Here is a 281,485-nt window from a genome sequence, read left to right on the forward strand (position 1 = left end):
AACCCCCACAGAACCAGGGCCAAGAGGGACCCAGTCAGTCCTGGAGCCACCTGGACACACCCGCTGGGTCCAGCCTTGGAGCAGGCCGGCGGTCTCCCTTTGTTCAGGGACTCAAAACCCCAAGCCAGGCTGAGGACAGGGCAGGAGGGGACAGGCCACCCGGAGGAGGAGGAAGTGGGCTCTCACAGGCCTGGGGAGGCAAGGGTGTGTTCTGGGTGGGCCGGCAGCTCGACGGGGCGGAGACGGTCTCGCTCGGCTGGAGGAGGCCTCACCCCAGGCTAGAGCTGGTGGCCTGCTCGGGACTGTACACCTGGGACGGGGAGGGACAGGGAGGCCAGGCTCCCAAGTGCTGGCAGCAGCCAGGAGGACAGGCTGCAGGTGGAGCCTGCGAGGTTAAGGCAGGGCCAGAAAGATGGGATGGCTTCCGGCTGAGCTCACCCTGCCCCAAGGCTCTTGGCGTTGCAGGCGGAGGCCAGCAATTTCTCCTCCACAACCAGCACCACTTGCCCTCCCACCCTGGGGCAGGAATTGCACAGAAATGCCGGCCAGTCGACTCACCTGGGCCCTTTCTTCTCTGAGCCAAGATGTGGGGCAAGGCAGGGGTGGTGCTCCTTTGAAAAATCACTGGGGGGGCGAAGGAGCTCCAGCCCGATCACTGATTTTTCAAAGGCGCGCCACCACCGCCTTGCCCCCTCCAACCCCGTGGCCCTGGCATCAAGGGGCAGGCGACTCCTGCAGTCCTGCCCATGCCCCAGCGCCAAGCGCTGCTCCTGCTCTGGCTGCACGTGCACCCCAACACCCCAAAACTTGTTACAGGAAATCTTACAAAAATAGGAACGGAAGCCTCCAGAGAAGGAAGGAAAAAGGAAGAGGCATCTTCTGGAAAGCCGGGTGGATACCTCGATGCCAAAATTGGCACCGCCACCAGACACTCACCCCTGGGGTGACAGACGTGGGGAAATGGAGAGACCCCACCCCAGAAACATTCCCAGCCGGAGCTGCAAAGACCCCCCCTCTGCCCTGCCTCCCTAACAGTAGGTTCACACCCCTCCCAGCAGGACGGAAACTGCCCCCATATTAACCCCCACTTCCTGGTGACTCCCCGGGAATTCAAGGTCCAAGCTCCTTCCTCCTGGAAACCTCCGCCCATCTCCCCGGAGGGTGGGTGAGGTCTAACCCCCCACACACACCAGCTCCGCACTGTCTGTCATCCATACCGAGTCAGCACACCCCTGAATGTCCCTGCTGTGCGAAAGTGTCCTCACTTCCCAAAGGACATGCTAACCCTTCAGGGGCAGGGAGTGTGTCTGGTGTAACTGGGTTTGGTCCGCTTGCCAGGGACCAAGGCAACCAGCAGTCAATCCCTCTTAATTGCTTGACTAGATCACTGGCCTGGCAGCATTCCCAGAATATCAGCGTGGAATAGTCGCAAGAGGTGTGTGTCTTTCTATAGTTGCTGTAAAAAAAAAAAAAAAAAAAAAAAATCACGAATTTAAGAGGTTTAAAATAACATGAGTTTATTATCTTGCAAATGCTCTAGGTTCTAAGTCCCACATGGGTCTCACCCAAGAAAAGTCAAGGTGTCAGCTGGGCTGTGTTCCTTCTAGAGGCTCTGGGAGAATCTCTTTCGGTGCCTTTGCCAGCTTCTAGACACCACTGCACTCCTGGGCTCCTGGCCCCTTCCTCCAACCCGGCAATGTGGCATCTCCGTTATCCCACCTCCCTCTGACCTCAGCCAGGAAAAGGTGTCTGGTTTGTTTGTTTCTGGCCATGCCCACAGCATAGGAAGTGCCCAGGCCAAGGATCAGACCCACGCCACCGAGTGACAATGCCGAATCCTTCACCACTAGGCCACCAGGGAACTCCAAAGGGCCTCGGCTCAAGGACTCAGGACTTAATCAGGTGGCAGAAATATCCAAAGAACGCTCATTCGAGGTCCTTAACTTCATCACATCTGCCAAATGCCTGTGGCCCGGAGAGGTGACCTAGTCACAGGCTCTGGGCCTTCAGGAGGCCATTTTTCTGCCCGCCAAAGGGTGCAACGAACAGCCGCAAAAGTAGGTGGGGATGTTTCAGTGATGGTATAAATGGGACTCACCCTATTAACCGAAGTTAACAAAATTCCACCTTGCAGGACTGCTCAGAGCCTTTACCAGGCTAATGAGGGTAGGGAAGAGCTAAGAAAGGCTCATAGCCTATGGCATTGGGCAAATTTATGGCTACACGCACCTGACCCTAGAATCCTTTTCTGGCCCTCCATGACTCTGCAGGCCGCAGGCTCAGGAAGAGCTGGACTCTCACACTCTGGTCCTTCCTGGGCTCCCCTCCTCTCGGCCTTTCCAGGCCCAGCAAGACGTCGCCCAAGGCCACACAGCAGCCAAGCTCTGGAACAGGAACTATGGCTGAAGGTGAAAATAATAACTTGAGCCTTTCTTCCTGCCTGTCGGTCACGGTGAGAATGGAAGTGGCAAAACTGCACCTGCCTTTTGCGTTTAAGGCTCTGACGGGCCCAGATGAGTTGGGATCCTCCCACAAGCCAAAGCCCCCAGAGCCTCTGTGTCGGTGACTCTGACACGAGGACTGCGGGGGTGGGGGCGGCCCTGGGGATTAAGCTAAGCTTCTGTTCAGTCCCTGGCCTGCCAGGGAGTGTCACCCCATCTGAACTGAAGGTTCCTTTGAGGTCCTCTCCGCACAAACGCCCCTCAGACTCAGCCAAGAGAGCTCTCAGCACCACTTCCCTATCTGCTTTCAGCCTCTCTTCCTCTGAGCATCGTGGGGGTCCCAGCATCTGGGGTCAGCCCTGAGAACACACACCTGAAACACTGGAGCCAGGCCAGCGGCCTCTTGTCCGAATCAGCCACGTCTGACCCTGGGGACGTTGTGAAGACTGGGTCCTGAAACCTCTTTGTGGCCAGATTCTCATCACTGTTGGACATTCGGGGCGATGCCCTAGAATGTTCAGGAAGCCATACAGCCACCTGTATTTGAGGTCAGGACCAGCTAGGACTGTCTACTGCAACAGATGGCCCACCCTTCTGAGCTTTTGATTGGCTGATACGATTGTCCATCGCCAACCCAGGGAGCCAATGGGGTGAGAGTCTGTGGTCCAGGTGTGGCTGCTTTGGCTGATGGCTCCCGGAGCCTCTGCACAGGCCTCTGAACAGACACCTAGATACGTGTCATCGTGAGTCTGGTTCCTGATGGAAGGAAACTCCGCGTTCCGTGACCCTGTCCCTTCACCAGAGAGCAAGTGACGCGGCTCCTGTAAGGCCTTGGGAGGTGAGCGTGGTCTCGCCGTCCCTGACCTCAGGGGAGGGTCCACCCCTTCTCTGGTCGATGAGGCCTCCCTCCCCTCGGAGGGACAGGGCCCGACACCTCCTATCTGCCGAGCGTTTGTAATCCCCGCTGGGCAAAGAATAACTGAGGCGAGTCCTCAAACTCAACCTGCTTTCCGGGGGCCGAGGCCGGCAGAGTCTGAGCGGCAGAGACCGCAGGCCGACCGCACGGCTGGGGAGAAACTGGCTCCACTGTGCACAAGCAGCCTCGGCATCAGGAACAAACCCAGCCTTTCTGTGTCCCGCCCCTCGGGGCAGCAGATCCCATCCCCCCCCCCCCCCATCTTCTGCAATTTGCATTTCAGGACCCAGGGGCTGTGGGGTGCGGGATGCTTACAGGAAGGCCGCTGACCAGGGCTCGGGGTCACTCACAGCGACTCTGCCCCAGTAAGCCCTGACCTTGGGCAAGTCTGCGCATCTCCCGGAGCCTCTTCTGCCAGGAGGGCCGTGAGTTAGGCTCGTTGGTTTCCACCGTCCCTCCCAGCCCCGCAGTCTGTGCAGAACCTAATTCCTCTCTGTACCTTCTTCCTGAGGCCAAATCTGGACGAGTGAGTTCTCCAAAGGAGTCTCTGGTTCCCTGGCATCCATACATGCTGCTATTTTTCTGCCTGTATCTTGTGGCTCCTGAGAAAGGATTGCCTCATCTCATGGCACGGCGTGGTGATTATCAGCTGTACTTCGGTCACTGAAGAAATTCCAGCCATAAATAATGATGATTATAGAATAACAGGCACCGTCCCCTCCCATGTCAAAGCAATGGCTACCATTGCTTTTTCTCTTTCTTTTTCTTTTTTTTTTTTTTTAACATCACTCTGTGCCAAAGGCCTTCAGAAAAGGAGTTAATTAATATCCCTTGCTGTGGACTAATTCTCATTTCAACATGTGGCTGTCATTTCCCTGTCATCATAGCTGATTTACAACAGGGTTTAATTAAATTCTCTGTGCATTATTCAACATTCTCCAAAGACAACACCAGAGAGGCCCGGGGTATTTAAAATGTCACCTGCTGAGACATATCACCTCTTCTTAAATAAATATGACAGTGATCAAACTTTGGCTAATTACAGTGACTTAGTTATTTGTTTGTATGTTTTAATATTTAATTGCTTTCGTGTTCATCCAATTACTGAGCAACAGCAAATAGAAATTAACTTTTTATCAGCGTGTTCCCAGCCTAGAATAAGCACCCCAGAGCCTCTGCACAAGGGCAGCTCCCCAGCCCGAGAGGATGGCCGTCACAGTCTCAGCTCAGTGCACGGGTCGATTTAATTAAGGGAGAACCCTCCCCGATCCGCCCCAGCATCAAACTCAATCCGGCATCTCTCTTCTGAACACCATCAGGGATTTAGTTCTACACTGCCACCCCGTGGCCACTTTGTGCAATTGCCCCAGCTCCTTCCGATGCCGACGGTTCTGGGGAAGGAGAAAGATGACTGCTGGGGACACACTCGTAGGCTGGTGTCTTGAAGTTCCCACACCAGCAACCTGCATTCTCCCCTCACCATTGGGGGCGCTGTCTTCATGGTCCTCCAGCTTTGGGGGCCTCCTGCTCCCCTTTAGACCGTCCAGCCCCTGTCGCCAAGCTCCTGGACTGAGGCGGCACCAACCTGAGAACACCTGTGTGACTGAGTTCCAGGAGATGGACACACTGTCGGTTAAGAGACGGGATCCGGGATGTGCCCACGGGTCCCAAGCAGGGTTCGGCCAGACCCTGGACGGCCCCAGCCCCTCTGGCGCTGTCTTGGAATTTCCCACTTGATCCCTCCAACCGGTGATTTGACGTTTTGACATTTTCTCTTGGCCCAAACCTATAACCGCAGCATCTCAGAATCTCTGCAGAATTTTTTTTTTTTTTTAAAGGATGGGCGATTAGGCCCCTTCTGGAACTCTTTAGTGATTCCAAATTAGATAAGCACTTTCTGCCTCCAGTCTAACCCCACAGCCTCATGGGACCCTGGCTTAAAACATTCAACTTTCCAAAAATAAAAATAATCTTTCCCAAGACTTACATCTTATCTCCGCAGCTCAGCTGTAAGCTCCTTAAGGGGGGGCTCCAGAAACGAGCAGAGAGAGACTAAACCGCGGTAAGGGCTCCAGAAAATACCAACCGGTTCTCAGCCGAACGGCCCAAGAGTGGCCCTTGGGGGGGCGCCTCGCTCACAAGGGGGCAGACAGGTGTCACCGAAGGAAATCCTTGTTCCTTGAGCACATCATGCCTACTAGCCCCTGGCTGTGCAAAGGTGGCCAAGCAATGCAAAGCCACTGTCCTTGGTGCTGGAGTCTGGGAGGAACCAGGAGTAATTATGAAGGAGTTGAGGTGGGTGGGGAAGAGGATGGGGGTCCCAAAAGGGCCCCCAAATGAGGCAAGCTGGCCTGAGGAGCCAGCAAGAGCCTGCCTGGGAAGCCACGTGTGAGCTGGCAGCTGGAGGAAGAAAAAGAATTTTTCTCATTTAGCAAGGAATCCGAGGCCTTTGGGAAATTTTTCCTGGGGGCCCAGAGTTTATGCAAATGAATCCAGACCAGGAAGAGGGGTTCTAATTGGTCCCAGCGGTGCTGTCCAGCGGGGGGAGGGGGGGTCAGAGCCACAGTGCCCCACCTGTGTGAGCCTCTCCGACAGGATCCCCGAGGCCCACACTGGCTATCAGGGCCCCTCTCCTCAGATCCAGAGACTTTTACCTTAAATTCCCATCGACGCCTTATTTTCCTTTCTCCTCAGGCTGATTCCTTGGAGAAAGCGACGCGGCTTCAGATTCCCTGGCTTGGCTGAGAACCGCTGAGAAACTGGAACAGTGAGAGGGCAGAGAGGACACAGTGCAGGGGACAGAGAGGGGGGCCGGCGCCCGTGGAGGGCTGCACCTCAAGGCCACACAGCTGCCCTGCACCGTGGGAACTCACCAGCACGCAGTGGGCGCCTCGTTAGAGCTCAAGGCCACATGGAGGCTCCAAAAGCCTAGAAACCACAACCCGGCCTTCTCCAGACTCTGCGGGACCCCGATGATAACCTCGGTTGGTCAGGGTGCTTGACCTTTTGGGGGGCCCGACAGGGTGACACGTGGGATCGGTTGTCCCGTGGCCCAGGTTTCAATCCCAGTTCTGCCACTTCCAAACTACGTACCCTTGGGCACTTACTTAAAATAGGCCTCAGTTTTCCCATCCGTAAAATGGGAATCATTCTAGGACGCCATTTATAGGGTCGCAGGGCAGTTAGGTGAGAAGCCCCGTGTAAAGTGTGTGATGTAGTGCCTGCTACCAGTCCTGGCGGTTAGAATCACCCCGACCCCCCTGGGGGGCGACTGTCATTCCCACTTCAAAGTGAGCAATCAGAGCGCAGATCAGGCAGCTACACAGTGGGAGAGTGGAGTTCGAAGCCGCGGCGTAACCTCAGGTGCACACCTGCTCTCGCATACAAAAGGGGTCCTGATGGTGGCTCTGCCATGGCCCCCTTGGACCTTTGATGACGTCTATGGACCCATTTAAGGGGTTTGAGGTTAAATACATAGAAGGATAATGATAACCAATGCTACTGAATACCAGTTCTTAAAATAGTTTTTAAAAGCGAGACAGTAGGATATATGAGCTTCTTTATTAATGCATTAAAGACAGCATAGTTGCTGGTTTAAAACCACCATGATTTCTGGATTTTTTTTTTTTTTTTAAGCAAGCGAAGTCTTTATGACAGGAAAGCTGCAGCTCCCAGGATAGCTGGGAGGCGAAAGAAGAGCCCTCCCCACCCCACATTGTCCTATAGGGGTTTTTATCCCTTACAGGAGGGGAGTACCAACGTGGAGTCCAGAAAGATGTGATAGAGCCAGCATAATTTCTGAGGAATGACGAGTGCTAGGAATATTTCGAGATACCTGCAATGATTTTAATAGAGTGGAGAAATAGCTTTGAACTAAAGATCTAAATTGACCTGGTCTCAGCTCCTGGGCTTCCTGAATTGTCTCCATAGACCCTAAGGGGTCATGAGCTCCAGGCCAGGGACCTCAGGTATCCACTGCTTCTCCGTGAACATTTGCTTCTCTTCTCTGGGATACAGATTCCCCTTGAACTTCTGCTGAAAACTAGCGACTCCCTTTCTTGGGGGACGATAGATGCCTATCCGTGTGCGTGGACGCATTGTTTGCTGGACAATTGCAGGTGGTCCCCAGACCCTCGGAAGCCCTCCTCGAACCCCAGAATCAGGAACCCCTCTCTCTAAACAGGTGTCAGAGTCCTTATCCTCTCAGAAGCCTCCTTCCATAGGAAAATTACCGTGAGGTCACCCCAAGCAGACACAGGACTTTGAAAAAGAAAGAGCAGTCAGGAAAATTGACCGTCCTGGAATTCCCGGCGTGGCTCAGCCGGTTAACCCATTTGACTAGCATCCATGAGGACACAGGTTCGATCCCTGGCCTTGCTCAGTGGGTTAAGGATCCGGCATTGCTGTGAGCTGTGGTGTAGGTCGCAGACGCGACTTGGATCTGGCGTTGCTGAGGCTGTGGTGCAGGCAGGCAGCTGTAGCTCCAATTCAACCCTTAGCCTGGGGACCTCTATGCGTCCGGGGTGCGGCCTTAAAAAAAGCAAAAACAAATGAAAAAGTTGACCGTTTGAGGGATAGAAAGAGAGCATCTTTCTTAGCCGTCGACATCAGGAGGCAGTGTCAGCCCATCACATCCCGAGTGTGACTGCTCAGTGGGACCCTGTTGGTGGGGTCCTCCTGGGGGGAGGCCAGCGGAGGGCTGCAGGCAGGAGGAGAAACAAACCCGGGAGAGATCGAACATTATTTGATTACACTAATTACTAATAATGGCCCAAACCAGGAAGCCCACCACACACCAATTCATTTTAAAAGCCATATAATAATGTTTAGGTTAAGGAATTAATTTTTATAGCCACTGGAGCCGTGGAACTTCCACTGTAATACAGATTTATTACAGATTATACTTTCCCCTCAAGTGGTTAATGCAGAAACAGCAGAAAGGACTCCTTGATCAGACCCCCCCGCCTCCGGCTAGACTGGAAACCACGGTGGGTGTTTGCTGGGCTGCTGCCCCGCCCCCAGCCCGCGCCTCCCAAATGGCACCTGCCTCCCGCCCCAGGGCCCCCCCCCCCCGCCCCCGAGCTGCATCCTCCTTGCTTCCCACGGAGACACAGGGCGCCTGGGTGGCCTCAGCCCTATGGCGCTCTGCTCCTGGTTCAGAGCCTGGAGGAGGAGCAGCAGGGTGGGCGGCGGTGGCCCAGAGCCCAGCTGTGCCCGTGCTCTGACTCTCAGCCCCAGGAGGTTTGCGTTCGCTCTCTCCCGACGTCCTCCTTGCCTGTTTGGAGGAGCCACTGTCAGGGGCAGGTCTGGAAACCCTGGGGTCCTCAGCCTCTCCCTGGCCAGCTCGCCCTCCAGCCTCCCAATTAACCAGAGCTGTGCCTCCGTCCGCAGAAGCAGCATCCTGGACCTAGCTTGGCACTCCAGGCATGGGGAGGCTAGCATGGGGCCTGGCCGCCTGTGAATTAAGGCACATCTGGTTCTGATGGGCAGCCTGCTGGAAAGCCTCCACCCGAGGCCCTTCTCTCTCAAAGACTCTCAGAGCTGTTTCTTCTGTGCTCACTCCAGGCCAACTTAAGAGGATGCACTTGGAGGCCTGAGTAAAAGGGCCTTGGGCCCCAAGGAACCACATGCTGAGAAGCACCAGGCCCTTGGGAATGGGTAGGGGATACCGAGTGGACAGTGCCATGCCAGGAACTCCTGTGTTTCCAAAGCATCGAGGTCACGCCCCTCCGAAAGCCCCAGGTTCTTTTGTTGGTCTGTTTGTGTTTTGGTCACACCCACGACATCTGGAGGTTCCTGGGCCTGGGTTAGGGATCGAACTTGAGCCACAGCGGTGACAATGCCGGTCCGTAACTGGTAGGCCACCAGGGAACTCCAAAAGCCACAGGTTCTTGGGGACAGAGCTGCTTGACGGCAGCCCCGGGGGGGCTCTCGTCCAGACCCTGATTGGACAGCAGTGACAAACCCCAAACCTGAGCACAGAGGGTCTCCCGCCACAGGCCCAGCCATTCCCCCCAGAGACCACACTAGATAACTGACGCGGGCAGCTTCTCCCTTTCTTTCCCAAAGTTGGGATAAAATATACATAACAGGTATCATTTTAATCATTCGTAAGAGGAGGATTCCTTGACATCACCTGCAATCACAAGGTCGTGTCACTGTCACCACTGCGAAACCCTGTCCCTGTTATTAAACACGAACTCCCCCCTCCCCTCCCCTCCCCTCCCCTCCCCTCCTCCTCCCCTCCCCCTCCCCTCCCCCCTCCCCCTCCCCCCCCCCCCCCCTCCCCCCTCCCCCCCCCCTCCCCCTCCCCCTCCCCTCCCCCCTCCCTGTGAAGGAGGAGTTCCTCTTGTGGCTCAGCGGTAACGAACCCGACTAGTACCCATGAGGATGCAGGTTGGATCCCTGGCCCCACTCAGTGTGTTAACAATCCGGCGCAGCCATGAACTGCGGTGTAGGTCGAAGATGCACCTTGGATCCTAGCATTGCTGTGGCTGTGGTGTAGACCAGCAGCTGCCGCTCTGATTCAACCCCCACCCTGGGAACTTTCATATGCCGTGGGTGCGACCCTCAAAAGCAAGGAAAAAAACAAAACAAAACAAAACCCACAGACACCTGACTGAGGCCACATGACAGAGCTTCTCCGCCTTGCTCTCCCCGTCTGTCAAACGGGCCTCTTGGGAGCCCTTTCGCTGCCACCACGTGCACGGGGGCGGGGCGAGGGGAGCAGGTGCACTGAAGAGCCAGGGCTGCAGAGGCGGAGGCGGAGGGCCCCGCTGCCCCAGCTCTCAGGAGCCCTGGAGTCCAGGGTGAGAGGTAAGGGCACCAGATGCCTAGGGATTTGGAACCCGAAGGAAGGCCAGCGCACCTCCAGATGAGGCACCATCGCGGAATCCTCCAGAAGCAAAGTGGGGAGGCTGTGCGACTGTGCATCTGAAGGCCACGGAGACAGGATCCAGTGCCAGCTGTCCCCGGCCCCCCAAGCAGTCACGCTGGGCTGTGGCTCCCTCTCCAGGGACCGCACGGACGGTAGGGCCACATCCTCTGGTCCCCACCCCGAGAGGCCCCAGCCGGAAGTGGGTCACAGACCCAAGAGGCTGCAGGAGGAACGGCACCCAAGCCAAGCACCGCAGTGGGGGAGGGGGCGGAGAGGGGTGCCCCCCCATCAGACCCACTCCTCTGTCTCTTGCCGGAATGACTTCCCTCCCATTAGCAGCTAAAACGGAGAGCCATGCGACATTATCACCAAGGTAAATACATCACTACAGCAGGGGTCAGGTTTAAAAGCTGTTTATTTATCCAACCAGCCGGAAACACGGCCGCGAAACCATCCCCCTCTGACAGGTGAGGGGAGTCGGGATTGCCTTTCAAACATGTATTTACAGGTCGCTCAGTTGGGTCAGTATCTATTTGAAAGCGCACGTTTTCAGGAGACTTTGTGCAGGGGGAGGGGGCGTGTCGGTCCTGGGCCTGGAGGTTGTCCCCGACGGCATCCCGATGACAGCGGCCACCTGTTCCGGAAGAGCTTCCCTCCGGGCAGAGCAGGGTTTTCAGGGACCAGGGCTGTGTCTAGAAACGCAGCCTGGATTCATTCATTACCCGTTTAAAGACCCTCCTGCCGCATGAAGTCTCACCGGAGGGACCAGGGCTGTGACGTTAAGGCTTGAACTTGAGGGCAACGCAGCTCAGCCCGTAGCAGGTTCCTTCTGCATACGCGCCTGGCCTGGGGAGGGAAGGGTGTCTTGAGAACCGTGCCGGGGCCTGTTCTCAGAGCTCTCTTGGTTCTGCCCACTGGCTAATTTCTCTTTAAGGATAAATAGCCCAGAGGGTGATTATTTATTTATTTATTTATTTTGCTTTTTAGGGCTGCGCCCATGACATATGGAGGTTCCCAGGCTAGGGGTTGAATCAGAGCTGCAGCTGCCGGCCTGCACCACAGGCACAGCCACGCCATATCTGAGCCTCCTCTGCAATCTACACCACAGCTCATGGCAATGGGGGGCCAGGGATCGAACCTGCATCCTCATGGATACTAGTTGGGTTCGTTACCACTGAGCCACAATGGGAACTCCTGCAGACGGTGATTTTTAAATACTAATAAGCAAAATAAATGCTTCAGACAAGGGAAATTGGCACAACATTGTAAGTCAGCTATAATTAAAAAAAAAAAAAATCTTAATGCCTCAAAGGCAGAAAGAATATTCCAGAAAGTCTCAGACTTGAAAACCTGTCCTGTTAAGAGAGGCAACCAGCCGGTTTCCAGGGTCAGTGCTACATGCCCCACGGTGGGGCTGGGGCCTGGGGAGTGGGAGAGGGCAGCCTGGCTTCAGGGACCAGGGCATGGCAACCCCGCGCCCCCCCGCCCGCGGGCACCCCTCTGCAGCCTCATTAGCAGCCCCCCTCCACTCTTGGGGCCGTTGTCCTGCTCTGGGAGCAGTGATGGCTCTTCCCTGGGGTCACACAGGCAGGAGGCCTGTGCCTTTCTGACATGTGTCAGGTCAAATCACCAGCTCTCCTAAAAATATCTCCCTCATCTGTCACCCTCGCCTCCGGCCACCTCATGCCAGCAGTGGACAGAGACACTGACAGCTCCATAATGATGCCAGGCAGGCGCCCCCATAGCACTGCCCTTCCGGCTCACCAAAAGCCAGCGGGCTTGTCATCACGAAGGTCACGGTTGGCGGGGCCTGCACCCTTGCTTTTGAACAAAGCACAACTGCAAGCCAGCAGCCAGGGTGGTGTGGCTGGGAGGGAGGTAGACCCTTGCTTTCCTGCCGGCCCATCCGTTCCAGGCTGTGGAGGTAAAAGGAGGCACCTGCTCCCCAGGGGTCTGCAGCGTGTCAGCCCCTCTGAACTTCTGGTCGACCACCGTGTGCACAGCCCAGCCCGCGTTTTCTGTACCACTGTCGCCCCTTTGGTCTTGTTTATATCATCTTCGCTGCCACGTGGGCCTTTCAAATCCTGCACCAAGACAGAGTCGCACACTCCAGCCCCTGCATGCCCCCTGCCCACTCCTGAATGCTCCCTGCTATTGCACGAGCTGGCCTTCCAGAAGGTTCCTCCGCTGGCTACACTGTCCCTGACCCTCACGTGGGCAGCGGAACGGGCACCCAGGTGTTCTGCGTCCTGGCAGCTGCTACTGCCGGGCAGGCGGGCAGGCCTTCCTTCCCAATGGGGTCACTCAGCTCACCTCTGCCCGCTCTCTCTTTTGGTGCCCCCACCCCTGGGAGATTGTGGGACAAGAGGGCAGCAAAATGAAGAGGCACCGAGTGTGGCTGGGTGCACAGTGAACAGGGGAGAGGGGGGTGCCGGCCACGAGCAGCCGGGATGGGATCAGGTCTCCCCCGGCCCGTCTGGAAGGATGCAGCAAAAGATGGCACCCCCAGCAGTGGTGGTGGCTGGACTGAGTACCTTGGTGGGAGGCAACTGGGAGGCCAGGACGCTGGCACCAAAGCCTTGCAGAAAGGACGAAGCTGAAAAGCAGAGGGGAGGGAAGTGGGAAGGGCTTGGTGGGTGGGGAGTGGGGGACAAAGAGGAAACCCACTCCCCACCCTGGACCCTGGAGAGGAGCAGAGGGCAAAGGCAGGGCCCTGGCCCCGTCCTTCCCCCAGCTCCATGCCCCCCCAAGGCAGCCTGGACCCTCTGCCTCTTGGGGGACCACCAGGCACACCGCCTGGCCACTGCCACTCTGGGTGCCCCACTGATTTGTTCTAAGGTGGGGGCGAGGGGACCACACACAGCACAGAGGACATCAGGGAGAGGCTTGGCTGAAACGAGAGCCCTTGGCTGGCCCCCCAGGTCCCCCAGGGCTGGGCACACACCCACATGTGCAGTCCAGGCTCCAAGCAAAGCAGGGAGCCAGGGCATTGGTGCCTGGTGCCCAGATGCTGCCCCTGGGCACACAGATGGGACTCGCTGTCCAGAAATATCCTCAATAGCCCAGCCTCCAGCACGACGCCCTTCTGAGTTCACTGGGCTCCATCACAGCAAAATCAACACCCTAAGGTGCCATCTCTCCTTATCCCGTTATTCCTCAGTGCGATTGGCCAGGAGGAGACTTGCAGTGGAATGAAAACCATTAAAAAAATACCTGGGAGTTCCCGTCGTGGCGCAGTGGTTAACGAATCCGACTAGGAACCATGAGGTTGCGGGTTCGGTCCCTGCCCTTGCTCAGTGGGTTAACGATCTGGCGTTGCCGTGAGCTGTGGTGTAGGTTGCAGACGTGGCTCGGATCCCGCGTTGCTGTGGCTCTGGCGTAGGCCGGTGGCTACAGCTCCGATTCAACCCCTGGCCTGGGAACCTCCATATGCCGCGGGAGCGGCCCAAGAAATAGCAACAACAACAACAACAACAACAAAGACAAAAAGACAAAAAAAAAAAAAATACCTGGCCCTGGGAGTTCCTGCTGTAGCTCTGTGGGTTAAGAATCCGACTAGTATCCATAAGGACTCAGGTTCGATCCCCAGCCTTGCTCGGTGGGTTAAGGATCCCACATTGCTGTGGCTCTGGTGTAGGCCGGCGGCTATAGCTCTGACTTCACCGCTAGTCTGGGAACTTCTATATGCTGCAGGTGTGGCCCTAAAAAGCCATAAATTAAAATAAATAAATAGCTAATCCTATTTTAAAACGTAAAGACACGGCTTCTAATATTTCATCAGTAAGTAAAATGCTTGCTATCAGTTTTGTAGACAACCATTATTATTTGATAAAACTATTTAAAATGACTATTCAGGAGTTCTCATTGTGGCTCAGTGGGTTAAGAATCTGACTAGTATCCATGAGGATGTAGGTTCGATCCCTAGCCTCGCTCAGTGGGTTAAGGATCTGGCATTGCTCTGAGCTGCCGCATAGGTCACAGATGTGGTTCGGATCCCACGTGGCTGTGGCTGTGTCTTAGGGCAGCAGCTGCAGCTCCACTTCAACCCCTAGCCCTGGAACTTCCATGTGCCATGAGCGTGGCCATAAAAAAGAAAGAATATATAACGAAATAACTATTCCAAAGCGGCCATTGAATTACACACATTTTCTGTATCTGTTGAGATTGTCCAGTCCTCTTCTGTTTAAACCTTAATCTGTTGGAGGTTCTCTGGGCCACGCTGGGGGCTAGGCTATAAGTTTTAAACGGGACAAAAGTGACAAAAATCAACTTTTTGTGGGTCTTGGAATTCAGCCAAAGGCAGACAACAAGCTGAGAAGCTCTTGTTCCTGGAAAGCTGTTTGTTCAGGTGAGATGAGCCGGGGCTGGGGTCTTAACCTGGGGCTGCTCCCCACTCCAGGAGGTCAGGAGCCCAGCTGCATCGGGGGCAGGGGAGTTCAGGTCAAGGGGAAAACCCTATAGCTTTTTAAGCTCAAGGCTACCTTCTGAGCGGGGACAAGCAGAAGCCAGGCAGAAATTCCCCAGGGAGAGCCTGGAAGTGAGGGAGCAGGCTGAGCCCTGAAATCAGGGTCCCAACCTGCCCTGCTGCCTGGGGGGCTACACGCACTGGAGGACCGAGGACCAGAGGGAGGCTGGAGGGAGCCCCCTCCGCCAGCCCTGTGGAGCTGTGGTCATGGTATGTGCGGTCCTCACCCCCAGCCCTGCCCCAGGGCCACAAAGCCCCATCTTTTGTGACCTAGGTTCCCCAGAGGAGCATGGAGTGCCCCCCCGCCCCAATATTTCTGAAATAAACAGCTAATCACATAAATGAAGAGAGAGGCACAGAAGTGGGCACGGTGCTGCAGGGAGCAGCGAGGAGCCTTGCTTAAGGCTGGAACCCCGGGCTGTGAGTAGATTACACCTTTCATCAAGCTTCTGTCTACACCCGTGATCAACCCAGATGAATTCAGAGCTTCAGAGGCCTGGGGTCACAGAGAGGAAGCTGGGCTTCCTTTGGGGGCTGCTGAACATTCAATTAACCTTTTGAGTCCCGGAAAAGCAGCCCAAACCCCATCTGCCCACTTTTGTGTGCTCTGCAGCTGACCGGGGGCGGGGGTGGCAAACGCCAGCCTGCGTTGGGGACGTTCAAGAGAAAACTCTTCAAGCCGCCTGCTTTTTAAAAGAGAGAGTACAAAGAAGAATTACGAGAAACCCCCTAAATTACACGTGTGGGTTACAGTAATTGCGAAATTACAGAGCTTGAACTTTATTAGACACACACCCCCTCAGCTTGCACGGTTTTCAAGGGCTGTCTCGAGCTGACAAAAGCCCAAAAGCTCGGTGGGGAGTCTGGCAGGGAGCGGAGCGGGGCTAATGGGAGCCCCCAGTACAGGAGGCTGGAATGCAGGATGGGCCCGGACCAGCGATGTTTCTGCTCCGCAAAGCCCAGTGCCCGCTGCGGAGCAAGGTGCACGGTTTGCAGGCGGAACGGGGATGGTAGCATGTTTTCACTCTGTGGATGCGGCGGTGGCCTGTGACCGGAGGATTTTTCCAAGGTCTTTGAAGGCACAGAATTTGGGCCAAAAAAAAAAAAAAAAAATGACCCTTCATCAGGTCCGTCCATCACTGTTATCGCCATTCCCGGCTGTACCCTCGAGCGTTTCAAAGATGAGTGCTCTCCTCTGAGAATGATTGCACACAAGCTCTCTTGTTCAACAGCACCCCCTCTCCGCCCTTGGAGACACCCCTCGGTCCCATCCTCAGCGCCTCCCGACACCCCCGCAGTGGGCAGGCTTGCCTCCCAGCTCTTCCTACAGACACTGGCGAGGCTTTGCGCGCTGCCTCCAAGCCCTGAAGGGAAAGTCCTGGTCCCGCCTTGTAAATCTAACTAAAGCTTCGTGGACACCCGATGCGGCTCATCTGCATATCAGACGGACATCCCTCGAAGTCGCAGCCTGATAAAGGAAGGGGCTTGGTCTCTTTCCAGGGAAATCAAGTCATTTCGCATCCTACACTTTTTTTTTTTTTGGTCTTTTTAGGGGCGCACCTGCGGCCTGTGGAGGTTCCCAGGCCAGGGGTCCAATCGGATCTGTAGCCGCTGGCCTACGCCACAGCCACAGCAATGCCAGGTCCAAGCCACAACTGTGACCTGCGCCACAGCTCATGGCAACGCCGGATCCTTCATCCCCTGAGCGAGACCAAGGATTGAACCCGCATCCTTATGGTTACAAGCCGGGTTCTTTTCCACCGCGCCACAAAGGGAACTCCATATTTTCAATTTTTAAATGAAACTCCATACTGATTTCCAGTTTTCTTGTGTTTTATAACCAGGTTTGGAGGTGACATTTTAAAACTCACCATTAGATGCAGCTTAGAACAAACCGACTGTCTCCAAACCCCTTACCACCCCCCCCCCAACACACACACAGTATGGATACTGAGCATCTGTGATTTTAAGGTCACAAGAGGCCAGGTCAGCCGGCTCAGTGTCCCCGAACCCTGAACGAGCCCTCCATCACATTAGACCCCAGACCCCTCACCCCTCTTGCCAGACCTTTCAGCTTCCCCAGAAGTAACACCCCAAACTTGGGTCACCAGACAAGACCAGGACACCAGGTAAAGTCGAACTTTCTATGCGTAAGGAATTACACTGTAGTCTAAGTAAGTCCCATGAAAGTCATTTGAGATTACCTGAGATTGAGCTGGGCATCCTGCATGTCTTTTTTCTTTCTTTTTACGGCTGCACTTGTGACCTATGGACGTTTCCGGAGCTAGGGGTTGAATTGGAGCTGCAGCTGCCTACGTCAGAGCCACAGCACAGCCAGATCCAAACCACGTCATCTTGCAGCAACACTGCATCCTTAACCCACTGAGCAAGGCCAGGGATTGAACCCGCATCCTCATAGATCCTCACACATGCTAGTTGGGTTCTTAACCCACTGAGCCACAAGGGAACTCCTCATCCTGCATTTCTATCCACTGAATCTGGCAGCGCTATGAGCCCCGCTGGGAAGTACTCACTCCTCCCCGCAACACCCAGCACCCCTCCGCCCCCTCCCTCCTTCTCTTTGTACCTGCCAGGGACCCAACAGGTTGCCAGCCCTGCTCTCGGCAGCCTCTCCCATGGCCCTCCCTCGTGGACCTGGGCTGCTTCTTATTCAGGAACCAGGCCCCCTCCGCTCTGGCCCCACATCCTGCCGAGGTGCAGGTGCCCCTCCCCGCCCCCATCACCCCAAGCAGGCACCTGAAGCCACATCCGCTGCTGGAAGACAGGCCGGCTCCAGACTCAGTGGGGCTGAGACACCGACTTTTTAAACATTCATTTTGTTAAGTTTTTAAAAATATGCGCAACATAAAACTTACCATTTTATTTTTTGCTTTTTAGGGCCACTCGTGTGGCATATGGAAGTTCCCGGGCATGGGGTCAAATCGGAGCTGTAGTCACTGGCCTACACCACAGCCACAGCAACACAGGATCCGAGCCGCATCTGCGGCCTACACCACAGCTCACGGCAACGCCAGATCCTTAACCCACTGAGCAAAGCCAGGGATTGAACCTGCAACCTCATGGATACTAGTTGGGTTCATCACCCCTGAGCCACGATGGGAACTCCCTAAAATTTACCATTTTAGCTGTTTAAGAATGTTCAGTTCAGCGGCATTAAGTACGTGTGTTTGCACTCTTGTGCAAACGTCACCCATCCATCATCTCCAGGACTTTCCGCCCTCCCAAACGCCAGTTGTCATCAAACCCGAACTCCCCGGGCCCGCTGCCCAGCCTCATAACCACCATTCTAGCTGAGGACGTCCTGGCCCTGGGGGCCGGAAGTTCTGAAGATGCCCAGCCAGGAGGCAGTCAGGACAGGGCCAGGCTGAGAAGGACGCCCCTTGGTGGGGCCACCGCCAAGCTCCCTCATGGGGCCCCTGATGGGAGGCAGAGGCCGGGCAGGGTCCAGATTCTGAGTGCTGCCCACCCTGGCTGGACCAGCAAAGCTGTCCCTGGGGTCTCCTGGGCGCCCCAGCCCCAGGCTCAGCCGCCTGAGCAGTGTCCTCGGCACCCCTCCCACGTGGTCACCCCACGTGGCTGTTTCCTTCAGGGGACTTCTGTGTCTCCATGGGAAGGCTCTGATATCACTGATCTGGGAGAGGCCACGGCCCGTCTCTGAGTGCCAGGACAGGCTGGCCAGCCTAAGGACCCTGCGCCTGGTGCCTGTTGGCGGTGGGGGGGGGAAGGAGGTGAAAAAGAGGAGGCGGGAGAAGAGGGGGAGGAAGGGGATGGGGGAGGGGAGGAGGAGGGGAGGGGAGGAGGGGGAGGAGGAGGGATCTCGTGGGGGAAGGGCAGCAGCCCCAGGCGGTGCCAACTCTCCAAGTAGTTAGCTTTTTTGGGGGGTGTTTTATTTTATTTTATTTTATTATTATTTTTTGACTTCTTATCTTTTTAGGGCCACACCCGGGGCATATGGAGGTTCCCAGGCTAGGGGTTGAATTGGAGCTGTAGCCACCGGCCTACACCAGAGCCACAGCAACACCAGATCCGAGCCGCGTCTGCAACCTACACCACAGCTCACGGCAACGCCGGATCCTTCACCCACTGAGCGAGGCCAGGGATCGAACCCGCAACCTCATGGTTCTTAGTAGGATTCGTTTCTGCTGCGCCACGACGGGGACTCCTTAGTTGTTAGTTTTTAAATCGGGCAGACGGTTCAAGACCCTCTCACTCTGGGCCACTTTAATTGTTTATTTATAGTCCCTTTTATTCTCATTCTTCTCTGAACAGGAAGATGTTTCTCCGCCGGGTCTCGCATTCCCGCAGCTCTAACTTGTCTGAGGCCCTGTTGCCGGGGGCGCAGCGGCTGCGCAGCTGGACAGGGTTGTCCACGGACCCACAGAGGGCTGGTCGGGCCCTGCAGCGTGGACTTCCCACACCAGGTGTGTTCCTTGGCGCCAGTCCGCCCGCCACTCCAGGACCAAGCTCTGCTGGGAGCGCGGGGAAGAGGCATGGGGCCAGCCGGCTGGGGCTCTGGCTGCGGGACCTGTGAGAGGACCAGGCCCACCTGCACGGGTGCAGGGAGGAGAGCCTGGTGCAGGGGGGCTTGCCCTGGAAGAGACTCTGCCCCAGGGGCCAGGGTAGTCCCTGCCCTCCCTGCCCCTCAGCCTCCGGGCCCCTCCTGCTCCACGCTCCCTCCTGGCTCAGACCTTAGCTTTGGTCGCAGAAAGGGTCGGGTTCCCCCATGACATGGTCCTGCAGTACCTGCCACTGTGAGGGCGATGCACACCACTGGGCCCTTGGGGCCTGCCTGTCCCTCCCCGGGGGCCGAGGTGGGGCTCTCTGTCCCCATGAGCGCAGCTGGCTGCGTGAGGCTCAGGCAGTAACCCAGGCCCTGGGCTCCGGTCCGGTTCCGTGCCGGGTCTCCTGGGCCTGCCAGCGTCCATTTGACTCTGCTCTCAGCTCCCCCCCACTCCCCTGCTCCCTGCCCTGTCTCTGGCCTCTGGGGAGTCCTCCATATGTGACTATGAGGGGTGGCCTCCAGGTCTTTCATCGGGACCCCAATTCCAGAGATGCCTGGCTGCCTATCTGCATCTCTGTGGATGAGCATTTCAGTAGTAGTTAGTTGGTGACCTTGACCCTTGACCCTGAGCTCTGGGAGGCCTGCAGGTGTGTAAGACTCCAAGGGCCAGCTTGCAAGGCCTCACAAGGGTGCTTTGCCCCCACACAAGCCAAACTCGGACTAGTGCCTCGCGGGCAAGAGGAGGGAGGAAGGGCAGCCTGGGGCTGCTTCCCTCTGCGTCTACACAGACCTCCCAGCCGGGGCCGCGGAGCTACCGCCAGTGGCTTCCTGCGACCAGGCGGCACCTCTCTCTCATCTCTGAGGACAGGGACAGCTTGCATCCCCCCAGGCCTTGGAGTGCAGCCCTCTGACAAGGGTAAAAACTTAGAAACCCTGTCTAAGAAGACAGGTGGTATGTGATGGAGAGTCACTAATATCCTGTTCCCAAAAAAAAAAAAAATGATGACATGGGAACTTTCTCGGGGGGTGGGAGGAGGGAAAATGCAGGTTACAAAAGGATCCGTACCATCTGAGCTTAATTTTGGAAAAACAAAAATAGCAAAAACCTGTCCTTAATCTACCTTTACAGACTGACCCGCAATGGTGAATTTCTCAGTTTGTGAGTGGGACTGTTGTTTGGGCTTTTATTTCTCAGACTTTCTACAACAAGCAGGTACTTGCTAATACCACCAGGGAGAAACCAGAATGGTTTACTTTCTGGCCAAGGCCAGCGCTCTGGGAGTGGGGACCCAGCCCCGGGGGCCGAAGCCCACCTGGGAAACACACAGGCTTGGATCCTCACGACTTAAATTTGCACCAGGGCCTGACCCGTGTGCTGGCCTCGAGCCTGCGTCCCCGACACAGCCGGCTCTGCTTTGCAGGCCCCTCCTGGCTGAGCCTGGGGTCAGCGTACACATCTGGGAAGCTCTAGGTGCCAACACAGGGAATGCACCTGGCCGGGCTCAGTCATTCTGTCCCACTGCCCAAGACACACAGGCTGGGCCAGACCCAAGGGGGATGCTCTCCCCATTCTTCTTCTTTGGGGGGGTTGGGCAGAGAGCTGGGAGAAGGGCGGAGGGAAGGGCGGGGGTCTGAGGGCACTACTGGGCTCTGCTTAGAGCCTGAACACATGTCTGGACAAGGTGGCTTCACTTCGGCTCCCTGTGGGGGAAAAAGGTGCCCATGGGCTCACTTGGAGACGGAACCCATTTGCCTCCCCCCACATGGGCCAAACTGCCCGACAGAAGGGCCAGGGCGGCCCTGAGGGGTTGAGGCCATCCTGAGGCCACCTGGTTCGCTGGTGGCAGAGCAGGTGTCGAGCCTGTCACCTGAGCCCCCATTATCCGGGACTTTCTTGGTCCCCATCTCAGCTGCCTGCTTTGTCCTAGAGCCTAAGACAGGCAGGGTGTCTTAGGTCTTAGGAACAGGGGTGTCATGGGTTAAAGTGACCCCTATACCCCAAGGTCACATCCACTCAGAACCTCAGAAAGTGGCCTTATTTGGAAACAGGGTCTTTGCCCAGGTTGAGGCAAGGACTGAGATGAGGTCGTCCAGGAGGAGGGTGGGCCTGAGACCCATGAGACCCAAAAAGAAACACAGAGGCCACCTGAAGATGTGGAGACGCAGGCAGAGCCGGAGTGATGCCGCCACTGAGGCCGGAAGAGGCAGGAAGTCTCCTGCCCTGGACCTTCGCAGGGAGCCCGGCCCTGCCCACGCCGTGACCCTGGACGCCTGGCCTCCAGACTGAGTCCTTTTCTGTAGCTTTAAGCCGCCCGTTCGTGATTTGTGACAGCAGCTCAGGACCCTGAGTCACGAGGGGCAAAGGGGCTGGTGAGGCCTGTGCACAGCTAAGGGCTTCCAGACCTGGACCCCAGCCTTGCCACGGCCCCCCACCGCCACCGGTGGCCCTTGAGGTGCAGGGGAAGCCTTGCATAGCAACCTCTTCAATTCTAGCCTTTTGGAGGTCAAGTTCTCTTGGAATAAACTGGGAGGAAATTATTGTCACATTCTGACCAGTTCACAGGGTTCACTGCAACTGATTTCAATTTTAAGAAAAACTTACATCCAAGGCTACCCGAATCGAAGCAGCTCACAGCACCGCCTATGGAAACGCTGCAAAGCTTCGTTTTAATGAATAAATTAAGATTCGCTGTTGGCTTTCCAATCATCTCCTTAAACATGTGCGTCTAAGTCCCTGAAAGCTTTTTTCCCTCCCGAAGGATTAAACAATTTCTCAGCAATCACTTTCATGCTATCTTCACTCTCATCCAAGGAGCCCTGTATTTTCAGGGTCAGAAAAGAGAAAAAAACAAACAAAAAAACCCCTCACTCCAAAGCTTTCCGGGTTTGCATCTGGAACATTTATTTCAGGAAATACGTTTTCAACACATTGTTATTTGTACAAAAAGAGACGAATTTCTCAGGAGGCACATACCGAAAGGCCACTGCGGAACAGAGCCCGCCCGGTGAAACGAACAAGTTTTCAAAATCTGGCTGCAGACAGAGCCCCCTGGGGGGGGGGGGGACGTGCGGGGCCCCGGGGGCCGGGATCCGACGCTGGAGACAGACCCGGCCTCTAACATCTTGGTTTTGGCAAAAACGGCAAGTCGGCAAGTAAACTGGTTTGCTAGGGGTCCTTCCTCTCAGGTGGGGCGTACACACGCAAAGCAGTAACACACGCACACACGCACACGCACGCGCCAGGTCCCTCGGCCCCCACCCCTCCTCCTGTGCTTCTCATCGGCCGCAAGGAGCACGCCTGGGGTCCACAGATGTGCCCTGCCTGGGCCTGAGCCGGACCCCCCCTCTGTCCCGGAGGCAGGAGGGAGCATCTCGGCCGTCCCCGCGGAGATGGAGGCGCTGTGGCACCCCGACTCCTGACGCCTCCCTCTCTGGGGGTCTACCGTGAGCTCTGGGGGCAGGGGCGCAGGCACACTTAGGGCAACACGAAGTCAGGCTTGCCTGGCCTCCCACCTCCCGGGGGCGGGGGCTGCGTCAGCGAGGCCTGGGTCTGGAGGGCCCGGTGCCCATCTGAGGTGGCCAATGGCACTCACTTAACTAGAGTGCCTTGGGCCAAATGGAGGTCTAAAGAGAGGGGCAGACAGGTCGCACGGGTGGGGGTGGGGCAGGGCAGGCACCAAAGCCACCAGGGCCTCTCTGGGCCTCTCCAGTCACAGCTCCCATGGCCCTCGCCTCCCTCAGCTCCTCTGCCAGAGTCACCTGCTTGGACCTTCTCCGAAATCGGGGAGTGGGGTGGGGAGTCATCTTTTCCCTTCCTTTGAATCTTCAATCAAATCCCAGCGGGGTGGGGGACGAGGGGAGGGGGTGAGGACGGAACAGGAAGGGAGAGGAAGACACACCTCCCTCTCTCCAGCTGGTCCCAGTTTCCCCGCCGAGGGGACAGCTGGGGAGAGCTGGTGGCTCTCGTGGACGGCTGAGATAAAGGCACTTTCTGCTCCAGGACAGGCTTTGAGGGTGGGTGGGTGGGCAGCAGCCCAGGGCCCTCTGCTGCATCTAAGCAATTGGCATCTCGGGTCTCGTGGAATGAACGACGCCCCCCTTGGGGGCGGGGTGGGGGTTCCGTCAGCGCCGTGTAGGGCATGGGGGAGGGGGGCAGGAAGGAGGTCCAGGTCCCCAGGATGGCTCGGTCCTCCCCGTGGGCGGACCCCCCCCCCCAAACCGGGCTGCAGGGGCTGCTCCCAGGGACACGGAGGGAGGCCACGCCCCCAGCCCCTGGGAGCTGTGGCCTGGGGTGGGGGCGGGGCCAGGCGGAGTCAGCGGTCCGCCCGCCCCTCCTGGACCCCGGGGACAGCCAGGGAGCCCAGGCCCTGCGCCCGGTCGGTCGTCAGCGGGCCGACAGCGAACAGACTCTGAGGGCGCTCGGCCTCTGGTTACCTGGCAGGTGAAAAGGGACGGAGATGGAGAACACATGGAGAAAATTATATAAAATAAAAAGGGGCAGGGGGCGGGGCGGGGCGCTGGGGGCGGGGCGGGGCCGCGCGGCTACATCTCCTGGGCCTCCTGCGCCTTCTCCTCGACGCCGTTGGCCACGGCGCCGCTGCTCTCGTGCAGGCGCTTCACGCGGTAGGCTTCGAAGTGGATGCTGCTGGTAATGTCCTTGATGTTCTGCATGTGCGTCCTGCGGCGGCGCGGGAGGGGACGCGGAGGTCGCGAGGAGGGCAAGGCCCGGAGGCTGCCCTGCCCCTGCCCCACCGCCTGGCTCCCCGGGAGACCCCCCAACCACACCCACAAGGCCCCCGGGCAGGGGCCTGGGCGGGGGCTCTCCACGGCAACCCCGGACGCTCTCAGACCACGTGCTCTGACACGTCCCCTTCCCCCTTCCTCTGTGACAACCCGGTGGCCAGTCCAGGGACACGGGCTGGATGCCGTGGGCAGGCAGGTGGCCTGGGGGCAGTGCTGGCCACCCCTGCCAGTCCCGTGTTCAAGCTTTCCTCTCCACAGCTCAGCAGCGGAGACTCAGAAAGGGGGTCGGAAGGGCCCCCGGTGGGCGTCCTTCCTCAGCCGGGTCCGGAGCAGCACCACGCGGCTGCCCCAACCTGGGGCCATGAGACACGGCTCCGCCCTTCCTCCTGACCTGGCACCCGCTCTCATGGGCTACTCCTTGCCTGGACTCAAGAAAACTGAGGACAGGACCTTGGAGGGGGAGCTGGGGAGGCCCCCCAGCCCCCTCCGTCTCCACGCCCAGCACTCGAGACCTCCTGGGGCCCCGGCTGCCTCTTCCCAAGTAGAAGGAAAAAGGATTTTCACTTCTTGCTTCATTTAGAAAACCCGCCTCTGAGGTCCTCCAGGGAGGAAGGCAGGTGAGCAGGGCGCCACCCAACCCCAGGCTGCCAGCTCCTCCCAAGCACCGGCCGGGCTCTCACCTGATGAGCAGGTCCCGCAGGTAAGCAAACTCACAGTGGGAGGTGTTCTCAACTGCAGAGAAGAAACAGGAGGGCGTGATGTCAGGTAAGCCCCCTCACCCAAAGCTGGGGGGGGGTCACCACCCACAGGGGAGCAGTGGGCCCCTGGGCTCCTGCCCTCAGGAGGGTCTGCTCTAGCAGGGAGAGGGCGCGGTAAGTGGCCAAGACAGCCGAGGGGAGAGCGCTACAGTGAGCAAGCTCACCGCCCCAAGGGATTGGGGGGGGGTCTCCTGGGAAGAGTAGGATGTCTTAGGGGAGACCTGGAGACGGGAGAGGAGTCGAGAATAGGACGAGGTGGGAATCAGGGCTGGATACCTGTGTACAGAGACCACACCCTGGGGTGACCTTGGATACTGAGCTCAAGAACCAGCAAACCTCCCTACGCTGCCCAGGGGGAACAGGCACAGGCTGCAAGACAGCAGTTGGTTCTGGGGTACAGGAAGAGGGCACTCCCAGGCACCCCAGAGCATGCAGGCAATGCCATGGGCCAAAGCTGGTGGCATCTCAGTATTGCCACGCTCCATACCAGGTGGGGCACTCTGCCTTGTGTGGCTCTCAGGTACTGGCGCACCTTTTCAACAGGAGGCGAACAGAGAAGGTGAAAGAAGAGGCCCAGGTGCCAGTCTGTGCCAGGCATCCGGCCTGTGGGACTTAATTCACCCTTCACACACCCTTCAGGGCCAGTGGCGTCTTAACCGTGTCTGTCCAGGTTCCAAAGCCCAGGAGGCCAGAGCAGGGCTGGATCCCACATCTAGCTCCCAGGTCCAGGCTGCCCCATCACAAGCCACGGGGCAGGCAGGGCCGGGGCTGTAAAAGGGCCAAGCCCTCCGCCTCGCCAAGCCCTGCGATGCTCCTGCTCTGACTCCACTCGCCTGTGCCCGGGCTCTGCCCTTCCACCCCTGCAGGGCTGTGCCCACACGAGAACTCTCTGCTGACCGACTCTCATGCAGCCCCCACCCCCTTTTTTCTTTTTAGGACCACACCCGCAGCATATGGAAGTTCCTGGGCTAGGGGTTGAATTGGAACTGCAGCTGCCGGCCTACACCACAGCCATAGCAACGCCAGATCTGAGCCGCATTTGTGATCTATGTCAGCTCGAGGCAATGCCAGATCCTTAACCCACTGAGCGAGGCCAGGGATTGAACCCGCCTCCTCAGGGATACTAGTCGGGTTCATTACCACCGAGCCACAACAGGAACTCCTCACACAGCATCTTACTCTGACTTGGAGAAGCAGAGAGAGCCAGCAGGAAGAAACAGAGCCCTGATGCTGAGTGAGCGAGCGATGGCGCCTCCTGGCTTGTATGCAACTTACTCCGGCCTCTCTGACCCTCGGGCTCCTCATCTGTAAGGTGACGACAACGTCACCCAGCTCTCAGGGACACGAGAGGATTAGATAAGTTAACTGTGAGCCCTCTTAAAACACTTCAGGCAGCGTCCAAGGACGCGTCAAGTGCTTCCGGGTGGTGGAGCACCCCAAGGAGGGGAGAACAAAGAGACAGGGAACCCCGGACAGGTGGGGGAGGGGGAGGGGGAGGGGGAAAGCCCTTAATAACTCTAGCCAAAAGCTCGCAGAGTGGCCGGATCTCTGGGCAGTTCCCAATTCACAAGGTCCCAGAGATTTAATTTAAGAAAAGCTGCCGGATTCCCGGGGAAGTCTGTTCTAGAGCAGGGCAGAAATCCCCTCCAGGGCCTCACGAAGGTGGCTGGGCTAAGAGATCCACTACCCTGCCACCACCCTTACGGGTTCCATGGGGCTGTTGCTCATCACACCCCTCAACGTGAGCTGGTGGCACCGCAACAAGGCACGGGTCACTTGCCGCAGAGGATTGGTGGGGGGCCCTCTGAGGAAAGGCAGAGAAGAAAGAAACCAGCCGCTTGCATTTCCCCACCGTTTCCTTCACCGGCTGCCCGCACGGCCGGCGTTGGCCACCAGGGGGCAGCAGAGGCGCGCCAGCGCCCCGCCCTTTGGCCCTTTGTTACCCCAAACTTCTCCATCCTCCAAAACATACCTTAGTGGGAAAATAAAGTTCCTAAACAAAGATTTCAGGACGAGAGGAAATGGGAGAGGCGGGGCCAAGATGCGATGAGCCCTGGGTGAAGCCTGATTGAGGCTGCTCGGGTGGGACAGGGAGGTGAGGGCATTGGAGAAATAACCCAGGTAAAATGAGCCGGCCCCGGGGGCACCACGCCAGGGAGTTTCCATCACATCGGTTCCTTAAAGGAACTGCTGCCCGGGAAGCGCCCACATCTTTGAGACAGCCTCTCCTTCTTCTAAGACCTCGGCTCAGGGTACCCACCTTATGAATGGTGCGAATGGAGGCCCTGGGGGAGGAAGGGGTGTGTCCAAGGTCACAGGGACATGCCCAAGGTCACAGGGACATGCCCAAGGTCACGAGCTGGGCGGGTGAGGGATGGGGCGGCAGCCGGAGTTGGGAGCAACTGCTGGATTTTCTGCTGCCTTCTCTGTGCTGGGCCTTGGCCAAGCGCACAAGGAGCAGAGTGGCCCGATGTAATCTGTTCCGAAGAGGGAGGGCAAACAGACGGGGCGGGGACATGCCCGGTCCACCCCCCTCACGGGGACGGCCACCTGCGGCGTGCTGGACTGTGTCCCCAAACCATGTCCAACTCCAAACCCTGGGTACTTGGGACTGGGACCTTATTTGGAAAAAGCCTCTGAAGGTGTAGTTAAGGTGAGGCTCTCAAGACGGGATCGTCCTGGATTTAGGGTGGGCCCCCCCGGGGGGGCAAGAGGGAAACGCAGACGCACAGGGGAGGCCGTGAGAAGACAGAGCAAAGCAGAGCAGAGACTGGAGCCGAGGATGCCAGGAGTGCGGGCAGCCACCAGGAGATCGGCAGCAACAGAGTCTGCCTCAGGGCCTCCAGGACTCGGGATCAATGAACTTGTGTTTTAAGCGTCTATGTGGGTGACAGCAGCCCTCGGACGCTAACATATGGAGGGGGGTGTCCCAGGAACTTCCAGAGGATGGGGGGAGGGCATCTGGTCTCAGCTGGCCAGAGCCATAGCCTAGCCCTTTCCTAGGCCCAGAGAGGTGGCGTGACTTGCCCAAGGTCACACAGCATGCCTAGGAAACGCCAGTGCCAGAACCTAGAACTCGAGTGTCCCTCCTCCCCTCTCCCGCCCCCAGGGGATGGGGTGGAGACACAGCTCCGTCAGCTAATGGCTGTGGTCCCGGACCAGCCAACTGCCCCCTTGTTTCCCTCCCGTCGGGTGGGAACCAGGGGACACCCCCACGGTGGCTGGGCGGGCAACGCAGTGGCTGCGGCCCCGGCGCCGGCTCAGCGGTTCACCTTCGATGGTGCCCCATTTGGTTTTCCTTCCAAGGATCCTCTTCCCGTTCACTTGGTACTCGTGATCGCTGCCCACCACGGCGAACGGAATCATCTCCTGGGGGGGGGGGGGCGGTGGTCACATGTGCGTGCAAAGGCCAGTCCACTCCCTGGGCCCCTGGGAGGAGCTGCCCCGCGTCCGGGTCCCCAGCCCTGAGACCCTTGGCCCGAGAGGGTCTGGACACTCTGGCCCCAGCCCTCTTGGCCCAGAAACCCATTCTCATGGCTCCAGGCCATCCCAACCGTTTTCCCAGACCCCAAGCTGGGGGAGGAAGACCTCCCCCCGACATCCTCCAGCAGGAGTCGAGGGGCCGCTGGGAACAGCATCCTGGCCCGTCCACTCACTCGGAATTTCTCGTTCACCAGCCGGTCCTCTGAGTCCTCATCAAACTCCTTCTGGGGGTACACGTCGATGCCGTTGGACAGCAGGTCTGCAGTGATCTGGGGGCCCAGGGGAGAGATGTGGGCACCGTTCACACGGCAGGCTGGGCCGGCGACCCTGACACTCCCCAGTTCTCTGCCTTCTGAGTGGAGGGGCAGCCGCAGGTCCCAAGGGACCTGGGCACTGCCCCGGCATCTCCCTGCCTTGCCCTCCAGCTCATCGACCCCCAAGAAAACAGCTTGGGCTGGCCGAGCCAGCCCCGACCTGAGCTCTGCCTGGACACCCTGGCCTGGACACGCTCGCACTGCAGCTCCCAATCCTGCACAGGTGCACCTGCTTGTGCTCAGCTGTCATCGCCCTTTGTAGCGACAGCCGCCCCGTACAGGGGACGTTCAGTCCCTGTGAATGGCAGTCATTTCTGCCCTGAGCACAGACCATATGCGTAAGCAGCTTGGGGACCTTCTCCTTCCAGACACACCCATTACCAGGGGACCGTCCTCCCCTAAGCATGCTGGGAGATTCCCTGGCCCCTGGGGCTGGGGGTGGAGCCCCGTGTGCGAGGGTGGAGCTTTGGGAATTAGACTGAGGGGCCCCGGAGGCAGAGTCTGGGGGGCCCAGGGGTCTCAGATTTTCAAGTTTCCCCAGACGGCTCCGGTGTGCGGCCTTTTGGGAAGAAAGGGCCCGGGGACAAGCCCTCCTGCTGGGACAGCAGCCTGAAGCGGGACAGCAGGGGAGGAGGGAGAGGCTGGCTGTCCCCCAGTGGAGACTGTCCCTTCCATCTCATAACAACCTGGCCGGCTGTGTCTGATGAGCCCTCCCTGGGGCGGGGGGGGGGCGGAGGCGGGGCCTACCCGCTGTTTGAAGTAGACCCTCTCCTCCAGGGTCAGCGTGTCGGCCTTGGCAATGACCGGGACGATGTTGACCACTTTGCTCAGGCGCTTCATGAACTCGATGTCCAGGGGCCTGAGGCTGGAGCAGAAGGACATGGGTGAGGGTGTGGCTGGAGGGACATGGGGGTGGGGACAGGAACGAGGGGGGGGGCTCATTCCAGCCTGGATGGAGCTGAGGGAGGGCCTCAGGGTGCCTGGGGTCGAGGGGGTCCCAGGTGGGTGCAGCCGACAAGGTCACAGCTGGGGGCTGAGTGCCCACCAATCCCCGAGCAAGGGACACAGTGACCCTGGCAGGAGGGCAGGCAGCCAGGCCAGCTCCAAGCACCCTGTCCATAAGCTCCCAAAGCCCCAACATGTCCACTTGGAGAAGGGCTGCCGTCTGCCACTGGCTCAGGTGGCCGTCGCGTGGGGGGGCTTCGATTTAGGGGGAGTGGAAGGAAGGGTGGGAGCAGGTACCGCAGCTCCGGGCTCAGGTGGCCCAGCCACCCTGGCATCCCCAGCCCCCTGCCCCTTGGCTCCAGCGTGCCCAAGGGCTGACGTGGGGAAAGGCTGACCCTTCAGCCCCTCCCCTGGCCCCGGAATGGCAGGCACCACTGCCCCACTAGGAGCGCGCCACATCTGCCAGTCACTGATGTGGTCTGGGGTCTGGGCGGCGTGGGCTCCAGGAGGAAGCCTGAACCAGGATGGCAAGAAGCCACCCCCATCCCATGGGCCCAGGGTCTGGGGGTAGGAACAGGGCACAGTGTCAGCTGGTCACTGCAGAAGCAGCAGTGCCTGCCCCAGGGTGCCCCGCCTCCAGCTCCCGCCATTGGCCTCAGTGAGCAAAGCCTGGACCAGCTGCCATGGGACCCTCGGGTGAGGCCCCTGCCCCACAGAGAGAGAGGCTGAGTCACAGACCTCTGCTCCCAGGCCTGCCCAGTGCCCCGGGCCTCCTCGCCTCCCGAGCAGGCGGCTTGGGGCTCCGCATGGGTCTTCCCCAAAGGCCAAGGTGAGGCCTGCTTCCTTGGGGGCTCAGGCCCTAAACCCTGGGCATCAGGCTCCAGGCAGAATTGAGTCCAGAACAGCCAGAAGGAGCAGAGCTTCAGCCGTGGTGGCCACCAGGCCCCCAGCCCTCTCTGGCCGTCCACCCACGCTGGCTCCTCCCTGCTACTCCCGCTGCCCACTGCTGGGTCCACCTTCTCCCCAGGCCCTGACTCAGGACCAGCCCGAGGGTGCCAAGGACAAGGCATCTGTGAGACTACCAAGAGCCCTGCCCCCACAGGGAGACCACCCCTGCTCCAAGGCACCCACCACTAGGCAGCCTGGCTGTCCTGGGCGTGCACCTCTAGGTGCCGTCGGAACCCACAGGGGAAAAGAGCTCCCACCAAGGTCACCTCGAAAATGTCAGTCCTTATCCAGGCCTGCCAGGGGCCACGCCCGTTCCCTGTGCTTGAAGCCCTCCGTGGTCCCTGCTGGGAACTGTTACCCCATCGTCACCACCACCACCCCGGTAACAAGCATGGGGGGGGGTGCAGGTACATACTAAGGGCACAGCCGGGGGCTCGCCCCGCCTGCCAGGCCTGCCAGACCCTCCCTGGCAAGGTGCAGGGCGGACGGGGTTGGGGACGCAGTGTGGGGGCAGCAGGGGCCCAGGGGCGTGCAGGCTGCTGACCACTCCCCCCTGCCCCCCCCAGACCCCCCCCGGAACGTACGCGTGGCCCGTGGCGGGGATAAAGTAGAGGCAGCAGTGGACGCGCGTGTCCGGGATGCGCTTCTTCCGGTTGATGTTGACCTCCTCCTGCAGGTACTTCTCGTACTGGTCGTTAATGAACTTCATGATGGGCTGCCAGCTGTGCGGAGAGGCCGGGTCAGCCTGCCCGCAGGCGCCCCGCAGCCCGGCGCCCCGGTCCTTGCCCGCAGGCCCCTCACGCCCCGAGTCCCAGCCTGACGCCCGACACGCGTGGGCAGAGAGCCCCGAACGGACCCCTGTGCTGACCTCTGACCTCAGGAACGGGCGGGGGAGGGGGAGGGCCGAGACCCCTCACCAGTTCTCGTTGTTGATGTGGTCCCCGAAGCCCGGCGTGTCAATGACCGTCAGCTTCATGCGGACGCCCTTCTCCTCGATATCTGCACAGAAGCGCAGCCCCCCGGCTCAGGGGGCGCCCGGAACCCTGACCGGCCCTGCCCCCAAGAGGCCCCCCCCCCCGGGGTGCCCCACGCGATGCCAGGGAGATGACGCCGGCCGTGGTAGCGACATCCCGCAGGGCTCCTTTCCCAGGCGTCCCCCCCCATGACTTTTCCTTGCAAGCCCCACTGTCTCCAGGGCCTCAGTCACGGGGCGCTGGGGTCCCCGACTCGGCCGCCCTCCCGCCAGCCCGGGCCGGCGCTCGCTCACCGTGTGTGATGGACTTGATCTCAATGGTCTTAGGGATGCGCTCCTCGGAGGGGGGCTGCACCGACTTCCGGCTGATCTTGGACTTGAAGAGGGTGTTGATCAAGGTGGACTTGCCCAGGCCGCTCTGCCCTGGGGCGGGAACGGGGCTGCTCAGCGCGGGCTCCAGGGGCCGGGGAGGCAGCAAGGTCCCCCAGCAGGCGCCGGTGGGGCTCTGGGCCGGGGGGAGGGGGGAGGCAGGGAGGGACGGGTTCCCGGGAGGGGGCTGAGCGCTCGCCGAGCGTCGTGGAAAAGCAGGACATGGACTCCTCGCTTTCTGGCCACAGCGGGTGTTCCCTGCCCCAAGCAGGGTCCTGGGGGTGCCCGGGAGGAGCTGAGATGCAGAACAGTGTTGGGCGGCCCTGTGGGGGGCTGGCCCTCCCCCGCAGCCCACTCTTGGCTGGCGGACATACTAGGATCCATGTGGGGTTGGAAGGAAAAGCCTATGGAGCCCCCTGCCTGGGACCCCATGAGGGAGAGTCTGCCTGCCCGAGGAGGGAGGCCTGCGACCCTGCTGTGGTCTAACACGGCCAGGCCGTCCATACTGCAGGGTTCTGGTCCAAAGCCCCCAGCCACCAAGGGTCACCTCGGTTTGGCATACGCGGCCTGCAGCTGGGTGACCACTGGGCTCCAGAACAGGCCGCTGGGTCAGTTCCTCCTGGTACAGGAAGCCTGACTGGGCCCCCGGATGGCAGGCAGCGGTGCCTCACTGCTAGGGGCAGGGACAGCACTGACCGGTGCCCAGAGTCCCCACGCTGTCCCCTGACCTGGCCCCAGAAGTGCTCTTGCCTGGCCTTGCTGTGCGTCCAAACCTTGCCTCACCCCCAGTCCCTGGCAGGCAGGAGGGCTCGGGCAGAGGGCACAGCAGGGGGGGATCTGGACTCAGCTGTGACAGGGGTTCCTCCTGCTCCAAACTGCACTGAATCTAGGAGCTGCCTCGCTGTGCTGACCCAGGTCTGGCTCAGTGGGCCCTCCCTGAGCACCGGGCACCTCCTGGAGGGGCACTTACCCCTCACAACCAGGTGGTTGTTATCCCGTAAGACAGAGGAGGAAAGCAGAGTCCAGAGTGGGCATTAGAACCAGCAGCCCAGCTCCAGGGCCTCAGCCATGACCTTCCACCTCGGGGGTCAACAGTGGCAAAGGCCACTGGTGATTCTAAGGTGCCGAGTATGCGCCAGGCCCATCTCGCACCGCACACACACACACACGTGCACGCGCACGAACACACACACTCCAGACGTGGAGCCCCATCGCTTTATCCTTGCATTGAGCTGCCTTAGGCCACACTAACCAACCTGTCTTTAAAAATTGAATTCTATTGATTTTCCAACCAGGATAACCTTTCAAGGAAAGCGTGGGCCTGAGAGAGGCTGCGTCAGGAATCCCCAGGCAGCGCGTTCACCCGCCGAGGGCTGGCGCTCCCCACCCATCTCCACCTCTGCCCAATGGCGCTGTGTCTGCGCCAAGCCCTAGGCCAGGAGCTAAGTCAAATATCCTGGCCACGGCCCCTGACATCTGGGAGACACCGAGTCGGCTATTTTAAAGTTTATCCTGTTAAGTATTAAGACTTTTGCTACCACCACCCTCATGACCGCTTGTGAAAGTTCTCGAGTGCCCAAGACCATGCCAGCAGCCGAACACCTTCTCCCATTTGCCCCCCAGCCCGCCAGCCCCTTGGGGTCAAGCTTTCACCCCATGTCATGGAAGAAGCCCCAGGGAAGTCAGCAAGCATCCTGCAAAGCTGCGATTCTACCCTGGCCCGGGACCCCCTTCCACCCTCTCTGCGTCTTTGCAGTGGGGGCCCTGCTGTGGGAGCGAGGTCAGATTGTGACCTGAGTGGCCTTGTCATGCCCTCTCTGGACCTCATTTCTGCCTGTAACACGGGGCGTCCCCTTCACAGGGCTACTGTGAGGACGGGACCTGAGGGGTCTTGGGGAACAAGGGTTGCCCACTGTCCCCGCAGTCTGGCCCCCAACCCTGTCTGGGCCAGGCTGGTCAATGACCTCCCCCCCACCCCCGTGACCAGTGATCCAGCCCTGCAGGGGCCGCGGCGAAGCCTCCAGCCAGACCTGCTGGAGGCGGGGCGGGTGGCCCCACCAGGGCTCAGCTGTAGCGAAGGGGACGCTCCAACAGGAGCTAAAAGCAGAAAGTGGTGGCCCCTGGTTCTGGTCCCCAGCCCGGCCTGGTGCTGGGCTTGCCCAGCTGTCTCAGAGGTTCTAAGCATGACGGGCAGAGGTGCCCGGAGGAGCTGGCAGAGGCCGGAACCCTGCTGGGGGGCACGAACATGCACATATGACACCGCACAGGCTGGGGCCAGAGCCCCCACTTCACGGGAGACGCTGCCCGGAGCGCGTGGGGCCGGCCCGGGCCGCGGCGCCCTGCGTGGGTCCCAGCGGCGGTGGGGCGGGGACTCACCGACCACCATGATGTTGAACTCGAAGCCCTGCTTCATCGCCTTCCTGCGCATCTGCTCCAGGATGGAGTCGATCCCCACATAGCCGAAGTCCACGGGGGCCTTCTCGTTCCGCGGCGCAGGCGCCTGCTTGAGCCCCGCATCTCTGGGGGTGTCGGCCATGTCGCCAGTGCTGCCCGGAGCCACCTCAGAGGCTGCAGAAAGAGGAGAGGGCGCATGAGGGGTGGCGGGGGTCCCAGGCAGGTGTCTGCTAAGCCCCCACATCTTCAGGTGGGGAGACCGAGCTGCTCAAGAGGCCCCTGAGGAAGCCCCGGAGCAGGAGCCTCAGTCCAGGTGGCAAACCATCAGCCCTGCCCACCTGGTGCCCCTCCCCCAGCTCCAGGGCAGGCTGACCCCCCCAACCTCCTCTTCCTCACCTGAGCTGCACCCAGATCTGCCCTGAGGGAAGGGAGCGCCCTCTCTGTCCCACCCCCACCCTGCCCACCTCCATCCTGCCCAGCCTCCACCCTGCCCAGCCAAGGTACCCAGGTGGGTCCCTCCATCTCCTTCACTGACTCAGACAGTCCCCAACACCTGTTGCGGCCTGACAGCCTAAGAGCCCTTGGGGTCAAACAGCCAGCGTTTGGGCCAACCTGTGAGCCAGAATATAGAAGGGGGCAGCCTCCTGCAGGAAGGAGGGAGGGAGCCAGCGCTGGCTCCGTCCAGGGTGTGTGCCAACAGCCCCGGGGTGGCGGCAGTGCTGGGAGGAGGGGCTCCTTTGCAGGCAGGAGTGTCTGGGTGCAGAGGCCCGCTCCTCAGGGCCCAGGTGTTCCCAGGAGATGGCAGGAGGGAGAGAGACCTGGGCAGCACCTGGGGGCACTGCCCTTGCTTCCCACCCTGGACTAGATCCTGGTGGCCGTCTTCCTTCCGGCTTCCTGGCACCTGCAGGCCCCACACCCACAGGCCAGGGCAAGGCTTTGCTTTCAGGTCTGCAGATGGGGCTGAAAGGCTCAAAATAACTCAGGCTTCTGTGATCTATAGGCTGGAAGCTTCCTCTTTTCAGAAGTCCACATGCCCAGGCCTGGGGGCAGGAGTGGGGGAGGGGGACACCCAGAAGGGGCCCAGTGGGGCCTGAGGTGCACACGCCCAGAGAGGCTGGTCAGGGCACTCAGAACAGTGCAGGCTCCCCACAGGGTCCGGCTGGAGCACACTGGCCATGTCCCCATGAGCCCCACAGCACACACCCAGGCCACACCTTTCCCGGGCTGGCCTCCCAGCGCCCCCTTCCCTGCCCCCAAGAGTCCAGGCTCTCCCCACCCACTTTGCCAGCCAAGGAGTTTTGGCTTCATCCTCCCCCCCACCAAGGAGGCTCACAGTCTCTTCTCCTGGGGCACCCCGAGCTCCCGGGAAGGGACCACACAGCGCGGGCCTGAAGCCTCCTCTGCTGCTGGCCTCACCCCACCCCACGAGCCCCGCCTGCCAGCCCCCAGGGAAGGGCTGCTGGTTCCCCTGCAATCAGCTCTGGATGTGGGCCCAGGAGGCAGGGCTGGGCATGCAGCCTTCCTTTCAGATGCCTGCCACCCATCCCCCGCCCCCACCCCCAGGAAGCAGCAGGACACAGGTCGCCAGGCCAGAGGCCACAGCGGGGCTTTCGGATAGTGCGTTTCCACTTCCTGGGGGAATAACCGGACGCTAACCCCCTGCTTCGCCCCTGGGCTCGGGCCTCTGCAGCCACATCTGTCTGTCTCCATCCTCCCAGGAAGGAGGATAGGGACCCCAGGTTATAAATCCCAGAGACAGGGTGGGGCTGGGGGGTCCGTCCCAAGTCTCCGCAGCCTGGACGAAGCACAGCCGTTCCTACTTCACAGAACAGACGGGCCAGGAGCCTAACGCGTTAAACCCGCGGGGGGCCACGCAGCTGTCCTAACAACAGGCGCACACTTGAGGCCTCGGATCCTCGCTGCCCCCACCCCCCAGGCCAGGGAAGGGCGAGGGGCCCAGGAGGTGGGGACCCCCATTTAGCCGCCACTGGGGGGCCTCCTCCCTGCTCGGCACGGAAGGCTCGGAGGGCCTCTGCTCACTCTTCAGAAACACTCTGCCCCAGGCTCCAGCATCTTTAAATAAACAAAGAGCAGAGCTGCATCTGGCCTGGACGTGTGGCTTTGGGGCTGCTTCCTGGAGACAGACATGGGGCCTTGTCTTTCGGGGCAGCAGTTCAGCCCCTGCCCCACGTGACCGAAAATTGCTTCCATCTGTCTGTGGCTCTGGGAGCCATTCTGCCCGGGACTGGGCCGGCCCCCTGCCCACCCCCACATCTCCCTCCATCCCCCACCCCCTCCCGGGCAGAGCCACCCCCGAACCCCCACACTTCCCTCCGTGGGCCCTGGGAGCCGCAGAGCGAGGGAGGCTCCGGCTGGCCCCTCCGCAGGCACTGACATCCAGGGCAGAAACTCGAACCAAAGCAAACATCCTGCCCACCAGGGCCCCCGCTTGAGAAGTCATCATAAAAACACGACAAGCGCCATCCTTTCCACTGGGGGAAGGGCCTGGCCTCCTGCACAGGTGAGGGGCCATTCCTGCAAGGGCCCCCCGCTGGGAGGCACCCTGGTCGGCAACCCCAACTCTGCCCACCCCCCTGACGTCCCCCACAAGCACGAGAGCTCCTCCCCCTGCACCTACCCGCCAGGGCACTTTGGGGTCTGCCCTCAGGACCCCCCGCCCCGGGGGGAGAGCAAAAGGCCCTGGCAGGCCAACTGGCCTAGAGTCACTTTTGGGAACCCCAGCGGGACCCCGGGGGCTCGAGCCAGCTGGACGGACCAGCAACTCCAGCACCGCCCGATGAGGCAGCCACGTGTGACTTTTTAAAAATCGTGGTAAAATATTTATTATGTATTCTATAACACAAAGTGTGCCATCCTAACCAATTTGAAGTGTGCGGTACGACAGTGCTGGGCAAGCATCTACACAACTCAGCGTGCAAAACGGAAACCGTCTGCCTTGAGCACTAACTCCCACTGCCCCATCCTCCCTTCTATCTCTAGGAGTGGAACCTCGGGGGGACCCCACGGAAGTGCTACCAGGCAGTATTTGTCCTTTGGGGCCTGGCTGGCTTCACTGGGCTTAGGGTCCCCAAGGTCCATGCCGGTCACAGCAGGTGTCAGGGCGTCCTTCCTGCTGCAGGCTGCGTAGCAGTCCACGGGGTGAAGGGACCGCATCGCGCTGACCCGCTCACTCGCGGATGGACACTCGGGCTGCTTGTGCGTCTGGCTCTTGTTAAGAGTGCTGCTGGGAACATGGGGGACAGACACCTCCTCGGGACTCTGCTTTCAAAGCTTTGGGGTATAAACCCAGAAGGGGGATGGCTGGGTCCAAGGGTAGGAGTATTTTTAATTTTTTGAGGAACCGCCCACTGTTTTCCACATGGGACCTTGAACGGCACCGAGTCCAAATGAGGAACTGGATTTTTTCATCTGAATTAATTAAAGAGCCACACGCGGCAAAGGCCACCGATACCGGACAGCAGAGAATTCTAGCCCCACCTGCTCGTTCGACAAATGGGGAGCCGAGGGCCCCGGCGATGTTTTCTGCGATGCACTGGAAGTGGTCTGGCCACCACGAGACCTCGTGCATCTCATCGGTGCTGTAACCTCCCACTCGCTTCTGTGATCTCTGATTAATATCTGCGTCCCCCCAACAGACCATGTCCCCCCCACAGGCCATGAGCTCCAGTGAGGATGAGGACGTGTAGATCCCCACGGGGCCCTACAGGGAGGGGACACGGAGGGGGGCTCTGCTGACGGTGACGGTCAGACCCATGTCGCAGAGCTGCCACCTCTTGCCCTGCCCCCCTGCCCCACGTGGTGCCCCATCCTCCTCCAGGGCCTCTGCCTGCAGCCGGGGCCTCACTCTCTTCCCCGTGGCCCTGTCACGTCAGGTTTGTTTCACAGTCCTACTTCATCAAAAGCCACGAGGAGGAAAAGGAAGTTCTTAACAGAAAAGCAAGAGGTTCCTGTTTCATGTCCAAGATGATTCTCACTACGCTCGTCAGGCGCATAAAGCAAGAGGGAGCCCCACGCTTTCAAAGTGGACAACCCATGCTCAGAGACGTCAAGCAACTTATCCAAGGTCACACAGCACCACCTGCCACTATGTTCACTGCTCCGACCTGGGAAAGGGGATGGAGGGAGGGGGGATGCTCACCCCTCCTTCCCAGAGCCACACCCTGGGGACCGAATGCTAGGTTTGCTGGGGGTGGCTGCGACCCCTGGGGTGGCCTCACCCCTGCTCCACGGGGTCAGCCACTCTCTCCCCAGGCTCCTAGGCCCAGGGCAACATTACTGCCCACCACAGCACCACCCTCCCCTGGAGAAGGGCAGCGCAGGTGGGGGCGACCTTGCACCCCAGTTTGTGCCTTCCTCCCAGCCCCGTCATTTTCTCTGTTGTGGTAACAAGACACGACACGCAACCTCGACCGCTTTGACCACGTTAAGAGCTCTACTGGGCATCATTAAGCACGTCCACAGCAGCTCGTAACCCTCCCATCATCCATCTCCAGGCTCCTGCATCGTGCCGGACAGAAGCTCCATGCCCAGCCAACACTAAGCCTTCCCGCCACGGCCTCTGCTCTGCTTGGTCCCTGTGGGGCCCTCGTATAAATGCTGGAATCCTATGCCAATTGTCCTTCTGCGTCAGGTTCTTCCACGGGCACAGTGTCCCCAGGCTCATCCCTGGTGCAGCTTTTGTCACCATTTCGTCCTTTCTAGGTCTGAATAGCATTTCATGACGTGCCCGGCCATCTGCCAAGGGACACCAAGTGGCAACCACCTTTTGGCTGCATCTCATGAATAACGCAACGAGGAACACGGATGGACACGTGTCTGAGCCCCTTTCAGTTTTGTGGGGATCCAGCCTAACTATGAAGAAACACAGCAGATGCTCAGAAAGGCTACGCTTTGGACCTCCTCTAGCCAAAGTGAGGAGCAGCGCCCGGCGCGGGCTTCGTGGCTGGGATCCAGGGGCCTCGGGTCCCTGTTCCGGCTCCGTGTGGCCCTTTGTGGCCTCCTCCTGCCCCCCACTGCACTCCTGCCCTGCAAGACCCTCGACCTGAGGCCGAGGCTCGCTCAGGGGACCCCCTAGCCCAGGAAGGGGCGCAAAGGAGCGACTCAAGAAATATCTAAAAGGTCCACCAACGAGGAAAGGATAAAGGAACCTGGCAAATGCACACAGAAGAACGGGAGCCATGGCAGGCCATCAGCGCTGGACACGGACTCGCCGCAGCCCAGAGGAGGCTAGAAAACATTACGCTCAAGGGCATAAGATAGACGGCAGGGCCACACTCGGTAGGAGTCCATTTCAACGAAACGTCTAGAACTGGCAAATCCACGGAGACAGAGAGCAGACGGGTGGCCGCCAGGGGCTGGGCCGCAGGGCGCAGGGGTTTCCTTCTGGGCGCCGAACGTGTTCTGGAAATAGATGGCGGTGGTGACTAGTGACCGGTGGCCCCGCACACCCTAAGCGGGTGGACTGTAGGGCAGGGGCATTTTATCTCAACAAGCTGTTATGTTAAGAAAGAAAGGAGGAGGCTGCTGGTAGAAATGCATCGAAAAGAACCCACTGTGCCCATGAGCGCTCACCTGCCAGCTTTATAGCTGGAGGCAGCGGAGGCCCAGATGCCACACTCAGGTCCTGGGTTCTTGTGCCCTGCCCCCACCCCAGTGCTGTGAGGCCATGTAAGCAGCCCCCTCACTGCCCAGCAAGGACACCCAGGGGTGACAGATCAGCTGGAGGAAACCCTGGCAGTTTCCTCTCTGCAGCCTCCCATTTTTTTTTTTTTTTCCTTTTTGGCAGTGCCTGCGGCCTGTGGGAGTTCCCAGGCCAGGGATCAAAGCCACGCCACAGCAGCAATCAGAGCCATTGCAGTAACAACGCTGGATCCTTAACCCGCTGAGCCACCAGGGAACTCCTGCAGCCTACCATTAGCCCAGGCTCATCTTCCTGGTGGGACAGCCCCACTGGAGGGTCGCAGCTGGCCCCCCCATGGCGCCTGCCCTATCTCTGCCCCTCCTGCCCCGCTGGGCCACCTTTTCTCAGGAGTGAATGGGGAGGGAGGCTGTGAAATCGGGGAGGGCTGGGGTTCCATCCTCTTCTGCACGGGGCTGTGATTTACCCCAAAAATAATACAGGGGTTTCTCAGAAAACTAAAAATAGGAGTTCCCATCGTGGTGCAGTGGTTAACGAATCCGACTGGGAACCATGAGGTTTTGTGTTCGATCCCTGCCCTTGCTCAGTGGGTTAAGGATCCGGCATTGCCATGAGCTGTGGTGTGCGTCACAGATGCAGATCGGATCCCGTGTTGCTGTGACTCCGGCGTAGGCCGGTGGTTACAGCTCCGATTCGACCCCTAGCCTGGGAACCTCCATATGTCATGGGAGCGGCCCAAGAAAAGACAAAAAGACAAAAAACAAACAAACAAAAAAAACAAACCTAAAAATAGAACTACCAAATGACCAAACAATTCTATTCCTGGGTATGTATCTGAAAAACAAAACAAAAAACAAAAACAACAAGCCCCACAAAACCTAATTCAAAAAGATACATCCACTCCAATGTTCACAGCAGTATTATTTACAACTGCCAATTTATGAAAGCAAGCTAAGTGTCCATCCACAGATGAATGGATGAAGAAGATGTGACACACACACACACACACCCCCACAAAAGGAATACAACTCAGCCATTACAAAAGAGTGAAATGTTGCAGCAAGGATGGACTTGGAGGGCACTATGCTGAGTGAAATACGTCAGAAAGAGAGAGACATACAGAATGATGCCGCATGTGGAATCTAAAAAATACAACTGGGAGTTCCCATTGTGGCAGAGTGAGTGTGGTGGTGCGGTGGGTTGGGGATCTGGGGTTGCCCCAGTTGTGGCATAGGCCGCAGCTGTGACTAATGACTTGATTCCCGGCCCGGGAGCTTCCACACACCGAGAGTGCAGCCCCCCCCCCAAAAGGACAAGCTAATGGTTACCAGTGGCGAAAGGAAGGGAGAAGGGCAATACAGGGGTAGCGGATTAAGATGTATGTACACTATTAGGTACAAAATAAGCTAAAAGGATGTATCGTACAACAGGGCCAATATTTGATAATAACTATAGAGTATAACTTTTAAAAACTGTGACTCACTATACAGTACGCCTATATCGTAAAATATTACACATTAATTATACTTCACTCTTTTTAAAATGGCCATAAACAGCAACAGCAGAAAACGATCTGGGGGTCTTAGTGGACCAGGACTACAACAAATATCAAGTGCCTATTATCACCCAGTAACAAACCGAAAGAAGACACTATAGGCTTGAGATCAATCTGAGTGAAAACGGGTGGCACATAGGAATATGAAGTTCACATATTCAAATGTTTATTAGCAAAAACATCAAGGCAGCTTCACAGCAGCCCCAAGGAACCCAGTCTTGGACAGCAGTTCAGGATTTTTTGTATATGTATCACAAACCTCTTTTTTTTTTTTTGTATTTTTAGGGCCACACTCGCGGCACATGGAGGTTCCCGGGCTATGGGTCTAACCGGAGCTACAGCTGCTGGCCTACACCACAGCCACAGCCATGCCAGATCCGAGCTGCGTCTGTGACCTACACCACAGCTCACGGCAGCGCCGGAACCTTAACCCACTGAGTGAGGCCAGGGCTCGAACCTGCAAGGTCATGGTTCCCAGTCGGGATTTGTTTCCGCTGAACCACGACAGGAACTCCACAAACCTCTTTTACAAAGACGGGGGAGTTCCCCTTGTGGTGCAGGGGAAAGGAATCTGACTAGGAACCATGAGGTTTCGGGTTCAAGCCCTGGCCTCACTCAGTGGGTTAAGGATCCGGTGCTGCCGTGAGCTGTGGTGTAGGTCACAGACGCAGCTCGGATCCGGCAGGGCTGTGGTGTAGGCCAGCAGCTGTAGCTCCGATTAGACCCATAGCCCGGGAAGCTCCATGTGCCACGAGTGTGGCCCTAAAAATACAAGAGACAAAAAAAAAAAAAAAAAAGAAGACAAAACTCTCTCCCTAAAAATTAAAAAAAAAAAATACACAAGATAACAGACACAAGCAAATAAATCTGGACTATTTGGGGGGTTTATTTATCAAAGGACCCTTAGGTTTCTTGGTGAGACTACCTTAGTCTAAAGAAAACTTCGCATTTAATCATGTTATTTCTGAACTGAGCTGTTTAACAAAGAAGTTCTGGGTTCCATGACCAGGGAAGGGTGAGGAAGAGGGTTTTTTTTCCCATGATCAAAGGCCGAGTTCTGAACAGCTGGTCTCCATCAGGGAGACGGGGTGCCGTTTCTCCGCAGGGCTTTGAAACAGGATCTCTTCCCATTTACTGGGTTCCGCTCCTCCTCGTGTCCCCGTTAGCCAACCCAGGCCACCACAAACTCCCCATAAATGTCACCAGGGACCTTCCCGTTCCCTTCTAAAGATGGAAACACTGAATATAAACGACCGGATTTTGCAAATGCGGGCAGGCAGGGATCGAGGCACGAATTTAAAAAGCGCCCACGGCTCATCTCATCAATGAGGAATTCCAAGTCGAATTACACTTCGCACTTTGTACAGAGCAGGAAGCCTCTCCCCAGTCCGACCAGGAACCGGGAGGCCAGAAATCTGAGACTTTGCCCTCTGGCCTGAAACCCAGGCTTCGGAGATGCAGCACAAAGAAAGGCGGGATTTGCCGGTGAAGGGGCCGCCTCTTCACCCGCCCCCCCCCCGCGGGGACCCGAAACGAAACTGCAGCTGCAATTGCAACGAAACTGCAGTTGCTCGGCTTCTGCGCGTGGAGACGCCGGGAGGAGGGGCGGCCCAGGAGGGGGTTCCCACGACCCCGCTCAATCGGCTGGACCTGGGAGGGGACGCAGCAGGAGAGCGCCCACCCCCGTCCGAATCTATTCATTCAGGGCCCTGAGGCGCCCCAAAGTCGGGGGGGGGTCCCCCACATTGACTGCCTGCCCTTTCCTCTCGCCAAACCCGTTAAAGCAAACCTCTATTGTCCAGGAAGGAATCTCAAGAAGGTCTTGGCTTCTGCCAACACGGTTTCCATGGGCCTCGGTCGACGGAGTCAAACCTGGACCGCAGCCAGCTCTCAGCCCGCGGCCCCCTCACCCTGGGGAAGAGGCCCCCCTCTGCTGCTTCATTTCCAGCCCGCCTCCTCACCTCCTCCTCCTGCTCGGCTGCTCACCCCGCCCGGCGGCCTAAAGAGACATCAACCTTCGGCCGGAGCAGGTTCCAACCTGCACGCCGCCGCCGCCGCCACCGCCACCACCACCACCACCACCGCGGCCGCCGTCCTATTCACTTCCTAAAGAGCCGCTTCCAGGAGTTTCCTTGTGGTGCAGTGGGTGAAGGATCCAGCGCTGTCCCTGCAGCGGCTCAGGTCGCTGCTGTGGTTCGAGTTCAATCCCCCGCCCAGGAACTTCCACCAGCCACGGGGCTCGGACCGCCCCCCCCCCAAAAAAAAAGCAGCTTGCGGAACTTATGCTGCAGCAAGGGCCAGGGATGAGGCCTCCGACTTCCTGTGTCAAGGGATTTATCTTTTATTTCTGTTCTACCGCCCACTCGCCTGAAGGATCAGGGAAGGAGGCCCCAAGCAGCCCCCTCCCCTCCGGAACCTTCCAGCACGATGGCCCCAGACCCCAAGGCAAACCCAAGATCCAGCCCCGGCCGGCCCGCCCACCGCGTCCGAGGCGGCCAAAGAGATTCCGTTAGTTCTTGGCAAATGTTTGCAAAGTTAGAAAAAGAAAAAAGATTCTCCTCCTTGGATGGGTGGAAACTGGCCATTTGTCACAGGGTGGAATTTCCTCTTATCAGGGATGTCCCCTAAGGGGAGGGCCAGGATCTTCCTCCCCCAGCCCCTCCCCAGCCCTCTCTCCTATCTGCAGGACTGTCAGTGGATACACACCAGAGCTCCCTGGTGAACCGGGGGCGGGACTGGGGGCGCTGGGGGCTCCTCCTCCCACAACTGATGAGATCATTTAAAATAACAAGAACTAGACAGGGGTCTCTGGGGTGCCAGGGGGCGTCCCCAGGCCAGGAGCGAAGTGGGAAAAGAGCTTTCCCCCCAAAGCTATCAGGCACTTCCTCTCAGGTCAGGCTCCGCGGGATGCTGCCTAAGGCCCCCCGCCCCGTGCCCCCTGCCCAGTCACAGAGGGGGTGCGGCTGAAGGCAGGGCCAGGGAAGGGCCACCCAGGGACCCAGGAAGTCCTGGGCAGGACGGAAGCCTGGCCAACGACCCTGGGAGGGAGAAGACACCTTGGGCCGCAGGCTGGAGGGTCCGGGGAGGCCGGGGGAGGAAGGAAGGGTCAGCAGCTGCGGACCACTGAGAATCATGTCGCCCACCCACTGGCATCTCCAGCTCCAGGCTGATGGGCGCTGGCAGAGCTGGCGTCATCCTCCTCACTCCCCTCCGGGTTCTGCTCAGGAGGGCAGGCGGTCAGGGAGCAGCGGGCCCACAGCCTCGAAGCCCCCAAGGCCTCTACCACAGCTCCCTCCTCCTCGTCCACTCTGCAGACAGCCCGCCTGGTCTGGGCCCCTGCCGCCGGGCGGCTCAGAGCCCTGACTGACCGAGACACCCCAGGGCTCCCCGCCCCACGCAACCTCAGCCCTGCTTGCCCACGAGAGCCCCTCGGCAGAGCGGAGGAGGCAGAGCGGAGGAGCCAGAGCAGGCCCGTGAAAGCTTGGGACACGGCCCGAGGCTTCCCGGTGCAGGACCTGGGACTTGAAATGCTCTCTGCAGTGAGCAAGGGGGTGGAGGGCCCGTGTGAGCATCTGGGAGACACAAACCCCGTCTCCCCCAGGATCCCCCAGGAAAAGCAGCGTGTGCGGATAGACGGGTGTCACCCCCGGGACATTGCTCGGCGGGGGGGAGACGCTGGCTGCGGGGAGGGGGCGCACACACCCCTGAGCCTTGTGCTGGGTTGGACACCAGAGGGACGCCGGCAGGGCCCCTCTTCCGGCACTCCTGCAGGCTTGCGCTCTGGCCTGAAGCTCTGACCAGATGGAGCCGCCGTGCTCTGACGAGCATGGCACAAAGGGGTCACCCTGGCCCCGAGCCCAGGGATGGAGCCCCTGATGGCCCAGCTTTCCCTCTGCTGATTCTCCTCCTCTGTCTCAGCCACCTCGCTGAGTCTTCCCCAACCCACAGACGCAGGCCTGGTCCCTGGCTGGACATTCTCCCCAGGGACTTCGCCCATCCCTGGGCCATCAAATGCCAACCTCAGTCCAGTGCCAACCTGACCGTTCCCTCGAGTCCATCATGACTCAGCAGAGATGTCCCACCGTGCCAGGCCCCCTGCCCAGGACTGGGTATCTGTGGCCTCTGCCCTAGTGAAGTCTGGTTGTCTCCCACCAAACATGCCCCAAACGGCGCTCTGGAGCTTGAACCCGCCCCCCACCCCCCATGAGGAACTGCGTCTCCCTCCATCCAGTTACTACAGCTAGAAATCCAGGGTCCTCCTTCCATCACCTGAATGCACACATCCATCCCGAAGCCCTAGCGATTCAAATCTAATACAATCTGCAGGCAGTAGCCTTGCCTCCCATGCCCATGGCTCCCACAATCCAAGCCACCACCACGAACTGCCCTCCACAGCCCATCCGTCTCAAAGCACCAGGAAGGCCTGTTGAAAACAAATTAATCACATCACTTCCCTGCTTGAAACCCTGACGACTCTCCCCCTGCTCCCGGGATAACCCAAGATCCCCAGGCCCTAGAATCCCAGGGCTGGCACCCTGTTCCGTTCCAGACTCCCTGTGTGACCCCGAGCAAGTACCTTAATCTCGCTGTGCCTCAATTTTCCTATGCGTAAAATGGGATAATAACACTCGTCTTGTGCAGTGAGGACCGAACAAGCTATGTACAAAGGAGAGAACAGTGCCTGGCCCCGTAAATGCATTTGTTAATTAAATGCAAGCCAATGCCCAGCTCTCCAGTTTCGATATAAGTAACATCCCGTCTCCCTGGCTCCTTCCAGAAGACACAAGGCTCCGGAGAGGTCCTCCCCGGGCTGCTCTCGGGGACTCCCCCTTGGGCCCCATGGTTCCCTCCCCAGAGGCCCTGCTCACAACTTCGGATTTCACCTTCCTTTGTTGAATGTCTGGCTCTGTCTCCTTTGCTGTCACAAAACCTTACACATGGAAGTGGCCAGTTAAGATGCTGGAGGAAGGAAGGAAGGAGGAAGGAAAGGTGAGATCACTGCCCGCCTCTCTTCCCGGAGCATCACGGGCCACGGCTCCGGGTCCATCCAGATGACGCCTCTCCAGCTCTGGCCCGCCTGCCAGCATCCTTTCCCACGGGCTCCTTGGCTTTCGGCTTTCGGCTTCCAGTGTGTAGCAGCATGTGAATGAGATGTGAACGATTTCCGGTTTCCATCCTCCTTCTGGAGCCACAAAGCACCTCGGCAGAAGGATGGATGGACTTCCTGGGACAGCCCCTGCCCGTTCAGGAAATTTTGCTCAGGAAATGGTCAGTGGGGGGATGGGGGCGCCCACCGGGGCAGGGAAACTGGGCGGCCCGTAGCCCCTACCGGCTTCCTCATCTACCCCTAACAGGGGCTTGGAGCCGTGGGGTCTCTGCCAGAAGCACAAATGTGAAGCTTGAGGCAGACAGAGCTGGCACAGCCAGCAGGCGGGGGGCTCGGGTCTGAACACCTGGGCCCACCCTGGGCTCCGTGCCAGCTCTGACACCCCAGCCACGCCACGGCTGGGCCGGCCAGTGCCACGGCAAGGAGTGGGTCCCCTACACGGGGTGACCAGGCCGCCAGTCCCTAGGTGTCCATTAATCTGCTGTCCAGCAGTTAAATGGAACATAGCACCAGCCCCAACTGCAGAGGGATTGGGTCAACTAGCAAAGGGAATTTAATCAGGACAGGAGCAGGGGCTCTGCGGAAGTCCCCAAACCGACACGGTCCCAGCCCCCTGGAACCTGGCCAGGAACACAAGGGGCCCGGCTGCCCTGCGCACAGCACTTTACAGTTTACAAAACGCTCAGATTTGCTTTGTCGGGATCTGCGTCTTCACGTCCTTCCTAAGAGTCTACACTTCCGGCGGTAATGAGCTGCGACTTTTGAAATCAGACCAAAATAACAAGAACGACAGAAGCTACACGTTCTTCTATAACTTGAGACGAAAGCAAGTTCACAGAGGAAGCACACCAGTCCCTGAGGTCTCCCACACTTGCTGGGACCCAGCCTGCCCCCTATCGCCCGCAAACGGACTCCAACCCAGCCCCTCGCCCCCCACCCCCAACAGGGGACCTACTGTGGTTGAAAATGCCTGGCGTCTTCCACCGGTCGGGCCGAAGTCGGCACAGAACCTGCAGGCCCCCGACGGGACGGTGGGAGCCTGTTCCCTCCTGGGTCTCTCTAGCCAGCAGCTCTGCGATGGAGCCACATTCATATGGTAATTTCTGCCTGGCGAGGAGCAGAGGTCCCTCCGGATGCTGCCGGTGGGGAGGGCTGGGAGGAGGAAGGACCGGGCTGACCGCTCTGCCCTCCCCAGCGCACTCCTGCCTGCGATGCTGAGTGGACACAGCAGGACAGCCTGCGAGGCCAGACTCAGGCTGCTGGGGGGGAGCGGGCGTCCAGATGTGTTAGGGGTGGGCCTTTGCGGGATGCGCTTGTGCGGAGGTTTAAATGACACATCGCTCTACGGCTGGGATGCAGGGAACAGTCCAGAAACGCTGCAGCATGGGGGACCTGTGGCCGTCCCCCCGACCCCCATCCCAGGGGCAGCCCCTTGAATTTCCACCTCCCAGGAAGGAAACACCTCCCCCAGCCCCCAGCCCCCTGGGGTGGGAGGGGGTGCATCCTCTCCACCACTTTCCCCCTGGCGGTGCGGTTCGCCAAACCCACCCTCCTTCCACCCACTTCCTCTCGCAGAGCAGCGAGTTCACCGCTGCGCGCTTCCCCGTTCCCGGGAGAGGACACACAGTCCTTCCATTTCCCCTTTCTGCCTTGTTTGGAGGCCCGCGCCGGCAAAGGAAGCTAGAAGTCAGAGACAGGACCCAGCTGCAGACCCAAAAAACCCCTCTGCGCCTCGCCTCCACCCCCGACTCCCCGCGTCCTGCATTGATGCCACCTGGAGTGACCCAGTCCCAGTGAGCTGGGCCCGGGACTCACAGTGAAACAAAAGGACCCCCAGCAAATTGCACAGCGACTCAGATTTGAGATGTGCTATTCAAGATGCTCACAGCCACTGGGGGCAAGGGCCCCAGGGACCAATCGCACACCCTGACCCAGTGCTGGAGAGTCAAGCTTTCCCACGCACCCCTGCAATCCCCCAAGAGAATGAAAACGCACGTCCACACCCGACCTGGACACCATTGTTCACTGTGACATGCTTCCCAAGAGCGGCAAAGTGGACACAGCCCAAATGCCCATCAGCCCCTCGAGGCGTAGACAAACAGCAGTAAAGTGGAATACTATACAGGTGTAAAGAGGAACGGACCGTGGACGCAGTTCACAGGGATGAACCTTGAAAACGCTGTGCTACGTGAAAGAAGCCAGACGAAAAATGCCACCTAGTGTGTGACTCCACTGATATGAAATACCAGGAACAGGCATGTTCACAGACACAGACAGCAGATTCCTGGCTGCTGGGGGCTGGGGGCTCGGAGCAGGGAGTTGGGACTGGAAAGCAACGGCTAGGAGAAACAGGTGCTCTTTGAGGGGGAGGGGGCATGAAAAATCTTCCAGAATTAGTAATGATGGTTGCCTAACTGAATATATGTAAAACCACTGCACTTTAAAAGTGGATCTTCTGCAATGTGCATTCTATGTCGATAAAGCCATTTCCAACAACGAGAAGGCTGCTGGCTGTGAGCTCCCCAGGAACCAGAGCAAGGACTGTGTCCTTCTGGTCCACTCTGCCCCCTGGACCAATCCAGCATCTGGCCTCCACGGAACTCCCTATCAATTCTTCAGCCCCACATGGGGGTGGGATTCTCAGCCGGGTGACTCTGCTGACTTATAAGGACTCAACAGGAATTTTTATAAAGGGTCCTGAGTGCCCTGGGCTGGAAACCAGTCAGTCACAGAATGACCTGGGAGCAGCCCCCTTGAAATCTGAAAGGAAGGACAAGTGGCAATTTAAAAAAAAAGCCCCTCAGCAGTCAGGAAGGTTGAACTGGCTCATCCCAGGTCTCTGGGCAGACGAGACAGAGGGGAAAACTGTGCTTCTGTCCCAAGACACCTGCTCAGACCCCTTCCAGTGCCTGAGCCAGCAGGGTGCAGCCACCCGCAGCAGCGGCAGGACCCAGGCCTGGCGGACACCTGCGGCCCCGCTTGACCAGACTCCCCAGTGCAGGTCCAGAGGAAGTGATGGAGGGAGCCAAGCTGCTGGGGGGCAGCCACTGGATTTCCTGGGCCCCCCCAAACCCACTAGAGGCCGAAGTCCTCTCCCTCCCCCCATCCCAAACCCTAAGGACGCCCAACAAGCCACAACCAGAGAACTTACTTTTACAGGGTGGCAAGGCCCCAGAGAGAGGGGGCCTCTGGGCTGCTCAAGGTTTAATGATGATTTTAGCTCCGGGGGCCCGTGGGTGATGGGAATCGGCTTTCTACTCTCCAGCGAGCCTTGGAGAGGCCCCTGGTGGGCTGGGAGGAGTCTGAGGAGGAGCCAGCTCAGGGGGTCTGCCTCCCCTCCACCCAACCCACAAACACCCCAGCCCTCGAGGGGCCGCCCCCATCCCTGACTCACCCAGCTCCCCCCACCACGAACTGGCAGCAGACTGAGTGCAGAAACCAGGGTGCACGCAGAGGTCACGGCCCCCCATCCCTCTGTGACCCAGGGCGGGCCTGGCCCTTCAGCAGAGAGGATGCCCCCAAAGCACTGCTGGATGAAGGCACGAGGGGGTGACCAGGGACAGGGAGGGCGGAGGGCACACAGGCAGGAGCCGCCCAGGTCCACTGTGAGCCCCGGAGGAGGCAGGGGAGGCAAGACGGAAAAAGACAGCTGAGGGACTTGGTGCCAGACGAGCAGGAAGCAGGAAGCAGACATCTGCTGAGGGGTGCCGTGTGGGGGCGGCCCTCATGGAGGAGCAATCTGAGGAGCAGGCCCCACATCTGCCCCCCCCCAATCGGGGCACGTGACCACACGTGGCCCAAGCCCCTTTCTCTGCCCGAGGCCACTGCGCCCTCACCTGTGGCTCTGGGGACAGGGTGGACGGCAAGTGGCCAGAGTCCAGAGAGGACAGGAAAGGCCCCTTCCCACCTGTCCTCAGCACCTCAAGGCAGCAGGTGACACATCGGAGGTCCCTCTGCTTTCCCAATTTTTAAACAACTACCCGCAAACCAACGCAAAACGAGAGCCCTTTGAAAAGCTGTTCTTCTTCCCGTGAGGAAGCGTTTGGAAAGATACCTTTTTGCCACGGATGCGTTGACCCATCGGTCCCCACTGCCGCGGCCCCCACCTGTCACGTGGGGAGGGAAGGCCGCCCCACCAGCAGTGATGGACAGCACGCCAATGAAATTCCCCGACGTGGAGACTGGGGAGCCCGGGCCCGGGCCCAGAGTACCCTGTGGTCGGAGGACGGCGCCAGTCGTGGGGTTCCGGGCCTGGCAGGCAGACTGCAAAGCCACTGCGGTGACCAGCGGTTTGCAAAGTGGCTGCGGTGCCCCCGCTCTGCGCTCTCTGTCACCGCAGGGCCAGGGTGAGCGAGGCCACCGCTCCCCTTGGGGTGGCTGTGACACCCCGTCCTGGCTCTCTGCACCCTCTGGCCCCCACCAGCCCCCGAGCAACTGTCAACAGCAATTCTCCCTTTGACTCAACGGGGCGGCCTCTGTCCAACCCACTGTTCGTCTCCCGGGCCCACAACTGACCCCAGGCAACAGGCGGCTCTCTCTCCGTCCCCGGCAGACAAGGGACAAAAGACTGGAGCCCTGTCCTCACTCCCCTGGCACACCAGGGTGTGTGGCGGGCCCAGGATCGCCTGGTCCAGTCCCCTGCCCAGGAGAATGTATTTAAGTCACCGAAGAAATGCTGCTCCTTTCTCTTTATTGAAAATAGATAACTTTTTGTTTGTTTGTTAAAAAAAAAAGGTCCAGTGGGAGCTCATGTGAAGAACGCAAGACAAATGTCAGTTCTTACGAGGCCCCTCGATCCTGTCTCACGGAAACGACGGAGCATTCGGAGAAAAGATGAAACGCTGTGGTCACACGGGGCCGCCTCTGCGGCCACTCTGACAGTGACCAGCGGGCACCTCGGACATCCAGGACGCCACAAAGACCAGGAGATCCCAACCCACCCGGGTGCGGGGTCTAGGGAAGGACACATAGGCAGGACACACCTGCCGTGGGGCGTCCTCCACGCAGGACTGCGACTCACTTTCCTGCTCCCGGTTAAACCTCAGCGAGTGACAGGCCCTTGGACCAGGCCCGGGAGACGAGATACGAGATAAGGAGCTGCGGGGCGGGAGGAGGTGCGGGCACATTCCACCAGGGATACCAGCAAGGACGCTGCGCCACAGCCCGTGGGGCACCGGGCACTCGGCGCCTGGCACTCGCAGAGCAGGGCAGGGGCTGGCCCCCCCTCCAAGCGACGCGGGCCCCGGAGAGGGTGCTGTGGGCCAGGTGCAAAGGGACAGAGCTAGGGTGCCACCGAGGCTGGTGGCCCTCCCTCCCGAGGACCAGCGGGGGTCAGTGTTGGCGCCAGAACCCCAAGCCGGGCTTCCAAGGGCAGCGTGGGTGCCCAGGGGCTGACAAATCACAGAGGGTGTGGTGTGTCCCTCATTCCCAGCTTCAGGGCAGCGACGAGAAACCTGGCCCCTCTGCTGAGATGCAGCTGCTAAGCCCAGATTAAAAGGTTTAAAAATGGCAATGAGGCTGGACCAGCCAGGAAGAGGGGAGTGGGCAGAGGGGTTCACCTTCACCTGTCCCCTCCCCCAAACCAAGACCAGCCCCGCACCCCAGACGCCCACTGGGAGGAAGAGATCCCTGGAGCTGATTATAACCCTGCTCTGAGGGTGGATGGGGCTCGGGCCCCCACAGAGTCAGCATCAGAGCTCCCCGGCCAGTGGTAATTAAAGAGAAGAGAGTGGCAGGTTGGAACCCCACCACCCACCCACACCCTAGGGTGGGCTGTTCCACCCGCAGTTCCACCAGCCCCGAACTAGCCTCCCCGTGGCCCGCTGTGGGGTGGGGAGGCTGGAGGGCTTCCCAGGAGGGGCAAGACGCCATCCGGCTGTGATGGGACACCCCCCCCCACCTTCTCTGGGCCCCAGGCTGACCTGCAGGGCCACGGCCTCAGGAGCTGCTGGGAAGGCATTACGAGGCTCCACTGAGCCTCTGAGGACAGGTCCCTACCTGTCCCAGGAGACAGCCCGGCACTCCACAAACAAATCAAAGCCTGGTGCTGGAAGGTAGGCGTCTGGGAAGGGAGTCCCAGCCACGGGCTATGACTTCTACTAGAAGCATCTTCCCCAGGAACCAGCTATGGGGAGCTGGGCCCCAGGATCCTCAGCACCAGCCCATAGCCAACCCCACATCTTTCTGGCACCCGGTGGCATCAGTGACCAAAGCCAAGGTTGAGGGGCGGGGATGCTTGGAGAGGGATGGGCGGGAACAGCAGGTGTGGGAGGCTGAACTTCACTGCAGAGAGCCCCGGCCAGGGATGCAGGGCAGACAGCAAGTATCTGTCCCCACCCCTACATGCTAAAATAAAGTCATCCTGGAGTTCCCTTGTGGTACAGAGGGTTAAGGGTCTGGGATTGTCATTCCAGGAGCCTGGGTTGCTGCTGTGGAGTGGGTTCCACCCCTGGCCTGGGAACTTCCCACATGCCGCAGGCGTGGCCATAAACAAACAACCCTACAAGCAAATAAATACAAGGAAAATAAAGTCATCCTTCTCAGACAAGGCCAGCAGGAGAGGGTGGGAGCTCTGAGCTGACGGCGCTATGCGAAAGCCGACCCAAGAGTGAAGCGTGCAGGGGGTGCCTGGCTTCCTTACAAAGCCTGGAGACCTCCGACCCCGCAGGAAGCCGGGTGCTGCGCTGGGCTGGTGGGGGGCCGCCTAAGGACAGGGTCTCCCCTTCCTGCCAATGCATCTTGGTCCCTGGCAAACACGCCTCTTTCCTGCAAAGCCGCCCTATCTGACAAGCGCAGCTCAGGCTGGCGGTGTCACAACAGGAAGCAGGGAGGACACGGTGGCAGGGGAAGCTGAGAGGGGGTGGGGAGGCAAGTCAGCCCGGGGTCCTGGTGGCCCAAGTGAGTTCAGGGCTTCTGGGGGGGAAGGCCCTTGTGCCCAGCGCCGGGCAGTGGACCTGGCGCTCTGGAAACGACCCCAGGGGCCCTGCAAGGCTAATGACAGTGCTGGCCACGTTCTGCCTGTGACTGCCCCCTTCCCTCGGAACAGGGCTCTGCCTGCTCCATCTCCGAGTGCCCACATGCAGGCGGGACTGGTCATCACCAAGTCACAGTGCCAGCCACAAGGAGCAGAGGCCGGCGGAAGTACACCCACACCAGTAGGCCCAGGAGTCCTGCAGGTGCCGCGACACGGAAGTGACAGAGGCAGTGGGGAAGGACAGGATGGGTGGGTGAGGGTCAGTGACCACGCGGGTCCCCCGAGACGGTGTAAAAAGAGGTCAGCCGCATCACAACCCAGAAGAGACCCATGAGAGACCCCGTCTTTCCAAAGAGGCCTCGGATGGATGCTGGCTCCCCACCCCCAAAGGGTTAAACCAACTGGTTCTTCTTCCTGGTTCCTGAAAAGGAGCCCCAGGGTTGCAAAGAGAGTTGACAATTCTGTAAACACCCCTGGGGCTCCGAAGTCTCAAGGCAAAAGGGTGATGAATGAAGGAGGGAAACGCACACAACTAAGAGGGACCCACAAGAGGTTACGGGCCTCCGCTCCCTTCTCCCGAGAGGCTTTTCCACGTGGGCTCCAAACTGAATTCCAACCAGGGTGCTGTCCCCGCGGCCAGAACCCCGCTGTATGGACTGCGGCACATTTTCCTCCAGGAAAGGAATTTCGAACTTCTCTTGGGGGAGCAGAGATGCATTCCCGAACCCCTGCCAAAAATGCCAGCAGACTGCAGGGCCGAGGAAACGGAGGGGACGAGGACGAAGGCCTGCAGCCTGGAAGCTGGGTCGACCCCCAGGGGACATCTGGGATGAAGCTTCAGAGCAGATGGCACTGTCCATGAAGCCCTCGGCCTCCAGCTTGGACGCCTGGGCGGACGTGCTGGGCGCTGGAGTCTGGGGGTGCTCCCCAGCGCCTCGAAGGCATGTCTCCCAGTGCCTCCTTCTCACCCCTGCACACCCGCCCCGCTCCATCTGCTAGCAAAGCACATGCATTCCAGCGCCCCCCCCCAAACCCGCTCCCAGGAACGTCCTGCACACCCCAAAACACCTCTCAGGAATCCAACAGGCACAAACTCCCCAGATCACAACGCCAGCCACGAGCTCAGATTCCAGCACAGCCACTGCCTGTGGATACGAACGAATCTCCAGCCTGTCGTGGAGCCGCCTGCCCCTAAGGGCTGACAATCTGTATCTGTCCGCACTTCCTCCCCGTCCTCCGGGAAATCAGGGAAGCCCCTGGCGAAAGGGAAATCGGCTCCTAGAAACTCCGGCCAAGGAGGCCTTACCCACTCGGGTAGCTGGCCAGAGATTCACAAAGCCGCGGCCGGGACACACAAAGCCCTTCTCTTCTGCTCCGCGGCTGAAAATCTGGGCCCCGCGTGGAGACCGAGCTCTCGCCGCCCCTCTCCGGGGACCCGGGGACAGTCCCGCCGGCTGGGGGGACCAGGCCCCGGGGGCCCCAGGGAGGCGCCGCGCCCAGCCTGGCCGGGGTGGGGCTGCCCGGCGGCCAGGCCACCTGAAGGCCCCCGGGAAGCGGCGCCAGGTAGGAAGGGACAAAGGGAGCGAGGACTCACCCAGCAGCGGAGTCGGGCTGCGCCGGCCGCCTGAGAGCGCGGCCCGCCCACCGGGTCACATGGCTCGGCGCCGAGCAGAGGATCAAAGGGGCTTTGTGGCCGAGGAACAAGGAGCCTCCCGGAGCGCGGGCAGAGGTAGGAGGGATGGCGACCGCCACGGCCCGCAGAGGGAGGGAGGCTCTCGGGGGTCGCAGCTCGCGGGGGAGGGCGGCGAGGGAAGGGGCGCCCCGGCAACCACCCCCGTCCGGGTGCCTAAGAGACACCAAGGATTTCCCAGGGCAGCAGGAGGCACCCCCAAAGGAAAGTGGCATGGCCTCTGGCCGGGGAAGAGAGCGAGGGAGAGGCTCACCTGGAAGTCCTGCCAGGCCGCCCTCCCCACCCCACCCCCGCCTGCCCTCCCGCCGGCTGCAGCAGCGCAGGGTGATGCCAAGAATCTGACGCTCGCTGCCCGCGGGCACCTCTCTCCCCCCGCAGCCCCGCCCCCTCCCTCTTTGCCAGTTGCACCCCCACCCGTCCTGACCCTGAGAGCTCTGGTGACACACCGAGGCTACAGGCCACCCTCTCCCGGGAGTCCAGGCTGCTGGCAGCCAGGGGTGAGGGTGGACAGGACCCAGAAGGGAGAGGAGGGGACAGGCATGGGCTGGGGAGGGGGCGGGGTGCCGGCTCGCGCAGGGCTCTTCTTCCCCAGCCTCTGACCTCTGACTCCCACTGATTCCGCTCCTGCTTCTCCAGCCCCTGAGGGCCTGGGAATGGGAGTCACGGAGTCTCCTCCTCACTCCCCTCCCTGCAGGCCCCTGGGAAGTGCAGGGACCCCTGGGGGGACGGGCTAGGTGGTCCCCAGAGGAGGGATGGCTGGGAACTACCCAGCAGGGGCTGGGCCTGGACGCTGGGATGGGCCAGACCCAGCCTGTGCCACGACCTCTGACCCCGAGAGAGTGAGTCACTCCCAGGCACAGGCGGGGCCAAACTTGACCCCCAGAGGAGGAGAGAGTTCCTGGGGCCAGTGTGGGGTCTTCCTGGGCCGGAGAGCAGTTAGTTCAAGTGCCAAAGAGCATGAGTGACAGCTGGAGCCCTGGGAGTGCTGTCCGGGGTCCGTGTCCATCCTCCTGCTTTCAGGAGGAGGGACCCCCCCCCAGCCCAGCCCCCACGGGCCAGCCCACGCCCACAGTTTCCCAGATCGCCCATGTGGTTGGCGGGCAAGGCCAGGGGCACCCTCCTCACTGGCCACACAGGCAGGCCGACCAGGTCCAAGACCGCGTTCCTCGGCGGCCAGGCCTCCCCCAGGGGCCGCTCCCACTCCCGATGGCCAACTTGCCCCCGCGGCCTCCCAGGTCCGCAAGCTGCCAGAGAGGCTTCAGGGGTGGTGTCCCCCGCCCCTCCCACCCCCACACGAAGGGGCGTGGGGAGCAGCTGCCATCTGTCTCTGGGCGCCTGGCCAGAGCTGGGGGAGCGTCCAGGGGAGGGGTGCACAGCCCCGCCCCCGTCTACATCTCAGGGAAGGAGGCTGTGGTGGATCCAAACATGGGTCCCAGAGTCAAAACCGGACGGGGGCCCCTTCACTCAAACTAGCTTTGGCCCCTCGCTCCACCTCTGCTGGCCTGGACCTTCCCCGTCTGTAAAATGGGCCTCATCAACTCCAGTCACCCAGAATCGGAGCACGACATGTGCCAGGAGCAGCAAGGACGCCGCTCAGAAACTACGCGTCCCCGTCCTCCAAGGAGGTGACTTCCTGGGGTGGAGAGTGGGGAGGGCCCAGCCCCCTGACACCCCGCTCACTTGGCTAAAAGCAGCTCCAAGAACCAGGGACAAAGGAGTCCAGGCTGGGCGTCAGCGTTAATTACTACAGAGCCAAGGATGTGAGCCACAGAGACGCCACCTGGGCTCCCCCGGAACCTCCTTCTAGTCTCTGGCCTCACTTTGTCCCCCCGCTTTCTTGGCCCAGAGCCCACTCCCAAGGCCCACCACCCCTTCCTGGGTACCACGTGGGCAAACCCACCTCCAAACCCACCTCTCACCCTGCCCGCCCCAGATCTCTGGCCCCGGAGGCAGCCTGGGTGCTCTGTACACGTGACAAGCTCTTGTCACTGACAGAGGCCCCCAGCACACCGGAGAGGGAATCCCTGCACCTGGCAAGCCCCCCAGTCCAGGGGCTTTTCCAATACAGGGCACCTGCCCCCTGGCACTGTCTGGTGTCTGATGCTCAGCACACACTCAGCAAAAACAGAGAGAGGCCTGATATCTCAGCAGCTGCTCACCTAACCTTTCAGCAAAAAATACCTTTTTTTGTCCACACCCACAACATGTGGAAGTTCCCAGGCCAGGGATAGAACCTGCGCCCCAGAAGAAACCTGAGCCTCTTCAGTGACAACACTGGGTCCTTAACCCACTCAGCCACCAGGGAACTCCTCGTTTTAAAGTTCCGGAGTTCCCATCGTGGCTCAGTCGTTAATGAACCATGAGGTTGCAGGTTCGATCTCTGGCCTCGCTCAGTAGGTTAAGGATCCGGCGTTGCCGTGAGCTGTGGTGTAGGTCGAAGACTGCTCAGATCTGGCGTAGCTGTGGCTGTGGGGTAGGTCGGCAGCTGCAGCTTGGATTAGACCCCTAGCCTGGGAACCTCCATGTGCCGCAGGTGCAGCCCTAGAAAAGACAAAAAGACAAATTATATGAAGTTCCTAGGAGCCACAGTACAGAGAAACAGGTAACGTTAATATTCATGCACCCTAACCTAAGAGCTAAAATAAAGTATTATCAACTCGACATGGGATCGATGTAAAAATGTTTGTGATGCTTTGCATTTTTTTCCTTCTGCACCAAGTCTTTGAGACCCAGGGTGCGTCGTACACGTATGGCACCTCTCGGGTGGGACGGGACATGTTTCCAGGGGTCCATGGCCACACCCACACGTGGCCGGGGCGACTGTCCGGGACCGTGCGCCTCTCAACCGGCTCAACTGCACCCCGAGATCACACCAGATCCTTGGAGGACAGTTCATTTGGAACCTTGTCAGCCCCATGCGTGCAGCCCCACGGGGACGGGAAGGGACACCCTCCTGCATCTACTGGAGATACTGTTGCGGCCGCTGACTCCTGTACCACAGTGTCCCCTTTCTGGGGACACAGCAGGGACACTTCTCAGATTCCACTATCAGAAAGAGCAGAGTTGCTCCTAAGAAATCACTGTGCTGGGAGTTCCCGTCGTGGCTCGGCGGAAACGCATCTGACCGGCATCCATGAGGACACAGGTTTGATTCTGGCCTCACTCGGTGGGCTAAGGATCTGGCGTTGCCGTGACCTGTGGTGAAGGCCGGCGGCTACAGCTCCAATTTGACCTCTAGCCTGGGAACCTCCATATGCCACAAGTGCGGCCCTAAAAGACACAAAAAAAAAAAAGAAGAAAGAAAGAAGGAAAGCACATTGCCAGACACGTGCTGAGCTTTGGTCACATGGTTCCAAGATGCTAGTTCGGCGACTGCCAACCCAACCCTTGCTGGTGTTCTCTCTGGGGCTCATGTATTCAGGGCCAGGATGAACCCTTGACTCGAAGACAGTGGCTCCAGGAACTTCCCCAGCAGCACGGAGCCAGGAACCCTTTCTGACACCCAGGCGACTGCAACTCCTGCCCCCTGAGCGGAGCACCTGGGCGCGGGCCTCCTAGGCGTCCGCCACGTGCCCCGCGCGCCTCTGTTTATCGACTTCAAAGCCACACGGCACTGATTAAAAAACAGTCTATAGAGACAGAAAGCGGTGGCTGCCAAGGCGGGGGGATGCAGTGCGACTGCTTCACGGACGTGGGGTTTCCTTTCCATGTGATGAAAAGGTTCTGGAGGTGAACATAGCGGTGATGGTTGTGCAACCATGTGCATGTGTTTGCGGTAGATTAAAGAAGAGAGAATTTAACGGGTCCCTTTTTTCCCTGGAGCCCATTTGCTTTCCTGTTGTCCACCTTAAAACCAGAAGGGCCCTGGGACAAACAGCGAGCCGGGTGGGAGACGGGATCACACCCCCTCCTCCTGGAGCCTGTGAGTGGCACCTTGAGGGCAGGGCGGTGATGAAGGACTGAGATGCAGAGGGCACCCTGTGATCTGGGGGGACCCCAAATGTAACCACAGGGTCCTTGGGGGAGGGATGCAGAGGGAAGCTTGAAGAACTCAGAGAGAGGGACTGCAGGATGATGGAGGCAGGGTGGTGGAGTGAGGCGGCCGCAAGCCAAGGGACACCAGCAGCCACCAGGGGCTGGAGGAAGCGAGGACAGATCCCCCCCTGGAGCCTCTAGACGGAGCCAGCCCTGTTGACAACTTTACCTAGCCCAGCGACCCCGATTTCAGCCTGCTGACCCCCGAACTGTCAGAGAATACATCCCTGTGGCTTTGAGCCACTGAGTGTGTGCTAATTTGCTACAGCAGCCATGGAAAATGACACAGCCTCACAGTCTGGAACGTGACCTGTGTAAGTTCGGGGCTTGCTCGCCTTTCTTTCTTTCTTTCTTTCTTTCTTTCTTTCTTTCTTTCTTTCTTTCTTTTTTTCTTTCTTCCTTCCTTCCTTCCTTCCTTCCTTCCTTCTTTCTTTCCACAGTCAGAGCAACACAGGATCCGAACCGTGTCTGCTGCCTAAACCATAGCTCATGGCAATGCCGGATTCTTAGCCCACTGAGTGAGGCCAGGGTTTGCACCTGCATCCTCATGGATACTAGTCGGGTTCATTAACCACTGAGCCACGATGGGAACTCCACTTCGGGGCTTCTTGCACAGATGAAGGGCTGGAAGAGAACTGGCTCCAGGCCGTGCATCTGTGAGCAGCATCCTTCCCAGACCCGAAGGGGCCTACGTCAGATTTGGGGAGGGGCTAGACTCACCCTGGCAAGCGGAGGGAGCCCCCCGGCTGGGCACCAGCTGACATGCAGTGGAGAGGAGGGAGTCCCATCGTGTCCTGACAAGGGCGCTGGGAGTCGTTTCCAACCGCGCCCGAGCGGAGCCCACCCCTCCCTCAGGAGCCCCCAGCAGAAATGGTCGCAGTATTGGGGGGGGGCAGCAGCCCTGGTCAGCTGTCCTGAAGCAACATCCTACTCCGGGAGGCACAGAGGGGCATCAGGCTCCCTCCTCCAGCTGGACTAACTGGGTGCAGAGCCCAGCAGCCTCCAGGGGAGTGGCCAGCCCCGTCCTGCAGGGCCGTGTGTGACGCCCGAGGCGGTGGCGCTAGCATCAGCAGCATCCTCAGAAGAGAGGAAGTGGCTACACAGCATCCTGCCTCCCTCTCTCTCTCATGCACACGCACACGCACTGCCCCCACCCCAGGTCACAGGTCCCGGACGTTTCTCCTGCCAAGCCTGGTTGTGAGCGCAAAGCTCAGCCCTCCTGCCAGCTCCCTTCCCACCCACCCCGCCAGCAAAGCCCCACGGGACGCACCAGATGTTCCTCGCCAAGTGCCAAGAAAAACGTCCTTCCCTCTCCTCTGTGGGCAGGTCGCTGGGCTCCCGCACAGGAGGCCGGGGGAAGGGCCGGGCCGTTGCAGTGTGGGTCTGGGGGCTGACCTGGGCAGGGAGCACAGGCAGCCACACGCCCCCAGGGAGCCTCTGCGCCGAGAGGCAGGTGGGCCTCAGAAAGGTGCTGGCGCTCTCACAAGCCCCCACTGTCCCTGGGGGGCCCCCAAAGCCCTGGCGTGAAGACCCAACATGCAGGGGGACGGAGGGGCCCTGCCCCCACAGCGACTGCAGCAGCAGAGCCGTGCTCGTTGCTGTCACACTGGGTTGAGAGCTTGCTTTCTTCCGGTTTCTTTTCAACTCAACCAGGGAGAACGGTCGGCTGCCCTCAGCTCAAAACCGAGGCTGCCTCCCCTTCCTCTGGCCCAGACTCGCTTCCTCTCTGAACATTCAACCTGACCTCCTCACAGTTGGTCTACACTGCGGCTTCTCTCTCCCCAGCACCCACTCACTTCTTCACCTTTGCCGTCTGGCTTCGGACCATTGCACTGCTAAAACCAACCTCCTGGAAAGGTTCTCCTGGTCAACCTCCAGTCCCCCCACTGGAGTGACCTCGGGGGCGGCCTGAGACCTGCGTTAACCACCCCTCCCAGGAGGGCACGTCCCCAGCCACTCTGTCTCCTCGTCCCCCAGGGCAGGGGTTCCGAGCACACGGAGGCCCCGTCTCAGTCTCTTCGGGGAATGGAGCGGCTGGCCTCACCCCCCCCCCACCAGCTTCAGCCGTGACCCCAGGGCCGCCTCTGGTCCTGACCGCCTCCCGCAGCACTTCTCTACCGCGTTCAGTGTTCTTAGGACCCTAGGTCTTCATCCAGGCCCCGCAGTCTCCCAAACCCCATCTAAACCTTCCTGTTAAAAAGTCACTGCCTCGGCGTTCCCGTCGTGGTTCAGCGGTAGCGAACCCAACTAGTGTCCGTGAGGATAGATGCAGGTTCAATCCCTGAACTTGCTCGGAGACGCGGCTCAGATCCTGCGCCACTGTGGTTGTGGTGTAGGCTGGCAGTTACAGCTTCGATTCAACCCCTAGCCTAGGAATGTCCATATGCTGCAGGTGTGGCCCTAAAAAGCAAAAAAAAAAAAAAAAAGTCACTTCCTCCAGGAGGCCCTCCAGATGTCCCTCCATCAGATGTGACCACCACCCCCATGTTGTGCTTCCCGCCTCACACCCTGACCTGGTGCACTTGCCTGGCTGACTTACTCACCCCCTCCCGGTCGCCTAGGAAGCAGCCCTGATAAATATTTGTGGGACTCAGTGGCAGGAAAGCCCCATTTCCTCCTTTCTAAGAAGAACTCCCCCCGCCCCCACTGTCAGGTGGCATCTTCCCCTTGCAGGCACCTTCAATACACATTTCTTTTTCCTCTGGCGAAGCTCTCATTAAATCAACAATGTGTCAGAAAGTATTTGATGACATCTTAACTCATCTGCAGCCAACTGTGTTATTCTGCACGTGGGACACCATGTAGCTGAGCGGTAGCCCTGGGCACGCGTCCAAGCCCACTGACCCCCATCCTCCTCCCAGAATCCTCAGCACCAGCAGCAACACAACCAGACCCTTGACGTGTGTCTGGCCCCATGAGCGGTGTCGCCCAGGGGAGGGCTCTCCGGGTGTCAGGCGCGAGGGCCGCCAGGTGGGGGCGCTCCAGGTCGGCATTAGGTGCCAAGCTCCCGACCTCATCCTTCGCTGAAATAATGCCCCAAACAGAAGCTTAACAGCTAAGACGGTAAATTTTGGGTCAAACAATAAAAGCTTTGGTACTCTGAGGGAGGACTAAGGCTCTGACTCGGAGTGTGGGCGGCTGTGAGCGAGGAGGGGGTCCGCGGAAAAGGGGGTGTTGGCTTGGCTCCTGCAAAGAGGTTCTCAATTCTGGTGGCCCATTACCATTCTAAGGGGCGCTTCTAGGAAATTCGGGTGCCCGGGCCCCACCCTAGCGATTCCGATGGAACTAATCTAGGAGGTGGTGATGTTTAAACATTTCTCAGGGGCCTCCAGTGGGGGCCTGGGTGTAGAACTACGGGTTAGGAAGGACGGGCACACACACGCCCCTGAGATCTGGCGAGCTCTCGGGTATCATCTGAGAGCTGGGTGTGCTCCAGAGACACACGGGGCGGGGGTGGGGGGTAAGAGGGTCAACCATGCCCTCAGCAGAGCTCTGGGCCATTTTTGTTTGTTTGTTTGTTTCTTCTTTGTTGTTGTTGTTGTTTGCTTTTTAGGGCCACGCCTGCAGCATATGGAAGTCCCCCCGCTAGGGTACACTGGGAGCTGCAGCTGCTCCACAGCCATAGCAATGCCAGATCCACAGCTCACAGCAACACTGGATCCTTAAGCCACTGAGTGAGGCCAGGGATCGAACCCTCATCCTCATAGATACCAGTCGGGTTCCTTACCTCTGAGCCACGATGGGAACTCCCAGGCTTGGCCTTTTTATTGAGGGTCTCCCCAGAGCCCACCGCCTGGGTGGGCCTGGGAGGAGAGCAGAACATCTAGAACGGGGTCGGGGACTCTCCCTCCACCCACACTAAAGAGGCATCTGGGCCCCCAATTCTTACACACCGCTGAGTCACATTTCTCTGTGAACGCCCTTAAGCATGTGATTCACTCCGTCTTTTCTCTCGCCACTGGGGCTCTTTAGTTTGCGGACCCCCCAAGACTGAACCTAAGAGGGTAGAGAAAGTTTCCCCTCCCCAACACCTTCCCCCCGAAACAAACGCCTTCAGCCCGGCACCTTCTCCAGCCACAGGCAGCATGTGAGACCCCCGTTTCTCAAAGTCCATTAAAGCAGGACGACCGGCCCTGCAGCACAGTCCCGTCCCCAAAGGCGTCTGCAGTTAAATCGATTTGGCGGCCGCTACCCCGTACGGTCCTCCTTTTGTGTATTTACGGACACATGTCAATATATTTTTGTATTAAATTCGACAATGTGAGGGTTTTTTTTTTAAGTTCGAAGTCTTCAACTTTATTTCCCAAACTTACTGGACTGCGGAACTCCTCTGCCTCTCCAAGGCCTATTAGGAGCCCCACAGAGGGCAGAGTTTGGGAAACACTGGTTTTGACTTTGCAGCCCCTCAGCTCTCTGCTCTGGCTCTCGGCCAGACCTCAGACCATTCCAGCATCAGACCACGCTCTGGACACAAGTTAGGGTGGGGCGGGAGCGGAGAGCCGGAGTCCCACAGAGAGGGTGACCCACCGGGGGCAGCCACAGGTCTCGGCATGATGTTTTAAGTCCAAATTCCTAAGTTACTAGGGGACACAGCAAAGGCCAGGGCGACACTGCTCGTAAGGCAAAAAAAACCTGAGTGCAATACAAACGTCCATCACGGGAAGACTAGAAAGTTCCGGTACCCCTGCCGGCTGGACACTGGGCAGCAGCAGCGCCAACGCACAGGCCAGAGCTACGACGCATGTGTTCCTGCGAGAAACACAGGCCTGCAGCAAGGCTCTAAGGTAGATACTCGGAAGACAAATAGATCAGCTGGGATGCAGGGTGCGCGTCACGGCTGGTGAGAGGAAGGGAGCAGGCTGGCCGACGCCCGACGCTCCGGCTCGACAGAGACGCCCAGGAGTTGGCTGAGACTGCCTGCTCGGGAGGCAGAGCCATCAGCCTGTCCGTGGCTAACTGGTGGGGTGGCCCTGAGACAAGCCATCACCATCCCGAGCCTCCTGAGACCCACCTGCAACCAAGGGCAACAGACCCGCTTGCTCCCTGGTGGCTCGTGAGGAGGTGGCTCAACGTCCTGCCCCCCCTGCAGGGTTTTGGGGAGGACAGGTTTGCACTAAACCGTGTCAAAGTGCTTTCCAAACCGCGGGAAGCTTCTAACCAAGGGCAGCAGGCAGCTCTGGGCCTGTTCTCATGACCTGGCAGAAAACACCCCAAGCCAAGAAGCCTTGTTTAGCCCGCTGGGGCGGAGGCGTGAGGGCCGGGAGCTCCTGAGGCTGCTTCGGGCATCTGAGAGGAGGCTGGGTCAGCCCCACACCCACTTTCAATGGGGGTGCCTGAAACCCTCCTCCCTCCAGCAAGGACCCCGCCACCCATGGGAAAGTAAGAGGCTTGTTTAATTGGGAACTGGGCCCAAAGAGCCCAGCCCAGCTCCTTCCTCTCTTCCTTTCACTCCTCCCAGGACCGGGAGCTCAGGAAACTCAAGGTTGTAAAGCAGCTAGAATATTGCTTCCGGCCGCTTACTCTTGGCGGGGAGGGGGGCGCCGTGCCACAGACCCTCCCCGCCCAGGGGCCAGCGCTCCCATTTACCAACCACCCAGGGCCTGCGGGCCAAGCCAGCCAACGTTCCATCTCATCCAGAAAACTCAGGCTCTGAGGGCAGAAGAATGGGAGTTCAAATCTGACTCCCTGCTTGTCAGTTGAGTGACCTGGGTACATTTCTGAATCTCTTGGAAGGGATTTTTCTCATCTGTCGAAAGGGGGCGGGGGCTCTTCCCTCTCCAGAATTCAAGGAGAATGGGAAGGAAAGAGATGACGTATGTACCGCCGGGCGCTGAGCCTGGCCCCCAAGCAGACGCTCTGCAGCGCTGGCTCCCTGCCTCTCGGTACTTGCGTGGGCTTGTGGGGGAGGGGAAGGCAGCAGCAGCCAGCCAGGCGTCAGGGCAGAGAAGACTAAGCAGAAACTGGTGATGGACATGAAAAGTGTGGATTACCACCGAGGTGCACGTCTCTGTGCTTTCAAAACCTTAATGGTGGGGGAGTTCCCTGGCGGTCTAGTGGTTAGGATTTGGCGCTTTCTCTGCTATGGCCTGCGTTCAATCCCAGGTCGGGGAACTTGATCTCATGCTAAGCTGCTGCAGGCAACCACAGCCAAAGGAGAGGAAAAAATGAAAAATGACCCTTAATGGTGGAGCCAAAAGATCTGGGAAACCTCTCTTACAAGCCCATTTTTTTAAAAAAAGGAATAGGAGTTCCCTGGTGGCTCAGCAGGTTAAGGATCCAGCATTGTCACTGCTGTGGTATAGGTTTGATCCCTGACCCTGAAGACGTGCAGGACGCCAGGAGAGCTGTGAGCTGCAGAGGGAGAGTGAGGAGGCTGCCAGACTGTCACCAAGTGTCATCCGGGCTGTTTCTCCAGAGCCCAGGTCAGGTAATCACAGCACTCAGGGGGCAGGGATTTGCTCACCTGCCCCTACTGGCTCGGAAAATGACTGCTTCGCGGCGACAGACAGGAGCATAGTTTATTTTATCTACTTTTTATTTTTTTAAATCTTATTTTATTTTATTGCCGTGCCACGAACTACAGAAGTTCCTGGGCCAGGGATCAAACCCTTGTCAACGCCAGATCCTTAACTGCTAGGCCACTGGGGAACTGCTGCAGGAGCCGAACTCTTACAAGCCACTGGCCTCGGATGCTGTCAGGGAAGGTAGGGGTTGCAAGCCACCCACCCCAAGGCGTCTGGGAGCTCCAGGCAGCCTGGAGGCACCTGCAGGGCCCTGGTCTGCAGAGGAGGCAGGACACTGGCACTTCCACACCACTCAGCTCAGGCCGTGGCCCCCAAGCTGGGGTGTCCTCTGGTCTCCGGGGCTCCCGGGCTGCAAGGCAGGGGTGCTGAGAAGATGCTGCAGCAGCTGCTCCTCCAGCTTTCCACTCCCACCCGGACAATCCACTTTGCTCCCCTGAAGTCCACACCTCCTGACCTTCCACCACTACCAGGCATGCCCTGGCCATGCAGGCGCACTTGTCTAGGCCTCGGTCTCCTCAGCTGCAAATCAAGCCTGTGAACCCCGGAGTCCCTTTCAGCTACAGAATTCTAGATTGAAGGGGGAAAAAAAGCCACAAAAAGGAGGCAGGTGCGCCGGCCCTCACCCTCACCTTCGTTTGTGGAAAAGGGAATCAATTGCTATCTTTCCAGCCCGGCCTGGAGGAGCCTCCTGTGAACCTAGGGCTGGGAGCTTCTAGAGGAGTCCAGAATCTTCCAGGGCGGGGGTACAAAGGGAATCCCGCCAGTAGAGGATCCCTGCTTCCCAATGGTATTCCTTCCCGCGGCTGCTGTAACAATTTACCACAAACTCAGGACCTTAAAACAACACACATCTGTCATCTCACGGTTCTGGAAGTCAGAAGTCTGACACGGGTTCGCGGAGCTAACATCAGAGGCTCGGCCTTCTGGAGGCTCTGGGGAGAATCTGTTTTCCTGCCTATGCCAGCATCCAGAGCCGCCACGCTCCCCGGCCCCGGCCCTCCCGGCATCCCCAAAGCCGGCAGTGGCCTGTGGAGGCTTTCTCACACCCGGTCACGGATGGAGACTCGCCTGCCTCCCTCCTCGCTTCGGAGGCCCCTGGTGATGACGCCGGACTGGTGCGGATCATCCAGAATAAGCTTTCTAGATCATCCAGGATAAGCTTTCTAGATCATCCAGAATAAGCTTTCTAGATCATCCAGGATAAGCTTTCTAGATCATCCAGAATAAGCTTTCTAGATTATCCAGGATAAGCTCCCTAATTTCAGGCCCGCTGATCAGCAACCGTGCTTCCCCTTAGCCTGGTGACCGAACGCAGTCACGCCTTCTGGGACACGGGCCTCCGAACAATGACTAACGACTAATGCCGACCCCACTAACCCAGGTCCTGAAGGGGGACGCGGGGTAGGACCGCAGGCCCAGGAGGCTGCCTGCTTGGGTTCAAATCCTGACTCCACCACTTGGTGGTGGGACCGAGTCGCGTGCATCTGTGAAATAGGATAATGCCCCTGAAAGGGACCGGCCAGCCCGAGGTCCTCCCCAGAAGCTCCGTCCTCGGCTCCCGACCTGTGGTTCTCCCAGGACAAGGCTGGGGTTCACCCGGGCTCTCCCGAGGAGGGACTTGGCGCCCCCAGAAGGATGACTGGCCAGGGCCACAGCGCTGGTGGTAGCTGGCCCATCTGTGGCCCCCTCCCTCATTGGAAGCCCCCCCCACCAAGGAGAGAGCCCTTTCCCCCACATTAATGCAGCCTCATGTCCAGTGAGCGAAACTTAGGATCCCCCATCCCAGGTCATTTCGGCTTCGCGCAGAGAGGTCCTAGGGGTGTGGGGTGGGGGATGTGGGCTGAGGGGTCAGCACTCTGCTCCCGGGAACTGGAGCGCTACGTTCCCGACTCAAACCACAGGCCTCGCTTCTCTCCCAGGGATGTCGCCTTGTCACCACTGCTGCATCAGGGGTCCTCGCTCGTGCCCAACAACCAGAGTCCCTAATTTAAGTTAGGCTGAGTTACCCAAATCTAGGCTGTGCGGCTGGCACAGAAAGGGGTGTCCTGGGTCTGGCTGGGCTGTGTGGCCTTGGGGAAGCCTCTCGGCCTCTCTGGGCCTCTCATGTCCTCCTCCTTAACCTGAGGGATTGGGGCCAGGGGATTGAACGAATCGTTTCTGGACACACCGCCTCCTGCACCCACAGAGAACAGCTCACCGGCCCCAAAGCTTCCAGGACCCAGTGGCACCTCCCCCACCCCAAGAAAGGCTCCAGGATGGTTTTGATGCTGTGTCCCACAAGGTGGCCCCCTGGCCTTGTCCCTAGTGCCCTCCCAAGGCCGGGACAGTCAGCCCTCCCTTCAGGGGACATCGGCCGCCTTCAGTGGCTCCCAGGACCCGGCCTGGCTGCCGGGAAGCGGCCTCCATGGAGAGAGGCCTGGGCAGCCAAACAGGAGGCCGTAGGTGGCAGGGGCCAAGGGCCCAGGCCATCCTCCCCAGCAGGGGCAGGGTGGGGGGGGGATGCAGAGGAGAGCCGGCAAGTGATTCCAGACGGCAGTTCTCAGGGGGAGGGGAGCCCCGGGGCCCAGTGTGGCGGGAGGGAAGGGCTCTGGCCTTGCCTCCCCCACCCCTGGCTCCGGCCCCAGGCCTCCGACTGGGGGTGGACCCTGCCCCCACCCCATCTCGGGGGAGAAAGGGAGGCCCTTGGCGTTGCCAGATCCCAGTGATGAATCCCACATTCACGCCGCCCTCTTTGCCTGTTGAAAACCCTCCCTCCGCCTTCTGGAACAGCTGGTCTGCAGAAGTTGGAGGAGCTGAATATGCGGGACGGAGGCGCCCCTGGAGGCGCCCCCGGCCCACCCCTTCCTCTGAGAGGAGGCCCGAGGTTCCCGCCCTTTCCCTGGGAAATCTGGAGAAGGAGCCAGGGACGCGGGACCCACCGTTAACTCTTTCAGGCCCGCCAACGTCCTGCAGGGCCGGGGGGACTTCATGGCCACCCAGCGCAGCCGCCAAGGATGGACAGCAGAGGCCGCCGCCCTTCCCCGAGCCCGCACGTGTGGCAGCACACATGGCCGAGGCCAAGAGCACAAGGGCTCTGTCGTGAACGTGCTTTTCGGCACATTAACACTTTCCCAGCCTGTGCCCCGCCTGGGGCAGACAGCGCAGACAGGAAGCCCCGGGCGGTCAGGTTCTCACCAACTGCACAAAGCCGGGGCTCAGACCCCCGCAGCCCGGCTGGCGAATCAGTGCTGTTCTTGGGGGCGCACATGCACACGCACGACACCCTGACCACCTCCGTGGAAAGCTGTGAGATGCAAAGGCACCCACAGAGCTGTAACAGCTCCTTGGCCGAGGGCGGCCATCGCCCCAGCCGCCCCAGCCGGCATTCACGTCTTTCTGGAACAACATGGGCGAGGGGGTCATGCAGACCAGAGACAGTGGGCACCTCCGGCCCCCACCCCAAGGGTGGGTGGGCCATTCCGCCTCCAAACAGGCCCTGGCTCAAGGAAAGGCTGTAGCACCAGGGCCTGGGAGAGGCAGCTTCATCACCTCTGCCACTCGCCTGCTATGTGACCCTGGCCGAGTCACCAGCCCTCTCTGGGCCTCAGAGACAAGAAGGAGCTAAACCAGAGGTCTCAGGAAGTTGAGGGGCTCTGGAGTCAGGCTTCCTGAAATCGCACCTTCCCTTGCCACACCCGACAGCTGCGGCCTTGGGTGGGTCATGCTGTCGGTGCCCTGGGCTCTCCATCTGTGAATCGACTTCACAGGACCATCGGGAGGATTCGACGAGGTTCTTACTCTGGGTAACAAGCCCTGGGACTGTGCACGTTCCCTGGGAAGCCCTGGTTACAGGGTGGGGACGTCACCACTGCTGTCACGGCCATCAGGTATTCTGTCCAGCCCTGGCAGGCTGAGGCCCCGCAGAATGGAGGGCACACGTCGCTGGTCCTCTGCCCCCTGTCCTCTGTCCCGCTGCTGTCGGTGGCCGTAGCTGGAGCCCAGCCAGGCTCCCCGTGATCCACCGACCTCCCGAATCCGGCATCTCAGGCCGCAGGCCCCAGGCTGCAGGAGGCCCGGATGCCGAAGGCTGGACCACAGCGTCGTCAAACCCACGCCTTCCACTCCCCCTCCCGATGAGTCTCTGCTTCACAGCACAGCAGGGCTGGGGGTGGGGGGACACCCAGGGAAGCCTCGGCCTGGAGCTCGATGGAACGAGGGGTCATCTTCAGGTGCTGCCAGTGTGGGCTGCCCGAAGGCCGATGGGGCCTGGCCACCCCTGCCCGCCACACCAATCCCCGTCGCTGTCTGCTGTCCTCTTCTGCCCCTCCCCCCAGCGACGCTCCCGCCCAGGGGACAGGGTGAGGGTGGCCTGGGCAGGTGAAGCTCAGGGCCCCCAGCCAGGTCACACAGGGGCTGGAGCCGAGACCCCAAACCGGTCTTGCCACAGCCCTGTCCTAGGGCAGTGTTTCTAGAAAGCAGGCTGGAGAGAGGCAGCCCGGGGAGCTCGGCCTGCAAACACCAGGCCTGGGCCTGAAACAAGTGGGAACCTAAGAAACTCGGACACACAGAGAACGGCTGCAGCTAAGTACTTCTCCTGCACCAAACACACACGCGCGCGTGCACACACACACACACACACGACCCGGCTTTTATATCCAGAGGATGAGGGCTCTGTGCTGGGGAACCCCCACCCCGCTGGCTGGGGAGGCCGCACACGAGCTCAGCTCCCGCCATCGGCTGAGCAGGGGGCGGAAGGCCGTAATTGGTACCATACGGGCCTGCACGGAGGAGGGAGAGGGTGGGAAGGAAGCCCACAGGCACACAAAGGGCCCAGGGAGGGCAGGGTGGGGGCCAGGAAGGAGCAGGATGCCCTCCCCAGCCAACCCACAGGGAAGGAGGTGCAGAGGGGCAGCCCAGCCCCCACCCCCCCATAGATTTGTCCCAGCGTCTCAGCATCGCACAGCCTGTCCCTGGAACAGCAGATTCCACTCAGAGGTCAGGCTCCATCCGGAGCCAACCCTCTCCCCACAGAAAGCTAGCCGGCCAGTGCCGTGGGCTGCAGCTGCTGCTTCCGGAGCAGACGGGCGGGGCCCCCATTTCAGCCTGGACGGCAGATGCGGCCTGGCTCATGGACGCGGGGTGGCTGCCGGCACGCTCTGCCGGGGGCCGGCCGGGTCGGCTCGTGTCTACTTGGACATCGGCTGAGCCAGGGGGCCTCTGCCGAGGGAGGGTGGGCCCGGCAGACACGCGGCTCCTCCCTCCTCCAGCCCCACCTTTCCCAGCCAACCCCCGTTTGGTTCAGGGGTTCACTCTCCTCCCTGCGATGCCCAGAAACACCTCGCGCTTCGGGGCGGGAGCCATGAGGCTGGGGCTCAGCCGAGGGTCAGGGGCTGGGAGACACAGCTGCCGGGTGACCCGTGCCCGAGGGCGGGCACTGAGGGGCTTGGAGGAAAGGATTCCTGGCTTATACATAAGCCCACGGGAAAGGGGTCTCCTTCCTCCGAGGGCAGCTGTGTCAGCGAAGCTGGGACCACGGGGACCAGCTGGCAACAAAGCCACACCCGATGATGGCTGAACCCAGGGTCCCCCACAGCATCCTTGAGCTGCCCAGGCCCCAGACTTCTCATTCTGGACAACAATAAATCCCCTTTGGGGCTCAGGCCGTTTTGGGTTGGGGTTTCTGTTCCTCAAAGCCAGAGCCTCCTGTTAGAGCCGCGAGAGCACGGCGGGCAGAGCAGTGAAGGAGGAAAGCCCTGCACATCAGAGCGAGGACCAGGCTCCCATCAAGGGTGGTCCAGACGCCCCCCCCCCGCCCCCCCTCCACCAGCCCCCGTGGCTCTCCGCTCTCACCAAGGAGGATGGAAGCTTCTGGAAGAGGGGCCTCCAGGGAAGCCAGCCTCCCTTGTGAGAACAGGGCGCTCTGGGCCGTGGCTCCCAAGTCAGAAACCGTTCCTGCAGCCGCGGAGCCCCCTCTCGACAGCTTCCAGCAGCCCACCTCTGGTCGTCAGTACCCTGAGGTCCAAGAATAGGCTCAGAATGGCAGCGACGACCAGAGCTCAGGCGGGGGGTGCTCTGCAAGTGCAGTCCCCGGTCCCAGAGCCCCACAGGCAGCCCCCAAGGCCTCACGACCCCTCCTCCGAGCCTCCCTACGCAGCTCCTTCTTCAACAGATTCGGAAAGCACAGAGGGTCTAAGCAACGTGCCCCAGCTCGCACAGCGAGAAGGGACAGCGCGGGCTCCCTCCAGAGCCAGCCCCCTTCCCCGGCTAGCCCACCAGGGTCCCCCCTTGAGGGGGGGGTGGGACAGCCCAGGGGACCCGTCTCTAAGGTCCTCGCAGTCTACTCCGAGGCCAGGGAGCAGGGCTCTGTCCTCCACTCCAGGCCTGGCACAGAGGAAGCCTCGACGGCGAATGAACGAACAAATGGATGAGAGCCTGACCATGGAGGAGGGGAACAGCGGGTGGGGGAGACAGAACATGAAGAAGCACCGTTTGCCAGGCTGGCGATGGTGGGGGGGACGCCAGGCCCGCCCCAGGCCCTTTGCACCTATGCGCGAGCTTGTTTCTCACAGCCTCCTGCGTGGGCGTCTCTCTCAGCCCAGTTTACAGACAAGAACAGAGCACCTTGGCCGAGATCGTGCTGCCAGGAAGGTCCGAGGCCCAGGGCTGGAGGCTGGCACGGTGGCCACACTCTGGCTCACACCACCTCCCAGATAACCCCATGGAACTCCTGTCAGATCATTTTTATTTGAGAAAAAAAAAATCATTTGCATTAACTATATAATGTAGGAAAAAATTCGGAAGAAAACACCAAAATGTGAACAGTGCTTATTTCTGTAGGATGCTTTTTTTTTTTGTAGGATGCAATCATTATTGACCGTTTTCTTCAGTTTCCTAATTAAAAAATTTGTTGTCCTAAGTAGGTATCATTTTAAAAATCACAATAAAATTGTTTTTCAACCAGGAAGACAAGCGTCTCAGCTTCTCAGCCGTCCCGTCACCTCCCACTGCATCACCTTGTGAAGTGGGCGGCATGGAGCTGTCCTCCAGGCACGGGCTGGGTCTTCCCCGGGCAGCTCCGCGGGGCCAGGACCCCTCTTCTCCACGTGCAGAGCTGGGTCCCGCACCCCGCGTGGTGGGTCTGCCACGAGGTCACTTCCCGCTGGGCTGCAGGGAGGATGTAGGTTCAACCGGAGTTTGTGTCAACACAGCTCTGCCTTGTCCACAGCCTGGTGGGGGCCCTCCAGCCCCGCCCCGCATGACAACCCCGGGGGGGAAAAGTTAGCAGGGAGGGAAGCTGGGGGGGGGGGGTGATGGGAGAGACTCTCCGGGGACAGATTTGCAGAAACTCTGCTGTGCCCAGTCCTCTCGAAGGACTTGAAGCCTCCACTGCCCCCTACTGATCAGGGAGGCTTGGAGCGGGAGACGGGGTGCAGCGCCCGGACAGACTGAGGCTGGGGGGCGAGGAGCGGGGCTGGGGGCACGCGGCCCTGGAAGGCAGCGCCTAACTTGGGCCAGCTCCTGCCTCCAGGAAAAAGCCACTGTCCTTCCTCCTTGGCCACAAAAGGAGGCTGACCTGGGACGGTACCCCTACGTGCCAGTTGAGAAAGACGGTCCCGGCCCGGGCAGTGCCCCTCACGGCTCAAGGCTGGCCTGGGACCACCCCGATGGGCCAGGCCCCCTGCAAGGTACATACCAGCTATGAGCCACAGTGGGAAGGAGGGTAGGTCGGCGGCAGCGTTCAGACCCTCCATCCGCACTGCGCGGGACAATCACCAGCGTAGCCAGCCCTGGGCAGGCGCTGTGACGTCTGAGCCTGTCTCTCTCCCCCTGCAGAACTGAGGGACGGAGGGGTAAGGGGTACTCGTGTTAGCTCACAGGCAAGTGGTCCCGGCACCACCAGCAGCCCGCACACCAAGACCACCCCCGACGCTGGAGTCGAGCCCTGAAATGGCAGCACAGAGCAGGTACCAGAAGCAGCCCCTTCCCTGGTCTGCCCCCACCCGCTGTGTGGCCCCTCCACTCCCTGGACCTGAGTCCCATCAGCTCCCAGTCACTACCTCCCGCCCTTCACACTTAGAGCGCCTCCGTCGCCAGCGCCTGTCTCCAGCCGTTGACTCCTGGCTCCTGCTCCACACCAGCCATCCTCAACCCTTCCTCCTCCAGGAGGAGACGGTCCCAAACCTGTCCCCTTCGGGGCCACCCTTTTCTGATGACAGAAAACTGAAATGCACATCCCGGCCTTCCTGGCCCTCTGGGAGGGCGGACATTACCTGGGTGCCCTGCGCCTAGAGCAGCCAGTCCACATGGAGACGCCGTGGCCTTTTCTGAGGTCCCCTCTGAGCCTGATCTGCCTGCACCCCCGTGATCCAATCATCCCGCAGCCCCTGTACCGACAGAGCACGGGCAGCTCAGGCATCCAGTAACTGCGCAGGTGCCGGCACAGCCCTCCCCCGGCCGGCAAGCCGTTTTCTTGGCAGCCGTCGGCGCTCAAGGCTGTCCGCTGAGTTATGACAATGCCCCTTGGCTCTGCATCCGCACCAATCTCCCCCACTTTCCGAGGCCCACCAAATGCCACTGCTTCCAGGAAGTCTCCCCGGATTGTTCCAGCTGGATGGAATCCACCGGTCTGTGCTCTAGTGCTCCGTCAGTGCTCGGCAGGCATGAACTGGGCACCCGGAGGTACCAGGCCCTGGGGACACAGCCACTGTCCCGCACCCTCATGGAGCTCACATTCTGTGTGAACAGGTCAGAGATCAAAACCTTGGGATCCCCTACGGGCAGGGACCCAAAGGAGGCGGCGAGGACAGAATCCGGGACGGCCCTCGGTGGGGACGCACCTGTGTCCTCTGGAGCAGCCAGGCCAGGGGGCTGCAACCCGCAAGCAGGGAGTAGGAGGCACCCCCAGGTCCAGGAGGCACCCCCTGGGAAGTTGCAGCCCGAGAGTGACTCCCATTCAGAAAGTCACCATGCCCAGCACCACACACCTCCAGGGGGCGCCCCTCACACACATTACCGGTGTGGGTGCTTCTGGGGAAGGCCGGGGCCTGGTGGGCCCCTGGGGGAGGTGGGCTGCAGGGGCAGCTTGTGGGGAGCAGAGGGCAAGGAGCACTCAAATTCGGGTCTGTTTGCGAGGCGATGCTCCCCAAGACAAGCGGTGGCGGATGGGGTGCTGTTTCCTGAGCAGGAGGCCTGGGGCGTGGACTCAGGAGGAAATGGCTGGGCTGGGCTGGGGGGGTGGGAGGCGCCCGGCGCAGCTCCCGGAGGGAGGGGTGGGCCACAGGAGGCGACTCTGGAGCCTCCCCTCCCCACTACCCTTGGTCCCCCCCTCCCCCCGTCCAGATTTCCCGTTCGGTGCCACGCCCGCCTGGGTGAACAGAGCCCTTCACTTCTCATCTCAGCAGGAACACCCCCCCCTCAGTCACACCTCCTCCTTCCCAGATGAGGCCTGGCTCGGTCCAGATCACGTGGCCAGGGGCTGGGCTAACCCAGCAAATTCGGGACCCTGAGCACCCGCGCGGCTGGATGCGGAGGGGGCTGGGCCGGTGGATGGACGGGTGGGTGGGCCTGCGGGCAGCTGGAGGCCGCCTGACCGCCTGGGGACGGCCAGCACGCAAAGTGGACACGTTGTCCCCAGTGAGTGTCCTCCATTCCCAGGAAGTGTGACACCCCCACTCCCACCCCGGCCTGTCCCTGGCGTCCTGCCATCCCCCCAGAGCAGCGCTGACCTGCACCACGTGACCCGGGCCTGGGAAGCCGGACCGGCTGTGGAAGGTCGGGCTCCGCTGGGGACTCAGCGCGCAGCAGGACCCAGCTGCACAGGAAGCCGGGCCAGAGGTCTCCGGAAGCCTCGCGTTTCGCAGCCCAGACTCCCAGAGTCTGCGGCTGAGGGGCCCGCTCCCGCCTGCAGCCGGGAGCCCTTGACCCGCAGCTGTGGGCTCCAGAGATCCAGGAGGGGGCATGAGGCGGTGTCCCCAGGGTGGCTGCCCGCCCAGCCCAGAATGAGACAATGGCTGCAGCCCCACCTCTCCTGGCCCCGTGGGGACACGGCCCTGGGGCTGCCAGGACACAGAGGAGCCTCCGGGGCACACAAACCATGCATCTCATTACAAACCAGCTGAGGCTCCGGAGTGCAACAGCCTTGGATTCAAATTCAAAGCTGGATGGGCTACTTCCAGCTGTGTGGCCAGGGGCAAGTATTTCAGCCTCTCTGCATCCCGGTCCCTTCTCCACAAAGAGCCACAGAACTGTTCCCAGGGCTGTGCAGAAACGTCCCACAGGGCAGAGAGCTGCTTCCAAGCCAGCAGTGGAGCGTGTAAGTCGGCAGTAAGCACTGACCGTGATTAATGAAATATTAATAAAGGCGGGAAGGGAAGACAGCCTCCCCGCAGCGCCCCTAAAATGGAAGCAAATCTGCGCAGCTCTCAGAGCAGCAGAGCTTGAGCCAAGGGCAGGCTCCCAGGCCTCCCTTCCAGCTCATCGGGCAAGTCCCCTGCACAACGGTCCCCTCCCGGTCGCAGGCGGGGCCTGGGCCCGGCCGCCACCCTCCTAGCTGGCACCTGCTCTGCAAGCACATGGTTGGACTTTCCAGATCTTTCCTCCCCTCTCTCTGACCTTCCCCTTCGCAGCCCCCCCCCACGCTTTCTTACTCACTCTCTCCTTTCATTCCTGTTCAAAAACAAAGAAGCGAGGCCAAATGTGACAGCTGGCTCCCTGGAAACGTGACACTGCGGGGGCCGTGGCGTTGGGAGGGTTCCTCCACACAGAGCCGTGATCCGGGGGCAGGGGGGCACCACGGGGGCTGCCAGGCAACAATCCAGCCAGCTGCCCCCGCCCCCTGAGGACACGGCCTGGGGCCACGTCTCTAAAGTCCCCTGGGCAGACTGTACAACACAGTCACATGTCACAAACGCTGCATCGAGAACCCCGTTTTCGGGGGTGGGCTGCAGTGGGGGTCACCGGTGGCTCTTGAGCAATCAGCACACAGTTTCCCATCTCAGGACCTCAGAGGCCACGGGTCCCTCCGGGTCCGCCCTGGAGCTGAGTCCTGACCCAGCTCCCAGAGGAGAAGCCCGAGAAGGCGCAGGGGAGGGGTGCTGAGAGCTATGTCCGAACGTTTGTAACTTTCTTTGCAAAGGTGCCCCCCACCCCCGCCTCCTCCACAGGCCCTGGTCCCAAAGGGCTGGGTCTAGGCCCAGGAAGCTGTATTCAGACTCAGGTGCCGGAGTTGTGATCTGGAAACACAGCCCCGGAGGGCAGAACCCGGCCTGAGAGATGCTAAGGGTGCCCTCTGCCGAGGGGTCTCGTCCCACACGTAGATCAGCTTCCCCCGTGGTCCACGCAGCCAGGAGCCTGGCTCTCTGGGACCAGCCCCATGCAGTCCTGGGGAAGGAAGGGCTGCATGGGTGGGGGACGGCCTTCCAAGGTCCTCTGACCCCTCCAGGCCCCTGCTCTCACTCCAACTGCCCCAACTCCGGAGTCCAGGCAAAATCTGGGGGCCTGTTCTCGAGGTCCAGACCAGAAACGAGGGGAACTGGGGACAGAAGTGTCCCTCCCCGTCCCCAGCACCGTGCTGATGGGTTGACCTTCCAGAAAGCCACTTGGTGGCCACTACTGTCCTGGCCGCTCTGCCTGGCCCCGAGGCAGTGCCGACAAGCGTGAAGATGCCATGTTCCCGACTCTTCTCCACCTGGCTCTCTCTGATGTCCGGGGGCCCTTGGCATCCAGCAAGTGCAGGCAAGGCCTGGGCTGACCAAGGTAAAGGCCAGCAAGAGCCCAGCCAACCCCGGGAGGAAGGCTCACCTACGTCCGACCTGTACCCTCGTGCGCCGAGGGAGAGGAAGCCCCCAGGGAGAGAAGCCCATGTCCAACCATCCCTCGCCTGCCCATCACAGCGCCTGGCTCCGCACAATCGGGCAGATGGAGGAACCACTCCAAGCTCCAGAGAGAGATGGAGAGCCTGGGGCGAGCCTGCAGATGCTCTGCACAAGGACAGCAGGCTCTGGGGCCCGCGGACACCGGCTCCAGGGCCAGGGAGCAAACCCCGCAGGCAGGGGCCACGGCCCAGGGTCTCCCCCTCTTCCTCTGCCATCCAGGAGACCACAAACAGGGAGGGCTTACTTCAGCCCCTTCCCAACCAAGAAGGCACCCCGACCCCCCAGCCCCGCCTGGGCCCGGCCAGAGCATCTCCTGCAGGTTCTCCCAACTGCTGGTCCTCCCAGCTGGTCTAGGGAGACAGAATAGGGGAGGGAGATGAGATAGACAGGCTGGGCTGGGCTGGGGAGGACTGGAGAGGGTTGGGATGGGCTGGGCTGGGCTGGGCTGGGCTGGGGAGGGGCTGGGCTGGGTGGGCTGGGTGGGCTGTGTGGGCTGGGCTGGGCTGGGCTGGGTGGGCTGTGTGGGCTGTGTGGGCTGGGCTGGGCTGGGCGGGCTGAGCTGGGCTGGGCTGGGCTGTGATGGGGAAGAAACAGGCCTTCCAATCTGTTCCCACTCATCCCAGACCAGCATCATCTTGTTCCAAACACCAGGGCAGCTGAGCGGCTGGGAGAAGAGGAGAAACACCGAGCCACTCCTTCCCAACTGGACCTTTCTTCCGTCTCATCTTTCCACGGCACCTTGGGCTCCCCCCCATTCCAGCCTAAGCTCCGGGGCAGGGATGCAGCACGGGCCCCGGGCCCCAGCCCTGGGCGCAGTGCAGGCGAGCGCCACACACACAGTTCACATACAAACTGCCACCAACTGTGGGGCCTCAGGCAACTGACGGGAGCTCCCAGTGCCTCGACGTCCTCACCTGGAAAGTGGGATGAGTGTCCAGAAGCTAGCCTGACCCTGGTGGGCTCGTTATCATCAAGTACTCAGCCTGAGACAAGGATTTCCCCAGGTGCCCCCGCGGGGATCTGGACTGGAGACTCCCCCGGTGCCGAGTCCCCTCCGGAAGGGAAGATGCCCGCAGCGTCTGGTCAGCCCGGGGGCGAGGGAGGGGTGCCAAGGGAGGAGCCGGGACAGGCAGGAGGAAGGAAGGGCCCGCACAGAGGGCCCACGCAAGGCCCCACGGGCCACGCCACGGGAAGGGGCCTCAGCCCCACCAAGCCTCATCTGGGTGGCTGCACCTCTCAACGTTCTCGGACCTTCTGGGTCCAAACAGTATCACCCGCCCCAGAGCCTGGGGTCTGGCCGGGCTCAAGGGCTCAGGTGGGGCGTCCATTCAACACGGGGGCCAGGGGACCCTGCCACCCGCAGAGAGCAGAGCACAACCACCTGCCCGGAACAAGCACGGGTAAGGCGCGAGGACTTGGGCGGAGGCAAACTTGCTGCTAAATTAAATACCAAGGAAATCGGCGGTTTCCAACTCGCTGACCCAGGCCCTCTCTCCTGAACAGAAAGCCCGCTTGCTGAGCCACTAAATAAACCACCCCCTCCCCGCAGAGCTGGGACAGGGATTTGTGGTCCCGTCCCTGCACCAGCTCATCCCCGTGGCCGTCCTGCAGCCACCCTCCCGAAAGAGAAAGAGGCGGGAGTGGCCAGCCACCACCCCCACGCCCACCACAGGAAGAAGTGGGGCTGTCCCTCCCCCGCCAGCCTAGCTCCTCCTCCCCCCATCGCAGCCTCCCCAGCCACGCCCCACTCCGGAAAACCACAGCGCCCAGGTCCTGGGGCACCCAGCCCCAACTCACCTCGCAGGGACTTGGGGCGGCGGTGCCTGAAATCCAAGCAGATGGTGGAGGCGGCGGCTGCAGGGCCCTGTTTCAGGAGGTGCCTCAACCCTCTGTAACCTGAGCCCTGGGTCCTCACGGAGCCTGCTCTTCCTATCAGGCACCAGCTGGGCATTAGTCAGCAGGTGAGCTGGCAGGGAGCCCCGGGCCTCAGGAAGGCCTGCCCGTTAGACCGGAACTAAGGAGGAGGGGCCATCCTGGGGGTGAAAATAGAGTCTCCTCCTGGGCTGGGCTGCTGGACTGTGTAGGGCAGAAGGGCAGGGGTCACAGGGGTCGCATCAGGAATCAGGCATGCCCTGGGGTCACCAGTGACATCAGCGACTACAGGTGTTACCTCCCCCACTAACTAGGCCACTGGGGGCCTCAGAGGCAGGGAGGGGCTGGCCACCCCCTAGCTCCCTCGGAGGTGACAGCCAGCCTTCCCCATGACCCCGCCGTGGTTTCCTTGGTCAACTTTCTGGTTCTAACCCCCCAGCCACAAGGGCCTCGTCTCAGTCCCCATGCCCCACGCGGCCTGTCCCACAGCGCAGCCCAGAAAGCAGGACCATGGATCTCTAATGATGGCCAGGGCCCAGCTGAGCTGAGGCCACCCAGAACCGAACCTGCAGTCTGCCAGCTCGGGGAGCCCCGAGAAGGAGGGAGCTTTGGGCAGGGCATCTGGAGACCTCAGTGGGGCAGAGTGGGCAGTGCCGGAGGCCAGCTGGTCAGCAGGCCCAAGCGGGCAGGGCCGCCCCGTACCCCTGCCGTCAGCAGGGCAGGGCCAGCCCTGGACCCACGAGAGGCTGCCCTGCAGCGGGACTCCCAGTGGAGCAGGGCTGCTCCATCACCACCTATGTCCGCCCCTGGGCAAGCCCACCCACTCCCACGTGCCCTGGGGACAGCCCGACCCGTGAGCCAGGGGCTCCAACGCGTGTGATCGTGGATGCCACCTCCTCCAGCAGGGGACCGGGCGTGAGGAGCAAACAGCAGCCCGGCCTGCCGCGTGCCAGGGGTGGGAGGTCACCTGAAATGTGTTCCTGGGGACCCGTGCCCCCGAGCGCCCACCCGCACTGGCCCTCTACTCACACAGGACAGAGCCATCTGGCTAAACCGCAGGGGGCAGACCCACCGCACCCCCTGCTCCAGGCTTCACGGCCAGCACCTGACCCAGCGCAGGGGGCTCTCACTCTCACTGGGGCCACCCCGACCCTCAGGATAAGAGGATTCGGGGCCAGGAACTCTCAGATATTTGCGGGTGGGGAATAAAGCCCGGGGCACAGTGAAGAAAGGCCCCAGATGGACATGTGTGTTCATGTCTGTGTGTATTTTATTTTTAAGATAATAAACATTTGTGGATTCAACAAATGGCGTCGGTATAATTTTCCACTGACCACACCCGCCCCCCATCTGGTTGAAAGTCATCAGGAGCTCCCTGCCAGCTTCCAAGAGAAACATCCACCGTTTTCTGGCTCTGGAAAATTCTCTGCCCGCTGGAGGTAGACTAAGATCCCGTATCTTGCTCCACACCGAGGGTCAAGGCCTTTCTGATTTCATGACGTGGAGTTGGCAGATCCCTGCCGCCTCTGCCCCAGCGCACCAGGACCTTGGGGGACACTGCTCCGTCCTACCCCAGGGCCTTCCTGCCTCCTCTCTGTGCTGCGGCCACGGCCACGGCCCCTCCGCCGCCCCGCCCCACTCCTCGGGGCTCAGGCTCCAGGCCCTTCTCTCTTCCAGTTACTCCAGCAAATAAATCATCGCGGGCCGGTCCGCCTGGAGAGCGGGCGGCACAGGAGGGCGCTCCGAAGTGGGTAAGAAGAACCCCTAGCAGGTACTAAGCACTCGCAGTGTGCACAGCTCGACACTGGTAATAACTGTGATAACAAAGCATCAGCCTTCCGGGCGTAGCCGCGGCGCTCCAGGCCCTTCTGCCCATCCTCCCCGTAGAAGGAGGGAACGGGTCCATACCCGGGACACTGAGGCACCGAGAGGCGACCAGCCCCCGGCCTCAGGTCAAGAGTGGCAGGGCCAGAATTCGAACTCAGGCAGTCAGGCTCCCGTCCCCGCCGTTCACACCAAAGTGACCCAGGAGGGACACGTTGATGGGGGGGGGGACTGTGACCACCCTCTCTTGACAGGCAGGGAAGCCCAGGCACCAGGCAGCCCCGGGGCCAGGACAGGGACAGCGGCCCTGAGCGCACGCAGATGCAGCCAGAGGGGCTCAAGGTTGGGCCCCGCCTGGTCCTGGTGAAGGGCTGGGTGCCCGGCTGGCAGGTGCGCCCTTGGGCTGCGGTCCCCATTCCAGGAGCGCTGCAAAGTCACGCCAGGTGGGCAGGACGGCCTCGGACCAGAGTCTCAAGTGCGCTCAATCGTGCTTCAAGGGACTCAGGACTGGAGGCGCCCTCCCCCCACCCCCAGGGCTGGCTCAGCTCCTGTCCCCTGCCCGCGTACCCATGGTCACGGTCACCGCTTCTCAGCAGGTACCCGGGAGCTCCCTGGCCCCTTTATTCCCACCCCCCTGCTCCCTTTGGATCTCTGGGTGTGCAGGGGACCGGCCTCTCCCTGTCACACTCCACATACGGGGACAGCGCCTCAGCACAGATGCCAAGCGTCCAGCAGCAAAATGACAGCTGGGAAGGGCCACTGTACTGCTCCTCCTGTCCCCACCCCACTGAGCTTTTTCTAAAGGAGGATGCTGTTCTCCTTCCCGTCCCGGGGGCTCCCCAGGAGGCACCTGCACTCCACCCCTCTTCCCATTGTCATCCCGGGAGGGACTTCGCTCTGCGGGTTCCAAGTCCTCAGCCCCTCAAACCCCAACTCGCTCGGGGCTGAGAGCGAGCGAGGCCAGGGGTCATACCCACATCGTCATGGACACTAGGCGGGTTCTTAACCTGCTGAGCTGTGACAGGAGCACCTCAAGGCAATATTTTTTGGAAAACAAACTTTTGCAAAACAAAAAAATTCATAATGAGCAAAATCCAGCAGGGCGGGATTAGGGCAAAGAGAGAGGACAGTTGTGCCTGTTCCTGGCCCATCTTTACGGAAAATGTGGATATTTGTTCAGCAAGGATGTTTTTTGCATAAGTTTGATTTTTCAAAACATTGCATGGGGAGTTCCCTGATGGCTTAGTGGGTTAAGAATCCTCTGTTGTCACCGCTGGGGCTCGGGTTTGCTCCCTGGCCCAGTAACTTCTGCATGCCATGGGTGCGGCCAAAAAATCTCAAAGAAAGAGAAAGAGAAAGAGAAAGAGAAAGAAAGGAGGGGCATTCTCTTTGTGGCGCAGCGGGAATGAATCGGACTAGGATCCGTGAGGATGCGGGTTCAACCGCTGGCCTCGCTCAGTGGGTGTGGGATCTGGCGTGGCTGTGGCCAGCAGCTGTAGGCACGATTTGATTCTTAGCCCAGGAACATCCATGTGCCACGGGTGTGGGCCTCCCCCCCCAAAAAAAAGGAAAAAAGAAAAAGAAAAAGATTGCATGAAAATACTATTTATCTTGATGCCTACATCTTTGGTGCCCTCCCCTTAAATTCTGTGCCCCAGGTGCGTGCCCCTGCCTTAATCTCTGCCCTGTGCTTCTTGCTCTCACCCTCCGACCTTGAACCCAGGGCCGCCTTCATCACACGCACAGCCTCCCGGGGCCACTGGTAACTCCCAAGCCGTCTTGCCTGCCTCACTTCCCTCTTTAACCCGTGACACACTTCATGTTTTATTGTTTGCTTTGCTCATCCTTTGCCTCCTTACATCAACACATAAGCCCCAGGAACACAGAATCCCTCAGCACAGAACGCTGCCTGGCACATGTCAGCTCTCAACCCTTCTTGAATAAACAAACACTCCTGGCACGATAATCCCCAGGAAATCTCATCGGGTCCTGCCGAAACACCTCTGGCGGCTCAGTCCCCTAACAGCATCCAGCCCACCCCAGCCTGGCCCGCGTCTGTCCCATGATCTAAGTCAGCACGTCCCAAAGCGCGGGACCTGACGCATTAACGGGGCCTGAAAACAAGTGGCTCCTGAGTTTTACGTTTAAAACGAATACATTCAGGAGTTCCCGTCGTGGCGCAGTGGTTAACAAGTCCGACTAGGAACCATGAGGTTGTGGGTTCGGTCCCTGCCCTTGCTCAGTGGGTTGACGATCCGGCGTTGCCGTGAGCTGTGGTGTAGGTTGCAGACGCGGCTCGGATCCCGTGTTGCTGTGGCTCTGGCGTAGGCTGGTGGCTACAGCTCCGATTGGACCCCTAGCCTGGGAACCTCCATATGCCGCGGGAGCGGCCCAAGAAATAGCAACAACAACAACAACAACAACAAAAAGACAAAAAAGACAAAAAAAAAAGAATACATTCATAACGGCCCTCAGCTGACAGACAAATGGATAAACAACCACGGGCTCCGTCCATAAACGGAATATTACTCAGCTAGGAAAAGGGAGGCAGCCCTGATGCCGGCTGCAGCAAGGAGGAAGCTCACAGCACCGTGCCAGCACAGCCGACCGCAGGGTGGACGAAACCATTTCTAAGGAATGTTCACATCAGGCATAGCTACAGGCAGAGAAACGGTCACTGCCAAGGGGGAGGGGGGCACGAACGGGAGGTGACAGCTAACAGGCACAGAGATTCTTTTTGAGGCTGTGAAAACAGTTTAAAATGGGACGTGGTGACCGTCCACAACCCTGTAAATCCCTAAAAACCATTGGCTTGTACACGTTAAACAGATGAGCTGAATGCTGTGTGAGCTGTCTCTCAATCGAGCTGTTTTTAGAAGATCAGAAAAGCCCCGCTGTCCCAGCAAAGGCGCACCGAGCGCATCCAAGAGCGAGCGGCAGGCGGGCAGGAAAAGCAAGGCTTTTGCTCCCCGGAAGGACTATTTCATTTGTATACACACCACACAAACACACCCACACACGTGTGTCCTGGTTTGTGGTGCGAAGTGAACTTCTTTCGGGTGGCTCCTGGGTGAAATGAGTGTGAAAGCTGCTCCCTGCACCGTATCAGACTCGGGATTCCAGAAACTCGAGGGCCCTTCCTCGCCTGGACCACGCTGCCCCCTTCAAGACCAGGGTCTCCCCACTGCCTCTAAGCAGCCTCTGATGGCAGGTTTGGGGGACTCCCTCCTCGGGGGCGGGGGGCATGGCCCTCCTGCTTCTCAGACAGTTGTCACAGTGCACTGCACACTGTGTGTCACCGGGAGCATCCCCAGGACATGGGCCCCGTCCTGGCCATCTGTGCACGTCCCCTCTGCAGACACTGCCGGGGCCAGACATGGAGAGGCATAGACGGATGATGGCAAACGCAGGGGTGGGCTGGCCCCTCATCATCCCCCGCACCGCTGCCTCTGAACCATCTGAGGGATTTTTTAAATAGCTCAAAGGATGATTTTCTAGAGGGGAAAAAAAAAAGGTAGAAAATCAGAGAAGGAAAAAACCCCCAAACTCAAAAAAGCCTGTGGAAGAAAAAAAAAAAAAAACAACTTTTTAACATACGAGGCTCCCACGAAAGCATCAAGCTCAGACGGGCTCACTGGTGGATTCTTGAAACGTTTGAACACAGAGGTGATTGTGCTGCTGCTGCCTAACGCGCTCCAGAACACAGAAGGAAAAAAGGAAACACATCCAAATTATTCTGCTAAGCCAGCACGCCGCTGACACCCAAACTGATAAAAATGGCAGGCAGACACCTGCCCCCACGCTACAGACCAGCTCATTCGCTTATATCCGGGCACGACCCGTCCATCCTTACCTCCCATTTAAGCCCAAATACATTCTGGTGGATTGGCGACTTCAGTACCTAAAAATGAAACCATAAAAGCACCAGGAGAAAACCTGAGTGAATTTTTTTTTTTCTGATTTTTGGAAGGCAGGAGGTCTCTAAGCAGGACGTAAACCCCCAAAAGAGAAAAGAAAAAGCATAAACTTGACCCCCAAGGGTTAAAAAAAAAAAAAATCTCTGCAAGAACACACCATACACAAAAGTAAAAGTCCACAACTGGCAAAAGGCACTTGAAACAGCTATGACAAAGGCGTAAGAAGTACTCTTTAAAAGAAAACAAAAGCCAAGGATTAAGAGCCCAACTGGGGGAAAAAAGGAACTAAGGACAGGCAGGAGCCATTCCCAGGGAACCCAGGCGGGTACACGGAGGCAAAGAGGACACCCCTCACGTAATGAGAGAAGCACAGACACATCCATCAGACGGTTCTCCACGTCTCAGCCTGGGGGAAGGGCACCCCTTGGCTGTCCCAACGAGACACTGACGGAGCTGCTGTAGAGGCCAGCTGGGCAACAGGACTCAACACCCTGCATCCTTTGGTGCAGAAAGTCCCCTCCTGAAGGCCCATCCAAGAGTCACACGTGCACAAACACAAACACGGGGTGTTCGCAGAAGCCTTGGAACCCGGGGAAGCTGGACAAGAACGGCAGGGCCGGGCAAGGGAACGGGGCCGCAGCTGGGGGGAGAGGAAGGGGCCAAGTTCGCATCCACAGGCTCATCCAGGGGGGAAGACACGCACGTGCCGAATCCAGGAGGACCCAGAGCGCGCCCCGCCGCTAACCCGGGCCACCCCGGGGACGGGGCGCGCGAGAGACAGGGTCCCTCTTCACAGTGCCCGGGGTCCTGACCTTCTCTCTTCCACCAACGGCCACGCGTCGCTCTTAAGAACTGGCAGAGGAGAAGACAGCGGGGCAGAGGGGGCCGGGACTGCGGGGCAGGGCGCTGACTCCGCGCGGGGAGGGACAGGCGCCGTGCGGGGGACATGTGCGACGTTCCTCACGTGAGGCTGCACTTGGCTTTCGTTCAGGAGTTGGATTAACCAAACCTCCAGGTGCTGGCGGTCCCCGCGTGTTAGCACTGTCCTTCTAGCGCCGCCGGGCAGGAGGAATCAGGCCCGTGGTGACAACGAGCAAAGGGACTCAGAGGGCGCAGGTCAACAGGCCAGGGCCGGGCAGAAACAGAGCCTGGGGTCTCAAGGCCATTTCCCTCCCCAAACACGTGGGCCAGCCTCCCGGGGGCTCCCAGCTTGAGCTTTCTGTGTTTGCAGGTTGTACCCTCTGGCGTTACACTTCAGAAGGAGAGAGTTGACGAGAAGAGGGGGCTTCTCGGCCCAATTCCTGGCTGGGGACCAGTGCTGGTCTCTCTGAACTGCACTGGACAGACGAGGGATTCCCAGACTGGGTCCCCCAGAGCCCTGGGGTTCCACAGCGTGTGCCTGGGGCAGCAGCAGGAAGGGGAGGTCAGACCTGGACACGAGCTGCCTTTGCCATTAGCTCCGGGAGCCCCTGGGGTTCTAGGGGACACCTGTGTCGCCCACACGCAGGCCCCATCAGGGAAAGCCGGATGGGGAAAACACAGCCAAGAAGCCACGCCTGTGCAGAGAAGGGTCCCCTGCCCCTGCCCCCCCCCACTCCGGACACATGGCCGTGGGTCCACATGTGGCCACAGGCCTGCGGGCACCAGGTGGCACCACCCTGCAGGACGCCTGTGGGAACCTGGGGTCTGGACAGGACGGCCGGCACTTCAGGGCGCCAGGTGGGGGTCTGAGCTGCTCCTCCGGTGCTGAATGCGCCGTCTGTGCACAGAGCGCGGCTGTCGGGAGCGGGCACAGCCGGGACAGCGGCCCCATTGTGCGGACCTGGCTTCCAGCTGCTGTCCCGGGCCTGAGCGGCTGCGGCCGAAGACACAGCCCTTCTCCTGGCAGCTGCTTGGCTTCCCAGGGCGGGCACCCAGGAGGCCTCGCCCAGCACCACGTGTCCAGGGGCCGGGGCTCCGGGGCCAGGCTGGGTGGTCAGGGCCTCGCCCGAGCTGCGGGGAGGCGGAGCAGGACCCGCCCTCTCCCGCAGCTGTGCCCGCTCTATTTAAGGCATTCCGCAGCTGCTCCGCTGCATTCCCTGGACGGGCCCTCGTTCCTTCCTCCTCACCGCGGGGCCGGGCTTGGCAGACAGCTGGGAAGGCCAGCGAGGGAGGCGGGCTCTCTCTCCCGGGCCCTGGGGCCAAGCTCTGGCTTCCCTGCCCCCTACTCTGCCCACCTTGAAGGAGACACACCCGGGCCTGGCCACTCCTTCCCCGGGTGTCCCTGTCCCCCGTGCGTGGGGCCCTCCTGCTGCCAACCGAGGTGCACATGGCCCTCAGCGGAGCGTCTGCTCTTAAAGGGGGAAGAGAAAGGGACCCAGTCCGCAAAGTTCAGAGGGTGCCTGGATACCCTCTAGGCCCATGCCGGGCACGGGGAGGAGGCCAGGGCAGAGGGGGCTTCCAGGTAAGACAGCCAGGTGGGAGCACTCCTGCTGGAGGCCCAGCCTTTGTCCCACCAGAAGAGAGACAACTAGCCTCACACAGAAGAAAATTCTGCAGGCGAAGGGCTCAAGGCACAGCGAGAGTCAAGTTCACGGCTCTATCAGACCCAAGTCCCTCAGCATCTCTCAAGCTCCTGCCGTCCCCCAGGGGCTGGGATGAAGGCGGACAGGATGCAGTCACCAGGGAGCTCACAGCCAGGGACAGCCGGGGGGACCTTAGTTTGTGAGGTGTCCTGGGAACACGGCGGGGTCGGGGGGTGTCTGGGAGCCTTTGCCGAGCTTGCCCTGCCTCCCTAATCAGATGGTGGCTCCCTCTCCCCCACTGCACATCCTCTGACCCCATCCAGACACTGTTGGGGCACATCACCGCCTCCCTGCTTCACTGCTGACCCTCCTCTCCCTTCAGACTTGGCTCAGAACTCACTTCCCCGAAGCCGACTCTGCCAGTCTCCTCCACCCTCGGCCCTGTTGGGGGTCCCCGCTGTTCCCTGTGGAAGTGAGATCATCCCTCCTCTGTCCCAGCCCCTAACACAGGCCCGGTGCAGCGGGTCCCTGATACACCTGGAAGGCTCCAGGCTCACCTGTTTGCCCAAAGCCACGCCCACCGCCAGAGGCATGGGGGCCGGACACGCACCTTCCTCAAGGCTCCACCCACAACCAAGAATATTTCTAGATGGTTTTTTTTAGGGCTGCACCCGAGGCATGTAGAAGTTGCCAGGCTAGGGCTTGAATCGGAGCTGTAGCTGCCAGCCTAGGCCACAGCTCACAGCAATGCCAGATCCTTAGCCCACTGACAGGGGCCAGGGATGGAACCCTGGCAAGGAGTGACATAAAGTGATGGCTCAGAACCAGCTGGCCCATGGGGTGGGGCCGCGACACGCCCCCAAATTAAGCTGGGCGCCAGTGGGGGACACCCCACTGGCCACGCTGCTGGGCACCCCAGCTTCCCCCCCCCCCGACCCGGCCTCCAATGAGCATCCAGAGACAGCAAAGAACCAGACTGATGAGTGAGCGGCCAGTGCCCGCCTTATAAGGCAGCCTTGGGGAAACTTGGCCGGTGGAGCCAGGGAGGTGGCTCCAGGGGGGAGGCAGAGCCAGGAGCCGCCACGCAGACAGGGTTCTGGGTCCTGCAGCCCAGCCCCAACCAGAGCCCACGAGAGGGGCAGGGATGACCCCAGAGGACAAGAAGGAGGGGGGCAGGGGCCAGCAGCCTTGGAAACCGAGAACCCAACAAGCAGAGTTCTTGGTTGACCAGGAAAGTATCTGCTTGGCCCCTGGGGGTGTCTCGTGGGGTCGCTGCATCTGCCTGCAAGAGGCACAGAACAGACACCTCCATGTCACTCCTCCTACACTGTTCTATGGAGCACCTGCTTTGTCCGAGTCACTCGGGGCCTCCTGAGAGTTCTTCAGAAGAAAAAAGACAACAGCCCTACCCTCAAGTAACCTAGAATCCAGGGACTATTTTTATGCTAAAAAATTATCTAGCAGGGGAAAAAAGCTTCATACACAAATAATTTACATCCCAAGCCACACACATGATATTATACATGAGGAAGATGGAAAAAGGCACGGGAATCAGAGGGAGTGAGGCTACTTCCAGCTAGTGGGAGAGGTGTCTTTTGAGCCGGGCTTTGAAGGATGCATAGGAGTTTGAAAAGCAGTGCTGTGAAGAGGAGCAAGGTTGGGGATCAGGAGGAGCTGGGGAGAGGGGAGGTACGAGCTGGACAAGAGAGTGAATCCATTGCGGGGGGCGGGCTGGGTAAGTGGGCAGTGAGGGCTCAGTGTAGGCATGGATTTCATCAGTGCTGGGCTTTATGGAGGTCAATCTAGGAGCAGCTCAGCTGAGGTCCCAGAAGACCCTGTTCAGCACCCACAGTCACAGCCTGGAAGGCTTCCCGGAGGTAGAGGGCTGAGGTCTAATTGGAGGACACAGAGCTCTCCACCTCCCTGATGCAGCACCAGCTGGCCCTCAGGGGTAAGGGGTAGTGAGCCCGGGAGGACAGTCAGAGCAGGACCTGTGAGCTGGGGGGCTTCCAGGAGCTCCCAACCCAGCCCCCCATGGAAGAGAGGAAGGCGACAGGAGTGTCAGGTGGGCAGGCAAGATGGACAGGAAGTGAGGCCGAGGGACAACAGATCTGTGCCTGGAGAGAAGGGACAGGCTGAGACCAGAGGAGGGGAAGGAGGGAACAGCGGACGGAGCCTCAGGCCAGGGGCTGGTAGCAGGAGGCGGCGCTCAGACCTGGGGTCCCTCCGAAGTCACTGCAATAGATTTGGGGAGCACCTCTCCATCAGAAAGGCCCTGCCCCGCACCCAGACTTGCCCAGGGCCTCAAGTCCAAGGCCGAGTAAGGGAAGGCCACAGCCCCAGGCCACAGGGGGCCTCGCTTCCTCCTCCCAGCCCACTTCGTGCCCCTGTAACTTCCAGGCTCCCCACAGTGACTTCCAGGGAGCTGCTATAAAGGAAAAGGCTCCTCCTGGAGTCAGCCGCCTCCCCCAAAGCCGAGCATCCTTCCTCCTTGCAGCATCTGTCCGACCCCCGCGTGGTCCAAATATGCCTACAGGTTCTCAGCCCGAGAGCCCTGGTCTCAGGGAGCCCCCTCCCCACCCAGCCAATAAGACATGCACACACGTGACGGACACACACGCTGACCCCCAGCTCGAGGAGCCCCACGGGTGGGAGGACAGCCTCGCGGGCCCGCGGACCTCTCCATGGACGGCCGGACTCCCATCTGCACAGAGAGGGGCTGCGGGTCCGGGCGCTGGTGCCCAGCTCAGAGGCTGAAACTCTTCTCCCCAGAAACACCGCACAGCCCCGCCCCGGACACCAGCCTCCCCAACACCCCTGGACTGACCGCGGCCTGGGCCGGGATCCTCCCACCCCCCACCCCTGTGCCTGGCCGAATCCTTCACTCTCCAAAACTCAGCTGAGGAGGCCTCGGCTCCCACAGCACCGCCCGCGTGCTTCCTCGACGGCTGTTCACATCCTGTTCCCTGGACAGAGCCGGCCCGACTGGTCCCTGCGGTCCTGGCCCAAGCCGCGTCCAGCGCTGGGCAGGATGTCCTTATACATGTGCCAGCCCTGACGGCCCAGGCCAGTGCCACCCTGAGCGGACCCCCCGCCTGTTCCCCAGAGCAGGACCAACCCCTTGGGGATCCAGCGCCCAGGGGCACCAAGATCTGGGTGGTGATGACCCCGTCTCCCCAACTACATCCGCTCTGACTCGGCCGCGTGTGCACCCCTCACCCTGGGAGGGGCCGTATCCGGAGGCAAAGGCCCTAGACCAACGGGTGACCGTGAGGCAACGGCCTCCCCTCCACGCCCCAGACACCAGCCAGGCCTCGTCCCAACACCGGCCCCACCGTGCCTGGCATGCGGTGCCTCTGAAGGGTCACGTTCATTAGGGGAGACACAGACCGGCACACCCGGGCTGGAAGGGACCTCTGAAGGTCCTCTGGTCCCTGCTGCCCAGAGCGTGGCCCAGCGCTGGGAAATCCAGATCCAGCCCCAGACCCCAGGGCAGAGCCAGCTGCCCGCCCCCAACCACCCGGCACAGATGACAGGTGCCTTGCTACTCACCCTCCTGGCTCCTGGGGGGAGCCTCAGCCACGGGGGGCTGGGGCTTGGGCTCCAGCCTGCTCTGCAGCTGAGACATCGGCGTGGGTTCCGAATTCTCCAGGGTCTGGGGTGGGATGGGGGAGGCGGGCGCCTCGGCTGGCTTGGGCACCTGGATCTCGACCCTCTTGGGGGCTGCGTCAGCGGCGGGGGCGGCGGGCGCCTCGGGGGTCTTGGAGCCGGGGGTCTCCATCCTCCGGTGGGCTGCCTCCTGGGGCTTGGCTATGCTGATCTCCGTCCTCCGGGGGGTGGGCTCTGGCGTCTTGTGGCCCAGCACCTCAGCCCGCTTGAGCCCGAACCGGGACGGCCCGGTGGGGCCAGCGTTCTCGACCTGCTTGGACGAGATGTCGATGGAAATTTCCGTGCGCCGAGACACCGGCTCGGCCTTGGGCCCCGCGAGCTCGACCCTCCGCAGGGCAGCCTTGGGGGACCGCTGGCTCAGGGAGTCTACATGACGGGCCGTGGGCTCTGAGTTCTTCACACCCAGGTCCTGGAACTTCTGGGTGGAGCTGGCCACGGTGGCCCGGAGCAGGGGAGGCTGGACCCTCCGGGGTGGGGTGGAGTTGGGCGTCTCAACCTCCTCGACCTCAAAAGATCTTTTCAAGGCTGAAAAGCAAAGAGAGGAGAACGTGATGAGCAGCGGGCTCCGGAACCACGGGGCGCATCCTGCTAACGGGGAATCCTGGGAAGTCGCAGGCGGGGATGCTGCAGCCAGGACCCCGGGGAGACTTCTGCACCGTCCACCCTCAGCAAGCAAAGGGGACAGTCTGCTAGGGGACTGAGACACCAGCAAGCACTCGTTCTGGGAGAGAGAGAAAGGGCTGAAGCTTGGGGAATGTCCTCTGACCTCCGTGTCGTGCTGGGGCTGCGGCCCCACTGGCTACACTTTCTATAAGGATGCTCTGGCTCAAGTGGAGCCTTTGATTTCTTTCCTGTCATGATCTCTTCATCCCTCACCTGCAGCCAACACAGACACCACCAGCAAACGCCACCACCGCCAGCAGCCGTGGGGGGACCACGCCCCCATAACAACAGCCACAACCTAACCAATCAGAATCCCCACGGGAATGACACCATCCTATCAATAACAGCATGAACAGCCAGCACGAGAACTTTTTTTTTTTTTTTTGGTCTTTTTTTTTTTTAGGGCCGCACTCACGGCATATGGAGGTTTCCAGGCTAGGGGTTGAAGCGGAGCTGTAGCCGCTGGCCTCCACCACAGCCACAGCAATGCCAGATCCGAGCTGTGTCTGAGACCTACACCACAGCTCATGGCAATGCCGGATCCTTAACCCGCTGAGCGAGACCAGGGATCGAACCTGCGTCCTCACGGATGCTGGTCAGATTCGCTGCCACTGCACCAGGACGGGAACTCCCAGTGCGGGGTCTTGTAACACCGGCAAGCCCTGGGCTTGTTACTGTGCACAACCACACTGACTCCCCTCCTAGCCCACGGTGTAAATACTACTACAACCCCCTGACACAGAGGCGGAAACTGAGGCCCGGGTGCTTAGGCAATGTGCCCGGCGCCCCCCCATCTCCGCCAGGATCTGCTTCTGCGAGGCGGTGAGGACAGTGCCCAGGGAGCCGCCACCCATCCCCACGGTCCCTGCAGCCGCGCCACAAACGAGAACCAGCTGCTCCCAGTTACAAAGACAGAACAGGAAGGGGCCACGTGGCAGGAACACTCACCAGCTCCTCCCCGGCAGGGCCCACAGCCGGCCCTCAGAGACCCACAACGCCTCTCCCGCCCCCTCTGCACCTCGCCTCGCAGCCCCAGGAGCCCGGGATGAGGTGGGACCCCGCCATCTCTGTCCCTAGCCCCCAAGACCAGCTCTCAGGGCCATTCTGGGCGGCTCCATCTCTAGTCTCCTTCCTCCAAAGTCCAATGCAGCCCAGTCTCTCCCGTGGGCAGTGCCTCCTTCAGAAGACCCGGGCATGGCGGGGGGGGGGGCGCCTGCATGGGTGGGTGGCCAGGGGAATGTGTGCTCTGGATGTGGGGGGAAGCGGAGGAGGCCCCAGTTCTGATACCTGGTTGTGTAAAGTTCCCCAAATGTGGCACTCTGGGGGACCCTCTCAAAGCCCTGGGCACCCCTCCTTCTGGGCAGGCCCAGAGGGCACAAAATCCTGGGCTGCAAAGCTCAACCACGCCAGAGGCCCTTCGGGGATGGGAAACGCCCTCCAAGGAGGGAGCTGTGTAGATTTCAGGGGCGGGCAGGGCACCGCACACCTTCTCGGGGACACACCTGCTTTTGAGCATCATTGCCACCAGGCTGGGATGTGGGCCCAGGGAGGCCAGAGTTCTAGATTCAGAGAATCTGGAAATCTAGATTTTAAACGTAACCTCCTAGTTTTTAAATGCTGGCATAAACCAAGAAAAACAACCCCTTTAAAAAACACTACGAGGGCTGCCTTCAGTCTATGGGCCCTGCCACAACCTCGGGTGGATACTCTGCATGGCCAGGGCAGCAGGCAGGTGCCCGTGCAGGGACTCCACCAGGGGCTGGCCAACAAGCTAACTACAGGGTGCAAACCGAAGTGCCCGGAGAGCGGTCAAGTGCCTGTTAAAATGACCAGAAAGTCCGGGCTGGATGCCCGGAACTGTGCCCTCTCAGAGGTCCCAGGGCCTCCCGAGGCATCTGGTCTACCCCTGCCCCAGAGCGCTGTCCACCGGTCCCTGACAGTGGCTCCCGTCCATCTGGGCACAGGCATTTCCAGGCGTCCTTGTGTTAGTTCCTTGGGGCGGAGCTGGGAGAACAGGAACTAGGTGCATGAGCGTCTTTTCCCAGGTTTGCCCACGAGATAAGACCACCTCTTCCTGGAGTCCCGGCAAGGTCCGCCCCAGCCCCCGTTTGGAGAACCCCCTCCTTGGGGAGCCCATTTGAGGGCACCTCCAACTTCGACCCACAAATTAAGACCCGGTGCTGAAGCCAAGGGCTCCCTGACTCGGGCACCTGCCGTCCAGACTTAGTGATGAGTGTGAACCAGGTCAGTGCTCCCTGGAACCCCAAATCCACATAAAATGCACCATCCCGCCCCAACCACCACCCTCTCCTCTCTTTGGCTGCTCTGTGTTTCTTTCTCTCTTTTTTTTTCTTGGCAGAAGTTCCCAGGCCAAGGATTGAACCCACGTCACCGCAGTGACCCAAGCCATAGCAGTGACAATGCCGGACCCTTAACCTGCCGAGGCAGAGAGAATGCCAGCTCTGCATTTCTCCTGGCACATGCCACCCCTGGCCCCACACTGGGTCACGCTGAGCATCCAGCTCCATCATCCATCCCCACACTTGCTGCCCGGCACCGCCACCCCGTTAGTCTAGCCTGTTCCCACCAGCAGGACGGTCCCTGCTCGGCAAATGAATGTCCAGGGCTGGCAGGGCTTATGCCACTCCCCCACCCGCTCCGAGGATTTCACGTCCCCCGAAAGGCAGGCTCACTCTTGCCTCCTCCCCAAGCCTGCTCTGGCCCCGTGCATTTCACACCACACCCTCCGTGTCACCCTGGCCGTCCTCGTCTGCTGGGACGGTCCTCAGGGCAGGGGAGGGTCCCTGGGAAGACAGCCCGACGTCCTCTCCCCCACTACCCCACGAGCCAGCTCTCCAGCCCTCCTGGGGGCTCACATGCTTCTTCTTCTGCACAAACTAAAGGCCAGACCGGATCACAGGTTTGGAAGCAGGGGGGCAGGACAGGGAGGCACCAGGCCTTCAACCCCATTCCAGCCTCAGAAGCCACACTTTTCTCTAAGGTTCTGCAGCGGGTTGAATAGCATCCCCCTAGAAAGTACATCTGAATCCCAACCCCCAGAAGCTGTGAAAGTGACCTCATTTGGAAAAAGAGTCTTTGCAGATATAACAAGGTAAGGGAGTTCCCGTCACTGCTGAGCAGAAACGAATCCGACGTGGGTTCAACCCCTGGCCTTGCTCAGTGGATGAAGGATCCGGCGTTGCCATGAGCTGTGGTGTAGGTCACAGATGCAGCTCAGATCTGGTGTTGCCGTGGCTGCGGTGTAGGCTGCAGTTGCAGCTCCGATTCAACCCCTAGCCTGGGAACCTCCATATGTGTGGCCCTAAAAGGACAAAAAAGATGTGATGAGGTAAGGGCTCAGGACAAGACCACCCCAGGCTTAGGAGGGGCTCTGGGTCCTATAAATGTCCTTAGAAGAGGAAGCAGAGGGAGCAAGAGACACAGAGACGGTCAGGTGACAACAGAGGCAGAGGCTGCAGTGATGCAGCCACAAGCCAAGGATGCCCGGAGCCACCAGAAGCTGAAAGAGGCCGGGGGGACTCCCTAGAGCTTTTAGAGAAGGCTGGCCCTGCCGACACCTTGATTCTGGACTTTAGGCCTCCAGAACCATGAAAGTAAATTTCTGTTGTTTGCGGCCATTTGTTACAGCAGCCACAAGAAGTTAACTCAGAGACCACTAAAAGGCAGAAACCTCTGGGCTGCAAGACTGTCGGGGGGCCTGCCCGCTGGGGCCGTCCCCCCGACTCTGCACCCGGCCCCAATCACACTCAGCAAAACATCCAGCGGATGGACTGACGAAAGCATGGCTGAGCTCCTGAGCTGCTGCCCTCAGGGATCCCAGGAGGAGAAGCTGCCTCCTTTTCCCTTTCCTGGAATCACACAAACCTCGGAGGGGGACGGTGTCGCAGGAAAGACACCGCTCTAGCTTTACACCGGAACATTTGGTGATGAAACGAGACCATTTTTTTGAGGCAGGCTCTACAAAGGACACCCCAGGAGCAGCTGCCTCTCTAAGGAGGACACTGTGACATAAGCAGCACCCAGCTGGGGAAATGAGGCGAAGCCAGCAGGCCAGGGTCCTTTGGCATCCCGACCTGCATGGGAGCCCTCCAGCAGGCTCCAGCTCCTGCCCACACGCACACACGGCCGCCCCTCCCTCCCCAGGGCTGAACTCTCGGTTTTCTTGGCGGAGAACAGGAATACCCCACCCCCACCCCACAGGGCGGATTTTTTTTTTTTCACTGCATTCCTCTTCCCTCCCTGCAGGGAGGCAGCCCAGGGTGCCCACGGGACCGCGGAAGCCGGCGAGAGCACTCCTGAGCATGTCATTTTGGAGGTGGGAGACCCCACGTGACCCCACGGCAGCTCTGAGGTCCGGCTGTCCGAGGGGATGGACTGGGGCGAAAAGCGGCCTTTCACTGGGCAGTGGCGGGGCTGCGGTGGTGGGGGGGGGGGGGGCGGGGGCGGCGCTGGGCTGCTTCCTTTTGTCTGCAGGCACCAGATGTGGGGCCAGCCTGTCCTGGGAGGTCCCCACAGGGCCCCTGGGAGGAAAAGTGACTGCCATCCCCCAGAGGACGTCACCTCTGCTCGCACCCCTTCCCCAACAAGAATGCCCCCCGGCCAAGCCAGGCTGGAACCTCGCCTGCTCCCCAGGGCCCTCCCCCTCGAGCACCCCGAGGCCCCAAGACTGTCATGCCCTTTGGCTCAGCGCTGGGAATCAACCCCCAGGAAATAAGCAGCCGTATGGAGAGATTTATGTCCGGGATGTCTGCATCAGCATGAAAACAGCAAATGCTGGAAACAATTCGCGTTTACATAGATTTTCTAAACCCATATGCCGGAGTCCTGCCAAGTCATCAAAATCACGTCCTGAAGATGAGAAACGCTGAGAAGACCAAGCAAAAATAGGAGGGACAGAGAGACGTCCGCGGGGGCCTGACTTCATCGCACACACATGTGCAGGGCGCACGCACACGCGAGGGGAAAGGCCGCCTCTGGATGGAATTAAGGCGCCTGTTTAAGTCATCACACTTTCCCGCCTTGTCCCAACGTGCCTGCGTGAATGTGGGTCGCTTCATATTTTCAGGGGATAAAACCATCCACACTGCTCTTCAAACACAAACCTTGCTGAGAAGGGGGGAGGGCGTGGGTCGCGGCGGCTCCAGCCCGGCCTCTCCCGTCCATCGAGCACCTACAGTCTCAGCGGCTACGGGGCCAGGCGGTCGGCGCGGGAGAGGCCTGGATCTGGGCCTGTTTAAGGAGGAATGCGCGGCACACAAGAGCCCTTTGTGAAGGCCCGCAGGCTGCCTGCCCGCAGTCCTGTCCCCCGTCCTGCTCACTTCCTGCTGCGTCCGGGGAGGGGACATGGGGGCGAGCCACAGAGCCCTGCTCCAGCCTGGGACAAATGTCATGCAAAACAAAAATGCTGGAAACCAAGGTCAAAACAAAGCCATGGTCAGTCCCCTTGGGAGGAACGACGTGGCCGCCACCCAGCTCAGGGGTCCGACTCTGGGCTCAGGCTCCAGGAGCACCGGCCATGGTCAAAGTGAGTCTCTTCCAGGCCGCAGCAAGTGGGTTCTGTCCAGAGAACCAGAGGACACCTGAGAGCCGGGCTCAGGATGAAGACAAAAGGAAGGCACCTCCCTGCTCCCTGGCCTGAGGCTATAGGACAACCCTCCCTAAAGGTAAGCCCACAGCCACCAGGATGCAGAGGTGAGTCCCGAGCACCTGCGGCCACTGGGGTGGACTGGACGCAGCCCCGCTGTTCTCACTCTCCTGTGAGGGTAGCAGGGAGCTGGGGCTGCAGTTGCGGGGACAGGCGCCCTCCAGGGCAGCAGGTGCACCCACGGGCTGGTTCCTGAAGCAATAACTCCTCCAAAGGAAAGAAGCCCAAGGCCACAAAAGCCAGACTTGATCCCAGCAAAAGGGCGGATTCACTGGGAAAAGAGGGGCAGGACAAAGCCAGGGGACAAGTCCAGGCAGAGGGCAGGACAGGACAAAGGCCCTACATGCCTCCGAGGAGCTGAGAGCTAGCCGCACGCGGGGGCGGTGGGGGTCCTTGCAGCCTAGATGTGGATGGGGCTGCTGCTTTCAGGACCTAACGCAGGGGCTCGCACAGGGGGCAGCTTGACCATGGTCACCTCTGGGCCCGCGCTCTGCGTCTGTCGTGCTGCAGATACGGACACAGCGGTGTTCGCACAGCCATTGTGACTGTTGCTGGTATAACTACAAACAACGACCCAACTCTGGGGAGGTGAGCACGCGTGCCTGTGTGGGTACCCCACCGGAGGCCGAAGCTGCACCTGCCTTACCCACGTCCACCACGCCCACGGCCAGTATCTGCCCTTGTGCCCGAGGGCATCTCCTGGCGCCCACCCAGTGCCCAAGCCCTGAAGGCAGAAAGGGGTTACACTGCTCCCCAGGCCCACTGCCTTTAGCCAGAAACTGGAGGGTAAACACCGGCTCCCCCTCCCCGGGCGCTGGCATGGCTCTGGGGGCATGACGCAGAGTCCCCAAGCGGCTCCCCCCTCCCGTCGTGGTGGCACGCCTTCGAGCCTCCCCTCCGTGTCTCGTTCCCATGCTCTGGAGTACGTGGGATGGCCCATCCCTCGAATCCTTGTCTCAGGAGCTGCCTCTGGGGGCTCAGAGGGGGATGGGGAGGGGCAGGAGGGCAGGTGGGGGAGGCGGGCTCGGGGCAGGGAGGGGGACACAGATGGGGAGAGTGGGAGGGGGTGTCCTCTGGGAGCAAAACCCTCCAGAAGGAAGAGCTTAAAATAGACACCATGGCTGTGCGGGGCCTGGACTGGTGGGCCGGCCGGGGGTGGCTCGCAGCCCGGTCAGCCGTAGGGGGGGTGGCCCGTGGCCCAGCCAAAGGCAAAGTCCAAAGACAGGAAGAGAGGAGGCACGGCCCACGGGCGCCCACAGCTCAGAGCCCCCCCCCCCCGGGTGCCCCGCCTTCCCCAGGCAGGCCCCTGGCTGTGCTGCGAGGTCAGACAGCCTAGGAACGCAGAGGTGCCAGCCCCGATTTTTCTCTGGCTCTAGCTTGGGGGCCAGGAGCCAGCATGGTGGCTGAGGGCACCAGCCACCCCGAGCTCATCTGCACACGTGGCTGAAGGGCCCACACAGCCCCCGCTCCCTGGCCTGACAGCCTGCACTGCCCCCCTCAGATGGTCTGGTCCTCTGGGCAAGGAGGACCCAGCGCAGCCAATTCCGCTTAACCCCAAGGGGCTGCTCAGGGCAAGCCACAGTGTCCCTGAGAACTGCGGGTCCACCAAGGGTCTCTACGCCCGGGGAGACCCCCCACCCCCGTAAAAATGTGAGGTCAACCCCTCCGCCATGGCCCCCAATTCACTCTGATGACTGTCTTTTCCTTGGGCTGTTAGGACGCGGGCATCGGGGGGTCTCCCCCGCCCTGGAACAGCCATGTGTGAAGGAGGCCCGCTGTGCCCGCCAGCTGGGGTCCCAAGTTGGGCCAAGAGAAACAAGCAAGCCCCCTCCTTCCTTCCCAGGCGGCCACGCAGCACACGGGGGACCCTCCACGCAGCCCTTCCTGCTCGTGACATTTCCGGGCACAAAAAGAGTGCAGAGGCCGTAGGGAGTCCGGTGACCCCCGGCCTCCTCAACTCGGGACACGAACAAGACCGCCGCTTTGGGCAGGGAGCCCAGGGGTGGCTGCGGTCGAGCCGGGCCTCGGGATTCCAAATCTCCGTCCTCAAGCACGCTGTGCTCATTTCTCCCTGGAACAAGCTCTCGCACCCCGGCCGGCGAGGATGCCGGCAGAACCAGCCCCAGTCCCGGCCGGCCTGGCCGCACAGTCTAACCCACCCGGGATGGGTCCTGTCCACTCCTTCACAAGGGCTTCCGAACCTCGGTGTCTGCAGAGGACACGGTCCCGTGGCAGCCCCCAAATGTGTGTCCGAGCCCTACCTCCCGGGGCCTGGGGAAGCGACGTGGAAAAAGGGTCTTTGCAGATGGACTCAAGGTAAGGATCCCGAGGTGGGACTGCCCTGGATTAGGGTGGGCCCTGGAGGTGTCTTTGGGCTCAGCAGTAATGAACCCGACTCATAACCACAAGGATGCGGGTTTGATCCCTGGCCTTGCTCCGTGGGTGAAGGATCTGGCATTGTCCTGAGCTGTGGTGTAGGTCACAGACAAGGCTTGGATCCCGAGATGCTGTGGCTGTGATGTAGGCCGGCAGTTGCAGCTCTGATTCGACCCCTGGCCTGAGAAAAGGGGGCGGGGGGGCTAAACGTGACGACAGACAGGCAAGGAGAAGGCCGTGCAGAGACGGAGTGACGCACCCAGCAGCCAAAGACGCCAAGGGTCCTCGGCTGTCACTAGACTCGGGGAGACGGGCCTGGGACAGACCCTCCCCAGGGGCTGCAGTAGCCCAGCTCTGCCCACGCCTGACGTCTGACCTCTGACCCCGGAGCTGGGAGACCCCGCTTCCACGGTTTGAAGCCCCCCCAGACGGAGGCACTGGGCAGCCGCAGGAAACGAACACACCAACAGAACACACCACGGGCCTTTCCGTTCCGCCTCTGCTGATGCTGAACGAAGCCTCTTCCTGCGGTGAATCACCAGCTCTGGGAGGGCACGCGGTGCCGAGGGATGGGGCTGGCTGGCGGGAAGGGGCCGCTCCCCTCCCGGCCCGCGTCAGCCGCTGGCTCACCCCGGCCCTGCACAGCTGCCGAGGCCTTGGCCCAGCGGCCCCTTCCTGCTGCTGGCCGGCCCCTGGCCTGAGCCTCCCCCACATCTTCCTGGGGCAGGGCCCCTGTGTCCAGCCCACCTGGGACATCCCAGCTCGCAGCTGTTGTTCCAGTGTCATCAGTCAGGGCACCCTGTTCACTCCCAACCACGTCCCCATCGGGGCCATGAGTCACCTGGTCGGCCTAACCTAAGGCAGGTTCCTTACTGGTGTTCCCCTCCCTCCACTGGAGAAGGGTCTTGGGGTGATGGCTCTGGGGATCGGGGAGCTGCCTGACAGTAGAAACCCTGACGGGCCTCACGGGACCGCCACCGAGCAACCTCTGCTCCAAGAAATCTCCCCACACAGAGAAAAACCACAACAGAGGCTCGAGGAAGCCGCTTCCCGGCCTGGGGCCTCTTCTCCCTCCGGCTGCCCCCCCACCCCCGCTCCGGGCCCCCGGGTTCTGGTGACACCAGGAACAGTCACCCTAAGATACTGGACTTCTGTCTTCTCTTGACAAAATTAAAGTTAGGAGACCTGGGTGCCTTGGAAAGGACTTGTCCTCCCAGGTCTCGGGCCAGCGGGGGGCTCTCCCCGCTGGGACAGGGCTGCGCAGAGAGGCGGCCCAGATAGGGGAAGAATGTCCTGACCCGGGGTGGGGACACCAGGCAGGCGGGCTGTTACCAGGCATCTCAGGCCCAGGAGGAGGGCCGAGGTGCAGTGGCCTCGGGGGGAAGGGAGGGGACAGAGGGCCTCGCTGGCCTCTGAGGGTCAAAGGTCCCGTGATAAATGGCAGCAGAGGCGCACAGGAGGCAGCCCGGGAGGGGACTCACTTCAAAACCAGAAGCCACAGGCTGCAGCACCAAGGGCTCAGAGGTCACAGAGCCCTTTAATCTGCGCCCCCTCCTCCAGCTGCCCCAGACACCCCCAGGGGAGGGGGTCCTGTCTGGACGAGAGAACTGCGATGCTGCTTCCAGGTCTGAGCACAGCCCCTCCCGGCCCCTGAACAGGAGGGTCCCAAGGAGGGCGGTGCCCTGGATGCCACGCTGCCTGGCCCCCGACCCCGGACCAGGGTCAGCCCAAAGCTCGCTCCACCGAGAGGCTGCAGACAAGCGGGCCTGCCCACAGCCGCTGTCCCCCTGTCGGTCCTTTCTCATGCCACTGGGCTGGGCGCAGACCGAGACCAGGACACCCTGGGAAAGCTGGGGTCAGTCTTGGCTCCAGGGCGCCGGGCCAGGCTGCCAGGTCAGTGGCCAGCGGAACGGTCCACCTGGTGGACGCCTCTTCCCCGCTCTGTTCTCAGCCCAGCGGGGGCGGCCGTCCCCGACCCACGGGGCCGAGCAACCACCCCGCTGCCTGCTGCGGGGAATGGCAGAGATACTCAGAAAATGCAAAAAGAAAAAGAGCCTGATACCGGGGGCCGCTCGGCCCAGTGGAGGGACAGAGGGACAGAGGCACAGAGGGAGCCGTGCTGTGGCCCGAGGGCGGGAGCAGGAGGGTGGCTGCCCGAGCTCATAGGCGCTCTGGCCTAATTACAGGGGACGGTGACCCCAGGGAGCAGGGTTCAGGCCCCAATCAGGGCAGCGCCCCCGAGTCCAGCTGCTCCCCAGGCCTCCGAGGAGTGGAGCGGGTCACAGCACATGACCCCGGCTGGCCAAGCGGGCTGGGCGGCCGCAAAGCCCTGCAGGCACAAGAGGCTTTGGTCTCTACCCTCAGAGACGTGGGGGCGCTTGGCAGAGAAGAAGGGGTCCAGGAAACCAAAAGGAGGATGTGGGTTGGTTGTGGGGGACAGACCACAGCGGACACCGAGACGATTCTGGAAGGGGCTCCTGGGGCCCCCACCTGTTCCAAGGACCCGCTGGGGGCTGAGCGAGGCCACTCCAGGACCCTCTCTCAGGCCTTCCTGGGCTCTCACCCCCCAAAAGACAGGTCCGTGTCCTAACCCCGGAAGCCGTGCCTGGGGCCTCGTTAGGCGAGAGGGTCTTCACACATGGAACTCGGAGCCTCCCGATGGCATCATCCTGGGTTTAGGAAGGACTCTACACCTGAGAGAGTGTCCTCATGAGAGCGGGCGTGGGGACATGGGGAACAGAGCCTGGTGGGATGTGCCTACCTGCCCAGGGCGCGAGGACCGCAGGGCCGCACCCTCAGGAGCGGGGGAGGGGCTGGGCGGAAGAACCAGCCCTGCCCACATCCCGAGTTCAGACTTTGTGGACTCGGAACCGTGCGTGGGCCCCCAGCCTGGGGTCTCTGCTGCAGCCACAGGACACTCAGGCTCACTCCATCTCTGCAAGGCCTCCCTGAACTGGCCACACAGCTGGCCTGCCCTTCTGCTATACCTGCCAGTGGCCACCCGACCACACCTTCCAGGCAGCAACCAACTTAATCTTTTCTCTGTACGTTTGTTCTTTGAGCGTCTGAGTGTTCATCCGTCCTGCACAGGTTTCAGGGCAAATCCCCTGCAGGACAGAATGGACCCATCTTCCAGGCAAGGCAGGTGCTGTGCCCCAAACATCCTCGGAGGGCGACCAGCCTTAAACAGGACACTGCAAAGGGTCCACCTGGGAGGGCCTCTGGGGCAGGTAGTGTGGGAGCCTCCGGCCGCGGGCCTGCTAAGCTGCAGGTGATAGATACACGACCTCCCCCGCGGGGCCGCGCCCCATAAACAGACAACCTCTCAATTCCGCTTCTGGCTGCCGGAGAAGGAAAAAGTGAGAGTGGGTATGGTGAACTCCAAACCCTCCCTGCCAGAAAGCACTATGAGGGGACGCCCCCAGCCACCCAACGCAGCCCCTTAACCTCTGCCCTGCCCGCCGGCCACGTGGGGGCCTGGCTGCCAATCACCCCCTCCTGGAGTCCTGCCCTATGACGTCCCAGATGGCCGGGCCTTTCCGGCCACCAGCTGCAGGGGACGTGGGGCAGGGAGAGGACCCAGCTCCCTCCCCATACACACCCACACCTGGGAAAGCCGGAGTCCCCGACAATCACTGGGGACACAACCAACCCATCCAGTCCCAAAGTCCCTGGGAGTAGGGTGGCGGGGTCCCGGCGCAGCAGAGAGAGCGCCTGCGGGAAACGGGGCTGCAGGCGGGGGTGACTCTTTCATCTAAAACTGGAGCCCTTCGGCGGCCAGGTGGACCTCGGCGGGAGGGTGGGCAGCTCCGCAGGCGGCCCAGAGCCGGGGCTGCTGGTCGAGGCACAGAGCTGTCACACACGTCATCTTCACCCCCCACCCCAAGCCAGCCAGTGACCGGTGAGCCCTCTGGCCTCAGCATCCTGGTGATGGGCTGGAAGGCCCCTTCCAGCCGGGATGCCAAACAACCCCACGAGGGCCCTTTAGGGGTCTGCCACGAGCCCCAAGTTCCTCTCACTGCTCGTGCAACAACAGGCCGAGCAGTTCTGAACACTCGGCGGAGCTGGAAGGGCCTGGCCAGGGGTGACAGGGAGGGCCAGCCCGCTCCCCCCGAGGCCGAGGCCGAGGGCCAAGCTGCACATGCAACTGCGAGCGGTGCTGGCAGAGGGGGGTCCCCACAGCTTGCTTGTTTGGGCAAAGCCGTCCCCGCCCCCAGCACCCCAGGCCAGAGCTGGAAAGACCCCGCAGGACCCAGGGCGTGGCTGCTGTGCGTTAGTGAACTAGTCACTTTCCGGGTCCCTCAAACCAAAGCAGGAGGGTGAATTGTTTTTCTTTTTGACAATGAACTTAAAAAAAAAAAAGTATCTAATGGGAGGTCCTACTGTGGCTCAGCAGGTTACCAACCCAACTAGTGTCCATGAGGACGTGGGTTCAATCCCTGGCCTCGCTCAGTGGGTTAGGGATCCAGCATTGCTGTGAGCTGTGGTGTAGGTCACAGAAGTGGCTCCGATCCCGTGTTGCTGTGGCTGTGGTGTAGGCCAGCGGCTACAGCTCTGATTTGACCCCTAGCCTGGGAACCTCCACATGCCTCTGGTGCGACCCTAAAAAAAAAAAAGAAAGAAAAAAGAAAAAAAAGAAAAGCAATACAGGACATTTTTGTGCAATGCAGAAAATTTGCAAAACACAGAGAATACGAAGAAAAAAAACCTCTATAAACCCACGACCCAGATAACCGCTGCCAATGTTTGGGGAAGGCCCTCCCAGTCTTTGTGTGCAGACAGATGTTTGCACTGTACACACAGACACGCAGGCTCGTGGAGAGACGCAGCAGCGCAGCTCTATGTCATCTTGCTCTGTCTCTAAATTCCTTTGTGGTTCCAACGTTCTGGCCTCAGATCCTTCTCAGCTCCAAATGACGGTCAGACTCTCATTTCTGGAGCTTATTAAAAAGCAGAGCGCTGGGGCCCACCTCCCCAAGGTTCTATCAGGAGGGCTGGGTGGGCCTGGCACCCCAGGGTGCCCTCCCCAGGCTCCTTCTGCCCTCCCAAGCCTCCTCTCCCACCCCCTCCTGCAAATCCTACAGGAAGACGAGCCTCAGCACCCAACTGTCTGGGAGGCAGCCCTGGCCAGCAGCCCCACCCACCCCCCACTTTCCCCCAAGGCACCCACGGTCTTTTGTCCAGCTCCTGGGTGGGTCTTTGTCCAATACTGTCCTATACTGGGCGCTGCTGGGACAGAGGCCTGGGTGACAAGGCGGTGTTTGGGTCCCAAGGGCCCGCCGTCCGCCTGAGGCTCACAGTGTTTACCTTAGCTGCCAGGGCCTCCAAGGAAACAAGCCGGAGAGACTCAGGGCTCCGCCAACCTCTGCCCTCCTCCCTGGAACAGCCGTCACACGCCTCCCAACAGACTGTCACCTCCTACAGGCCCGAGCCAGGTTCGTCCATGCTGACCCCTGCTACAGACCCAACATGACCCCCCAGAGGTCCCAGGTTGCATGATACTCCCCCAGGGTGCTGGCATTAGGAGGTGGGGCCTTTGGGGTGATGTGGTCATAAGGGTGGAGCCCCATGACGGGATCAGTGCCCTAAAGACCCCTGCGAGCTCTCTCCCCGCTTCTGCCCTGTGCAGACCAGGTGAGAAGACGCGTGAACCTGGAAGCCGCCTCCGCCGGGCAATGAATCTGCCGGAGGCTTGACCTTGAGCCTTACATGCTGTGCAAGCCCCCCGTGTGGTTCTCCTGTCACAGACTAGGACAGGCCCCCGTCCCACCAGGGCCTCAGCCCCTGCCTGCCACGTTCTCTGTCTCTGCAAAGTGTTTCTGGCCTTGAACCTTGAAGACTCAACATCTCCTGAGTGCTCAGCACACACCAGGCATGTCCCTTCTGCTACGGCAGCTCATGCCTGTCCCATGGCCACTCAAAGACGAGCGATTTACCCCCATGCCCATTTTACAGATGGGAAACTGAGGCACAGAGAAGCTAATGTCCAGCTCAACATCACGGCGTGGGCAAGGGTGAAGCCGCATCAAGGCAGCACGCTAAAGCATCACACCGCTCTGCCTCCAAACCCCGCCCGACCCCCCAAAAGCCAGACTCTGAAATCCATACGCCCACTACACGCTGGCACTGCACCCCACTGTGCTGAGCCTGGACACGCCCTGCAAGGCGGGCCCGCGGAGTGCCATGTCCCAAACATGGGCACCCAGCAAGAGAGCAGTGAGACTGGAATGGGAGCAGAGGCGGCCCCTGCCAGACCCCAGGCCCTGGACCCCGCTGCTCCCGCTCACCTGCCAGGCAGACTATTTCCATCCCAGCCAGGCAGGGTCGGCCCTGTGAGGGGGCACCAGGCAGGTGTCAGCGGTAGGGAGGGACAGACGGGTGCAGGCGCAGGGTCAGGAACACTGGGTCCACCTCGGGCCAGCCGTGCCCTGCGGAACCTGTCCACCTCGCCGGGCTCCAGGACAGCCGAGAGACCGTGTACGGGAGTCTGTGTGCCTGGGGCGCGGCGCGTACTAGGTGCTCAGTAAGGGGTGCGGATGGGGAATAAGACCCGCAGAGTCAGAGGAAGCGTCTGTGAGCGACGGGGGGCAGCTGGAAGGTCGGAGCCTGGGTCGGAGACAAAAAATCCGGGAGGGAGGCTGGAGCCCAGCAGTTGGCTCCAAGGCAGCTGTGCTCAGGACCCCGGCTCCATCATTTAAATATTAGGAGAGATGTAAATATTTGAGAGCACACACGCCCACCGGCCCCCAGCCTCGCCTCACGGGGGAGGGGGGGCCTGCAGCCAGGGAGGGGGAAGATGCCCTCCCTTTCCAGGGTCCCCACCCCTCCCCCAGCCGCCCCAGGACTTGGGGTGGGGGCGGCAACAGGGATGGAGGGGACCCAACCCCACCTCCCCCTTCTCCTGCAAGATGCCCCGGGGCTGCCAAGCGTTCCTTTTACAGCTGAGCAGAAAAGCAGAGCAGCCCTCTCTGAAGAAGGCAAAGCTCGCCACTCCGACCTGCCGCCCCCACCCCACAGCGGGGACACACCACGTGTCCCTCGCCCCTGGATTAGTCACCACCCCAGTCCCCCCCAGCTCTCCTACCAGGCGGAAAGGTGGAGCCAGGAGCCTCTTCTCGCCCCCACCTATGCTCACAGGCACAGCGCCCTCCCACCACCTTCCCCGTCGGGGCCCAGGGCACCTACGCCAGGTGTGGGCATCGCAGTGTCTTCCACACAACTCCACGTCGGCAGAAATCACAACAGGAGCCAGCCAGCACCATCTGCCGGGAGACCCCGCCTGGAAACTCCTAGCCAGGTGCCTCTTCCTCCAGGAAGCCTTCCCGAACCTCCCCCTCTCCTGGGCTCATGGCTGGACCCCCCCAGAACACAGAACGCACTAGGGCTTAGCTGGCGCCCACGGACAGCTGTTGAATAAACAAACGTAGGAGGTGACTGCCTCTCCCACCCTAGCCATCCTCCTCTGGCCCCAGAGACAGCGGGTTCTAGCACTGAGCCGAAGGGGAGACTCCAAAGCCGGCTACTTTGCAGAGCGCTGCTCCCCTGACGTGTAAGGAAGGGAAGGCTGCCCCTCCGGGCCCCGTGTGGAGCTTTGACTGTACATAACACCCGCCCCCCGTGTGGAACGGAGGCCAGAGAGCCCTGCTCTGGACCAGCTTCCTGCACCCAGGGAGGGCCGGCCGGGGTACAGGATGAGACCCAGCCTGGGAAGTACGGAGAGTCAGCAGGCAGCTGGCCGCCAACGGGACGGTCAGGACCAGAACACAGGAGGGGGCGAGGCTGCAGGAGGGGAGACGGCGAAGTGGCCTGAATCTAGGCCCACCCTGCCAGGGATGTGCTCTTCCCGCCAAAAAGAAAGATGAGACTGTTCCATCAGTTCATCTCCTACAGGCAGAGAGGGGGCCATGTGTGTTCCAGTGGCCCCCTCCCCGTTCCCGGGGGGACCCTCAGCTGGAGCCCCCACAGGGCCCCACCCCAGGGGACAGTCTGAGGCCCATCCTTCAAGGGCAGGGCGGGCTGTGGGTCTGGGGCGGAGAAAGCCAGACAGAATCATGGAAAGAGACCTGACACTGGCTGCAAAGAGCTCAGAGTTCCAACTCCCCGAACAAGAGGGAGAACCGGCCCCAGGAATTCCCAGGTCCGTCCCACTGAGACCGGGCTGCAGGACAAATCCAGCGCCTCCCTCCAGCCCATTCCCCGCAAGACCCACCGGAGGCCCTGGGGGTACCCCCACCCTCTGTCTGTACCCATGGAACCACCACCGATCCCCAGCCCGCCAGTCCCTCGGAGGGTGCGGCTGGGGGAGTGGAATGGACGGAGGTGGGGGCTGTCACCTCTCCTGCCTCCCCTCCCCATCCCACCTGGCCCTCCCAGGAGGGGATTCCAAGTGCTTGAAGGCTGAGGCTCCCAGCCTTGGGGACAGCCCCCACGTTGGGGACAGGGACCCAGAGCTTTAAGCCGCGTGTGGAGAGGACACGCGAACGTGTTCAGGGCCAGGTTTCCTGATTTTCTGGATTTCGCAGCAGCTGCAGACATGGGCTTCCCCAGCTGCCCAGAGACCAGGGGACCAAAAAGGCTGGAGCCTGGGGGGCTCCGCCTCCAGGAGGGGCTGTTGGAGACTCAGGAACATGGAAAAGCGGGCCGGGGGTCTGGGAGGGAAACAGCAGATACAAGAAAGAGAGCGGGTTGGAGCCTCAGTCCCAGGGTCCCCTCCCTCCTTGCGGCCCACGCTGTCCGGGGGTGGGGAGGGGGACTTGCTGTGCAGATTCTCTGCTGAAATCAAAGCCATCCTCCTGTCCCTCCGCCTGCATTTCTGGGCATTGGCAGCACTTTTTAAAATGACAACAAACTTGAAGTTTCTAGACTGTCTCCTGGTCCAGGCTAAACGGAGCCTCAGGGCTCTGTCCAGACCAAATTAAACAACCCGAGCCCAGAAATGCCCCAGGCGCCGGGGGTGTCTAGGGGTCAACCGCTGGGTCTGTTTGGCCCGAGAGATTACAAATCCTCAGCCTTCTGGGACCATGTTCCAGAGAATTCTGGCCCATTCGGTCTCATAAGCAACTTAGCCTCCAAATTTGGGAAAAACCAAGAAGACCTGGGAAAGATGGCCAGTGTTTGGCCATTTTTCCTCAGTGGCTTTGTCAAGAGAAGGCAAAGGGGTTCCTTCAATCCCATCCCCGGGGGGCCTGGACTGCTAATAAATCTCCCCCCAAAGCCCCTGCTTGCTCAGCTCCCCTCACCCCGCGCCCCAGCCACCATTCTACACACAGCACCAGGTCTGCCAGGGTTTAGAGCCTGCACCCATGGTCGCTCTGGTCTGGCCTGGCAGGAAGGTGGGACTCCTGGTTTGGGGGCCACCGGGGTTCCTTTGAGCCTGGCCCCCAGGTCCCTGCTGCTGGCCCTGTGCTCCTGGCTGTGCCCCAGGGAGCCTCTTCTGAGCAGCAACCAGCCGCCCAGCACATGAGTGAGGGGCACTGGGCTGCTAAACTGGGGGTGGGGGGTATGCAACAACAGCGACGGCTGAGCTGAACTGGGCATGGTGGGGGGGGGCTCCGAATATGACTGCCCCCCCCCCCACCTCTGGACATTCAAAGAGGAGGACAGAAGAGGCCCCATTCTGCTCCGCCAGCACCAGGACCAGGACGAGGGCTGCAGCACCCCAAGGGGTATGTCAAGGCCACAGTCACCAGGCTGAGAAGCCCGTGGCTGTGGCCCCCACAGGGCCAGCATGCCAGCTGCACGTCAGTACTTGCCTTGGCAAGGCCCCGTCAGGAACAGGCTGCCAGGCCATTGCTTCCACCAGCCAGACAGCCTGGGCCACAAACGTGGCCTGAGCAGGTACCTGCCACATGCTGGGCCCCGCGTTCCAGCTGTTCCTTCCTCCAGGCACAGGGGCCCCAGACCGCACCCCCAGCAGCACAGGGGCGCAGAGCTAACAGAGCGAGCTCAAGGCACACGGCTCTCTGTCCTCAGGAGCCCTGGCTCGGCCCCCGGCCCCAGATGGGACTGTCCTCCCAGCTTCTGACCTGCGACACCATCAGGAGCTGCACAGGGCTGCCAGCGGAGGAGGGTGCCCAGTCAGCACGCCCCGTCCCTGACACCAGCTCCCGGGCCGGGCTCCCTTTCAGGAAGGCTGGCATCCAGCAGAACCATGACCCCACTGTCTCCAGAGTCAGGTCGCCTGGCATACAACTGTGTCGCCGTCTGCAGGACGGGCCCGGGGCCACCCACCCGGGGCACTCCATGGTGGGGGACGCAGAGAAGACTGAGGTGACCTCCCTGGTGAAGGGACCCTGTGGCCTCCCAACCCAAGCCTCCAAGCTCTGAGGGTGACACGGTGTGACATCTCCAGGTCCAGGCCAGGGCTCCCATGCTGGCCAGAAGCCCAGTATCTGCTGGATTCAGAGATACCCCCCGGCAGGCTGTGAATCCGCCGTGCTGGCCATGCAGGCCAGGCTCCCTCATCCCCCACGAAGACCAGAGACCTTCCTGTGGCCTCTGAATCCCTTCCCCTCCATCACCCAGACTCCTGCATTCGGGTGTCCACAGCCACCCCCACCTCGGGCTCCAGCAGCAGCCACCACACTCCCGGATCAGGAGCGGGCTCAGTGCTGTCAGCCACATCCCGAGAACAAGCCACGGACAGAGCAGTTTATTTATTTATTTTTTGCTTTTTAGGGCCCCACCCCCAGTATATACGAGTTCCCAGGTTAGGGGTCGAATCAGAGCTCAGCTGCTGGCCTACACCACAGCCACAGCAATGAGGGATCCCAGCCGCATCTGTGACCTAAAACACAGCTCACGGCAACGCCGGATCCTTGACCCACTGAGCGAGGCCAGGGATCGAACCCGCGTCCTCGTGGATACCAGTCAGGTTTGTAACTCGCTGAGTCACAACAGGAACTCCCGGACAGAGAGGTTTATAGCCCCACTCAACGGGGGGAACTGAGGCACAGGGGCCAAGACACCATCTGCCACCCATCTGTCAGGCAGCAGAATGAGCCTGCCCTCCTAAGCGGTGCACTGCGGGCTGGGCTGTGCAGCGTCACTTTCCCCAAATGCCCTCTCCCTCAGGATGCAAACTCTGCTCCCGAGTCTCTTTCACGCCTGTCTGAAGTTCATGTCTTCCACGTTCACCCCGCCTCGCTGGCCCCATCCAACCCTCCGCTCAGCCAATTACAGAGACGCTTCTGCCACCTGCCACCCGGCACGTGCATGTCTGCCAGGCCAACGCAGGGCTGCGGTCAGCAAGCCCAGCTCCTCCCCTCCAGCTGAGTGACCTCAGCGCCACCGTGGCCCCTGCCTCCTGCCACAAAGGTGGGCACTGCGGGGAGGCTGAATTCACAAGAGGCCTTGGGTCTTGCTGAGAAGCAGATTCGCCCCTCTCGAGGCCCGCTGGCATTAATTAAGGGCAGATCCACTCCCATCACCAGGCTACAGGCCCTGTCATCCTGGGAGGACGCCTGGACCCGGCCACCCAGGGAGCCCTTGTCCCGGAGGTGTCTGGGCTCCCAGACAAACAGGTGCACCTGTGCGATCCCATCTCCCCAGGGGACACTTTCCCTGCCCTCTGCCCGCTGCCATGCTCTGGGCTCAGAGCCTGCTTGGCCTCCAGGCCCCAGCTGGGAGGGTCCCTTAAGAGCACGGCAGAGGGTTCAGAAGGGCAGACGCCTCCTCGGGGGCTGGGAGGGCACGGCTCTGGGGCCAGAGCTCCTGGGTCCTGCACCAGATTGTGTTTCAACAAACTCAAGGACTCTTAGGATTCTCTCGGCGCATGCAAATCTGGGTACAGCGAATGCTGCTGGGGAAAGTAGGCCAACAGCTGGCACTTGGAAGGGCTTTTGTTCCACAAAGACCCGCGTTGTAATAGCAGCTGTGATAACAGATTTGGCCTGCGCTGACTAGGGAACACGCTGTCCGGCTGCCCCTGAGCCTCCAAGGCCCGGGAGCTGGATAGGCAAGGAGTCGCCCATCATGCGGGGGTGACGGGCACTGAGGCCACCTGAGGCCTGTCTGCGCATGGGCAAAGTGGGAAACAACCTAGAAAAGCCACATCAGCAAAGGACAAAAGATGCTCCTTGCTGCGACACGGGGTCTCCAGAGAGGCCAGAGAGCCCTCGACGAGGGAGGGCGAGGGCCGGTGTGGGAGGCTGGCGTCCTCGGAGGACACTGCCCCCTCTCAGTGCCGGGGTGGTGGTGGTGGGGAGACCTGAATCCACAGGCCCATCCAAAAGAGCAGACAAGCTGAATCCCCAGGAGCAGAAAGATCTGCCCCCAGGCTCCGGGGTGGGGCAGGGACCTGGACAGGCAGGAATAATAGGATGCAGGAGAAGGGCATCCCCCAGGGGAGGGCGCAGATGTGCCCAGGATATGGGGCATCAGCAAATTTTAACTCGGGGCACTGCTCCTCACACCCACACCCAGACACCGGGGGCAGAGCTGCTCTGCCCTTCAGGGCGGGTGGCTCTGGCCCAGCCGCTGCCCTTGAACCAACCACACCTCCAGGAAACACCCCATCAGGATCCCAGTCTGCTCAGGCTGGCGGTCACCCCCAGCAACGCCCGGCTTTGGTGGTGGCCCCTGGGGCCTCTGTCCTTCGAGCCTCGGGAACCATGGGGAGCAGCAGCCACCAAGGAGCTGATCCTACCTGGTAGAAACCGGGACACCAAGTGGGCAGCCCTGCATCGGCCCCACGGAAACAGAGCAACGCTCCAAGCTCCACCACTCCGGCTGCCTCCCCAGGCGGGTCTGGGCTCCCGGAGGGCGGCACACCTGGTGGGACTGTCGCGAGCAGGCCCCTCCTTATGCCCCCGCCCCGAAGGGGCCAGATTGTTCCGGCCTCCCCCACTTCTGCTGGCTTCCCCTGGGCTGAATGCGCCTCCCCCCCACCTGCAATCAGAGTCCGCCTCCTCCACAGCGACCTTTCTTTGCCCTGGCTCTGCCAGCCTGTGTCACCCACGGCGGCGCTGGGTCAGACACCCTCCCCTGCTCAATGGTTCCTTCCCATGTGTGTCTGTGCGAGGCTGTCCGTCCCAACAGCCAGGTCCACTCCAAGTTCCTGGGGCTCTCAGGGAGGCCGCCTTTCTGGTCCCCAAGCCAGGCATGCACACACACGCACACACAAATGAGCCACACACACACACACACACACGTGTGCACACATGAATGAGCCACACGCACGTGCGCACACACACACACACACACACACGCATGTATCCGGGGGCTCTAACTCCCCTGCCTTCAGAGCACCACAACTCTTCAGGGCACACAACGGGGAGAATGACGCACACTGGCAGCCAGGGGGTCCAGGCCCCGCTCCCCAAGAGGGAGAGAGCTGCCCCGAAGGCGCAGGGCTGCCAACTGTTGCATCAGGACCGTCTCAATGAGATCATTGTCTCTGCTTAACGAGAAGGTGGAGAAGCCGCCAGGGAAGCAGCCGCAGAGGCCGCCGGCGGGCGTCTCCAGAGGGGGCACAGCGGGGACCGCGAGGCAGAGGCACTAACAACCTAGGTGGCACGAACCGTGACAGCTTGAAGACCACAGAACCCCCAAATCTCCCCCTCCCCATCCTGCCTCAGGGCTCCCACCGCATCCCCAGGAATCCCAGGGGCGGTGCGACGCTTTCAGGTCAGGGTTGCAGGCGCCCCAACCCTTACAGGCTGCGGGAGAAAAGCACGCCCGGTGTAGGACCTGAAGGGGGCAGCCGTCTCCACCTCGGCTGACTCTCCCACTCGGACACTTAGGAGACGAAAGGCCCCAGAGGAAGGTCCTGGAACAGCAGCTGCGGGACGGCTGCTGGGGCAGGCAGAGGGCGAAGCAGAAGGGAAGGCAGGGAGATGCCGGTGTGAGCAGGCGCCCCAAGAGGACCGGATGGCGAGGTACAAGCCTACTCAGCTCTGCAGACCCAGGACCCCCCCTTGTTCAGTGCTCAGGGTCAGAGTCGGGAAAGTGCTCCCACGGCAGGACCCATCCCTTGCTCAGGGCCAGCGGGCCACTGGACCCCACCCCCTCCTGTCTCCCCACCCCTCCTGTCTCCCCACCCCTCCTGTCTCCCCACCCCTCCGCTCCAGGCAGTCCCCGCCCAGCCCAGAATTATAGCTGCTGGGGCGCTGCTTGGGGTCCAGCCAGGCTCCGGGGCCCAGAAGTGCCCCGCACGGATGGGGCTGAACCCACGTGGGCCACGGGCACGGCTGAGCTCCGGACCCCCAGATCTCAGTCCTGACCCTGCGCTCAGGGAGAAGGGGACCTCCCAGCTAGGCCTGGCCCCTGGATGGCGGGTAACTCCCCCAGGCCGGGCCCACCAGAGGCCTCTGCCCAAGGCTGCCTGGGAGCCCCTCCGAGGGGCGGGGGCTCCAGATCCCAGCAGAGGCAGACCCGCCCCTCAGAATCTGGCCCCAAAGTGCTGGAGACTATTGTGTGAGTTTCCCATCCCACCACTTCACTTTATTTACTCTCCCGAGGAGGAAGGACACAGGGGCAGAGCCACAGGCAGGCGGCAGTCACGGGCACACACGGACGGGCCAGCACACAAGCCCAGGACTGGGACGCCCCGCCGCCTCGGAGGGAGAAGCCCCCCAAGTCTCCCGCACTTTGTAAACCCCAAAGCAGGGAGGAGACCAGAAAGTGCTCCCCACCCGCGCACAGGCCCCTCCTTCCCCCACAGCGGGTCTCGGGGAGGAAATGAGGCCGTCCCCAGGCCCGGATGGGGGCGACGGGCCACCCCCCTCCAGACTGCCGTGGCCTGGCCCGTGTCCCCTAGAGTCCCTCCGCAACCCAAGCGCGGCTCGGCCCCGGCCCCGGCCCCGAAACTGGCGCGGGGAGGGGGCTGTCCCGCAGGTAACCAACGCCCCCAACCCGCAGGGCTGGGGCCCCGGCGGCCGGCGGGCAGCGCGGGAGCGAGAGGACTGAGCGGCCAGCCGAAAGGGAAACTGAGCGCCCAGGCCGGCGGAGGAAGCCCCTCGCGCCCTCGACGAGGCTGTCCTCGCTGGGCAAACACAAACAACAATAAAAGGAAGGAAACTCTGCCGCGGCGCGCAGGGCGAGCACAGGCGCCGGCGAGGGCGCGCGGTCCCCTCGGTTCCCCGAACGGGGTCCTCCAAGGAGGGGACGCGGGCGCCCATCGAAGTCCCGCCTTCCCGTCCGCGCCCGGTTTCCGCGCCGGGCCCGCCCCGAGGGGCCCCCGAGCACGCCCGCGGCGCGGTGGCCGGCCCGCACCCACCTTCGAAGTCCGAAATGATGCCGTCCAGCTGCGCGTTGACCGCGGGGTCGGACATGGTGGCTCGCGGGACGCACGATGCGTGGAGGGCTGCGGCAAGGAAGCGCCCCGGCCGGCCCGGGCCCTGCGCGCTGGCTGGGGGGGGCCGCGCCCGCGCTCCCACCGTGCAGAGCTGGCCGCCGGAGCCCCTCGGCCCCCGGGCTCGGCTGAATGAATGGGGGAGGCGGGCGGGCGCCGGCGCTCCCCGCTCCCCGCGCCCCGCCCCGCCCCCGCCTCCCGGGCGGATCAGGTTCCCGCACCCGCGGTCCGGCCTCCCGGTCTCGCACTGGCTGCTCCGCCCGCCTGTCAAGACCGAGCCCGGGGGGCTGGGGCCCGAAAGGCCGCCGCGGGGACAGGCCGAGTCCTGGGCGCCCGACCCGAACCCCCCCCCACCCCCCGCCTGGCCTGCGCCCAGGGGACGGCGACGGACCCGGCCCCGGCTCCCTCCCCCCGGGACGCCCCGCTGCGGCCAGATGTGGGCGGATGTGGAGGCCCGGCGGCGGAGCGGGGGCGGCGCCGAGCGGGGAAGCGATTCCTCCCCTTCCCTGGGGCTCAGGGTTCCTTCTGCGGGAGGTTTTATTTACGCAGCCAAACAAAGTTGGCCGCCTGCTTCCCGCGCTCAGCGCCTCCAAGGGTTAAGCGCTCAGGCAGGCGACCGGCAGGATCCCAGCCGGTTGGCCAAGAGCCAAGCAACGAGGGGCGAACGCAAGAGTCACGTGACCCAGGGCGGGGAGAGGGGCACCCCTCCAGCTACTCCCTACCCCAACCCACCGCCCCCGAGGTCGCTGCTGCACCCTCTGGGGTGTGTGTCCCAAAAAGCGCCGGGGCCACCCAGGACCTGGGGGCAAGGACACAGCACCCTTGTCACAACAGCCAGGACCACGTGCCACCCCCAAGCTCCACAACCAGGGCCTTCTTCCAGGCAGAGCAAAGTCTTCGGGTTCTGCCCAGTAAGGAGCAGGTATTTCAGAGTATCTGCAGGAAGGATTTGGGGACCAGGGAGCAAAGGGTCAACACTGGTGAGGCTGCGCCCCATCTGGCCCCACCGCAAGCCTGGCCTTGACCTCCAGGGTAGGTCATTTCTACTCTTCTCCATCCATTCCACAGACCTTGATCAATCAAGCCCTGCCACCTCCAAGGCCAACAGGTCCCAGGGGCTGAGGACCAAAGGACCAGCGGGCTGGAACTTGAGAGGCAGCAGCAGGGAAGGGCCCTTCAGGTCTGACACCAACGTGGCAGGGGGGGGGGGGTGTCTCTTCCACTCCTCCTGGCTGAGACAGGCTGCCTGCCCCCCTCCCTTACCTTAGGCCAGAAGTCAGGGCCTGGGTGAGAATTCCTAGCAGGCAAAACTCCCTGAGCCCCTGGGCCAGTGGGCAACTCTGCAGTGTGGTGCCCTGAGTGTCCCGAGAGCTCATCCTGGGTCTCGGCTGCCACTCCCCTGCCAGCCCCCACACCCCTAGTTCGGGAAGATCCCAAATGCACGGAGGACTCCCTGACTCCCATCCTGGTTATTCCTGGCCTTCCTCCGGAGAAGGCTCTCGGTTTGGGGAGCTTTTTTTTCAAGTTAATGAAATCGAGTCCTTCCTTTTTAAGAAAAGCAGTCGCTCCCTCCCTCATGCTTTGGATGTTTTGAACTATTTTCAACCAAGTGAGTTTGTGGACATGGAACTGCAAAACCACAGACATTTCAGATGCGCACACACCCTGGGAGCCGGGGTTTCCGACATGGAGTCGCCGCTGTCCTGAATAGCGCCCTGACGACTTTCGCATCAGCCTGAAAAGTGAAAACCGGCACCTGGGCCACCTGTCCGGCCTGTATTTGGGAGTTTGGTGGCCCACGGCCCCTAAGAAACAGCCTAAGGCCACAACCCCGTGGGACGATGCTGGGTGGCAGGGACGGGGCGGTAGCCGGTCTGGGCCACAGCATTATTCTCCAGTGTTTATATAAAAAGCACCTGGTGTGTGTAGACACACCCGGGCGATTGTTCTCCCAGAGAGCCGGCTCCCGCTTCTACCAGATTAGCACGGGGTCAGCTCAGTGTGCCTTATCCATTTCCACCCACAGTGGGGCTAAACACGTATGCTTATCTCCACAGCAGCCCCGCCAGGGGGCACGCCTTGCCCAGTTGGTCCCCTATGGGAACCCGCAGGACAATGGCGGGAGGGAGCAGACCTCCGAGGCCAGAAGTGCCCCATGTTGGCACGCCTGTGCTCCAGAGCCCATCCTGCCCATCCACCTGCCTCTGCCCCCTGCACTTAACCACTGGGGCCACCGTTGCCAGGCCTAGACGCCTCCAGGTAAGGCGATTCCCCTCATTCCCTCAGGAAACCCAGCCCCGCACTTGGCCACACTCCCAGCCAGGAAGTTCACCCTCGTATCTAACCAATGGCTCTAATTGGACATCATTTATTCCCTCTTTTTTTCTGTCCTCGGAGGAGATGGGAAACAGCTGGGCACCACCCTGCAAGTACTAATTACCCTCGCCAAACGCGAAGACAATCCAGCTGCTCCTTGGCCTTCTCTTTCTCCGCTTAAATCATCCATCCCCAGCCCTTTAATCATCCGTCATCCTTTGATCACTTCTGATGACTGTGCCCAAATTGGGGCTCCAGGACTTTAATAAGGCCTGATCCCTCCAGGGTGGGAACGGCCCTCTGACCCCTGCTCCCAAGCCTGAGCAGCCAGGGCCGGGGTCTGGACGAATAATCCTGGTAGGGGCACTAGGCAGATAAAATGAGCAGCAGCAGTGGAGAGGAGAAAATGAGCTTCCATTTGGCAAGAAAAAAAAGAACTTCGAGGAGTTCCCATCATGGCGCAGGGGAAACGAATCCCACTAGGAACCATGAGGTTGCAGGTTCAATCCCTGGCCTCGCTGAGTGGGTTAACGATCTGGCGTTGCCGTGAGCTGCAAGGCAAGTGGTAGATGCGGCTCAGATCTGGCGTTGCTGTGGCTGTGGTGTAGGCTGGCAGCGGTAGCTCCGATTGGACCCCTAGCCTGGGAACCTCCATATGTTGCAAGTGGGGCCCTAAAAAGCCAAAAAAATAAATAAATAAAATAAAAAGAACTTCGAGAGACCTCCACATTCTGCGATGGAAGGTGCCCTTTCCCAAGGCCACAGGGGAGGGCAAGACCCCCCTTTATGGGCCTGGCCCAAGGGGAAGGTGTGCTCAGGAGGCCACCTAAGCATGTCACAAGGTCACCATGGGATATGGAGCGGGCTGAACAGTACCACCCCCCGACAACAGATATGTCCATTTCAAACCTCAGAATGTGAGCTGACTTGGTCTAAGAATCTTTGCAGGTGTACTTAGGTAAGAATCTTTTTTTTTTTTTTTCAGTCTTTTTAAGGCCGTACCTGTGGCATATGGAGGTTCCCAGGCTAGGGGTCAAATCGGAGCTACAGCCGCAGGCCTACACCAGCCACAGCCACAGCCACAGCAACGCGGGATCCGAGCCATGTCTGCGACCTACGCCACAGCTCACAGCAACACCCGATCCTTAGCCCACTGAGCGAGGCCAGGGATCGAACCTGCATCTTCATGGATACTAGTTGGTCAGGTTCGTTAACCACTGCGCCACAACGGGAACTCCTAAGGAAGGAGCTGGAGACGAGATCACTCTGGTTAGAGGGGCCCAATGACAAGCGTTTTTATCAGAGACCAAAAAGGAGACGACGGAGTTGCCGAGAAAAGGGCCACAGGAAGCCAGAGGCAGTGACTGGTACGATGCAGCCACAAAGTGAGTCACACTGGGGGCTCCAGAAGCTGGAAGAGGCAAAGCAGCGTCCTTCCCCTGAGCCTTCGGAGGGGCTTGCTCGGCTGACACCTTGACATGCAGGCCTCCAACCACGAGAGGATAATTATCTCTCATCTTCAGCCCCCCAGCTTGTGGGTCTTTGTTTCAGCGGCCCCAGGACGCTCCTGGAGACCCTGAATTCCCATCTGAGTCATTCCTTGAGGCCAAAGCTGTCTCCCCCAAAGCTGTCTCATAAGCCACAAAACCTGTCGTCGGTACTGGACGCGGTCCGGCAGTGGCGGTCCGGCAGTGGCGGTCTGGAGGGAAGTGGGGGCCTGGGGAGCACTGGGAAAGTTCTACCGAGAAACGCCGGAGGCCAGGGCTGGGTGAGAAAGGCGTAATGGGAGGTCCAGCTCAGGCCCTTTCTGGAAACGGAAGGACCAGACCTGGAGAGAAAGCCCACAGGCCCAGCCTGGGAGACCCCTGCAAAGCGTGGGAAGGGCGGGAGGAGGAAACGGACACGCGGAAACAGCCGTTTGGCTCGCCCGTCACCACCCCTGACCCCGCGCTCCAGGTGGGGCGTGGGGACCACAGGGAGGATGGTGGCTCTCTGCCCAGCAAAACTGGGCCTTTGGACAGGACACCCTGGAGAGCGGACTGTCGGGCTCCTCCAGGGCGGGAGCCCTATGGTCAGCACGCAGTGGGGCCACCCTGAGCCTGAGGCCCGCAGGTCCATCAGCTGCCGGACCACCCACAGCCCCAAGCTCCCCTGGCTGAATGGTGCCACCATCTACCCAGCCGCTCAAGCCAAACGTCAAGGCATCACCCCTGAGCCCACCCCTCCTCCGCTGCCATCCAAGCTGTCAGGAAGTGACGACCTCAAAAATATCTGCAGACCAGTCCACCTGTCACCTCCTTCAGTGCCCCCACGCTAGCCCATGCCCCCTCTGCCAGGGGTACGTGCTAATGTTTAACCACCTGCAAAAGCAACACCGGATATGTAGCATTTGCCGATGTCTGTGGCGTAAATACTCCCACCGTGACCAGTTTTGGGGGCTACCAATGAGACACCATGGAACGCGGAGCTGGGGAGAGATTTGCAGCAGCTGCGATTACACAGCGTCTCTACCCCACGGATGCAGCAGAGGTGAAGGGCACGAAGTGATAGTTAAATGCAGTGGAGACGCAGGAAGTGGTGAGCGCCGTGTATTTCTCATCACCTTCATTCTTGATCACTCGTAGTTTAAGCCATACTATATACAGCAATGATTTAATTTTAGAATTTCCTTTTGTTTCTAATAGAGCCGTGCATTTCTGTTGCGGTAAAATACACATAACATTTACGGTTTCAGCCGTCCTGACGTGTACAGTCCAGTGGCACTAAGCATATTTGCCCTTGTTGTGCAAAACCATCACTGCCATCCCTTTTCAGGACTTTCTTCATCATCCCCAACTGAAGCTCTCTTCTCAGTAAACAGTAACGCCTCATTTCTCCTCCTCCCCACTCCAGGGCCTGACAACTACCACGCTCCTTGCGGTCCCCCTGAATCGGATGAATATTGGTCCTTTTGTATCTGGCTTCTTTCATTTAGGAGAATGCCTTCCGGGTTTGGTATTCAAGGTACATATATTTCAGCAGGTGTCAGAACTGCCTTCTTTTTACAGGCTGAGTAATATTCCGTCGCACACATATACAGAATTTTGTTTATCCCTTCCGCCATCGATGGACACGAGATGCTTCTACCTTTTGGTTGCTATGAATGACACTGCTGTGAACATGGGTGTACTTACTTCTTTGAGTTCTGCTTTTAATTCTCTTGGGTATATACTCAGAAGCAGAATTGCTGGATCGTATGATAATTTCATAGGTTTGAAATAACAGTGAATATATGATTTATTTTTGTTATATACATATGCATATATACACATACACACACACACACACACACATATTTTGGCCACACCTATGGCACATGGAAGTTCCCAGGCCGAGAACTGAACCTGAACCATAGCAGCAACCCCAGCCGCTCCAGTGACAACTTCAGATCCTTAACCATTGTACCACAAGAGAACTCCCAGTTGTATATGTTTCATGAAACATACATTGTATAAAGTGGAAATCATATATTTTACATATGGAAATCATATGTTTATGGTGTATACTTTATACATTTTGTCTTTTTTTTTTAACCTTTTCTAGGGCCGCTCCCGCGGCATATGGAGTTCCCAGGCTAGGGGTCTAGTCAGAGCTGTAGCGGCCAGCCTACGCCAGAGCCACAGCAACGCGGGGTCCGAGCCGCGTCTGCGACCTACACCACAGCTCAGGGCAATGCCGGATTGTTAACCCACTGATCAAGGCCAGGGATCGAACCCACAACCTCATGGTTCCTAGTCAGATTCGTTAACCACTGCGCCACAACGGGAACTCTGTATTTTATATACATCTAATATATAATCACAATGATAATGATGGCTGTGTTGGGAGTTCCTGTCGTGGCGCGGCAGAAATGAATCCGACTAGGAACCATGTGGTTTCAGGTTCAATCCCTGGCCTTGCTCAGTAGGTTAAGGATCTGGCGTTGCTGTGGCTGTGGTGTAGGCCAGCAGCTATGGCTCTGATTTGACCCCTAGCCTGGGAACCTCGATATGCCGTGGGTGCGGCCCTAAAGAGACAAAAGACAAAAAAGGGGGGGGGGCTGTGTTTAACAACCAGCTCACAAAATGCCTCAAAATTCAACACGCAGTACTGCCATCCTGTCTGCCTTCCTGCAAAGCCTCCCACCTGGCTTTCTTGTCCTGCTCTTACTTCCCTCCACCCAGAACTCACAGTGAAGCTGTTTTTTTTTTTTTTTTGGCTTTTTAGGGCTGCACCCGCAGCATATGGAGGGTCCCAGGCTAGGGGTCAAATCGGAGCTATAGCCACTGGCCTACACCACAGCCACAGTAACACAGGATCCAAGCCGTGTCTGTGACCTACACCACAGCTCACGGCAACGCCGGCTCCTTAACCCACTGAGCGAGGCCAGGGATCAAACCTTCGTCCTCATGGATGCTAGTCAAGATTCGTTTCTGCTGCACCACGACGGGAACGCCCACGGTGGGGCTTTAAGACTGAGATTAGACCATGTGGCCTCCCACAGCCTGGTTGCCAGGGGCCCGGGCATCCCGGCCTCCACCCACTTTCACGGCCTCATCTGTCCACTCAGCCCCCGCCTGCTCCTCGTCTCCACGCTGCCTCCCGAGGCCAGACCCCGCGTCAGCTGTCCTCTCTGCCTGGACAGCCTCCCCAGGTCTCCCTCCTGCTGGCTCCCTGTCTGTCCTTCCCGTTTAAATACCAGAGCAGCCACCCCAGGGTCCCCCAGTTGCTTCCAGGCACACGACAGAGACTCCCCGAGACTCCCCCACGACCCTGGGACGTCTGTGAAGGACAAGTTCGGTTTCCTTGGCAGGATGGCAAGGCCACGGGGACACCCGACAGGGGACAGGACCCAGAGGGCACTACCGCCGGCCACGCCCATGTCAGCACGGGACCTTCAGGACGACAGGCAGGGCGCCGTGTGCACTGGGCCAGGCCTCCAGGACCCGGGCTCCCTGGACCACCCTGTGACAGCGGCAGCCGCGCCTCTGCCCCCTGAGACTCTGCAACAGCCCGATATCAATCTTCCCACGAAGCCAGTCTGTGGGCAGCGCTGCCCTTTAAGCCGTGCGTGGGCTGCCGAACCCCCTCCCGCCACCTGCCTGGCTGCTTAAATGCCACGGTGAGGTTTCACTTCAGAGGGGAATGCCATGAACCCGCTCCCCAGACGTCCCGGGTATCGCTCCAGCTTCCTTTGCTCAGAACCATCACTGCAGCCTCAGACCACGGGCACCTGGCCCTCATCTCAGAGGCAGCAGACTTTTTCAACAAAGTCTTACTCTTCTGAGTCCTGCTTTCGAGCCACTGAAGGGAGCTTCTGGTCCTCTGGCCCCGGGCAAACAGGCCTGCCCGCCCCCAGGGCGCCTCCAGCCCCCCCTACTCCAGTTGACAGACGCTCAGGGCTGAATCAGCTTGGAGTTCCCCTGTGGCGCTCTGACCACGTGGCCTGGGACTGCCTGCCCCTGCCCCCCTCCATCTTTCAGAGTCACTGCAAATTCTACTGCAGTGATATTAAGCCCTAGGGGACCCTGGCGGTGTGTGTGTGTCGGGGGGGCTGCTAACACAGAGGGCAGAAGGACCAGGCCACGTGGGAACTGTGACCCTGCAAGACGCCTGCTCGCCAGCTGAACCCTGGCTGCGTCTCATCTGTTTATTCACACACAGCGCCTTGTCATGGGCACACTCAGCCGTCTGGGACGCTGGCTGGATGAGTTATCACCCAGATTTGATGGGGGAGGAGGAAGCCTCTTCTTTTGATGACTCACGTTTTATTCCTAATTATTCCCTCTTACGCGGTCCCACAGCCCTTCTGTCCTACCCCGAGGCCCCCAGGACAGAGCTTTGGAAAGGGCTAAAGCCCCCAACTTCCAGGCAGCCCATTGAGACTGGAGGTACGGAGATGGGGTGCGATCACCCCGCAAAGTCTCACAAGGGGCCTCAGGGGAGTGGCTGGCCTGCTACCCACCCAGCCTGGCAGCAGCGCGTGACTGTGCCAGCCTGCAGAGTCCTCACCCCAGAGCTGCCAGGAGACTTGGTCAGGCCCCATCCCCGGGGGATGGGCTGTCCCTGGGGGCCCTCGCTGCCCTGGCCTCGCCACTTTTCTCAAGCAGGCGCCCTGCTCTGAGGGCTCAGAGTCAGGAAGCAGTCTGCCACTGCTGCAGTGTGGGGACAAGGCTGAGTCACCAGCCTGCCCTAGTTCCACGTCAGCGAGAACAGGGAGAACAACGGGATCGGAGCGGGATGCAAGCAGGGGAGAAGGGGCGACAGGGCCTCTGTGGCCACGCTTATTTTTAAAGTCACCGCAGTGACCAGGCGACGTTGTCCCCAGGGAGCTGCCAGCCGGCCCCTTGGGCTGCAGCCACATGCCCTGACACTGGCCCTGCCCGCTGGCAGGAGTGGCAGCCGGTCAGCACAGGAAGGGCAGGGGTGCAGGCTCCCTTCCCCCCATCTTCTGCCCCCTCTCAGAAGGGTCTCCAAGGCTTATTGTGCGACCACAGACCCTGCCGGAATCCCCTCCAAAGCCCGTCCCCCAAATGCCCATCCTCCCTACCCTTGCACACCTCCAGCGGCGGGGAGCTCAGCACCTATCAATGCTGCCGCTCCGTCTTTAGCCAGGGTGGGCTGTTTAGAGAGATGGGGTGGGGGGGGATAAGTTAAGTCCGCAGGACTGTAGCTTTGGCCTACGGACTATCCCCTTACTCTTCTCCAGGATAGAAAAGGGAAAAAGCGATGCAGGCCATGGATTATGTTTTTATTGGCAGCTCTTTCTGGGAGCCTGGAATTGGGGGTGTCCGCCCTCTCTGTAGCCAAGTTTTGTTGGAGGGGCACCCTGTGAGCTGGATTTTTCTCCTACCCCATTCCCAGTCCACCGTGAATTTGAGAGGATGTTTCGAGCCGCTGGATGCGACCCTTGGCCCGCGGTGACCCCCATGGGAGAGGGTGGCTGTACCTGAGACGCAGCCTCACGGTCTGGCCAGCAGCCTGGGGAACAGAAGGCCCCGCGTGGGAGGCAGGAAGAGCGGGTGCGAGTGCGGGCGGGGCAGGGCCCTCCCACAAGCTGGTATTGCTTTCCTGATTAATGAAATCTCCCACCCGGAGCGCTGCTGGGGCCGGCCGCCAGATCAGCCTCAATGGACCATTTGTCCCTCGTGTGAAGTCACCTCGGGGACGTAATGGGTTTGCTATGAACTCACCCGCTTCCCGCTCCCCCCCACCAAGCCTGAGTCACTGACCCGGCAGACTGGGCCCAGCAGAGCCCTTGCTAGGGCGTTGGCAGCTCTGGCAGGGCTGTGTGACAGGACAGCCCAGCCCAACCCAGAGCACCAGGCCACCCGGCAGCCCTGGGACCATCTATCCTGGGAGCCCCTGACGCAAGGGGAAGGCCCTCTGTGTCCCCTGATTCCTGCGAACCTGGTCGGCGATGGCTCTACCCATCTGGGGACAGAGTCTCCGGCAGACCCCTGCCGGCAGGGAGCTGAGAGGGTGACCTAATGCGGAAAGAGGCCAAAGAGATCAGGGGCAAAAGCCCCCCTACAGCCGCCCAGGGCCAGTCACCGCCCTCCCGCCCCTAGAAGCCTCAAGATGCAGGTTGGGGGGGGTGGCATTTGCTTTTCACGAATACTAAACACTCAGGTTCTCGCACCCACTCCGCCCAGGCTCTGGGGAGGGAGGCTCTGAGCGGGCTCCCCCCAAGCTGAAGCCTTTCTGAAATGCAAAGGTGACCTGTCGCCCTCCGCCCTCTGCTCATGCCCAGCTTCTCCCGGTTCCTGGTCCAGCGTGGTGGCACACGTCCGTGCCTGACCCACTCTGTTCCCTCTGCCTGGCAGGCCCTTCTCGCTCTCCTTGGCCTGGCTTATTCTCAATCCTTCTGCAGGTACCTCCCTGGCACCCCTGGGTGGGGGGACTCCCTTCTGGGCCCTACGACGGGTTTTCCCAGTGGCCAGGGCAGCCTCTAACCCAGGCCAGGCAGCGGGGAGCAGGAGGCAGGCTTCGCGGAGCAGAGAATGAACCCGGCAGAGGGAACAGTATTCTCCTGCTGCGGGAAGGGGGACGAGGCCCGGCCCGAGGGGGAAGGAAGCCGTGAGCATCACCCCTCCTGGGCCCCCCTGCCAGCCGGATGGGCCCCCCTCTCAGCACAACTGTTCTCCAGCAAGAGAAATGCCTCACCTTCAGGAACAGGGTGGGGACATTCCAGATGGGGGCACGTCTCCTCTGGTCACAGGGACCATGGCGTCTGGGTCTCTGTGGCTCCTTCCATCCACGTGGCCACAGACCTGGCCCCAGGGCCATCCTCTCAGCCCAGGTGAGCACATCTGGAGCTGCCCGGCCCGAAGGCCAGGGCGGCAGTGCAGGGAAACCGCCTGCTTAGCTGAAGCCGCCACACAAACTCAGCCCAGACCTGCGCTCAAATCCAAGAGGAGGCTTTGGTACCTGGGGCATCCCTTTCAAGGAAGTTTCAAACGGGGACATGCCAGGCCAGTGAATCACCAGATGTCTACGCATCAGGACAGGTGTGGGCCCACCCCCTGCCCCTGGAGAGAAAGAAACGCACTGAGCTTACACATGGTGGGTGCACGTGGCTTCCTGGGCCAGCAGGGTGTGCAAGCCAGCAGTCGAGAGGTTTGACCACTCAGTTACGAACAACCTAGAACGTGGATCCAGCACTGCGCAGTTGGCGACCTCAAGTCTCAGAACACAGGCCCCCTTTCTGCAGAGCCATGGGACTGCCCTAGCCCCGCCCCTCACCCCATCCGCCCGCGAAGCTCCGGGCGTCCCGAACACGACCAAGAGCCCTCGTTAAACCTGCAGGTCTCCTGACTCTGCCCCCGTTCTTCACTACGGCTTTGCTTCTCGGCAGAGACTGATGTTCAGAGCCGTGACCCCGAGACAAAGCAAGGGGGGTGCGTGCGTTCTGTTCAGTAGGAACCCCTATGAAAACAGAAGCCAGCACCAAAACTTCGAGCAAGCCCTTTGTGAGGAAAGGACGAAGGACAAGGCAGAAACAGTGTAAGTGGTAAATCTTTAACAACAGAGTCTGGGGGACGGGAAAGCAGGATTTCTATCATGTGCCAACTGCTGTGATGGCAGTTCTCCCCACGGCCAAGTTCAAGCTCCCAACATGACATCACTGAACGCAGAGTTGGCAAGAGACATGAAACTCTCAGATCACTATGGCTTATTCTTTTTATCCCTTTCTTTTCTATTTTTTTTTTTTTTTTTAGGACTGCACCCGCACCCGTGGCATATGGAGGTTTCCAGGCTAGGGGTTGAATCGGAGTTGTAGCTGCCGGCCTATACCACAGGCACAGCAACCCAGGATCCGAGCCACATCTGTAACCTACGCCACAACTCATGGCAATGCCAGATCCTTAACCCCCTGAGCAAGGCCAGGGATCGAGCCCGCATCTTCATGGATCCTAGTCAAGTTTGTTACCACTGAGCCACGATGGGAACTCCAGCTTATTCTTTCGTCTTGGGGGAACGACACATCTAGGAAGCCTTTTACGGCACAGAACAGCAATAGCAAAGAGGGATCAACCAGCAGGCCAACCCAATCAATTGCCCACCATCATGACGTGGGATGAGGAGCAGGTTTCAGGGGCTGCCTCAGCGCTCAGGGAGAAAGGCAGTGATGATAATTGACTGGTGATGTCTGCCCAGCCTCAGGACGGGAGATGGACACGTGTGTCAACCATTTGCCCTTCCCGACTCAAAGGCTTTTCTCTTGCCACTCCAGCTTGGCGCAAATACCAATACCCTGTGCATACAAAGGGAGCTACTGCTGGTGTGTGTGGCACAGACCCTAATTGCTCCCATTTTTTTTTTTTTGCCCATGGGGTACAGCAGCTGAATGCGGGAATCTCAGTTCCCAGAGAGATTTAACCCAGGCCACAGTGATGAAAGCACTGACTCCTAACCACTAGACCACCAGGGAACTTCCTGACCTGCCTTTCTTTTACAGTAACAAAAGTCTCAGTTGGGTGCATGGCTACCCAGCTAAAGAATACATTTCCCAGCCACTCCTGCTACTGGTTCTGGCCGTGGGAGGGGAGTGGAAGTGTCTAATGTTAGGGCACTCCTGCCCTTCCCTCCCCCCGGCTGGAGTGCAGACATGATGGCAGGGGCTGGAGCGACCAAACTGTTTCATGAGGTGGAGGCTGCATGTTGAGGATGACAGGGCAACAAAAGAGGAACAAATTGGGTCCCTGCTGCCCTGGCCCCTCTGACTGTTTACACTTGGACTAGGCAGTGGAAGAGAAAGGAACTCCTCCTGCTAAAGCCTCTGCTGGGTTAGTCTTTGTTATGCAGCCAGACAGAACTCTAACTGATACGATGTGTGCCCATCATCCCACCAGCCTGGGAGCTCCTTGCGGGCAGGGCAGGGCTCTTAGCTTGGCGCACTGAGCCCCTGGCCGAGTCTGACAGAATAAGCGTGGCTAAAGCAAAAGGAACCGTCTCGTTCACCCAAGGTTTGTTTTGTTTACTTGTTTTGGTATTTGAAACTGGAACACAAAGACCTGAACTCAATAGAGGACAACCACTAACAAACATAAAGCAGATGAACCCCAAACAAATATGTGCCCAGAGAAGGCTGGGACGGCCCCAGGGGAGTTCCATGCTGGAAGAAATCTTGAGAATCACGGACACAGTTGGATGCGCGCTGGACAGAACAGAGCAGCAAAGGAGGAGCCAAGGAACCAGCCACGTCAGGAACAGAGCAGGTGCCCAGCGCTTCGGGCAGTGCTGAGGCCTGGGCTCCAGTCAGACCATACGGCGGCCATTCGCCGGGCAGGAGATCGAGAACAAGTTATTTCACCTTTTCTGAGCTCCCAGGGTCTATGTTCAGAACACCACCACCCAGATGGAAAGGATGAGCAACAGTGAGTGGGAAGGGTCCAGAGCTTGGTATATGGCAGTTCTTATTATCTATAACATACGGTTTAAGCCCTTGTTTGAGGCGCGTGAAAACCGGACCTGGAGAGGCAAAATGGTTTGCTGAGGGTCACACAGATGCTCATGACAGAGCCACGTTCGGAGCCCAGGCCCCCTCTCCTCCGGCAGCGCCCTTGCTGCGGACGGCGCCCTGGGTGCATAGGACTGGGTCATCCGTGAGAAATTTGGGAAGGGAGACTGGAATACGTGGCAGTGATTCTGTACATAATCAGGACGATCACAAGTCACTTGGAAGCACCCCCACGATAAAAGGCGTCTGGATGGACGGGTGGAAGGACAGACAGGTGGACAGAGAGGTGATCCATGGAGCATAATTCCAAGTTAACAGTGGACTCTAAGTGATGGGGACATGGGTGAGCACGCTAAAATGCTTCAGACTTGGCTGCCCATGTGACAATTTTCACAATACGTGCAGGGAGGAGAGAGGTAACAGGGAGCCACGTAGCAGCTGGAGCAGGAGCAGACCCCAAAACAGAGCACGCCTCCTATGGGCTCGTGCAGATGCAGCGTCACTTCCTCCTTGACACTGCAAGAACGGTGCTTGCTGAGCATGCGTGTCTTAAAGTTCAAAGCCGCCTGCTCCTTCCCCCTGCCCGTCCTCTCCCCACGTGGGCCTGGAGGACCGTACAGGTGGCGTGGGTCGGCCCAGGTGCCAGCTCTCCCTCCTGCCCGTCTGGGAGCAGGGCTTGGCAGATGACAGAAGCTGAGGGCAGGTCACCTGCCCCCTCTCCACGGCGCCTGGTCTGCCCGCCCAGAGAGGTGCCCCCAGATGGTCTGACCACCCAACTGATGCCTGTGGACATCTGGCCAACAGCTTCTTCCGCTTTGCTCTGGTGGCCACGCAAACTACGCTAAGTCACAAATAGAGCACCAGAGAAGGCCTTCCTCTCCCTCCTTGTTCCTTCCAGAGGGCAGGGGCCTCTGGCCCCGCCCCCGGGGGTGTGTCTCCGGAGGCTGCCCCGCCCCGGGGGTGTGTCTCCAGAGGCTGCCCCGCCCCCACAGCACGCACCGCACTCAGATCCCCAGGGCCTCTGGTTGCCGGAGCCCCACTCTGTGCCCGAGTCCCTACTTAGAGAACCAGGGAGAGGAAAAGATCGGAGGGGACCACTGGGTGGGGGGGGACCACGGGGGTCGGGGGACATGAACTCTGGTGCTGGGGGAGGGGGACTGGGAGGAGGGGGAGAAAAAGATGGAGGTGGAATAAGAACTAAGGAAAATAGGGGGAGGAGTCTTCCTGAAAGCTGTGTGCCCCCCCCCCGCCACATTTATTAACCTCAGGAGCCCCCCGATTCTGCATGGGGGGCGGGAGACAGCGGTGCAGGGAAGACGGGGCCTGCCCAGGCCACCAGGTACTAGTGGAGCTGCTGGGACGTGGGCTCAACCTGTCCAACCCCCACACCCGTCCTCATGGACCTATAAAGGCTTCAGGCAGTAGAGGCCATGGCTTTGAGCACCTGCAGGAGGTGATGCGGGGTCCCGGTGATGCTCAGGAGAAGCCACGGGGCCGTGGCGGGCGCTCACTAGCACCTGGACCGCGGAGGAATAAACAGTTAAGAGGCAGCACAGCTCCCCCCAAAGGGACGCCGGAGGGTGGGCAGCCTGCGCTTGGTGTCGGGATGGGCATCCTCGCCCATGGCAGTGTCTCTAGGTCCTGGGACACCGTCCCAGCATCGAGGACCCCACCCTGCCACGGGCGAGATTCAGATGCTGGTTTTCTTCTGAGGACGGAGACTCAGGACCTCAACACGGGAGGACGCCTCCACGGCTCCTGCACGGATCCCGCCACCGCCCTCCTCACGGAGGCCTTTCAGACAGGAGGCCGCTAAGCATGGGATGCGGTCTCCACCCACCAGGTGGAAGGAGCAGAACAGACACGTGACCCACGAGCCACGTTTGGGCTCTTTGCACACAGCCCTGCGACACAAGTGAAGAGACACCACAGCTGGGACCCAAGGCCAGACCCTCCACCAGCCAGTGTCCCAGACCGGAATCTGACAGTCACCCACAGGGCTGGGGGAGGCTGCGAGGAGCGGGCACGCTTGCACAAGCCCTTCGCACACGTGTGGCTGACAATCACCCCCACATCCATGCCCGGGAATCTGGCCCACAGCCTGCCAGCAGCAGGGAGCTGGTAATCCCCCAGCTGTTCTCCTGACGCCACGCACAGATGCTGTCCAAGGCCCAATGGAGAGGGTCACTGTTTTCAAGGTCACACACCCCAAAGGCGGACACTGGACCAGAGGATGGAGACAGGCATTTGGGCCGAAGCCATGGGTGCTCAGCCACGCGAGTCCACAGGGGAGCAGAGACCCGTTCACTCAGCACTTTAAGCAGCATCTGGGGAACCGAGCTCCTGAGAAACACCTCAATCCTTTCCTGATCAGAACCTGATCGGAACCTGATCGGAAGCACTGGGCTTCTGGCGCCCCACAGACATAAAGAGACATCCTGGCTCGGCTAAACATTAGCTGGTGGACTCTGGGCAGGTTACTCAACGTCTCTGAGCCTCCATTTTCCTCATAAAACAGTACCTGTGACCGCCGCACCTGGTCTCAGCGAGATGATGTCTGCAGGTGCCCAGCACTGGCCTGGGTCACAGACCTAGAGGGATTCCTGTGGACAAAAGTGTGACCAGCAGGCACCAGGCCCTGTGCTGCCCCCGCTCCCTGTGGGAAATAGTCAAGTGGTGATTTACTCGTGCCCGTCGTGGGAAGGTGCAGGAAAATCACAGTGGCGGGAGGCTGGCCAGGCCCTCAGCTGCCTCTCCCGGAGCTTCCCCAGGAGGAGAAATTATCTATCGGCGCAAGTGCCATTTCCTTCCCTGCCAGCTGCCGCGCCTGATCCCCAAGCAAGCGAGCCCTTGGCCCCTGCAGCCGCCCCCAGGCGGGGGGGGGGTGACGATGGACGTGTGGGTTTGAACCTGACCAGCAGTTATTCAGCCCTCGCTGCAGCTGGAAAGAAGGCTCCAGGCTGGGCCAGGCTGGAGAGACCAGGCTGCAAGAATGGCCCTCAGGGCCAAGGGGAGACCTGGACCCTGACCAGGGCTCTGGTCGGCCGGCAGGAGACCTGCATCGAATCAGAGGAGAAAGAGCAACCACCGAATGAGGGTGTGAGTGCACTTGGGGGGCGGGGGAAGGTCCTGGGTAAGTCCCCCCACCCCCCTGATGCCTCAACTGCCTCACTTACAAAACGGGGACCACACTACCTCCTTCGCAGGGTCATCATGATGCTGCGTTAATATCTATAACGTACTTAGGACAGGGCCTGGGACAAAAACCACTTCTCTAGCTTGGCTACATAAGTAAACTAAGACACCTGGTATTATGGGCTTAAAAGAGAGCGTGACATGTCGTGAACTTGAATAGCAGGTGTTTCTGAAGCCACCCATTTGAGCCAGGAGGAGCAGCTGATGCTGAGCCCCGTTCTAGCGACCATTGGGCCGGAGGGTCTCTGCAGGGAGGGAGCTGCCTCTCTGATCAGAGCCGCCTCAAGCCCCCAAGTGCAAGCGTGCGTGTATGCACCAACACGTGGAAGGCACGGGCACGTCTTCACACATACACGTGACTCCCTGCCCGTGCTCACCCGGAACCCGTCTGACACGGTTCTGAATGATGACATCTGGACCGGGCTCTGTTTCCATAGGAACCAGGTGACTTGAGCTTTTGGGAGCTTTTGGTCGACACAGAGGGTCCAAGAGAAGGGACACAGGAGAAAGGTGGTAGGATCAAGCCCAGCCTGATCCCCTCCTGAAGACCAGAGTGCGTGGAGTCTGGTGGTGGAGGGCCCTTGTCCTCGGTATAGTCCCAGTAATATTACACTTTGAAATTTGAGTTCTCATAAAGTAACAGACACCTGCCATTAGCCAGAACCTGAGGTCCCTTCTGCGGCCATCCTGAGCGACTTCCACACAGCCTCTACTTGAATACTCCTAGGCCGGGGGACTCACTACTTTACAGAACTGCTCGCTCCATTGTCAGAAAGTGAAACTGTGAGAAAACTGCCTCTTTCCATAATGAGTCAAACTCCACCTTCTGTTAGTGTCCGCATCTCTGGTTCCGGTTTTGGGTTCTGAAGGGACCCAAAAGAAGCTTCCTCCTTCTAGGACAACCTTCAGCCATGTGTGGACAGTGACCGTAGCTCTTCTGCTCCGTGGGGCTCCCGTCCAGGCAACCGCCAGCCCCCTGCCACAGCCTCTCTCTGGCCCGCCTCAAGCCCTCTCGCGGGGCCGGCCCCTCACCTGTCCGTCCACATCCGCCTCCAGGACTGAGCCCTGGACAGGCCCCTCTGCAGACGGGGCTTTGTCACAGGTTGAGCTGTGCTGCCCAGAGATATGCTGAAACTACGGCCCAGCACCTGTGAGCATGGGGCCTTACTTGGATCAGGCCTTTGCAGATGTGAGAATATCGTGGGTGACAGCGGGCCCCTAAATCCTGGTCCCTTTATGAGAGAAAGGGGTGGTGACCTGGGCCCAGAGACACACAGGGGAGAAGGCCACGTGGTGGCAGAAGCGGAGGCCGAAGTGTTCCCCTCTGAGCCTCCAGAAGGAATCAACTGGGAGTCCTGTTCTTGGAGCCCTGGGTCATGGCTACGTGTTACGGCAGCCACAGGGCTGATCCAGAGCCTGAGCAAGGCTGGCCTAGTTGGCACAGGGTCCCCTCCCCACTGCAGCCAAAGTCTGCGTCCAGTACATTGTCCTATTGGCAAGGTCAGGCAGCCGCTCACCCTGAGCTCCGGTCAGTGAGTCCCTGTGTTCCCGTGTCCCCAGCCAGGGCAGCCCCTCTGCTCCCCGAGCACCACTGTGGGGCCTCCCTCCGTCCTGGTGTCCCAACCCAGCTCACTCCCGGGAGCCGGCTGCCCTTTCCTCTGACCCTGGGGTCCCCGAGGAGGCCTGGAACCTGCATTTTAGCAGGTTTCCCAGGTGACTTAAGAGCCGCCCGCACTCAGCCAGCTTGGGGGGCTCTGGACCGGGTGATGGGCCCAGGACCAGAAAGGTCGGGCCTCAGTGTGGCTGCCTGGACCTCGACAGCCCTCCGGAGCCGGGACCCAAAACGCCAGGACAGGCCCTCAGCCGTACGGGACACTTTTGGCAAAAATCTGCTCTTCTGAACGTAAACTGCCCCAGGTCGCCCCCACTTTCTGTTCCTTTAAATGAGCAGCAACAAAAAAACATGGTTTTGTGCCAAAGGTGGGGCCTGAAGTTTCCCAGAGTCCAGTTTCCTGTCAGGCCTAGGTACAACCCACAGGAGAGCTGGTGTGTGCGTGTGCGCACGAGTGTGTGTGTGTGTGCTGGTGCGTGCCCATCCACGTGCAGCCTGGGGAAGGGTGGAGAGGCTCACGGAAATTCTTTCTGGGGTCAGGAAGACAGCGAAATGGAAAATGAGACCTGAGCGCGCACACGCGCGCACGCACACACACACACACACACACACACACACACACCCCATAGGGAAAGCCTTCCTTTCCATCCACCTCGGAGGATCCCCGGGGCTTCAGGAAACAAGACTGGACGTCAGGGCGCTGAGGATCTGTCCTGGGCACCCCCGTGGTCCCCATCAGTCCTTCTCGGTGTGGAAGGCGTTTCTTCCAGCTTCTTCTGCATCTCCTGCCCCGCCCCCACCCCATTTCCTCCTCTGGCTCCTTTCATCCCTGGGCCTGGGCCACCCGCTCTGGCCCCCACCACTGCCCGGGGGTGTGAACCATTTCCTCTGGTCGCATGTGTGCACACGTGTACACACACACACACACACACACACAGCACAGGGGGAACAGGCAGAGCAGAGCAAGGGGCTGCTCTTCCTGATTCTCCTCGGGCACAGCTGCCACCGAGTTAGCACCCAGCAGCCCCTTCCTGAGGATCAGCTCTGCCCCCCAGCCCCTCAGCCAACCTGGGACACCTGATGGGCCCTTCCTGTCCACAACCTGCCCGCACCTAATAAGCTGCCGCTAGGGACCAGCTCCACCCACACCCTCTGGCAAGCGCTTTGTTGCCACCAGCGGGCTGCAGGTTTCTGGGGCAGCCACAGCCTCTCCACCAAGGCCTGGACGCGGGGTGGAGCAAGGCGGGATGGCGCCCGCATCTCCCACCTTCTCCTCTTCCTTTCCCGCAGCCCCAGAGGCAGCGGCGGCGGCGCTGGTGGGTGGCGGAGGAGCCGTAACATCCAAGGTACCAGTCTGACAATTTTCAGGGGTCCACTGCCGGGGCATCAACACATTCCTATTGCTTGGCAACCAGCACCACCCTCTGTCCCCAACCTGAAGCTCCGTCCCCGTTAAGTGCGAGCCCCCAGCCCCGCGCCCCCAGCCCCTGGTCAGCACTGGCTGCTCCAGAGCAGCTCCCACTCCATAACCAGAAGGGGATCGCTGGGTCCTATGGCAAGTCTGCCTTTCCCTCCCCGAGGAACCACCAAACCCTCTTCCACGCAGGCGGCACCACGTTACATTCCCACCAGCAACGGGCAAGGGGTCCAGTTTCCTCACATCCTCCCAGCACGGGTTAGTTTCCGGGGTTTTGTGTTTTTGTTTTGTTTTGTTTTAATGTAACAGCCATGCTGGCGAGTGTGAGGCAGTATCGCCTTGCAGCTCCGAAGTGCGTTTCCCTAAAATGATCAGTGCTGTCGGATCGCTTCCCGCGTGTCTCTCGGTGTCTGTTTGTCTTCTTTGGAGAAACGTCTATTCAGGCCCTTGGCCAACGTTTTAATTGAGTTGTTTGTTTTCCTTGTGATAGAGTTGAAGTTTTTAATATATTCTGGATATTCATTCCTTATCAGAGAGACGATTTGCAAATATTTTCTCCCATTCTGTGGGTGGCTTTTGCATTCTGTTGATAGCCATCTTTCCTTTTCTTTTCCCTTTTTTTTCCTGCACGTGCGGCATATGGACGTTCCCTGGCCAGGGACTGAACCCGCACCACACTGTGACCCCAGGCCACTGCAGGGATGCCAGACCCTTAACCCAGTGGGCCACCAGGGAACTCCTGTTCATAGTCATCTTTGAGTCACAGCAGGTCTTAATTCGGATGAAGCTCAATCTATCTATTTTTTTCTTTCATGGCAGTGCTTTTCTGTGTCAATATACAGATATAAGTAAATGGTTGCCAAAGGCAACACCACAAAGCTTTCCCCTATGTTTTCCTCTAAAAGCAGTTATTTCTTTTCTTTTCTTTTCTTTTTTTTTGTCTTTTTGCTATTTCTTGGGCCGCTCCCGCGGCATATGGAGGTTCCCAGGCTAGGGGTCGAATCGGAGCTGTAGCCACCGGCCTACACCAGAGCCACAGCAACACGGGATCCGAGCCGCGTCTGCAACCTACACCACAGCTCACGGCAACGCCGGATCGTTAACCCACTGAGCAAGGGCAGGGACCGAACCCGCAACCTCATGGTTCCTGGTCAGATTCGTTAACCACTGCGCCACGACGGGAACTCCTAAAAGCAGTTATTTCTTGTATGTGCTGTTTCTACGGCCCTTGGAGTTCTCTCTCCTCTTGCAGCAGTTAACCACCTTTTACCAGTTAATAATTCTTTAAATTGCTGGTGTGGTTTCTGTTTCCTGCCTGGGCCCCGACGGATAGACCAAGTAGGTAGAAGGAAGGAAGTCATGAAGATAAGAGCAGAAATCAAGGAAATGGAAAATAGAAACAAAATAAAGCCAAAAGCTGGTCCTTTGCACAGATCTACAGGTCAATAAACTCACAGCTAGACTGGGGAGAGAGGCAAGAAGTGCAGACCGTCCCAGGAGTGAAGCGTGAGCCGTAAGACAGCTTTAAATAATTCAATAGCATGTGACATGAATTCCTTCAAAATACAACGTACCAAAACTGACACAAGAGGAAGCTAAAAAACCCCTGAATCTCCGTATAAATAAATTTATACTTAAATAATATTGAATACATTGAATTAAATACAAATTGACGATATTTACTACCGACACTTAATTTGTAATTAAAAACAAAACTTTCCAAGAAGAAGACTCTAGGGAAAGAGGGCTTCCTTGGTGACCTCTACCAAACATTTAAAGAAGAAATAAGATCAATCTTAGGCACTCTTGTATAGAAAACACACACACACACAAAGGAGTTCCCGTTGTGGCGCAGCGGAAATGAATCCAACTAGCCTCCATGAGGTTGCGGGTTCGATCCCTGGCCTCACTCAGTGGGTTAACAGTGTTAAGGATCCGGCGTTGCCGTGAGCTGCGGCGTAGGTGGCAGACGCGGCTCGGATCTGGTGTTGCTGTGGCTCTGGCGGAGGCCAGCAGCTGTAGCTCTGAGGGTGACCCCTAGCCTGGGAAACTCCATATGCCACGGATGCAGCCCTAAAACGACACAAAGACAAAAAATAAAATAAAAATAAATCAACAAGTGGATATCTATGCAAGGGAAACAACAAGGGGATGGACCTTTAACCTATGTCACACCTCGCAGAAAAATTAATTCCGACAGTTTCTACGCCTAACAGAAAAGTTCCGGCTATAAAGCTTCTAGAAGAAAACACTGAAAATAGCTTTGCCACTTGCGGGTAGGCAAGGCTTTCTTACCAAGAACATGGAAAGCAGGAACCACAAAGAAAGAACCCTGTTCAATTAAACTTCATCAAAATTAAAGTGACAAACGTCCGCTCGCCGAAAGCGGTATCATTAATAAAGTTGCAGGCCAGCCACAGACTGGGGGGAAAAAATATTTGCCATTCATGCACCTGACAAGAGACCAGGATCCAGAGAGACCCAGTCCAACAACCCAATTTAAAATGGGTAACAGATCTGAAAAGACATTTCACGGAGGAAGATGTATGAAGAGCCAACGAGCACATGGAAATGTGCTCAACGGCGTGAGTCATCGCACAAATGCAAATTGAAGCCAGAAGGAGACACCACGACACGCCCACCCGATGAACGCATTGTGAAGGCTACGGCACCCAACGCCGGCTGGCGCGGATGTGCAGCGTCCGGAAGGCTCAGACCCAGCTGGGGGGCATGTACAGTGGCACAGCCACTGGCGGGGGCGGGGGGGGGGGAGATCTGGCGGTTTCTTACACATCTGAACACACACCTCCCCTCTGGCCCAACAATTCTACGCCGTGGCATTTATACAAGAGAAATGGAAGCAGAGGCCCACAAAAAAGCATGTACGAGATCTTTATTCATAAGACACCCCCCCACCCCCGGCAAATGGAAACAGCTAGGCTAAAACAGAATGGCTAAAACAAAACTCACAGGACGCTCGGGCAGTGAATCCTACGCAGCAATCCTGGGGCAACTACTGTTACCTGCAGCGTCACGGGTGCATCTGAAAATACACATCTTTTCCAACTGGCAAACGTAGTCGATAGTGGAAAAAATCAGAGATTTGGGTGCCCCTGGGGAGACGGGGGCAGAACCTGAGCAGGAAAGGGGGTGCGGGGGTGATGGTGACGCTCTGCACCCTGAGAGGAGTTGGGGTACAGGGAACGGTACCCTTCAGATCTGTGCCTTCCCTGGTCCATAAATTTGACCCCAAAGGAAGAAAAAGAACCAGCAACCACTGCGCCTGGTCAGTGAGAGGCCAGCTGAAGTGTCTGCAGTGTACTGTGGACCCAGATCCGCGGCTTGTTTGGAAATGCCTCCCCGAAGCCCTAAGGATGGCGGCAGGGGGTGAAGCAGAGAGAGCAGAATGAGCGTGGCACCATCTGGGCAGTGGCGGTGCGGCTGTCATTCATCTTTCCCGTGTTTGAAATATTTGCACAGGCAAAAGGTGGAAAATTTTAAAAGAGACCGAGACAGAGCCACCAGAACCAGAGAGGAAAAAGAGATGGCAGGCCCTCTCCACCCCCGCTTCCTCCTGGGCCGGGACCACCCTGGGGGAGGGGGGCTGCTGCGCTCCAGCCCCGGGGCCACAGGAGGCGCCTTCCGTCCTCACGGCATCTCCCCCGCTCTCCACCTGCCACGTCCCTCCTGCGAGCAGCCTCAGGAGTGGAAACAACATCCGCTCCCTCCTCCCACCAAGGCAGGGAAGTGGAAACCCAGGAGGGCTGGGCTCTCGAGGGCCTGCACTGCCACCTCCTGGAGGAAAGGCTTTCTGCACCTGCACGCCGGCCCCTGTGGGGTTGGGCTTCACTGCAGTTCCCTGGCCCCCTCCCAAGGCTCCCGCAGGCCCTCTGCTGTCACCCTGGGGGCTCGATGATGCTCGGAGGATGCTCCCCCTTCTTCAGAGGGATGCGCGCTCCCCTCCGCCTCAGGGGCTCTCGACCAGCTGGGGGAGGGTACGGGGGTGCGCTCGCCACCCTCAAACGCACACTGCAGAGACACAGCCCAAGACCACCCTCTCGGGGTGGTGAACAAGCCCCGGACCCACTGTCACCCCAACCCCTTCCCGCTCCCTCGGACACGGTGACATCAGGATCAGGACACCCTGAAGACCTCCCAACCTGGAAAAAAGTTGCGCTCAGTCCTTCTGAAGCTGTGGTTGTCTACTTATTACCAGGTCCCCACGTTCTGCGACGTCTCACACGGCGGGCATGGCTGACGCCCTGCATCCTTGGATGGAAATGCCACCTGGAGAAGGCGCCAAGCCAGCCTTGTGGGGTGGCATGGACGAGGGGGCACGGTCTAGACTGAGGGTGGCCCAGTGTGAACATCCGGGCAACAGGGCCAGAGAGGGACACAGGCCTGAGCGGAGCCATGGAAAAGGAGGCCTCGGGCCCTGTGCTGTCCCCACCAGGTGCCCTGTGATGGCCCAAGATCACGGTCTCTAAGTAGCGGACGGGGCTCTTGGGATCTTATCCAAATGGCTCCTCTGTGGGGCGGGGTGTCCTATCAGAGAGACTCTTGAGTCTCCTTTGTCCCCACGTCCCAGCCAGCCCTTTCTAGGGGAGTAGAAACTGCCAGGAAAGGACAGAGGCCACACCTGCAGGAGGGGTACTGGTCCCCTGACCTGTGAGCCATGTCATGGTCACACCTCCCCAGACCACCCACCTCCTGACACCAAGCCCTGGGGGCTGCAGCCCTTCAGGCCACACCAGCTCTGGATGCCAGACGGGGCTCTGGGTGGAGGAGCCACAGGCTGCGGGGGCACCCGGAGCAGGAGAGAAAGATGCTCGGTACATGGGCACTCAGCTCAGGCAGCCCCAAGTTCCCGGCACCTGCTTCCCCGGGTGGCATGGGACATGGAGGGGACACTGGGCTTGGGGCAGCAGCGGGGGTTCCTGAAGGAGAAGAGGGTGGGAGAGCGGCTGGGAGGGCGAGTCTCCACCGAGGAGAGTGGGTGGGGTGGGGGCTGGGGGGGGTGGAGGAGCTGGGATGGAGCAGGAGGGGGAGGGGCTGCAGCCCAGGGTCACAGGGGCTCCTCAGCCCCCAGCCCTGCCTCCCTGGCCACCTCTCTTCTCCTGCCCACGGCCACAGGGACCAGGCCAGAACCCCTGCCTTGACCACTGCCCCATGGGGTGGGGGGAGGCTCTGACTCACCCCAGCTCCAGGGCGAGTGGAGAGCAGCCTCCATTTCCAGGCCTCCCCCGGAGCCAGGGGCCCAGAGCCGGGGAGAGAGAAACCTGGGGCTCGGGGGGGCCGGCATCCTCAGACACACTGGGCACGGAGGGCCACCACGTGGCGTGGGGACACGGGCAGGCGTGTGGGTGTCACACTGAGGGTCATGATGCCCCCTGCCAGAGACTCAGGAGACAGAGCGGGAAACCAGAGGCAGGGCTTCCCCAAGGCCACCGGCTCCTGGGGTCACGTTCCAAGGATACAGGCCGCCCCACCCTCGGCCACGCACGCACCAAACCACAGCCTCCGTGCCCAGAGGCCGCCTGCAGTCCCTCCTAAAGACGGCGCCCGCGGGGCAGGGCTGGGCACCACGTCAGCGTGTCCAGCGGCCTCTCCAACCACCAGGGCCCACCCAGCAATCAGAGGCCCTCCCTCTCCGATTGCGCAGGGGGACCGCGATGGCCTCCCCCAGTCCCCTCTTCCTGCCACGGGCAAGTCTCAGCAGCTGCGGGGACTGGGTCCCACCACTTCCTCCACATGGCATCTGCCACACTGGGGAAAAACACACCCTCCCCGAGGCCTCCGGGGCCTGGCACGACCAGGGCCCGCCCACCTTGCTGGCCTCAGGCTTGCCCCTCTCCACGGCAACACGGCCACCACCCACTGTCCTGACCTCTGGGCTCTGCACCGCTGTGCCCTTTGCCTGAAGGGCCCGCCTCTGGACCTTGGCCGGGTTAGGCCGCTCTGGCCATGTCAGTGTCAGCTCGACGTCAGCCCTCAAAGGTGTCCGTGAACACACACACACACACACACACACGCATCCCTGCTAAGATCACACCACCTGTTCTTTGCTTCGCGTCTAAAATCACCGACGGAGGCGCTGACTGGTGCAGACCGCCAGCACCAAGGAAGCAGGGCCCGGCTCCCCCTGGCGCCTCGCTGCAGGCCACAAACCTAGCTGTTTGCACAAGTGGGACCTCCACAGACACTGGCCGGATACCTGGGGCCACCGGTGTCTAGTGGTCCTGCGAACAGGCGCCTGGGATGTCCTGACTTGAGATGACCTCTCAGTGGGGGACACAGACAGAGGTCAGGGACGGTCCACACTCGCTGGCAGGGAGAGCAGATCGGGGTGCTGGGCGGCGGGCTCCCGTCGGCCACCGGAAGCCGGGCAGCTCTTCGCTCCGCTCCGCTCCACAGCATTTTCAAGTCTCAGACCTAGAGCCTCTTTGCTAATTTCCAAGGGGTGTGTTGCTTTGTTTAGTCAGCTTGGTTCCAGTCAGAGTTTCCTCATTTGTTTTAAAAAAGGGAAAGAAAGAGGAACAAAAAGAAGGAGGGAGGGTCAGAGGGCTTAGGCAGGCCAGCTGGTGGGGAGGGGTCTCCGGGAGTGACCTCTGCCTTGAACTTGAACTCTGTCCTGAGCTCAAGCCTGGGCCCCAAACAGTCTCCAAACTGTTGGAGCCTCTTGTTAAGGGGAAATCTCCCCAGTTTCTCCGCTGGGTCCCACCCCACCCCGTGCTCAGCCCGGGGGAGCCGAACGCACCGCGGAGCCCACCTGCAGAAGCCACATGAGGCGGTGAAGGTGGGACTTGGGGCAAAGGGCTTTAGGTGGTGGCTTCCAGACAGAGGTTTGTGCCTGGCTTGGAAGGGAGACAGTGGGGACGGCCAGCTCTGAGCAGAAGGCGTACGGAGGCTGGCATCACAGAAGTGAAGACGCACAGCGGGGCCAGAGGGGACAGACCCACAGGCACTGACCCACAGACAGCGAGTCTCACAGGCAGGCCAGGCACTGAGACCACTGAGAGTACTGGCACACTGACAATGATCCCAGGGCACCCCAGGCTGGTCCCCCTGTCAATGCAGAAGGACCCCCGCCTGGGCGGCCCTGGGCAGTGCCCATGTCCAGCTGCCCTGCACCAGAGCTAGGTTCCCTGGCCGGCCAGAGAGGGGACGGTCAAGGCCAGGCCCCACCCAGGATTTCTCCACTTCCTGCCACCTGGTGGAGCCAGGCTGGGTGTGAGGAAAGCAAAGTCAAGAGCCCGGGACGTGGAGCCTTACCTCACACCATAAACAAAAGAACTCACAAGGGCTCAAAGTCCTCAACGCGAGAGCTGTAAAACCCTTAGGAGAACAAGGAGGGAACGCTTTGAGGACGTTGCGAAGAAGAACAGCGACAGCACAGGCAACAAAAGAAAAAATGAACGGTGCTTCATCACAGTTAAAAACTTCCGTGAATCCAAGATGACTCTCAGCTGAATGCGAAGGCGACGCACAGAATGGGAGAAAATATTTGCAAATCACACATTTGATGAAGAATTCATATTCAGTATATGTTTTAAAAATTCTGCAACTCAATCACAAACAACCCAATTTAAAAACTGATAAAGGACCTCGGCAGACGTGTCTCCAAAGAAGACAAACAGATGCCAACAGGGGAAGATGGCGCCCAGCATCACCAACCACGAGGGAAACGCTCATCAAAACTGCAACGAGAGGCACTCCCGTGGCGGCGCAGCGGTTAACGAACCCGACTAGGATCCACGAGGACACGGGTTCAATCTCTCACCTCACTCCATGCGTTATGGATCTGGTGTTAGGTTGCAGATGCGGCTCAGATCTCACGTTGCTGTGGCTGTGGGCAACTCCAATTCAACCTCTAGCCTGGGAACCTCCTTATGCCGTGGGTGCGCCCCCCCCCCCGCAAAAAAAAAAAACAAACAAAAAAAAACTGCAATGAGATACATGCTTATATATGTTTAGGAGTTCCCATCGTGGCACAGTGGTTAACGAATCCGACAAGGAGCTATGAAGTTTTGGGTTTGATCCCTGGCCTTGCTCAGTGGGTTAAGGATCTGGTGTTGCCGTGAGCTGTGGTGTAGGTCACAGATGGGCTCGGATCTGGCATTGCCGTGAGCTGTGGTGTAGGCTGGTGGCTACAGCCCCGATTCGACCCCTAGCCTGGGAACTCCACATGCCACGGAAGCGGCCCTAGAAAAGGCAAAAAGACCAAAAAAAAAGAAGAAGAAGAAGAAGAAGAAAAATATATATATATATATGTTTTTAAAAATAAACAGAAAATAACCCGTGCTGGGGAGGGGATGTGGAGAAATCGGAGCCCCCGTGCACCGTTGGTGGGAGCGGAAAACAGTTCGGCTGCGGCAAAAAGCAGCACGGCGTTTCCCCTAAAATTCAACCCAGAATCACCATGCGATCCAGCTGTTCTAGGTCTGAGTTTAGACCCAAGAGATCTGAAGGCCAGGACTAGAGCAAATATCTCAACACCCGTGTTTCTGGCAGCACTTTTCTTAGTAGCCAAGAGGCGGGAACAGCCCAAATGTCTTCCCACAGATCGACAGACACACAGAAGGTGTCTGCTTACCTAACGGAAGGTTCTTCTGCCCGAAACAGGAGGGGACGCTGTGCCGGCTACAATCTTTACGCTGGGTGAAATAAGCCAGTCACCAAACAACAAATATTGCCTGGCTCCACTTATCCGAGGACCTGAGGGGGGGGTCACCTTCACAGAGACGGCAGAAGGCAGTTGGCAGGGTGGGGACGCGGGTGGGGGGGTTCATTTTGGGAAAAGACGGGAAGGTTCTGAAGATGGATGGACGGCCACACAGCTCTGTGAGCGCACTTAACGCCACTGGACGGTACACCGAAAAAGCATTAAAAAGGTCAATTTTATGCTATGCATATCTTATCACAATTTAAAAATTAAAAAAAAAAAAAAGAGTCCAGAGTCAAGGACAGAGCTCCCAGCAACCCAGGTCCTTGTAAAACAGAGAGGCTGCGGGGACGGCTCCCAAACAGCTCACAACCGTCCCATCTCAACGCCAGGTCATAATTTAAGGCAATTCTCTAATGCACGACAGTGTGAGGTCATGACATTCTTAGTAGGACTTAAATAGAAATACAGCCTCTAATCAGAAAATGTTTTGGACAAACAGACCAAATGGGGGCTCAAAAAAAAAAAAAAAAGAAATATCACAAGGCCACCTAGAAATTCTCACACGACGTGAAGTCAGACAGGGAAAGCCAAACGTCACAGGAGACCACACACGGGTGGACTCTACCAACCAATGCTACCGAAGAACTGCACAGAAACACACTCAAAGACTTTGAAACCGAACTTATAGCTACCGAAGGGGAAATGCGGGGGCGGGGGGGATACACTAGGGGGTTGGGCTTGACATAAGCACACTACTCTATCTAAAAGAGACGGAGTTCAAGGACATACTGTATCGCACAGGGAATATACTCAGTGGTATGTAATCGGACTAGTATCCAGGAGGACGCAGGTTCGATCCCTGGCCTCGCTCCGTGGGTTAAGGATCCGGCATTGCCGTGAGCTGTGGTGTAGGTCGCAGACGTGGCTTGGATCCCACCTTGCTGTGGCTGTGGTGTAGGCCGACGGCTACAGCTCCGATTCCACCCCTCGCCTGGGAACCTCCATATGCCGCGGGTGCGGCCCTAAAAAGAGAAAAAAGAGTGTACAATAGGCGATATGGGAAGAGAATCTGAAATGGAATGGATGTGTGTGTGTGTATACATATATACATATAGTTGTGTTGTATATCCAATACAACTGATTTATACGTATTAACTATGTATATTATACAGTGTATAGAGTATAATACACACGCCGTAGACGTTGTATTCTGTGTATATTATACAACTGATCTGCTTTGCTGCCCTCCTAAAACTAACACAACTTGGCTAAGTCAACTATACTCCAACCATTTTTTTTTTAAATGACAAGGCACCAGCAACAGTGCCCTTAGCAGGCAGGCTGAGGCAGGTGCCACACCTGTCCGTCCTAGGTCCACTCCATCCCAGGGCCTGCTCTGGCCTCCCCTCCCCCCGCAGTGGTTACGCCAGGGGGACAAGGGCAGCTCCAGGCAAGAAGGTGCATGGGAGGGGAGCAGGCGGGCCCCCGGAATCCATGTGGACTGCGCGTCCCACGGCTCACCGGGTGTTGGCGACCAGAGTGGACAAAGGCTAGCAGCTGGAGTGGGACAGTGGGAGGTCTTGGGACACAGACTCAGCCTGTGCATCCAGGATGCATGGGGACTGGAGGGGGTTGAATGGAGCTCCCCCCCCACCCCACAAATTCATGTCCACTGGAATCTGTGGATGTGATTCTATTTGGAAAAAGAGTCCGCGGATGTAATTAGGACAAGGATCTTGAGTCTTGGTCATCTTGGATTTTCCGAGCAGGCCCTAAACCCGGGAACAAGTGTCCTTAGGAGAGAGAAGCAGCGGGAGATTTAAGACACAGAAGAGGGCTGTGTGACTACAGAGGCGGGGACCGGGCGAGGCACCCGCCAGCCGAGGCTGCCAAGGAGCGCTGGCTGCCCCCAGAGGCTGGGAGGGTGGCCTGGAGAGGGTGCTCCCCAGGGGCCTCGCGAAGGAACCAACCCTGAGGGCGCCTTGATTTTGGAACTCTGGCCTCCAGAGCTGGGAGAGAACCAACTGCTGTTGGTGGAAGCTCCGCAGATGGTGGTACCTGGTTACAGCAGCCCCGGAAACCAGGGCCCTCGCCAGTCAGAGCAGGAGGAGGAAGAGGACCGGGAGGGCTTTGGGCCAAGCTTCCCGTCTTAGAGACGAGACAAGTAGAGCCAGAGAGGGCAACGCAGGTCCGAGAAGCCAACAACCAGTGTCTGCCCCCGCCAAGTGCCTGGGGATCCAGAGACAAGAGGGGACAGCAGAGTGGCACACCTCCCACGGTGGGGGCTGTCCAGCTCCCTGCCCTCCCCATGTTCACGACACAGGACCCCCCGGAGCAGAACAGGGTGCCAGCTCTCTCCCCCTGGGCGAGCCAAGGGCAGACGTCCAGTGACAGTGCGGCCTGGAGCTCCCAGGCCAACCTTCACGACCAAGCGGAGAAACGTCCACATTCTCTGCTGACGACTCACCATGCGGCCGTTCCCAACTCCCCCTCTCCACCCCACGGCCCAGCTGAGCTAAGTCACAGCCTCCCAGTGGAAAGTTTCCTTTCTGGAGAATCTCCCTGCTGAAATACAAGCGCTTGGAACAAGATAAAACTGCTTGATTTGGAAAAGCCACAAAGCCAGTCCAGAACAAGGAAAAACGTCGACCCTGGGCTGGAAGGAGCGGCCTGTGTCTCAGCGGCCAGTCACTGCTCTGTGACTCATCCTGGCCCTGCTGACAAGCCCTCCGGCATCTTCCCAGGGCAAGGCTGCAGCCTCAGAGGGCTGGAGGGGGGCCTGGCGGCAGAGAGGACTCAGGCCCCCAGGTCCCAAACCAGGCCAGAGCCAGGCGCTCCCAAGAGAAGGAGGAGAGAGAAGATCTGAGGTCCCCTGAGGCCACCTGCACCTGCTCAAGCCCCTCGCCACCAGCCCCTCCTGGACAGGGCTGGGCAGCAGCCAAAAGCCAGCCAGACACACCTTAAATGCCAGCCCGGGGGAGCATGAGCAGTGATGGCTGATTCTGGAAATTGGCGGGTGGGGCATCTGGCCGGACGGGCCCCCACCCTGAAACACACAGGCCAGGCCTCCCAGCCCCCAGCCCCACCTCCTCCACCTGGTGTGCGCTTGGGAAGACACGGCCCGGGGGCGCACTGGTCCAACGCCCTCCCTTCTCCGGCCACAGAGGGACTTGCCGGAGCTCCCGGCAGGGACAAGGTGCAACTCGCTCCCCCCGAGAGGCTTGAGCTCTGACTTAGAAGTGAAGACCAAAGTCAAGGAACATGGGGAGCCCCCTGGGGGCGGGGGGCTCTCCTTTTCATTCATATCTGGAACCAGCTTTTAACGGAGCTTTGAAAGAAATAAGCATTTTTTTTAATGAAAACACATCCAAATGAGGATTTCATGGAAAGTACCACCAACTCGTCCTCAGGCACAGCCTAGGAGAAGGTGCCCACGTCCTGCCACGCTGTGCTGTCCTCGGCCGAGGGCACCATGCTCGGCACGGCTGTGACGGCGCAGAGATGACCGTTTGTCTGGTGCATGGAAAACGCCAGCGTTCGTGCCGCCCGGGAGGTTCCAGGACGTTGCCATCACTTCTGACTCCCGAGGGACCCCCTCCCCGCCTTTGCGCCTCCGCCCTCTGGTACCCGGGTGGCCACCCAGCTGGGCTTTGGCTTGGTCATCTGTGAAAAGAAGGCTGGGCCAGAGGCCCCTGCCAGCCAGGCCAGTGGAGTGACCATCCTCCCAGGGCCCTGCCCTGCCGCCCTGCCAGGCAGAGCACAGGGAACCCAGGCCCCACGCGCCATCCGTGCCAGCTGGCCCACGACACTGGGCGCAAACAGAAACAAGATGTGCTTTCGCCAGCCGTGCCTTCTGCTGCTCTCCACAGCTGCCCCACCTCTGGTGGCCAGTCTCAGTGCCCATTTGTGTGTGCCTAGCAGCATGGCATGGGCACACACACTGCCCTCCCCCCGCCCCGGGCTGCCGCCTCCGCCCTGACATCTCACTGGCTTCTGACCAGGCCCTGGAGCCGCAAGCAAGGGGTCGTCTTCGGAGGAGCCCCTGAGATGCATGCGCCTTCCCTCTGGCCCCTGGGGGCCCCTCACCAACTTGCATAGTGGCAAACAACAGACGGGCCAACGGCGCTGGTGGGGTGACAGTCTTATCTTTCTTATCCTCACTATGACCCAGGGGTCGGCTCGGAACACCTGAAGTCCAGAGGCTCAGGATGTCTCAGGCCAGCTCGGGGCACCCCAGCACCTGGCTCGAGGGGCGAGCTGTGAGCGGCAGGCCCTGTAATGACTGGGATTACTCGTGGTGGTGTCAGATGCTGACCCAGGACGCCACGCCCGGCTGAAGGATCTGGGCAGGCCGGACCTGGGAAAGAGAGGCTTCAACTGGGGGTGACCTAGGAGGGGCGGCCTCCTTTCTCTCCACTTGTTGCGCCGCCCGCCCCCACCACTGCCTGGATAACTCTGTGCCCGCTCTGTGGGGGCCGCCAACGTGAACCACTTGGCCTAGATCATACCTGGGGCGCGGAGACCGACCCGAGGACCTGGAAATGCCCCCGGAGCAGCCGTCTGCCCTCACTCCTTGCCCCAACATGATATTCAGATGTTTTAAACAGTGATTCTGCCCAGGCTGAGCGGAGCCCACAGCCCAGAGCCTTCTGTCCTAAACCTCCCCTCCGTGGCCGTGGTCATCGCCACCCCTCCCCCACCCAGGAGGCCCCGGATCTGAGGGACACCAGCATCCTCAAGCGGGAGTCACCCCGGTTAACCCCCCCGAGGTTCCTGCAGTACAGGACCAGGTCTCTCGGCCATGCGATGCGTGCGTACACACGCGTGGGCATGCATGCGTGCGCACGAACACACGCGCGCGCGCGCGCGCGCGCACACACACACACACACACACACACACAGAGGCATCTGCACGTCTCCTCTGGGCACCAGGAGCTCCCAGCCCTGTAATCAACTCCCGGGAAGGCACCAAATGCTATTTCAGGAAGGAGACCGAGGCGGCCTTGAAGCCGGACTTTGGCTGGCAGTGAACACGCAAACCACATGGTGGACAAACAAACCACCGCCGGTCTCCCCGTGCCGCCGCCCCAGACCCCCAGTGCCAGAAGCAGGTCCCCCCACCCTTTCCCAGACTTCAGTGCCCACAGTCTCGGCGCCCACGGCATCGTAAGATGCCAAAGTGGCACACTGGGAAATGGAAGAGAAATAGGGAGGGAGGGAGAGCGAACTCAAATAAAAGCCAGACTCAGCAAAGCATCCTTTTCCGGGCATTAGGTCCCAGGACCTCGGAGAGTCAAAGAAAGGGAAAGATACCCACAAAAGTGAGTCAAAGAGACCCCTGAGTGCCGACGTCCCGAGGGGCAAAGAGAGCTGTGAGTTGGGGAAAGGGGTGGCGGAGGGGCAGGGCCGCTTGCCTACCTGTGATCCGGTCTCTCTCCATCACTCCGGGTATATTTAGCAGCAGGCGGGAGTCCCGGCGTCCCCTCTTCCAGAGGCGTCCTCCCCTTTCTCACCCCGGCGCCCTCCCTCCTTCTGCCGCCTCCTCCTCCAAAAACACTCTTTGTCTGGTCTAATTTCTTCAATCTGTTGCAATCACGAATGCATCCAAATTACCACATTTCCATGTGCTGATCATATGTCTGTGCTCCAAACTGAAGTAGCATTGTCTCTTTGAATCGAGAGGAAAGGGAGCGAAGGAGAGAAAATTAAAAAAAAAATAAAAAAATAAAAAAAAAGGGGAAGAAGAAGAAGGAGAAGGAGAGGCGGGAGCGCGGGCGGGACGTGGGCCTTGAGAAGCTCGCCGGGTGCTCCAGGGTCCTCCGGGCGAGGACCGCCGGCTGGCGGGGCTTTGTGCGCGGTGGCTCCAGAGGTGCGGCGCGGCTTCCGGCCTTCTCTCCACCCCCTCCAGCCCCTCCGCCCCGCGCTCCTCTCCTCTCGCTGCTCCTTTTTAATATCCACTTGGAGAAGCTTCACTTAAGCCTCTTGGAAACCAGCTCAGAGAGTCAAATTCCTGGCGACTTGCAAAGTCTTTCACTCCCGCCCCCTCGCCCCGCGATGCCGCGATTTCCTTTGGTTTAAAAAGCCTGGCTGCTGCCTGCCCGCCTCCGACCTCGGCCGGCCGGTCACCCCAACTCCGACCCGGCTGGAAGGAGGGGCAGCCGCACCCCAGGCCGGCGGCCGGGGGAACGGCCAGGAGGACACCTGCGGGGGCTGAGCCCGGAGAAGTCACCCCTGCAGACGCCTGGGTGTCCCTTCAGCCGCGGTGACAGAGGCAGCTGGCCGTCCCGCCCAAGTGGAGGGAGCGAGGGACGGAGACTTCCTGGAAGATTCCTGCCACACGCTCATGAGTCAGTGAGTCTCCAGCTGTCCCCGGGGAGCGAGCGCAGCTCCTTTGCCACCGACTTCCCCAGACTCAGCGCCTCTCTGGGCGGGGACACGGGGCCAGGCCAGGCTGGGGGCTCAGCGCTGCTCCCCGCGGTTCACCTGGCGACATGAGAGGCCAGCACGTGGTCAGAGTGAGGGCTGGGGGCTGGGATGGGGGCTAGGCTGGGCGGCGGGGGGGGGGGGGGGGAAATCCCCTCTCTCTTTAAGCTTCGTTCACCGCGAGGGTTCAAACTGGCAGCCCTCTGCCTGAGACACAGAAACGGGTTTTCTTTGCCTGACCCTGTTCAAAGAAAACGCGCATTCGTGCCAAAGCCGGGCGCGTGGGCAATTTCACCGAGGGCTCCAGGTTTTCTGCTTCTCTCGGGAAAGGGAGGGCATACGGCCACGTGGACGGAGCTTCCTGCCCGGACGTGCCTACCGGGCTGGCTGGAAGGGTGCTACCCCTTTAGATGAAGCCACGTTTTCTGGTTTGCTGTGGTTCCCACAGTCCCTTGACTCATTTTCATTATTTGCCGGCCCCTCCCCCAGGTGGCCTCTGAGTTTGCAGTCCCTCCCGCCCCACAGTCACATGGGCTGTGTCACAAGAGGCCCATGCACAGTTCTCTGTTGGATGGCACAAAGTCCTTGTCCCCTCTTGACCAGGCTCAGTCCCCAAAGCAATCTCCTAGGTAGCATGGCATCTTCTTGTGAGTGTGTATGGGGCAGCTGCGGGGAGGTGGGGGTGACACCTTCCGGGAGACACCAAACAGCAACCCCCACCCCCAGCAGAGCCTGGAGGACAGCTGCCTATGCCGCGAGGGAAGGTGGGGACAGAGATCCAGCCAAGGAGGACCCAGGGGCTCTGGGGGCACTGGGGGAGGCTGAATAACGGCCCCAGAGTTCTCACCGCCTAACCCCAGCACCTGTCGACATGACTTTGTTTGGAGAGAGAGTCCAGTTGCAGGTGGAATTAAATGAAGGATCATGAGGCTGTCCATCACCGAAGAGGGGGCAGAGGGAGACCCCCCCGCCACACACACACACACACACGAGGGGTGCACAGACAGAGCAGAGAGACTGAAGACGCTGGCCTTGAAGACTAGAGTGACAAGCCACAAGCCCAGAAGGCGGGCGGCCCCCAGAAACTGGAAGAGGCAGGGAACAGCTTCTCCCCCAGAGCCTCTGGGGGGGACAGGCCCTGCTGCGACCTGGACTTCAGACTTCCGGCCTCCAGAACTGTGAGAGGACAGATTTCTGTTGATTTAAGCCTCCAAGGTGGCGGTCATTTGTCACAGCCGCCACAGGACTCTCAAACAGGCACCACAGACCCCCTGTATGATTTCATTTCATTCTAAAACATCGCATTCCACCAACCCCCGGCAGGCGCTGAGTTAGAACAATGGGAATCATGAAAGGGTTTTGACTGATTTAACCTCTTTTCTGATTTCGAAAAAATAAAATCCTATTGTCTTATCTGATTATAAATGTAGTATATATGCAGTGTATTAAATTTAGCAACTATAGAACATGTATAAAGAAGAAACCCCTCTAACGCCATAGGGGACTCCCCAGTACCAATTCCCGCTGCAGGGAGCAGGTCCAGGAAGGCCCCAGGAGCTGGCAGACCCAGGCCAGGCCATGGGGGGCGTGGGGAGGAGGACAGCAGGCTGGGCCAGGCCGAGGAGCCCGCCACCCCGACTACCTCCCGCGGGCGCGGGCTGCTGCACAGGCGCTGGATTTTCTTGCTGTGGTTGGTGCAGCTGCTGAGCGCAGCTTTGACCCTGGGCTTTCCCTCCCCCACCCCAGCCCGGCACAGTCTGGCTCAATGTCCATTCCCAACCATGCCTAAAACTCCAAGCATGCTGGCGCAAGCGGGGGATCATTTGAAACCAAAAACCTGGCAGCCCCCATTGGCCGTGTTAGTTCATGAGCTGAGCCGAGGCTGGACGCAGAGGCGGGGTGAGCCGGAGAGTGAGAGAAGGGCGCAGCCGACCCGCAGTGTTCACTGAGTCCACGCCGCGTCCCCAGCACCGGCCACTCAGGGGGCAACTGAATCCTGGCCTGAGTCCCCAAAGGGGGCTCCCCACGTGGCTCCTCCCTCCAGCAGAGCTCTGACAGGGCTCTGCGGTTTTGTAAAACTTTGTCCAGCTCTTCGCACGTAGCACAGAAAACCAGAGAGCAGTTCCAGGGAGCGGTTCCAGGGAGGGGCTGGCTTTTTAACCCGGCACTTCCCAAACTGGACCAACACCTGCCTTCGGCGGGGCGGTGGTGGGGGGGGAGGCAGGAACCCCCAGGCCCCAGCTCTGGGGAGCCCTGCTGTGCCAGCCAGCAAGCAAGCCCCCGCTCCCAGCCACCCCAGCCTGCCCACATCCTGGGGTGGGCACCACTGCCTAGCAGCCCCCTCCAGACTGATCTAAAGGCAGTACCTCTGTCCTTCCCCCCCGATACACAGACCTGAACCTGTGATCTGCATACTCCCGGCCCACCTTCTTTTTGATGTCGCTGTCACCAGCGGGAGGGCCCAGCGCAGGGTAAGGAGGAAGAATGAGGCCTGCTTTATCTTTAAAGACACTGCCCCACCCCGTCCACAAAGCATCCAGCTGGTAGGGGGACACAAAAGTAAGAGACCACCCCAGTGAGCCCTGACTTCCAAGGGAGGCCTGGGTTGGGGGGTGCCCAGCAGCACAGAAAGGGGGCTAGAGCTCCAGGAGATTCTGACACAGGCAGCAGGGGACCCAGGAAGGGGTTGATGAGAGGGGCACAGCTTTGTTCCCGGAGCCTTCCAGGGAGGGGCCTGTGAGAAGGAGGGGGGAGAGGAATCGCCCAAGGGGACACTTTCCTGGGCTCTGGGTTCGGATCTTGGGCCACCTCCCACCTCCCGCTCCCCTCAGGATTGGTAGAGGTACCTGCCAATTCTCTACAATTAGCTTCCAGCTATAGCGGGCGCCTATCTCTCACTTTAAAAAGTGCCTTTTCCCTTCATTTCCTGCTCATCCCCAGACTCAAGCCCCGAAGTCTGCTTCCCTGAGTTAAAAATAAAGCAGCTCCATCCCCCTGGCCCGGCCCGCTGACCCTCCCGCAGCCACTGCTACTGTACCTGCCAGCAGAGCGGGCAGCCGGCCGAGACCCTCCAGGGCCGGCCCCAGTCTGGCCGCCTTCAACCTCCCAGAGCAAGACGAATTCCGGGCCTGGGGCCGGCTGCATTCCTCTCTGGAATCTTCGCTCCACTTTTTATTGTGCCTCAAGTTTCGGCTGTTCCCAAATAAATACGATCCAGCTACTCTGTGCTCTTGGGACGGCTGCAGGGTTTACTGGTGCAAACAGCCTGGGCCGGCCTGTTGCTTTGGGAGTTCTTCCAGGTCAGTGTGGAAGGGAATCTAGACAAGGGAGACAAGCAGCCCAGACGGGGCCAAATTCCACTGCTAACGGTCCTTGCACTCAGCCATCCGTCCCTTATGGGAACCAGGGTCCTTGGTAGAATCTGCCCCAAGGCCCCTGCGTTTAAACTCTCCAGAATTCTGAAAGACTCCCAAAGAGCTGGTGTCTGCTGGGACACCAACAGCCCGCCTGCTCAGTAGGCAGCCAGGGAAGGCTTGCTGGATGAACAACAATCTAGAGGATCCAGTGTGTAGAGGCATCCGGACCAGCCCTGCCCAACAAAACCTTCTGCATGGAGGCAAGTGTTAGGTATCTGCCAGGTCCAGTACGGCGCCACGTGTGGCTGCGGAGAGCTTACCCTGTTCCCGTGCTGCCCGGAACCGGAGTTTTCAATTTGCGTTAAAGAAATAATTGAACTGTAAATAGCTGCTGTGCCTCCCGGCTGCCCTGTGGGCCAGGTTTGCCTGTCCTCCACCTCTGCCTCCTTGGAAACATGGCCTTCTTTCTTGCTTTCTCTCTCTCTTTTTTTTTTTTTCCTTAATTTTCTTTTCTTTTCAGGGCCGCACCTGCACCATAGGGAAGCTCCCCGGCTAGGGGTCTAATCAGAGCTGCAGCTGCCAGCCACAGCCACAGCCACGCCAGATCCGAGCTGCATCTGCGACCCACACCACAGCTCATGGCAATGACAGATCCTTAACCCACTGAGCGAAGCCAGGGATCAAACCTGCGTCCTCATGGATACTAGTCGGGTTCATTACCATTGAGCCACAACGGGAACTCCAGCATTCTCCATAAATTGCACCTCCGATGGCAAACAAAGAGAAAAACTACTTCTAAGTCAAGGCAACAGAAAACTGATGTTTCTATTTTAAACTTGTTTTTTGACCAATGCCCCCAAGCTTCTATCACGTTTGACAAGTTTGCCGGCTGCCCGCCGTGTGCCATGAGAGCACCCAGCCCTGCCGGTGGGGAGGATGCAGAAACCCCGAATGCCCACCTGCTACGGGGATTGACAGGCTGGGTCAGATTTCTCTGGACCGAGCATGACTTCCAGAGCCGCGACCCACCCGTGCAGGGACAGGGGAGCAGGGGCCGGGTGGCACTGCATTGGCAGAGCATCCTGGGGGGGAGAAGGGAGGCCGGGGTTCTTTACGTCAGAGGACCACGACCAGATCTGGTTTAAAGAACCCACGGCTGCAGCCAGGTGGAACCTACCAAAGACCTTGGAATGCCGACCGGACAGGAAGGCGCCTCTGGCGGGGAGGGAGGGGAGGAGCGAGACACAGGGGCTGAGGACACGGGCGTTCCCTCCATGGGCCACGTGGGGGGAGGGCGAGTGGACAAGATCTCGGCAGCCTAGTGACCTGGAGGTGCTGGGGGGCAGAGGTCAAGGGCGACACTGAGACTTCTCGCCTGAGTGCCTTGTGGACGGCGAGGCTGAGGTAGGAGAGAAATGAAGGTGGGGGGGTCGGCACCAGCTGGGGGTGCCCGTGGGGGCCCAGGTGCCAGGTGCATGGCGACCAAGACTCTGGCGGCCTCTTCCTGGGCCAGTTCCCCCATGAGGGACACTCCCTCCCTCCCTCCCTTCCTCCCTCGGCGACAGGGTGAGACATGGCCAGCCATGAGGGGGACTCACCCCAGCCCCGAAACTTACTGTCCACGGGGGACGATGGCAGTTAGACAGTGAGTGCAGCTGAGGGACAGGACACTGGGCTGAAATCTCCCTGGGGGGGGGGCCCAGCCAGGTCTGGAGCGGGGCTCCTGCCCTAAGGAAGGGGTATGTGAGCCGGGACAGAAGGGGGTGGGTGGGAGGGGGCCACAGGGAAACCAGCCGGGGCCACGCAGGGCAGGGACACAGCCCAGACAGCAGTGCTTGGGGAGCGCGTGGCGTGGGGGAGCCACCACGGTCCCCGCAGGAAGGGGCGCTGGTTTCCTACTGCTGCTGTGACACATCCCCACAAATATAACAGAAAGGGATTTTCTCCCAGTTCCAGAGGCACAAGTCCAAAATCAAGGTGTCAGCAGGGCCGGGGTCCCTCCAGAGGCTCTGGGAAAAATCCTGCCCTGCCTCTTCCACTTTCCGGGGGCACCAGGGGCCCCGTGGCTTGTGGCTACCACACTCCAGTTTCTCCCTCCATCTTTACATGTCTGTTTCTCTTCTTTCTTTCTTTTGCTTTTTTTAGGGCTGCACCTGCAGCATGTGGAGGTTCCCAGGCCAGGGGTCGAATCAGAGCTGCAGGCACCAGCCTATACTACGGCCACAGCAACACGGGATCCGAACCATGTCTGCAAGCTACACTGCAGCTCATGGCAACACGGGATCCTTAACCCACAGAGCAAGGCCAGGGATTGAACCCCGGTCCTCTTGGATACGAGTCAGGTTCATTTCTGCTGCGCCACAATGGGAACTCCTGTTTCTCGTAAGGCCCCAGCCACCAGACTGACGGCCCACCCTAACTCCAGTATGACCACACTCGAGGCCCCTAACTAACCTGTAAAAGCCCTACTTCCAAATAAAGGCGCTTTCTGAGGTTCTGCATGAATATGAATGGGGGGGCGCAGGAAGCCCTACGGAACCCACTACAGAAGGGACGGGGGCGCTGGGGACGAGCACCACCCCCAGAGCATCTGAAGGCGGAAAACCAGGACCTGGCCACACATCGGATGTCAGGGCAGCGGAGAAGGCCCCAGGGATCCCGGCCAGGGGACAGCCAGGCTGGGCTGGGCAGCAGGGAGGTGAGGAAGCAGAAAAGCAGCCGGATGGGGGATGCTGTGTGCGCCGTGGGAACCCGGGCGAAGGTTGGCGGGAGGCTGGTCCGGGAGGCGGCCGCCCAGAAAGTGGGTGGGTGTGGGAGCACTAACCGGAAGGCCTCCTGGGATGGCAGAGCACCACCATAGCCCAGCCCCTCTGCCCAGGGAGCACACACGTGCACAGGAAACCTTTCACCGACCTCTGGTGACAGGCCGAGGCGTAGAAAACTCTGCCTCCCCATGCGGAGGAACCCTCGCCTGCCATCAAAATAAATGAACTAAGCCCCGGGGGTCCCTGGGGATAAACTTCAAAGTTCTGCTGACTCATCAAAAAGCAAAGGGAGCAGCAGACTCCCCTGGGTCACACGACACGATGCTGCTGGTGGCCAGCCGCAGACGGTGTGTTGTCTGCAGACACACAGCACATGGCATAGGCATGCCCAGCAGCGAACAGGTCTAAATTCAGACGGTGCTCACCTTGGCGGGAACAGGGTCACCCAGGCCCTTGGGCTACACCTGTAACACCTTTGTCTTCTTCTTTTTTTTTGGCCACAGCGAGCAGCGGCTTGTTGTGGGGGAGCAGGGATTGAACCCAATCACCAAAATTCTAACCACTAGACCACCAGGAAACTCCCTGAAACACCTTATTTCTTAAGCAGGATAGCAGGTGTAGAGATGTTTTATTCTTTTTTTTTGCTTTTTAGGGCTGCAGCGCGGCATACGGAGGTTCCCAGGCTAGGGGTCAAATTGGAGCTAGAGATGCCAGCCTACACCACAGCCACAGCAACGCCAGGTTTGAGCCGAGTCTGCAACGTACACCACATCTCATGACAATGCTGGATCCTTAACCCACTGAGCGAGGCCAGGGATTGAACCCACAACCTCATGGTTCCTAGTCGGATTCGTTTTTGCTGTGCCACAATGGGAACCCCAGATGGTTTATTCTTTACTTTTTTTTTGTCTTTTGTTTTTTGTCTTTTTAGGGCCGCACTAGTGGCACATGGAGGTTCCCAGGCTAGGGGTCGAGTCGGAGCTATAGCCACTGGCCTACACCACAGCCACAGCAACTCAGGATCCAAGCCACACCTTCGACCTACACCACAGCTCACGGCAACGCCGGATCCTTCACCCACTGAGCGAGGCCAGGGATCGAACCTGCAACCTCATGGTTCCTAGGTGGATTCGTTTCTGCTGAGCCACGATGGGAACTGCCTATTCTTTACTTTTTTTACATATCTTTTTGTTTTCTTTTTTTGGCAGCCCCGTGGCATATGGAATTCCCATGCCAGAGATCAGTCTCGGCCTAAGCCACAGCTACAGCGACCCGGCCAGGGTTCAAACCTCCATCCCAGCACTCCCAAAACACCACCGATCCCATTCCACCACAGGGGAACCCCTATGTATCTTTTTTTTTCTTTTTTTGGCTGCACATGTAGAATGCAGAAATTTCCAGGCTAGAGATAGAACCTGTGCCACATCAGTGACGACGCCAAATCCTTAACTGCTAGGCCACCAGGGAATCTGTTTTCGTGGGGTGTTTTTTGGAGGGGAGGTTTAAGAAGACAGGAAAGTGACTGAGCTCAGCTCAAGGGGCTGACCGTGGGTGTGGTCTGAGCTGACAGACCGGCTCACGCCGGAAGCTGCAAGCTACGATCTGGGTTCTGCACGGGACACCAGCAGATACATGCAATTCTCTCTCTGGGGGCCTCGTCCCAGCCGCAGCCTCGAGAAAACCTGAAATAAAGGAGGAAGCACCACGACGTGGGCCTCTGTCCTCTGGGGAGGAGACCCGGGCATAGGGTCGCAGGCGCGGGAGATGAGGCAGAGCGGGTGACAGAGGACAGGCTGCGGGCTGGGGGGTGGACAGAGGCTCCGAAGGGGATTCTGTGAGGTCAGAGGGGCTGGGGTCCAGGGAAGAACCCCATCTGGACCAAGGTCCTACCTCTGGGAGGCAGGGATTCCATTCGGGCGCCAGGAAGAGGAGGAGAGGGTGTCTGAGCTGGCGCCCGCAGAGTTCCCCAGAGCGAGGAGTTCGCATATCAGCAGGCGGGCCCCAGCGAAACCCACATCTCGGCTTGCAGCTCTGGGCTCAGGCAAATTATGCCTTAGGCTTCCAAGGGGATCCGTGGTCCCAGCTGCCAAGTGCTGATGGCACAGAACTGGCCCTCTGAGCACAGGGAGGCAAAGGCCAGCAGAGGCTGTGTCCACGCGGCCCAAGGCGCCCGCACACGGAGACCTCACTCCCAGGGCGCAGGCCCTCCCTGCCCATCATGCTGAGGGCCCCTCGCCCCAGCCCAGGGGGCGAGAGGGACAGGCAGACAGCTGCAGGGACGAGGGGCCCCAAGAAAAGCTGCAGGAGCCCAGCAGCAGCCGGGCAGCCCTGCGGTCGGTGCAGGCTGGTCTGCAGGGGGCGGGGCTCCCCCTCAACCACCGTGAATCACCCGCCGCCCCGAGGCCTCGGGCCCCGGCCAGCACCGCAGGGGCCTCCTCCCCCCTCTTGTGGACGTCCAGCCTGGCCATCACACGTCACCTCCCGTCACCCCCACCCTCCCCCACTCCCCACAAAGAGCTGCCTAGGGATGCCCAGCCCACTGGCAGGGGCCACTGCCGGAGAACAGAGACATCTGGGAAGGAGGCCTGGAAACATCTGGGTACAAAATTCTGGGGTCCCAGAGACCCTGCATGGTCTGGAACCAATTTCACAGCCACCATCCATGTGTAGATATTAGGTAGAAATTCACAAAAAATAAATAACTCTACGCAAGTCAATGAACAAAATAAACTTGACGATGTCCCCTTCAGGAGCTCAACAGTCACCTGTGGCGGGAGGCGACCCGCCGGGATGGTGCAGATACGAACGCTTCCACTGACACAGTACATTTTCCTGGACAAAGCTGGTCTAGCAGGTGGGGCGTGGGCTCCGGGTGGGCACCCCCTTCTCCTAGAACAGCCGCTATGTCACCACCACGTCCCGCTGCCCGTCCCGCCCAGGGTCTGCCCCCAGCCTGTCGTCAACGCACTGCTGTCATTGCCTGGGGGATGCAGCTCCTTCCCCCTCTGGGCCCCAACATCCTCCAGCCCCTGTGCTTGGCCACTGGATGTGACAACAAGACACAAGGTAGGCTCTGGGGATGGCCCCCCTGGGGTCAGGTCTGGGAGGCCGGGCACGCCAGGCCGGGAGAAGCGGCAGACCGGGCCCGGGGCCCCGAGGTGGAGAGGCCGAGCCCGGGGCCCCTCCACCCCACCTGCCCAGGCCGGCCTGCGCCTGGAGAGTCGCTTCTGAGCCAGTGGGCAGTCCCTCCCGCCCCACACAGACGAAGGGGGCCAAGGCTGAACCAGCCACTTACCCGGGCCAGTCGGGTCACCAAGCTTCCGGAGACGGCCGCTGGAGGTCCGCGTGACTCCTAAAGACAGGGGCAGAAGGCAAAGGTCACGCAAGGCCATCGGGAGAAGGATAATACTGGGCACAACCTCACCACTGCTCCTGCCAGGGCTGCAGAACCAGAAACCTGTCCCTGGCGGGGCCCGGGGCCCTCGTCCTCCCAGGGAACACCTGCAGTAACGGCCACCATCTGGCTGCTGGCCAGGCACCGGGTCCAACCCTCTACACACGTTTTCCCACCTAACACTTGCCACCCATTTTGCAGAAAAGGGCGCCAAGTCTCGGGGAGGTCGAGGCACCAGCCCGAGGTCACACAGCTCTGAGGGGTTGAGCCCAGAATAAAGCAAGTTCATCAATCTCCAAAACCCAGGCTTGGCTCCTCCATGCCAGGCTCCAGGAGGGTCTGTGGGATGGAGAGGTGCTGACACAGGGAGGGCGCGGGCCAGCCCGAGTATGACCCACGTCTGGCTGTCCTGGAATTGGGGTTTCCCTGCCCCGAGTCTGTAGGCCGGGGGAGCCCGGCCGGACTGGGGAGGGTGGAGGACAAGCTCTTCTCTCCCCATCCCCCCCAGGAGGGAGCAAGAACAGAGCCCCGGATTAACACGGCCTCATGCCTCCCGCACACACCCGCAGCCCAGCGCTCGATCCCTGGGGAGACTCGGGGCAGGCAAGTCTCAACTGCAGCAGATCTGCTGAGGTGCTAAGCTGAGCAAACTCGAGAGGTTTCCAGGAGGCGCACCATGGGAGCGGCAGGCGGCCGTCCTGGCGCTGCCAGGTCACAGTGCTCCGGGCTCTGCCGCCTGGGTAACCAGGGACACGGCTGCTGGCCTAGTGGAGGCCTTCCCTGGAGAAGCTGGAAAAGAGCCTGCAGCACAGGAAGGGCGCGGGCGGGACCCCGCCACCTGCCTGCAGCCTCTATCATCTGATGCGCGCCCAGGGTGCTGGGGTCAGAGGCGCCGGCTCCTCCCCTGCCGTCCCCCCAGCGAGGCTCCTGTAACATCTCCTTGCTTGTGCATTCACTCCACAAACCCATTCCTAAACTATGACCAAGCAGCAGTGAATGCGGTCCACTTTGTTTCGAAAGGTTCCAGGGCCCCGAGCAGGGCGGCCTGCAGACCTGGTCCTCCTGCCCAGCTCCCCCAGGACGCACGCACGCACGCACGCACACTCCACGTCTGCAGGGTGACTCAACAGCGACCACAAGACGGGCGAGGTCTGTCCTTCAGGGCCTGGTATTTATCAACGGATACCTGCCACTTAGCCTTGGCCTCTGGGAGGTGGCCCCAATTTTAGTTGAATTCACACCCATGTTAACAAGCTGCCAGGGGTGTACGCGGCACGCGGTTCTGATGGGAGGTGAGCACCAGGGCCTGGAGTGGCTGGTGGGGCATCGAGGAGACGGGGGCCGGGACGGGGGTGGGGGACCAAGCTGACTCTCAGGAGGGCCAGGTGGACACTGGGCTCTCGTAACCCTTCTGATGCCCAGGCTCCATGACAACCATGAGCTTTTGTCCCTTCTCCCCCTCACTCAAGATGACAACCCCAAGAAGCAGGTGCCGCCACCCCCATTTCACAGATGAGGGGTGTGAGGCCCGGAAGCCCTGCAGAGGTGGATGGAATCTCCCACCAGGTCCCCAGCCCCACCCCAGCCACGATGGTGACAGTGATGGTTGACTGTATGTGTCAATTGAACTGGATCACCGGGTGCCCAGATATTCGGCTAAACACTATCTCAGACTGTGTCTGGGAGGGTGTTTCCGGGAAAGTGAGCATCTGATCGGTGGGTTCAGTAAAGCAAAGCACCACCCCAGTGTGGGTGGGCGCCTTCCAATCCCCTGAGGCCTGAGCAGTGCAAAAAGCAGAGGATAGGAGAGCTCTCTCTCTGCCCCATCGCCGGGTTGAGCGCTGGTCTCCTGCCCCAGGGCTGACCATCAGCTGCCCTGGTTCCCAGGCCCCAGGCTTCGACTGGTGCACCCCTGTCTTCCCTGGGGGCCAGCGTGCAGATGGCAGGTGGTGGGATTTCTCAGGCTCCGTAACTACAGGAGCCAGTTCATTCTCTCCCTCTCTCTCCCATGGGCTCCGCTGCTCTGACGGATTCTGACCAATCCCCAGCCTCGCACAGCAGAGGCGAGAGCATCCTTCCCTTGGCGCCCAATGGACATGGAAGACTCTCACGCTGGGTGATGGAAGCTCCACCCTTCCTCGTAAGTCCAACCAGAATGCTGATTCCAGGCCGACCCTGCCGGACAGGCTGGCTGGACCACAGCCTCAGACCTGCGGGGTCGCAAGAGGGGCCTGCTTCTGGCTCCCAGCACTGACAGCCCCTAAGACCAGGAGAGTGGCCGGCGTGGCTCTGGGGGCTGCCCGGGGCTGGGAGGAGGGGGTGGGCACAGGTGCTGCTCCCCAGGCTGCTGGGAGGGCACAGGAGTGAAGGTGGGCAGCCTGGCCCTGGCTCCAGCCCAGCTCGCCTCAATACCACGACAGCGGGGAGCTCCGCCGACACGCCTAATCGGGAGCCGCACTGCGTTTGGTGACACGGGAGAACTGTCACTGTCTGTCCTCCTCCCCCGAACAGACACACGGTGAGCTACTCAGAGGTCAGCTGTCTGGGCTGAAAGTGGCGTCGGGGAGGGAGCCGAGCCCATAAACCCAATGACTCCCCAACATGGAAACCATACCGCGAGGAGGAACAGGCACCACATTCTTGGGGACCGAGCCACTTCCGGCTACGCCACCGGGGGGGCAGCTGGACGCCCACCCCGCTCCCGCCTCTGGCTTCCAGACCAAGATAAAACTGAAGACGGTCCATTCAGGTTAAACCCCAAACCCAGGCGTCTGATCCCCAAGAACCAGACCGGGTGGCGGTGGAGACACGGGCACGAGGAAAAGAGCTGCAGTCTCAGGTTTCTCGGGCCGAGTTTTATTTTATGCACACTGTCTATTTTTCAGATTTCCCCAAATGCACAGCTAGTGCCAGGCAGCCCCTGGCACGAGAAGATGCCAGGCCCACTCCCTTAATAAAGAAAGGGAGCACCCACCGGGGTTCCCGCACCTTGACAAGCGCCCTGCCCAGGACCACCCCTCCTGCGGCTGCGGGAAACACCCCAAGGCCACGAGCAGCTCAAGTTCAGTTGCCCGGACCTAACTGCTCAGGCCTGCGTCTGAGATCAGCGGAGAGGTGGACTTCTAGTGGCTCGGTCCTTCCAGCTGAGAACTGAGTTATCTATGTGTGATTTTAAAACAAAACATCCCAGGAAAGAGAGGAGACAATTTGAGTTCGGCCATCAACCCAGACTGAATTATTCGCGTTCTCAGAGGCCAGGGAGGCAGGAAAGCCTGCAGTCGGACAAACGAGGCTGGGATCCAGACCCCACCAGGCGCGTGCGGCGGGCCGAGGGCAATGACCTTCCTCTCCAGGTCTCAGTGTCCCCGTCTGCAGAATGGGGACTCCATCTCTGACACTTAGATTAAATGAGGTCACACGTTGCGGGCACTTAGCACAGTGCCTGGCACCAAGTAAACAGTAGATATTATCATTATTAATATATCAGTCTCCACTAGCATGTTATTATTACTGCTGCTGCTGCTGTTATTACTGCCGTATTGTATGCAGCCTGGACCCAGGGATCTACAGTGGGCAGCTGACAAAGCTTGGCTGCCCTGTGCTGATGCCTTTAGACAAAAGGTCAGTTAGAACCGCGGCTCCGCGCACATTCCAGCCGGGACGCTGCTACCCCAAGTTCCACGCGACTCCCTCCCAGTGAAGGGAAGTTGAAAACCCTCTGGGCCCCCAGCCGGACCGCGCATCGGAGGAAGGTGGGAAGTTTCCTCCATCCAGAGAGAACAGTCAGGATGAGGGGCAGACGCCGAATCCTGGTGTCCCCCCGACACTTGGGGCCGCCAGAAACTCCCACCTGGTGTCCGTGCTGGCCCAGACCAGGGCAAAGGCCGTGTCGCAAATGATCTCCGACAGGCCCACACACACCAGCCAGGTCTCACAGCCCGGGGCCTCGGGACTGAGCACCTTTCAGAGGAGAGGAGGCAAGAGACAGGCAAAGGCGCCAAGCGGGGGTGCGCGGGCGGCCGGCGGCCCGAAGAGAGCGGCAGTGCAGCACTGCCGACGGGAACGCAGATGGCCAGACACGGAGGTGGGCCCCTCGGTCCTGGAGAGAGAACGGCGACAATCCGGGGGTGGGGGAGAGCCCGGATGCCTGGGGAACATTCCTTCATAGAACCAGCATTCGGGGCAGGGAGCCCCCTGCACAGCCTAATGGCAGAGCCCACCTCCAGGTAAAGAGCCTGGCACCCTCCCTGCCCCTTCACCACAGACCAGCCGGGCGGAGCTCCACCGGGCACAGCAGCCTGGCAGGCCAGGGATGCCCCCACGTCTAAGGGCCTGGATGCCTGTCTCAGGGGTGTCCCCCGTGCAGAGAACTTGGGGACCCCTGAGCAGGAGCCAGAAGGACACAGTCACAAGGGAGACCTCCTTCCTTTCAACCAAATTTTTATGATGGGAGGTGGTACAAGACAAGGTCAGAGAGGCTCTGAGCCTCTGCACAGACTCCGCAGTCAGGAGATTGTTATTATTCCATCACTGACAGGAAGAGCAAGTACCATCCCCTTCTCCTGTTGGAGTTGCAGCGTCACTGTCCCACCACCGTCAGGGTGGCTGTGCCCAACCCCCTGGGGCCCCACACAGCCCAGACATCTATCCCAAGGGCGGGGGGTGGGGGCAGAGCAGGAATCAGGCTGTCTGCACGGGAGGGTGACAGAGCCCTGGGCCCCCCCGCCCCCCCCCACTCCCTTCTGCTCTTGTGCCAACAGCGAATGGGCTGGACAGTCCTTCCCAGCCAGAGAGGCACCATTTTCTCAGGAGGGAGCTTCGCCGGCATCGGCGCTGTGCAAACGCCTGCACCCATTTCAGTCATGACAAGAGCTTCTCTACAGAAAAGAATCAAATCTCACGCGTTTCTTAAAACTCAGGAGAGTCTCTCAGGAAAGGACAGGGTCCCGGGACGTTGGCCAGAAACCTGCCTCTCCTCTCTGGCAGCCCTAGGACCCCAGTGAGGGCCAGGGCCCCCGCCCCCGCCCCCGGCTCCTTTGTTCACAAAAGCTGTGAAGGGCTGGATCAAAGTCAGGGTTTCACCTGGGAGGGAAGGCACATTCCAGGCTTATCTAGAGAGGAACCTGAGATACGGAGATAAGCCCCCTTCCTCTTCTCCCACCTTGTGCCCTTGGGCTTCACTGCTGCGCTCAGGTGTCCCCTGAACAGGTGTGCCCTGAACAGAACAGGTGCTCGGGGCAGGTTTGCTCCGCCTTCCGGGCCCCACAGCTGGGTCAATTATTCATTCACCGGCCAGGTTAGGAACCCTTCTGTTTGTGGACATGCTCAGCTAAACACTGCTGAAAGTTCCATTTTCAGCAAAGCTTGGGGCCATGAAGCCAGGGGCTCTGGTCCCTTCTCTGACTCCCGCCCTGCCATTCTGTCCAGTGGAGGGGGTGCTCCCAGCCCCCAGCCCGCCCCGCAACAAAGCACCAACCCCAAGGGGGCTCTGGCCTCCGACGCTGAGGGTGAGGGTGGGTGCAGCTGCAGGCCACAGGCAGTGCCCCATCACGGGGAGAGCGAGGTCTGTGAGTGAGCGAGGCCAGGGCGAGAATCCACCACCAGCTCTCACCACATCTAAAAACACGCATCTGGGCAAGTTTTTAGTCTTTCGGAGCCTGTTTCTGCGTCTCCATGATGCAGACTCATGAAAACACCATGGAGCATCTCCTCTGCCTCAGGCGCTGTTTGAGGAGCTGGGGACACATCGGTGACCCAGAGTGAGCTGACCGCTCTCTTGGTGGCACTCCCAGCCCAGTGAGCAGCCAGCGCTGGTGTCCGGCTCACAGGCGGGGCAGCTTGGCTCAGCGCGCAGGGGGCTCTGCTCGGCTCCACCCACACTAGGCAGCATCCCTGAGGCCCAGTCCATCACGTGACACCCGTGCGGCCCACGGACCCACAGAGCCCCGCCCTGGACGGTTCACCAGTTGGGCATTGGGACTCAGGCCCATTCACATAAAAGACATTGTCAGGAGTTTCCATCGTGGCTCAGTGGTTAACGAATCTGACAAGCAACCACGAGGACGCAGGTTCGACCGCTGGCTTCCTTCAGAGGGTTAAGGATGCAGCCTTGCCATGAGTGGTGGTGTAGGTCACAGATGCGGCTCAAATCCCGTGTTGCTGTGGCTGTGGTGTAGGCTGGCAGCTGTAGCTCAGATTGGACCCCCAGCCTGGGAACTTCCTTGTGCTGCATGTGTGGCCCTAAAAAGACATTGCCGTATAAAATACATGACGCAGTTAAATCTGAATTTCAGATAAACAACAAGTAGTCCTAAGCATAAGTGTACCCTCCACTCCTTGCCCCCCACCCCAGGGTCTCCTTTCACTGGCGGAAGAGGCGACCTCTGCAGGCGGAGTCTCCCGGGTCCGGGTCTGCAGCCCTGGGGCTGGACTCGGCCACTAGGAGGAGGCTGGAAGGTGGGAGCCAGGGAGAAGGACCAGGCAGGTCTCCCCGCAGCTTCCCCGCCTGGGAAGTTTTCTCCAGTGGCAGATTCTGTCTGTTCCGCGGCTGCAGCTCCTCCCGGGCAGGTCCACCTTTGCCCAGCCTCCCATCAGGTGACCCTGGTCCCTGACTCCCATGACACACCTTCTACCCTCTGACCCTCTGATGGGGCTCGGCAGGAGCTCCCCGAGGCTGTCCTCTAGTTGTTTCCGCAAAGCTAAGGACCCTCAAGCACCAGGGCCCTCGGCTCAAGTGCCTCCCTTCCGAGGCTCTGAGAAGGACCATGTTCCCACGGGCCAACGTTTCCGTAAAATTTGCAAAACAGAATTTTTTTTTTTTTGCCAAGACACGCCGCAGCTAGAAGTGGGATCTCAGTGCCCAGACGAGGGGTTGAACCCGGGCCGCAGAAATGAAAGTGTCAAATCCTAAACACCAGACCACCAGGAAGCTCCCCCAAGTGGAAACTATTCCCCGCCCCCATCCGCTAAGCCTGCTGCTTCTTCCTACTCTGAGTTCCTGCCCATCACCCATTCTCCTGTGTTAAGGTGTCAGCGGAGGAGCTGCTGGCATCTGGGGGCTCCTGCAAAGGAGCCGCCGAACGGCAAAGACACTTCGTTCGGCTCTAGTTGGGTTATATTTGCGTGGTTCACAGTCATTTGCATGCACGGTTAGGTGACTGCCTGCCCGTCCCCACAGGCGAGTCTAGGAATGCTGCTGCCACCTGCTTTCCCAAATCTGTCGCCTGCACAGAACCCAAAGGGACAAGACACAAGCATGTCCTGCGCTGCCTGGTGCTGGAAAGCATGGGCGGGGGCGGGGGGGCAAGACATGAAACATACGGAGCCAGAGGCAAGTCTGTGGGAAGGTATTCCAATCACCAGGTGTAAGGTCGCAGGCAGAGAATTCAATTCTCCACGTCAACTCAAAACAGAACGTATTGGAGTTCCCTGAGGGTTAGGAACCCAACACAGTGTCCGTGAGGCTGTGGGTTCGATCCCTGGTCTGCTCAGTAGGTTAGGGATCCAGTGTTGCTATGAGCTGTGGTATAGGTTGCAAATGCAGTTCAGATCCTGTGTTGCTGTGGCTGTGGCGTCCGCCGGCAACTGCAGCTGCGATTTGACTCCTAGCCCAGGAACTTCCATGTGCTGCAGGTACAACCCTAGAAAGAAAAAAAAAAAAAAAAAAAAAAGAACAGAAAGTATCTCTGGTCAGATAGAAATGCACCAACACATCACGTGCGGTTATGGATGCCCCCACACTTAGCTATTTTTTTTTTTTCTGGGTGGGATTCCTTTTCTCAAATGGAATTTATTAGAATTCTTGTGGGAAATTGCAGCAGTACCACAAACTCTAAGTCAAGTCACACTTTTTCATGCATCCTAACAAAAGTAAAAACTGAATTTTGATTAACTAGGAAGATGATAGAGGGTTGGCCAGATGGGCAGCACTGCTGACTGGCCTGGGGGGCCTAGGGGTTCCAGAAGAAACCTCTGTAGCCAGGCAGCAGAATGACTGATGGCCGGGGCACGTGGCTGGCCACCTGGGGCAGGTGGCCCATTCTAAGATGAGGGCATTCAGGCTATAGCTCAGGGAAGCAAAGGACACCCCCCAGGGTACAGGTGCACCCCCTAAGGACCAGAGAAGAGACGGCGAGAGAGGGAGGCTGGGTAGCCCTCCTCGGTCCACACTGGCCCGGGAGCAGTGTCACGGACCGGAGGCAGCGGGGCTGATCTTTTAAACAAGGAAACCCAGGACTTCTTGGTGGGTCTAAGCAGGCTGATAGTCAGGGCAAATGGCAATTTTCTCTTCATAAAAAATGCTGTATTGAGACATTCGATTGGAGCTCAGTGGTAACGAACCCGACTAGCATCCATAAGGACGCGAGATCGATCCCTGGCCTCGCTCCGTGAACTGAGGTGTGGGTCACGACACGAACCGGGTCTGGCGTTGCTGTGGCTGTGGTGTGGGCCGGCAGCTACAGCTCCGATTAGACCCCTGGCCTGGGAACCTCCAAATGCTGTGGTACAGCCCTAAAAAGCAAAAACAAAACAAAACAAACAAAACAAAAAATCCAGAACCCACACACACTTCTTTGGTTTTTGGAGCCATCCCAGGAATGCTGGGAAAGGGAGTCACTGTGGGCAGTAACTTATTCAATGAATTGCCTGTAACACCCTCCAGTGTCGGGCCAGCTATAAGCACGGCTACTGTACCACGTGCAGCGCAGCACCTGGACTCAGGGCCGCGGGAGCACCCCACCAAGGACGAGCACCCACATCAGCAGCCCGGGGAGCGGCTCTGGGGCGAGGATGGCTAGCAAATTCGGGAACCACCAGAAGAGCCACTCGGGCTGTAATCAGGCAAATCCACGCCGGGGATCTGACGTCACGTGAAAAGAGCAGAATTAAAAACGCTCTTTTCACGTAGGGACCGTGCAACTCGGTGGAAAAACATCACGGACCTTTGATAATGAAATCAGATGATACAACCTGTGCGTGTGGCAACAAGTACTGTGGGGAACAAAAAAGCCAGGCTGGAGCCGACAGGACGGGAGGGTTTGTCCCTCGAATTTCCTGTTCACACCGCTTGGTAGCAAGTGATGAACACAGGGGACTCTAAAGACAACAAAAAGGCAAAAGAGAAAGACCAGATATACACGGGGTATTTTCGAAAGGTTTCCTTTAGAAAGCGCAGCCCAGGCCTAGCAGCTAAAGTGTCCGTTCCAGCTCCCAAGAGGGCAGGGCCGCCAGAGCGGAGCGTCAGCCTCGCCCTTGGACCCCTACCTTCAGCTAGAGAGCCACCACCCCCTCTCCAGCCCCTCGGTGCTGCCACTGGGCGCCTTTGGCTGCTAGTCCACCACCTGGCATCCCCGTGGTGTCTACACTAGGTCACCTCTGCACAAAAACCCAACACCCATCCCAGGACACACACCTTGGGCCCCGTGTCTACGGAGGCAAAGTCACGTATTCACTTGGGAGTTTTGCAAACCAATCCCACATCCCTCCACTAGGTTGATCAGCTAGTCCTCAGGCTGGAAGGTGACAGGGCTTGGATTTAACCCACTTACAAGCGGCTTGGGTTTCAGGAGCATTATTCTACCTCTGGGGCCCGACCCTGGTGGAAATAGGAGGCGCCGTCCACGCGAAGGCTGTGGAAGCCCCAGGACGCGGATCAGATGGATCTGGAGGACAAGCCCGAGGCTGCCTGCCAGCTCGCCGCTGCCCAGCCCTTTCTGGTAACCGCACTCACGGGGCATGATGCCCGGCTTGGGCGGGCAGTCGCTACTGCCCCAACATGCCTGGCCCAGCGGGGACGAGAGGCCCAGGCATGGCTCTTGGGGACTTCTATGGTGCCTGTGGCCAGCTCCCTGGTTCTCAGGTACAGCCTTGGCGGCGGGGGGGCAGTGTTCAGAGGGGCCCAGCCACAGCTGAGGCTCCACCGCTCACTCCGTAAGAGTCCTGGGAGGATGGAGGCCACTCCAGGGCCAGGAAGAGGGCCATGGCGCCCATCCCTCACGAGAGAGGAAGGCTCCGACCCCAGCCCACCTCTGAAACCCTGGGCCTGGGGATGAGCTGGCCCTCCGCAGGCCTCCCCAGCACTTCCCAGGCCCCTTGGGAAGCTGGGGCCCACGCAGGCAGGCCTGGGCCGCCATCCAGGGTTCCTCTCCCCCAGCACAAAGCCAGCCTCACCCAGAGGAAGACACTGAGGGCAGAAGGCCCGGGCCCGAGGGCCACTGGGTGACCTGGGATCACCTTACCCTCCCTGTGGCCGCCCCTTTTCCGTCCCAGATGCCTGCAGGCTCCCAGCAGTCACACTTTGCAGAACCAGGTCAGATTAGGCCCGGAACAAAGCTCAGTTGTTGCAGAGCATCCAAGAGGCCACTGACAGCAGGACGCCTGGAGCCGCCTCTCCCCACCGGCCACGCGCGCTGCAAATGGACCTGGGCCCGGGCGGGCACAGGGAGATGAGGCAGAGAGAAACTGGGCTGGAGCAGAGTGCCGCGCTCAACCGGGAGACTCGAGGCCAGGCCGCCCTTCCAGCGCGGGGCTGACAGCCACCAGGGGGCAAGAAGGATGCCCTCAGTGGCGCCCGGCAGACACCTCTCCAATGAATGACTGAACCTACAGGGAGACTCAAAATAGCCCAGAGACCCTGGGGAGACTGCCACCCTCAGCTCAGCGCGGCTGCTGCAGCAAAACCATGGGCACTTGGCCTCCAGGCTGAGTTCCTGGGGCCAGTTACAGCTGACCCAACAGGGAAGGGGCAGGGGTGACCCACCCACCCTCCTCGGGGACCCTTCAGTTCTCCCATCACAGCTCAGTGCCCCATGGTCCCAGGCTGACTGCAGAACCCCAACCCCAGGGCCCTGCGCCCACCAGGACAGACTCCCTTGGTCAGAGCTTCTGCACCATGCAACCTCTGGCAGCTGCCATTAGGACTCTGACCAAGGTCCCTCCTGGAGGGGTGGGGGGCTGTGATCTGGGCTGTTCCATGCGGGTTCCCGGCCACCGGCACCCACCCGCTCCCCACGAATCCCCCAGCAACACCCAGAGCTGGGGGGTCCGAAGTAAGAGGTGGTGCGGGAGCCCAGCCTGTCACCTCCCTCCCCACCCAAGAGCTCACCCGCCCAGGCCCCGGCCTCTCTCCAGCCCCCTTCCCCGAAGGCCGCCCAGCTGGATCCACCCAGGAGCTTGCGCTCAGCGCCCCGGGCTGGTCCCTGCGCCGGAGTGTGCCGAGGCCTGCTTATCAAGTACATCGTATGCCGAGCCCGAGCGTGCAGAGACAAGGTCCCACCCCCAGATCCCCCCACGCCGGCCCGGGATAGGCGGGGAGTCTCAGAGGAGGGCGGCCCAGGAGGCCGAGTGGAGGATGGGCAGTGCCCATTTCCCGCTCTCCGGGTCCCTGGGCCCTCGGGTGAGACCCACCTGGGAGCTTTGGGCACACAGCCAGCCTGCCCTTCCACCTGGACATCAAGTCTAGACCACTGCTCCTGAGCAGCCATCCCAGGTCCCTTCTGCACCGTCCTGGCTTGAACTTTGAACTGGTCACAGGCGGGCGTGCGAGGGGAGGGGGGAAGGGGGGGAAGCGGGGGGGGGGGGAAAGCGGGGGTGGGTGTCCAGAAAGACAGCTGGCCACCTCAGACTCAGGGGGTAGCCAGGTGCACAGGCACTCTGCTCCCAGCATCCCTCCACACAGGCCAGGGCGATGCTGATGGGCAGGGCGCTGTGGTCTGGGGCGCGCTGGAGGCAGGCAGCTGAGTCCCTGGGGCCCGAGCTGGCCTCCCTCCTCTGCAACAGGCCAGGAAGGGGACGGGCCCCAGGACTCAGGCTCCACCAGCTCCCCCAGGACAGGGCCCTCGGGGTCGGGGGGCTCAAGGTCCTCCAGGGTCCATGACCCTGGGCACGAGGCCAAGGGAGCCCTGACTGCGAGGTGAGGTGGCTCCTTCTCTCTGCCCGGGAGGCACGACAGCCACTGGGGGTGGGGACAGGCGCAGGAGGGGGCGGAGGGGCGGGGAAGGGACCGGCCTTCGCACCCTCCCTCCTCGCCCTCCCCTGGGGCTAGCTAGTGCTCTCTCCTTCCCGGAGCCTGGGCGTGGGGAAGGGCACGCTCTAATCTCTAACCTGCTTCCTCTGGCGCAGCCTCCGCCCTGCCTGCCTCGTCGCTACACAGGAGCTTTTTAACCTTTGGTAGGCCAGGTACCCCGTGGGGGACCTCCTGAAAGCCACCAAGAATCTCAGAGTAATTGCCAGGTGCACCCGGGACTGATTTTTCGTTACTTGAACTACAGCTGATGTACAATGTTGGATCAGCCTCAGGTGTCAGCCGGGGCTGGATTTATTCCCCACTTCTGTGGCTCCCAGGCCTCAGCTAAGTGCCTGCACCCCTGAGAATTCCCAGGGGCCCAGGGCGACTGAAAAGCAGATGCCATGTGACCCAGTGTGCAGCCAGAAGCCCCAAATTCAGGACAACAGAGAGGTTCTGGCAGCAGCCTGCTCCGACACCAAGGGGCCCAGTAAAAGCCTGGCCTCCAAAGTGGAGGCGTAGGGAGGGTGCCAGAACCCCCCGGGGAATCCTGACAAAGGCCACAGCCCCCTCGTCCTTCTACTGTTGATAAGGATTATGAAGACAGAGCAGGCATTTCCAAGCCTTTTATGCACAAACTCATGTCATCTCCACAGCAAATTAGCAAACAAGGTCCCTGTTTAACAAATGAGTTGCTTTGCCCCACAGCAAGGAGGTGCCAGCCTATGATTTGGTTCCAGGAGCCCATGGGTTCCAGGAACCATGGTGCCAGCTTGCCCCGCTGGAGTGGCGGGAGGGTGCATCCCGGGAGAGCCTGGAGCGGAACCTGAGCTGCCAGACAGAGCCCGCCCCATGCACCCACCTGGCATCTTGCAGCCCCCTTGGGCATTCGCCTTCTTCCCCATTTTCTTCTCCACCTGCTCAAAGCTGCTCCTTCAAGGCGAGGTCCATCTCAGCTCCCCCTGAAAGCTCCCGCCTGGGCATTCACCCAGAAGCACTTGGAGCCTGCACTGCCCAGGTGGGGAGCAGGGTGTGATAACCAGCCAGGGTCCCCCGGGCACCCTATCTCCCCAGTGATACTGCAGCCCAGCAAGCAAGGACCACGACTTTGTACCCTCGGGGCCCTGGCCGTACAGGCCTGACATGTAATGTACGTCCAGGGAATGTTTCTCTAAGGCCCTCGGGATCCTCCGAGAAACATTTTTAAAATTTCCCCCTTTTCGAGACTCTGCAGTACTCGAGCTAGCTCTGCGGAGAACAGTAAAATCATGCCATTTATTTCTGCCCATAAATAGGTCCAGAAGCAACAATCCCACTCAAGGTGAAAAATAAAAGCTTCCTGGTTGGTTGTCCTTGCATTCGTGACACTGGGGATTTTTTTCAGACTTTGCTGCTTTCCTTAATTTCTGGGCATTGTTGCTACACAGGAGCCAGTCTGACTCCTACAAAGCACCTTCCCTTTCTCAGAAGAGGGGTGGGGGCACCAAGAGAAGGGAACCCCTCAGAAGGGGGCCAAGGGCCCACCCTGCACATGGCCCAGCCCCTCCAGTCTGACCCCCCACGCAAGTGCAACACAGCGACCCAGCTCCCCTGGACCACTGCCAGGAGAACCAGCTGGAAGAAGTCCAAGCCCTCCCAGGCCCATCCTCTAGGGCCCCACCCCTTCAGGTAAACACCACAGAGGCGGTGGTTCCTACTCACCCATAAATTCTACGCCCACCTAATTCTACGCCCACCTATTTTGAAAACCTTCATTTTTCTTTCCTTTTCATTTGTCTGGGGGGAGGCAGCAGGTGTTGAGGAGAAGACATCACAGGTGGCCTCGGAGGCCCTCTGGCATCTCCGTAGGTGGGTCTCAAAGTCCCCCAGGAAAAGGCCAAGGACCTATGACCTGGGGGGACCCCTATTATCCCCACCGTCAGACCTACCAGCAGTAGACAAAATTCGGGGAGCCAAGGACAGGAGCCAACTGGTGTCCCTAAGCCATACTGAGCCACAGCTCCCAGGGCAAGGGCCGCACAGCAGCAATGCCCACAACCATCTCAAGCATTTGGAGCATGTTGGGGAGGGAGGGAGGCCGAGCGCCAAGCCCCAAGTATATGCCACCTGCAAAACCCCTCCTCCCCCACCATTACCTCCACATCCACGTGCCCACAATCCTGAGATGGAGCTGCGTTCAGGGTGTCTAAGGGGCATGCTCTTTGCCACAGGGAGTGAAAGTTGAAATCCTAAGCCACTGACCCAGAAGGCTATTTTAGGGAAAGTTCTGAGAAACCCTCTTTGAGACAAGAGTTAGTCTTTATAACTTGTTTTGGTTTCTGAATGTGGAAAACAAGGGACTGGAAAATGGCCCCAAAGCAGGGGGATGGCCCAAATGACCTATTCAGGTCCAACGAAATACCATGATTCTGTCCTCTTATCAAGAAAAATTAATTCATGAGTCCTTGGCAGAACACTTCATGTCCAAATAGATTAAGGGGAGGAACACAAGGAGAAATTTTGCAGGGTTAGCAGAAGAGAGGCCGTTTACTATTTGATGACTGAGGAAGACAAAGAGTCCTGCCTAGATCCTTCGGGGGAAGATCACAAAGAAACAAAAAGAGAGAAAGAGGCAGAAGAAAAAAGAATGCAGACCCGATTACCCTTAACCTGTCCTTCCAAGTTTTGGCCTCAGTCTACCCACCAGTGAAATGGAACTTCAGACTACCCAAGAGGAAAACGCTTAGAGAGGATCCCGAGTGCATGACCAGAGCTGGTCAGGCTCCCTCCACCTGCTCAAGGCCAGGCCTCTAGCGGAGTTTGGGTGCCAGCACACCCACAGCATCCTGACACCCAAAGCATGAACCTGAGCTGCCAAGCCTGGGTGTCCCATTTGGGAATCATCCTGTGCTCCACTGGGTAGAAGAGTTCACCTGAAGAAAGAATGCTGCGACCTGGACCACCAGTCCCGGGGGCTGATCCCAGGGGAATCCTCGCCCTGACGGCTCTCACCCACACCTACACACGCACACGCTCCCAAAACTCCCCCGACCCTCGGCGCATGGAAGCCAGCAATTCCGGAGAAGGTGCCGGAGGCAAGGAGGTGGAGCAGGAGGGCTGCACAGCCCAGGGCAGCCGTCTCCACGGTGGCCGCTCCAGACACCTGAGTGAGACAGTGGCCGACAGACAGAGGCAGGAGACCCTCGGCCACGGTCAGATTCGGGGCCGAACCATGCAGGGGTCAGAGGGTTCGAGCGCCCAGACTTCCCCTGGGCACCAGTGGTCTCCGACCGGCGCGCGGGCCCGAAGACTTGGAGCGGCGACTTGGAGCAAAAGAAAAAGCCAAGTTTGCCGGAGGGACGCAGCGCCTCAGGACCCTGTGATCCTGATCGGGGATGGAGCTGCGTCAACTGGTCGGCGCGAACGCGCCACACTTCAAAGCCCGCCCTGGGAGCCCGGAGCCCGGCGCCCCGCGGTGTCCCCGCCTCGAGGACCCGCTCGGCCACCCGCGACCGCCTCTGCTCGGGCGAGAAGGGCTCGCCCGGCGACACCGACCCCTCCCCGCTCCGGGCGCGGCGCCCACCTGAGTACGACTTCCTCATGGTGCCGCCGTGGCCGCCGCTCCCGGGAAAGTGTGGCGGCGAGGCCGCGGGACGCGGGCTCCCAGGTCGCTAATCCCGAGCCCGGAGGGGGAGGGGTGGGGCGGGGGGCGGGAGGAGGGGCGGGGCCGGTCCCGCCTAGGCCCCGCCCAGGCCCCGCCCCGTGGAGGTGCGCGCCGAGCCCCGCCCCGCACGGCCGCACACCTGGCCGAGCCCGGCGGGCGCCGCATCCCGACGCCCGGCCCGGAGGGGCAGCCCCGCTCCTGGTACTGCCCTCGTCCCCTTCAGCCGGGGGCGTCTCTGCGGCCCCAGCGCTGCAGCCCCGACGCAGGCTGTCCCAGGCTGGGGGTCGCCAAGGTGGCGACCGTCGCCAGCCGCCACACCCCCCTGGCGCGAATGGTTCCTTCCCGGGCGTCGTCGCCACTTTCCAGTCCGGAGTCCGGGCGGGGCGGAGCCGCGTCAGGTGGCAGCGGGAGGAGGAACGCAGGGAGCGGCCGCTGGGCCTGGCGGAGCGCGTGGGCACAGACGGGGGTCGGAAGCCCGAGGCAGGCTTGGTGGACCAGGGCAGAGCAGGCGAGGTACCCTATCTGCCCCGCAACTTCTCTGCAGCGCAATCGAGAGCGCAGGCTGCACTGACTCCTCGATGACCTGGGAAATGGGGGCGTAGAACCAGATGCTAACTGCTGTTCCATCTGAGAAACATCCCCGCGCGCGGCTCGGAGCCTGGTTGCAGGAGAGAGGATACAAGGAGCCGCGTCTTTACGTCCGAGTAGTACAGGCAGCGAGCAGAGTGCGTTCCCCTGCAAAAATTGTACAGAAGCATTCTTACTGTTTTCGTATCCCTAAAGAAATATTCCATCATAAAACCTTTTTCTTTTAATGTTCAGAGGGAGAAGTGACGAATTTTGTAGAGGAGGTTGTCAGAGTTTTACTAAGGCGGGTCCAAAACAAGGTTTTAAATAACGAGGAGGAATTTGCCCGGCAACCTAGGTGATGAGGCGGCGGGCTGTTCCTGGCAGAGGGAAGGGCGTGGCCGAGCCAAAGGCGCGAGGAATCCCAGAACCTGCGGGGAGAGATACGGAGGGGCAGCGAGGCCCCTGGATGAGGAAAGGAGTCGGGGGAGGAAGACTCTCAGCGAGGAGGCTGCGCTGTCTTCTGCTCCATAACCCAGACAACGCACAGGAGAAATAACATCACCAAAACACCCTCTTCCTTTTCTCCTCGCCTTTACTTTTCTTGGGGGTCCAAGAAGCATTTTCATTTCCTGCCAGAGTGTAGGAAACCTATGAGAACAGAGGCACACGTGGTCCCCTCAGCTTGCTTGTCCCACCTGCTCCCCTTCTAAACGAAAATCTGTCCAGCCATCCGGGCAGAGGGAGCGGCCCCGCCACCTGACCACCCTCAAGCCCTGGCTAGAGCTGACTGGACCAGAGTGGCCGCTGGACTCCACCTGGGCCAAACTCCAACTCCTTATCTGGGGACCTGGGGAGGAGGAGCAGCCACAGGCCTGGGGAGTCTAGATGAACTGTGGACAGCTGTCCTTGGATTCTGGATATCTGCAGCCCCAGCCCCACCAAGTGTCACTGGTACCAGGTCCTGCCAATTTTGCTCTGGCCAAGCCACAAGGCTGAGCTCTGTCCTGAGTCTGGCCAGGAGATATGACAATGGCACCTCCATTACTGATGCCTGGAGTTCCCAAGGCCCAACCACCTCTCAAGAATCTGTCTAACGGGGGAGTTCCCATTGTGGCTCAGCAGTAAGGAACCCGACTAGTGTCCATGAGGATGCAGGTTCAATCCCTGGCCTCAATCAGTGGATTAAGGATCCAGCATTGCCAAGAGCTGTGGCATAGGTCACAGATGCAGCTCAAATCCCATGTTGCTGTGGCTGTGGTATAGGCTGGCAGCTGTAGCTTCAATGTGACTCCTAGCCTGGGAATTCCATATGCTGCAGGTGCAGCCCTAAAAAAAAAAAAAAAAAAAAAAAAAGAGAGAGAGAGAGAGAATCTGTCTAATGGTCACATTGCTGGCTTTGGCTGTTTCACTTAGCTCAAGTCCTCAAGGTGCCCTGGCGCACACCTCGCCTCAGAGAGGAGGGTCCTGGAGGACCCTGGGCTGTTGTCTGTGTTTGGCTGGGCCCTCAGTGCTAGCATTTCTGCCTGTGGACCATAATTCACACACAACATACCTGGGCACCCAGGAGCCAGGACGCCTGTGCTGTAATGATATTGCACATAAAAACCTGTCAAAAATCAGAAGGACCAAAGGGAGGGAGGGAGGTGGGGGCATGAGGTGTTCTATATGAGCACATTTTCAGGAAGCATTTGCAGGAAGTTTAATTGTTCAAGCACAAATTTTTAATTTTAACTTTATGGACAACTTTCTAAAATGTATGATGTAGTCACTTGCCCCAAGGAGCAGAGTCTACCAAATACGCGTGACTCGTCTTCTCGCGCCTCAAGGTCACTTTTTCTTTTTATGGCTGCACCTGCAGCATATGGAAGTTTCCAGGCTAGGGAATCGGAGCTATAGCTGCCGGCCGACGCCACAGCCATGGGAACGCTGGATCCGAGCCACATCTGGGACCCATGCTGCAGTTGGGGATAACAATGGATCCTTAACCCTGTGAGCAAGGCCAGGGATCGAACCCACATCCTCACAGGCACTGCGTTGGGTTCTCGACCCACTGAGCCACAGTGGGAACCCTAGGATCATCTTAAATGACACACTGAACCATTATGGACTCACACATCACTATGCTGCCCCCTCACTAAGTGTCCCCAGGCCACCGTGCGCTCCATTTTTTTTCTTTCTTTTCTTTTTTTTTTTTTTTGGCATACGGAAGTTCCCAGGCTAGGGGTCGAATCAGATCTACAACTGCTGGCCTACACCACAGCCCACAGCAACACCAGATCCGAGCCTCGTCTGCAACCTGCACCACAACTCACGGCAACACCCGATCCTTCACCTGCTGAGCAAGGCCAGGGATCAAAGCAGAATCTTCAAGGATACGATTCAGGTTGGTTTCTGCTGAGCCCCAACAGGAACTCCTCCAAATTCTTAAAACTGTTTTTAAATACTCAGCTCCCTTACCTGCTGTGTGGTTTGTGACAAGTCGTAGAATTTCTCCAAGTCACCATTTCCGCTCCTATAAATGGGGACTGTAATACTTCACATGGTTTGCAAGGAGGGTGTAATGAGTAGGAAAGCGATGTGTGCCGAGTGCCCATGCTGCTGTCACCAAGTCTAAACACGTGTGGTCCTGGCTTTGGGAGCAGGTGGTGGGCAGAAGCCTGACTGTCTTGGAGGAAGTTGGGGAGAGCTTGAAGAGAAGTAGAGAAAGCGGTTGGACACTGGAGGAAAGGAAACCTTCCCTACCCGGCAGCAGAAGGTCGAGCGAAGCTATTGCCTGCAGCAGCACAGTCAATAGACACCAAGAGCCCCAAGAACGAGACGCTCAAGCGCAGGGGTTTCCCAGGCAGGACGCCGAAAGCAGAACAGGAAAGCTTGCCTCTGCCCATAATAAAATTTTAAAGAAGAGGGATGAGCTAAAAGCAAAATACTCAATTTTCAAGTGGGGGCAGGGGACACAAAGGGCCGGGACAGTTTTTTCCACCAGCCAAGGATTCTCAAAGTCAGGGCTTCAGAACGAAGAGTCCAGATGGGACTGGAGGACCAGGCGTTAAGAGCAGAGAGAAAGACTTCAAGGTGCCTCATACAGGCCCTCAGACACGGTATGTGTGTGCTGAACCCTCCAGGAGCCACCCATTGTGCCCTCACATGAGGCAGGGAGGGCAAACCTCAAAAGGTTTTCGGAGTTCCCATCGTGGCTCAGCAGATCAAGAACCTGACTAGTATCCATGAAGATGTGGGTTCGATCCCTGGCTTCACTCTGTGGGTTAAAGGATCCAGCTTTGCGGCAAGCTGCAGTGTAGGTCACAGATGTGGCTTGGATCCCACATTGCTGTGGCTGTGGTGTAGGCCTGCAGCTGCAGCTCTGATTCCACCCCCCGCCTGGGAACGTCCATGTGCCGCGGGGTGCAGTGTTAAAAAAAAAGGTTTGCAGTTTGGGAGCTCCCCGGTGGCTCAGTGGATTAAGGATATGGCGTTGCACTTTGTGGCTTGGGTTGCTGCTGTGGCACAGGTTCAATCCCTGGCCCCGGAACTTCCACATGTGGCGAACATAGCCCAAAAGAAAGAAGAAAGAAACGGTATTGTGGTGTTGAGTGAAAGAAGCCTACCTGAAAAAACTACATTCTGCATGATTCCAGCTATAAGACATCCCGGAAGAGGCGAAATTTCAGAGACAGTAACCAGGGGCTACCAAGGGGCGGGGGCGGGGGGGGGGGGATGAAGGGGTGGGACCCGAGGGCTTTTTAGGGCGGACTGCTCTGTGTGACGCTGTACTGGTGGGGGCAGGACAATAAACCTTTGTCCAAACCTACAGGAGGCACCACACCAAGAGTGGACCTGACGTAAACTGCGGGCCTCAGTTGACAATCATAGGTCAATACTGACTCATCAGAGGAGCCCGTTAATGCAGCGTGTCCGTCCGGGGAAAGGCGAGGATGTGGGCAAGCGGGAGCTCTTGGGCTCTCCGTGAAATTTTTCTGTAAACCCAAAACTGCTCATTCCAAAGTCTACTTAAAAAAAAAGAAAAAGACCCGCTCCTCCACTGATAGAAAAGGAAGGAGAGGAATGGTGACTCCGTCTAAGGGAAGAGACGGGCAAAGAAACCATAAAATTTACGGGACATTTCCACCCTAAGACCCCCACGGGACAAGGACTGATACAGGTGACTGACTGGGCAAGGCCAATGGGAGAAGACCCCCTCTCTCGGGACCCCACGTTGGTACCCGCCCCCATCTTTAAGGGATAAAAATCGCTATAGGACGATAGACAGGGGGGCTCTTCTCCCCCCTCCCAGCTGTCCTGGGAGCTATTTGCTTTCCTGTAATAAAGACTTCGCTTGCTTTCTTAAAAAAAAAGCAAAGAAAAAGGTTTGCAGGTAAGGTTTTTGTCTCATGGAGAGGACTTAAATGACACATAAGCAGTCCCCAGGTTTTTCAAGGAATTAATTAGCTTCTTAGCCTAAATGGGATGAAGGCAGGACAAAAGTGAGAAAGAGGCTTTGGGACTCTGAACCCTTCAACAGAAGGAAGCCGGCCGAGAAAGCTGTTCAGCTGCAAACTCAGTCTTCTTAGGAAAAAGGAAGTATGACTCAGAAGGCTGAGAACAAGCCCGGGGGCGAAGGACTTGAAAAACCCCTCCGAGGACCCATCTGCACCCACGAGACTCACAGGACTAGCTCGGGCACCCCGAGTCTGAGCCCACACCACGGTGGGTGAGACTTTGGGAGCCTGGGGTCGGTCGGGGGGAGGGTCCTTTGCATGTGGGAGGGACGTACGTTGAGGCCCAAGGGCAGGCTGTGTCAGAGGGCATTTCCCAGAATGGCCACAGCCATCCCTCCTGCTCCTCCACCTGGGTCCCTGGGTCCCCTCCCTCGGAATCTGGGAGGGCTTGAGGTTGGTTGTAACCCTTGAACCGGGAGCCCTGAGCCACTCAGTAAGGCTCTGGCTGCCCAGAGACAGTACGTGAGGAAGCCAGAGCCCCGGGTGTATCAGTCACCTACTGCTGCATAACAAGTCACTGAAAACGCAGTGGCTGACATGGATACACGTTTCTCATCTCAGAGTCTCTGTGGTCGGGAATCCGGGCACGACTTCCTTTGGTCCTTGGCTTCAGAGTATCTCACAGGCTGCAGCCGAGGCGTTGGTCTCACCTAAAGGCTCAGCTGGGGAAGGATCCCCATTCATGCTCATGTGGTTGTTGGCAGACTCAGCTCCTGGAAGGCTCTTACACAGAGGGCCCGTTTTTGGTCAAGAACGGAGCTCCTTGCCACACGGGGCTCCCAACATAGCAACGTGTCCACCAAAGCCAGCGAGGGAGAGGGTCTGCCAGCAAAACACCATCACGGACTTGTGATCTGATGATGGAAGAGGCAGCCCCTGAACACCTGAGTCAGGCCTCCCTGGGGCCATCCCAGAACAACCTGCCACGGCGAGGCCACAGTGGGCACTCCCGTGGGCAGTCCTGGCACCAGGGACGTGAGCAAAGAGCCTGTCACGTGGTCTCCTTGCTGCACCTTGTCTCATCGTTGGCAGGTCTGAGGCCCCTGCCCCGGCCACAGCCTCTGCCAGCTGCCTCTGTTCTAAGCTCCGCTGCCCCTGCTCACTGATTCATCTCTCTCTTCAGCCAGTTTCTTTCTAGTCCTTCCCCTGGCTGATCCCCCGGGGTTTCTGGGCCCAAATGCTCAGCCTTGACTTTGGCCAACTGCGGCCATTGCTCTTGTCTTCTGGCCTGAGAGAGGCCGGGGCACTCCTGGGGTGCAGCCACCTTTGCTTCTGCAGCTCAGCTCAGCTGCCTTCTCCCCTGCTTGGCTCAGCGTCTCTGCTGCTGACTGTTCTCTGACTTGTGGCTGTCCCCGAGCTTGAACTTGTCAGATGACTGAGGCCTTGCTGCGTGTGTCCAATTTACGGGAAAGGTGTGGCTGCACTGACACTCTGCCATGCAATGTGGGCGTGTCCACGGCTCCTGACTTTCCAGAAAGCACTGTGGCAATATAGACCAAGAGCTTTAAAATGCCCCTGTGCTCTGTCCCAGTAATTAACCTGTTTTCTTATTGGCTGATTCAAAATATATTTCTCGATTACTCCTTATGGCCCCTGCCCTCTGCAGCTTATACTTTGGGAGGGAAAACAAACATTAACCCAATAACCACATAAGAAGGTACCGTGAGGATATAAGCTAACAGGCTCGCATCCGATCTGGGGCCAGGGAGCCCCTCCTTGTAGAACGAGAGGTTGGGCTGCAGTCAAGGTGAACAAGGACTAACCAGGAAAAGCAAATTGGAAAGAGACCGCAGGCAGAGAACACCAGTGCAAAGGCCCTGTGGTAGGAGGAAATGCGTCCGTGCCAGGGAGTAGGCCCAGGAGGCTGCAGCCCAGAGAAGCTGGAGAGAGAGATGGTGGAGGAACCAGGCCTGGAAGGCACATCAAAGGACTTGGATCTTTATCCCAAAAGAAACGGGAAGTCATGGCGAGGTTCTGAGAGGGGAGGAGTGGGCCTGACATGACCAGATCTGCTTTTTTTTTTTTTTTCTTCTTCTTCTTCTTTTTAGGGCTGCAGGTGTGGCATATGGAAGTTCCCAGGCTAGGGGTTGAATCAGAGCTGCAGCCGCCGGCCTACACCACAGCCACAGCAATGCAGGATCTGAGCCATGTCTGCAACCTACACCACAGCTCATGGCAATGCTGCGTCCTTAACCCACTGAGTGAGGCCAGGGATCGAACCTGCCAGTCGGGCTCATTACCACTGAGCCACCATGGGAACTTCCCAGATCTTCATTTTGAAAAGGCGGTGCTAGATGATCGAAACAGAGACGGGAGAGGCCAGGGGCTGCCTAAAGGAAGAGTTTCAGGCACGAGGAAATGGTGGCTTGGACCATGATGGGGAGATGGAGAGATGTGAAGAGAGAAATTCCAGGATATCCAAGAGGAATTCCAGAGAAAAATCACCCAGAACCAGGGATGAGCTGCATGGGAGGCAGGGAGGGAGGGACGTGTCGGGGTGGCTCAGGATTCCAGCAGGAACAGCAGGATGGTAGGTGGTACCCCTGGCAGAGAGAGGAAAGGATGACAGGGGATGGGCTGCGTTCTGTGTGGAGGAGGCGTCCAAGCACCCAGGGGAGCTGGGGGCCAGGGCACGGCCGTGGTGTCAGAGACAGGGTCCCAGCTGGGTGGGGACAGAACCGAGCTGGGGAGGGGACACCCCTGCCAGGGCCCTGCCCCTAGGAAACAGATGGACCTGTGGACAGCTGGTGGCCACAAGAGATGTCGGCGGCAGTCCTACTGACAATCCCGAGAAACTGAAAACAAGCTAGTACTGAAGACGTGGTTGAGAAATAAATACACAGCAGTGCTCTTATTTGGCAGAAGAACACACACAAGCTCTGAGGGATGGGAACGAAGAATCAGGAAGTGTTTCGAAACGAGGTAGGGGCGATGGTTGCACAAGGTTGTGAATTTCCTACATGCCACCGAATGGCTTGCTTTAAAATGGTTATTTTATGTTACGTAAGTTTCACCTCAATACTCTTTTTTTTTTTTTTGGTGGCACCTGTGGCCTGTGGAAGCTTCCCGGCCGGGGATCACACACTTGCCACGGCAGCTGCAGTGACAACGCGGGATCCTTAACCCCCTGAGCCACACGAGAAATCCATAAATTATTTTTTATTTTTTTTTATTTATTTGTTGTTGTTGTTGTTGTTGTTGTTGTTGCTATTTCTTGGGCCGCTCCCGCGGCATATGGAGGTTCCCAGGCTAGGGGTTGAATCGGAGCTGCAGCCACCGGCCTACGCCAGAGCCACAGCAACGCGGGATCCGAGCCTCGTCTTCGACCTACACCACAGCTCACGGCAACGCCGGATCGTTAACCCACTGAGCAAGGGCAGGGACCGAACCCGCGACCTCATGGTTCCTAGTCGGCTTCGTTAACCCCTGCGCCACGACGGGAACTCCCATAAATTATTTTTTAAGATGAAGGCTACACGGGCCATATACGCATAAAGGTTTTACTTGCGTGGAAAACGGAAAACACATAAAACATACTTTTATAATAATACAAGGAAAGCATAAAAATACAGGAAAGCGATACATCGAGTGCCACGAGCACTGCCCATCAGTTGTGGGGCTGTGGAGAACGTGTTCCCTTCACTGCAGTTTTCCGTATTTTCCACAATGAACGAATCTGGCTTTCAAAATCGGAAAAAATAGGTATACACGCTGTACATACACATATGAACTGGAACATACCGATGGATAATACTATTTTATCCACAGACACCTTTTTTTTAGGTCATGTTGGTATACTTTAAAAGCCTCTTTGTTTTTTTCATCTTTGGCTTGTTCGTACTGGCTTGATAGGGGATTTCAATTCCTAGTCCAGAGACAGAACCCAGGCTGCGGTGGTAAAAGTGCCAAATCCTAACCACTAGACCACCAGGGAGCTCCCGAAAGCCTCTTTGTTTTAGCTGGAAATCCTTTACAGTGAAACTCATCATCATTAGGATCTAAAGCAAGTTTTTGTTTTTGTTTTTCCTACATCTGGGCCATGGGGCCTACCAGTTTCAAAAGCATCTTGAACCATTCACCTCAGATGGGCAGTTTCCATGTAAGACTACCTTATGCAAGAATCTATGCCTCGGAGTCCCAAATCACCCAGCAACACACACACACACACACACACACACACACACACACACACACACACACACACACTAGGATTTCAGTCCCCAAGAAGCAGGGTTCTGGGCATCATTAGCTGAGTCCCATAGAGGTCTGAGCTTCTCCCACGACCACAGAAGCCAGGGCTGCCCCCAAAACCCAGGACTAGACTCCCTGGTCCTCCCAGATCAGGCCCCCAACTGCCTCCTCGAGGTCCATCCTGGGTTCACGGCAAGTGCTTTGGCTGAGCGGCGCCCACCCCCGCACCAGCCCGGCAGCCTGGGGAAGGGGAGGCTCCTCCAGAAGATCGGCGGGAGAGGCGCAGGTCCTGACGACACCCCCACCCCCCACGGCCCACACCTCTTCTCGGAGGACGTTCAGGGGCTCCTGGGAGCAACCACAATCATCAGGGGGTATGGGCCGTAACGTTCACGGGTCCCACTGCTACACAAGAAACGGGGCTCTGAGGTCACGGAGAGGCAACACTTACTTTAGAATTGTTTTTTTTGCCCGCCATAAAAACCGCGCCATAGCAGTGGCAACGTCAAGTCTTTCATCCGCTGTCACCCTCAGGGGACTTTGGTAACACTGATATCAAACCAACCTACTGAGCTGCTCTTCCCCACAGGACTTCTCAGAGCTTTTAATCGGCTCGTAGTTGCTACGCGTCTCCAATAAGGGTTACAGGCTGCAGAATCTCCCAAACCCACTGGACCCCCTGACTCGCATCTCCGGGCACCTTACACATCCACAGGACGTGCTTCCGGAAAGGGTGCTTATGCACCGCTGCCCTCGGTCAGATGGGCCAGGCTAGATGCACACCTTAGAAGCGTCCTCTGAATTCAGCCTCCTCTCCTTTTGTTTTTTCTTTGCTTTTCAGGGCTGCACCTGCAGCATATGGAGGTTCCCAGGCTAGGGGTCCAATCAGAGCTGCAGCTGCCGGCCTACACCACAGCCACAGCAACGCGGGATCCAAGCCACATCTGCGACCCACACCACAGCTCACGGCAACACTGGATCCTTAATCCACAGAGTGAGGCCAGGGATCGAACCCGTGTCCTCATGGATGCTCGTCAGATTCGTTTCCACTGCGACACGACGGGAACTCCATGGCCTCCTCTCCTTTGCCCTTGTCCTGCCTGCTGACCCGCCTACTCCTCCTCTAGCCCTCTATTGTCCGGCAGGAGGAGGAGCTTTCTGATGGGAAAACTGCACCCCAGGAATGAGGAAGCTGGGGACTGGCATCCACAGGAAAGCACAGCCCCCCCTCCCCCCTCGAGGCCTGTCTTCATCCCACACTTTCCCACCCGGGGCCCTGGCTCCTCCCATCCCTTCCCCATCCCTTCCCGGGACTCTCAGGGGCCCCTGCCGGCCAGACTGCCTCCCCCTCTGCGGGGCTTCTCCTCCCCCAGGGCGGTGCCCCTGACCTTATCTCTGCAGCAGGAGAAGCTCCATCGGACCCTCCGCTCTCTCCGAGGGTCACCACCCCCCGCCCCAACCCCAGGCCCAGGAAATCAGAGGCTCTGGTGTGGAGAGTTTAAAACGCTCCCTGGGGCGGGTCTAGAGGAGGAAACCCAGGCTGGGTTGAGACCCCAGGGCCGCTGTGCCTGCCCACAAGAGCCCGACCCGAATATCGTGCCTGGCTTTCCTTGTCGGGGCCTGCGCGGTGGGGCTGGGAGGGGTGCCTGTCCCGGCTGCGGCGTGGCGGAGGGGGTGACCCGTGCTGGCTGGCTAGCTGTCCTCTCACTGGAGCGCCCTGCAGCCCCGGGGGACCGTGCGGTGAAGGCAGCCGGCAGGAACAGGCCCCACGCAGGACCCAGGCTGAGCCAAGGCCACGTGTCTCTCCACGTTCCACGAGAGCCACCACTTCCCCAGAGTAAGTGAATCTTACTGGGCTTGCCTTAAAAACAAAGAAATATAGGGCCTGCCAGACGGGGCCAGGGGCTGCAGCTGCAGCTGGCTGAGGGTCATCCAGTGGGGAGCTGGGGGGACATGCTTGTGCACCCGGCCTGCACCCCCGCAGCTCTGCCGCTCGCCTTGGCACAGCCACACGTCTCCTGTGTTCTGAAAGCAGCCCTCACAAAAGCAGGCAGGTGAAACGCAGGATGCCAGGCCAGATCTGAGCTTCAGATAAGCAACAGATAATTTTTATAGTATAAGTATGTCCCATGTAGCATTAGGGATATACTTATGCTTTAAAAAGTGATTATCTGAAATTACAACTCAGGTCTCCTGTAATTTACTCGCTAAAGCTGGAAACCCTACCGTGGGAATCCTGGCAGGAAGCCTGGACCATCCCCCCAATCAGGGTCCCCAAACGTCAGTCTGGGAACCCGGCCAGCCTAGGCTAAGTCCTCACCTGTCAGAAGCACAGTGACACAAGGGAGAACAATGCAAAGGGGTGAGGTTCCCGGGGGGGGGGGGGGGGGGCGGGGTTTGGTTTGGTGCCTTTTTCTTTCTTTTTTTTTTATGAAGCTGAAGACATTCAAAGGACTCGGCCGGTATTCTGAAATTTCCCTTCCTACAAGTATAAATGTCCTACATGAGACAAACAAAGTCCTTTAAAAAATAAAGCAACAGTAATAGGAAGTAGTATGTGTTATTTATTTATCCTTTTAGGGCCACACCCGTGGCATATGGAGGTTTCCAGGCCAGGGGTCAATACAGAGCTGTAGCCACTGACTTATGCCACAGCCACAGCCATGCCAGATCCTTAAACCACTGAGGGAGGCCAGGGATCAAACCTGCATCCTCATGGATACCAGTCAGATTCGTTTCCACTGAGCCACGACGGGAACTCCAGGATGTGTCTTTCAAAATACACATCTTGGGCAACATTAAGACACAACACTTGGGAGTTCCCGTCGTGGCGCAGTGGTTAACAAATCCGACTAGGAACCATTAGGTTGCAGGTTCGGTCCCTGCCCTTGCTCAGTGTGTTAACGATCCGGCGTTGCCGTGAGCTGTGGTGTAGGTTGCAGACGCGGCTCGGATCCCGCGTTGCTGTGGCTCTGGCGTAAGCCGTTGGCTACAGCTCCGATTAGACCCCTAGCCTGGGAACCTCCATATGCCACGGGAGCGGCCCAAAGGAATAGCAAAAAGACAAAAAAAAAAAAAAAAGACACAGCACTCTGTCTTAAAATCTCCAATGAAAAACAAACAAACAAACAAAACTGGATTGTGAAATCCCAAAGCCAGGGGAGGTAAAATGACTGTCCCCACACCACAGTCAGGGTCAGGGGTGCCAGGGTCCCAGGCTCCAGCCCCACACTCTATGCCCCCAGCCCCTCCCTGGGTCCCACCTGATACCAGTGGGTCCTGCTCAGCCCTTCATTTCGCTGCTCCCAGCTGGTACCTCCCAGCTTCCCAGCTTCCCAGCTCCCCGCACCTCTCGGAACTGTGCCCTGGACATGGGACCATGAGGCCTAGCCCTGCCCTCCCTGCTGTCTCTTCCTAGCTGGGAACCTTGGAAAAAGCCCTCGGCCTCTCTGCTCTTTCATTTTCTTGCCCCCGGGATGGAGACAGAGACTCAGGTGGCAGGTTTGTTCAGGATCACGTGGAGGCTGCACGGGTGTGCCCGTGTGCCATTCTCTTCCTGTTGCACACTTCTAATCTGTGCCCCTTCTGAATTCGTGTTATAATTCAATAAAATCACTTATCAAAAGTTCACAACTAAGTCCAGTTAGCAAAGAGCCTTCCGATGGAGAGAAACTGGGACGATTTATCTGGCTAGGAAATGTTATTACCTCCAACATTTAAAGGGAACAATAATTTATTGCTTGTTGCCTGCGTGCAGCTGGCAGAACCCACTTCTAAAGAATAAAAATGTTCGACTGAGCTCACATTTGGGTCAGTTTGATTAGGCTTTATTTTTAAAAATTAACCTTCAAGCCCATTACATTTCAGGAAACTAAAAATTTACACTGGTTTTCCATTTTTTAATGGGCTTATAATAAAAGGAAATATTTAAAGCTTAAAAAAAATAGATGGTACTTTAAGTTCATTTTTCAAGTCACCTTGTAGAGACATAAAAGAGAGAGAGACACATACACTATACAAAGAGGAACTTAAAAGACATAACTACAATAAAAAGAAGATACCCATCTCCATGTAACAGAGACTAAACAACGCAGGGACCAGCGCCGTGCTCAGCACAGGGGCTGGGGCTGGGCTCTCAGCTCCGTGCCTGGAGAAGCAGGAGGAAGCAACCATAGCTTCCAAGCCATGACACCCAGGGACTTAGCAAGTGTCCCCAATAAGCCCAACATCCCCCCAGCAGATGGGTGCTCTGAGCAAACAGCGAATGACTTCATTGTTCTGGAGGGGGACCGCCAGGAGGCCAAAATGGAGGCATCCTGAAAACAGGAGAAGGTGGTGCAAGGGGCTGTTTTGAAGAGAAAGAAATATTGACTCAAGAAGAGCCTATAAACCTGACCCCCAAAGCGTGGGCAAAGCTAATGCTAATAAGACAATCATGGAAAATTAGCCATGGAGATATGAAATCACTCCATATGAAATAGAAATAATAGTGGAATCTGAAAAATGATTTTCAAATAAAAAGGTGTAGGATTATCAAAGAAAATTTTATTTTATTTATTTTTTGGCCATGCCCAGTGCAGGCAGAAGTTCCCAGGCCAGCGATCAAACCGGGAACTTCGAACGGGGCCACAGCAGAAGCCAGAGCCACAACAGCGACAATGCCAGATCCTTCACCCACTGAGCCACCAGGGAACTTCTATCAAAGAAAAATTTTAAACTATGAAACCCAAACTGGCTTAAATGAAACAAAGATGGTCATGAAAAAGAATCAATTAGATATCCCATAAGTGTAAATAGTGTGAATATTGAAATTTAAAACTCAAAAGATAGAATACACTGGGTTGGACACACTAAAGAGAGAATTAGTTGGCAGATATTACTGAGAATGTGGCCCGGAAATAAACACATGAAACAGATAAAAATAAGTTACATGTAAGAAACACCAAGGACAGGTGAAGAAGCTTCAGAATATGTCTAACAGGTGCTTCAGAAAAAGAGAATAGAAGTAACGATGCCAAAATAATATTCTAAAAGATAACAGCCAAAATCTTTCAAACACGAAATGCAGCATGGGATAAGTAAGCATCAATTCACACTCAGATACTTCATAGTGAAACTGTAGCACATCCAAGGATAAAGAGAAAAATCTAGAAAGCTATCAGAGACAAAAAAGATTGTCCACAGAGAAATGAATAGGATGAGCAGACTCCTTGTCGTCTGGAGCAATATGTGCAGGGAGTGATGGAACACAACCGACATCCCGGAATTCTATAGCCAGCTAAACTATCATTCAAGAGGGATCCTAGAGAACAGGCGTTTTCTCGATATGCAAAGTCTAAGGAAGGTTCCCTCCCCCAAACCACCCCAAAAGATTTACCAAAGGGTGAACTTCAGCAAGAAACATCCACCCAGGAGGAAAGAGAAGACAGCAAGACACGAAGGTGAATGCAGAAATATATTGGTTAGTTTAGCTAATATTGATTATGGAGACAATGAGTGATTTCATGCCTTACAAAGAGGGACCGAAATTCTAAAAACAGTAATGAAACCGTAGGGGATTGCGTTCAGTGGCAAGTTCAAGCTTGCAAAGGAGGATAAAATACTGAATGACTTTCCACCTTATTATATCAATTTATAGTTAAAATCTATATCTGTATCTATCGATCTTTTTGTTTGTTTGTTTGTCTTTTTAGGGCCACACCCACAGTATATGGAAGTTCCCAGGCTAGGGGTCGAATCAGAGCCTTAGCTGCTGGCCTACATCCCAGCCACAGCAACATGGGATCCAAGCCACATCTGCGGCCTACACCACAGCTTACAGCAATGCCAGATCCTTAGCCTACTGTGCAGGCCAGGGATCCAACCTGTGTCCTCATGGATACTAGTCAGATTCATTTCCACTGAGCCACGACGGGAACTCCTAAATATATTTAAATAGCCACTAGCTCTGCCTGTCTGCGCACAGCGCCCCATGTACATGGGCCAAGCCTCCCAAAAACAACCCACTTCTCATGTCCTGGGGGACAATTCTGAAGCTCAATAAAGACTGGCTGAGGGGTGTTTCTGTTGTGGTGCAGTGGAAACGAATCTGACTAGTATCCAGAACTAGGATGCAGGTTCGATCCCTGGCCTCGCTCAGTGTAGTCCAACAGCTACAGCTCCGATTCAACCCCTAGCCTGGGACCCTCCATATGCACAGGAGAAGCCCTAAAAAGACAAAATAAATAAATAAATAAATAAAGGACTGGCTGAGGATGTGACTCTGTGAGTGGTTCCCACAGGATTCCCTCTCTTGGCCTGGGTCGGGGTGCACCCCTTCCCCCTCCACACCTCTCTTCCTAAAACCTTGCCTGCAGCCAAGTCCACTGTCTGATGATTTGAGCATCCTCTGTGCTCTTGTGGCCGTGGCTCAGGCACAGCCTGTGTGCTTTACAGGCACTGACTTTTTGAAGCCTCATCACAGTCTCATTTCACAGATGAGGCAACAGAAACACAGAGGTTAAGTCACCCACTCAAGGTCACAGAGCTGCTCAGCAGCGAAGCCTTCACTCGATTCAGGGCGGCACACCTCCTGACACTGTGTGTAACTGCTCTGCTGTTCTGTCTGTCCCCCGCTGGACTGCTCTGCAATCTCTCGGTAAGGCCTCCACCGAGTGTCTAGCACCCCATCGGTTCTCCTCTGCTTCTGGGCTTCATCCAAACCCCAGGGCCTGGGGGAAAGCCTGCTGGCTGCAGGGAGCCCCGTGGTTCCTGATGTGGGCGGGGCAAGGGGATAAAGGAGTGGCTGTGTTCAGCCTGGGCTCCTAGTGTTTAAAGCCTTATCCACAGGCGGGGCCTCCTAGGAATGGGCCTCTGGGCTCCTGACCCAGGCACAGCACCGTACCAGGCGGCTTGCTGACCCTGCTCTGGGCAGCCGGCGGTGACTCAGCCTTTGGAAATTACAGGCTTCCTAGGATTGGCTGGAGGAGGTGGCCACAGGGGGCCTAAGTACAGGTTGGGGGACGGGGGACGGAGAGCCAGCCGGGCTGGGGCAGAGTCGAGGTGGGGGTAGGGCCCCTGCCGAGGCTGACCTGGGTCACACCTTCCGGGAGCCACAGACAGGGCCCAGCTGAGGGAGGTGGGAAGATGCAGAGAGGCCCAGGAGGCCTGAAGGCAGGCCCTGCAGGAAAGGGGAGGACAGGCCAGGCCCTGGGGCAGTGACTGGGGGCTGGGCTGGGCCTCAGCACCCCCTGTGATGGAGGCGGGCCCCCTCACCTGGCCAGGTGCCAGCTGAGAGGCTGGCCCTTCCAAACTCTGGAAGCTTCCTGCTCTATCCTGACCACCTGGGGCAGGACAGGGAGGTGTCTGTGCCTTTCCCCCGGACTGAGCTGTGGGTTAAGGTTTTGCGAGCCCCCACTCCCCAAGCCCCGCCTCTCGCCAGCACAGAATTGGGTACAGAAAGGGACTTTCAATGCTTCTGGAAAGAAATGGAAGAGCGAAAAAGGACTGGCCTCTGCCATCTCCCTTTCTCCTGTCCTGATTCCCTCCCAGTCACCGTCTCCGTCTCCGCGGCCTCCCCTTGGCCCCCATCCAGGGCGGGGGGCGTTTACACACTGATTCAGGGGCCGAGATTCCAGGCGATAAGGAGCTGGCAGGTCTGAAAAGCAGTGGCCATTTCCTCTGGAACAAAAGCCTGCATAGACAGAGCTCTGAGTTTTAGGCCTACAGAACTTTCTAGAGGTTTGTGCAGCCCCTGCCCTTGTTGGCTCTGAGGTCACTGGGCAGCAGAGAATGGAGATTCGGTCTCGAGAGGTCCCTGGGCTCCGTGGGGCTCTTGGGGCTCCCGCCCAGCCTTCCTGTGTCCCCAATCCAAAGGCCAGCACTCGCCCTCACAGACCCCGTCCCCCACGCCATGGGTGCCGGGACGTGGGGAGAGGCCTGTTTCCAGGTGTACCTCTCCCAGCTTCCCTCCATCCCTCAGCGGGAGCAGCAGTTCCTCCCCGGCCAGGGCGCTTCAGTGGAGCTGGGAGGAGGTCGGGCTCCCAGCCCATTCCCCCAGCATGGGGCCTCTCCAGCCACGGGGCAGTGGCAGAGGCTGGTAGCCTGTGAGCCCGGCCCACATCTCGTGGGTCCGGCTGGAGGCAATTCCTGGGCCCACGTCCTGCGTGCCTCACTGTCCTTCCAACAGATGCTCCGTCCCTCCGTCCAGCAATTAGGGGCTCCCAGCCTGGGGTGGACGGCCAGACGAGTCTCTTCCTGCTCCCCTAAGCACAGCTGCCCACGCTGGCATGGGGCGGGAGGGGTGGAAAGAGAAGGCGAGCTGGTCAGGGACCCCAGGCTGGGTCAGGACGGTGAGCAGCAGGGGCCCTGGGACCCCTCCCCCCACCCCAAAAGAAGCAGGGGATCCAGGCACGCATTTCCCAGCGCACAGAGCCTCATGCTCTCCCGGACCGACCCGGGGGTCTCCCGAACACCAGCCCCGCCAGGCAGACAGCAAGGTGACGCGCCGGGGGCCCAACGTTAAGGGGCCGGTGGCAGGCGGTGTCGTCATTGCCGTTTCCATCACCACATGCGACTTGGAGACCGCTAAGGAAAAGAGGGCGCCGCGTGCTCCCACGTCCCCGCCCTGCTGAGCTTTACACCCTCCCCAGGCTCCACGACCCTCCTTTTACTACTTCCTTTCAGTTTTAAGAGCTTCCTTCGGCCATTCTTCAAGGAGATGTCAGCTGGCAAAAAAAATTCTCTCGGCTTCCCTTTATCAGGGGACAGCCTTCACTCCTGAAGGGCAGTTTCGCCAGATCTGAAACTCACAGTCAACAGTTCTTTTATTTCGGCGCTTTGGAGGCCGTGATTCCAATGCTAGTCTCACTTTCAGAGCCTGGGCAGTGCGGCTGGAGAGGGGGTTTATCGGGTGCTGCAGGGGGAGGAGGGGCTCCCCGCTCCCTGGGACAGAGCGAACGGCGGCATCTCAGGGTGGGGCTTCCCTTCGCCATCCATGCGTCCCCCCCCCCCCAGCCCCCCACCCCCCGTGCTGGCATTTTTTTTCTCAAGTGCCCAGGAACAGGCATCCAGATCGACCATATCCTGGGCCATAAAATAAGCCTCGACAAATTTTTAAAAATGAACGTCATACACGGTATGTTCTCCGACCCTAGGAGCATCCAACTAGAAATCACCAACAGAAAGACAATGGAAAAAGCTCTAAATTCTTGGAAAGAAAACAACACACTTCTCAACAATCCATGGGTCAGAGACAACGTCTTGAAGGAAATTTAAAATACACAGAACTGTGCTCACTTGGGTGGAATGATCCAGCGAAGATTAGCCCGGCCCCTGAGCAAGGATGATACACCACTCGTGACGCATTCCCTCTTTTTAAAAAAAGTAAAAAAAAAAAAAAAAGATACATAGAACTGAGTAATGCAGGATCTGGGCCATGTCTGTGACCTACACCACAGGTCACAGCAACACCAGATCCTTAACCCACTGAGTGAGGCCAGGGATGGAACCTGCATCCTCCTGAATACTAGTCAGACGTGTTTCCGCTGAGCCGTGACAGGAAGTCCCCTGTGGCTACTGAATGGAGGAGGTTGTCGTCACTCAGCCTGGGGTGTTGGCTAAGACGTCACAGACACTGCAGCTGCTCATCACCACGGCAGGACCAGGTGGCAGCAACACAGTGAGCCAGGGCCTGAGTGCTGCGGTGGAGACTGGTCGGGGGGAGGAGGGCAGGGGCAAGGGGAGGACCAGGCCTGGAAGCAGCGTGGGAGCTGGGCGGGGAGGGCAGAGGAGGGCGGGCAGTCCTGGGCGACGAGTCCTTGGAGGCACCAGATTCTCCCACTGACCCGCTGTGGGGCTGCCCCTAGACCTCGCTGGTGGACAAGGGTCCTGCCTCCACGCTGCTCAGAGCCCAGCTCAGCATCATCCTTGGAGGGACCCCCAGCCAAACCCAGCAGATGGGTTTCTGGAGCTTCCTCTGACCTCGCTCCTCCTTCACAGCTCTCCACTCCCTCGGAATTAACTTCAAGTTGTGCAGTTAAAGGTGTGGTTCGTTACAGAGGGCAAGCGACCAAAACAGACACAGTGACATCTTCAGCAGTTCACAGACTGGGCAAAGGTGCAACTGGGACCGGTGAGCCATGATGGTACAGCCTGGTGAGAATGAGAAACACAGGCTGCGGGTGAGCACAGAGCAGGAGGGCCGACTCTAACGTTGAGGAGTCAAGGGAGGCTTCCTGGAGGAGGCGGCATCTAAGAACGGTTGCTCGGGCTAGGCAGAGGGAAAGAACGTTCTGAGCAGAGAGCCACAGGTGACTGTGGCGTCAACCAGCCTGGGCTGGAATCCCAGGCCCTCTGCCCACCCTCAGGATGTGACTTTTGGGGGCCTTAGTTTCCCCGTCTTTAAGACGGAGAAGCAATGGTGGTGGTGGTGGTGATGCAGCAATGAGCCCAGTGAGGACCAGTTCTGCAAGGGAGGAGAAAGGCCCTGTCCCCACTGACCCTTGGAGTGCCCTCTGAGAGTCCCAAGGCCCAGCACTGGGTGTCAGACCCTTCCCACGACACCCAGTCTCCAGGCTCAGTTCTTTCTGGGACAGCCTGCATGTGCCAAGGGCCAGGTGAGCCCCCAGCGCCCGCCGCCCGCGCTCCAGCAGGTGGCGCTATCTACCGTCGGACGGGGGCCGGGCTCCCTCCGGGCGGGGCGGGGCGGGGCGGGGCGGGAGCGCAACGGGGGGCGGAGAAAGGGCGAGAGGTGCTTCCATCAGTAACAGGGGGAAGCATCCTTTGCCATCTGCACTCCAGAGAAGAGGGAGCTGAAGATTCAAGCCTGTTTCCACGTGCTTCGTTTCTAGTTATCCTGGAACCGTGGCATCTGGAGGAGAGCGGTGGAGATTTCAGACGGAACAAGCGGGCCGCATTCCTTGACCTCCACGGGTGTCCCCTGGGGCTGCGGTGCCTTCTGCAGTTTCACCTTCAGAGTGATCCTCCCTGACTTTGGTGGGCAGGCAGAAGGTGGGGCTGAACTCACAGGAGGGCCTACAGCCAGGGACCAGGAGCCGGGGCTGGACGCCTGACCCCACCAGCCCACACTGACGCTTCTGACCACTCTGGCTGCGGCCTGAGACCCTGAAGGGCCTGACCGCCCCGGCTCCCGCCCGGCAGGCTTCTCCTGTACCCAGGGCCCTGAGGCTCCGTCTCCATCCTCCACCCAGCCCCTCCCACCCAGCAGACTCTGGAGCCACTGCGCTGTGCCTGCAATGCTGTACACAGGCCCCGCCTGCTCTCACGAGGCCTGAGTCGGTGGGTCAGTCCAGAGGAGATGGCTGGAGGGCACGTGGTCAGCGAAGGGGCCACCATGCCAAGACCTGGGGGAGGGGTGGCAGGTGCAAAGGCCCTGGGGCAGGGAGGCCAACTTGCTCTGGGAGGGAAGGGAGGTGGGGAAGAGGGTCTGCAAACAGTCTGAGCTGATGGCAGGGCTGGTGTGGGGAGCTGCTCACAGACCAAGCTCCTGGCAGAGACCAGGCACTGGCAGATGCAATCTTCCACCCAGTGCTGGCCAGGGGACCCCGTTCTGTTTGGCAGATAAGGGGCACGTGCTTCCTAGGAACCCATTTCCCCAAGGCCTCACAGGTAGGACATCCAGCTGGGACGGCAGCTGGAAAGCCTTGCTCTCCCTGGAAGGGGCTGCTTCAGCCCCCCTGCCTTGTTCACCTGAACCCTACAGTTTAACGAACATCCTCCCTGCCCAGACTCCCCTCTGGCCGTGGGTCCCCCCTCACCAGCCCCACAGTTCCTTCCTAAAAAGCTCTGAACCTTCCTCTGTCATTGCCCCCAGACTCCCCCGCCACACACACACACACACACACACACACACAATGTTGATTACACCTGCCGGACCCCAGCACCCCGCCCTTGTCGCCGCCCCCTCCTGGCCGGGCCACCATCCACACTCACTGCTCAGGCCAAGTTTCCCAGGGTTCATACCCAAAGTGGGTCACAGGTTTGAAGGGCAGCTTACAGAAGATCATAGGCAGGCTACCTAAGGTTTGGAACCAAGACCGCAAACACATCAGGGGACCTCCTTCCACTGAGACAACATGGGAGGAAGAATATCATGGGAGCCCTGCGTGGGCTCCATGCGTGTGGGGGAGGGGCTGTGGAAGCCAGATTAGGGGAGGGGGAGAGGCTGTCTCAGGAGGGCGTTTATACAGACAAACAGAAAGCTGGGGTGAAAGGGCCGAGAGGATGCTTCAGGCTCTGCTCTGACTGCCACAGAGCCGGGCCCTGGAGGTGAAGGCGAATGAGCTGGTTTCACCAGGAATCAGGTGAGGCACAAACGGCTGCTCGAGGCACAGGTGAGACGTGGCCCCAGTGTCACAGGTAGGGGGTCTCCCATTTCCATATGACACGCAGTGACCCTGACACAGTGGGGGGGGGGGCGCAGCACATTTCAAACTTGTGAGACACAACTGTGAAGGGCTGCGGTCCCTCCTTGGCCTGTGGATGTCCGGTGCGGGCCAGACAGAACACACCTGCACACCTGCATGCCTGCTGTAAACAGGTGTGAATCGGTCACCTGGGAGACACCTAGCATATGGCAGGCGGAGGTTCTGACACCTTCGGGGGTTTGCTGGTCCTCTGGCCTGGTGAGGCCTCAGGAAGCTCAGGTTACAGGAGAAAAGGAAAGACGGCAGAGGCAGACAAAAGCTGTCCTGTGTCACTTAGCCACTTGGCGACCAGCACTGAAGTCAACTTAACCACACAGTTCCTACTCCCCCTATGACTGGGTCTCCTTCCCGAGGGCAGTGCCCCTGCACTGGGCCAGCATGCTACCCCCAGGCCTGGTCCGAGGGGCTCAGAGCTCCGCCAGCTCCCAGGCCAATATGTCAGGTCTGGGAAGAAGACATCGCATGCAATGCAGCCAGACTCTGGGTTCAAGGAGGAAGTGGAATTACCAGGCATCAATGAGAACCGTGAGCATCTGTGCTTTGCAGGCCACAAGCACCCCTGGGCTCGGATTTTGGTCTCTAAAGCCAGTCTCTACTCAAAGGAACCAGGGCTCCCCAGAGAAACGGCTGACTGCAGGTCTAGAGGCGGAGAATGCACAGAGTGATCAGGGCACATCGCAGACCAGAAAGCAAGGACGCTTTCAGAGACTAATAGGCTCCTGTCCAAAGGACACAGGAAGCAGTGCGAAGAGGGCACCCATGGCCAAGCTATGACAATTTGAGCATCAAAAAGATGAATGACTGAAACACACTGGGTGCACAAAAAGCCCCGGGTCCATTATCACCAAAAAAGAAAAAGCAAAGACAAAACACACCAATAAAACCTCCTTTGGCTTTCCTGGAAATTACGACCCTCCCTCCTTCATTTGAAAATAGGACAGAAAGAGAACAAACCCTCAGGACCGCCGGTCCAACAGGAACTGTGTCTAATGACAACAAGACGGCCCAGGTGATGAGGCAAATGCTCTTCTCAGAACCCGCCAGGCAATGACTGTAGAAGGAGCCATCAATCAGAAAATCACCCTTTCGGAGTTCCCGTCGTGGCGCAGCAGAAACGAATCCGACTAGGAACCATGAGGTTGCGGGTTCAATCCCTGACCTCGCTCAGTGGGTTAAGGATCCGGCGTTTCCGTGAGCTGTGGTGTAGGTTGCAGATGTGGCTCGGATCTCACATGGCTGTGGCTGTGGCGGAGACCGGCAGCTGTAGCTCTGATAGGACCTCTAGCCTGGGAACCTCCTATGCCACGGGCGAGCCCATGAAAAAAAAAGAAAATCACCCTCCCGCAACCTCGAAAGAGCTGACTGATTCATTATGGGTCATCGGCGGATACCAGCAACAGACTGGCAGGGAACGGTGACCAAAGTGTCCCCCACAGACTACCCGATGGCCCCCAGGAGGGGGGACGTGGCTTTAAGAATGGCGGGGCCAGCTCTCACCCCCGAGCCCAGACCCCAAGCTTGGAACCCCCAAGAGCAGCGACACCCCTGGCTACCACCCATGTCCTGATACAATGACGTTCCCACTAAAACCTGGAACCTTCCCATCACACCTCATTCAGATCTAACTTCCGTGTCACCAGCAACATGGAGGGACAAAGCACAGGAGGGCGAGGGGAGCCCACAAACACTGAAGGCTGGACAGCATGCAAATCACCATCCCGTCTCTTCCACAATCCGTGTCATAAAAGCAGAATGGGAGGCGGGTCTGCTTCTAGATTATAAGTGACACAGGGGACCTAGTAACCCACCCTTGCCCAGAGCCCAGCGGAACAAGCCAGCTGGCAGAAGCATCCGTGGCTAACCAGACAGACGTAGGCATGGACTGGGCACTAAACGGAAATTAGTAGGCAGTTATTGCTGATCGTCTCAGCTGTGATAATGGCATCGGATGAAGCAGGAAAATGTCCTTTTTTGAAGATATGTGTACTCAAACACCGAAGGCAAAAATGTCAGAGATAATAATTTACTTTAAAATAAATTAGGGAGGAGTTCCCGTCATGGCGCAGTGGTTAACGAATCCGACTAGGAACCATGAGATTGCGAGTTCGATCCCTGGCCTCGCTCTGTGGGTTAAGGATCCGGCGTTGCCATGAACTGTGGTGTAGGTCACAGACGCGGCTCGGATCCCGCATTGCTGTGGCTGTGGCATAGGCCGGTGGCTACAGCTCCGATTCGACCCCTAGCCTGGGAACCTCCATATGCCGCGGGAACGGCCCAAGAAATGGCAAAAAGACAATAAATAAATAAATAAATAAATAAAATAAAATAAATTAGGGAGGACCCATTGCGCCGCAGTGGAAACAAATCTGACTAGGAACCATGAGGTTGTAGGTTCACTCCCTGGCTCTGCTCAGCGGGTTAAGGATCCTGAGTTGCCCTGAGCTGTGGTGTAGGTCGCAGACATGGCACAGATCCTGCATTGCTGTGGCTGTGGTGTAGGCCAGCAGCTATAGCTCCGCTTGGAACCCTAGCCTGGGAACGGCCATATGCCACGGGTGTGGCCCCCCCAAAAAATAAATAAAATAAATGAGGAAAAAGCCAGATGGAGGAACCGTGGCAGAACGTGAGCACCGTTAGACGCTGAGGGAGAGGCCTAGGCGTTTGTACTGTTACTCTCTGTACTTTTCCATATGTTTGAAATTCTTCATAATAAGGAGTTTTTTTTTAAAAAAAAACTTTCAATCAAGATTGAGGACAGATCTCAGGAAGACGTGGGCTGGGGAGGCCGTGCTCGGCAGGATAAATTTATAGCAGCAACAGGAAAGAGCAGCTGGTGGCCCCGATGTGATGGGGGTGGCCGTGACGGAACGTCCATGTGCAGGTGGGGCTGGGGGGGCGGGTGCCAGGGGACAAGAGTCCTGCGGCCTCGGGGGCACCTCCCCTGGGGCTCGGCACCCAGTCCTCGGTTCACGAGTCCCACGGCCAGAGCCGAGACAGGAGGACCTGTGTGGCTTTCACACACCACACCCTTCGTAGGGGAGGGAACTGCGTGGGGAAAAACGATTTTAAAAGCTGCAGCAGTGGGGAGGGCAGGGGTTGGACAACAGCCTCCACCCAGAGACCCCTACTCCGTCCTACCCACCGAAGCACCTGCTGGGGCTTCTGGCTGAGTTCAAGGCTTCCCTGAATCACAGGCCCTGTCCAGCCTGTGCCCAGCCAGGGGGACGCTGGTCGCCCCCGACTCACCTCCAGTGTCATCATCTCATTGGGAGGATTTGCTCCGTTCTGGAAGGAAGCCACTGTGTGAGGCTGGCAGGACTTTCTGGTAACGTGGGCCGCAGCCTGTCCCCCAGCCCGTCCCCCGGCCACTTCCGCTGAAGAGCTGTAATTTACCCTCTTGGTTGGTTCCCAGGGGGCTGGGGGCGTGGGAGCCTCGCCAGGAAAAGGGTTGAGAAACTCTGAGAAAGGTCACTGGGTAGGAAGCTTCCTGTGGCAAAGGCGGTGTGGCCTGGCTGGTCTGTGGGTCCCCCCGGGTCATGGCTCCGCAGTGTGCACGGCATCCTGGCTGCAATAGGAGGCGTAGTGAGCTGTTGCCGAGGCAGCCAGCGCTGGAGCCAGACCTGAGGACGCGCCTGGGGTCCTCCCGGAGGCCGGCCGTCTGGGGAGTGGGTGAGTCTGGGCTTGGCCCTTCGGAAAGGCCCCCGGCAAAACCTGACATCCCAAATCAACAGCAAGGGCTCCAACGTGGAGCCAGGTTTATTGATAGTCAAGATCTCGTGTAGGAGTTCCGGTCGTGGTGCAGCGTAAACGAATCCAACCGGTATCCACGAGGTTGCGGGTTCGATCCCTGGCCTCGCTCAGTAGGTTAAGGATCTGGCGCTGCCGTGAGCTGCGGTGTAGGTTGCAGACACGGCTCGGATCCCGCATGGATGTGGCTGTGGCTGTGGTATAGGCCGGCAGCTGCAGCTCTGATTAGACCCCTAGCCTGGAAACCTCCATATGCTGTGGGTGCAGCCCTGAAAAGATAAAAGACAAAAAAAAAAGATCTAATGTAATTCAGGTCCTGGAGAAGGCAGGCTTTTATAGGGTTATGATGTCCGTGGCTTGTCTCTCTCATATCAGGTGACCCCCAAAGTGACCTGAGCCGCTGCTGGGAGGAGCCCCAATGCTGAGCCCTGGGGGACCCTGAGGGACCCCAGCTGCAGAAGTGGCCGGCAGCTTTCGCGGGGGTGCAGCGCCTGGAGTGCCTCGGCCCCGTCTGCTTCCTCCCTCTGAGGCCAAACAGAGGGAAGGAAGCTCGAGCAGACAGCCTGAGACAGCCCCCGCGGGGCTGGGCCGGAGCCCGGGATGGCCCCTGGGGCCTCGGGCAGCCAGGACCCAGGAAGTTTCTGAGCCGCTGGGAGCACGTCCAAGGAAGGGCTGACCCTGAGCATGACTGGCTCAGGGCGCTGGGAGGCGCGGGTGGCGTGGTTCTGGGGAGCCAGCTTCTCTGCCGCAGGCCACCCCCCGCCCCCGTTTGCTCCCCTGCCAGCTACACTGAATTTGCTGCTGTCTCCTGCACACCGCACACACTCTTGTCTCATGGCCTTGGCACTGGATGATCTCTTTCTGGAATGTTCTCCTGGAGATCTGCTGACCGCCCTGTTGAGTGCAGACCCCAGGGCCACCCCATCGCTCACCACCCCCTCCCAGAGCTGGTCTTCCCGTGGCCCGTGGCCCCATCTGACACAGAGGCCTGGTCACAGTCCGGTCAGCAAACTCAAACTAGCCTTAGGTATTTCAAACACAGGGATTTGATGCAGGAAACTGGCTGCACAGGTTTAGAGCCCGAAGGAGAAAAAGAGAGACACCTCTGCAGCCAGTGGGTCCTGGGCCCTGGGCTGGGAGATCCCACGGAAGAAGGGGGGCTTCTGGAAGCTGGGTGAGCTGCAGGGTGAGCTGTGCCTGCAGGCCCAGGGCTTGAGAGCACCAAGCAGATCCGGGGTCCGTGGAGGGGCACAGACTGGGGGTGCTCAGCTCTCAGCTGGGCACAGCCTGGCAGCCCTTCAGCAGCCTGGGGGCTGAGCCAACCCCCCTCAGGCCTCCCAGGCTAGAATGCATGCTCCCTGAGGGCAAGGCTTCCCTCTTCTTCCTCTTTTTTCTTTTTTTGGCTGCCGCGCATGTAGAAGCACCCGGGCCAGGGATCGAACCTGCACCATAGCAGCAGCCTGAGCCGCAGCAGTGACCATGCTGGATCCCCAACCCGCTGAGCCACCAGGGAACTCCAAGTATGTACATCTTATGAGCTTCCAGTTTTGATTCATATATCCTTCATATTAAAAGCAGGTATATCACAAATCCCACATCCTACAAGGGACCGGAACAGATAAAGAGCTCTCAGCTCAACAGGAAAGCAGCCAAGGATCCAGTTAGAAAACGGGCAAAAGATGCGAGTCATCTCACCGCAAACAGCAAACGAACACATGACAAGGTGTTGAACCCACGTCATGAACCCTTAGGGGAAGGCAAAGTAAAGCCGCGGGAGAGAGCGCCGCACACCTGCCATAACGGCCGCAGGAAGGAGCAGCGTGAGGACGCGAGAGTCCTGCCCACACTGCTGGCGGGAAGGGAGGATGCTGCAGCCTTTCTGGAAGGCAGTTTCGTGGTTTCTTATTAAAAACTAGACACGCACCCTCCCTACCTCAGGACCCAGCGGTGGCACTCCTGGGCGTTTCAACCAGAGGGATGAAAGTTTATGTTCACATAAAACTGTTCACGAGTGCTCACACCAGCTCTGTGTGCAGTTCAAACTGGAAAGGCCCCGGCAACCTTTCCTGAGCGGCTGGTGGACAAAGGCTGGGCCCTGGATACTGACTTACTACGCTGTGGCGACAAGTAATGACAACTGAGCGAGTGTCCGGGGGAGGGGGCTGAGTGAAAACGCCAATCCAAAAGGCTGTGCCCCATGGGATTCCATTTACATAACATTATTATTATTTTTTTTTTGTCTTTGCTAGGGCTGCACCCACGGCATATGGAGGTTCCCAGGCTAGGGGTCTAATCGGAGCTATGCCAGAGCCACAGCAACGCCAGATCTGAGCCATGTCTGCAACCTACACCACAGCTCGTGGCAACGCTGGATCCTTAACCTTAACCCACTGAGCGAGGCCAGGGATCGAACCCGCAACCTCACGGTTCCTAGTTGGATTCGTTAACCACTGAGCCACGACAGGAACTCCCTTTATATAACATTTTTGGAATGAGGAAAGTTTAGAAACGGAGATCGGTGGTTGCTGGGGGCTGGGGGGTGGGGGGTGGGAGGGAGGCGGGCATGGCTCTAGGAGGGCAGCGGTGAGGGACTTGACTGAGGTGGGGGAACCCCGGCCTGTACAGCTGATAAAACTGGATGGGGCTAAACACACACCCGCACCATGAACACAGGCAAACCAGGAAAGCATCGTAAGCCTAGCGGATGCGATCAGTGCGGATACGTTGTGTGGCCTTTGGGGGACGCTGGGTAAAGGGTGGGGGATTCTCCGTATTATGTCTTGCAACTCCGAGTTACTGGATCTGCCCAAGAACTTCCATGTGAGAAAATAGCTGCAAGGCTTCTCCTCCATCGCTGTGAAACCTGACTCAGTTGGGTCCTTGTGGATGTGCCGCTTATAAAAACAGACAGACCAATAAATAAACATTATTAGCAAACAAACCAATTTGTGTTCTCACGGAATCCACTGCAGCGGGGCATGCTGGTCTGTGCTTCATCCGGCTCCCAGCCTCCGCAGCAGGGCAGCGCTCAGGCCATCACTGTTTGAGCTCACGCAGAGGCAGCTCATCCCCTTGGTACCAGGTCCCCATCCCCAGCATCCACGTCCTGCAGTGGCAAAATGACAGGTAAGGGAGCGGCAGCAGGTGCCTGTCTGCAGACTCACGCTGGACGCCTGTCCTCGTTCAGTTCCCAGTGCGGAACTCAGACTTTCCCTGTTTCACTTCCAAGCACAGACGGGGCTGCCTGTCTGTCTGGGGGTGGACAGAGGGCGGTTCTGAAACCAGGCCCCAGGAAGCTGAGCGCCACCTGCCCACATACCCGCCCACCAGCCACTAGCGACCCTTCCCCACCTCCAGACATCTCTTGCATGGTCTATAGAGCAAGGAACCCAGACCTCCGCAGGGTCAACAAGACCCAGCACACACATGCACGCACGCACACACACACGCACACGCCAATGCCCGGGGGATGAAGAGCGACATCCCCTCTGGGAAGTGCTCGCAGGTCCCCTGCTCCCAGGGCTGCACGGCTTACCTGTCAGTGGGCGGAAGGGACATCTCATCTGGTCGGCAGGTGCCTCCCGTCGCCCTCGGGGCGGCGCAGTGGGGCTGCGGCCTCGCCTGACTGCCGGGCCAGGGCCTCCTTCCCCACCAGGCCCTGGAGCCTGGCACCCGGGGCCCAGGATTCTTCAGGGGCCCGCGAATACGTTTTAACTTCATTTAAAATCAGAAGGAAACACGAGCACCGCGGTTCCCGAGTTTCCCGGCCGAGCGGGGCCAGCAGGAGCCGCTGCCGAGCCCAAGTCCGGCGCATTCGCGCAACGTGGCCACGGGTTTCGCAGCCGCAGATTCGCCCACCTGCGGCGCCCCGTGGCCACGGTCACTTGAATCTGCGGCTGCGAAACCCACGGCCACGCAGGGCCGACAGCACGAACGCTGAGGCCGAAGGGGGTCCGGACTGATGGCGTCGTCCTCGCGCTTCCGGCTGCGGCAGATCCTCTCTCACGCCGTCTGATGAGCGAGGCACACGTGCCCAGGCCCGTGGGGGTCAGAATGATGCCATCTGTGAGGCCAGAAGCCCTGAGAACTCATCCACTCGCACTCTGCAGGTATTCGGGGTGTCTGTCCTGCGGCAGGCGCTGTCCTAGGCCCTGGCGGGGACGGAGCCACGGACAGAGCCACCCGCCCCCCACCCCCGTGAGGGCAGGATCTGTGCCCCCCACGGAGGGTGACCCGTGGGGCCAGCGGGCCAGCGTGGGGGCAGGGAGAAGGTGCTGGAAGGCCTGGGAGCAGCTCCCTGGGCAGCCCCCTCCCTCCACAGCCCCTGCTCCAGCAGCAAGCCGTCTGTCCTCCCAGTCCCTCCCGTGCCTGGTGACGTCTCATTGGTCTCATTGGCCCCTGTGGTAGCGTCACGGAGGGCGCACAAGGGGCGCTTTCGGAGAAGCTTTCTCATTTGGGTTGTGCCCTTTCTGATCTCTCCTTTGGTGGCCGGTCTTCCGTGGGATGCTCACGGGTTCTTTCCTCAGAAGACCCTCCCCCGCAGGTGCGGCAGGGACAGTGGGCACCTGTTGTCCCTTCAGCCCCAGGCCCCAGCTGTGCTCTCAAGTCCTTGGTTCGGCCAAGCTCTGCCGAAACCCCCGTGTCGGCAGAGCCCTTCCAAGGGCACAACACGCTCTGACAATCACTTGCTTGTTGTGTCTTGGCACCGTCCTGCTGAGATAACCTGTTCCCTTGCATTTTAGGGTCAGTGAGAGGGAGACAGGGCCGGGGGGCGGGGAACCTGAGAGCTCTCCAGGCACAGTGTTCACAGTGGGCTGATGAGAAGCGCGGCTCAGGAGGCTACCTGGCTGCACCCACATCCCTGCCCTCCCTGGGCTGCAGCTGTGGGAGCCGGAACCAGGTCGCTCTAAGCTTTCTTCCCCAGCTTTAACAGCCTGCAATTTATCTACATAAAAGAGAGAAAGATAAGCCTACTGCTGGAAAAAACCCAAACCAACACACACACACACACACACACACCAAACACACACACCCTCCCACACACACCAAGGAGAGAGGATTCCAGATTAACCAGTTTTTTGGTAAATGTCGAAGACTTTCCAACACCAGGACTTTAGAGCAAACTTCCTGTAAATTTGTCCAGGTTCCACAGAGAAACAGAACCAAGAGGATGTATATTTACAGAAAGAGGCTTATGATAAGGAACTGGCTCACGTGGTGCTGGAGGCTGACAAGTTCCAAGACCTGCAGTCCGCAGGCTGGAAGCCCAGGGGAAAACCAGTGTTCCAGTCCAAAGGAGAGAAAAGCCAATTTTCCAGATCAAGGCCGTTGGGCAGGAAAATCCTCTCTTACCTGGGAGAATGTCGGCCTTTTTGTTCTATCTGGGCCTTCAACTGATTGGATGCAGCCCACCCATACCAGGGGGGTCAGTCCTCACTCAGCTACCTCTTCAAATGTCATCGAATCCCCCCAAAAAACACCCTCCCAGACATACCCAGAACCTTTCTTTGACCAAAAGTCTGGGCTGCACGGCCCAATCAAATTGACCCGTAAAATTAACCGTCACATCCCTTCCAAGGTCGGATTTCAGTAGACATGAGGGCTGGTGTTTCCTCCTGGCGCTCTGACTCCAGGGGCAGAGCAGGGAGCAGCTCATCGCCCGGTTGGGTGATGGGGATGCGCTTCTCCAACATGGCCACAAGGTGGCGTCAGCGGAGGCAAATCCCTGGATTAGAGCCGTGACCCCCTCCCCCTCTTCAGCCTGATGGAAAGGGGCTCCACCTGGGGGCTGAGGTGAGGTCTCACTCGGGGACTCCGATCCCGGGTGTAGACCAGCCTTGCAAAAGGGAAGGAGCAGGACTTAGCCAGCCAGTGCCGAGGGACTCCGGCTGGCTCTGCAGATGGAGCTGGGAGGGCCCTCCTTTCCGCAGCCAGGCACTCGTCCCTCTGGTTCCCAGACACAGCCCAGACTTCGCTCCCCGTGTGTCTCTGACACAGCGGTGGGGGCTGGTGCAGAGGCCCAGTCATGTGAGCATCTGAGGGCTCGTAGCTATTTCTCTGTCGCTGTCAAGCTGGGTCCTGGTGACGGACCGAGCTCTCAAGCCCAAAGGCAAAGGTCAGAGAGGGACAGAGTCCAGTTGCTCCTGCTTCAAGGACGAGAAAGGAAGGGTCTCGGCTGCACACGGCAGGGGGCAGAGCTTTGAAGGGACCGGCCTCAGATTTTCTCCTAGAGGCTGCAGGAGCCTTGCTGTCACTTGCCGCCAGCCGGTTAGCTCTGCTTTGCGGTCCTGGACACGGACACAATAAAGGCAGGATCCAGAGCCAGCCAGTGCAGGGTATGTGCCTGGGCGCGGTGCCCGGGCCACAGGTGCCAGCAGTCCCCGCCTGGTGATTTGGGTAAAAGAAGGAAGCTTCCAATTAAAGAACCAGCGTTAATTTCCTTGAAGGCAAACTAACCCACCTGAAGCCCGAACTCAAAACCAAAACCAAAATGAGAAACCTTTCTTCTCTCTTTTTTAAAAAAACACATGGCCACACCTGTGGCATGTGGAAGTTCCTGAGCCGGAGGTCAAGCCACAGCCACGTAGCAGCAACGCCGAGTAGCTGTGTGGGAGCCACACGGGAAGTCCGAGAGAGCTTTTTATTGTGAAATAAAGAGACGAGGATGGAAGCGTGTCATATTGGATCCGAGACAGCGAACAGAACCAACTGGCTGCACCCCCAAGAAGGAACCACGAGGCTGGCTACGTGCACAGTTTGGTCCTACTATTAAAACTCTGGTTGGGAGTTCCCGTCGTGGCTCAGCAGAAACAAATCCGACGAGGAACCGTGGGGTTGCAGGTTCAATCCCTGGCCTCGCTCAGTGGGTTAAGGATCCAGCATTGCCACGAGCTATGGTGTAGGTCACAGATGCAGCTCGGATCCCGCATGGCTGTGGCCATGGTATAGGCTGGTGGCTGTAGCTCTGATTTGACCCCTAGCCTGGGAACTTACATGCCGCAGGTGCGGCCCTAAAAAGACCAAAAAAAAAAAAAAAACCCCAAAAGCTTTCGGTTGGCCTCTAATTCATAGGCCCACCCTCACTCTGCACTTTCTTTGCCTCACAATTCGTTGAAGAACCCAGGCCTTTTGACCCGTTTCCCACAGTGCAGCTCACCCACAGCCCACCCTCTGTGCTTCCTGCAGCTCGGCGGCCGGACCCAGATCCTGGATGGGCTCGGGTGGACTGACAGGACTGCAGCATCAGAGGCGCACACCATCCCTCGTCTCCCTCGCCCTGAGACCTCAGCGGCTGAGGAAGCTCCATGCCGGCCCCTCTTCATTCACTGGGGGCGTGCAACGGTCTTATTCGATCATTCCTTTGGCATTTACAGGTGGGGATGTGTTCATGGCGCTCGGCCCACTGCCTGTCCCCTTAGGAGAGGCAGGGGACACCCGGCTCTTTCCGCTGAACTGCTTTCAAAACTGGTTCCCTATCATGCTCCGAAGGTGACCAATTTGATAGGAAAACTGCTTAATGTTAGGACTATGAATTCATGGATCTCAACACACCCAAAGGGTTGGGAGTAGGTTGCAATCCCAAGTGTCCCTTTCCTGGCCAGTGAAAAAGCCACCAGGCAACTCTGAAATCTGGGGGACGTGGCCCTGGTGGTCTTTGATCACATCTGGGCTCTTGGATGTGACAAGACGTCCCGGGCTTCTCGTGTCCACTTCCTGTCCCAGAGCTGGAATGAGCCTTTTCTCCGGGAAAGGCTGGTTTTAGTGGGGGCTGGGATGTAAAGATCCTGGGTGCCAAGGATTCTGCCATTGGGCTGCTCCTGGCTTTCGGCCTGGATGCCTCCCCATCTACGTGAAAGTAGAGCATTCCCATGAGACCCTTTGTAGGGATGGTTAATTTTATGGGTCAATCCTCTTGTTTTGGCTAAGCCTTTAAAAACAGTGTCCAGGAGTTCCCTGGTGGCCCAGTGGCTACGGATTCGGTACTATCGGTACTGCTGTGGTGTGGATTTGATCCCTGGCCTGGGAACCTCCGCATGCCTCGGGCTCGGCCCAGCAGAAAAACCGCTGTGTCCGCTTGCTTCCAGAGACTCCCGGGCTCGTGCCCTGCCCCGTTCAGCCTGCGCCTTCCCTGTCCTGTCCCTGTGCTGCCTCATTTTAGTTCCACTCCAGGCAGTTTTTCCTCGGTGTGGGGTCCTTTCTAGAAGGGAGCCCTGGCAGGTGGTCTTGGGGGTTAAGAGGGGCTGGACCGCCCCACCCCAGGCCTCCCCCCCAGCGGCCCTGGGGTGCTTCCCGCCGGGCGCCTGGGCCCTGCTGGGGCCCTACCCTCTGGCCCTTCAGACGGCACCCTCCTCCCCAGCACACGGGTCTGGAAGCTGTGGCTGCCTTGTGCTCCGTTGGGGGCTGATGTCGAGCCTTGTCGCCGGGGCTGCTTGTAAATGGCGACCACAGGGGCTTCCTCTCTCTGGGGCGAGTGCGCATCACAAGCTTTGTCGCTTTGACCACCTCCTAGGGTACCAGCCAGTCGTCCGTGGGCTTTAGGTCCCGCGTCCAGTCGCTCTGTTTTCACGAGGGACAGCAGCATCTGCCCAGAATCCCCTGCTTCCCGAAGCCCTAACGTCCCAGACACAACTGACTGCCGGCTTGCTTCACAGCAACGTTTTATAGAAGAACCCGCCATGCGCCAGGACGGCCGGGCAGCCGTGGTGTCGGCATCTGATGGACAGGTGGGGACAGGCAGCGGGGGCTGCGGCTCCTGCCCCCACTGCTGTCCCGCTGCTCTGGCCGCCACCGTGAGACCAGGATGCCAAGCGGAAGGCCTGGGCAGCGTGGGCGCCGTTAGGAAGCCTCTCCTCCCTTCGGTGACAGGCCGGGCTGTCACGGTGAGCCATGCAGCTGCGCAGGGGTACTGAGGCCATCTCCTGTCTTGGCTGCCAGGGGACAGGCCTGTAACCCAGGCTGAGCTGGGGACGTGCGGGCGCCTGTGGGCCCTGCCCACTCCCACCGAAGACGGGCCCTCATCGGGGAGGCCCTGCCCCACGCCCGGGCCACCCCACCCTGCAGGCCCAGCTGCAGGAGCCGGGGGCGCGGCGGCCCAGGTTTCTGAAGGTCCACACCGCCCATCTGATCCTCTCTGGGGCCACCTGACCAAGATCCATTTCGTCACTAAAGAGACATCATCACATCAGGCGTCACGGCGGAGTCCCGCCTGGTGTCGCGGTGTTGAAGGGGAACTGCAGCGCGTCCCCTCGGGGAGCGAGGGGACCGTCAGGACAGGGTGCACGGGTCCTGCACGGGCGGCCACGCGCCGAGCCCTGGGACGCCAGCGCCGCGGCTCCAGAGGCCCCTCCTGCTGCCTCTCGGGGCGCCCGTCTGCGCAGGAGCGGCCGTCGCACAGTGAGAAAAGGACACGTGTTTTTTAAACAGTTCACATTTATTATTGATAACAATAAAAAAATCTTTTAAAGACTATCAGTATTGTATTACCAAGAGTGAGGTAATATGTTTACAAAACATTTACAGAATTTGATACGTAAATCATGACGTTAGGAAAGAAAGTGATTTAAGACACTAGTCATAGACGGGGAACCGAGAGAATCATTAGTGCTGGCGAAGGTGACGTCCAGCAGCATTTCGAAAGAGTGCAGGGCACGGAGGGGACCCGGTCCAGTGCGAGCGGAGGTCCCTCTGCCCCGGCCCCGCCCAGGAGGACGGGGTGCATGTGACCGGAGAGTGAGCCCCGTGAGCAGCTCTGGGGGGTGTGCTTTGAACTCTTAGAGGCGGATTCAACTCTTTGGGGACAAAACAGAGCCACTTCTGGGTCAACTTAAAAAGAACCACTCTTCAGGTTGGGGGAGGGGTGGCTGCAATTCACATAGTTCTACAAACTTCCCTGGGCTGAGGTGGGCTGTCGGGGTGGAGCGTTTTCTTGGCAGCTGTCAGCAAAATCGCCATCTGAGACACAGAGAGAGAGAAAGAGAGAGAGAGAGACAGACAGGACCGACTTCAGGCCCTTAAGATTCGGAAGCAGGAGGCAGTGACAGGAGGCGGCTGAGCTGCCCACCTAACCCCGCTGGGCTCTCCGGAAACGGGCCCCAGGCGCCCACGGGGAGCTGCTCTTTGTGAAGGGAACGCACAGCTGTGCTCCAGAGGGGCCCGCGGTCCCGGAGGCCCCAGCATTGGCGTGCAGGCGGCCACCGGGCACCTCAGATCAGGGAGGCCACCCCAGCCACCCGAGACCCCAGGCCTCAGGGCCACACGCCGTCCATGCACACGGCTCTCCGGGCGGAGGCCTGAGTGCACACCAAGACCCCGGCCGCCACGCAGTGACGACACGGCTCGGCCACACACCACCAGGCCACACCACGGAGACGGACCCAAAGCTACAACCGGACAGACTCGCAAAGAACCGCTTTTCCCATGAAAAGCTGAGAAAAGGAGGGTCAATAAAAGACAGACCAGGCTTTGTGAGTGAGAAGCAAGAAAGCACATCAGTCTCACACCCTGATCTGCTAAGAAACCAAATCCTTTGCTACCTGAACGAAGGTTCTGCTTGCCCCATCCCCGACCCCCGGACTCACGAGCCCCCTGCACACGCGTGTCCTGCCCTGACCCAGCCCCCGGCGCCATCGCCGGCCACAGTCAACACGGGACAGCTTCCAAACGGCAATGGGACTCACAGAATCCCCGGGGCTAGAAGGACCCCCTGGGCTCTGATGCCACCAAGCGTTGAAGGCCCCGCGGAGGCAGGCCTAGAATGAGCTAGAACCAAGCACGGGGGGGGGGGGGGGGGTGGGGGGAAGAGCAGCGCCAGCAGGCAAAGGGGAGGGACGCCCTGGCCCAGACTCTCGTGCAGAGAACGCCTGCTCTCCAAGTACCAGAAAGGTGTGAGGGAGGAGAGAGAAACTAAGGTTTAGTGGGGCGTCTTTCTCCTGGCGTCACGGGGCGCCCCCAGAGCCCCGAACCCCAGCGCCCACTGGGCGACAGTGGGTCTGCCTGGCCCGGGAGCAGGCTGGGGGCGCCCGCAGCTGCCTGAGTCCTTCCCAGTGAAGCGGCGCCACCTAGCGGGCTGTCACTTAATCCGAGGAGGGGCCGCGAGGCGTGCGGGGGGCAGGCTGGCAGCTTCTGCTCCACGAGGAAGGCGGGTCGCCTCTGCCGGTGGTGGTGGAGGAGGAGGAGTTTGTCCACCAAAGGGCAGCGTGGAGGTGGTTGGAGATGTTTTTTGCATCGACGTTTGCGACCAAGTCGCCTTCTGAAGTGGTATATGAGCCACGTCTCTTTCGGGAGAGCCCTTGTGCTCTGGCTGGATTTTGTGCACACCGTATACAAAATCTATGGCTACTGAGTTAGAGTGAAAACTACCGTGGAGATAGTTTCGGGATCGGGGACTATGGAGAGCTAGCTGCTACCTAGAGGGCGAGGAGTCTGCGCGCAGTGGCCGCCGGCCGGGCAGCCGGGCGGGAGGTCCGAGGCGGGCGGCCGTCCTGGCGCCCCGGGCACTACCTGGAGATCATGGAGCTGGAGTGGGACTGGCTGGACGAGGTGGTGGCAGCACTGAGCTGGGAGAACCCGCTGTGGCTGGACTCCAGGCTGGTCATGGAGCCTCTGCAAGCAGCACAGGACGGGGCGTGAGGACCCCGCCGCGTTCCCAGCCCACCCCGCGCTCCGAAGCCGGGGTGGCCGTGTGGGGGCCCTGGGGACATGGCCTGCCGCCCTCCACAGCGCGGACTTCGAGAACCGCCAGCGAGCGGCAGGCAGCCCAGCGAAGCCCCGCCCAGAGCCACCGGGAGGGGAGCCCCACCTGAAGTCCTCGGAGGCGATCACCTCGGTGTAGTACATGACCTTGCACTTGTGAGAGGAGACCTGCAGGGAGGCCAGCACGTCGTCCACGCGGGGCAGGCTGGTGGCGGCACACGCAGGCATGCTGTGGAACTTCCACTGCAGGATGTAGAAGCCCGGCCACCGCGTCACGTGGGAGCCCTGCAACGAGTCAGGCAGCGCCGGCTCAGGGGGCTCCCCTCCCAGGGGGTCCCACAGGGGCCGGGCGTCCTCGGGGCCGTGAGCGCCCAGGACCCATCACGGAGCGGCTCGGCCGGCGAAGGACCCGCTGCCCTGGTTCAGCATCAGGGCCAGTGCCACCCTCTTTCCGAGTGTCAGCCCTGCAGCCGGGTCTCTGTCAGGCACTGGGGGGCCACGCGGAGGGACCCTCTGGGCTGTCCACCCTCAGGACCAGCCTCTGGGGAGGAGGCGGGTGCCCCCTGCTCCTCCCTGACAGGTGGGGCCAGAGAAGGCCGCCTGCACCAGGCTGCGCTCCCAGACGGCCTCGGACGCCCTCACCGACGGGCCCCCCCCCCAATGAAAACGACTTTTTCTGCCAATTCTGGAACTAAAGACGATGATACAGCTTAAAATGGTTATTAATTTTAACACCAAAGAAAACACTCCCTTTGACCCTGCTCCTGAGACCCCCCCAGAACACCGAAAGGCTGATCCCGGAAAACTGCAGCAGCAGCAAAATTGTGCATCGTTATGAAGGCCAGAAGCACCCAAGAACTACCACTCTGAGCTCAAAATAACACGCCGAGATTTAAAAAATGGCCTGTCAGCATGAGCGAGGACGGCCAGTGATGGGTAAGGGCGCCCTGAGCGCTGTCTCCCTCCCTCCCCCGCGCCCCAGGCAAGGCCGCCCGCTGAGCAGGGCTTTTCGTCTCAGGCCTCTTCCCTCCTCCTCCTCCTGTGCCCCGGTGGTGAAAAGGCTCCCGGAAAGAAGTCGTGACTCTGGATCCTGCAGGGGTCCGAGTTCCCCTGACGCCCCGACCCTAACGAGGAGGACGCCCGCCGCGGAGCCGCCCCGCAGCGGGCGGGCGGGCCGGGCCGGGCGCGGGCTTCGTCCGGCCCCGGCCGGGGCGGCTCACCTGCACGCTCTCCCCTTCCCGGCAGGTCAGCGACGACTCCACCATGCTGTAGTCCCGGCCCAGCTGCCACGCGCGGTCGATGAGCTGCACGTTGTTCCCGCCGGGGGAGGTCACACTGTGCGCGCCCAGCACGTCCTTCTTGGGCGGCTGTGGCGCCCTCTTGGAGTGATAGATGTTGAAGACAATGTCCCCTTTGCACACGTCAAAATCCCAGGTGATCACAGAAGAGGCGTCCACAATCTGAATGAGAATCTGCAGAGAAAGGCGGCATCAACCCTCCGAGGCAGCCGCCAGCCACCGCCGCCGCCGCAGCAAGTCCCCTGCCCCTCTGTGCGCGCGTGCGTGCGTGCGTGCGTGCGCGCAGGGGCTGGAGCCCCGCAGCGGGGACCCTCTCCCCCAGACCCCTCACTCGACCACCTGCGTCTCCGCTCGCTCTTCCTTCTTTCGACCAGTGGCTCCAGCTGCGCCCCACGGGCCAGCTCTGTGCTCAGTCACTAGCTACAGCCAGCGCCCCTCACGGGAGGTGCCGACGGCGCTCGTCCCAGGTCCTGACCCCCAGCGCCCCTGACAGGAGGTGTAGACAGTGCTCCTCCAGGGTCCTGAGCCTCAGCCTCAGCACAAACAGAAGCAAAGGGCAGATGCACAGAAGCAGTTTCGAGGGCACAGGGAAGGTCCCAGAAAAAAAGCCCGGGAGGGAAGCTTCCTCGCAGGGGGAGGGCATGAGCTTGGCGGCGGGGCGGGAAGAGGGAGCCACGCGGCCCGGCTTGGGGAAGGGCTGGGATTTACTGGGCACCCATACAGCCTCCAGCAGGGAGTGATCAGAGGGGAGCGTTTCAGGAGATGACTGTGAGAGGGTGTGAGAATTAAAGCCAGCTGTAAAATGTTATGTATTCACTAAAAAATTTCAGCAGCAGCCAGGACCCGCCCAGCCTGCCTAGGAAGCCTGCCCGCGGAGCCTCTGGCGGCAGTTTAGCACTTTGCCTCTTGTCAAGCAGCCCTTTTGGTCCCACCACTGCCACTTCTCCCCACGGACAGGCCCATGGAGCCCCCCTGAGCAACAGAGCCGCATGGAGTCCCAGCAGTGGCACTGATGACAGCGCCGAGGCTCCTTGGGCAGAGCTCCCGAGATGGCAGCCCCACTGCTGAGGCACCCGGGGCCCTGCGTTCACAACGGGGACCTCAACTTCTGGGGTCACCATCGGTGATTTCTGCTCTATTGAACCCCCAAAGCAGAAGGGAAGCTTTCACTGCTTTACTGTCGAGACACTTGCACAGACACCCTGTGACACACACACCACACCGCTGAGTCCTCTCCCCTGGACGAGAGCAACAGGGACCTAAGGAAAGACGAGAACTCGGCCTCCAGTGAGAGGAACACAGACAGGCCTCGAGACACAGGCGTCCTCTCCCTGTGGAGCCGGAATAAGGCACAAACGCCTGCCGTCACTTATTCACGCGCGTGGAAAGACACAGGAGCACTCCTGCTCCCACACCGCCGCGTGACTGCAAGACAAGACACACAGGCTTCTCACCCCATCAGACTTAGGAAAACAAGCAAATTCCTTAAAAAATAATAAATACTCGACACCAGTCATGAAAAAACAGGAAATGACACTGGTCCCATCCATCACCAGATGAACTCAACGCAGGAGTTACGAACTGTGCCGCAGGGGCGACCAGTCGGCCTCCCGTGTGTGCTGGTCCTCAGGGGACCGGACTGGAGACACCTGCTCCCCCTTCCAGGCGCCCCGGCCTGGGCAGCCCTGCCGACTCTGAGAGGCCTGCTCTTCGGCGTCAGCGTCTACCTACACCGCGCGTCAAGCGTCCACAAAAGCCTGAACACGTGCCCAGAGAGGCAGCTGATTCTTCACCTAAGCCCACGGGGGACCCCAAAAGGACCGGCCCGGGGCTCGGCCCCAGCGCCCACCTCGTGCGGGGCCCCTTTGAAAACGCTGGCCGACTGGTAGATGGTCTCGGTCCAGAGCTTGAGGTCTTCGTTCTCCAGCTCCTCCGCCGTCCTGTACAGAGACTTGGGCACCAGGCCCCCCTCGGGCACTTCACACTGCAAGGCAAATGCAGCGGTCAGAGCTGTGTGCACACAGGCCCGCCCCCCGGGGAAGCAGCCACGTCCTCAACTCCGCGGAGCCGCGCAGGAGACGGAGCGCGCCAGCCAGGCCGGAACGCCCCGCACCGCTCGGCAGGAGAACTGCTAGACCCGCCTAAGGACGTGTGTCTCGCCGCCAAGAAAGGGGAACAGGTTGAAGCTGAGTTGCCGCACAATTCAAGCTAGTACGTGTGAGGGGCTGGAGCCCATGGCTGAGGCTGTTTCTGTAAGAACTGTAAGTATCTCTGTTGCACTGTGGAGGGAAAAGATCCCATCAAGAAAAGTACTTTAGTCTCTGCAGCTACAGGCATTGTTTTCATTATACACAATCACAGTCAAGATACATAATCAGTGAAGAAAGCTTCGAGTCTAACCCAGGTCAGATGATCAGGCCAGCCAAGAAATGATAAAAAGCAGCGTCTTTTGAATTTGCCTGAAACAGGTTGAATGAGGATGTGTATGTTTCATACATTTCCTCACCGACCTTGTGAGAATGACTCACTAGTCCAGCTCATAAAACCCAAGCAGTTCCTGTGTCACCAGCCCGGGGAGGTGACCACCCAGGGAGAAGCCGTGCTGCCACGTGGCAGACACCAGGCTGACCTCGCCAGCAGAGGCGCTGAGAAGCAGCCTGAAGGGCCGGGGGTAGGGGCATCTCCGGCATCTCGGGACCCTGACCGTTGTGAACAGCACGGGGTCAGCTCGGGAGCCAGGTCGGCTGCTCCGGCCGGGGTGCCTTCGTCACAGCGGGAAAAGCAAACTCCGGAGTCGCCCTCTGGGCTTCTACACAACTGCCCTCACTTTAACTGCGGGCGCTGGCGGGCAGGTTGGGGTCCTGGAACCCACTTGTTCCTTCGAGCTGCACCGTGGTCCTCAGAGCAGGACGGAAGGCCTGAGAGCCGAGTCCAAGTGCTGGTTAAACTCTAACAACCCAGAAAGAGCCCCTCCAGGCTCTGCTTCCTCACCCTCTGCTCAGCTGTGGTGCCCTCGAGGCTGTATGGTCGGAGTCAGGGAACAAAGCAGAGGCCGAGGCTCGAAAACCTGGCAACTCAGTGTATTTAACACCGCAAATCACATAAAAACGAACTAGTTCCTGTAACTTTTCCCTTTATCTTTTTTTTTGTCTTTTCTCGGGCCACACCCACAGCACATGGAGGTTCCCAGGCTAGGGGTCTAATTGGATCTGTAGCCACCAGCCTACACCACAGCCACAGCCACGCCAGATCCGAGCTGTGTCTGTAGCCTACACCACAGCCACAGCCACGCCAGATTCTTAACCAGCTGGGTTTGTTATCCCTGAGCCAGGACGGGAACTCCTGATAATCTGATTTTTTTAATAATGTTTTTAAAAAATGCATGGCACCTCTAAAATGGTTAAAAAATCTGATTCACACAAAGCTGAGTGAATAAAGCCACTGCAATTAGACGGATTTTGAAACAAATCCTCATCAGTATTTAACAATGAAGAACCCATGTGCTATCAGCAATTACCTCAAGGGTTCTACTCAGTTTGACCTCAACTACCTCGATGGTTTAGCTCAGATAGTCACGTAGCTATCAGAGAGCTGTCAGCCAAAACCCAAAAACTCAGACCAATCCAAACGGAGTTCTGAGACCCGCCTGTGCGGCCGCCCTGCCCTCCACCCCTTGCTGGGCCCCGGGGCGGGTTCTGGCGGACACCCACCATGCAGGGACGCCCACCATGCACCGACACCCACCATGCATTCCCCGCTCAGGAAGTCGGGGATGATCTCCTTGTCGATGTAATCCAGCAGGCCTCCGGGCCCCTGGTAGTCATTTCCCGCATAAATGAGGAATTTCCTCCTGGTGTTGTCATCGATGAATGGGCTAACCTGTAAACAGGCAGAGAAGACCACGCCGTCACGCCGGCGCTGCGGTCTGCGCCTCGGAGATTAAAATCACGTGGTGACATCACGGGGACACGGGGATATTCGGGGGGGACCCCACGTGCACGGCCCCAGGACCCTCAGGGATGCCTCTGCCCTTAGGGAATCCGAGACCCTTTCTTCCTCCACGGCTCTCGATTCTTTCCTGACTAGTCAAGACTCGTCAAGCCACAGACAGGGGTTCGCGGACACGCGCGTGCGCGCCTGCCGAAGGGCGGGGCTGCCGGTCGCGGGCTGCGCATGCGCGAGACGCACCAGCGTCCAGAGCACGGGGAACACCCTGGGGGCGCGCAGGATCAGCAGGCGGCCCAGCGTCTCGGGGTAGTTGGCCTCCACCACCTCGATGATGCGCAGCAGCGCCTTCACGCCCGGCCGCCACAGGTGCCGCATGTTGAGCCCCTCCAGGTCCACCAGGCAGGTCCAGGAGCTGCGGGCGGAGACGGGCTTCGTTGAGGACGCAGCGCGCGTGGCAACCTGCGGCCCACGAACACTCCCGCTGCTTATCCTGCACAGCACGTGTGTCCACGTCCAAAACCGCACCCGCTTCCAAACCCGCAGTGTGATGAATTCTTCTACCTGCCTGTGGGAAGCTCAAGGGACCGGCGGGCCGGCCCTGAAATGGCAAAGCAGCCAAGAGCCCGCGGCAGAGAGTCAAGCCCAGTCGGACTGCAGTGCCTTCCCACCCCCGGCCAAGGGAGGCCGCGGGCTGCCCTTGACGGCTGAGCCCTCTCGGGACCCAGCGGGGCGTGTGTGGTGCGGAAATACCCAGCGTGACGGGCGCAGCACCCTGTCCTCACAGCCATGCCCAGAGCACCCTCGCAGGAGCGAGAACACAGCCGTGACCAGAACCTCGGAGACCCCTGCCCTCAAGGAACTCCCCCCACCCCGACCCCAACCCCAACCCCCCAAAAGTGAAATCACAAGCCAAGACAGGCCAACACTCTCAGACCCAGGGGACTCAGCACTGGGGCGGGCAACTCGCCCAGATCCTGAAACCCAGCGGCTGCCCCTCCCAACCAGCCGGGATTTACATGTTTGTCTATCGTCTCCCTTTTAGGACGCGATGGAGAAGAGTCAGCTAACTAGAGTTGGTGCTAAAAATCAGGCCAGATTTTGGTTCTAAAAACCAACTAGAAGCACTGAACTCGCCGTCAGTGAGCGCAGAGGACGGAGGGCGCCAGGGCTACCTGATCGGCCGGCCGAAGACCTTGGTGTTGTCCTGGCATCGCCTGAGACCCTCTTCGTTCACGGACAGAACCTGCGCACAAAGGGCCGTAGAAGTCCGGCATCCGTCCAGGGCGGCAAGATGCCCGCCCCCAGCGACGAGGGTGACAGTAACAGCACGCGAGAAAGTCCCCTCTTAAAATCCTGGCAGGTGCACACGCAGAAAACACGTCATGGACACAGACGCTCTCTCAAGAGGGAAGGAGTGCAGTGGTGGGCGGCAAAGGTGGCAGCTCCCCAAGTGAGGCCCCAGCTCGGGGACACCAGCTGGGCAGGGAGGATGTGGCCTGCTGACCTACTGCGAACAAGCACATCTGGAGGTGTCGGAGGTCAGCGTCCATGTAGCGGGGACATCCTGATGCCATGCGTCCCAGCCAAGAAAAAGCACGTGTGGGAAGTGACCTGGGGTCCGGCCGAGGGAACCCTCTGACCTGGATGCGCACACCTGTCCGTATACACACGGTCTACCCGTGTCTGTATGTGCACACGCGTGCACGTGGGGAGCGTGTGGACACCTGTAAGTGTGCACAGGGCCCGGCGCTGACCAGTGTGCAACCAAGGCCTCCAGTGGATAGTTCAGGGTCACGGGCTGTAGACGTGCCTGTGTCATCTGCGTGGACAGTCAGTGCTCTCCTCTCCCTAACTGTCCCCACTGTCCTGCCAGCCCTGACGAAGGCCGGGGAAGAACACTAGTAAGAGGTCTGACCTGAGTGGCATCTCAGAAGCAGTGAGGTCAGAGGTCAGGGCCTGTCCACGTGGGAGGAAAAGGCGCCCCCGCGGCCTCTCGAGGGGCTACACTGAATCTGGGGTCACGCTTGCGCACCGTGAAACCCATTCCTGCGGCTGCGTGCCCTCTGTTGAAGCTTTTGGGCTGTGCGAGCAGGTCTTCTCACTAAGAACAGAGGCACCCGCGCTTGGGGGGTGGGGGGGGGGGGGTCGCGCACAGCCGGGGACACTCACGTATCGCAGCAGGGCCTCCTCCCCGAGCGCACGCACCAAGCCCTTGGTGTCCATCTGGCCCAGCCTGAGCACGTAGAGCGGCCGCCCGTCTGCGGGGGGAGAGGCAGGTCAGCACGGCCCTTGCGCACGCTCCCCGTCGCCCTGCCGGGCGGCCACACAAGGCAAGAAGCCTGGGTGGCCAGGGTGCACCCCAGGCCCCTGTCACTCAGCGCCGGGGGAGGGGCTGGAGGCCAGGAGAGGCTTCTGCTCCAGGGAAGCCGCTGGGGCCCATCTTCCGTTGGGAGTGCGGGGCGGTGTGGTCCTCTCTGACGCGGGTGCCCAGCTGCCCTGTGGTCACCACCTGGGGAACCTCACCCCCCCAGAGTCCGGCCTGGACCTGCTCCACATGGAACAAAAGGCGTCTGTGCTCCCGACAAAGTCCCTGCCAGCACCTCCTCAGATACGCTTGTGTGACTGCACGCTTTACTCTTCGAGGGCCAGAAAGTGGACTAAACACACGCATCTAATAACAACTCATAAAGCTACGATTAATCTGGAGAAACACCGCACACAAGGCAGGCAAGCCACCGGAGCCATTCAGCCTGGGAGCACGTGGGGGGCTCGGCCACAGCCGTCCTGCAGGGCCCTGTGGGCAGAGCAGTCCCACCCCATCGCGCCCCAGCCCTCGCTGCAGGGATCGCTGGCTCCCCAGACAGAGCTGAAGTGCCCCTCTATGTCAAGGTAGAAAACCTGGCTGCAGGTGTTTACAGCACCGCAGGGCTTCAGTCACCGGAAAGGGCCCTCACTAGCCCTGTGCTCCTGAAGAAACACCACCTTCCCAGCTTTTAAAATAGCCCAACTCCCGGGGACTAAGGCCCAGGGCGGCGTGTGTGGCAAAGCAGCAGCAGCCCGGGCCCTTCCTTCCCGCTCCCCAGGTCCCTTCTGGGTGGCATCCATCTGCCAAGCTTGAGCGGCAGGACCATGCACCCCCACCCCTTATCTGGGGAAGGAGCTGCCTACGGGTCCGCAGGGCCTGCCCCCGGCTACCTTTGTCGTGGTGGTGCCAGCCTCCCGCGTAGTAGTCCTGCAGCACCTGGGGCGCATGCCAGGAGTCAAGGATGTAATCCACCTGGTGCTGCTTGCGCCAGGTCAACGACTGGCACAGGATCTCTCTGGCTTTATCGATGTTGAAGTCGCGGGCACGGAGGAACCGAAGAATATGCTCATCTTTGGGGATCTATCAAGAGAAAGAGCTTGTCTAAGCGAGGTGACAAGCGGCCGGGGGACGGGCACTTGACCAAGAGAGGAAGGCTCCTTCCATTTCGCCCCTATTTAACACCACTAGCCGTCACCCCCAAAACCTTCCCCGAGGCCTCAGCCAATCAGCGTCAGGAGTCCGAGTGATCTTTCTACTCCCCCCGTTTCAGTCTCAGCAGCGCAGAGTGAAGGCCCAGGTAATTTCCCAAACCCCAGGTGCCTCCACGCCCGGGCTCGGCACTCCGACCTGCACCCTTCTCTGTACACGTGTAACACTTGAACGAAAACTGAGGACACACAACAGTGTCGGCTGTGGGGGGGTGGGGGTGGGGTCCTGAGGCACAGAACCTTCTCCAGATGCCGCCCCTGGTCATCGGCAGGTCGGCTCCCTGAGGAAACACAAGGCCAAGCCGGGGCCTGGGTCTCCCGAGGGCCACCGTCCCTCCCCGGCTGGCCGCTCGCTGCAGGTGCACAGGTGATGGGACAGGGGTGCAGCTGGCACCCACCTTCCACCCGCTCCTGGGGGAGTAACTCACAGCCCTGAGACGGCAGGACCTCCGCTCTGAGAGGACCCCATTACAGGGAACGGCGGTCCTGGAACCAAACGGCCTGGCCTCAAACCCGGCCCCACCACTCACAACCCATCAGACTTGGGCCAGTGCAACGGTCAATAAACTAGCAGCCCTCACAGGCTGCGGGGAGGACTGCACGAAGCTCTTAAAACAGATGCTAAGTGACAACGAATGGCAGCTCTCGTTACTGGGGTGGCGTTCTCGCAGCGGGCCTCGGCAGTCCTCAGCAAGGGGGCTGGGGACCACGACGCAGAACTAGAGAGCAGGCCAGCTGCACGCAGGGCCCGGCTTCCCTCCACTGCGTGAGGCCGGCACCTCGCTGGACACACTAACCACCCCTGCTCCACACCAGTCCCCGCCAGCCGGAAGACCAGGAAATCTACTTCCTTACCAGGCCGCTGACCAAACCCTCAAAATCAGAGCCCCAGAAGTTCTAATCTCCGAATAATCTATGAACTACTTCCAAGCCTTCTGAAAATTAAAACACGAGTACCAGGAACATACTATCGCTTCGCAACTTGACGTGCAATTTTTCTCTCTGGCCACGCCAGCATCATGTGGAAGTTCCTGGGCCAGGAATCGAACCCTCGCTGCAGCAGCGACAAGGCCAGATCCTTCCCCCGCTGTGCCAGGGAACGCCACCCTGTGACTGTTTTTAAGTGACACCACCCGCGTAACCTCCAGGACGCAGCCAAGCGCACACACAAGGGCGTCGTGACTCCCGCCAAGGCCTTGGGCACCACACGGAGGCAGAGCCCGGGACCCTCAGGCTGGAAGGCGGTCGGAGCATCTACTCTCAACAGGCCCGGGGTCCGTGGCTCCCGGCAGCCCCCAGCCCACGGTGTGGACGCTCACCTTGCCCTTGTGGGTTTCCTGGAGCCACTGGCGAAGCCGGATCAGGCAGCTCTCCTGGAGCGGCGTCAGGTCACCCAGGTACCTCTTGATGTAGTCAGCGTCCAGTTTGTCTGGAAAGAAACGACGGGACCTCGCTTAGGACAAGGAACGCCGCGACCTGCGGGCTCCCCACGTCTCCGGCTCGGTGATGCCCTGTGTGGCCCCCCGAGGCTGAGGGCCGAGCGACCAGCCCCCACAGAGACCGTGAGGGCTCTGCAAGCCAGTCACGGCCCAGCCCTCACACACCGTGACCAGCACGGCCGCCTCTAGCTGTGCCACAGCAGGACGGCCCTCGTGGGTGTTCCGTGATGGGTAACACGCAAAGTTATGGAAAGAGGACGCACGTCACACACAGCGAAGACAGAGAGCACGCGAGTGAACCTGGACCTGCTCTGGAGGTGTAAGGACACGAGAAACCGTCCTAAAGATAAGGTACCACGAGCTGGAAGAATGCGGCTTCAAAGTGAGTAGAGCAGAGGAAAATTCACAAAGCGGAAAATAAAACATCCGCAAACCAGCTGAAATGCTCGCCACCCGCTGAAAACGAACCAGTGGCGCAGCTGAGCTGCAGACAGGACCTATGGACATTAAGTGCCAATAACAAGGGGACGTGAGGGCGGCAGTTCCTTGCGTCTGCTCCTTTGACGGTGGGCCTCACACTGAGAAATAAAAAAGCTGTGTGTGTGACACCCGCGAGAGGCGGCACAGCACGGTGGACACAGCCCAGCCGGGTGATGCCGGGTGATGCCAGGCGAGCCGTGTGTTCTCTGAGCCGCAGTTACTAACTCGCGCATAAAACGGGGACAGGAAGCACTCCCACCGAGAAGGCACGGCTGTTACACGACTCAGCATCCAGAATGTGCCAAGGACAGCGCCTGGCACCGAGGAAGCACAGAAGGTGTCTGCTGACGACAGAATCGTATTCAAGGGCCTAGCTCCTGCTGTACTTCACTAAAGACACCTTCAGCTAAGAGGAAAACTATTTCCTGGTCCCAATAAAATAACGACTTGATATAACCCTTCCTGCCTATTTTTAAAAACTCTGTTTTTCATGCTAAGAAAAAAAGAAAACGAATGTTCTAGAAGCCAGAGGAAGGGGCCCGTGGGGCAGAGCAGCCCTCAGGAGGAAGCCTCCCTGGGACCTACCGTCGGGGGGCCCCGCCACGGGCTCGGGGGCCCCGCTGGGGTTGCTGAGGGGCTCGCCGCTCAGCCCGTCCTTGAGCGCGGGCTCTGTGTCCACACCAGCCGACGAGGCCGCCTGCTTCTTGCAGGACGAGGCGGCGGCGTCCGAGGAAGGCGCCAGGGCCGGCGGAGCCCAGCGCGGCACGAAGGTGATGCCCTCCTCCTCCAGCTGCCGCAGGTAGTACTCGATGATCTCCTTCCCCTTCAGAGCAAACCCCCCGAAGGTTAGTACGGGCGGAGGCCAGACGACTCGCCCGCGGGGCTTTGAAAACCCCAGGAAAACCCGCGTTGCCGCAGAGCAAACAGGAGAGAAAGGCTAAATGCTGCTGGGTTTTTGGTTTTCCCAAGTCTTTTACTTCTTCTCTAAAGGCCTACGAAAGAGGACCTTAAGGTGGAATTAACACAACCAATGAAAAGCCCTGATCTGCCACACCTGCACTCAATAGGGCCTCTGGGCCTCGAGTCAGCTGCCTCCCCACATCCCTGAAACAGGCCTTGGGAAGCACCCCACCCCAGCCCCAGGCGGCGGCAGAGACCCTTCCCTCCCACAGCCTGGGACCCAAGAGACCCCCCCTGGAGTGTCCCATCAGGACAGCAATGCCCCCACCAGCCAACCCCGATGGCACCTGGGGCCGCTGGCAGCTGCTCCTGCCTCAGCCCAACCTTCACTATGCCAGCAGTCCCGCAGGGAGGGCCACGGCCATGGCCACGGCCACACACCCTCCTCGCCTCCATCAGCCACCGGCTTCGTCTGAGGCCCCCTCCGGCCTTCCACTCGCTGGGCCCACACGCACCCATCCCCAGCTTCTGCAAACACGGCCGGCCAGGAGCGCCTCAGGGACTCCTGCCCAGCCCTTTTCACAAAATCCCAAGAGACACTCACTTTTTTAATGTTGCTGGTATATTGTTTCATTGCAATTTTTTCCACTGTACTTTCAAAACCAAAGAAAGACTTAATATCTAAACTTGCAGACTGTTCAAAACAGGTCCAGTCTTCATTTTCGGGGTGAACCTGCAGGTGAAAGAGGAAGCATTCCCACTAACTCTAATGACAGCTGAGAAGGGCGCTGGCTCTCAGTCCCGTGATAACCGGACCCGCACTCATTTCACTAACAATGTAATTACCATGAAAGGAGCAGGTGGAAAAATTACACAGGTTCAAAATCACGACAAGCTTCAGTAATATTTCTAAACTCTCCTAAAAATGACTGTGAAAGGGCGCTTCATTCTCATTTTGGTCCACTCATTGGGTCATTCAGTCACTGCCCTCTTCCCCAGCATGCAAAGAACCGGACCCCCACCCCGGGAAGCTCAGAGTCCAGCAGGAGACGGACAACTGGCCGTAAACATCACAGGTAAGAAAGCCCGTGACAGCTGGAGGATCAGCGCCGTGGACAGGAGGGTGCAGGCCAAAGGGACTGGAGGGCAGGTGGCAGAGATAAACAGGGCTCGGGGCTGGCTTCGTGGAGAAGGGGCGATCTGAGCGGTGCCTGAAGGAGCTAAGGACGGGAGTCAGGCAGAGAGTTCCCGTCGTGGCTCGGTGGTAACAAACCGGGCTAGTATCCATGAGGATGTGGGTTGGATCCCTGGCCTCACTCAGTGGGTTAAGGATCCAGCATTGCCATGAGCTGTGGTGTAGGTCACAGATGCGGCTTGAGTCCTAAGTTGCTGTGGCTGTGGCGGAGGCCGACAGCTGCAGCTCCGATTTGACCCCTAGCCTGGGAACTTCCATGTGCCCTGGGTGTGGCCCTAAAACGCAAAAAACAAAAATTAAAAAAAAAATCCGGCATCCTAAGCCATGAGTTTTCATGGAAGCACCCCCAGCGGAGTGAAAGCATCCACGGAGCCTGTGTCATCCTGCAGCTGCTGGACGCAGTGGCGGAATGGCCACGGGCGGGGCCAGCCCAAGGCCCAGCAGGACGGACGGCTGGAGAGCGAGCCGTCACACCGCGAGGAGGTGAGTCCTTTGACCTGGCACCTCCAAACCCACGCTTCAGCTCATCTCTCGTAAGGATTAAGTTCTATCATTTAAAAGAATATTATTAAAAAAAAAAAAAATCAGGGCGTCGCCTGGCTCCCGTAACTGCAACAACAACGCCACCCATTCTGCCTGCAGGAAACCACCCCTGCCACCTGCTGACCCCACTCCTCAGAAACTGGTGACTTTATCTGATGAAGACCTGCCCTCTCAGACTAAGAAATGCACCGTTGAAAGCGACGGCCGAACAGCTCTGGAAACCAGGCGCCAGCGTGCCAGCCGCCCGAGCCCGGGTACTCACGCTGTAGCAGCAGTGCTCGTTGATGATGACCCGGTTGGAAAACGTTTCATTATGGGCCTCAATGTGCAAAGTGCGTTCCCGAGAATTCAGTGAGTTCTTCTGGACAAAATAAACATAATCAACTCCTGCGATCTTTAAAACAGAAAGAGAAAGAGAAGGGGTTCGTTAACAACCTCCGAGGGCAACGGGAGCTACGCGCCCAAGCTCCCTCTGGTCTGGGCACTGGCTTCCGAGATGCCTGCTCGGTTACCTTCTTCAGGAGTCTGGGCGCATCGATATCCAGCTTGCAGCGCCTTTCTATGACGTGAATGGCCCCGTCTTCGCTCCTGAATTCATTCACAGTGTCGCTGTCCACAAACATGGGGATCAAGGGACACGTGGGGAACCTCCTTTCATAGGCCTGGGGATACAGTTTTCAAAAGAGGAGTTGAACAAAGACGTGAGCTGACAGTCTGCCAGTCTCCCCGGAATAAAAGCATCTCTGAAAACACGTCAACAGGTCACATCACAGTTGCCCTCGCTCTTCCATCTTGGGCTTTCATTAATTGAGAGCAGAAAGACACTCAAGGAGTTCCCTGGAGGCTTAGCTGGTTAAGGACCCCAGCGTTGCCACTGCTATGGCACGGGCTCAGTCCCTGGCCTGGGAACTTGGGCATGCTGTGGGCACGGCCAAAAAACCCCCCAAAGGCTATGCTGATGGACAGGAAGACGCAACGTAACACAGACACCCATTCTCCCCACGGGACAGAGAGGGTTAACTTCCTTTCCATCAAAATGGCAGCAAGATTGCTCTTCTGTAGCTTACGGGCAGGACCATCTTCAAATTCGTGTAGAAAGGCGGAAGGACCGCAAGAGCTGCAGCGGTTTTGAAAAGACGACGACACTGGGAGGCGTCCCACGCTGGGGATTAAGGGTTCCTGCGTGGCTCCAGGAACCCAGGCTGTGTGGCACTGGCGGACGGGGACACACAGGTCATGGCAGAGCAGAGCCACATGCTAACCCAAACATGCCCAACTGATTTTTTTAAAACAAAAAAAAGCAATTCAATGGACGAAAGATGGCCTTTTCACACATATTACTGGAGAAATTACAAATCCATGGGCAAAAAAAAAAAAAAAAGACTTTGACCTAACCCCACAGCATATATAAAATTATCTCAAAACGGATCATGGACTTGGACGCCTGGGGGACGTTCTGTGTCTTGACTGCCTCACGTCAGTGTCTTGGTTGTGATGACATATGACAGTCTCCTTCGATGCCCCCGAGGGGTGAGATGGGCAAAGGACACACAGGATCTTGCCATAACATTCCTTGTGAATAATGCATTACTCACATACTATGAATCTGCCGCCGTCTCAAAATTAAAAAAAAGAAAGAAGACTGGCTACATAATTCATCCACTTTTTTAGAAAATGTACTTGGGCACCAGGCTTGCTTTGCTCTGAAACAGCCTGTGACGATCACTGAACTGAAGGTACTGCTGCCTTCACACGAAAACCCACGCCGCCCAGTGGCCCTCAGCGTCGGGAGCAGGAGACGGCGGGGCTGCGCTGTGAGTAGAAACTGAAAAAGGAAGCCCCTGCCCGCCCCCCCCCCCGGTTCTGCTCCCCTGCTGCTGTGAGATGACGGCGTGTGAGACGGAGCTGCCCCCGTGTGAGACGGAGCTGCCCCCGTGAGGCTGCAGGAAAACGGGGGCAAGGCACCTGTGTCTGCCCAGCTTCCTGGCAGCCAAGCACAGATTTAAGGAAGACATTCACGGCGCTGAAAAGACTCATGCAAGTGGGGAAATAGCCCAGACTGCTCCGATTTTACCTCTCACACGGTGCAAGCAGTTTCAGAGCGTCATCACATCAAAAACAGCTGGCCCTGGTGCTGCCCGGGAAGCGGCTTGACCATCTGAACATAAGCATTCTCCGGTCACAAGGGCTGGCACGGAAACCCCGTCAACGCCAGAGCAGCCCAGTAACTCCTGCCCCGCTCCCCGCGACCACTCCATTCCAAGCAATTCTCAGCCTTCTGGGCCGGATCTCCTCCCCTCTGGGTAGCAGCATGAATCCCCCCCCCCCCCCCCCCCCACCGCACAACTCGTGCTGCACTCCTGCTGTCTATACGCGCATGAGGTCCCGGGCTGGGCAGAGGAAGCAGAGTTCCGGGGGATACACCAGAGTGTCCTAAGAATCCGCAGGCGCCCTAAGGGCTTAAGGGGACGGATGAGGACACGCGCAGCCTGGAGGCGCCTGGAGGGACGGAGGCCTGGGAAGGCTTCGAGGAGCCTCCAGAGCCTGGAAAGGTCGGTTCACAGTCAGGGATGAGGGAAGAGCACTTCCAGGAAAGAGAACCCAGGAGTACGACCTGGAGGAACCCCCCGGCTGCCAGCAGGGACCCACAGCCGCAGAGGGGGAGATGGTGGCGCTGTGAGGGGGCACCAACCACGAGGCCAGGCCCTGAGGGCAAGGGGCGGGACCAAGACCCAGGACAGAAGGCCGGTCCTCCTGGAGCTGCCCTCCTGCGCGGGGGTGGGGAAGGAGGGACCAGGGTCGCCTTCCCAGGAAATTCATGACGGTCGCACACGGATGGGCTGGGAGGGGGCCAAGCCCGCCAGGTGACCACCGACATTCTTTGTACGGATCTACTCCCTCCCGCACTGAAATTTGTTCCAAATCCTGTAACTGCTGTCATGGAATAATAAACCACATGGTATTTCTCCTAATGCATTTTATAATAAACAACACTTAAGAAGTTTACTCAACTGCTGAGATCATACCCAGCCAAGTTCTGCACACACGAATAATTCCAGGGAAAAAAACATGCTGACTATCACTTGTTCTACACAGTGACACGGTCTGAACTCTAGTACATTAAAAAAAAGCAAACCTGGCTTTATGCATTGCAGCCTTACGACATACCAAGAAACTGAGAATACCAGGGCCTCCAACAAAACAGGCCTTTCTAAGTTATGTCGAGGGTAGAGTAAGCACTTAGCAAGAAACAAACTACTCCAGGATTTCTCCTATTTAAGCACCTGTTAGATCATTTTCAAAACACCCACAGAACCCTTTAAATTCTCGAAATAGAGTGTCAGCATAAGGCAGCGCCCACACAGGCTAGCCTTCATCTTAAAACACAGCAAAAACTTTCCACTCCCTGAACTGTTACCATCACGGAGACTCCTACTTGCAGACACCCCTGCTCTCACCTTGGGGCGCGCCCGGACCAGAGGGCCTCGAGGGCATCCGGGCTAAGGAGCCACCAGCACAGGAATCGGAATCGCTAAGCTCCTCTCCAGCGCTCTGGCCGTGTGGAAAGTGGCTGTGGGCATCAACCTCTTCCTGCCACATGTCGCCCTGCCACTAGGCGCAGGTGACACTCAGCCACAGGGCAGAGAGAAGTCCCATTTCTCCTTGATCATCCAGGAGAATAAGGACCTTACTCAATGCCTAAAGCAACGTCACTGTTCAACAAACATCTCTTGAAACGTGGACTGAAAGCTTACTAAACAAACCAGTGAGTCTAGCTTTGTGCTTCTGGGCTCACCCACCTTGGCCGACCTCTGTAAGGTTAATGAACCTGCGTCCCGTTAGCGGAGAAAACACCAACTTTCTGGAGGGTTAAGGAAAAGGAGGACGTAGAAGTGGCCAGAACCTCGTCTCTGAAACTGCACCGGACACCAGCACCCCCTTTTATTTGAGCACAAACTACAACCTATGAAGTTTCTGAAGGCTCTGAAAAATTAAAGTACTAATAGACATTCTAGCTTTATTCACAGAAAGGGCCTAGAAGCAATGACACTTCGGTTGCAATGAGCAAACCTGGCATTCACATCTTATTTTCGAAATCCCATTCCCATTAAAAAAAAAAAAAAGGAAGCTATGCTCCTTGGAGGACTGGCTGGACACGAGTCTGGGGCGAGGAAAGGTCAGGCCTAGCGTGACACACTTGTTACCGGGAGCCGAGGACGTGCTCAGTGACTGACGGGGAACCAGCCTGAAGGGCTTCCATTTGTCAATCCCAGGGCAACTGGAGCACCAGAAGAAAAAAAAGGCAAAGCATCACACACCACATAATGATGCTCAAGGAAAAGAGGCAGGGGAGGAAATTTTACAGAAAAAGGTCACCTAATACTCACGAGAGGGAATGACAGAATTAGAAGCAGCACCCTTCTGGAGCCATCAGCTTACTACAGCTGACGCAGGCCAGGCTCGTCGATGGATGCTACTGAAAGGTGCTTCTCGGAGAAGATACCACAGTCCCACCGACTGGGAGTCACTGGGACGAGGGCACCTCTGCAATGGAAAGATCTGGTGGACATCACCTTAACCCAACGACTGAACTCCGGACCATTCAGGGGACAGTGCGACGGTCCAGCGTGAAGATGGACACTCACGCCCCCACGCAGCCCTGCACACGAGACGGGGAGCCGAGAGCGAGTCAGGAGGCAACCACCAGACCAAAGAGGCAAGTCCAAACCAGGGACCCCTCTACAGAACCACCAGCCTGCCTCTTGAAAAAGAAAACCCAGCAGCTCCCTTTCGGCGCAGTGAGTTAAGGATCCAGCACTGTCACTGGGGCAGCCTGGGTCGCTGCTGCGGCACCGGTTCAAACCCTGACTTGGGAACGTCCACATGTCACAAACACAGCCAAAAAGAAAAACTGTCAGTGTTTTGAAAGATGAACAAAACCAGCACGGGACTGCCTAGCATCAAGGCGGGCGGAGAGCCGCAGGGCAACCGAGGGCAGCGCTGGGCGGGCTCGTGGAGGGAAGCAAAACAGCTCCAAGGAGGAGTGTCGGGAAGGTGACCGCACGTCACACATTGAAGAAATAATACTCTGTCTGCGTCGATGACGACGGTTGGCGGCGATGATGGTGACAGTTATGTAGGAGTACACCTCCTCTTCAGTAGTTAGGGCAAAAGAGCTCTGACATGCACAGCTTACTTCCAAGGGGTCTGTAAAAAGAGAGCCAGATAAGGCAGCTGTGCTGATTGCCCTGGCGAAAGGGATACAGGTGCTCACGCATGCTGTCAACTTCCATCGAAAATTTTCACGATAGAAACTTGGGGGACATATTAATAGGAAAAGGTAACTGGGAGGGAGAGTCCACACATAAACCACCAGAGCTTTTGCACAGAACTGATTAAATACAAATAGTCACATTTTACACACACACAAAAGGAGATTCAGTGCAGGGTTGCCCAAAGCCCAGTGTGGTGGCCAGGTGCACAGCCACGCGGGACCTGCTCCTTCCCCAGGGGCCTCCTGCCCGGGCTGGCTCACTGCAGCTCAGAGGAGATGCAAACCTGAGAGCTCAAGTGTCTGGTTTTTCAAGAGAAGCTTCCCTGCTTTTATTTCTGCTTTTTAGGGCCGCACACATGGCATATGTAGGTTCCCAGGCTTAGGGGTCGAATTGGAGCTGCACCTGCCGGCCTACACCATAGCTCACGGCAACACCAGATCCTTAACCCACTGAGCAGGGCCAGGGATTGAACCCACATCCTCATGGATCCTAGTCAGGTTCGTGACCACTGAGCCACAGTGGGAACCCCGAGCCTCCCTAGTGTTAAAATCCTTTGGGGCCAAAGCGCCCACGTTGGCAGGCCTTCCGTTTTACCTCTACACTAAGAAGCCTCCAGGAGAGAAGTAAGGAAGAACCCCACTGTTTCGGCTCCTACCAGGTTCCAATCACTGCATCTGAAAGGCCCAAGTAACTTCCAAATGTCGTCTTCTTCCGCCAACTCTCTGCACCACTGTCATCTTCTAATCCCACAAAACATTTATCAAAGACAAAAGCAAGAAAGCTGAACCAAAGGAACTCCCGCAGAAGTAATGGTTTCAGAGGGGAGGAAAGTCCTTTGGTGCCTCCTCTTAAGAGGCAAATCGGCTTTGCGAAGAGAAACAACGACCCGAGTCGTCGGTTCATCTTTGTTTTTAAATTCAGCGATCGCTGGACGACAGTAAAAGCAACACTGAAGCCTTTTCCATTTGCCGAGAGGAAAGCTGCTCCCGGTACCGAGCCTCCTCCTCCACCCACTCTTCCTCTTTCAAAAGGGATTTCGGAGCCTGCAATTTGGGAGCGTGGCAGCAGGACTTTGAGTTTTTAAGCAACCTTTGAATGCAACTGTGACATATTCAAAGCTAGTACTGTGCTAAAGAAAACCATATTTTAGTGAAGATACTTCAACTGGAGAATGGATGAGCTTATTAACACTGCATTCGGCCAGGAAAAGCCATTTAAAAGAAATTTCACTCCAGGAACCTACCCTTAAATCGAACTGGGTTCAGACCCAATTTAGCCAACAAACCAAGCCCGTGGCTTTCCCTGAGCCCCGTGGCTCTTCGATGGCACTAGACATGACCCCCATTCACAGATCTCCTTCTACCTGGGGAGGAATCAGTGAGCCAAAAAACTAACTGGGGCTGAGTCTCTCCCAGAAGTTGCCAGTGCGCCAAGAAACACATACACACCATCTCAAGAAACTGTGGCTAATTGACCCAAGTCCTCCGAGCTGTAATTCACTCCCCATCGACATAACAGGCACGTGAAGAGGCCCCACCCAGCAGGATGCTAAGCTTCCAGAGAGGACCACGGGGAAGGCCCGGGAGTGGGGCTTATGACAGGCGAGACCTAAGAACGCAGAACTGAGCAGCAGCAGCAGCAGCAGCAGAGGGACCTGGGGGCGGGGGACAGGGAGGGAGGGACACACACACACACACACACACACACACACACGGGAGGAGCTGTGCTGATGCAAACACTCAGGCTGCGCGGTTCAAGAAGGCGTCCTGAGGTCTTGATGGGGGGCGGCTTCAGAGAACGAAAGACAAGATGGGAACATTCCCGGTGGGAGGAACAGGAGGTACCGGGCCTGCTGCCACAACGCAGAGGCTCATAAACATCTAAGCCCACTCCAGGTACGGAAAGAGACGGCCATGCAGGGAAGCTGGGAGCCTGCAGTGCATCTCACCCTAACACCTCATCACAGCCCAGTCCTTCCTGGACCTTTGGCTCCACCTCCGAACCGAGGTTCCAAATGACATGCTACTTGTGAAGGAGCATGTTCATACCTGAAGGACACTCATAAAAGCCAAACTTAGGAGACATGTGAACCGTGTTTTTAAATTTATTTATTTAGCCATGCCCACAGCACACAGAAGTTCCCCGGCCAGGGATGGAACCTGCACCACAGCGGTGACTCGAGCCACAGCAGTGGCAGTACCGCGTCCTTAACCTACTGAACCACCAGGGAACTCCATGAGCTGTTTTTTTGTTTTGCTTTTTCTTTTTTAGACCCACCTGAGGCATATGGAAGTTCCTGGGCTGGGGATGGAATCCAAGCCACAGCCACGACCTTCACCACAGCTCTTGCAACGCCAGATCCTAAACCTACCGCACGACAGCAAGGACTCCCACAAGCCGTTGTAGAGAAAAGCTGTAATCTAGTTAGTCCTGATACACTTCATCCATCCAAATACTTACTGACAACCCAATCAGATGAGCCATTTTTCAAATCAGTATAAGACCTGCAAACAAGAGTAAAACAGCACACCCAATTGTGCCATGTAAATGCTGTATTTAACCCAAAGTCATTTCCTTCAAACACCAGTCTTCAGTGAGACCAAAATATTAAGTCGCAACAACGGACTGGATGCCCACTGGTAAGAGCAAACTAGAAAATACAATGATTATGCTAAAACTAAAGATGTATATGTAAGTTTAATATGCTCCAAGCCATTTCCCTCTAAGATCGAATACGTCTTAAGTTTAAATTACGCATTTCCTAATTCTTAGACAACCTCCAGGCCACGGTCCTGACAACACACTTTCCCCAGAGATGATGTTTAGTCTGGAAAAGATGTGTGTTCCCCCTCGGGTGCCCCAGGGTCTAAGGAAAGGGCATCTAGGAGACTCATGACGATGCCCAAGGACCCCGTGGGAGAGGCTGGTTTCGTTTCTAGAAACTTCTCATCGAGGCGTGATTATGATATTATGGAAAGCACAACTGTAGCTGAAAGAACAGATGAATGTGCTGCTCATGTAGCATGCGCCAAAACGCTTGCAACTCCAAATATTTCAGACACTTTTTTACCAGGAACACATCCACCCCCCCCCAACGCCCACGCCCCCAGTTAGCATGTGATGCTGCAAGCCAGCTCTGTTTGCCTTTTTTTAGGGCCACAGGTGCGGCATATGGAAGATCCCAGGCTAGGGGTTGAATTGGAGCTGGAGCTGCCAGCCTACACCAGAGCTAACGGCAGCGCCAGATCCTTGACCCACTGAGCAAGGCCAGGGATCAAACCTGCATCCTCATGGATGCTAGTCAAGTTCCTAACCTGCTGAGCCACAACAGGAACTCCTCTGTTTACTTTTGATACAGGAGGCATTTCAACTCGCATCACTCTGCACCACGGCGGGGAAGGGCAGACCCTGGTGAACGACGGTGGGAATTCCGCCTCAAACACCAGTTTCTTTCACTCCTTTGCTCTGCCATGAAATATTCTAAACGTGAAACATTTCTGTTAAAGGATAAGAAACTTCAGGCTCTCTTCTCAAATCCACATCTCCTCTCTGGGGAACAGCACACGCCCTCAGGGCATTCGTGCCAGCTGGGCTGCAGAGCCGTGCGAAGGAGAAGTCGCTATTTCCGGTGACCATCTGCGTCCCGGGCCCTCCGGCCCCGCTGGACTCCCCTGTCACCAGCTGCCCTTTCACTGACCTTCAGGCGACTCAGCAGGCGGCAGTGACACAATTCTAAGGACCTGGTAAAAAGTAGCCACAAAATTAAGACCTGACATGTAAAAAGTTTTACCTCCACAGAGAGGGCAATAATGTGATTTATCCATATGATGCTGTTTTTAAACAGTGTCCCCAAAGAGGAGAACAATCGCAGGGTCTTGACGTCGTAAAATGATGAGCGACGCCAGACGGTGCCTGACGCCACCGGGAAGGGCGGACGTGCTCTGAACGCCCACGGCCGGTGCCGGGCTCTGCCTGGACGGCCACACAAGCTGGGGCTGAACAGTCCTCCCCGTTTAAGACTTTCTGCCCGTTGCTGTCCTAACCCTTTGGGTCGCAGAAACAAGTACCCGTACATGACACCCCCCCCAAAAAAAAGTCCATGAGCAAAGGAACAAAGGAGTGGGTTCAGAGGCACAGCAGGAAGCATCAGCCAAGAGCTGGGACGTCCCCCGAGCAGCGGGCAGCCGACTTGCGGTCGTGACTGCACACGCACCCACGACAGGCGTGTGTCCTGCCACCTCCCCGTTCCTGGGTCACAGCACAAAGGAGTACGTGTCCGTGTTTCACAAGGTTCAGCAAAGGCGACCGGGGCCTTCAATCATCGAGCTGCTGCCATGAGGACAAGACGAGCGGGAAAACGACTGTGCGCAGAAGGAAAACCCCCATCTCGATCCACCTAAAAGGAGGCTCGTTCACACTGGCTAAGGTCTCAGCCGAGGCCTCCGCTAACCCTCCCCGCCCTGCTGGCCCAACACACAGGCGGCAGCTGCCCGGCGCGCCTCCGGGCATTCAACAAGGCCTTGTAGGTACTGGATCTTAGAGTCTTTTTGCTTTTCCTTCGCGTTTTGGCAGTGTATTCCTCTTCAAGAACTGCCAGGCAAAATCCCCGCAAACTGTGAACACAATTTAAGAGACGAGCCGTTACCAGGTGTTCAAATACCACCAAAGATACTCCAGCACGCGTCATCCTGCATCGGCTCCATTTCTAATCGGGACGAGAAAACCAAGGCCACACTTGTCCTACTGCGTCGCCTTTGGAGAACATCTCAAGACTGGCAGCTCCGACAAGAGCCTGGGGTCCGGACTTCCCGCGGGCTTATGATCTTGAAGAAAACCCCCGCTGACGTCTCTGGCGGGCCTATCCGGGATCATTTGCCCTCGGAGCCCCGTCACTTGGCTCCTCGTCAGAGGTCCCCAGATTCCGGCTTGCAGCACCCTTGGACGCTCGGCAACCTCTCCGTGGTGTTCCAAGGCCAGAGGAAACCATTCCTTACATTATTAGGTCCAAACAACTGAAAAAGCATTTGTGTCTTAATACCTTAGTAACCCTTTGAAAAAAATCACAGTTAGCTTGAAGGAAAACGTGTTTTTGTTTCAGTCCTAAATAACCAGAGTTATTTGAGGAGTGAGTACCTCTGAGAGTCACGCTGCTGCTGCCCTAAACACGGACTCCTCTGTGGTGCTGGCCTTTTAACGCAGCAGCCACTGCAGCCCCAGCTGCACAAGCTGTGACTCCACCAAAGGAAACGCAGTCTGACCTTGAAACGGCGAGCTACCTTGAACTTGGAGTCTGCGGTGTTCAAGAATGTGGAGGATAGCTGTTTCCTCAAAAGTTAAAAACGTCCTCCGGCCCCAGGGTGCCCTGGAGGGCCTCGGAACACAGTTTGGGAACTGGGCTTTAAATCTTAGTCATTCCTTCACAAGTCCCTCTGCCGTAAATACAGTATTCAAAATGCAAGCACGTGAGCCTCCGTCCACGACTACCCTCCGCTATCAAACCTTCTATCGAGTTCAAAGGGTCCAGTGTTTCAAGCTCTCGACCTCCGCATCAAGGCCTTTAAAAATCTGAGAGAGGAGTTCCCGTCGTGGCCCAGTGGTTAACGAATCCGACAAGGAACCATGAGGTTGCAGGTTCAATCCCTGGCCTCGCTCAGTGGGTTAAGGAGCCAGTGTTGCCGTGAGCTGTGGTGTAGGTGGCAGACACGGCTCGGATCTGGTGTTGGCACGGCAGGTGCAAGGCCTGGCACAGAGGAATGCCCACCAATCCCCCCCGGAGAGAAGGGAACAGGACCCCAAGGCAGAAACTGTCTTGAAATTGTTCTCCACCGCCCCCCTCCCCCCCCCGCCCCATGGCACCCCGCCCTGCTCTGCCTCCCAGTTACTAACAGCCTCCGACTAAACTGCTCTAAAAGTTTAGTTAAAAAAAGTTAAAAACAGGATACGGTTTTGTTTGAGACCAGTTACAGCCTAAAATTTCCTTCATGAAAAACAAACATGAGCATCACAAACACAAAAGGGCGATCCCTCCCCGCCCGCCCCCCCAGCACGGAGACGAAGCAGAGGCAAGATATCTACGTCCTGCCAGTCTCTGCGGACCTAAGACCCTGCCTTCCGTTCTCAGCCTCACCAGGCAACACTCAACTAAAACACCCGTCAAAGAACTATGGAAGGACGGATCATTTAAAAGAGCTGGGCCGACAAGCCACTCAAGGGACCAAGGGACAGGCAGAGAGCATAACACAAGAATGTCCCCTCCCGAGCAGAGGCTCGGCTGCAACCCTGGCCGAGTATCAAACAAATCCCAACGTGAGGACCTGGCTGGTCGGGATTCGTGACACTGGAGCAAAATCTCTAACTCAGGGAGATGGCGTGCGTAACAAAAAAACCCCTTTTAAAAGGAAAAAAGTCTCCTTGGACCTTCGGTGTTGACCAGTTATTTTTACTATGTGACTTAAATCCGTACCAACAAGCGAGGTAAAAACTCGTATCATTTTAAAACTCGGACCAACAACGTGCATTTAACGGGAAGGGTGACAATCTGCTGAAGACAAGTTCCTCCTTGGCAGGAACATGGGGCTGATCGGCGGGCACAGCTGCTTCCAAACGCCTGAGATGCTGTTTGAGGACTCGCCACTCCCACGACTTTTCTTTCCGTAAACCTTTATCTGCAGAGTCCCCTGTCTGTGAAGGCACTTAGCTTAGACTTGGCTCCAACACATCATTTACACATTAATTCCACCTCCATTCTTTTCGTATTTGCTTTCAACCATTACAACAGTATTGCTTGGCAAACAACCCAATCAAAGAATGGGCTGAAGACCTAAACAGACATTTCTCCAAGAAGACAGGCAGACGGCCAACAGGCACATAAAGAGATGCTCAACATCACGAATTATGAGAGAGATGGAACTCAAAACCACACGAGGTACCACCTCACACTGGTCAGAACGGCCATCATAAAAAAAGACTACAACCGGAGTTCCCGTTGTGTCGCAGGGGTTAACGAATCCGACAAGGAACCATGAGGTTGCGGGTTCGATCCCTGCCCTTGCTCGGTGGGTTAAGGATCCGGCCTTGCCGTGAGCTGTGGTGTAGGTCGCAGATGTGGCTCGGATCCCGCGTGGCTGTGGCTCTGGCGTAGGCTGGTGGCTACAGCTCTGATTCGACCCCTAGCCTGGGAACCTCCATGTGCCGTGGGAGCGGCCCAAGAAATGGCAAAAAGACAAAAAAAAAAAAAAGACTACAATTAACAAGTGCTAGAGAGGGTGTGGGAAAAAAGGGAACCCACCTACACTGTCGGTGGGAGTGCAAATGGTTTGGCTGCTATGGAAAACAGTATGGAGGTCCCTTAAAAAAAAGAAAAGAAAACTAAAAACAGAACAAACAGAACTGCCATATGATCCAGCAATCACACTTCTAGCATATATCCAGAGAAAACAAATAATTCCAAAGGATACAAGCACCCCTATCTTCATAGCAGCAATATTTGCAACAGCCAAGACATGGAAGCAACCTCAATGTCCATCGACAGATAAATGGATAATGAGGATGTGATGCAGAGTTCCTGTCGTGGCTCAGCATTAACACACCCGACTAGTACCCATGAAGATGCAGGTTCGATCCCTGGCCTCGCTCAGTGGGTTAAGGATCCGGCATTGCTGTGGCTGTGGTGTAGGCTGGCAGCTGCAGCCCTGATTCAACCCATAGCCTGGGAACCTCCATATGCCACAAGTGCAGCCCTAAAAAAAAAAAAAAAGGATACACACACACACATGAGTATGATTCAGCAATAAAAAAGAATGAAATAATGCCATTTGCACAAACATGGGTGGACCTAGAGATTATCATAGTAAGTGAGGTCAGACAGAGAAAGACAAATACCGCATGATATCACTCACATGTGGAATCTAAAATATGACACAAATGAACTTTACTTAAGAAACAAAAAGACTCAGGCATAAAAAACAAACTTATGGCTACCAAAGGGGCGGAGGGGTGGTGAATTAGGAGTCTGGGATTAGCAGACAAACTACTACATATAAAATAAACAACAAAGTCCTCCTGCATGGCACAGGAAACTATATTCAACATTCAGTGATAAACCCAAATAAACTATGTGTATATATACACATATACGTACATACATCTGAATCGCTTTGCTGCACCCCAGAAACTAAGATAACATAACAAACAAGAGCAAGACACATACTGTCTGATAGCACTTGGCTATAAACATGGTAGGCTTTTCAGTTACCAAACTAAAAGCCCAACATTAACCGATCCCTGCTAGGAGAAGGAACGGCTAGGAGTCAGGAGAGGTGAAGGCATTCACCTCTTCAGGTAGGCCTTTGTCCTCGGGCATCCTGCCCTGTCGCTGTATCTCGAGGGTCACCTCTCACAGGCCATAATCCTTTAAGCCCTAGGCCAACAAGAATGTCTGGGCCGCCACGAAGGGTTTCTCTTCCCTTAGTTTTCTCTATTTAAAACAGTCACATGACAGAGCCATGAAGCAACGGAATCCAAGACCTGCCACGACTTTCCAAACAACTCTCGATCCATAAACTCCCTTCCCTAATAGAGAGCAAAGTGAGTGTGTGCGGCAGTAAAAGCAGCGGCTTTGCATGCTCTCCCTCAAACTAAGCTGGATGTGGCAAAGCACGGCTTAACCTTCCAGAGGGTAAGAAATAAGCTCGTGGACTTCCGAAGAGCATTTGGTGTTCCAGGGAATTGCAGCTGTCAGCTTTTAAAGATCCCATGTGTTTGCCCACATAAAAGAATGCAACGAGCTCTGGAAATATTATCCGGCTCCATGAACCAGAATAAAAACTCCATCGTCGGGAGGCGGATGGTAGGAGTTGGTTTAATCCATCAGGAAAATATCAAGCGCTGCGGACTGAACACCCGGCCTACAGGTCGTACCTCACCGACCCCGGGGCGTCTGACCCTCTGCTTTCTCTGCCTCTTCCCTCCCCGTGGCAGGTCCCACCTTTCCATTCCAGGGGACCGCCCCCAGCGAGCTCACCCCACTACAGCTGCTTTCAGCTGCTGTGCTTTCGGTGGTAAGAAGCTAACGGCAACGGTAACCCTGAGATGCAAATTAAAGATGTATTCCGAATCGATGGGATAAAATTCAGTCGTTAACGCGTCAAGGACTTGTCCTTGGCATCTGGAATCTATCAAATATCAAAGACAGACAAACAAACAGAGAGAAATACGCACTTAGTTTTGATAGACATTACGGTCAGCTAGACTTTAAAAATGGAAAGACGACAGCCAAGGAGTTGGCTGCATGCATAAACAAACTGGGGTGTGGGTGTGGGTGTGGGTGTGGGTGTGTGTGTGTGTCAAGGATTATTCAACCTTAAAAAGGAAAGAACTTTTGACACACTACAACATGAATGAATGAACCGTGAAGACATGCTACGAGAAATAAGCAAGTCACGAAAGGCCAAGTGCTCTGCAATTTCTCCAATAAGGAATATCTGGAAGAGGCACTTTACAGAGACAGAAAGTAGAAGGGGGTGGCGCCTGCCAGGGCTGGGGATGGAGGGGTTAGTGCTTAATGGAGACAGAGTGTCATTGTGGGAAAAGGAACGCGTTCTGGAGACGGAGGCTACCCAACAATGTGAATCTACTTAATACCACTGAATTGTACACTTAGAAATGGTTACAATGGTAAATTTGGAGAGTTCCCATTGTGGCTCGGTGGGTTAAGAAGCTGACTAGTATCCATGAGGATGCGGGTTTGATCCCTGGCCTCACTCAGTGGGTTAAGGATCCAGCGTTGCTGTGGCTGTGGTGTAGGCTACAGCTGTAGCACCAATTGGACAGCCAGCCTGGGACCTTCCATATGCTGCAACTGCAGCCCTAAAAAGCAAAAAACAAACAACAACAAAAAAGGTAAATTTTGCTATGCATATCTTATCACATAAAAAACAGAGTACAGATCTACTCCAGGAGTTCCCACGGTGGCTCAGCAGTAACGAACCCAGCTAGTATCCACGAGGATGGGGGTTCCACCCCTGGCCTCGCTCAGTGGGTTAAGGATCTGGCGTTGCCGAGAGCTGTGGTGCAGGTCCCAGACGAGGATCAGATCCCTGTGGCTACAGAGTAGGCTGGCAGCTGCAGCTCCGATTCGACCCCTAGCCTGGGAACGTCCACGGGCCGTGGGTGCAGCCCTTTTAAAAGAAAAAAAAATACTTAAGGGAAATAAACCAGTGGTTCACAAAGCCGCGCAGGCATCAGAGCCACCGCCAGGCTTGTGAAGGCAGATTCCCCGGCCCGCCACAGCCGTCCTGACCCAGGAGAGAATGGAGTTCAGAATCGTTAGAATCTGCATGCTGAACCAACTCTGCCTTAAGAAAAGTAAAAGGAAGACAAGAGGCATTTAGAGACGAGCTTTCTCAGTATAAACAGCATAAGTCCTGTAATATCACCAACATCTCCTAATTTACTCCTTAAAACGTGTACCTTGCTGCTGTTACACGGACTTGGACTTGGTTTTTAAAATATACACAGGTATAAAAGCAGCAGAGAGAAAAACAATTTTATGATCAGCACTGCCTAAGGCTACAGGATTTCTCAAGAGAAAGAGTCACGTAACAACCAACTTCTCAGGTGTAAACCTGCAGAGATGGCGCAAAGGCAGGTAGAATCCCTCTCCACCCGGGTCGAGCGTTTTGAATGAGAGTCTATGTTCGGCAGGGGAACCACGGCGGCCGAAGGGTTTCTGTGCTCGGTTTTCACCCCCACACTAAGTGATACGTAAACCAGGACAGGTTCTCAGTCAACTAGAGGAACCGTAGGCTTCCGTTCACTTGCCATAAACCCTGTTTTACTCACAACAAAAATGACCTGTGTCAGCTTCCTTCCAAACGTGATATGGTACAAGCAGTGACTCCAACCCAAAGTGTCAGTTCCAGGGGGGCCTCCTGCCAAAGGTTTCACTACCGGAGGCAGAAGTGACACAGAAGCAAGAGCACGCGCCCCAGGACTCGCCTCTACTTCAGACGGACAGGCTCGGAGGCCTCACTCTATGCTCCGATGAAAAGCGCAGTATTCTCGTTCCCACCCCCAAGACGCCGGTGTGACCACAGCAAGGCGGCCACCGGCGAGGTGGGACATCGGAGCCCAGAGAACTCCTAAGAGAACTGAAGCGGCCGGGGACGGGGATGGAGCGAGGCACCCTGGGCAGGCTGCAGGGGCGCACGAAGACCACGAGACACAACAGGGCCCTCGGGAGACGGCGGGGGATCCCCAGCCTTGGCCATGGGGCGGGTGGGGCCTCGCAGGTGCAGACGAGGCTGCGGAGACGTCAGAGGGGCAGAAGGGGAAGGGCTCTGGGCGGACCTAACGCGTCAGACCTCGCCTCACTCGCCTGGCATTAAACTAGCAGGTGAAGTGAAGGGACAGGGTGGAGGGGGGTCAGAGCCCAGTGGCCACTGCGGGATGGGACGGAAGGGCTGCGATCTGAGGCTGAGCCTGCACTGTCAGAGCGACAGGTTCACACCCAGCTCGGAAGACACCCTTGACGGGCAAAGTCCGGGCATCCCTGGGCTGAGGGCAGGCAGGGAGGCTGCCAGGTCACCTGGGTCTCGGGTCTGAGGGCGGGGCACGTGGTGATGACGCTCACTACAAGAGCAGCTCAGGAGTTCCCCGGTGGCTCAGCGGGTTAAGGATCCGTCATTGCACTGCTGTGGCACAGGATCAGTCCCTGACCTGGGAACTTCCACACCACATGCCACAGGGGTCACTGAAAAGAGTAAAGGCAGAGCTTTTTGGAGGAGTGTGTGTGTGTGTGTGTGTGTTTCCACTGGGGTGCTCTCTGTGCCGGCGGGAGGAGGGGGTGGGATCTGCTTCAGGTGAACTAAACCTGCATCGCGATGGACGGTCAGGCGGAGGCAGCTGTCCCAGCAGGGGACTGGCCCCAAGTCTGGAAGCTCCCGCTTGGAGGCTGAAGATAAGCTTTGAGACCTTTGGTTTATAAAGTGACAGCTGAGGCCACGGGTTTAAATGCGGCTGCCCGCGAAGAGATGGCAGGTGAGAGAGAGACTAACCAAAACCCCTGCGATGTCCAGAAAACACAGAGTATTCAACGAGGGGGTCTCAAAAGAGCAAACTACGTTCTCATTAGAGGAAGAGTCCTTCTGTACCCAAGAAGGCCAGGTGCTGGGTGGAGTGAGAACGGCAACGGTGAGCAGAGCGGAGGACCAGGGACTCGAGAGACCTGCCATCAGCTAGTTAATCAAACACGCCAGACATTAGGAACTGACGCTATGGGAACTCGGGTGTGCACAAGCACGTGAACAGGGCACCAGGGACCAGGTGTGCACAAGCGCGTGAACAGGGCACTAGGGACCAGCTGTGCACAAGGGACCAGGTGTGCACAAGCGCGTGAACAGGGCACCAGGGACCAGGTGTGCCCAAGCGCGTGAACAGGGCACCAGGGACCAGGTGTGCCCAAGCGCGTGAACAGGGCACCAGGGACCAGGTGTGCCCAAGCGCGTGAACAGGGCACCAGGGACCAGGTGTGCCCAAGCGCGTGAACAGGGCACCAGGGACCAGGTGTGCCCAAGCGCGTGAACAGGGCACCAGGGACCAGGTGTGCCCAAGCGCGTGAACAGGGCACCAGGGACCAGGTGTGCCCAAGCGCGTGAACAGGGCACCAGGGACCAGGTGTGCCCAAGCGCGTGAACAGGGCACCAGGGACCAGGTGTGCCCAAGCGCGTGAACAGGGCACCAGGGACCAGGTGTGCCCAAGCGCGTGAACAGGGCACCAGGGACCAGGTGTGCCCAAGCGCGTGAACAGGGCACCAGGGACCAGGTGTGCACAAGGGACCAGGTGTGCACAAGTGCGTGAACAGGCACTAGGGACAATACTCCAGTGCAAAAACGTGCAGGAGAGACCTATGAAATACAGACGCGGATTTCTGAATGGAAAAAGGATTCCGTACAAATCACGATATACATGTATATCCAAGGCTAGTACTCCTAACATCCAATTGTACCTTTTTTTTTTTTTTTGTCTTTTTGCCATTTCTTGGGCCGCTTCCGCGGCATATGGAGGTTCCCAGGCTAGGGGTCCAATCGGAGCTGTAGCCACCGGCCTACACCAGAGCCACAGCAATGCGGGATCCGAGCCGCGTCTGCAACCTACACCACAGCTCACGGCAACGCCGGATCGTTAACCCACTGAGCAAGGGCAGGGACCGAACCCGCAAGCTCATGGTTCCTAGTCGGATTCGTCAACCACTGCGCCATGACGGGAACTCCCCAATTGTACCTTTTAAGAGAATTATAATGTAATACATGGTTTCTGCTGTGACCTGTGACGTTATTCCACTGAAAGTACATAAAGCTGGTTCACTCCTTTTTTTTTTTTCTTTTCTTTTTGACCCGCCCCGCCGCAAAGGGAGTTCCCGGGCCAGGGATCAGATGATCTGAGCCTACAGTTGCAACTCAGCCACAGCTGCGACGGATCCTTAACCCACTGTCCCAGACCAGGGATTGAACCTGCGTCCCAGGATGCCGTTGATCCTATTGTGGCCACAGCAGGAACCCCAACACTGTTTCACTGTTGTCCAGGTTAAAAAAAAATCAAGAAAGAAGGATCGGTGCTACATGCCAACCCGACCCTCTCCTTGGTACATTCTCTGAGAGCTTCCCCAACAGAGCATCCAATCCAGGGCTCCAAGGAACGAAGCACGAAGCACTGACCAGCACAGCAGCGACGCCTCCCGCCCCCGACGGGGCCAGACTGCGCCACGCACTCACTGCAGACCTACACAGAAAGCGCTTCATCAGGCCTGCCAACAAATTCCCGCCTCTCGACTGCTCTCTACAAACATTCGGATCAATGAAGTGGGTTAAAAAGTAACTATAAATGGAAAGACCCAGTTTAACTTGGAAAAAAATGTTTTGCATCCCATTTGCAACTCAAAATTACAAAGGACAATCTCAGGACCAAAGGGGAGAGGCAGGGTTTTAACTGTGAGCTTCAATCTCTATCAGCAAATATTTAAACAGAGCTGCTAAAAAGGAGCTGAGCTGATTGATTTGAGGTCTGCGCCTGCTCCCCCGGCCCCTCAGCTGTAATGAACAATTCAATCAGCAAAAGGTTAAGGTCTAAATAGGACAAACGGCCCAGTTTCGGTAACAAAGCAATGACATGAAAGGCAACAGAGAGGAGGGAGGGAGGGAGGGAGGGAACAGAAGAGGCTAAAGACACGTAGCAACCCACCACCAAGGTTCACGGAAGCAGGATCCAGGCGGTTTACAGGCAGACCCTGCTTCCGACACCAAGGCGGCCTGAACGTGGATCGGGGACTAGATGCTGCCAAGAATCATCAGAACTCTCGTTAGAAAGGAAACGGTCCCCACAGTGGGAGGTGCATCCTGAGGGGTCTGCATGCGGCGATTTCTGACATCTGCTTTCTACACACCAGGGGAAACAAACTGGCAAGATGCGGACCCTCGGGGGCTGGCCCGTGGGTACCTGGGCGCAGCCCGAATTTTCCTCCTACTTCCGGATGCTTGACATTCCCGTAACACCAGGCTCGGCTTTTTTTTTAGCGAGAACAGGTAACACAAGGAGGCAAAGAGCTGAAGCAGATCCCGCTTTATTTCCCCTTGAAATATTCCCTTACTGAACCACAGCTGTCTTCGCCCTGGCACATTAAAAGCAATTCACAGTGCAGAATGTGTTGGGAGAGTGGGTTTAAGAGAAGGGAGAAGGCCTGGCTCTGTACAAAGTGGTGTGTGGTGGAAGCAGACTAGAACTGCCCATTTTCAGAATGAAGTCAATGTGCTCCAACCCAGCTTTTTTTTTTGTCTTTTGTCTATTTAGGGCCGCACCTGCAGCATATGGAGGTTCCCAGGCTAGGGGTCCAATCAGAGGTACAGAGGCCGGCCTACCCCACAGCCACAGCAATGCGGATCTAAGCCGCATCTGCGACCTACACCACAGCAACACCAGATCCTTAACCCACTGAGCGAGGCCAGGGATCAAACCCGCATCCTCATGGATACGAGTCGGATTTGTTTCCGCTGCACCACGACAGGAATTCCTACATCCCAGCTTTTAAGAAATGCAGTAAGACTCACACTACGGCATTCAAAAATTTTATAAATGAGAAGACTACAATCTCCCCAACTAAAAACTGACCAGGACCCCAAATATATCATCAGAGAAAATGGACCATTTCCCTCTATTTCTAGACTGAATAAAACTGGTTTTAAGGTCAGCTACCCCAAAACGCAGACTGCTTATTCCTTTGAGGAAAAATAAATTCTACTGCATATTAAGCTGACTGAAGATCGAACAATACTTCAACTAATGAAAAAGGTACATTCCAACATCACAACTTACCGTCAGAAACTTGGAAACTACAAAAAGGTCCAGGGGTAAAAATTAGGATGAGCGGAAGGAGAGGATTTGATTTGAAAGGAGAGGTGAAAGGTGGAATGAAAATATTTCCAACTAAAATAAAGCAAAAAACCAGATATGCATGGGACTCAGGTCAGAGGAAGAAAAGACAATTAGAGGGAAGGGGACAGGGCTCACCCATCTTCAGGCAGGAGGAAGGGGTGGGTGAAGGCGGCTTCCGAAGGCGGCCACCTGCCTCGGAGCACGACCGGCTCGGGCAGGACCCGTGCTCCTCCGCCCCAACCAGCCAGAGGAGCAAGCTGGAAAAAGGTGCAGCGGGGGATGGCTCGAGTCCCCAGACACCCCCTCCTTGCTGCACATCTCTCCCTCACCCCAGAAAGAGCAAACCTGAGGATCTCCGGGTGAGGCTGTTCTCAGACCGCACTGCAACAGACAAGCCCACCCCAGGGCCCCCACATGTCCCCTTAGCCCTCCAGATGTGTAAACCCTGATGGAGGAAATAAAGCTAAAATATAAACACGGGCATCTCTGGGGTCTAAAGAGACCCTCGCATTCACAGTAGAGTCATCTGCTGACACAGAACTGATCTACCTCACCTTATATCTCGGGGGGCGGGGGGGCGCTGGCTATCAAAGGGAGTGGGGCGGCCACGGAGGTCGCTGGGCCCTGCCTCACCCCGTCACCTCGTGCTCTGCCGAGTTCCAGCACCTCCCCACGACGCCCTGATACGGGAGGCGGCCGAGGCACCGGGCTGCAGCGCGAGTCTGCGGCAGGAGCCAGGCTTTACTCCCAGAGCATCGGGGCCACCTCGCTTCCTTTCAGCCTCTAGTCGTGGGGGAGACGGAGACACCTGAGGGGAAGGCAAAAGCAGCAAACGCTGGAGAACACACCGAAAAAGCAGACGCAGACGCAGCCAAGGGCCCTCAGTCAGGGCCCCTGCCGGCAGAGAGGGCTTGCCTGCTCCACCTCGACAGTGGCACTGCCCTTACGCTGCTCTGGGGAAGGGGGTCTCGACGGGGTTTTGTGTAATTGATGAAGCTCTCAGGAAAGAAGAAAAGCAGCTTCATCACGAAAGAGCCTCGCTCTTCAGGAGGCTGGTTCGCAGAAGGATCAGCGGCTGCTGCGCCTTTTCCACGGAGAAAACCTGACCTCCCGGCTGAAGAGAGATCACGGGTCCCGCCGCAGGGTGGAGCTTCCACTTGGAACCCACTTCCCAGGTCCTCCCACTCGAAGCTCCAGAGACGGCGCGGACACCAGCCGACCGAGTGCCTCGGTGCCTCCGACGTGCTTGAGCCACACTGGAGGGAACCAGAGAAGCAGCAGAGCAGGTCTCTGCCCTCGAGGAACACGTGGGCTCATTAGAGAGCAACGCTGGGGAACCTTCAGGAACAAAAGCAGCACCAGCTACAAGCAAACCACCTCCCTGACTCTGCGGCCGGAGCGGGGAGCCGGGGCAGGGAGCGGGAGAGGAGCCCGGAGGGCTTCCTGGCGGCGTGAGGGAAGGAGGTGCGTCAGCAAGACCAGCCTAGCCGGCGAGGGAGCTGAGAGCTGAGGCCAGGAAGGAAGTGTTGGGGGGTGGGGGGGGCACAGCGAGAGGCAGCTGGGGACAGGGACAGCGCAGAGTCAAGGCACCGGTCACGAGGGGAAGTCGGCAGGACTATATGATGGAATGAATGAAGGGAGGAATGAATGAAGGGCCTTGAAGAAGCAAAGCAGTGGAGAAGGGTGACGACTAGTGACAGCGGTCACTCAGAGGGGTTATGACAGACACGGAGAGGTCCCTCACCAGCGGCCTGACAAGTGCAAACAGCGCCGGGCAGGAGCACGCTGCGTGGCCCAAAGGTGGGGCGTGTCAGCAGATGACCCCTCGGGGCTCCGCCTGCAGCGCCGGAAAGAGGCCCTGCTCAGAGGGAAAGGGACACGGATGTGCCTCGAGGGCGCAACCTCAAGACGGGTCTGCTAGAGGTGCAGAAGCCCAGGGGGCTCCGGAGCACAATTCGGAGCCGGGCTGGGGCCGGCGGGCGAGGCGGGGACCCGCCCAGGTCCAGGGAAGCCCTGGGGGAAAAGGGACGGGCGAGGTTACCACTGGGGGGGGGTGGGGGTGGCAAACGCATCGTCGGGGCCTCCCGGTCACACGCTGTCCACGTGGCAGCTGTCCTCAGGCGACCCAAGGATCAGAGACGGGTCCTGGCCCCCTGCTGCTGTGACCACAGAGCCCCCGCCCTCCACGCCCCGCGTCCCAAGCCCCCTCCGGCCTTTACAGAGGGGCCTCTAACAGCAGGAGGAGACAGCTGCGCCCCAAATGGCTGAAGTTTTAAAATGTGTGTCTGACCTCAGGAATTTCAAAATCAAACACTCCGGCCCCAGCCTCTCAGAGCCCGACTCCCACCCTAAGCCTCTTCCCTGGGGTCACCTCACTGGGGCCGTGAGACCAGAGATCCTTGGGGGCACAAGACGCTGGAATGTCCTTGGCTGACCTCCTGCTCCTCCCACAGGTCAGGCAGGGCCGCCCCGGGGAAGGTTTTTTGGCTGAGCCTGGAAAAGTTACAGACGTCCTCAAGGACAAGAATCTTCACAAAAACCTTCCAGCACACACTTCCCTGGGGGAGGGTGACAAGAGCCCAGCACGTGCTCTGCGCCAACTGGGGAAGCTTGAACATCTCTGAGCCTCGGCTTCCTCCCCCTCCGCGGGGCTGAGATGCAGAATCTCAACTCACAGAAGCCGCAACCCCCGGTCCCGGGCTGATTTCGGAGAAAAGAACATCCCCAAAGATGCCACAAGTGCCTGTTGAACCCCTCCCTTCAATTCTGTCTGTTCACCATTAAGGTAAACGTGGGGTCTCCAACCTACAGGTACACCGACCCCGAAACCAATGATACGCTTCCATTCCATCAACCCAAATCTCCTGACATGGACACCTGCTACCTCAACGCCATGCCGGCAGTTGCAAATGACACCACCACTCTGGGTTGAAGCGAAGCATTCCCTGGACAAGAAGGGTATTTACTCCAGCGTTCACTCCAGGACCCCGTCAATTGAGACTCGGCTCCACCTACCAAGACCCACGACTACAAGCCGACCACCACTTCCGTCCCTGTCACACACTGCAATTACTGGCGCATGATCTCCTTTGGAGATTTCAGCTGAAGCAATGGTTCTGTTCTTTTGGCTTTGCTTTTTAGGGCCGCACCCTCCGCATATGGAGGTTCCCAGGCCAGGGGTCCAATCAGAACTGTAGCTCCAGTGGCCGGCCTACACCGCAGCCACAGCAATGCCGGATCCTTAACCCACTGACCAAGGCCAGGGATCAAACCCGCGTCCTGATGGATACTAGTGGGATTCAATTCCACTTGAGCCGCGATGGGAACTCCCTCTAGTTCTGTTCTTGCATCAACTGTACACCTCCTTCCTCTTTCTGAATGAACTGAAAAGAACATTTTCAGCATAACTCTTTCCTACCATTGCGTTTCCTCAACGAGAAAAAAAAAAAGGCAAAGAAAATACGTTGTAATGTTGTACAATTACAGTCTGAAAAGTAGCAAATGCCACCCGGAATTTCACTACAGACTTAACAAACATTCTAGCTTCTATCTAATTCTGGAGGAGGAAAGGTAATATATTTCACTTTCAGGTTAAAAAATATTTTCTGACAACTCAAAAAAAATTACTACTGCACCAAAGCAAAAGCAAGTGAAAAAAAAAAGTTAATGTTCAAGGATTGTGGGGGGTTCAGAATTTCTACTTCAAAGTCTTCTGTAAATCCGCGCGTGAAAGCAGAAAGGCACGCTGTACTATTGTGAAAACAGCGAAGCAAGGAGGATAAGGAAGCTGAACACTAGACAATCAAAAGACGTCTCTATTAAACCGAGTGTTTGCAGAAGACATCAGTCTTTGCCTCAAAGGACCAAGGTTGAATGGAGATTTTAAAACCGGCCTTAACGTCCCGGAAAACATCATGCACCAATCACATGCGTGTCCCACCGTGGGGTGGGCCGGGGGAGCTCTGGGCCTCACTGGCCCGCCACCACCTCCCCCAACACTGTGAGCCCTGCCAGCCGAAATGGGCTGGGCGACCAACTCCACAAGTCATCCACAGGCTGGCCAGCAACCCCCAACCTGGACCCAGGGGGAAGGACCAGCTCAAGTCTCCCTAGAATCTGAACTGGGAAATGTGACAAAAATAGGTCACTTAGAAACTCAAAGAATGCAACGAGAAATGCCACCAAGTTGAACCGGGGCCAGAGGGGCTCTGACCAGCCGTAGAGGCGCGTGAGCTGAAGCCCCAGGGGATGGAAGGCAGGAGGGCACAAAGCAGCCAGCTGGTGGCGGGGGAGGGAGGCTGGGGCAGATGGAGGAGGCAGAGTCCCAGCGGCTGAAGTTCCGGGGACAACGGCTGCCAGGCTCTTGGAGCTCTGCCCCGAGCCAGCTCGCATTCCTGGATTGCTGTGAGGCCCCCATCACAGCCCTGTGTTCCCCCAACACCACCCTCTCAGGCTGCAGTGGGTCTCTGCTCCTTGGACCGAACGCCAAACCAGCACACAGAACGTGCAAACAGGAAGCAAGCCTTTCTGATAAGCCATTAACATAAACTACCCAACAGTACTGAAGGAAAATTCAGAACTAAAAAACACCTGCCACGGGGCAAAAAACAAAACCAAAAACACCAAACCTCACACCTGGCAGCGAAGGGGCGAAAGAAACTTTCTGAGGTGATGGATGAAGGTTCTACATCTTTGCTCAAAACGGATAAAGCTGTGAACCTGTGACCACTTCACCGTCCCTAAATTACACTTCATTGTGAAAAACAGACACCCGAAGTCTACACTGTTCCCTTTAGGAGACAACCAAGGCAGAGCAGGAGGAAGCCAGATGCCAGACCCGAGTTTCCACGCGCACAGGACAGACGCAGCTGAAGTCTCCTCCGTGTCAGAGTCGGGGCAGGGGCGGACCGGGAGGGACCAGGCCCGGGAGGGGCCTGCAGGACTCTCGCTGCTCTGGAAAGTTCTGGTTCTGGATCGGGGTTTGACACTTTCATCAGGGTGCGTCCTCGACAGAGGCATCTTCCTGTACAGACGCGACACCTCGCAGCACGGCGAAGAGAAGGGAGGGCCGAGAACACCTGCTGGGAACCTCAGAGGGGCGACCAAAGGTTTGTCTGGGGGGCTTTCTGGCTCCTAGTGAAGTGCTTTTGAGCCAAACTCCTCAGGTAAATAACAAGGAAAATGAAGACTTCAGCTCCCCCGTTTGGGGAATTCTAATATGACCCGTGGGTCTGGGATTAGCGGCGGAAACCCATGCCGCAGAGCCCTGAGAGTCCTGAGAGTGGGAAAACCCACCCTCCACATCCTTTTTCTACTTGAACAGAAAACAAACCAAAAGAGCAACATCCAGAGGAAGGAGAAGTATTGAGTCAGAATTCCACTGCTGTGTTTTCCCAGGGAAAATGAACTGAAATTCACACGCCACCCGGAGGTGCGTTTTTAAAAGAACAAATGTGCAGATGTGGACCTTCAGACTCACAGCTGGAAAACGTTTCACACACTCGGTAAGAGTTCACAAGCACAGAAACAGCGTAAGTAAAAGTGGAGTCACAGATCGCTACATGTGAATGCCTGGAAAAATAAAAAGCCAAAGAGCAAACCAAAAAGTACTTACAGCCATAATTAGTTCAAAGGGGTGTTTATACACCCTCACCGGTGACTGGTACTTCTGCACCATGATTGCAATAAAACAGCAATCCTCTCACACCTGCAAAACACAAACATTTGTGATAAATAACCACAATGTGGAAAAGGTTAAGCCTGCATTTACACAACATACTTGGGTCTAAGACCTCAATAGGTCAGTATCTCTATGCCCGAAAAGGCCAAAGGATGATGCTCGATTAAACCCAGGCAGGAAAGGACCATGAGGCAGTAAGACGGCGAGGAAAGCCCGAGTGGAGAGAGGGGACCAGCGCTGGTCTGAGGGCTGGAGGACTCTGCCCCCTTATCTGCCTCCAGCCTCCCCGGGGTTAAATGATCAGAGTCCTTTCCAGCAGTGAAATGGCATGATTCGCTTTTTCTGATAACCTATACAAGGAGTTCTTGAGTCATTTTCTCTTCAACAGCTTCCTCCAGAAACCAAATAAAAATGGTGGCACCTCAAGATGGTAAACCCAGGATGCACAAAAATAAAAGTGGAAAAAAATACACTGCTGGGTCTCAAATGACTGTTTTCCTCAAAAGCTATTTTCAAAGGAGACTTGTCACTGCCCATTATTCTAACTGCGCAGACTACGACGTCAGGGCCCCATCTTCAAATGGCAGAGACATCGAGCCCTCTGGCTTAGGGGCTCGGCTGAAATCTCCAGCCTCAGGTATTTGAAATGTTAGTGAGCAAGCAGCTAACTTCACACGTCAGGAATCCTCCCGCCAGCTACACGCTCACACACTGGTCCCAGCCTACACACTTTTATCCAGAGTCCTCTACCCGACTTTACTTCCCTATTTAAAAGGGAGGAATAAAAATAAACCCAAAAGGCCCACCTGTCCTGCCGAGAATAATCATTAAGAATGTTATTTTATGCTGAATATGGTGAGAGGATATTCAAAAGTACAATATGGAATATCCTCGAGGAGCCCAAAGTCTAGCTGTAAAAAAAAAGAAAAAATTACGAAGACGTATCTGATTTCACAAGATTCCTACCTGTATCACTACTTCTAAACAGGTTTGGAACGTTCTCCGGTGTGTCTGCCATACGTCTCAGAACCGGACAGGCTCTGGAGGAAAAGCGCTATATCTGGCAGCCTGAAAACGGCCACCTAACTCTGCCTGACCTCAAGCCAGCCACTTGACTTCCCCTGGACCCAGAGCCACCTCTGTAAAGTGAGGTTTGGGCTGAGATAATGTTGAAAGACTTCCAGCTCTAAAATTGTGAGACTCAGAGCCAAACTCCCGAATCCACCACAATCAACTGGAATGCCGTCATTAATCTTGATTCGGCGACTGCCAGGTCCCGGTGCGCCGGGACCTCGTTCTATTTAGTTTTGCCAACCTGATAATGCTGGGGCGCAGCAGGGATTCAATAACCTTTTAAAATTTTAATTAGGAAAATTGATTTTAGGGTATCTTCCACAGAAGGAGAGGGGAACTACCGGAGGAGAATGGAAAAAGAGAGGAATGCTCGGGTAAGACTCGGTAACTCCCATTCGGATTCCACTGCCGGCCAGAACCCAAGAGACACTACGCCGAAGAACCTGCTAATTCACGAGCTTCTGAACTCCTGCCAGTTGCCAGCTTCGGATGCTCTGGTCGAAACGTCCTACGTGGGACTCTGGAGTTACAACGGCAAAGTGGCATCGTGGACCAGGGCAGCCTCTATTGCATGACAATCGTGCTTAAAAATGAGCCAATGGCCAGACCCAGAGAGTCCACCCCGAGCAGGCTCGAGGGACGGCCGGGCCCTCCGCTCGATCAGGGAGTCCCGCGCGGCGGCTCCGCGGGCCCCCAGCCCCGGCCGATCCGGGGAGGTGCGCCAGGCACCGGCTGGGACCCCAAACTCCGCTTCCCGCGGGAAGGGTCCCGGGTGGGAAGATCGGCGGGTGGGGGCGGGGAGGGGGCGACCCGTACGGTAGGAGTGGCGCCGGGGGCGGCGGGCCGGAAGGGGTGGCGGGGAGAAGGGTCGGCTCCGGGCCCGGGGATCCGGGGTGAGCCGGGGAGATCCGGGGGTCTGGGGAAGGGCGGGCCAGGCGGGGAGACGGCCGCGAGAGCCCCACACCGCCGGGGCGGGGGCGGGGGGGGGGCCGGGCCGGGGGCGCGCTCGAAGCCCGCCGCGGAGACGCGCGCCTACCTCTTGTCAGAAAGACCGAGCCGGGGACGCGGGGCGGCGGATGGCGCTCATGCCGGCGGCTCCGCGGTGCCGTCGCCGCTCCACTGCCGGCGGCCGCAGCTCTGCCGCCGGTTCCGGGGAGTGGGCCGGGGGGGGGGGCGGGAGCGGGAGGGGCCCAGGGAGGCTCGAGTGGTTGTTACGGGTGACGGGGAGGGCGGGGCCCGGAGGCCGGAAGGGGTGCGCGTGCGCGGAAGCGGCCGAGAGACGGAGGCGGGCGCGAAGCCGGTTGCTAGGGAGGGGGGAGGGGCGGCAACCGGGGCCGAGCCGAGCTGCGCAGGCGCCAACTCCAGGCGGGCGGGCGTGGGAGGAGCTCGGAGCCGGCAAAGGCGCCTGGCCCCGCCCAGTTTTGCATCATGGGGCGGGGCGGGGGCGGGGCTCGCGGGAAAAGCGGAGGAGGCGGCGGAGACTCCGCAGGAGCTGCGAGTGGGACCCGCGAGAGCTGCGCAGACCTGGAACAGGGAAGTTGGCTAAGAATCAAAATAGCAGGGGCTTCCGGCTTTGCTGAGGCCCAGGGCTCAGGCTCCCGCGCTTCCTCAATTTTCGTCGACTTCGGCAGTACCCTGACCACATTCTCACAGAGTAACGCAGAGGAGGCAAATGCCAGGACTAGGGAGGGGCTGGGTGGAACCCATCGGCATCGTGTCAACACGTCTAGGCTGTGCGGGGGAGCGAAGCCAAGTGGGTCTGGCGTTTCAGCAAAACTCCCAACTTTGAAGCACAAGTGTGATACACACTGAGACGTTCAGGGGTTCTCAGGAGGAGCCAATGACTGGAGAGGGCCAGCAGCACGTCCACCCACACAGCGAGGCTGGTTGTATAGCCAACAGACAGTTTCTCCATCAATGTCACTGTTGTTCCGTTCGAATTCGTCACCCTGGGTGGCTGTGCGTTTGACGCTGCCGCCGCACAGCACAGTTGTGGAACTGTTTTGGAATTTCCTTCAGGGCCAGTTCACCAGTCACACAAGAAGATCGTTCATTACTTGATCACACCTTGTTTTTCAACTCACACCATCATTTTCCAACTTGATTACTCACTCTGCTTATAGACTCAGCTAGGGCTGGCTTTTGCCTGTTTGTAAAAATCACATCCACCTTCGAAAATGCTTCCGGAAAGTGACAACCCAGGGAACAACAGCACCTATGAAATGGCCTTGCCAATAATTGACCTAATCTGATAAGCATCCACCAATTTATACGAAACGGAGAACAGAGGAACATGTTAAATGATTCCAGGGGAAAATAATCAGCCAGCTATAGACCGTGGGAAAAACCGTCTGACAAACACATTCTTTATCAAAGTGCAAAGATACGGGGAAACTCAAATCCATACACTTATGATGTGTTTGCTTTTTTCTGTATGTTTATTTCAATTTAAAATTTGTTTCACACTTAAAAGTGCACTGTTGAGAAATCCTAATTGTAAAATTCATACCCACCGTCACTACATCAGCATAAAAAAAACCAAAACAAAAATTTGACATTCAGCACTGAAAATGAAAAAGAGGGCATGATTTAGAAATATGTAAACATCCACACATATTTTTAAGACGCTGATCTAGACAAGATTTTTTTTTTTTTAGGACTGCGCCTGTGGTGTATGGAAATTCCCAAGGCTAGGGGTTGAATCCGAGCTGCAGTTGCCGGCCTATACCACAGCCACAGCAACTCGGGATCCAAGCTGTCTCTACAACCTACACCACAGCTCACCGCAACACCAGATCCTTAACCCGCTGAGCAAGGCCAGGGGTCGAACCTGCGTCCTCGTGGATACTAGCTGGATTCGTTAGCGCTGAGCCACAATGGGAACTCCTAGACAAGGTTTTCTCTCATTCCAATTGCCTCTTTCCTACTTTTGGCAATAGCAAGAGTCTTAAGAGAGCTACCTTGGTCAAGGTCACATTCAGCCCAGCCTCCTTTCTAAGCCTGCAGCTGACATTGAAAATGCGATGAGTCTTCTGCCTTAGCTTTGCTACTTTTTTATTAATTCACTTCTGGTTCTAAACTGTGGCCATTCTGCCACTTCAATCCCATCAGCCATTTCCATCATGCTGTCTAAAAGGTCTCTGTTGTAACTGCAGCCCAGGAAGAGGTGGTTGGCCCAGACCCTGGAGAGGGACAGCCGCTGGCCAGGCAGCTGCGGACACTGGGCGGGTCACAGTAGTCTGGCAGGTAGTACAGGATGAGTTCCAGGCGGACCTTCCAGTGCTTCTAGCTCTCTGAGTAGGAGCAGAATTGCTTCCCCAAGTCGATTGCACCTCTAAAAGCAGCTCCTCCACCATGGTGCCTGCTCTTCAGTTAAATCTTTTAAAGAAAAAACAAAGACTTATATCAACCAATTGCGATACATGAACTTTATTTCCACCTTGTTTTTTTTGTCATTGTTGCTTTGTTTTTGCTGCCTCTGCAGCAGGTGGAAGTTCCCGGGCCAGGGATCAAACCCATGCCACAGCAGCAACCTGAGCCACAGCAGGGACAACTGCTGGGTCCTTAACTCGCTGAGCCACCAGGGAACTCCAGTTCTGTCTTGATTTTAATAAAATAGTAAAAGAAATTTTTATGAAACAGGGACGTCTAAACAGTGTTAACAATACATTCTTATTAATTTTAATGTTTATTAATGTTTAATTTAATTAATTGATTTTTATTAACTATTAATTGTTAGATGAGTTAATGGTATTGTGTAGGGTATGGAGGGGGCGTAGGGAGGGGGAGTGGAGCAGTGTATGAGGATCGAGCTTGGCCAAAACCCCAGTGACCAAAACCCCAAAGTGAAAGTGCCTGACGGGATAGAAGTCTGTGTCCCTTGCATGGGAGTGAAGTCCGGGGCTCTGTGATCACTGTCAGCTCCCCAAAGGCCACCAGAATGTGGATGCAAGTAGCCTCATGTCTCATCACCAGGGACATGGGTTCCTCCCGTCTTGCTGCTTTGCCATTATCGTGATGCATCCTCTACCTCCAGCACCAGGAGGAATGAGTGAAGAGGACCAGACATCCTTCCTTGAAGGACGCTTCCTTGGAAGTCGTGCGTGTGCATGCAGCAGTGTGTGTGTGACAGGCAGAGCAAAGGGCAGGCCGGGTGGGACGGCAGAGCTGCAGCAAAGACCACGCTGCTGCTGTTGCTGCTGCTGGCTTCAGCCACACACCTGCTCTCTTTCTCAGACAGACTCTCTCTAAAGTCATTATGAGAGTATTTGAAACACCTTGGAGTTTCCTGGTGGCCTAGCAGAGAAGGATCTCGTGGTGTCCCTGTTGTGGCAGAAGTTTGATCCCTGGCCTAGGAACTTTTGCATGCTGCAGGCACAGACAAAAAATACAAATGAAAAAAGTTTTTAAATTAAAAAAAGAGAGAGAGGAGTTCCCATCGTGTCTCGGTGGTTAACGAATCCGACTAGGAACGATGAGGTTGCGGGTTCCATCCCTGACCTCGCTCAGTGGGTTAAGGATCCGGCATTGCTGTGAGCTGTGGTGTTAGTCACAGATGCAGCTCAGATCCTGCATTGCTATGGCGTAGGCCGGCAGCTGTGGCTCCAATTCGACCCCCAGCCTTGGAACCTCCATATGCTGTGGGTGCGGCCCTAAAAAAGACAAAAGACCAAAAAGAGAGAGAGGAGTCCCCAGCATGGCGCCATGGGATCCGTGACCTCTCTGCAGCACCAGGATGCAGTTCCATAGGCCTGGCACCGTGGGTTAAACGGATCTAGTCCCTGGCCGGGGAACTCCATGTGCCACCGGGCAGCCAAAAAAAAAAAGGGAAAAAAGAGAGAATCTCTGAGTGAATCCCTAGCTTGAGGTACCTGGTGGATGGGAGTGTGCTGAGCACTCTGCGGAGGCCACTCATCAGGAGCCTTTGGGATGGAGACGGAGGATTCCCAGCTGGCATCCCCAGCAAGACTCGCCAGTGCCTTTGGGCTCCTCAGCTGGGTCCCCACTGGTGCCCTGAGCCTGCAGCTGCCATTCCTTGTGGTCACCTCTGGCTGACGTCAGGATGCAGCAGCGACAGCCTGGACGGGGGCATCTTCCCCAGCAGGGTTAACCTGAGCTGGGAACACTCTTCCTGGCCCCTCTGGCCACCTCTTCTCCAGTATCAGGAGTGGTCTCAAGGAAAGCATGGGAAGTCGGTGACCCCAAGAGGATGAGGCATTAGGATGAAGGGGAGGGTCATTGCAGCACAGACACAGGGAGGCAAGTGACAGTCTTGGCTAAAATTTCCACCTGCAGAGCCCAACCTCTTCCCCACAACAGCGGGAGAAATGAGGTAAGTCTGTCTGTCTTTTGTCTTTTTAGGGCCGCACCTGCGGCATATGGAGGTTCCCAACTAGGGGGTAAATCAGAGATGTAGCTGCCGGCCTATACCACAGCCACAGCAATGCCAGATCCGAGCCACATCTGCGACCTACACCACGGCTCACAGCAAGGCCGAATCCTTAACCCACTGAGTGAGGCCAGGGATCAAACCCACATTCTCATGGATCCTAGTCAGGTTCATTAACCACTGAGCCAAGACGGGAAATAAGTCTGAACCACCCCTTTGAATGTTACTAAGTGTCAGAGTCAATGAAATATTTCAGCTGTGCCGAGAGGCCCAGTGGCACTTAGTTCTGACTCTTTGATGGCCTTCCCACCCTGGCATCTGTGCTTTCCACTCTGGTCGGCTACTGGGGCATGTCAGGTCTCTTCCACTTCTGGAAAAGACATCTTTCTCATTCGATGGTTAAAGGGTAAACGACAGCCTTGAAAGGCATGACAGAGTCTCCCAATAGGGGCCATCTGGCCAAGTTTCCAGCCTGGAAAAGTACAAAAACTAGAGGTTACCCTACAGGCACAATTTCTTCATTGAGCTCCGGCAGCCGTCCGGTGGCCTTGAGCTAATGCGACTGCATCTTCCCCAACCTGGGAAAACTTCAGGCGAAGAAGCTGGATCTGCGAAAGTTATCATCTGGCACTGCGTTTCCAAGATATGTCAAAGCTCCCCACATCTTAAATGCTCTCCCTGCCTCAAAGTCTTCCCTCTCCCGAGGCAGCTTCCATGCTGCGGCCAACATTCTCTTTCAAACACTCTCTCTCTCTCTCTCTCTCTCTCTCTCTCTCTCTCTCTCTCTGTCTGTCTCGTTCGATCAAAAACTAACGCTAATGGCAGAGATGCACTTAAGCTTCAAAGCCTGCCATCCTGGGTCTTCTGTACATCTTCCCTTTGTCCAGAATGATTTCCGTTTCTCCCCCACGTTACCTGCTCATCTGTGCATCCCTTTGTTCACGCAGCAAACATGTATTCAGCCCCTTAATTTATTCAGACACCCTATTTAGCACAGGAGTGGGAAGAGACACTATTTAAAAACAGACTTTCCTTCCAGACGCTCAGCTGACTGTAGGATGGACATCGAAACAGCCTGTTAGGTTCTGGAACCCTTCCCGAAAGTCTTTCCTTTCGCCTCTTCTTTTTTTCTCTTCCAGGCCAGGGGTCAAACCCAGGCGGCAGCAGTGACAACACCGGACCCTTTACCCACTGAACCACAAGGACCTCCCTCTTCTTTTTTCTCTGCCTGTGCCCTTGGCACTTTCTGTTATAAGGCACACGGCCTGAAGTGAGGTTGCAAAAGAATTGATCTGCCTTTCCCTCCAATTGTAAGTTGCTTGGGTCCTGGGAGTATTCACTCCTGTTCTGCCTATCACAGTGCTTAGCATCTTCTAGAAACCTATTAAATGTTCGTTGGGTTGACGTGATGAGCCTTGAGTTAGGCCTTTCTGCTGAGTGCATGAAACACATCTCTCCATCTCAGGCACTGAGCTGACACATCCTTGGGGGCTATGCTTTCGACCCCCACTCTGCTGTCCCCTGTGTCCCCAAGCAAGGACATCGAGCCTAGGGAAGCAGCCTGGCCTAGGAGAACAGCTGCCGTGCACCCCGGAGAGCAGAGCATTCATCCGAATAGATTTAGGACAAGAAAGGATGACCCAGGGCCTGTCAGCTTCCGGCTCAGAGGAATAAAAATAGACAAGCCGATCAGACTTCTCTTTGGTTTGTTTCTTTTGCAAAATGTTGCCCTTGCTTCGCCCACCCCGGTACAGCTGTGCGCTGCCTGCATAGACCAGATCCGGACCTAGATCAGCAAGTCAGCAAACCATCGCCGGCTCCTCCACCGCCGGTGCCACGAGGTGGAGGTGGGGGCCACCTCACAGAAGGATGGGAGCGCTCACGAGGGACAAAGGCCACCAAACAAGGGGGGACCGGATGAGGATAAGAAGAGCACCTCGAGGTGTTCTCATCGTGGCTCAGTGGTTAAGGAACCCGACTCGTATCTATGAGGATGCAGGTTCGATCCCTGGCCTCGCTCAGTGGGTTAAGGATCCAACGTTGCTGTGAACTGTGGTGTAGGTTGCAGATGCAGCTCGGATCTGGTGTGACTGTGGTGTAAGCTGGCAGCTACAGCTCTGACTCGACCCCTAGCCTGGGAACCTCCATATGCCATGGGGGCGGCCCTAAAAACACAAAAGATAAAAAAAAAAAAAGAAGAAGAAGAGCACCTCAAATCTGATTAGTACAGCAATTTTCCCAAGGCTAAATGTGGACGGGCAAGCCCTCCACTTCCAGGGCTGCAGGCAGAGCCTGGGCTGCTCAGGGAAGAGGCGCACAGAGGCCCAGAGCTCCTTCACTTCCTCCTCGGTGTGGCCGAAAGACAGACCGCCTCAGACCCCCAAATCTCTTGTCACCCCACGTGCTTTTTACGGGGGACTGTTTATTCAGGGCGCACACCCCAGCCAAGCCTCCTACAGCTCCGCCTCCAGAATATTCCACGACCTCCTGCTGAGACTCACACACCTGCTCGTTTGACACCTACTGAAAATTCCATCTCCCATCCCTTCCCACCTTGGCAGGGCCTGTGTGCCTGATGGGGCCATCTCAATGGCCCGAGGCAGCTTTTAGGATTTTTCTCTTCCAAAGGCAAGAAAACCCACCTTTTAAAAAATGTTCAATTTTAATTATTTCTTTGTCTTTTTAGGGCTGCACCTGCGGCAGGTGGAAGTTTCCAGGTTAGAGGTCAAATCGGAGCTGTAGCCTCCGGCGTACACCACAGCCACAGCAACACAGGCTCTGAGCTGCCTCTACAACCTGCACGGCAGTTCACAGCAACACCGGATCCTTAACCACTGAGCAAAGTCAGGGATCAAACCCATGTCCTCATGGATACTAGTCGGGTTCATTAACCGCTGAGCCACAACAGGAATGCCAAAGAAAAGATTTTTTTTTAATTGAAAGCTGATGGGATTTGGTGTCAGAAAAATCTCACAGGGTTGTGAAGCTTAGGTAAGAAAATGTTTGCCAGAACACTTTGTGAATGGTCAGGCTCTGTGTACGTGCTTTCCACAGCCAGGCGTTTTCGAGCTCTGCCTCCAGAATGTTCTCCAAGCAGAGGTTATTATTATCCTGCCTTCCCTGTGGTCGGTGACCAGCATCCTCCTCTATCATTTAGATAAGCCCTTCCCATCTTTTATTTCCCCAAACCGAAAAATCATACGAGTGCTGTTCAAAAGGGCTAGCCTCGGAGTTCCCCGGTGGCACAGTGGGTTAAGGACCTAGGGTTCTCGACTGCACGGATGAGGTCGCTGCTGTGGCATGGGTTCCATTCCTGGCCTGGAAACTTCCATGTGCCGAAGGCACAGTCCCCCGACAAAGGTCTGTCCTTGAGTGGCTGTGAGCATAGATATGAGGAAAAAATAGAGTCTTTCTTGGTAAACCACATTCTAGAATTATGAGCTACATAGGGCTGGAAGGGATCAGGGGCCCATGAAGAGATGGTCATCTTGCTTAGCTGGACACAATAGTCCCTGCCACCCTCCAGGTGCTCAAAGCTCACTGGACCAAATGCCAAAGTGTGGATGCATAACAAGTTCTAACAGGGACGGGCCTGCCAGTTGCTTGCAAACCACAGAGGAGACCTCTAGGCCCCAAAGGGCCTGTGCTCTTCCCTGAACACCCGCCCCCCCCAGCCACTACGATCTTTAAGGAAAATGAGGCCGAAGGAAGGATAAGGCAGCTCTACTGTCCACTTTACAACCCGGGCTCTGAAAGAGCCCCGAAGACCCTGCCTTGCAAAGACTTGGTGCCCGGGGCGGCCTCCGTGTGCAGCTGGCCTCGCGCAGAGGCTCCGCACGTGTGCCTGCAGAGGAGCTCACCTCCTGGGACCCACCAGGGCACACAGAGGACACACAGAGGGCTCGGCCACTCAGGGGAGCCTTCCAGGAGCCCCTGTTATGCTGCAACCTGAGCTTATTCCACGCCCGGGGAAACAGAAGTGCAAAGAGACCTGCTTGCTTAATCCCTACAGAGAATTCGGATCTTTGGAGCCCGTGCCTCTGGCCCCATATGGTAACGGAATATGATTCCCTATCCAGTTTAGTTACGGTTTAATAACAGCTCCCTCTGCTGCACATCAACCCTATGGGCCTGGCCCTAGGCACTGCACATATGCCACCGCTGATCCTCCTATGAGCCCATTTTGCAGGTGGGGACACCGAGGCCCCCCATAGCAAGTAGCTCGGAGGACGGAGAACACAACCCTAATGCTATTTGACTCTAACACACAGGAGTGTTTCCATTGCATTAACTTCTCTCTGCTTAACTCACAATTTTCCTCCTTTGTGTTCTTTCTGCCAGGTCACCAGTTTCAAGACCTGGACCCCCAGGCGTCATGGTGAAAAGCCCATCACCCTAAGCACGTAGGCGTGCGGATGCCCAGGTGGCCGTGCGCGCGCTGGACGAAGGCACCTGTGCACCCGGACATTCCGCTGAGCAGGTAAACCAAGAACAAATCTGCCCTCAAGATATTTCCATATGGCTCCTGTGTAGCAGCTGAACAGGCTTGACGCATGTGTTCTTTAAATAGCAAGTGGCAATACCCCTGCATGACTTTTTAATGTTCCGTTTATTCTTCCATCCGCTCATTGTTCTGAGAGTTATAATAATAGAGTTCTCGAGAGCCTAGCACATGACATAATAGAGGCCAAGAAACCTGATTCAGTTCAAGTTTGAGGATGCTGAACGAGTTTAAAGTTTCTCCAAACTTGGTGAAAATAATAGGAAGTTTTTTCCCATTTTTTTTTCCTTTTTCTTTAAAGCCACTTAATGTCCCAGCAGCAAAGACGATGAGGCCAAGTGGGGTGTCAAAACAAAGCAAAGCTTATTCTCTGATAGAAGACATTGAACCCTCTGTCTGCATTTCTGCATCCCTTGCATCAAACAGTTTAGCAACGGTACAAAAAGCTGAAGGGAATCCATGATTTTCTCTGCAGCTGGTTCAAACTTGCTAAAAGCTGGTGCTGGGAAGGTTTACGGACTCAGAAAAACTCAAGGGACGGCCAAGTGGCTCCTGTTACTCCCACCCTCAGATTTGCAAAGCTAGGATCTGAGTCACCTCCAAGTCCGCTTCTTTCGTCTTGGCCAAGCCCTTAACTGTTTAGAAGGCTCCATCAAATCATGTCTGATGAAAGCTTGGCTCTCTTCACAGCTAAGGACCAAACTTCATTTTGAGTCATGACACCTTAAGAGGGGAACTTTACCAGCCAAGACAGGGAGTCCTGGTCAGTGGTCTGGCTCACGTGACCCACGTAAGAGACACACCTGAGGAAATTCTGGTCCCGTGACAGCCAGCTGGGACCTGTTCGGTTCTCGATGTTCCCAGAGATAAAATCATCCGAGGCCGACAGTAGGGGGTTTTGTTCCTGCTTAGACCGGGATTACTTTCCAGGAAGCAGGAAGGAGCAAAAAGTTTTCATAAACAGAGGGGACCCATCAACACAGCCCTCCACCGCAATACCAACCACAGCAAGGGTAACGTCAACATTTGAAATAGCAGTGTGATTTTTTAAAAGAGTAAATAATGCACTCCAGCAGACTGTCTCCACAGCATCCATTCCCTATGTCTTCCTTCCCGAGGACCAGACCCCTGCCGGGAGCTCCGGGGAAAGCTGGCTCCTGCCCCAGCTCTGGCAGGTGAGCCTAAGGCATCCTTTCACCCAGGGCCTGATTTAGAAAGGGGCACGTGATCCAGTTCTGACCAATGAGCTCGCAGGGACGTACCAGTGGTTTCTGGAAGGGTTCCTGCCATCTGAAAAGGAGACACCCAAAAAGAGGGCCCATTTCTGTGTCTGGCCCCTGCTGCGCCCGCCTACGCCGATCCCTGGGACTGTGACAGCGGAGCTGGGCCCACGAGGGGAAGCCTTCGATGGGTGGGGGAGGCGTGCCGGGGCTTCAGGGAGAAGAGCTGAGGGGAGCAGAGCTGGTCTTTGGCGACGCGTCCCCACCCAGCCTGGGCTCCCCTTCTGGCTAGACTTACTTCCATCACACGCACTCGTCAATGCGGAAGGGCTTTCTGTTCCCTGTCGCTAAAAGCAACCTGAGCACACGCTCGTTTTTAGAAACGTGTTTAAATGCAGGGAAGCAGGAAGGAGAGAATGAAAATCACCTGTCATCCCGCCCCCAGTGAGAACCGTGCTTTAGGTTTTGCTGCTTTTCCGTCGCGCTTTGGCGGTGCTGATTGTGATGTGTACACACAGAGTGCGCTTGCTCTCCGCGAAGAATCCAAATAGCACGGTTGTTGGGAGTGCCCGTGGTGGCGCCTCGGATTAAGGACCTGGCGTTGTTGTCACCGCTGTGGCGCAGGTCGCTGCCGTGGTGCGGGCTCGATCCCTGAGCCCCAGTATTTCCACATGCTGCGGCGGAAGCCAAAAAGGAAAAACACACACACACGCACAAACAGACAAAGATAGCACAGTGGTTGAATGTAGAAATAGCTGCTATAAGCCTGTGCCCTCAGCAGAAGACTCTTTGCAGTCTGCCATCGATTATGCAAATTTTCTTTCCTTTTTTTTGGCTTTTTAGGGCCTCACCCACAGCATGTGGAGGTTCCCAGGCTAGGGATCTAATTGGAGCTATGGCCTCCGCCACAGCCCCTGCTATGTGGGATCTGAGATGCTTCTGCGACCTATACCACAGCTCACAGCCATGCCAGATCCTTAACCCACGGGGCAAGGCCAGGGATGGAACCTGCAACCTCATGGTTCCTGGGTGGATTCATTTTCACTGCGCCACAATGGGAGCTCCCTGTTATGCGAATTTTCTGATGTAAGAGCGGTTCCAGTCCTTTCGAGCCCATACCCAGGGAACCTGGAGAGTGACTCAGACCGGCAGAACATCTGGGCTCGGAGAGTAAGCGGCCAAGAGAAGTAAGAGGAACAGAAGAAGGAGTTCCCCTCCTTTCTGCAAGCAGGGCTGGCCTGGGCAGAGGAAGAAGTGCAGAGATCCCCGGCCTTGAGAACACTTCCAATTCACTGTCGTAGGCTGTGTGGCCTTGGGCAGGTCCCTTAACCATTCTGAACCTCTTTTTTTTTTGTCTTTTTGTCTTTTGTTGTTGTTGTTGTTGTTGTTGTTGTTGTTGTTGCTATTTCTTGGGCCACTCCCTCGGCATATGGAGGTTCCCAGGCTAGGGGTTGAATCGGAGATGTAGCCGCCGGCCTACGCCAGAGCCACAGCAACTTGGGATCCAAGCCGCGTCTGCGACCTACACCACAGCTCACGGCAACGCCGGATCGTTAACCCACTGAGCAAGGGCAGGGATCGAACCCGCAACCTCATGGTTCCTAGTCGGACTCGTTAACCACTGCGCCACGACGGGAACTCCTGAACCTCTTTTCTTAGCTGTAAATCGGGCACGATAATGCCCAACAGAGCTGTTGTAAGGGTTGGCGACGAGACACATGGTACAGACTCAATAAATGGCAGCCATCATTCAAAATATTTGCCAACATCTCATATCTCTTTCTAGACTCCTCTACCACATCCCACCCAGCCCCCGCCCCCTCCTCACCCACCCTTCTCTGCTGTCTTTGCTCCATCTGCATTGGCCAGAGGGTTCTTAGTCGGGCAATACACTCTAGCTAGTTCAAGCCAAGGGGATTAGGAAGGGCCAGAGGGTTCCCAGAGCCATGGGGAGGCCGGAAGATGCAGGCAGTAGGCAGGCCCCCGCCCCCGAACAGCCGACCTCACCCAGGGAGCTGCCTAGTCAGCGTGGCCTCCAGATCCAGGCTCCCTCAGCCACAATCCATGCCAACAAAACGATGCCCTCTCCCCTCCGTGTCTCTGTCCCCACGTGTCAGCTCTGAATCAAAGTCTCCTGCAGGAGCCTGTGATTACTTGATTTTAAATCACACACCCGAATCCCAGCAGGTTTTATGTTGCTGCGTCGGAAAGGGGATACCTACAGTCTGGAAATCGGATGACCATCAGAACATGGCGAGAAGATTCAAAACCGAGGCGGCAGCCTCAGATTCCGGGTGGGGAGCAGGCCAAGGGCGCATGCTCAGCAGCTACCCACCCCTGTCCTGGTCCAGCAGAGATGGTGCTGGGAGGCGCTCCGGTGACATCTGGGCTCCGGTGACATCCTGGGCGGAGCCCAGATGCGGAGGCAAAGCCAGGGGATTCGACACCCTACTCCCAGGGGCACGGTTTAATGGGCCCATCACATTGCACTTAATTGTTAATTCTTTTTTTTTTTTTTCTTTTTGCTATTTCTTTGGGCCGCTCCCACAGCATATGGAGTTCCCAGGCTAGGGGTCGAATCAGAGCTGTAGCCACCGTCCTACACCAGAGCCACAGCAACGCAGGATCCGAGCTGCGTCTGCAACCTGCACCACAGCTCACGGCAACGCCAGATCCTTAACCCACTGAGCAAGGGCAGGGACCGAACCCGCAACCTCATGGTTCCTAGTCGGATTCGTTAACCACTGCGCCCGACGGGAACTCCCTTAGTTGTTAATTCTTAAGAAGGTGCTTGGGGGCGTTCCCTGAGGCTGCAGCGGGTTAAGGATCCAGTGCTGTTACGGCTGAGGCTCGGGTTTGATCCGTGGCCCGGGGAACTTCAGCATGCAGAGGGCACGGCCAGAAAAAAAAAAAGGATGCTTGGGGTGGGGCTCAGTTCATCGGGCACCCCCACGACTCAACCCCTTGACGTATTAAATATTTTAAGCTGAGGAGTCTGAGAAAATGGCCAAAACAGGAAGTTCACACTCATCTTCCTGTCTCCTAAAACAGGTCATTGAGCCCTTCGGGGGGCGGTGCCCTCCCCACACCCAGGGGACATCCTTTCCTCCAAAGGCACAGGGACCCTGGGGAGAAGCCCACGGTCTTGCACAGTCTCCGTCAGGTCGCCACGCTCCCTCCGTCCTCTCTGACCTATCAGAGTCCTTCCTGTCTAGTCCATTTAAACCTACCCCAAAAGTACTCAGCTTTACCTGTTACTGGGGGAGGCTTCCTTTCCCTACGAAGCCTCCCGTGTCACGTCTAATTTACATCACATACGGCTGTATATTTTTCTCCTGTGACCCCGTCTTTGTCAGTTGAATTTTCAGACCCAGACAGGAACCCTAAGAGATTCAAGGAAAACACCGTCCCTCCCTACGTCCGCCCCCTTTCATCCCCGACTCATGACATTTGGGGCCGTCTAACAAATGAGCTGCAATGGTTCTCGGTGCAAAAAGAGGAACATGGGGTCAGGACAAAGGCAGCCTGTGGGTCAGGGCAGCACGTAAAAATCCCCAACACGGGAGTCCTGATATTGTTCCTGCTTTTCCAAGCTCCAGCCTCTTCTCCGAGACGCTGGCTCAGAAGGAGTCTGTACAGGCTCTGAGCTGTCTCATAATCACAGCCTTTGCTCCGGGAGGGACAGGAGCCCATAGGCGTGCGCCCAGGCTGGCTTATGGAACCCAGGGGACTCCACACGGGGTAGGCAGCATGAAGCTGAGGGGAAGGACCTTCCAGAGAAGCCAGACCGGGGCCCTCATCTTATGGCCAAAGACGGCATCTTCATTACCTGCCACGGTAGATGGTATTTGGCATTCACTCCGCATAAAGGACATCATGGCATATTTACTTCTTTTTACTGGGCAGGCAGATAAGAGAAAGGCTGCCTCTGCTCCTGCCAGAGAGCCACCATCCCCGACAGCACGCAGTGCCCCCTCTCATGGGGGGATCAGCTCCCTGAGTTTTCCTCCAGCTAATGCCGCGATCTCAGACCCATCCTTCCACCTCCCGAGAGAGAGACAGAGAGACAGAGACAGAGGCAGAGAGAGGCAGGTGTTTGTTCCAGGGTGGGACAGAGGCCTGGAGTTCACCCATAATCCTGAGGAAAGGCAGCCTCGGGGTCTTCCAGACTATTTTTCGTCCCCGTGGCTGCACGTGGAGCAGCTTGTGGGACCCTGCTTAGGAAGGCGGCAGAGCCAGGGCTGCCTTCATCTTGGGGAAGACGGTGGGGGCGGGGGAGGGTTACTGGAAGGTACTAGTTATTTCTTTCTCAAGCTAACCCCCCCCCCTCCGGATTTTCACATTGCCAGTCACAGCCTTGCTCCCCGCCTGGTGAGATAGGAATGCTGAGCAGAGGCAATGCTAATGGCAGCTAAATATAGACGGCAGCTTCTAGACCCGCCTGCCCGGGTGCCTGCAAGCACATTAGAACAATTACGGGAAGGAGGCTTCCGTGCTGCCTAATTATAACCCTGACTTCGGAAAGCAGGCACTTCTGTGGCTGAGACCAGGGCTCTCCCTCTGTCAAGTGGCATTTCTGCCCTGGCAGCTGGACGTGCTCTGTCCTTTGTTGCCTTTGGACTTGGTGGCGCCCGGGATGGTATGACCTAACAGAAAAGTGTCCATTGTCCCTCGGAATGTGTGGGGCTCGAAGGACATTCCTCGTGGGTGGAGATTAATAGGCCTCATTAACGAGTCACATTCCTGCCCTTCTCCATCCCCTGGAATGAGGGCGGCAGACGTCCCTGTCGGCCTGAGCCCGTCTTAGTTTACGCCTCCGGAGAACAGGGAGTTACTAACAAGGCCTGTCTTTCATGCTCAGAAGTGCTATGTTTTTATTTTGTTTTATTTTTTATTGAAGGATAGTGGATGTACCATGTCGGGTTAGTTTCAAGTGTACAGCAAAGTGATTCGGTCATACGTACATATATTCTTTTTCACATTCTTTACCATTATAGGCTATTGCAAGATACTGGATCTAGTTCCCTGTGCTATCTACTATCTCGGTGTTTATCTGTGAGTGATAATTTTTTTTTTTTTTTTTTTTTTTGCTTTTTAGGGCTGCACCTGCGACTTCTGGATGTTCCCAGGCTAGGGGCTGAATTGGAGTTGCAGGTGCCGGCCACAGCAATGCCCGACACAAGTCGCATCTGCGACCTACGCCATAGCTCACAGCAATGCCAGATCCTTAACCCACGGAGCAAGGCCAGGGATTGAACCCGCGTCCTCACGGATACTGGTCAGGTTCGTCACTGCTGAGCCACGACAGGAACCCCTATGGGTGATCAATTTTAAGGTCCCCGATGTGCAGTCCTCAAGGAGGAGGGAGACGATGCCCCTTGGTGGGTGTGGACCCCCCAGAGCCAGCCTGGGTAAGAGGGCTTCAGGTTGAAGAATGATCAGGGAGAAGCAGCTTTTCCAAACCCTCCTAAAATGCTTTCTGCTGCCCTTACCCTCAGTGGCTCTGAGAAGCCACACCCCTCAGCTTCTAGGGCACCCAGGTGATTGCACTAAGCCAGGGGGAACTGTTGGCCTTCGAAGTATGGCCAGACTGGAAAATCCACTGGTTCCTGCCATCCAGTTGGCTCTGGGGCTGACCAAGATGAGACAGTCACGGAGTTCCCGTCGTGGCTCAGTGGTTAACAAATCCGACTAAGAACCATGAGGTTGTGAGTTTGATCCCTGGCCTCGCTCACTAGGTTAAAGATCTGGTGTTGCCATGAGCTGTGGTGTAGGTCGCAGATGCGGCTCGGATCCCACGTTGCTGTGGTTCTGGCGTAGGCTGGTGGCGTAGCCTGGGAACCTCCATATAGCATGATATCAGGCCCAACAAATGGCAAAAAAAAGACAAACAAAAAGAGAGAGAGAGAGATGAGATGGTCACCTTGCCACTGGCCTCAAAGCCTTGGGTCTTCAGGTTCAAGAGAACGTCGAGCCAGGCTTGTGCAGCGGGTGCCAGCCATCTGTTGGGCTGGTGTTGTTGGCAAAGTCTTCTCCCCAGGCGGGACCATTTCTGGGCCCCTTGTAAAAGGCCAAATCAGACCCTCTTCTGCATAGATTCTCACCTAGATTGATGAGAAGGAAGAGGAAGCATGGGGCAAGAGCCTCAAGGGAGTCGCGAAGATCTGAGGTCCCCAGACTAAACCCTTTCCCCTCAACTCCACTGTCGGGAGGCACTTTCTAATCCTCCATCCCTTCTGAATATGTCTTCCTGCAGGAGGTGGCCAGGGCCAAGAGGCAGCTGGGTTTTCTCGAGCAATCTGTTTGTGACAGGCCAACTCCATGGGGAAAATTCTCATCTCAGGCTTGATCTCTGAAGTTACTCTATAATTCATCAGCTCTGTCTAAAAGCTATAGAACACACCAATTACCATTAGGCTGTCAAAACATTCATTCGGCTGATGAGAATAGCTCATTAGGGCTTTTAAAAACACCCGTCTTGGGCAAGACGTTGGTGGGGTTTCTGCATGTACCCCCAAAAGTGCCTTTGCATACGGATTCCTTCAGTAGCATTTGCCGCAGAGAATAAAGACGGGAAACGGTTGAGTAGGAGGCCCTCCGACCCAGAGAAAAGGGATTGTGGCAAAAGAAAAGAATGCCCAAGATTCAGTTATGTAGAGATGGCGTGTGGGCATCAAAATCCCTCCCACCCGCAGACCAGTCCCCATCCCACCCACAGCTTCCGACAAAGTGGGGTGAGGGATTCTACCATCGGCTACTAAGCATCCTGCAAGGAGCTCCCCAGAGGAGTGGGAGGAGGTTGCAGAAAAGCGTGGAATTCCAAGATGGTTCAAACAGGCTGTTCCCTGATAACAGTGTCCCTTCAAATGCCCAATCAAAACGCCTGACTTTTAGGCAAATGTATGCCTGTTCTCAGACTCATAAAGCACAATATGAGTGAAACGAGGATAAAAATACAAAATGCTACGAGTTCCCATTGTGGCTCAGCAGGTGAAGAACCCGGCTAGGATCCATGAGGATGTGGTCCAGTCCCCGGCTCCGTGAGTTAAGGATCCGGCGTTGCCACAAGCTGCAGCCTAAGCTGCAGATGTGGCTCACATCTGGCATCGCTGTGGCTGTGGTGGAGGCCTGCGAACTTCCATATGCAGCAGGTGCAGCCCTGAAAAGAAAAGAAAACGAAACAAAAACAAAATTTTCAGGGTTGTTTTTGTTTTCTGTTTTTTTGTTTTTTGTTTTTTTTTACTTGATGAATTTTATTGCATTTATTGGTGTACAGCCATCTTCACAACCAAATTTGACAGCACGAAATTTTAGGGTTGCCGGGCCCCAGGCACCAAGGGCTGAAAACCACGTGCGTCACGTGGCCTGAGGACTTGCCTCTCTAGGACTCTGAAGCTCTTCCACCTGGAAGGTCACCATCTCCGCTCTTCCAAGTCCTGCCGCGCGCGCCCTCAGATGCAAAGGTCAGAATGAATCCCTCCTTCCTCCGGGTTCTGGGTCTGGTTTTGTTCCCACCGTTATTCTAGCACCCGTAAGATTCGGCCTTGGATAAGGGACACTTCATGTCCATGTCCTCCAGCAGCCAAAGCCTGAAACAGCCGTGCAGATTTTTGCAGGGTTTCAAAAAATTTTTTAGTCCTTTCCTTTAATTTTCCTTGCCACACAGTGAACTGATTTTCAAACAGGACTTGCTGACGAGGATTTTAATTTATTTTATTTTTTGGTCTTTTTAGAGCCACAGCCCCGCCAGATCCGAGCCTCGTCTGCGACCTTGGCCACGCTGGATCTTTAATCCACTGAGCGAGGCCAGGGATCGAACCTACCTCCTCATGGATACTAGTCGACCTCGTTAACCACTGAGCCGAGACGGGAACTCTGATAACACAAGGATTCGAAACTTAAGTTCTTGCTTTTTTCTGCCAAGTACTCTCAGATAGCTGTAAAACATTTCCCACGACCTCTCCTGGTGCCAATTTTTTCCTTTTCATTTAGGAGACAGTGATTTGCTTCCTGGGTTTTAGAAGCACGAGGACAGGCTGCTTTGGTGGCACTAACTCAGATGGGAGTCAGAGCAAAATATCCCCTTTCTTGGAGGTGGGCAGCGTCAAAGAAGGGCTTTGGTCCCCAGAGTGAAAGCCTTAGAACCCCCTTCTCCCTCGTCTAAGAGCAAAGGTCTGTCTGATTCCAAAAGGTCCTGGAACAAGTGGAGTCACTGACAAAAACACCTGAGCCCAAACTGAGCTGAAAGGGACTCGGAGCCTTAAACAAATCTCACTGCAGCTGCAGATCCACTCCGCTCAGCCCCACATAAAACCCCACGTTGGCATTTACCAGTTTGTTGGAAACTGGAAGATGGTCAGACCCAGAAGGAGCTGGAAGGGGGCAGTTTTCTGGGGTGAATGATTAAAATAAATGGCTAAAGCAGCACGAGGGCACAGTTCTGTGACTGGGAACCAGGAATCATGGCCATGAGCCTCCAGGATATACTGTGGGGACTTCCTGTTTTGTTTGAAGTTTGGGCTCCGCTCTCAAAGGGAGGGATGGAGAGGAGGGTGGGAGCGGCTCCCAGGATCTCTCTTAATGTCTTTTTTTAAAAATGCATTTATGTACGTATTTTTTGATGATGCCCAGGGTATGCAGAAGTTCCCACGCCAGGGATCGAACTGGTGCCACGGCATCAGCAACGCTGCATCCTAAACCACAAGGCTGCCAGGGAACTCCTAGGATAATGCCTTTTATCACAGAGAGACAAGTGGCCACACAAAGTGTCGTAAAAAAGATGTCGCTTAAACAGAAATGGTAGGGAGTTCCCATTGTGGCGCAGCGGAATCAAATCTGACTAGGAGCGGAGTTCCCGTCGTGGCGCAGTGGTTAACAAATCTGACTAGGAACCATGAGGTTGCAGGTTCGATCCCTGCCCTTGCTCAGTGAGTTAACGATCCGGCGTTGCTGTGAGCTGTGGTGTAGGTTGCAGACGCGGCTCGGATCCTGCGTTGCTGTGGCTCTGGCGTAGGCTGGCAGCTACATCTCCGATTCGACCCCTAGCCTGGGAACCTCCATATGCCACGGGAGCGGCCCAAGAAATGGCAAAAAGACAAAAAAAAAAATCTGACTAGGAGCCATGAGGTTGCAGGTTTGACCCCTGGCCCCACTCAGGGGGTTAAGGATCTGGTGTTGCCGTGAGCTGTGGTGTAAGTCATAAATGCAGCTTGGATCCCATGCTGCTGTGGCTGTGGTGTAGGCCAGCAGCCGTAGCTCCAACTGGACCCCTAGCCTGGGAACCTCCATATGCTGCAGGTGCAGCCCTAAAAAGAAAAAGAAAAAAAAACAAAACAGAGACGGTGGGCTGGCCCTTGCATCTCCTCTCCACCCAGGTCTACCTCTGACGGTCTTATCTGCACCCACTCAGAGTTCCCATTGTGGCTCGGTGAGTTAAGAACACGACAGAGTGTCCATGAGGATGCAAGTTCGATCCCTGGCCTCGCTCAGTGGATTAAGGATTCGGTGTTGCCACAAGCTGTGGTGTAGGTCGTAGCTGTGGCTGCGGTGTAGCAATCAACTCCTAGCCCAGGAACTTCCATTTGCTACAGGTACAACCCTAAAGAGAGAAAAAAGGTTATTTGCACCCACATCTAGCAGCAAGGATCTCTCTCCTGAGACCAGAAGGCATGTGCCTGAAAGTATTTAGGGCTGTGAGAGCATGAGAGGTTGTGTTTGCCCAGCAGACTCAGGAGCAACTATGCAGAAGGTACAACTAGTGACAACTGGTATCTCAGGACACACAAGGCCTTGGGGAGCTTCGCTTGTGAACTGCCGTTTGTCCCAAAGACAGTGATAACCTCAGACCGGCAGTCTCTCAGGGCCAAGTGGACTGAGAGACAAACGCACCTCGGCTGGTATTTCTTGTTCATTATTGCATCTGTGGCTGCAGGTGCTTTTGGGGATGCGTTCAGCGTGTGACCTGAGAGAGGAGGCGTTGCCAAGGGAGGCAGAGGTGGAGACGACCTCCCTCTGTCTGAGGTTCTGTGGGCAGAGGTGGCGCTGCCTCTCAGAGACACCAGGAGGGTAACCAGGCCACCCCCAGGGGAGAAAGGCTGTGAGGGTACCTTGGCCAAGTCACCGGGACTCCATTCTCCAAATGTAATTTGCGTGTTTCGGGGATTTTCCAAATTCCATAGCAAAGCATCCTTTGATTTCCAATTTTGTTTTCACTGATTTACTTATTTTTGGCTGCTCCGGGGACATGCAGAGACTCCTGGGCTGGGCATCAAACCCACGCCCCAGCAGCGAGCAGAGCCCCTGCAGTGACAACGCTGGATCTTTAACTGCTAGGCCACTGGGGAACTCCCAAATTAGCATTCTTAACTTTTTATTGGTGGCCTCTGGTTGGCAGAAGGACGGTCCCAAAGGTGTCCACACCCCAAACCAGAACCAGAACGATGTTAGGTGACGTGGCAGAGGGGGTGGAAGTTGCAGGACCTTCAAAACGGAGATGCCTCGATTATTCAAGGACGCGGTGGAATCACAAGCGTCCCGCCTTCGCCTCGGGTTCAGCTCAGGGAGACCCCAGGTACTCTTCTGACCTGCAGCCTCTAAGACAATAGCTTTGTGTTCTTCTAGGCCACCAAGTTTGTGGTCACTGGTCACAGCAGCCACAGGAAGTGAGTAGAGCACCCCTCCTCCCACACTTTTTCTTTGCATATTTTCAACCGAAAAAAAACCGTGCTGCACGTATCTTTTTTGTGTCTTTTTTTTAGGGCCACACCTGCGGCATATGGAGGTTCCCAGGCAAGGGAGCGAATGGGAGCTGTAACCCCTGGCTTATGCCACAGCCGCAGCAACGCCTGATCCGAGCCATGTCTACGACCTACACCACAGCTCATGGCAACACCAGATCCTTAACCCACTGAGCAAGGCCAGGGATCGAACCTGCATCCTCATGGATGTTGGTCAGATTCGTATCTGCTGAGCCACGATGGGAACTCCTGCACATATTTTTGAATAATCTTTTATTGAAGCATAGCCTCCAGAGTCCTCATCACACGGCGGCACAATCTCAAAGAGAATCCACCTGTGTGACCAGCCCCCGGAAGCCCCCTTATCCTCTTCCCAGTCACCCCCTCCCCAAGGGCAACCCCTTCCTGACGTCCACCCATCGCCTAGTTTTCCTGTCCAGGAACTTTCTAAACGAAACCACACAGTACGTCCGCCCCGTTTCCTTTTACGCTGAGGCATGAGTTACACATGGTGAAAAGCACAAATTTAAGGTCTGTTTTCACATATGCGGACACTCAATTAATAGCCCTGGGGGAACCGAGAGAAGGAGCACTTCCGGTCCCCTGAGCTCCCTTTCCTCTCCCCAGCATAACCCGTTTTCTGCCCTCTCACGTGACTTCTACCTGATGGGGGGCTTCGTGGATATAAATGGGACCACAGGCTCCCTCGTCAAAACGCCAAGAGCATCTTTCCCTGGTGGGACCGCATTCTCATTTGTTTAATCCATTTCCCCCTTTTGTCTCTGGTGGTTTCCAGGTTGGGGATAGTCTTGGCAATTACACATCCAGGACGCAGGAGGCTTCTTGTGCTACTCGTGGTGGAAGCGTGCCAGGCTGAAAAGCCTTGCATGCCCAGCCCTCTGGCATCGCCTTCTTCCTGCATCACTTTCCGAACGGATCCCTGCAAGACCCAGGCTCTCTGGGGGACCCAGAGGACCGTTCCCGCTGACACGATTGTCATCCCACCGTCCCACGGCCCCTTCCTCTCCCTGCAACCTGGCAACCAAGGAGGTATTTCCTCTTGGACCCCAACAGCGGAAGTCTCCAGCTGACAAGCCGCTGTTCCGAGCTCTGTGTGCTGGACAGGAACCCCTCCGTGTGTTCCGTGGAAGACAAAGAAGTTTCCGCAGGGAAAACCAAGCACACAAGCCCACACCCTTATTCTGGGTAACATGACAGACGTTAAAACCGAAGCCGTTGGCCTGCATTGGTTCCAGCTATTGTGTTAGTTGCACAAAAAGTACAGACTCGAGAAGCAGTGAGGAGCCCAGAGAATTCCCAGGAAATGGTCTGAGGGCTGACAAATGATGACATCACTTTGCAAAAAAGTGCACATTAGAATATTGGCATTTTACAAATTTAGTTCATGGAATGGGTGACCGTCTGTTAAATGGAGAGAAACTGGGGACTCGGATGGTTGGAGGTAAGGAGGTACCAGTGGGTCATTTTATTCCTTTTTGAATAGGTGGAACAGTAGAGGCTTCCCATGCCAGGCGTGAAAAACAAACGGTGCAGAAAGGAAACTGCATTCAATATTTTATGATAAGCCATAATGGAAAAAATATTTTTCTTTCTTGGGCTGCCGCCCCTGCGGCATATGGAAGTCCTCAGGCTAGGAGTCAAATCCGAGCTGTAGCTGCCAGCCTGCATCACAACCACAGCCATGCCAGATCGGAGCTGCATCTGTGACCTACGCCGCAGTCATGGCAACACCAGACCCTTTAACCCACTGAGTGAGGCCAGGGATTAAACCCACATCCTCACAGGTCCTATGTCAGGTTCTTAACCCACTGAGCTACCGTGGGAACTCCTGAAAGAATATTTTTAAAGGAATGTATATTTGTAAATCCCTTTGCTGTACAGCAGAAATGGATGCAACATTGTAAGTCAACTATATTTCAATTTAAGAAATTGAAACATAAAACATTTTAGTAAAAAAAAAAGGGAGACCTTTAACAGCAAGCTTGAGTTCATTCCTTTCAGAGGGAGGCAATTGGAAAATCAGACGAAACACTCTTTCCTCCGGCGCCACGAGGAATTCTTTCTGGAAGGGACCACACGTTTAGCAGGACAGAGGGGAAACATCGTGCCCAACATGAAATGACACGTTTCTATGATGTTTCTTATAAAACAGGGGTCCCCTCCCTCTGGGCTCTACTTCGTTTCATTTACCTGTGGGAGCGTGTAGAGGGGAGGGGCGGAAACAACGGCAGAAATGTCAACCCAAGTTGTCCTGTGCAGAGCTTGGAAAGAGACCCAGCTGCAAAGGCCCTTTGTCCCAGGGACTTCCAGGAGTTGGTGACAGAGCTGGACCGCTCCTGGATAAAGTCTGAAAAGCAGCTTGACCACTGGCAGGTGTAGAGCCTTTAGAAACACCATAGAGGGAGTTGCCATCGTGGCTCAGGGGTCAACGAATCCGACTAGGAACCATGAGGTTGCGGGTTCAATCCCTGGCCTTGCTCAGTGGGTTAAGGATCCAGCGTTGCCGCGAGCAACGCTGGTGTAGGTCGCAGACGCGGCTCGGATCCCGCGTTGCTATGGCTCTGGCGTAGGCCAGTGGCTACAGCTCTGATTGGACCCCTAGCCTGGGAACCTCCATATGCTGCAGAAGCGGCCCAAGAAAATGGCAAAAAGACAAAAAAAGAAAGAAAAGAAAGAAACACCCTAGAATAGGAGTTCCTGTCATGGCTCATCAGCAAAAGAACCTGACTAGCATCCATGAGGACTCGGGTTTGATTCCTGGCCACACTTAGTGGGTTAAGGCTCAGATATGGCGTTGCTGTGTCTGTAGTGCAGGCTGGCAGTTGCAGCTCTGATTCGACCCCCTAGCCTGGGAACTTCCACATGCTGCAGGTGCAGCCCTAAAAAGATGAAAAAATAAAATGCTTTTAAGATGCAAACTATTACATATCGGATGGATAAACAACCAGGTCCTATAGTGCTCAGGGCACTATCTTCAATATCCTATGATAAACCATGATGGAAAAGCATATGAAAAAGAATATATATGTGTATAACCAAGTCATTTTGCTGTAACAGCAGAAATGAACATATCGTAAATCAACTACAACAAAATTTTTAAAAATACTTGCAATATTTTGTATGTTTTGTTGGCTTAAAACCAGATGAAGGAGGCTCTCTTCACCTCGCGTGGCCATGGGCGTCGGCACCGTCGCGGCCAAGGTCAAGGCCCAGCACCCACTAGCTGTCGGGGAGATGCAGGGGAAGCACAGAGCCCTGCATCCGCCTGGTGGGGGCCAACTGGTCCTTAGCTGGAAGCTATCTCACATTTGGAGCTCTTCGTTCCTTTCCTGGGGGTCCAGGACACAGCCAGCCGAAAAAATAAGATTCTTGGAGTTCCCTGGCGGCCTACCTGTTAAAGGACCTGGTGTTGTCACTGCAGCGGCTCAGGTTTGATCCTTGGCTTGGGAAAAAAAATAAAACAAAAGACTCAGACAAAAAGACCAAAAAAAAAAAAAAAAAAGGGAATTCCTGTCGTGGCTCAGTGATTAAGGAATCCGACTAGGAACCACGAGGTTGTGGGTTCAATCCCTGGCCTCCCTCAGTGTGCTAAGGATCCGGCGTTGCCGTGAGCTGAGGTATAAGTCACAGATGCAGCTCGGATCCGGCGTTGCTGCGGCTGTGGTGTAGGCCGGCAGCTACAGCTCCGATGGGCCCCCTAGCCTGGGAACCTCCATATGCCACGCGTGCGGCCCTAAAAAGTCCAGAAAAACCGATTCTTCATCCCAGCCCCAGAATCTGCAGTCATGACACTCCACACGGAGCAGCGGTTTCCCCTGGTTTGTAAAAAGTCCTCGATGGCAAATTGCAGGCCGGGGACAAGTGAACTCTTCAGGGACACACATGTCGCTGGCCTGGCGCAGAGTGGAAGTTTGTCGCCTCACCAGGAAACACGGGGAGTCAGCGGAGGGCACATCCGGGGGAGGCCCAGCGGGCGGGGGGGTGGCGAGCTGGCCCGTCCGGCCTCTACGGAGGATCTGAGTCACTTCAATTTCCTCTTAGTTGGGAGGCGTGTGGGTCGTGGAGGGCAATTTCCTTGATTTGCGATAGATTCAAAAAGACAAAGGCAGGCGAAGGATCCAGAATAAGAGTTTTGTCATTTTGTTTTATTTTCAGAGCCCCCCACCCCCAATATGCCTCCAAGCAGAATGTCCCCAAAGAATCCTGCTGTCACAAATTCCTCCCCAGGCTAAGGTCAAAACTCCAGAAGAGCGACTCCTATCCCTGGGGAAGACGTGAAAATTCCCCCAAAGACATAGAACTAAAGGCCCATTTATCTCCCCTGAAAGTCCTTTGTTTTCCCATAATTCTCTTTTTCCCCACCCCTGCCCCATCCCTAATTAAGACGGTTTATGGACCCCTAACTCTGCATACCTTCTTGAGTCACATTTTTCTATATTTCTATTTCCTGCATTCCTATGGGGATTCAAAAAAACAAAACAAAACCTGTCTTTTCTCTGGCTAAACTGTCTTTTTAAGTCTATTTGTAGCCCCGTCCCCATGAACAAACCTAAGAGGGTAGAAGAAACGTTTTTCTTCCGTGATATTGGCGTTCACATGTCTTTAATGGTAACTATTAAAGACAAGATACTCCAGAGTTCCCGTCGTGGCGCAGCGGTTAACAAATCCGAATAGGAACCAGGAGGTGGCGGGTTCGATCCCTGGCCTTGCTCAGTGGGTTAAGGATCTGGCATTGCCGTGAGCTGTGGTGTAGGCCGGAGGCTACAGCTCCGGTTAGACCCCTAGCCTGGGAATCTCCATATGCCACGGGTGCAGCCCTAGAAAAGGCAAAAAGACAAAAAAAAATAAAATAAAATAAAGACAAGATTCTCAACAGCCCTTGACAGAGATGCTAAGAACTGATCCCAGGCCATCTCTGTGGGTAGGGCCACTGCAAGGGGAATTTGCAGTGAGGAAGCAAGACGGGCTCCACCCGGATGACAGGACAAGTGGGAATTTACAGTCCAGGAGCTGGGGCCGGGGCAGGGGACAGATAATTGCTAAGCGGAAACATCAGGAATAAGGGAGGTTATGAGTTCCCACTTTAGCTCAGCGGGCAAAGACCCTGACTAGTATCCGTGAGGATGCGGGTTGGATCCCTGCCCTGGCTCAGTAGGTTAAGGATCTGGTGTTGCCATGAGCTGCAGTGTCTCTGCAGACGCGGCTCAGATCTGGCGTTGCTGTGGCTGTGATGCAGGCCGGCAGCTGCAGCTCCGTTTGACCCCTGGCAGAGGAAGGCAGGTTCTGGCTAAACCAATCTAGCAGGATTCTGGCCGAAGGCAGCCAGGAGGCTCTGACATCACCGGGGGGCGGGGGGGGGGGGTGGAGGATGAGGAACCTGATCAGAAATCGAGGAAGGGGTTCTGGTTAAACAGACCCAGCAGGGTTCTTGCTAAAACTAGATTTTTACAGGGAAATGCACAGATGGGCCCTAGGACAAAGTCTATTTGGTCAAGCAAAGAATCTTTGTCATAAACTTACCCTCACTGAGTCCTTTTGAAGTTAATCAAATGCCTTTTAAAATGTGCGAGAGAAGGAGTTCCCGATGGGGTGCAGTGGAAAGGAGTCCAGCTAGGAACCATGAGGTTGTGGGTTTGATCCCTGGCCAGCCAGTGGGTTAAGCCCCTGGCGTTGCCATCAACTGTGGTGTAGGTCGCAGATACAGCTTGGATCGCGCGTTGCTGTGGCGTGGTGTAGGCTGGCAGCTGTAGCTCCAATTCAACCCCCAGCCTGGTAGCATCCATATGCTGTGCGTGTGGCCCTAAAAAGACAAAAGACAAAAATAAAATAAGATAAAATAAAATATGGGAGAAAAGTAAACATTATATAATGAAAAAAGTGCGGCATGCATAATTTATCACAGGCCTAGTCGGTCCCAAGTGCTTTGCCTCCCAACTCCCTGAGCCACCAGCTCTGGGTTTTTTGACAATGGGGAGAGTTTGTTTTCATTATCTTTCTCCAACAGGCATGACTGCGGCACACAGATGTTCCCGGTCTGGGGACTGAACTGGTGCCACAACAGCAACCTGAGCCACGGCCGTGACGATGCTGAATCCTTAACCCGCTGAGCCACGAGGGAACTCCAACTTCAGATTTTTTAAGCAGACAGCAGGGGAGTCTTTGGGTGCTTATCCCTGCCTCTGGCTGCACCCACATAAGAGACCTCAACGAGCTCAGCTTACATACTTTGGTGGCACAGGTGCAGAGACCATAAGACGTGGGTACCACGGCAGACTGCTGGGAAATTCTGGAAATTGTGGCTCTGGACACTGGCTCAAAGGAATCACATCACTGTGTACAGATACTGCCAACCACCACAGCTGTGCATGTGTCACACACGTTTAAGCCTACGCTTAAACCCACCATCCGGAAGAAATGCACAAAGCAACTACCACCACCCTCCCTACTCAGTGTGGACCAGCCGCACCACGAGTACCCAGGAGCTGGTGAGAAAGGCAGAGTCCCGGGCCCGCCCCGCACCTGCTGCTCCAGCATCTGCACCTGACAGACCCCAGGGGGGCTTTTCGTCCGTTGTTGGGGTAGCGCTGAAGTGGGACACTTTGACTCGTGTTCCTAGAACCAAAACACAA

The 281,485-nt window shown here is 58.0% G+C and overlaps 3 protein-coding genes, 1 long non-coding RNA gene and 1 pseudogene across 21 annotated transcripts; 2 read left to right on the forward strand and 3 right to left on the reverse strand.

Moving 5' to 3' along the window:
* Positions 1-10,631: 10,631 nt before the first annotated feature.
* Positions 10,632-17,359, reverse strand: LOC125115061 (uncharacterized). Of its 2 annotated transcripts, none has more exons than XR_007131973.1 (3): positions 17,287-17,359; positions 16,904-16,983; positions 10,632-11,080 (listed from the first exon to the last, which is right to left on the reverse strand). It is a non-coding gene; the product is annotated as an uncharacterized LOC125115061 (long non-coding RNA). The 2 variants fall into 2 exon arrangements; XR_007131974.1 differs by lacking the exon at positions 10,632-11,080 and adding an exon at positions 11,496-12,830.
* Positions 17,360-22,098: 4,739 nt separating this feature from the next.
* Positions 22,099-175,107, reverse strand: SEPTIN9 (septin 9). Of its 10 annotated transcripts, XM_047757121.1 has the most exons (12): positions 175,016-175,107; positions 159,351-159,407; positions 91,213-91,854; positions 34,131-34,322; positions 31,680-31,808; positions 31,330-31,411; positions 30,997-31,134; positions 29,267-29,384; positions 28,379-28,474; positions 27,995-28,091; positions 24,645-24,696; positions 22,099-23,899 (listed from the first exon to the last, which is right to left on the reverse strand). In XM_047757121.1, exons 1-12 carry the CDS (start codon positions 175,032-175,034, stop codon positions 23,764-23,766), a joined length of 1,758 nt encoding a protein of 585 aa, XP_047613077.1. In that variant the 5' UTR covers positions 175,035-175,107; the 3' UTR covers positions 22,099-23,763. The 10 variants fall into 10 exon arrangements, with proteins under 10 accessions (XP_047613077.1, XP_047613079.1, XP_047613080.1 ...); XM_047757123.1 differs by lacking the exons at positions 159,351-159,407; positions 175,016-175,107 and adding an exon at positions 148,930-149,220; XM_047757124.1 differs by lacking the exons at positions 159,351-159,407; positions 175,016-175,107 and adding an exon at positions 115,251-115,375.
* On the forward strand, positions 113,699-118,178 carry LOC125114073 (basic salivary proline-rich protein 2-like). Of its 5 annotated transcripts, XM_047757135.1 has the most exons (4): positions 113,699-113,910; positions 114,496-116,247; positions 116,394-117,584; positions 117,723-118,178. In XM_047757135.1, the coding sequence occupies exons 2-3, from the start codon at positions 115,265-115,267 to the stop codon at positions 116,398-116,400; spliced, it is 990 nt and encodes a 329-aa protein (XP_047613091.1). In that variant the 5' UTR covers positions 113,699-113,910; positions 114,496-115,264; the 3' UTR covers positions 116,401-117,584; positions 117,723-118,178. The 5 variants fall into 5 exon arrangements, with proteins under 5 accessions (XP_047613091.1, XP_047613087.1, XP_047613088.1 ...); XM_047757131.1 differs by having other exon boundaries at positions 114,496-117,584; XM_047757132.1 differs by having other exon boundaries at positions 114,496-117,584; positions 117,726-118,178.
* Positions 175,108-193,612: 18,505 nt separating the features above from the next.
* On the forward strand, positions 193,613-193,709 carry LOC125115317 (uncharacterized; annotated as a pseudogene).
* A 16,227-nt stretch (positions 193,710-209,936) lies between these two features.
* On the reverse strand, positions 209,937-254,174 carry SEC14L1 (SEC14 like lipid binding 1). Of its 4 annotated transcripts, none has more exons than XM_047759226.1 (16): positions 254,026-254,174; positions 251,850-251,942; positions 226,045-226,194; positions 225,795-225,926; positions 224,399-224,527; positions 223,480-223,717; positions 222,295-222,404; positions 220,658-220,847; positions 219,632-219,720; positions 218,635-218,705; positions 217,703-217,874; positions 217,259-217,393; positions 215,364-215,498; positions 213,437-213,688; positions 212,323-212,501; positions 209,937-212,126 (listed from the first exon to the last, which is right to left on the reverse strand). In XM_047759226.1, the coding sequence occupies exons 2-16, from the start codon at positions 251,910-251,912 to the stop codon at positions 212,021-212,023; spliced, it is 2,151 nt and encodes a 716-aa protein (XP_047615182.1). In that variant the 5' UTR covers positions 251,913-251,942; positions 254,026-254,174; the 3' UTR covers positions 209,937-212,020. The 4 variants fall into 4 exon arrangements, with proteins under 4 accessions (XP_047615182.1, XP_047615183.1, XP_047615184.1 ...); XM_047759227.1 differs by lacking the exon at positions 254,026-254,174 and adding an exon at positions 252,882-253,765; XM_047759228.1 differs by lacking the exon at positions 254,026-254,174 and adding an exon at positions 252,722-252,775.
* Positions 254,175-281,485: the final 27,311 nt, after the last annotated feature.

This window comes from Phacochoerus africanus, chromosome 14 (assembly GCF_016906955.1).
Source record: "Phacochoerus africanus isolate WHEZ1 chromosome 14, ROS_Pafr_v1, whole genome shotgun sequence".
Taxonomy (NCBI): domain Eukaryota; kingdom Metazoa; phylum Chordata; class Mammalia; order Artiodactyla; family Suidae; genus Phacochoerus; species Phacochoerus africanus.

What these genes read in the sequence shown, in the direction of transcription:
- SEC14L1 (XM_047759226.1), bottom strand. Translation starts at nt 251,912, where the DNA reads ATGGTGCAGAAGTACCAGTCACCGGTGAGGGTGTATAAACACCCCTTT. An exon ending in CGCCCAGACTCCTGAAGAAG is followed by an intron (nt 225,927 to 226,044) that starts GTAACCGAGCAG and finishes TCTGTTTTAAAG; the next exon opens with ATCGCAGGAGTTGATTATGT. An exon ending in GTCTTCGGCCGGCCGATCAG is followed by an intron (nt 217,875 to 218,634) that starts GTAGCCCTGGCG and finishes CTCCGCCCGCAG; the next exon opens with CTCCTGGACCTGCCTGGTGG.
- SEPTIN9 (XM_047757121.1), bottom strand. An exon ending in TGGTGACCCGACTGGCCCGG is followed by an intron (nt 91,855 to 159,350) that starts GTAAGTGGCTGG and finishes TTTGCTTTTCAG; the next exon opens with CCTTGAAAAGATCTTTTGAG. An exon ending in TGGTGAACGAGAAATTCCGA is followed by an intron (nt 28,092 to 28,378) that starts GTGAGTGGACGG and finishes CCCCCCCCCCAG; the next exon opens with GAGATGATTCCGTTCGCCGT.
- LOC125114073 (XM_047757131.1), top strand. Translation starts at nt 115,265, where the DNA reads ATGATGCCGTCCAGCTGCGCGTTGACCGCGGGGTCGGACATGGTGGCT.